This window comes from Babylonia areolata, chromosome 8 (assembly GCF_041734735.1).
Source record: "Babylonia areolata isolate BAREFJ2019XMU chromosome 8, ASM4173473v1, whole genome shotgun sequence".
Taxonomy (NCBI): Eukaryota; Metazoa; Mollusca; class Gastropoda; order Neogastropoda; family Buccinidae; genus Babylonia; species Babylonia areolata.
In genome coordinates, this window is record NC_134883.1 from 17,247,691 (window position 1) to 17,536,048 (window position 288,358).

The window sequence follows — 288,358 nt, forward strand, 5'->3', positions numbered from 1 at the left end:
AAATCATTGGCAGTTGGTATACAGAATTTTGGTTGTATCTGACTTTCTGAGTAGTTAAAATTTTGCACATATAATGATATATGTATACATTAAAAATTAAGAGGATCCAACCATATTTTGGTTAAACTAAAAGAATGCACTCTGAACCATATGAAGTGTTGAGACAGCATGTGTGGGAGAGAGATGCTGTGTGTGTGTGTGTGTGTGTGTGTGTGACTAAATGCGCACATTATGTTAACCAGGTCTAGCTTATCCTTTAGGCTTAAGAATATTGTATTGACTTGAGAGATAGCAGTGTGAATTGACACTTACTAAGCACTTTGAACTGAATCATTTAATTACACATACTTAACCGTGACCCAACTAGTGCAGACTCTGGCAGGGGTCTGACATTCCTGTCCTGTGCAAACTGCTATCCGCCTATGCGGAGAAAACGAAAGTACTACGGCCGATAACCTCCAGGAAGTAGGTAACCTCCCCTTTGTCCCCCTGGGACTGTAATGGCAGGACATAATGTTTAGTTACACCATAAGTGTGATGTATATGGACGGTGATGGTAGGACCTTATGTTTAGTGACATCATAAGTGTGATGTATATGGACGGTGATGGTAGGACCTTATGTTTAGTGACATAAGTGTGATGTGTATGGATGGTGATGGCAGGACCTGATGTTTAGTGACATCATGATAAGTGTGTATGGATGGTGATGGCAGGACCTGACGTCAGCCCTGACCAAGAAGATCACACTGAAAGCCCCACTGGTGTCCTCCCCCATGGACACTGTCACTGAATCACAGATGGCCATCGGCATGGCGGTAAGACTGGCTGGTCCACACAGGATTCTTGATTGTTGTTTATAAGTTGAAAAGGACCAGATAGGTTTGAATTGTTTTTGTCTTGGGCCATGTTTCGTTTGATAATTACATGGCATGATTCAAAAAGAGAAGTTACCAAGTAGTGCTCGATCATTTCTCTGATTTCTTTGAAACATGGTGTTGAAGTCATCAAGAAGATAAAAGCCCATTTTGTGAGACTTTGATTCCCAGAGAGATTTGCAACTGACGATGGGCCACATTTCAGCTCTCATGAGTTGATGAAATTTGCTCAGTTGTTTGCTGCTCTTCTGGTTACTCACCCAAGGGAAGTCACTATGAAGTCCTTCGTCACATCAACATGATCAAGACTTTCTAAGCAGACGATATATGCTACAGGCCACTTGTGGGAAATAAAGCCAAACTGCTTGAAGAGGTGGTTACATGAGGTAGCAAGAGCTCCTGTGTTGAGTCGGACTAATTTTGGACATTTGATCTGTTAAAGATGTAAGATTTGTTGAAATTATCTTATCTGTGGCTGCTGTAGACTTAATTTGCAATTTGATTTTGATTGAATCATTCAGGATATAGTTAATATTTTTAGCATATTTTAGCAGTATGTGTATGAATGTTTTTAAAATGTAATCAGTGACCACATTAACTCACTCCGGATGATGTAATGCTATTGTGATCCTGATGTAAGGTAGCGTTCCGGACGACGGAACGCTATAGCGGTTTCGACAATTAAAAATTTTCCACGTTTTCCTCATGAGGTAGCATAACAATCACAGCTACAACAGGCATTGCGAACGTGTCAAGGGTCGAATGGAAAGTTTCTTCATGAGATTCTGTAACAACACACTCCACAGTGAGCCAGCGAGTTAGGACCCCACACGACAAGCTAATCTGCATACGTATCGAAAATGGCGTTGCAGGCGATACAAGTGGAAATTTTTGGAGCAAACTAGATCATGACAGCGGCTTTTACTGCTGCTGAAGTGATTGAAATGCTTCAAACTGAAGGTTTTGCACATCGATGAGGATGATGAAGACGTTGAATAAAGTATCTGCAGTGAAGAAAGCTGCCAGCAAAAAGGTACTGATAGTGACTCGGCTTCTGAGAGCAGTGAAGAGGGAGGGGGGTGGGCATTCACACAATGTGAGGAGAGGGGTCAGTGGGTCAAGTACAGTGAGTTTCATTCAGTTACTTTGTTTTGTATTTTTTGTGATTTTTTTCCTGACCCTAAAAAATGGATCGTCTGTAGGGAAAAGCAAGGGAGAAGTCTATTCGTCCGGAGTGAGTTAACAAAAGTATTTGACTTATTATGAGAGTTATTTGTTTTTGATGGTGTATGTGTATTTAATCAATACAGCTCAACATTACTCTGATGATAGCCTGTGATGATGGAGTGTGTGTGTGTGGGGGGGTGTGTGTGTGTGTGTGTGTGTTGCTTTGTGCATACATGTGTGTGTTCATTCCAGTTGGTAATCTGGTGAAAAAAGAAAGTGGTTATTTTGTCTTTCAGTTGTGTGGAGGAGTGGGTGTTATCCATCATAACTGCACTCCAGAATTTCAGGCCAATGAAGTGCGACGTGTCAAGGTGAGCGTACAATTAAAAAATAATACGAAAGGAATGGGAGGTATTGTGAAAATAGGATAAATTGTTTTTCTTAAGTATACTTTGTGTTCGCTAGTAGAGCATATGATGCTGAATATAATTAATTTTGATAGAACATGCACGTGAAAATTAAATGGTCTGCACTTTGTGGTGTATATGCCTGCATACTGATACTTATGAACTCATGTGCTTTCACTCATACACACACACACACACACACACACACACACACACTCCTTTTAAAGAAATGATGTAAAGGTATCTATGGATTGCATGCTGTTGAGACAGCAAAAAACCCAAAAACAACAACAACAACAAAAAACAACCCAAAACACCAACAAATCAGTTTTTTAAACAAAGGACAAACTTGCAAACGACCACAAAAAAAATCAACCTGATTGATATGTGAAGTGTAGATGGCCACATAGCCAAATGGTCTGTATGCTGGTTTCTGATGTGTGAAGTGTAGATGGCCACATAGCCAAATGGTCTGTATGCTGGTTATCCAAGGATCCTGGGTTTGAATTCCAGCTGTGTCTCATGGGTTAATGCTGCAGATTTTTCCAATTTCCCAGGTCAGCATATCTATAAACCTGCTGGCACCTGAACCCACTTTGTGCCTATACACATGCAGAACTTTGAATGTATGTGTTAAATATCTTGTAATTGATGTAGAAGTTCATTGAGGATGGAAACATGAACATACCAAGCATGCACACCCCCAGAGTATGGCAGCCTAATTGGCAGGTTAAGAAAGGTCATACACATGAAGGCCTCATTGTTGATCAGTGGAGTGAAGGTGGCAGGATCAGCCCATGAAAAGGAAAGGAATGAAGTGTGATGGTTTGTGCAGAAATACGAACAAGGCTTCATCCTGGACCCCGTGGTAATGTCACCCAAGCACTGTGTGGCGGACGTCATGGAGGCCAAGAAACGGTTTGGGTTTTCTGGCATTCCGGTGACGGAGAGCGGTCACATGGGGGAGAAACTGGTGGGGCTGGTGACGCAGAGAGATGTGGACTTCCTGACACAGGAACAGTACAACACCCCCCTGGCTGAGGTGGGGCTTCTGTGTGTGTGTGTGTATGTGTGTGCATGTTTGTGTGTGCGTGTGTATGTGGGTCTGTGTGTGTGTGTGTGTGTGCGTGTTTGTGTGTGCGTGTGTGTGTGTGTGTGGCTGCTGAAACAAACTTGCAAGGTGGGGATACAGAGTGTGTGCGTGTTTGTGTGTATGTGTGTTTGCTGATACTGTAACAAGGTAGTTGGGGATACAGTGTGTGTGTGTGTGTGTGTGTTTGCTGATACTGTAACAAGGTAGATCGGGATACAGTGTGTGTGTGTGTGTGTGTGTGTGCTTGCTGATACTGTAACAAGGTAGATGGGGATACAGTGTGTGTTTGTGTGTGTGTGTGTTTGCTGATACTGTAACAAGGTAGATGGGGATACAGTATGTGTGTGTGTGTGCTTGCTGATACTGTAACAAGGTAGGTGGGGATACAGTGTGTGTGTGTGTGTGCAGGGTTCGTCATTAACATTTTTTCACATGAGCGCCTGCGCTCTAGTTTCAGAATTTTGATGAGCGCACACTGAAAACTTCTTCTTTTCGCCATCCCCTTCACCGTCAGCCTTCCTTTTTGGGATCAAATATTTCAGTATTTTGATTTTGCACGGCCACGAAATCGATCGTGTGCTCCACTTTTCTACTCTTCCAGTCTGAAGAGCGCTCTTTTGCATAGCCTCCCCTGATTCACTAGGCCTACTTCCGGTTGAACTAACAAAACGTAAACAGACGGCTTTCAAACTTCGGTAAATGCAAAACGATCGCGCTTTTGACTCTTGTTTGTGATGGACAATGGAATAACAATTTAGATACAGTAGTGTATGCTTATGTCTTTTCAAAATCAAGAGCGCAAGCGCTCTGAGTCAAGGAATTTTCCAGAGCGCAATTTCTTTTTTCAGAGCGTTCCGCTCAGCGCTCCCGTTAGTGACGAACCCTGGTGTGTGTGTGTTTGCTGATACTGTAACAAGATAGGTAGGGATACAGTGTGGAGGTGGGTGTGTGTGTTTGCTGGCACTGTAACTGGGTAGGTGGGGATACATTGTGGGGGTGTTTTGTGGGTGTGGGTGTTTGCTGATACTGTAACTTGCAAGGTGTTGATACAGATTGTGTTTGTATGCGTGTGTCTGTGTGTGCGTTTGCTGATACTGTAACTAGGTAGGTGGGGAAACTGTGTGTGTGTGTGTGTGTGTGCGCGCGTGCGTGTGCATGTGCTGGTACTATAGCCAGCAGGGTGGGGATACTGAGTGTGTATTACCTTTTTGTCATACGATTTCTCTGAAATTCTGCCCCCCCTTTTTCTTCTGTTTGCAATTGTATTTATTTCATTATGAAAGTGGAATTTTCATTGGAGTAAAAATCCTGATTGGTGCAAGACTCAAACCAGTTACTTAATCTCTGTCAGTGTTTGTTTGTGTCAATATGAAAATACATGCACATACACACATTAATTATTCCTGCAGCCTTTGGTAGGTTCATGTCTGACCAGTATGTTTGGTCTATGGGTTGGTCAGGCACCTGCTCACCCCCTCCCCCTCGTTTTTTTTGTTTTTTGTTTTCAAAAGCAGATGTACAGGTCTGTGGATCAGTCTGCATGTTTTGACACCTTGTAACTGTGTGTATTCATCATTATGTACTCAAGAGTTGGGCATGTCAGTGCTGATATAAAACACTTGTTTGCACGTATCTTGCAGGTGATGACGAAGTTCGAAGATCTGATTGTGGCAACTCATGGAGTCACTCTGAAAGAAGCCAACACTATTTTGCAGAAAAGCAAGAAAGGTGAGAGGTCATGATGGAACAAGGCACCAGGGGAAGGGGGAGGGTTAGGGGGGGGGGGGGGTCATTGATGTCCATTTTCCTGTTGAGTGTTTAGTTTACCTTGTTTCACCAGAGTGAGGGAGGGGGTGGGAGATGCTTTGTGAAGATGTTGCGAAACGTCCATTCTGGGCAAGTTTGGAGCCAGACTCATTGCAGTTCTTGGATCTGCTTGTTTCCAGTCTTAAGCCTTCATGGGTGGAATCCAGTCACCTGGCTGCCAACTCAGATTTTCAGGGAACTGAGAATGGCAAAAACCACCCTTGCATCCCCCACCAAAAAAAAAAAAAAAGTTACGATTATAGAGAAGGGTGTTTGTTGAAAAAAATGAAATTGAGTGACATGTAATGGACTGTAAGAATACAGCTGTAGTAATAGGAAACCATTTACATCTTTGTACCATTTATCTGGTAGTTGATGATTGAAAGCTGTGTGTTACTATTGATTGTCAGCCACATTTGTTAAGCATCATTTCGGAAGAAACATTTTATTGATTATGTATTGTATTAGAGTAAATTTTAAGAAGACTGTTGTCAGAAGTGGTGGGAAATTGACAATGGCCATTAATGGTTACAGAGGTACTGAAATTGGGTCTTTTTTTTATCAAAGCTTTTTAAATTTTATTTTTAAAAGTTGTATCAAAATGCACCTTAAATGTGCACTATCATGTGGAAGTATTCTGCTGCCAGCTTGTGGCCATGGTAGTTTCAAACTCTGCGTGTTATATTTTTGTTTCACTTGGTGTTTAACAAAAAACAGAGGAAAGATTTAATAGAAATTTCAGATGTCATTTGTGTCAGTGGTGAATGAATTGAAAAGAGTTACTTTGGGGTTGGCTGTTGTTTGCAGATGTTAGTTGAGGGAAATCTGCCACTTTGTCAGAGCTAAGCTACCATTCATTGCCGTGACTGATAAGGCATTGTCTGTTGCAGGAAAACTGCCCATCGTCAACGAGAGAGGGGAGCTGGTATCCCTCATAGCTCGTACAGACACCAAGAAGAACAGGGAATTTCCTTTGGCTTCCAAAGATGAAAAGTATGTTTGGCGTTCTGTTTGTTTTTCTGTCAGTATTTTGTTGGCAGTGTGTTCCAAAGGGTTATATATTTGTTTGTAAAATGGACAACTGTTATGTACATTTGGCAACTCTTCTTTAGGACTGCAAATGAAGCTCTAGAAATATTTTATTTAAATTGTATAAATGCAGATATAGTGTAAGCACTCAATTATCTGGAATTATTGTTCACCTAAGGTGTGAGTGCAAGGACAGATATGGCTGTGTTCGGTTTGCTGGGCTATAAGCAACAATGATAAATAACCACAGGGCAAGGACAACAGGCACACAATTATTAGCCCTTGCACAGACTCAAGAACATAGAAATCGCTATTGGCAGGCAATCTTTGCTGCTCCTCATATCTTGAACAATCTTCCACATATATCTGTTTATATGACTCTGCCTCCTGCTCACTAAAAACGGATCTCTTTAAAACATACCTGTGAACACTTTTAGTCCCTTACTTCTACAACACCGCCCCATGCTTTCCAGCTCTGCGTGTATAAGGTATGGGAAAGGGGTTGGGGGAGTGGGGTGGAGACAGAGGGAGTTCGTGAGCGGTTCATGTAATTTGTAAAATGTTCTTATACGTAAAGTGCCCTGAGCTTTTTGAGAGAAAAGTTTCTATACAAATGTACATTATTATTACTATTAATAGTATTAACTGAGGAAGATGGCAGAGAGGTTAAGACGCTTATCTGCCAATACAGAGAGTTCGTTAGGGTCTGGGTTTGAATCCCGCTCTTGCCCTTTCTCCCTTGTTTGTTTGGAAATTCAAACGGAGTGCCTAGTCATTCAATGAGACAATAAACCGAGATCCCATGGGCAGCATGCACTTGATGCACTGAAAATGAACCCATGGCAAAGAGTGTTGTCCTCTGGCAAAATTCTGTAGAAAAAATCCACTGTGATGGGTACACAAATATACATGCAGGCACTCGAGGCCAAAGCACGTTGGATTATGCTGTTGGTCCAGGCGTCTGCCAAGCAGATGTGGTTTAACACTTGTGGATTTGTCCGAACGCAGAGACGCCTCCTTGAGAAAATGAAACCACTATTACTATCAGCTAAGGTCTGACAGATGTGCATGCTGTGTGTCCACAGAAAACAGCTGTTGGTGGGGGCAGCAGTCAGCACTCAGGACAGTGACAAGAAACGCATTGAACTCCTGGTGCAGGCAGGCGTTGACTTCATTATCCTGGTCAGTTCTGGTGGTGGTGGCATGTTGTACACACACACACACACGTTGGTTGCTTTGTCTGCCAAAGTGTTAGCCAGGTGTGTCAACCTCTTGAGTGCCAGCATGCCTATATATGCAGTATGTGGGTGTGCAGAAATTTCCCAACTTGGAATCAAAAGGAGGACTTTAGCTGCATGTATATTTGGATAGTTTCAAGGGAAGTAACACTTACCACTGTGGTGTTTGGATTTCCAAACCAGATGTGTCTGCTGGTATAACTGTAACAAATCTTTGTTCTTTGTCAGGATGAATGCATTTTATCTTCATCCTCCTCTAAATATATCCATGTGAAAGGTACATGAAAGAATTGGAGGGGTGGGGGGATATATGTAAATGTATGTTGTATGTATGGGTGTTATTTTTGTCACAGTCAAGATGTTAAGTTTCAGTTCCAAGTGAGTAAGAAATAAAACTGTTCCCAAGTGAAGCTGTTGCCATGGTGAAGTGATGGACTGTGAGGACAAGAGTTCAAACCCAGTAAAGGCATTGTTGGGCTCTTTGGTCCAAGGTCAGCTCCTCAAACTGGAAGGGAGGGAGTGTGAGGGTGAATGCGAAATGATCGTTCACTGTACTAGCAGCCATGTTGGTGTGGCAGGAAGTAATGATGTGTGTGGTGATTGCAGGATTCGTCTCAGGGGAACTCCATCTACCAGATCAACATGCTCCGATGGACCAAACACAACTTCCCCGACCTGCAGGTTGTTGCTGGCAATGGTAAGGAGGAGGGGAAAAAAAGTCTGGTCAGACAGAGAGGGAGAAATTATCTGTTTTGTACAGAATGTTGGAATATTTATCAGCCTTCAGTCCTCTGGAAAAATTGTCTACCCTTTGCAAGTCAGAGAAAAAGGAAGACTAGAAAAATCTGATTAAAATTTTAAAAAACCAAAAATTTGATTCCATCTTTGGGTTACATATTTTGTCATAGCATTGCAAATATTCCATCAGTGTTACCATACCACATTATTTCATATTCATTCTGAGGAGAAAGAAAAAGTGGTTTTCTGTTTGTGTGAATGCAGTTACCGGTTATATAGGGAGATAATTTACTAAGTGGCACTGAAGAAGAAAAAAAGAAAGAAAAACCTTTTGTTGAGAAAATATGGGAATGTTGAATTGCAGGAGCATTTTTTGGGTTTACAGGCTTCAGCATAATGTTCGTCTTTCGAATTCGAAGATGACGGGACAAACATTATGATTAAGCCTGAACACCTGAAAGATAATTTTTCGGGTTTACAAACTAAAGCGTAATGATGCTGTCTTGTTTACACAGGTCATGAAAAATTGGACAGTCATGTTCTCTGACTCATTAGTCCATGTAGCTGTCATGTTGTTGATTACACACGTGTGAAAGTCTGACGCTGTGTTGTTGGTGTGAAAGTGTCTGACGCTGTGTTGTTGGTGTGAAAGTGTCTGACGCTGTGTTGTTGCTGTGAAAGTGTCTGACGCTGTGTTGTTGGTGTGAAAGTCTGACGCTGTGTTGTTGGTGTGGAAGTGTCTGACGCTGTGTTGTTGGTGTGGAAGTGTCTGACGCTGTGTTGTTGGTGTGAAAGTGTCTGACACTGTGCTGTTGGTGTGAAAGTGTCTGACGCTGTGTTGTTGGTGTGAATGTCTGACGCTGTGTTGTTGGTGTGAAAGTGTCTGACGCTGTGTTGTTGGTGTGAAAGTGTCTGACGCTGTGTTGTTGCTGTGAAAGTGTCTGACGCTGTGTTGTTGGTGTGAATGTCTGACGCTGTGTTGTTGGTGTGAAAGTGTCTGACGCTGTGTTGTTGGTGTGAATGTCTGACGCTGTGTTGTTGGTGTGAATGTCTGACGCTGTGTTGTTGGTGTGGAAGTGTGTTGTTGGTGTGGAAGTCTGACGCTGTTGTTGGTGTGAATGTCTGACGCTGTGTTGTTGGTGTGGAAGTGTGTTGTTGGTGTGGAAGTCTGACGCTGTTGTTGGTGTGAAAGTCTGACGCTGTGTTGTTGGTGTGGAAGTGTGTTGTTGGTGTGGAAGTCTGACGCTGTGTTGTTGGTGTGGAAGTGTGTTGTTGGTGTGAAAGTCTGACGCTGTGTTGTTGGTGTGGAAGTATGTTGTTGGTGTGAAAGTCTGATGCTCTGTTGTTGGTGTGAAAGTCTGACACTGTTGTTGGTGTGGAAGTCTTGACGCTGTGTTGTTGGTGTGAAAGTCTGACACTGTTGTTGGTGTGGAAGTCTGATGCTCTGTTGTTGGTGTGGAAGCGTCTGACGCTGTGTTGTTGGTGTGAAAGTCTGACACTCTGTTGTTGGTGTGAAAGTCTGATGCTCTGTTGTTGGTGTGAAAGTCTGACACTGTTGTTGGTGTGGAAGTCTTGACGCTGTGTTGTTGGTGTGAAAGTCTGACACTGTTGTTGGTGTGGAAGTCTGATGCTCTGTTGTTGGTGTGGAAGCGTCTGACGCTGTGTTGTTGGTGTGAAAGTCTGACACTCTGTTGTTGGTGTGAAAGTCTGACACTCTTGTTGGTGTGGAAGTCTTGACGCTGTGTTGTTGGTGTGAAAGTCTGACACTCTGTTGTTGGTGTGGAAAGTCTGACGCTGTGTTGTTGGTGTGAAAGTCTGACGCTGTGGTGTTGGTGTGGAAGTGTGTTGTTGTGTGAAAGTCTGACGCTGTGGTGTTGGTGTGGAAGTGTGTTGTTGGTGTGAAAGTCTGACGCTGTGTTGTTGGTGTGAAAGTCTTACTCTTGGTGTTGGTGTGAAAGTCTGACACTGTGGTGTTGGTGTGAAAGTCTGACGCGTGTGTTGTTGGTGTGAAAGTGTCTTGACACTGTGGTGTTGGTGTGACAGTCTGACGCTGTGTTGTTGGTGTGAAAGTCTGACGCTGTGTTGTTGGTGTGAAAGTGTCTGACGCTGTGGTGTTGGTGTGGAAGTCTGACGCCGTGTTGGTGGTGTGACAGTCTGACGCTGTGTGTTGGTGTGAAAGTCTGACGCTGTGTTGTTGGTGTGAAAGTGTCTGACGCTGTGGTGTTGGTGTGGAAGTGTGTTGTTGGTGTGAAAGTCTGACGCTGTGTTGTTGGTGTGAAAGTGTCTGACGCTGTGGTGTTGGTGTGGAAGTGTGTTGTTGGTGTGAAAGTCTGACACTGTGGTGTTGGTGTGAAAGTCTGACACTGTGGTGTTGGTGTGAAAGTCTGACGCTGTGTTGTTGGTGTGAAAGTCTTACTCTGTGTTGTTGGTGTGAAAGTCTTACTCTGTGTTGTTGGTGTGAAAGTCTGACGCTGTGTTGTTGGTGTGGAAGTGTCTGACGCTGTGTTGTTGGTGTGGAAGTCTGACGCTGTGTTGTTGGTGTGAAAGTCTGACACTGTGTTGTTGGTGTGGAAGTGTCTGAGCTGTGTTGTTGGTGTGAGAGTCTGACGCTGTGTTGTTGGTGTGAAAGTCTGACGCTGTGTTGTTGGTGTGGGAGTGTCCGACGCTGTGTTGTTGGTGTGAAAGTGTCTGACACTGTGTTGTTGGTGTGGGAGTGTCTGACACTGTGTTGTTGGTGTGGGAGTGTCCGACGCTGTGTTGTTGGTGTGGGAGTGTCCGACGCTGTGTTGGTGGTGTGGAAGTGTCTGACGCCGTGTTGTTGGTGTGGAAGTCTGATGCTGTGTTGTTGGTGTGGGAGTGTCTGACGCTGTGTTGTTGGTGTGGGAGTGTCTAACACTGTGGTGTCAGTGTGGAAGTGTGAGGCTGTGTTGTTGGTGTGGACGTCTGACGCTGTGATGTTGGTGTGGGAGTGTCTGACGCTGTGTTTTTGGTGTGCAGTGGTGACAGCGGCTCAAGCCAAGAATCTGATCGATGCCGGGGCGGACGGTCTGAGGGTGGGCATGGGCAGTGGCTCCATCTGCATCACGCAGGAAGGTACGACATTAACACTGTTATTGTGTTGTGTCGGAGTTAGCTTCACTGAAAAAAGAAAGGGGAAAAAGAAAGTAAACAATAGAAAAGTAAAAAATTGAGGTATGACATTGTATGGAAATTACAGAACTTAAAAATAAAAAATAAAAAGCTTTTGAAATGTTAAAGTGAACATCCCTCCCAGAGTAGAAGCCACAGTACCCACACAGACAGGCCCCCATGAATCTGCCGACACCAAAGACCTTGACAGGACTCTTCCCAAACACAGAAGCTGAGGGGGATCGAAACTGCGGTTTAGGACTAATTGACAAGGCTGCACACTAGGCATGCTTTCTTGATGATATCCTGGTGTTAATCAGGCCCAAAAGATACAGACACTTGCAGTGTTAATCAGGGAATTTAAACAACACACCCATAGATGTATCTGTGAAGTGGATGATACTCAACTGTGTGGGCCCAGTCATTCCATTTTAGCCTATTGCACACCAAGCTTTTGGTAGGATCTAGCCATGGGCTGAATAAACCCACCTCCACGAGGAATCGAACCCACATCCTCCCAAGTTGTCAGTCCATGATACTAGCTACTTCACCACAGTGGCTGGTGTACATAAAGTTTATTCATGAATGGAGTATGTTTGTCTTGTTTGCTGACTGATGATCAACATATATTGATATTTTGGTTTCAGTCTGATTGGTTTACTTGTAGCTGATCAGTAATTATTTGTTTCAATCTTGTTTGTTGACCGTACATAAGTTGTTAATCAGTAGTTTGTTTCATTCTGATTGACGACACAGCAGGCATGTAATGTTTCACTACAACCTGTGCACAGTGATGGCGGTGGGGCGGCCCCAGGCCACGGCAGTGTACAAGGTGGCAGAGTATGCCCGCCGCTTCAGTGTGCCGGTCATTGCTGATGGGGGCGTGTCCTCCGTGGGTCACATCATCAAGGCACTGTCCCTTGGGGCCTCCACAGGTAAGGGCACGCTGCATTGCTTCTGTGTGCATACACACAAATGCGTACATACACACAAGGAAGTGACTGATTTTTAACTTCGGTGCATGTCTTGATACATAAAGTGAAATAATTATTTTTAAAAAACACAATAAAAACTTGTAAAAATATTTTTTTAAATGTCAGTACAAAAATCCATATGATATGGAAACACTCCTAACTATGTGTGAGTAAATATAATTAACTTTATTGATGTTTTTTGGTTTTGTTTTTCTTTCTGGAGAAACTAATTACAGTTAGTGTTTTGACTGCCAGAATTTCACTGGCTGGGGATGATTGGAACGGATAACCTTTCAGTCATTCATCAGACACGATTCAGTTTAGTGCATTCAGTTATTTGTTTGTTGTAATTATTTCATTTGTTTCAGGTTAATGTTAATAATACAGCTGTGGCAGGCTGTCAGGGCCGAACCAGCTTGTTTGGTCTGTGCACAGATTGGGAATCTGTTCTTGTCTCCCTTCACTTTTCCTCTCTGGTTCTGCCCCCTTCACATTTCCTCTCTCAGGTTCTGTCCCCTTAACTTTTCCTCTCTCAGGTTCTGTCCCCTTAACTTTTCCTCTCTCGGGTTCTGTCCCCGGTTCTGTCCCCTTCGCTTTTCCTCTCTCAGGTTCTGTCCCCTTCGCTTTTCCTCTCTCAGGTTCTGTCCCCTTCACTTTTCTTCTCAGGTTCTGTCCCCTTCACTTTTCCTCTCAGGTTCTGTCCCGTTCACTTTTCTTCTCAGGTTCTGTCCCCGGTTCTGTCCCCTTCACTTTTCTTCTCAGGTTCTGTCCCCTTCACTTTTCTTCTCAGGTTCTGTCCCCTTCGCTTTTCCTCTCTCAGGTTCTGTCCCCTTCACTTTTCCTCTCAGGTTCTGTCCCCTTCGCTTTTCCTCTCTCAGGTTCTGTCCCCTTCACTTTTCCTCTCAGGTTCTGTCCCCTTCGCTTTTCCTCTCTCAGGTTCTGTCCCCTTCGCTTTTCCTCTCTCAGGTTCTGTCCCCTTCACTTTTCCTCTCTCAGGTTCTGTCCCCTTCACTTTTCTTCTCATCGGGTTCTGTCCCCGGTTCTGTCCCCTTCGCTTTTCCTCTCTCAGGTTCTGTCCCCTTCGCTTTTCCTCTCTCAGGTTCTGTCCCCTTCACTTTTCCTCTCAGGTTCTGTCCCCTTCACTTTTCCTCTCAGGTTCTGTCCCCTTCACTTTTCCTCTCTCAGGTTCTGTCCCTTCACTTTTCCTCTCTCTGGTTCTGTCCCCTTCACTTTTCCTCTCAGGTTCTGTCCCCTTCACTTTTCCTCTCTCAGGTTCTGTCCCCTTCACTTTTCCTCTCTCAGGTTCTGTCCCCTTCACTTTTCCTCTCTCAGGTTCTGTCCCCTTCACTTTTGCTCTCTCAGGTTCTGTCCCTGGTTCTGTCCCCTTCACTTTTCCTCTCTCAGGTTCTGTCCCCTTCACTTTTCTTCTCATGTTCTGTCCCCGGTTCTGTCCCCTTCACTTTTCTTCTCAGGTTCTGTCCCCTTCACTTTTCTTCTCAGGTTCTGTCCCCTTCACTTTTCCTCTCAGGTTCTGTCCCCTTCACTTTTCCTCTCAGGTTCTGTCCCCTTCACTTTTCTTCTCAGGTTCTGTCCCCTTCACTTTTCCTCTCAGGTTCTGTCCCCTTCACTTTTCTTCTCAGGTTCTGTCCCCGGTTCTGTCCCCTTCACTTTTGCTCTCAGGTTCTGTCCCCTTCACTTTTGCTCTCAGGTTCTGTCCCCTTCACTTTTCCTCTCTCAGGTTCTGTCCCCTTCACTTTTCCTCTCTCAGGTTCTGTCCCCGGTTCTGTCCCCTTCACTTTTCCTCTCTCAGGTTCTGTCCCCTTCACTTTTCCTCTCTCAGGTTCTGTCCCCTTCACTTTTCCTCTCAGGTTCTGTCCCCTTTACTTTTCCTCTCTGAGGTTCTGTCCCCTTCACTTTTGCTCTCAGGTTCTGTCCCCTTCACTTTTCTTCTCTCAGGTTCTGTCCCCTTCACTTTTCCTCTCTCAGGTTCTGTCCCCTTCACTTTTCTTCTCAGGTTCTGTCCCCTTCACTTTTCCTCTCTCAGGTTCTGTCCCCGGTTCTGTCCCCTTCACTTTTCCTCTCTCAGGTTCTGTCCCCTTCACTTTTCCTCTCTCAGGTTCTGTCCCCCTTCACTTTTCCTCTCAGCAGATGTGGGTAAACCTGAAACCAATCCACACACTTTGATTTCTCCTTGAAAGTGAAACTACCATGACTGTGTTGCAGTGATGATGGGGTCAATGTTGGCGGGGACATCTGAGGCCCCGGGGGAGTATTTCTTTGCTGACGGAGTGAGGCTGAAAAAGTATCGGGGAATGGGATCTCTGGACGCTATGGAGGCCCACAAAGCCAGCCAGGCACGATACTACAGGTGTGTGTGGGGTGGGGGGAGGGGGGGGGGGTGCAGGGGTGGAAGGGGGTATGGGGGCTGGGATCTATTGATGCTATGGAGGTCCACAAAGCCAGCCAGGCACAATAATATACCCTCCACTTTTCCTCCAGTTGCCTCCTTTACCCCTTGCTCAGAATTAATTGGCAGTTCAGTAAGATATTATCTTAATTATTGACCTTTGCGCAAATTTTATTTGATGCATACCGTGCAATCCTCTAGGTGAAAAATAAAAACAGTTGCTGTGATATAGGCTGGAAAATGTTAGAAAGTGGTGGTGAGTATCGTTCTGACATACTCATGCACGTGGTGAATATCGTTCTGACATATTCATGCTAATGGATGTATGATACTTATCAGGTAATCAACATGGTCCGTTAATATCTCATAGGCAGTTTGGTCAGTTACTGGTAATGCTGTACTTCAGTTACTCAGTCAGTATGTGTAGCCAGCTAATCTTCCCCAAAGTTGTGTTTTGATACAGAAAATGTTTTGCCTGACAGTCATTTCCCTGTGTGTGTGTGCGCAGTGAGTCGGACAAGGTGAAGGTGGCCCAGGGGGTGTCGGGGAACATTGTGGACAAGGGTTCGATCCACAAGTTTGTCCCCTACCTCATCTCCGGCATCCGGCACGGCTGTCAGGACATAGGTGCCAAGAGTCTGTCCATTCTCAGGTGAGGGACAGGACAGGTAGTGCGAAAGGCAGAGTGGAGGGGGAAAGGGGTGGGGATGTCCTTTTAGTGAGATAGCCAGGGCATATAGATATATATATATATGTATAGAGAGAGAGAGAGCAAAAGGCGTCCATGATATATTGGGCATCTGTAGGACTTCAGAGATTGATTCTGTAGGCTTAGCTACGGTACAATCATATTGATTCTGTAGGACTTAAATAATGTAGAATGATATTATGGAAGGAAAACCCCTTTCATTTTCAGGTGAAAGATATGGCAGGTTGAAAGAAAGGGGAGGGGGAGAGGGGTAGGGGTGTCCATTCTCAGGTGAGAGACAGGACAAGTAAGGTCAGGTGAAAGGGGAGAGGGGTAGGGGTGTCCATTCTCAGGTGAGAGACAGGACAAGTAAGGTCAGGTGAAAGGGGAGAGGGGTAGGGGTGTCCATTCTCAGGTGACAGACAGGACAAGTAAGGTCAGGTGAAAGGGGAGAGGGGTAGGGGTGTCCATTCTCAGGTGACAGACAGGACAAGTAAGGTCAGGTGAAAGGGGAGAGGGGTAGGGGTGTCCATTCTCGGGTGCCAGGTAAGATCAGATGAAGGGGGATGGGGAGAGGGATGGGGGTGTCCATTCTCAGGTGACAGACAGGACAAGTAAGGTAAGGGGAGGGGGGTGTCCCCATTTTAAGGTGAGACAAGACAGGCAGGGTGAAAGGCAGTGGAGGAGGCGGGGGTGAGAGGGGTGGGGGTGTCCATCCTTGTGTGAGAGACTGAGCAGGTGGTGTGTGAAAGGCTGTAGGAGAGACAGAGCAGGTGGTGTGTGAAAGGCTGTGGGAGAGACAGAGCAGGTAGTGTGTGAAAGGCTGTGGGAGAGACAGAGCAGGTGGTGTGTGAAAGGCTGTGGGAGAGACAGAGCAGGTAGTGTGTGAAAGGCTGTGGGAGAGACAGAGCAGGTAGTGTGTGAAAGGCTGTGGGAGAGACAGAGCAGGTAGTGTGTGAAAGGCTGTAGGAGAGACAGAGCAGGTAGTGTGTGAAAGGTTGTAGGAGAGACAGAGCAGGTAGTGTGTGAAAGGCTGTAGGAGAGACAGAGCAGGTAGTGTGTGAAAGGCTGTAGGAGAGACAGAGCAGGTGGTGTGTGAAAGGCTGTAGGAGAGACAGAGCAGGTGGTGTGTGAAAGGCTGTAGGAGAGACAGAGCAGGTGGGAGCAAGGGGACAGGAGTGTCAGACAGACAGAAGAGGCTGGACAGGGAAATCAGATGGACTGCTTGTCATAAGATGAATTGAATGGCCAGTGTGTGTTTGGTGTAAGAGGATTTCAACTGCAAAATGTATTTCTTTGTGTGAAATGAAGGTTTGCTCTTCCAAGAAAACACAATGCTTCTTTTTGTTCATTATATACAGATTTAACTAATTTATCTTGTAAGTTGATCAGTGCATGCAGCTTTATAATTTCATCTCATTCCTCTGGTGTCGTGGAGGACAATTAAAGTCCTGGTATTCAACTCCACCTTGCGTGATGCTGTCCACCTGTCCACTTACACGTTCATGCCTACTCTTAAAGGTGAAAAATCTTTGGAAGAAGATGGACAGCATCAGCCCTCTGATAAATTGTAAGGGGAGGTGTTTTAAATTTCAGAGCCAGATGTAATTCCTAGGATAAAGTTGTGTATAATTTTGTGTGTGTGCGTAAAGTATTTATGTATATCTTTTTGTTTTTGGTGTTCTAAGAGTGCATCTGTAGTTTGTTTTAGGTCTTCTAAGAGTGCATATGTAGTTTATTTTTGGTGTTCTGTTGGAAGAGTGCATCTGTGCTTTGTTTTTGGTCCTCTAAGAGAGCACATGTAGCTGGGTTTTTTGGGGGAGGGTCTCTTCTAAGAGTGCATCTGCATTTTGTTGTTGGTCTAAGAGTGCATTTATAAGGGCATCTGTATTTTGTCTTCTAAAAGTGCAACTGTGCCAGAGTAAGGACAAACCAGTGACAGGTGTGCACTGTGTGTGTGATTACAGATCAATGATGTATTCCGGAGAACTGAAGTTTGAGAAGAGGACCACGTCTGCACAGATTGAGGGTGGTGTTCATGGCTTGCATTCGTAAGTGGAACATTTTTCATTGGGAGATTGTGTTTTATAAAAATTTCACTTTTGATTGATTGATGTTCTGTGCCCTATCAGTGGTGTTGGGAGAGGTGAGGGGGGTTGTGGACCACATGGGGAAGTGAGGGGGAGTGAGAGGAATGTGGACCACATGGGGGAGGTGAGGGGGGTGAGGGGAATGTGGACCGCATGGAGGAGATGTGGGTCACAGGGGGAGGTGAGGGGAATGTGGACCACATGGGGGAGGTGAGGGGAATGTGGACCACATGGGGGAGGTGAGGGGAATGTGGACCACATGGGGAAGTGAGGGGGAGTGAGAGGAATGTGGACCGCATGGGGGAGGAGATGTGGGTCACATGGGGGAGGTGAGGGGGATGTGGGTCACAGGGGGAGGTGAGGGGAATGTGGATCACATGGGGGAGGTGAGGGGGGTGAGGGGAATGTGGACCACATGGGGGAGGTGAGGGGGGTGAGGGGAATGTGGACCACATGGGGGAGGTGAGGGGGGTGAGGGGAATGTGGACCACATATCTGAGGCCCCTGACCAGTGGGTCATCCAAAGGCTGTGAGTCCTGGGATGGGTTGCATAAGTGAACTCAGCAGCACTAAGTTTGCTTATCGTTAAGAATGTTCCTCACTTCATGGTAAATTCCATATACTTAGGAACATTCTTGACTTTAAGCAAACAGCGCTGCAAAGATCACCTCATGCAACCCAGACATGATCCACAGGCCTTGACCTACGGCACAGTGAGGTGACTGGACTGTTGGCCAGGGGACTGTGGCAGACACACCTGGGCAAGTCTGCGTATGGGGGACTTGGGTAAGCAGCCATGACATTGTGCAGACTGAGGCTCCAGAAATAGTCTACTTTTGTTGTTACCAAAATACTGGCACACAGCATTGCTGACATGGGTTTTGATCTGTTCCAGGTATGAGAAACGGCTGTACTAAAGGTGGGGGGACGTTGTGAAGAGGTGGTGGTGCACTGCCCAGCCCTGCCAGCAGTCAGGCTTTGCTCCACACGACTGGTTATGCAACATCTGCAGGGGTGCTAATGTTCTTGTTCACATGGTTCCAATGACCTTGCTTGAGGCAGGGGTTGGGCACCGAAGAGTCACTTGGTTGTGATCGTTAAAGAGAATTCCACGGTGCTGGATGCATCATTATGTGTGGGGTTCATCAGGACATGCAGGTTGGTGTAAAGCGGAAAGCAGTGTGGTTCAGCCTTTGTATTTGAGCTAAGTCTCCCCTCTCCCCTCAGAATGTTACTGGTATAAACTAAAATCCAGCACCCTCTTAATCCTTACTACTCAAATTACCAGACTGTCAATTTGTAATTGATAGATTAGCCCTGAATGTTAGTGCCCCTGCAAATGTTGGTAAAGCATTGTTCTTCCTATTATGCTAGCTCCCTGGAACACTGACACCATGTTGAAGTAGAAGGCCTTCCACCCCCAGAGGGGGAACAGGGTCCTTGTTACATTGCCGTCGTATGGTTTTCATGACGTGCGTGTTGTTTTTCAAGTTTTACTCTGTGCCTGGAATCGGTGATAAAATATTGTGTGTTGTAAGGAAATTCATCAAGGGACATTTAGGGCCAGATTTGCATGGAATGTTATGGTGAGAGCATGTGTGCGGCAGCCGGCAAACTTGTGGAATTTTTGTTGTATGTTCACACCATGGGTGTTCAGTGTGCTTTACTCAGCTGTGCTCAATGCTGTTCTCTGTTCACCAGCCTCGTCAGACTGTATACTGCCAGGACCAAACTAAGCTCCTACATCACCCATGTGTTTTCAGTGGAAAATCATCCCTTTCGGTTCTTTGTTTGTAATTGCACCCTGACATTGCTGGAAATTGTTTTCGGGTGACGGTTTAGTGTCCGTCTACATTCACACTAAGCCCAGCCAGTTCCTTGAAAACTCATCAGACAGCTGGTTGCTGTCATCTATGGTACTCTCCAGCTGAAAGAAATGAATATTATTGGGGTTCATGTTTATTGTATCATTGAAAAGTGTCCCTTGGACCAACTGTCTCCACATCGAAAAGCTGGCTGGAGACAGATGGTGGCCAGTGTTAACACTTATTGCCAGCATCCATGATGGGAAAGTGCAAATTGTGGCCAGGTGCTGTCAGCAAGTGGCTGGGCTTAGTGTGAACATTGCCTCACTGTGCTGAATATGAAATTGTGCAAATATGGTTTAGAAAGTCATACCCATGTTGTTCCCTAAACATTTGTTATAATAGTTGCAGCAAGCTGTATCAGTATGTAATGTTTAAACTAGTGGTTGCAACAAGAGTGTTTCGGTATGTATATTTAGCCACTGAATCTCTACAGTGCTTTTTTGGTTGTTGACATGACATTTGCAAAGATGTGGAACTTATACACTCTGTGTCTGTGTTGTTTTCGATGATATACAGGTTTTCTGATGACAGCAAGGTTTGCTTAGGCTTTTGGTACTAAACATTTCCAGACTGGTGCAAGCTACAGCCAGTATTCAGGCTAAAGTTTGTGGTTTACTAGTACAACAGTTCATCAGTCAGCACTTTGTTTGCTGCATGAGTGCAGTCAGTTTAGCTCTTCGTGGTGTTGGGAAGACGGCTCATCCACACAGATGGCAATCCTGTTGCTGAAATGGGTCAGAATAGTTCTTGCTCCTTCATGCAGCAGGTGATAACAAAAAATCTTCTGTTTGCTGCAAGCAGAGACCATTAGTCATTTACTATGGTGTCACACAGCTCTGTGCAGTCCGGAAGTTGCTTCAGATGTGGTCCTTGTTTTCAGTTCAGGTGCTGACAGGTGCTAAAAACCATTACAAATTTCAGTGTATGAGGGGTGAGTGGTGCACAGAACATGTCTCTGTCCCCTCATAACAATAAAAGTGTCTCCTTCCCCTCAAAAATAAATCCCATGACCTTGGCCCATTTATTTGAACTTGAGATCAGAGAAGATGTGCACTGTTTTCAGGGCAGAGATTTGAACAAGGCACTGCTTTAGTGAAAACCATCCATGTGTATTCATCATTTGTGCACACTATAAGCTGCTTCCACCCCACACTGCCTCTGAAGACATTGCTCACTGTGGATACCTGGCCAGGGACAACGAATCACTGCACACCTGTCATACTCATCAACCACAACTCTGCTTGTGACATCATGGATATAACTCCATGTTAAATTTAACTTTAAATGCATCTTTCCTGAGGAACCCCAGCTGTCCCCTGTGCCTGTTTAACCCACAGTAAATCGAGAAAATATCTTCCAGACTTCTCAACCCATGTTCAGGTCAGAGCACATCAAGGTAGACACCACCTGGGGCCGTATTCAAGAGACCATCGTGCCTGAGGGTAAATGTGTACCTGCGGGTAATCTGCCTGAGGCAAGGCAAACTGCCCGAGGGTAAGCAATATCCAGTATTCATGAACACAAGAGTCTACCTGCGTGTCTATAAACCTGAAGGCAATTCAACCTTACTATCTGCCAAGGGTGACTGCCCATGAAGCAGAGGTAAATATGGCTTATCCTTTTGCAGCATTTTTCTTTTTTCTAAAAGGGAAAACAGGCGTGCTTTATGGACGGCACATGTTTTGCGAACTCTCTCGACAATGTTCCAAGCTGTGGTACGATTACAAGTGAAACAGAGCATGTGCAGACGGGAATCATCGGGATTTAAATAAAAAAAAAAAATAAATAAATAAATAAAATAAAATAAAAACAATGGGTTTGCTGTCTGAGCGAACCGCATATACGAAGATAACTCATCCTTCAAGGTAAACTGTACCTGCGGGTCCCAACCATGTCAAAGATAACTTGCCTGAAGGCAAAATAAATTTTGTCTTGAATACGGCCCCAGGACTTGTAGCCAGTTTACCAGCACTTTCTCCCCATCCCCCTCTGGTGTGAAGTCCAAAAACATGATTGTTTTGTGTCCTGATGTGGATGTTTCTAGAATCATGATCTGTAATTTCCTTGGTACTATTGATGAATATGTCCTCTGAGCTTCGTGTCAGTAAAAGATGCTATGTAATAACCGTCCACATGTGTGTGTTATGATTATGTACATTGTGACCATGGAGTGACTGGATGGAAGTGTTTTACCACACTGACCCACATGTATTTGCATTGCACCCCTCGCAATAAAAGCAGCATGCATGTGTCCACACACATAAAACATATTTTTGCACAAGCCAGCCCACAGGTCTGTTCAAAACGTCACTGATTCACAGACTTTCTTTAGCCAGCTTCAAAGAATACCCCACTGTCTGTGTGAATCATGGTCCTTTTTCTGACAATATACCAAGTGACAAACAGTAACGGTCGAACATTCATCTTTATAATATTCTACACTGAAAAACTCTGCTGTACACGTATAAACCTGCTACCCCCAAAATATGAATACTTCAGTTGGATATTACAAGAGTATGTGCATGTAGCTGTTAAGCAGTGCAATACAATAAAACTGCCAAAGTTCTGAATTCAGTCAAATTATTGCTTTACTGATCTTGCACATTCAAAAGAAAATACATTGGAACTAAACTGTGCGACACTCCAGGCTAAGATTCATGCAGTATGTTATAACTCTTAATGCATCCATTTCAATCTTCCTCATCCAATTCCAAAGCATCTCACACATTACAAACTGTTATTATACTGGTTTATGAGGAAGATGATTTTGCCAGTAAAACTACCATGTCATTAAACAAAGGCCCCAAAAGTCCAACCACTATCGTGTCTCAACGACCAAGGCCCACGAAAAGTCCTGAGACAGCCTTCAAGTCTGCATTGCCTGCCTGCCTGCCTGCCGTCAGTCTGAAACTAGACCCTCAACTACTGACAGCCCACGAGTGCAGGTCGTGCAAGCATCTCTGCCATGATTCTATTGAACACAGCATATACTTTACTGCATTAAATACCATTCTGACAGACGGTACAGTTTTCTCCACATCATGGTGCACCATTTCTGATACAACATACCCAAATTCAAACTGCAGTGGACAAACCAGTTCTGTTAGTTCTGTGTATCGTGTGGTTTAGAGGATAAGTTGATGATGCCTTGGGAATCAAAGTTGGGTGGGAGGGCAAATGTGGGGTCCAGAATTGAGTTCACCCCACCATTTTTTTTTCCTTTACCACGCCATCCCTCCAGATTGCATTCTCAGTGGGGAAAAACACTTCCATGGTGTCAATACCCGATCCATCTCGGTCACTGCATCCACCACCCTCTTCCCTATCCCCCCGCCTCCCTCCCTCCCCAGCTCCTGCATCCAGGTCATCACCCCGAAGGAGACAGAACTAAGTTTAACAGCCCGTGTAACCCACACAGCTCCATGTCTCTCGACCCTCCCCAACGCGCAGTTCCCGAGCTATAACAACCCCACATGACGTCCCTCAGCCACTGCCAGGAATGGAAACGGGTAAGTGCCATGTCTCACGCTTCCTCCACAAAAGGGCCATAACCCACTGGTATTTGGCACACTGTCTTCGATTACTGTCCCGAGCGAAGTGAGGAATAGAAGAGATCTAAATCAGACGTGCACGCAAACAGTTCTATTTGAGAGACGGACTAAGAGTAAATAGTATTTCCGTGCTATGCTACGCTCGGGTAAAAATTTCTGCTGATTTTCCGGAAAACCAACACACATGCCCATTACACGGTCAGTGAATCCGGTATCGGTGCATGCTGCGCCTGTCCGGAAGAGAACGGGAACGGAGAGACTCCACCAGTCCCTGATCTCCCAAACCAATTATATACCCCACGTGGGCGGATTAAACAGCGATTCCATGATGACTCCATGTCGTGTACAGCCTGGCCAATCACTGCAGACAGTTTAAGGCTGTATTCTGAGGACAAGAAAGTCCAGAACACGCTATTACTGCAACGATCCGTAGTCAGATGCGTTATCTTAGGCCTGATATACTTAATTGCAACGATACCTAAATCACGTTGTTTATGCAGCACTGCCGACTATACGGCCACACCAGCGCTGTCGTAAATCACAGCACGTTCAAACGGCACAGCATGCAGAACCTTCTACTCCGCACTGACACGGTCATCAGCTGTTCTCATACTGCCCACTGTCCCTGAAACACCACCTAGCGGGCCTTAATGAAGGTCACTGACCACTGTCCCTGAAACACCACCTAGCGGGCCTTAATGAAGGTCACTGACCACTGTCCCTGAAACACCACCTAGCGGGCCTTAATGAAGGTCACTGACCACTGTCCCTGAAACATCACATAGCGGACCTCAATGAAGGTCACTGACCACTGTCCCTGAAACACCACCTAGCGGGCCTCAATGAAGGTCACTGACCACTGTCCCTGAAACACCACCTAGCGGGCCTCAATGAAGGTCACTGACCACTGTCCCTGAAACACCACCTAGCGGGCCTCAATGAAGGTCGTCTCTCACTGACCACTGTCCCTGAAACACCACCTAGCGGGCCTCAATGAAGGTCACTGACCACTGTCCCTGAAACACCACCTAGCGGGCCTCAATGAAGGTCACTGACCACTGTCCCTGAAACACCACCTAGCAGGCCTCAATGAAGGTCACTGACCACTGTCCCTGAAACACCACCTAGCGGGCCTCAATGAAGGTCGTCTCTCACTGACCACTGTCCCTGAAACACCACCTAGCGGGCCTCAAGGAAGGTCACTGACCACTGTCCCTGAAACACCACCTAGCAGGCCTCAGTGAAGGTCGTCTCTCACTGACCACTGTCCCTGAAACACCACCTAGCAGGCCTCAATGAAGGTCACTGACCACTGTCCCTGAAACACCACCTAGCGGGCCTCAATGAAGGTCGTCTCTCACTGACCACTGTCCCTGAAACACCACCTAGCGGGCCTCAAAAAAGGTCAGTGACCACTGTCCCTGAAACACCACCTAGCGGGCCTCAATGAAGGTCACTGACCACTGTCCCTGAAACACCACCTAGCGGGCCTCAAGGAAGGTCGTCTCTCACTGACCACTGTCCCTGAAACACCACCTCGCAGGCCTCAATGAAGGTCACTGACCACTGTCCCTGAAACACCACCTAGCGGGCCTCAATGAAGGTCACTGACCACTGTCCCTGAAACACCACCTAGCGGGCCTCAATGAAGGTCAGTCCCTGAAACACCACCTAGCGGGCCTCAATGAAGGTCACTGACCACTGTCCCTGAAACACCACCTAGCAGGCCTCAGTGAAGGTCGTCTCTCACTGACCACTGTCCCTGAAACACCACCTAGCGGGCCTCAATGAAGGTCACTGACCACTGTCCCTGAAACACCACCTAGCAGGCCTCAAGGAAGGTCGTCTCTCACTGTCCCTGAAACACCACCTAGCGGGCCTCAATAAAGGTCACTGACCACTGTCCCTGAAACACCACCTAGCGGGCCTCAATGAAGGTCACTGACCACTGTCCCTGAAACACCACCTAGCGGGCCTCAATGAAGGTCACTGACCACTGTCCCTGAAACACAACCTAGCGGGTCTCGGTGAAGGTCTCACAATCGACCAAACACAAGCTGTGATGTTAACACTCCCATTGGAATGGCTCAGCTGCAAAATTGCAAACAGTTTTTTCCTTGAAAGCGTGACTCTTCAGTGAGCTCAATTTAACGTCAATGTCAAGGTTGCCCAGAAAATGCTCTGTCAATCGCAGAAAATGCACACTGTTGATGTGTTCGTTGTGTGTGTGTGTGTGTGTGTTGGGTGAGAGAGAGAGGGAGCGGGGCGGGGGCGGAGTGGAATTTGAGACAACTAACGGGGAATACAAACGGCGCATGCAAATCCACAGCCCCATGTGAACAAGGAAGGATTACAGTATGTTGCAATGTTGCCAGATCTTAATAAATACCACGTGTTGCGATCTGATTACAACTGCCCCTCTCCACTGGAAAGTTCTTGACTACACGAAACCACGTTCATAGACACCCTATCAATAAACAAAAAAGATAATCGTGGATCTTTATTTCGAAATGAGATTAGCATCATTGCTTACTGCGGACTGGCGCATTAGAAGTAGACTGTGACGATTCTATTTTTCCCCCCACAAAGGATTGAGGAATCGGCGGATGATTGATCCAAATTCAGTCTGAAATAACAGTATCTCCCTCACAGTAACTGTAGTGGTTAGAAGAAAAAAAAAAAGGGGGTGTGGGGGTGGATCAGTACAGAGACAAGACAAAATTCTTTGTTTTCGTGGATATCAGATATGCAATAATGTATTGTTTTTTTTCCAAAATAAACACACACCTCGGGCAAGCAATCTGAGCTCCTCCTTCCCCCACGCTCACACCCCCCTCCCCCTCCTACACACACACGCACACACACACACACAGGCGTTTGTCAGGAAATAATTGTGCTCCGTGAATAAATGTATATTATCATTACCTAACAGCCATTAATTTTCTGTTTACAATTCATTATTCAGCTGACCACAGAGCCATCTCGATCACAACTGAAAACCGGATAGAAAGTAGAACGCTTCAAATAGTCACAAACTGTGAGAACGCGATAAAAATAACTTCACAAATAATATTGTGTGTGTATTTGGTATTCATTTTCCAAAGCAAATAACGGGTGTGTGTGTATGGGGGACTCTGTGCGGATGGTGTGGGAGTAATGCCATTGAAACGGGGTAGTGGATGGGGGAGTCGGCATCAACCCCCACCCTCTCCCCTAAAGATACAACAAAAGCTATAACTGTACTTATAAGACCACACTCATCCACGTTATCTCTGACAATCCGTTCACTAAGAACTCTGCAACAATGATGAATATCTACCAAACTGGGTTTTTTGTTGTTATTGCTGTTGTTTGTTTGTTTATTTAGTGTTGTTTTCAAATAAGAATGCAATGAAAATATTAACAGTCCATCAAGTTGGAACTGACCACGCGAAAAACACCTGTCTCCTTCCTTCCTTCTTCTGCGTTCACTCGTATGTACACGAGTGGGCTTTTACGTGTATGACCGTTTTTACCCCGCCATGTAGGCAGCCATACTCCGTTTTCGGGGGTGTGCATGCTGGGTATGTTCTTGTTTCCATAACCCACCGAACGCTCACATGGATTACAGGATCTTTAACGTGCGTATTTGATCTTCTGCTTGCATATACTAGCAGGTCTGCACATATGTTGACCTGGGAGATCGTAAAAATCTCCACCCTTTACCCACCAGGCGCCGTCACCGTGATTCGAACCCGGGACCCTCAGATTGACAGTCCAACGCTTTAACAACTCGGCTATTGCGCCCGTCCTGTCTCCTTCCAAAACGCACAGCCTGAGCCAAAGGCATCAACGAAACAGTATTCATCACAGCAACATGTGCAAACTCAAATGGAAAACAAGAACTGTAAAATAAACAGCAAACGGGATATACAACTGGACAGAGCAAAGTGGTCACGTTATACACCATGCTGGTCAGCCCCAGGGATGGGTAGATTCCAGCGCCAAGTGGACCTCACTGCGTCATGGTCATCATGTCATTGTCTCCTCATTGCCTGGCCAATCTTCACCCTTCCCCCCCCCCCCGCCCCACCCCTCGTGGGTCAATACCAACCACATGCTACCACCCCACACACTTTTCTCACTGACGTGGTTGAGGGTGAAACCTCAAAATAAGGTGTGTGGCCTTTGCCACCTATTTTTCAACAGGGCAGAAGCAACACGCACGAAAGGTGCTGATCTTCGAACTTGCACAATACTGAAAGCCTACAAACGGTATGCTTAAAATTAGCACCGTTTGTGACGTACGGAGGCACATCACCTCGTTTTTGTGTGTGTGTGTGTGTGTGTGTGTGTGTTTGAGGGAGGGGGCGGGGGCGGTGAGAGAAAGACAGAAATAAAGACTCGGACAGACAGAGACAGACGAACGGAGACAAAGCATAAGCAAAGAGAGACTGAGGGCTAATGAAATTCATAGACGCTCTCACCACCATCTTGATTTCCCACCCTCTTTAAGTCAAAGACCCCCACCCATCCAAGTGTCCACTGAAGTCAGATCTGGTTCAGACAATGTGGTCGGTGTGTCTGAGTTTAACTCAACGCAGATCAACTGCATACCCGTTTCTTTTTCCTCCAGGTGAAATCTTCAGAAAGGCCAATCGGCTCCAAAACAATAGGGAGACTTTACTTCGATAATTTTCCAACCTGCGTGAACTCAGTAACGGAATCATGAAATTGCACATTCTAGCGTTTGCCTTGATAATTATGATAAACCTCCAAGGGAGGCAACACTCATACATTTCTAATACGAACAACTGTTTACGTCCAAGAAAGATCGTCAACCTAGACATAATCTGTCATTCATGTGACAGTCTGATGTAACTGTCGGAACATGCATGCCGTCCGCATTGTACAGAAGGCACAACCACAATGTTCAAAATAGTATGTGCGGAATTCTGTGGTCATGAGTATCATTAAAAATAATAAATATAAAATTGTCACAACCCATAAGGGGTTGCCCATGAACCCCCCGCACCTTCCCAGACTAACACCCCGACAACACAAAACAGACATAGATAATTCAGCTCAATTCTTTACTGTTGTGCACTTTGAATACCCTGGTCCAGACACACAAATTTAAACACTTAACTACAGCAACACTCTCTGGTTACACCATAGCAGCATGACCACGACACAGTAGGCCCAAGTAACGGCAGCACAGATCTACACGAAAAAAAAAAAAGTCAGTTCACTTGAACCTAAATCAAGTTCGTCCGTTGAAGACCAGTGTCGCTGAACTGGCTTTAGTCACATGCCTGCAGAATCGGAGAGGGTGAACGGGATGAGGGACTGTGGGTGAGGACGTTGGAAATATGAGGTCGGGGAAAGGAGTGGGAGTGAGGGAGTTTGGAACGGACAGGGATGAAGTGGAATGATGACCACTGAAAAGGCGAATCCTGGAGTCCCGTCGGGGTGGCAGTCAGGGGGAACCCACAGGAATAAGTCACAGGGAACAAATCTGTAACAAGACTCCCATGTCTCTGTAGACCATGCTCTAACACGTTATGAAAGAGGACCCCTCCCCCTCCCTTTCCTTAAGCAATACACATTACGCTAAGTAGGCGAGTAAGTGGATATTGATGCAGTCGCTTCCACACAAAAAACTACCAGTGCCAAAAAGTACAGGAACCGCCCATTATTGTTTCTCTCATAATTAGGGAGTTAAACCTGCATATAATACTTAAGACACATTTACCCTAAATGACAATTTGTCGTTATTTATAATGCTAGTTTCGCACTGCAGAAACAAAACTCAATGAGGTAATATTACAAATCATCGTACTACATTTCCAACACGACATAAAAATGTTTTGGGAAATTTAGACAGTTTTCATTGTAAAGAAGGTATATTTGAAACAATAAATCGAGCCGAATACATGTCAAAATAACACACTTAACATCCTTATCAATTTCCCCCCAAATATCTAGAAATAAAAGAATACTGGATTTAAAAGATTTCCGTTAAAACAATCCCAAGAATGCAAACAAATATCACAAGTTACGACACTAACACCACGAGGACAAACTAACTATACAACTCCCCCCTCACCTGTCACCAGGAATCAGGCACACCACTGGCCCAGGAGAGAACACAGAACACAGACCGACACAAAGGCAGAAGGGGGTCACACAAGAATCGAACCCCACGACTGTCCAAGAGGGCACCCAACAGCTCGCTTGCTGGATCGGTGACCCTTCTCCTTCCAAAGCTCGGCACCAAAGGCAAAGCAAAACCCTTCCTTCGAACGACGTTAACTCAGAACTCATCTCAAGAGTTCAGAGCGAGAAGGACTAAGGACATGTCAGACACACATCACAACAGATTCACGTGCTTCAGTTCGGAACATAACTGAGCACACAAGAGAACGATAGAGCAAAAAGGGGGAGAGAGAAGGAGGGAGAAAGGGAGAGGGGAAAGGAGAGGAGGGGAAGGGGAGAGGAGGGGAAGGGAGACGAACACACGAACACACGCACAAATGAATGCCACGAGCCGTGACAAAAATAATAAAAAGAAGAAAAAGATGGAAAAGATTTCTCAGGGGAACCAGAACTTGTTTCCGTATCCAGCACCTTTTTTGCTATCACAAGGTAATATTCCACTTCACCAGTACATATTCACACAGTTGCAAAATATGCAGATGCTTTAGTATACACGCAAGCTTTTTTTCATTTTTTTTCATGTTACCACCACCACCATCACTGCCTCAATTGTCAAAACTACCACCACTTTCACCACCAACACCCACACAATCATCTATCAATCTGTAATTTCTGCAGATTTCATGTAGGGATAATTTTCAGAACGTTTAATCAATAATCATTTCATGACCACATTTTTAAAATCATCATCACTGATCATGCTACTGTCATCCAACAGATGCACCACCATCATCATCATCTTATGTTGTGACTTCTCCTTTTGCTGTTTCAGCTACTTGAAATTCTTCTTTTCTTCGTTCGAGGGCTCGAGTCATGCGTTCACTCGTATACACGAGTGGACTTTTACGAGTATGACTGTCTTTACCTCCGCCATGCAGGCAGCCATACTCCGTTTTCAGAGGGAGGGGGTGCATGTTGTGTATGATCTTGTTTCCATAACTCACCGAACGCTGACACCGATTACGGGATCTTTAACGTGCGTGTCTGATCTTCTGCATGCGTATACACAGGAAATGGGTCTTAGGCACTAAGCATGTCAGCACATATGTTGACTTGGGAGATCGGAAAAATCTCTATCCTTTACCCACCAGGCGCCGCGACCAGGATTCGAACCCGGGACCATCAGATAGAAAGTCCAACGCTTTGACCACTCGGCTGTTACGCCCGTCAGCAAATGAAAATGGGTTCCATGTAATGCAATTGTCAAAGGCAGCGGTAATGCCACTATTAATAGGTCTGATGATGATCACTGAGTAAAATGGTGTCATACTAATGAACAGTGAAGAGAAGACAATAATCATATTGATGATAATGAATTAAATGCCGCTTTACTATACCGACTATAGTTCTAAATATCATATTCTATTTGCAAACGCCATCACTGACCAGCCCTAGCCACAAAAGGAATTAACAACGTAAGTTAAACAAAATGATCCGCTCTGGCGCGCGCACGCACGCACGCACACACACACACACACACACACACACACACACACACACACACAAACACACTATTGACGCCGTTCACTGACCATACACCCACACCAAGTTTTCGCAGCTAGAGCCAGGGCAGAGGCAGATGGAGAGCAGTCAGGGGCTATAAAACTTGGTGACGGTAGGTGGGAACCACCAGACGACAGCCACAGACAACTTGACCTTACGGCCAGCAGCCAGGGAATCGTTCAACACATCACTCGGGTGGGAAGCAACTGATGACAGGTGATATGTCTGGGTGTACCTTGGTGCATCACCTGCTTTGTGGAGAGTCGCAGCTATATTAGGTCGTGGCTCTAGTGTCTGTGTCCCGTTGATGTATGGCGTGTGTGTGGCGGCCTGTTTGCCACGGAACTTTCTGACCCTGAAGGGGGAAGAGAACAGGGGATGTGGGCAGGAAGGACTGAAGAGATGAGTGGGAGAGTGAAAGAGAGAAGGGAAAAGGTGGAGAGGAAAGAGACAGAGGGGGAGTGAAGAAAGTAAGGGAGAGAGGGAGAGGGAGACGGAGGAAGAAAATGTATAAGTACTAAGATACAGAGAACACACACGGTATATATGTTTAACATACCTCTTTGGGCAACAATGGGACACCCCTTGTGCTATTTGCACTGTACTTCGTCCAATGGGGTGACCGTTTTGTTGGGGTCCGTTAAGGTGTTGGTCTGTGATTCATTGTCTTTCACTGCTGTCGGGAAACCATAACCATCTTTCCTTTTTTTTCTTTTTTTTTGTATAGTCGGATTCTCATTATACACCAGCTGTTTGAGAACATTGCCCAACACTGTAATGGGTGCGTTAGGGAGTCTTCAGGAAATATAGACCTTACAGCGACCGGTACGTTTTGGGGAATTTCTTCCAAAAGGCATGGGTTATTTTTAAAAGCAGTTACCACAGTACTTGATTTGATACAAATGTTAAGGTCCGCAGCGAAGAGCCTTAACTTCTTTTGCTGTTAGTTAAAACCAAACAGACCACATAATTATATGTTTTTGTCGAGTATGCTTAGCCCATCGCGGAATCTTAGTTTGATTTGGTAGTGTAAAAATCTCTCTGCTGTGCAGCTGGCTACATCCGGGCATCAGCAAATGATTTTTTTGTTGTTGTTGTTCATTTAGCTCGCAGGTGAGATCGTTGTTTGAAGTCACTTTAGGAGTACACAAATACATAAAATCCTGAAGACAACCAGGTAAAAAAGCTATACTTATCTCTACTGTAAACTGATCGCTATCAAAGACAACACTGACAAACCTGCAAAAGAGGATTACACTGAAGAGAGAGAGAGAGAGAGAGAGAGAGAGAGAGAGAGAGAGAGAACTTTTAAGTACTAAACATATGTGTGTGTGTGTACATAGACAGAGGCAGATGCAGACAGGGAGATACAGAGACACACAGAGTGAGAAAGAGAGAGACAAACAGAGACAGAGACACAGAGAGAGACAGACAGACAGACAGCCGACAGACAGACAGACAGACAGAGACAGAGACAACAAAACTCCGCCACAACCAACGGCAGTAGTGTAAAGCCGAGATGGCGCGGCGTGGCGACAGACAGACGTGTAATTGCCGGACCGGTGCCCGTGTTTCCCCCAGCAAGCCACCTGGCTGTGTGCTGCAGTCATTCACCACCCTGGGTGGCCGCCAACTTCTGTCTGGAGCCACGCTGGACGGTGCGCTCCTCTGTGTGCTAGCGACAACAAAGACATCAAGCCATCATTCAGCTTCCGTTCTGGAGGTGAGTCCCACTTCAACAGTGATAACCCTTTCCTCGCTTAGGCTTTGGATGCACGCGTGTTTTATCGTAATTATATTCTCTTTGCTTTAAACTTAGTCGCTTATCATTTCTTACAGAACTGGTATGCTTTTTTTTCTTTTTTTTTTTTCAAATTCGCTTTGTATGTACATGTTTTATCTTACTACATTATTTTTGTTTTTCCCCCTTCCCCGCGCCAATCTTAAAGAAAAAGAGTGTAGACTGTTTAATGGTACCAAAGCGCAGTAAATACAGGCCATTGTTTTTTGTCAACAGAGCGCAGGCAAGCTTTATCATTATTCATATTACTACTATTATCAACATAATTATTCTTCTTGTTGTTGTTATTGCTAATATTATCATCATTATTATTGCTGACAGCCCAGACAACCACACAAAACCACAACAGGGCTGAAGGCAGCTTCAGAGAATGCGAGACCATTCATTCTTAACGGTATAAAATCGTGAGAAACTGAAAAAGTATATTATGACTATTTCCTTAAAAGCAAACAAACAGAAAACAAATAATTTAATAACTTGAATCTCTCTCGCTTGAGTTTGTTCACATAAGTTTGTGATTTTAGACCCTGAATACATCGAAGGTAATTTGAATTTACATTTCTCGGAACAATTTGAACAGAAAGAAAATTTCGATCCAGACAGAAGGGACAGGAGAAGAGAGTAAAGGCAAACAAATCAAAGCTGGCAGTGGACAGGTTCTGACGGAACTGTTTACGACAGACATCTGAAACAACTTGAAGTAACAAAGCGAACCCGCGCGCATACACACACTCGCGCTCACTGGCAGCAGCTTGCAAACAAATCAAAGCTGACAGTGGACAAGTCGTGATGGAACTGTTTACAACAGATATCTGAAACAAGTAACAAATCATAATTCATGCAAAAAAGTGTTCAAAGAATATCCTATGTCTACTGTAATTAAACAAACGTTATATGGAAAAAGTAATCGATATAGGTCTACCGATGTTCTGTGCGTCTCTCAGTTTTCAGTTAATTAATAATATGTTTCAGTATGTGCCTCTGGTGTCTCTCTTTCACTGTGACTCTCTGTCTTTCTGTCTCTTCCCCCCTTGTCTCTCTCCATCCCCCGTTTACCCCTCCCCCCACCACCCCACTGACCAAAGCGCTGAACCCGGCAAAATCTGCGAATCTTGGGCTCGATGTCGGTTGTTGGCGCCTGGAGGGTTAAGGGTAGAGATCATTCCGATCTCACGGGTCAGCTTATGCATCAAATCCCCTCCGCCCCTATGTAATAACAATAATGTTACATGACTTTTCTATGGCGCGATATCCAGTACCAATTCTGCTCAAAGCGCCTACACCATCCAGTTGAATAATTATAAACATGCCTTAAAAAAAAAAAAAGAAAAAAAGAAAGAAAAAAAACCAACACATTTCAAAAGCTTCCAATGTGTTTATATTAAAAAAAACAAACAAACACACAGAAAAACAAAACAAAACCCCCCACACATTTCAGAGATGAATCAGATGATAAAAGCTATCAAGTAAATAAGAGTTAGATCAAAACAAAATGCATTCCACACACACACACACACACACACACACACACACACGTCCCTTCCTAACAGACACGCACACACACACAGACATTAATTATCAAGTGCACTCTATACACATGCAGACGGTCAAATACGCACTGTAAAGTTCCTGAAAACTTCCGTCAAAGAAATAAAAGCAGAGAGAGGGAGCGGCCGCAAGTCTAACATGAAAGGTAGAGCACGATGCTTTGCAAATCAAACAAATATCGGCATCATTTCCAAACCAACATTGCGCAAATTTCTTCAAAACGGAACAGAGTCTCTGTGGGCCTTTCAAGATACAATAGACTGAGCAACACACTAGACGCCACGTTTTTGGCATCAGAGATCTTTTCCCATCCCTCTTGCGGCCAGTCAGTGGCAGCCTCTGTGCGTGTGTGTATGTGTGTTTGTGTGGATGTGTGGGTCTGTGCTTTTGAGTGCGTTTGTGAATGCGCGAGAGTGTAAGTGTACACAAGTGTCAGGAGTGTACGCGCGCGTGTGTGTGTGTGTGTGTGTGTGTGTGTGTGTGTGTGTGTGTGTGTGTGTGTGTGTGAGAGAGAGAGAGAGAGAGAGGAGGTGGGAGTGCGGGAGGATGAGGTATGTGAGTATATGCATGCCTACACTGTGGGAGCAACAGGATATTGGAACGTATATATATATATATATATATATATATATATATATATATATATATATATATATATATCTATATCTTTGTATATATGTGTGTGGGGTTGGGGGTGGGAGATATGGGCGTATGTGTGTGTGCTTGTACAAGTAAGTGTTCATCTCTGTGTGTGTTTGTGTGTGTGTGTGTGTGTGTGTGTGTGTGTGTGTGTGTGTGTGTGTGTGTGTGTGTGTGTGTGTGTGCCGTGGAAGCTGCGATACGTGGACTAGAAATGAGTGTGTGGAGGAGGGGGGTAGAGGAGGTGCAAGGTAATGTGTGTGTGTGTGTGTGTGTGTTGGAGCTCATGTACGTTTATATGTATTTGACTGTGCTTTCATATCTGTGAAACTGCATGTTTGGTGCATTTCTGTTGTGCATGTGTGGGTGTGGGTGTGAATGTGTGTCTTCATGTTTTACATTTATTCGCTTATTTATCACCATTGTTGTCTTTTTTTTTCTTTTTTTTCCTCAAGGCCTGACTAAGCGCGTTGGTTACGCTGCTGGTCAGGAATCTGCTTGGCAGATGTGGTGTAGCGTGTATGGTTTGTCCGAACGCAGTGACGCCTCCTTGAGCAACTGAAACTGAAACTGAAACTTCCGTCAATATTCGGCGGGTTATGAAAACACGAACATACATACCCCCGCCATTCCACCCTACTCAACCTTCAACCAGCCACCGCTTTTTCCCCCTCCCTCTTCATCATGGATCTGTCATGGGTCTGTAATTAGCGCTAACTGGTGAGCAAACCAGCGGTGGCCTTCAAGCAGAGGACGGTATACAACACAGCAATCAGGTATCACATACACCCTGGTGACGTCTGTCACCTCATTGCCACCTGTGTGTGTGGGAGGAAGAAGGGAAAACAGGGGAGAGAAAAGGGGAGGGGGGTGGGGGGTAGAGACAGGGAGTGAAGAGAGAGGGAGGGGATGAGGATGGGGAGGAGGAGGAGGAGAGAGAGAGAGAGAAAGAAAGTCTCAGTTACCTACTGTCCGTGGCCATTTTGAAATCAAAGCGTGGCGGAAATCGAAATACTTTATTTTTTCCTCTTCGCTTGATGGAAAGGAATGAGCACACACTGGCCGTTTCCATCTTACCCTCACAAAAGAAAACAATCAATCAGTCAAGGAAATACGGAAAAAAAGAGGAAGGAACGTTAAACATATACCCGGCATGACAAAATAACAACAAAACGAGAACAAAATAAAGAGCAGAGAAATACGACAGTCGCTGTAGAAGAAGTAGAAAGTACACAAAAGAGGAGATAAAAAGAAACGAAAGAAAGGAAATCTGAGATCGTGAAAGAGAAAGAGAGAATGAACGACCAACCGAACGAAATGTTATTTCAAGAGAGTAATGGAATGAGAAAAGTGTTTGTTTACATCCGAACTTCTGGATAAAGAAAGCTTTAAAAAAAAGCCCAAGAAAACCAAAATATTCACAACAGTAACATTATCAAAATTTCATACGCATGCACAAAAGCTAAAAGTTGTAGAAATGTTCCAGTTCACTACAATAAAACCAAGGACAGGCAGTAAACAGTACGGACAAGAAGTGAAATAAGGAGAAGGAAAGATGACGGACAGGTGACCAGTGAACATGGTGTGGGAGAAAAAGAGACGGACAAATGGACATAGAGAGAAAATGATGACGGAGAGAGCGAACGAACGAACGAAATTTTATTTTACGAGGGTAAAGGAGTAAGCACAAAGTACATGTTTACATCCGGCCCTCCGGGCAAGAATAATAGAGAGAGAGAGAGAGAGAGAGAGAGAGAGAGAGAGAGAGAGAGAGACAGAGAGAGAGAGACAGAGAGAGACAGAGAGAGAGAAAGTCAATTCACAACACCAACGTCAAAATTACATAAGCATGTGCAAACATAAACATAGAACTCATGTACAATACAATATCGCGATAGATGAATAACAACGAGGACAATGGGGAAGGGGCGTGGTGGAGAGCAGAAGGAAGAATGGACAAGGGGAAGAGAAAAAAGGAAGGGGGGGCTGACTGAACAGACAGATACAGTGACAGTGACAGTGGAGACAGACATAGAAAGAGACTGACAAGGGAGGAGAGAGGCGTGTATATACTGACAGTCTATACTTGTTGTTTATAATTGATATGTGTCATAATCACGTTTTTCAATAAATGTGCACGATATATGTTTTTAAAGTTAGGGATGCTTTTAACAGCAAATCCAGACATAATTTTGAACATAAATAGACCTTTGTTATATAGAAGTTTTGTTTTCAGTGGGAGGATATCGAGAGCTTTATAATCAGATATGGTCAATGATGAAGATTTTAAAAGAATCAGTTTTACAGCTCTTCTATGCAGACTCTATTAATAGAGGCTTCATAATACTGTCACTCGCCGAATCCCACACTGTCGAAGCATAGTTAATGTGTGATAAGCACTGACAAAATAGTTTTCGACAGTGAAAACTTCAGACAGTTAATAGATTTTTTTTTTTTTTATACATGTTTGCATAAGAGAGAAGTATGATGTGACCATGACAAATTATTATCGATAGTGATGCCAAGGATTTTATGGTGGTCAACTTCTTCAATCTTGTCGAACAGTTTACGGACATATTTTGACGTTTTTGCCTTGTTGTGATTATTAAGAATTTTGTTTTTTTTAGGATGGAGACACATGTGGTTTAGTTCGGACAATTCAATGAATTGGTCAATACTTTCCTGAAGATAAAGAGAGAGAGAGAGAGAGAGAGAGAGGGGGGGGGTGACAATATGACGACTTGGACAGAAAAAACACAAAGATTATAGAGAATACATCTTTTCTAACCAGAATACATCTTCTTTAATACATATTCTTTTATAATCAGAATACATCTTTTTTTATAATCAGAAGAATTCGTCGCATGTGCGCGATACAGAACTGAAAACGAAGTTGATAGCAAGCGTGAAAATAAAAACCAGAAAGGATGGTTTAGGGCTGGGAAGTAAAAAAATTGTCTCTCGCTCCTCCCTATCTTTTGTCGCCGAGAGGAAAAACTACAAAGTATTTTATAAAATAGAAAGTAGCGCCAGCCGATTTTGAAACACAAGTAGCTGAAATATTGGCTTTATTGCACTGTAATGTATTGCCTTTTATCACAGCGTATTTCTGTGTGAAATATATGTTCTCCCAGGACAGAGCTTGTCGGTACAGTGCAGCGGCCTTTTTTTTTCCTGCACGAGTATGCGTTTTACTTTCAAAGTGGGTTTTTGTTCCGAATTTTGCCATGGGCAACTTTCTTGTTTCCGTCGGTAATCAGTTGAAATTCTTAACGTGCGCTAAGTGCATGCTGCTCACGGAGCCTTGGTTTTTCCTTCCATCCGGAAGACTACCACCCAGACCACTTGTCCAGGTCTGGAGGGAATCGAACTCGTGGTTGTTCGCTTACTAATCGAGCGCCTCTCCACTTGGCCACCGCCCCATAGCCTGTCCACCTGGTCACCGCCCCATAGCCTGTCCACACCACCTGGTCACCGCCCCATAGCCTGTCCACACCACCTGGCCACCGCCCCATAGCCTGTCCACACCACCTGGTCACCGCCCCATAGCCTGTCCACACCACCTGGTCACCGCCCCATAGCCTGTCCACACCACCTGGCCACCGCCCCATAGCCTGTCCACACCACCTGGTCACCGCCCCATAACCTGTCCACACCACCTGGTCACCGCCCCATAGCCTGTCCACACCACCTGGTCACCGCCCCATAGCCTGTCCACCTGCCCCATAGCCTCTCCACCTGGCCACCGCCCCATAGCCTCTCCACCTGGCCACCGCCCCATAGCCTGTCCACACCACCTGGTCACCGCCCCATAGCCTGTCCACACCACCTGGTCACCGCCCCATAGCCTGTCCACCTGCCCCATAGCCTCTCCACCTGGCCACCGCCCCATAGCCTCTCCACCTGGTCACCGCCCCATAGCCTCTCCACCTGGCCACCGCCCCATAGCCTCTCCACCTGGTGGCCCCATAGCCTCTCCACCTGGTCACCGCCCCATAGCCTGTCCACCTGCCCCATAGCCTCTCCACCTGTCCACCTGCCCCATAGCCTCTCCACCTGTCCACCGCCCCATAGCCTCTCCACCTGGTCACCGCCCCATAGCCTCTCCACCTGTCCACCTGCCCCATAGCCTCTCCACCTGTCCACCGCCCCATAGCCTCTCCACCTGGTCACCGCCCCATAGCCTCTCCACCTGGTCACCGCCCCATAGCCTCTCCACCTGGCCACCGCCCCATAGCCTCTCCACCTGGTCACCGCCCCATACCCTCTCCACCTGGCCACCGCCCCATAGCCTCTCCACCTGGCCACCGCCCCATAGCCTCTCCACCTGGTGGCCCCATAGCCTCTCCACCTGGTCACCGCCCCATACCCTCTCCACCTGGTCACCGCCCCATAGCCTGTCCACCTGCCCCATAGCCTCTCCACCTGGTCACCGCCCCATAGCCTCTCCACCTGGCCACCGCCCCATAGCCTCTCCACCTGGCCACCGCCCCATTGCCTCTCCACTTGGCCACCATAGTACTTTATACTTTGTATAGTCTGGTCAGAAGAATGCTGATACAATATAAACCATGTAACTGTAAGATTAGAATGAGAAAACTAGTAATTACACCAACTATGTAAATTTGCAGTGGTAAATGTTTTTTTTCGCCCTGTGTCCACCGTGAAGACACTTTTGGAAGAAATTACTGTCAGAATCAAAACAGGGACATCATACTCAAAGATGCTACTATTCACTTCATAACTATCATTTGTGAAATGGCAACTGGCCAGTCCCTTAAAGAATGGGCCAGCAGGCTTCGGAGTATCTCCCCCCCATCCTCCACCCTCCTCATTCTATCTGTGTGTGAGAAAGAAGATGGAGGTGGTGTGTGAGGAGGCAAGGGGGTGAGTGCCGTGATGTAGACAAAAGCAACGCCTTGTTCGTTTTATGGCCTCCTTGGTAATCAGCTTCTATAGTCGAAGTGTGTGGAAGGTTCTTTTCAACCGAAGATCGACAGATCAAAGACAACCGCCCCCCCCCCCCCCAAAAAAAAAAAAGAAAAAAAAGAGAATGAGAGAAACTACAAGTCTAGATGTTGCATCGGTAGACATATTTCCAAATGGAACTGATGCGTCGCAATTGACAGTAGCAGGATTGACATGTCTGACTGATAAATTTTTGCATGGACAGTGTGTTGTCAAGGACAACGCCGAGGTTCCTGACTGAGCTGGAAAGAGGAATGGATGTACTGCCAAGTTTGATTGTGCCAATTGTGAAGGGAGTGAGTTTTTGTTTAGTTCTTATAATCATTGCTTCAGTTTTGTCCGTGTTTAATTGTAACTTATTTAGATTCATCCAGTCTTGAATGTCCAGGAAGCAGTCGGATGTTTCTTGTAAGAGCAAGGACAAATTTTCATGGGCATCACTTTTCTGAAGTTGGGTGTCATCAGCATAAGAATTATGATTAACATTGTGGCGGTTGATAAAAATTCAGCGAGAGGAGCCGTGTACAGTGTGAAGAGCACAGGGCCTAAAACAGATCCCTGTGGGACTCCGTGTTCGATTTTAACGGGTTCAGACTAGTAATTATCAACGACGACAATCTGGAATCAGTCGGTGAGATATGATTTGAACCAGTGAGAGCAGTGCCATTGATACCAAATGTATAATGAAGACGGGAAAGAAGGATTGAATGGTCTATCATGTCAATGGCGGCTAACATGTCGAGAAGAGTGAGAAGGGAAATTTTTCCTGAGTCGGTCGCTAGCAGTAGATTATTCATGATGTGGAGGAGAGTGGTTTCGGTGCTGTGGTCAGCACGATAGGCTGACTGAAAAGGGTGGAGTAGATTGTTGAAACGAAGGTGGTTGTTGAGTTGCTTCAGGACAGCTTTTTCAAGAAGTTCAGACAGGAAGGGAAGGTCAGAAACTGGTCGATAGTTTTTCAAAATGTCGAGGTTGGGTTTCTTCAGAAGAGGCCAGACGATTGCAGTTTTGAAAGCGGATGGAAAAGTTCCAGTAAGAAGAGATGAATTGACAATATTGGTGATTGTGGGGAGAAGCTGTGAGACACACTAGGAAAAGACAGAGGCTAGTATGGGATCAAGCTCACATGATTTCATTGTCATTTCTTTCAGGATTTCATGGAAATCTGTTTCAGTAAGGGATTGAAGGAAAGGAGAGGTGTGCCACTGAACTGGGGATCAGGAGAAGTAGGTAGGAAAGGTGTTTGATCCAAGCTGGTACGAATAATTTGGACTTTTAACGAAAAAGAAAGAGGAAAAGACATTGGGGAGTCCGGATAAAGTGTAGGCAGGAGGAAGATGTGTCCTTTTTGCAGTGCCAAGAAGATTTGACATGACATATCGCGGTTGTGTATGCGTGTGCATGTGTGTGTGGATGGAGGGTGCGCTTCTGTGGTGCGCGCGCAAGCGCACGTTCGTTCGTAGGCCTCGTGCGTACAAGTGTGTGTTATAAATATATAATGCCAACACCTGCAACATTTTGAAAAAAGAAGAAGAAAAAAAACCTTTCCTGAACCCGCATCGCCTTTCTCACACAGGTGTGATTTCCAATGTTATGCTATACAAGAAGAGACAATCACTTGTTTTTCATTTTGAAGGACAGTCATGAGTCACTGGGTTGATAATATTAACCTATTTTACACAAGCGCGCGCGCACGCACGCACAGAGAGAGACAGAGAGATAGAGACAGAGAAAAAGATGATGATGATGATGTTTTATTGAAGAAACACATAAGGTTCATTTCAATGGAGAGTTGGGGGATAGATCAGACAGCGTTAAAAAGAAAAAAATCATTTTCAAGTAGACAGACCTTGTCATGAAGCGCAGCAGAGGATAATTCACGCTGACAACACGAGTATCAGAATGGAATGCTGCGGAGAGAGAGAGAGAGAGAGAGAGAGAGAGAGAGAGAGAGAGAGAGAGAGACAGACAGACAGACAGACAGACAGACAGACAGACAGACAGAGAGCGTAGTCACTATGCAGCATGCAGAGGATACATGCGCATGAATCAATAAATCTCTTCTTTTTTTTAATATAAAAAGAAGAACTGAATAACCTGGCAAAATATCCGTCCAATTGACACTACAACCTGGAAAATCCTGTATGATCCTATTTAATCCTGGTTGTAACCCATAAAGGCTGCATACCTATCAAATAAATAGGTGCACTAAAATTCAACGAATGCACAAGATATATTCTTATCTGCATCCAAATATATCTCAATGAAAACAACAATAAAACATGGATAGTAAAGCGCATAAGTTTGCGATTGGTGTTCCAGTTAAAGTTTTAACTTTAAAAGCATGCACATAAATTCAAATATTTAAATAAAATATGAAACTTGCGTCAGCAAGGTAGGCATACACTTTAGGAAGTGATGCAGTTCAAAATTCACGTGTTTCCGAGACCAGTTTAAAGCCAAATCTTACTTCCCCTAACTTGAAACAGCTGTCTTGTCACTCCCTCGCAATAACGGGTACCTACCCATCTAACCTTTTCGAAACACCAGGAGCAAATCCAAATGAAATGGCTAGATAGCCCACGCTTTCTCGCAAAGCGATTAAGCTGGTCAAATGGGGAAGTGGGTGGTGGTGATGGGTGGGGGTGGAGGGTGATCGTTTGCCTGCAACGGTTTCTCTCAATCTGGAGAAAGCGTGGAAAATCTCCTTTACTTTGATCAAAACCTTTGTCATTGAGCTTGGTTTCTTTTCTGGTTTGTGCCGGACAATGTTAGCTGCATCAGATCCTCATTTCACTAATATCTAAACGACTCATAGGTTTTCGTTCACATCTGTTCAACTTTTTGACTCACCTGTGTAAACTTGTATAAATAAAGTGAGTCTATGTTGAAGTCAGGTGTTCCGTTGTGTGTGTGTGTGTGTGTGTGTGTGTGTGTGTGTGTGTGTGTGTGTGTGTGTGTGTGTTGTAAACTGTAACAAATTCATTTTCTCTGGAAATTCTTTGTCTGCCAATACCAAATTTGGATTCAGCATACTAGGAAAACTAAATCTTCACAGTCATACCAACAATAGGTTGTAATTCTTCCGAAATAAGCCGTATTTCTGGATCATTAACGTTTGATATCGCTGAGCTCGACTCGGATCCAAAAAACTAATAATTCCGCTTCCCAGTTGCCGGAATGTCGGCCATGTTTGGTTAGAAGACGGCATTAAATCGTTTTTCTTGTTCCCAATTAAAAGAAAAGAAATACAAAATCTAGACAGAACGCATACATTGACACTAACTACATCATCGACATGTTTACTGAATTAACTAGAATGAACATAAAAGAGAAACTGAATGGTCAGTGTGGTAATTTCTAAATGCAACGAAGCCTATCGAACACGGATCTCCACAGATCTCGAGAAAACGGCTACATGTTGCAGTGTGCTCGAGGCGATGACAACGTCTCCTTTAGCACACTCATTAACTCACTCAGTACGGCCAGTCCTCTCTTCTCCTCTGCACAGACCCCTCGGATGTCCAGTGGGTGTCTGAATGACCCAACCTTTAGCTTCCGTCGTCAGAATTGTGGTATTCTTTGTCAACATTCACGTCTTCAGAAAAAGAACCTTCCGCTTGCAATATTTTGATGATGGTAATTGGGCTGAAACGCTGTTAACGTCGTCTCTTTCGCCGTTCGTATGGAAAGAGTTAAAGAATTTCTTATATAACACGATTTAAACAGCGTTATCGCCTTGATCTCGCTTTATAAAAAAAACAACAACAACAAAAAACATGCTTAAATTTTAATTTTTGTACATCAGTGTTATATGCGCAATAGTGCTGTGACTAAGACTATTTCTTTCCACCTGAATGTGCTTGGTTCGAATCTGCATACCGCCCCCCCCCCCCCCTCCCCTTTTTTTCTGTTTCAACCCGAAGCTTTTTAATAATACAGAACACATTTTAACGATTACACAGATATATATATATATATATATATATATTGTAAGTGAGTATCACACGTGAGTCTTGAGGGCCTTGCCTCTCTTGTTAATTTCTAAGCTATTCCCGTCTTTTCAATGACTTCACTCCTCAGATATTTCATAAAAAGGCTTTCATATGCAAAACGATTCCCACAGTGACCAATTCTTTTAGAAAAGTTTTAGAAAAGGCAGCCGCTAACAAGAATTTCAGCATGTTTATTCTAGTTAAATCATTACTTTTTTAAAACAGTACTTAAAAAATATTCGTATGCAATAGACACGTCGATGGTGTAGTTAGCATCGATCTGTGTGTTCTTTTTATCTGTTCTTTTAACTGCAAACAAGAAAGAGAATATCATGCTGACTTAACCACAACCACACGCTATTCTCTTCATCACAAACATTATCTGGCAATAAACCGGGAACGACAGAAGCAGATCTTGCTTATCAGTAAGGATGTTCCTAACTCCACGGTAAATTCCATACACTTTGGAACATTCTTAACCCTAAGCAAAACCACCCCGGATCGGCAAGATTTGCTGTTGTCGTTCCCGGTTTATTGCCGGATAACGTTATGTTGTGGAGAACAGCATTTCGTTGTGGTTATCAGGGTTATCATACAGACTCAGTTCCTTTATACACTCGTGAGCTGCCAACAAAGTGACTATTTTCTGTCCGTTTCAAGCTTGATGCCGAAGGTATGAACCACCATGTTCAAATCTTTCTACAGTCAGTCCCCCCCCCCCTTTCACCCTCTGCTTCACAACACGACCGTTCCCTTTTTCCTTGTGCAGTTCATTTCATTGATCTGTCTAAACTGCACGTGCATTGTTTATGTTTCATGGGTTTTTTTCTTTTCCCAACGAGATGCATAATTTCAGTAATCTTTTGTTTTTGTTGTTTGCATTGTTCGTATGCTTGTTTGTATCATCTCTCTCCCTCTCCCTTCTGTGTGTGTGTGTGTGTGTGTGTGTGTGTGTGTGTGTGTGTGTGTTTGTGGATATAGATAGATAAATAGATAGATGGATAGATATGGGGGCGTGCTTGAGTGCGTGTGAACGAAGGTGAGCGCAAAGATCCTCGCTTTAAAAGCCTTCGCCGTCGGCTAGGTCACAAACGGGGTGAACTTACTGCCTGGTCCGGACAGACAAACCTTACGGTAAACATCCGTTCGCAAACAAACGGGAAGCACTTGGTGACATTTCCTCTTATATATACATTACGCACGCCCACGCGACCCACTCCCCCACCCAACCCCCGGGTGTTGGATATCAAATGGTCACTCCTCGACAAGGACCCTGCCGTTAAAAGCGTTGTGGACGAGGCTGGCAGTTCTACAGACCTTTTTTAATACCCGGCTATCTTTCGTCAAGACGTTGGCCAGGAGCACTTCAGTACACATCAAAGCCGCCGTCCCTGTGTGGTGTTCAGTCACCACCTGACGTTCATATGATCGGCGCTCAATCATGAAAGGGGAAAAACAAACCGCTCGTTTTAACACACATTTATATGCACACGTAAGGCACTCTTCCAGCTCTTTTTCATACACAGCGAGTGGAGAGAGAGAGAGAGAGAGAGAGAGAGGGGAGGGTGGAGGGAGGAAGAGGAGACAGAGACATAGAGAGAAACAGACAGACTGACAGACATTCAGGTGGGAAGACAGTTCATTCCTTTGGAACACACTCGCCTGAAGCTTTGAAGTCAGGAAAGGGTGAAGGGGGTTGTTTCATTTGTTAAAGTGTGTGTGTGTGTGTGTGTGTGTGTGTGTCGCTGTTATTGTTGTTTTTCGGGGATTGTTCTTTGTTGCTTGTAGTCCAGCCGAACGCACAGGACTGTCAAACCATACAAATGTTCAACCGCGTCAACACAAAACTGTCACGTCTACCAACAAAAAAAGAAAAGAAAGGAAAAAAAGAAAGAAAGAAGACAAACCCACAAAACACAATTCACGACACATTATCCTAACCATTTAGCTTCACAGGGCAAATAAGACAAGGCCGCGCTCAGGACGTCTGCCCTTCCGCTTAATTTATCACCCCAAGATTACCATAAAAAAATCGTAAAAAAAGGAAGAAAAAACAAACAACAACAATACTTCAAAGCTAAACAAAAAATACACTCAAATGCCATATAGGCAAATAAGAGAATGGACAGCTAGTGCCCATCCCAGCGTTTACAATTTCACTACCTATTCGCCAGAGCAAAACAGCACAGATCGTCCATCACAGACTGCGGAAAAGAGAAAAAATATATCAAGGCATGCTCGTAAAAATAAATGGGAATGGACTGGAAGTTAAAGAAGTAGTCAATGGTCAGGAAGAAAGAAAAAGGCGGAGATAAAGAGAGCAATAGAAAAGAGGATATTTCCAGCATAAAATCTGCCAAAGGCGGGGATTCTGTTAATCGTATAAAGAACCCTGGCATTCCACGGGGGACTGTTTTTTTTGGGGGGAGGAGGGGTAGGAGTTATGTAACACTGCGGTGATTCCATTAGACAAAGAGAGAGAGAGAGTGAGTGTGTGTGTTGGGGGGGGGGGGGGGGGGGGGGGGAGGGTTGTGGGGGGGGGGGGATGCGTTATAAGGGAGGGAGATCGAGAGATCGACAGTGCCAGGTACGGAGATCGTACTTGCAACAGTCTGTATTTCAAAGAACACACCATTTTTTATCATCAAAGAACGCATGACGATGCATCAACAGAACACACATCAGGGTATCACATACTCTGTCATCATATATCATTCCTCAGCTTGAATCCTGGCACCAAAACAACATTTTACCAAGTAACACGACAGAGGAGCACTGGTCTATCCGTGGCTAGGAATACCCTTGCTGATGGTTACAGCGATGCGCGCACTAACTTATCAGAAAGTAGAGATACCGCTCTAACTTATCAGAAAGTAGAGATACCGCACTAACATTTCAGAAAGTAGAGATACCGCACTAACATATCAGAAAGTAGAGATACCGCACTAATCAGAAAGTAGAGATACCGCGCTAACATATCAGAAAGTACAGATGCCGCACTAACATATCAGAAAGTAGATATACCGCACTAATCAGAAAGTAGAGATACCGCACTAACATACTAGAAAGTAGAGATACCGCACTAACAAATCAGAAAGTAGAGATACCGCACTAACATATCAGAAAGTAGAGATACCGCCCTAACAAATCAGAAGGTAGAGATACCGCACTAATCAGAAAGTAGAGATACCGCACTAACATATCAGAAGCAGAGATACCGCACTAACATATCAGAAAGTAGAGATACCGCACTAACATATCAGAAGCAGAGATACCGCACTAACATATCAGAAGCAGAGATACCGCACTAACATATCAGAAGCAGAGATACCGCACTAACATATCAGAAAGTAGAGATACTGCTCTAACATATCAGAAAGCAGAGATACCACACTAACGTATCAGAAAGCAGAGATACTGCACTAACAAATCAGAAAGCAGAGATACCGCACTAACATATCAGAAGCAGAGATACTGCTCTAACATATCAGAAAGCAGAGATACTGCTCTAACATATCAGAAAGCAGAGATACCGCACTAACATATCAGAAAGCAGAGATACTGCACTAACAAATCAGAAAGCAGAGATACCGCACTAACATATCAGAAAGCAGAGATACCGCACTAACATATCAGAAAGCAGAGATACTGCTCTAACTTATCAGAAAGTAGAGATAGAGATACCGCACTAACATATCAGAAAGCAGAGATACTGCTCTAACATTATCAGAAAGCAGAGATACTGCTCTAACTTATCAGAAAGTAGAGATACCGCACTAACTTATCAGAAAGTAGAGATACCGCTCCCTACTGAGAAAGCACTCCTCGCCACGTCCTCCTCCACAAGGGAAATAAACTCTTATCTCCGTCCTGACCCTAAAGTCATCCTCCCACAATATCCCTGGAAGTAAACACACGGAAACAATGCTCAGTGGGTTACATTCATGTAGGTCACTCTTTCCTCATATACTCTTCATATACAAACGATGATATATTCCATTGTTTGTGCTTTGTGATGAACTCTTAAATAATACAGGTGCATCTTCTCCAGTCCCAGGATTTATATATCAAGTCCACATTGTTCACAGTTGCTTCTACGGGTACAATTTTCTACAGGTATTATTTTCCACAGATACCATACTTCGCAACAAACTGGGTTGTTTTTTTTTTCAAATTCACCAGCTTAACAAAGCTTTCTACTTGCCTTAGATACTTTCAAACTTAAATCGGGTTTTGCAAATATTGATGTTCATGCAGATATGCATAGAAATGATAAAAACGAGTGTTCGTTTTTTTGTTTTTGTTTTGTTTTTTTCTTTTCTTTTTTAAATTTTGATCAGTTGAAAACCAATGTTTAAATCACATCGACATAGAATAAACAAACTCCACTGGCTGAACACCGGCATCGTATCAACCATGTATTCATGTATTGTTTACAGCGCAGAGTATTGCTTACCTGTATTGACTGATCGCACGGCGCACGTGAACGGATATGAAATACTCCGCACTTCTACACTTAAACACAGCGAATGACATTTTCTCTACCGATAGAAAGTGGAAATTGATGTAACACGATATCCGAAACATAGATCCACGAACTGCCTAGGATTGTTTTATGATCTTCAGGATACAAGACACACTTATCTGCCACAGGCAAAATGACGTGTAGGTGTGATCAACGAACACCTGCCACAGGCAGCATGGGGTGTAGGTGTACTCAACGAACACCACCTGATTTCTCCCTGCTGTCTGACCTTTACCAGTATTGTACTGTTTATCGAGACCATGCAGTCAGTCTGTTCTTCGCTTCATACCCTGTCAGCCAAGCAGACCCGTACGTTAAACAATAAGTCTTGGACTTTGAGAACGATGGCGCATCTTTTTTTTTTCTTCTTCTTCAACCGCAAAAGCTACAAAGGCGATTCTTCCAAAAACTCTGGAGTTGAATTGAGAACAAATGGAGGCAGACGAGCGGTCTGAGGATAATGCTTTTGAAACAGCGCAGAAGATTGGGCAGCAAAACAAGAAATTATATACCCATATATACGTATCATTTACTCATTTAGTTATTTATGTGAGCATAGCTAAAGTAATCACTCATTTGTGTATCAAATATTTCCTGTATCGTGTGTGTGATATTCAATACTTATCTGATCATTTTCCTGTCTACATTTGTTAGCATACAGAAACCACTCATTTACCTATTGAATACTTATGGCATCATGTACGTGATTGCAGGAACCACTCATTTACCTATTGAATACTTATGGCATCATGTACGTGATTGCAGGAACCACTCATTTACCTATTGAATACTTAAGGCATCATTGTATGTGATTGCAGGAACCACTCATTTACCTATTGAATACTTATGGCATCATGTACGTGATTGCAGGAACCACTCATTTACCTATTGAATACTTATGGCATCATGTACGTGATTGCAGGAACCACTCATTTACCTATTGAATACTTATGGCATCATGTACGTGATTGCAGGAACCACTCATTTACCTATTGAATACTTAAGGCATCATTGTATGTGATTGCAGGAACCACTCATTTACCTATTGAATACTTATGGCATCATGTACGTGATTGCAGGAACCACTCATTTACCTATTGAATACTTATGGCATCATTGTATGTGATTGCAGGAACCACTCATTTACCTATTGAATACTTATGGCATCATGTACGTGATTGCAGGAACCACTCATTTACCTATTGAATACTTAAGGCATCATTGTATGTGATTGCAGGAACCACTCATTTACCTATTGAATACTTATGGCATCATGTACGTGATTGCAGGAACCACTCATTTACCTATTGAATACTTATGGCATCATGTACGTGATTGCAGGAACCACTCATTTACCTATTGAATACTTATGGCATCATGTACGTGATTGCAGGAACCACTCATTTACCTATTGAATACTTATGGCATCATGTACGTGATTGCAGGAACCACTCATTTACCTATTGAATACTTATGGCATCATGTACATGATTGCAGGAGCGCTGAGAATGGAGCCGACTCACGGATGTAGAAAATGACAAATGGCTGCCATCTCCCTGGCACACTCCTGGCTACGAATTCGGGCAACTTGACAATTTATCGTCCCGTATTACACAACAACATCATCGTGTAGCCGTTCTCCTCCGACCGAGCAGAAACATGGCACAAATACGTCATCAGCTGTTGGTGCTCCTCTCTCTCCTCTTCTCCTCCTTTCAGCACTTCCTGCATAGTGCGCATGCACAAAACAGCCCCACTGATTTCCGGTCCCGCATGTCAAGGTTGCAGGCAACGCGCACTGTGCTGATGAGTCAGCTGGCTGCTATGGTGGAGAGGCGTCACCACGTGCTTCCGGTCAGGACTAACACTGATGCAGATTGCCACCCTCACTGTGGTGAAGCTGCCAAGAATCCTGACAGCGTGTTCATGTCGGGTTTGTCCGAAGTGCACTTGAAAGATGTGGAAGCGTTGAACTCTGCAGACTTTGCAAACTATCTGGATCATGTTGAAGATCGGCAGAAAGGCGATATAACGTCCGGGAAAAACGACTACAGAAATAGCAGCGTGCTTTCAGGCAGACATGAAAAGACCTTTGTTAATCAAATGGATACGGAGCTGTCTTCTTTGAGGAGTTTTCTACACCAGTGGATGTGGCAGAAGAGTCTAGATCAGCACAAACAAAGAAGAACAGCATTGGGAAGATCCTCTAATGATAATCCATTTTTACAACCGAGAAATTCCCAAACGAAAAACAGATCGGAAACGAAGGGAGCAAATGAAAACGGTGTGAGATACAACTTTGGGAATTCTGATGACTTGAAAGAAAATGGTGGGAATCATATCGCCTTCAATTTCGACGAAAAGAAAAAAGAATTGTGGCGTCATTCAGGACAGGCCTCACAGGGCCAGGACCACACGATGTCAGACTCACTTCCACCACTGGCAGACAGAAAACAATGGGACAGTCCGAAGGGAAGTCAGGGAGATGACACCGACCCTCCAACCCCGTCACTGATGTCATCACCACCCGTAGCACAAGCTGCTCCCAGAAAGCGGAGGCCAGGACCTTCCCACCGACACGGGCCAACGCCCGATCCCCTCAGCAAACGAATGGCGGGTGCCTACAACCAGCAGGTGTTTGTCCACGGACACGACGACCGGCGCCGCGTGCTGCTGCCTCAGATGCGGAAGTTCCCCTTCTCCAACATCGCGCGCCTGTCCACGGGCTGCACGGGCACCCTGGTCACGCCGCGCCACGTGCTGACCGCCGCCCACTGCGTCCACAACGGCTTCGGCTTCAGGGACAACCTGGAGAAGCTGAAGATCGAGATCCCCGACACGATGGGCTTCAAGAACTACTACGCCCAGAAGATCACCATCCCCACGGGCTGGCTGCGCGAGGAGCGGAGAGCGTGGGGCGGGAGCGCAGGGAGCGGGAGGAGGGCCATGTACGACTACGCCGTGGTGCACCTGACGCTGTCCGTGGCGGGCCGCACGCGCTTCCTGCCCCTGGCCGTGCCGCGCCCCGAGGTGCTGCAGATGGACTTCCACTTCCTCGCCTTCCCCGAGGACGACCAGCAGCTCTGGCGCTCCGTCTGCCTGGCCTCTCAGCACATGGCCCTGGGCGACGGGAACCTCATCATGACCAGGTCACCCAGCCTGTCTGTCTGCTCTTTAGTCTGTTGTTTATTTCTATCTTATTTTGTATGTATTTGTTTTATTTCATATCTATTGATTCATTTGATTATTTAATCCATTCATTCATCTATATATTGATTTTATTTCATATCCATTTATTCATTTATTTATTTATATTTACTTACTTTGATGCTTACAAACCAGGCGACTAGACATAGCCATATAAAGGTCAGTGATTCCTGCCCGCTGGATCGAGACGTTATGTCGGTCAGGGTCAAGTTTACCTGGCCGTTTTCCCCTCACCATGTCATCTTGTATTTTTCCCGTTCCTGCTCAGAACTCCTGCACATTCTGTTGGTTTTTATTAACATTGAGGTGAACTCCATACATATCAAAGATTTCAGTTTTGAAAACAAATGAAAACGCAAAGAAAGACGGGCGCAATAGCCGAGTGGACTTTCAATCTGACGGCCCTGGGTTCGAATCTTGGTAACGGTGCCTGGTGGGTAACGGGTACAGATTTTTGCCGATCACATAATTATGTGCAGAACTGCTAGTGCTTGAACCCCCTTCGTGTGTAGACGCACGCAGAAGATCAAATACGCACGTTAAAGATCCTGTAATCCATGTCAGCGTTCGGTGGGTTGTGGAAACAACAACATACCTAGCATGCACACCCCCAGAAACGTAGTATGGCTGCCTACATGGCGGAGTAAACAAACAAAATGGTCATACACGTAAATTGTTACCTGTCTGTATGTTTATATATGTGCGTGACTGAAACCTGATTCAATGATACAGTAAACGAATGATAAGCGCCCAATGGTAACTGTTAGTCGGCTCCACCCGGGAGACAGCCTGTTGTGCACATGACTCCGTGTTTGTAAAGCGCTTGGAGCGTGTCCTCCGACCGAAGATAGGCGCTATATAAATAAGTATTCACATCATATCATCACATCAAGGACAAAGAATCCAAACGACATGTAAATAGACAAACACAAAACAAAGACTATTAGAAAAATATTAGCAATGTATCTTTTTTTTTAAAAGAGGAAATGTGTGGTGAAAACTTCCAGAATGCAGAGTCTCTGTAAATAACTGAAATGTGTCTGGGTATCCATGCGGTAGTTAATCGATTACCAGCTTGTTTGAAATCGAAATCAAAACTAAGTACAAAAATGTATATATTGACTTTGTTCACAGTTACCGTAGGTTGAAACTGAATTATCAGTATCAACTGTGACAGAGTAACACGACCCGCGAGTAAAAAGACAATAAATCACTGACTGTTTACATCAGCCGATTGAAAATCGAACCCGGTGGTTAAGGAGACTGCCTGTGTACGCATGCCAGCAGGCACGCCCAGAATTAAGACGAGCACTCGCGCGCGCGCGCGCGCATACACACACACACCACAATGCATGTAAACACACGTAAGCACAAACGCACGCACGAACACACACACACACACACAACACACACACACACACACACACACACACACGCACACACACACACACACACACACACAACGCGCGATGCGAGAGTTAAAAAACAAAGATATCATATACGGCTTCGTTTGACAAGCAGTGTCTGACAGTCCTCCCCCCCCCCTCCCCCCTGTCTCCCCCTCAAAGCTATCAACATTCATAACGGACCTACGTCCACAGCTGATGTGAACACGGAAGGCTTCGTGGGGAGCGGTTCGTGGATATGGTTTCTGTTATTTCTGTCCGAGTTCCACAGCAAAACATCACATTACAGCCATAATTATTGCGGCGGCCATGCTTTCAACGACGAGCACTAACTTCTATGGTGATATTGGGTGCAAGAAGGGGGTGGGGGAGGGGAGAGGAAAAACAACAACAACAAAAGTTCAAAGCAGCGTGTATCCTTTACCGACTCTGCTGTTGTCATGCGCGATGCGGCATGGTCACGATTGGTTAAACCCACACGAAGCTCGTTGATTTCTGGGGGGGGGGGGGGGGGGGGGCAAGGAGAGAATAAAAAGGGCGAAGGTAAAAGTGGGGTGGGGGAGTAAAAAAAAGGAGCGTTACTTATTTTTTCAAATGATATTCAAGATTTTTTTTTTAATATGTAAGTGGTACTCTTCTCCATCATTCCTTTCCTCCTCTCTGTTTTATGTTTGAGGTATGTCCGGGATTCTCACATTTCTTCCCGCGCGCCCCGTTACCTTTTACCACCTTTCTACCCTGCCTCTGTTATGCATCTATTTCTCTGTATCTCATCCACACAAAGTTTACACTGTTCTTTTTACCAGTAACCTTCTCCACTGTTACACGTGCCCATACATTCTCCTCTTTTTTGATTTGTTTTTCTTTTTAATCTGGTCCGAGTCATGCAGTGACAACCCCACGAATTTTCGTAAAGAGTGGTATTCCACGTGAAAGTCCAATTTTTCCTGTTTATCACTACTTTCATTGTGTTGTACTGTCAACGTGTTTCCTGTGTGAAATACTGATGCCTTCCTCGGGCACAGCGCGTGCAACGGAACAGCACCACCCGTATTCTTTCTGACCGTCTGCATGTAAAGTGGTTTTCCTTACAATGTGGATTTTTTTTCAGTAAGATGTTGCTACAAACAGCATTTTATTTGCTGTGGGTTCTTTTTCGTGCGCAAGATGCGTGCTTGTTGCTACAAACAGCATTTTATTTGCTGTGGGTTCTTTTCCGTGCACATGATGCACGCTGCGCGCGTGTACAGTCGCATCCGGAAGACCATCACACAAACTACCACCCAGAGTTTAGTGGAGAGGGAAAACAAACTATCTGGACCCTTGTGAGACTGGTCCTTAATACCTCTTGCTCTCAGGGCGGGCGCTATGGCCACCAGATGACCATGTCAGTGAACCTCGCTCCCCTAAAGTTTCTCCTTTCTGATGAAAACGGGCCAGACGTGCTTATTTCTTTTTCCATCGACAAACAGAAACGTTCGTTCGTTCTTTTCTGAGCCTCTCTTCCTATTGTTGTTTTTGCCATGCGGTGAGTATTATGACGATAAACTTATCTTTTCCCCTCCTTTTGTTTTCTTGTCCTCTTGTCTTCCGTACACTATTCTAATGATTTTCTTTACGAGGGTAGGACGAAAACAGGCCAATAAATGTGTTTGGCATTTTGTTGTTGGTTTTTTTCTCCCCTTTTTCCATCAATTGATTTGGGTTTCCTGGCTTTCAGGTGTGACGCCGCAGTGGGCAACTCCGGAGCGGCGGTGTTCATCCAGGATCCGAACCACGGGGGGCTGAAGGTGGTGGGGCTGCTGTCCAACACCATGCACGTGTCGCACCACCGCTCCTTCCTCCGCTACAGCATCATCACGGCGCTCACCTGGTCCAAGCTCAACCACATCTGCCAGGAGCTGGCACACCTGGGGCAGGTATACAGCGTGTGTCCCCCCGTCCGCTTCATGCGCCGCCCGCCCTCCCCCCGCCGCCAGCTGGAGCTGCAGGTCATCCCGTTCTTCGGGAAGAGAGTTCCCGACACCCGGGGCACAACACAGGCACCCGCCTGGTCCCCGAGAAGTGTTTCCAAGCGGCAGGGCGGGTCAGTGGAATCAGGCACTCCTGTGACAGTTTCCAACAGACGTTGTAGCCCCGTGCGTGATGCTCCGTGCAGGAGGAACAAAGTCCCGTGTCAGCGGAGCAGGTCTGTTGTCAGGTCATCGTTGTCTTCAAGGCGAGTTTCCAGGCGGTCGGTCAGTGTTTTTCCTTGAAAACTTCACCCCACAACACACCTGTGGCTGCTCCGTGGAGAGCTCCCGTCACCCGGAACGGGTCTAGGGTGGGAGGGTGGTGGACTATGGACTATGATGAGGGGGCATGCTTGGCATTCGTCATTTACAAGACTGCCACTAATTGTGAGAACGGTGACGCCTGTACAAGTTTCAGTGTGTTGTCATAATTTTATCTCCCTTCACCAATTCACGTAAACACCTAGTGCCAAGTATTTCAACTGCTTCACATTGTTTAAATGCTATATTTTGGGTGGCACAATAAAACATTTCGAAAACATTTTGTCGGGTTTTTTTGATTTTTTTTTCGTGTAGGTAGGTGAGGGGTGGGGGCTTGGGAGTGGTTATTTTTTCAATACTACGAACTGACTGTCCAAAACAAACTGTAATTATCAAAAACATCATAATTTCCTTTTAAATGCATGCAATGGAAGTAATTCTCCAGCAGTAATGTGTTGGAATAAACGTAAATAATAATGATAACCATAATAATGATAATGTGGAGGAGGGGGACGAGGATAACGAGAAGAAGAATGAAAAGGAGGTAGAATATGAAGAAGAATGGGGATCACTCTGTCCAGAAAGGGAGTTTTGGCGTTTTTAATAAAAGGTAACACAAACATATATATATATATATATATATATATATATATATATATATACAGAGAGAGAGAGAGAGAGAGAGAGAAGCATCCAAGTTCTCAATCACAAGCATAAAAGGAAGAACAAAAACATGTCTTTACAAATAATGGATATCAAAGTACAAGCACGTAAGTGCCACATAAAACAAATTTTGGCCAAAACACATAACATGCTATACCATACAAGCGGACGCATACACAAACGTACATATAATCACGCCCACCCACACGCAGCCCCATCCAAGATAAAGTGTTTAAGTATAAAAGTTCTGTTTTTATGACTTTTAAATTTTTTTTACATCGTTCAACATTTTACAAGTACAGTTCAAGTTTATTTTGCTTGTTCAATTGTTCTTGCAGCTATCAAACTTATTCTCCAGTATTCCAAAGAAAAAAAGCATGAATTATCGAAGTTAATGTTTGGCAAATTTCTTAGGAAAATAGCTTATGGAGTGGGGACATATGATATCGATTGGTGCCGATTTGTTTTCAGCTGCCATTGTGGTTCCGTGGTGAATCTCGTGACTGAAATTCATATTGCCAGGAAAATCATATTTCCCCGTGAAAGTTCAGCAAGAATTTTCCGATGGCGAACTTTCAGTTAGGAGTTTTCCCTGTGACATGTCAAGTTCACAATGAGAAGATTAGAGCTGGAAGCTGTCCTTGTTAAAAACATCTAGAAAAATTACTTCCACACATCGCGATTGAAAATGTCTACCTCACCAGCTCCATGTCTGTCGTTTCTAACAAATATTATGGAGGGGGAAAAGGCCCTCCTAAATTCATTAGTCTGTTCAGACGCATCTCTGCCCCTTTCCATGATGCATAGGAAGCCGAGAATATGAATTACACAAACACATCTTATCCCATTCTTTACAGACCTACGGTATTCTGGTGTACACGATACAGGAACGAAAAAGGTCTACTGACTTCCCGCCAACTCTGGTGTACACAATACAGGAAAGAAAAACGTCTATTGACTTCCCACCAACTCTGGTGTACACGATACAGGAAAGTAAAACGTCTATTGACTTCCCACCAACTCTGGTGTACACAATACAGGAAAGTAAAACGTCTCTTGACTTCCCACCAACTCTGGTGTACACAATACAGGAAAGAAAAACGTCTATTGACTTCCCACCAACTCTGGTGTACACAATACAGGAAAGTAAAACGTCTATTGACTTCCCACCAACTCTGGTGTACACGATACAGGAAAGAAAAACGTCTATTGACTTCCCACCAACTCTGCATTGCTCAGGGAACGCCTTCCTCCCAGTCCTACTTCCTTGGACTTGCGGAAAATTCTAAATTGTCACTGGACAACTTCCAAATAATTGCCACACGGCTTTTTACGGCTTCAGCTACGCTAGTTCACCACCAGTAAAATTACGGCTCCGACAAACTGGACTTTCCCAAGGAAAATCTGAAAATCCCAGCACTTTGAATCAGTCATAATTAATCACGACTGGTGTTTGTGGCTGGCATGGTTATAATTTTTGGACTGATATTAGATTTTACCTTAACCATGGGTGTGACCGTTTTAGGTCTTCTGAAATTTAACTGATACTGAATGACATGATTCGATACTGCCTGAGAACTCGTCTTATTTACCCATCTGACTCGTCTCACATGGTGTGTCTTTTCTTACTGCTTGAATCTGCACTACTTTTTATTCTTTTTCTGAATAAAAGTTATGTAATCTAAACCAACCATTGTGTTGGCAAGTTTGAGTTTCTGCATGCATGCGTGCATTCGCGCACGCACGAGTGTGTGTGTGTGTGTGTGTGTGTGTGTGTGTGTGCGCGCGCGCGCGCCAGCGTGCGTGTGGTGTGTGTTTGTGTGCGCGCACGCGCACGATGCGTACATGCGTGTGTGTGTGTGTGTGTGTGTGTGTGTGTGTGTGAGAGAGAGAGAGAGAGATGGACTCGGAGAGAGGGAGAGAGAGGGAGAGAGAGAGAGAAACAGTCGAACGACATTACCACTGAAAAACACATATATCAATTTATTGAATGAGTAAAGGAACAGTAGCCGAATGCGTAAAACCCAGCGCGGAAACGAAAGACTGTGGAAGGAATCAACCACAGAGCGACTGATAGAACGTAAAGAGACAAGAGACAAAGATACACACCAGTTGGAAGTTTCCAAACCTATATTTTATGAACGCGGCGGCCACATCATATTTTTTTTTTATGGAGAAGATACAGTGAAACACTGGCTGTAAAGCAATTTTCGAAATTCAGGAAACAAACATTATAAACTATTATATGAATATACATGAGCCGATTCTCTCTCACGCACGCACTTTTACAGGTGTTCGTATTCGCGCGCATGTGTTGGTTCTTCACTGCAGCGTCTGTACACAACAGTGATTGTCAGACAGAGTGTAAGCAGGTGTGTGAATGAATACGTGCACATGGCAATAACCGGGTACACAGTCGACAGGAAGGGAAAGAGCTTAACTTTCCTTCTGCCTCACACGTGCAGCCGACACTGTGTCGGTACTGTTGTCACATCTGCACAACACTGTGAACCCTCCACCTCTGACGCACGTGAAATTTGATACCCCACGTGACCTTACGGTGCCGTTACTTTTCAATCGGTATATTTGTTGACTCATTCTTCGTCCTACGATTTTTATAATTTTGTTTGTTTGTTTCTGATTATCATCATTGATGCTGATGGGGTGTATACCTATGTTAGTACCTCCCTGTTGGCTGAACGCCATGTCAGCAAAATCACAATTTGACCACAATTTCTAAGGGCTGTCTGTGAGAAACGGGTCGAATATTTATCTTGACAAAATACTTTATTTCTGGATACAAATACTTACCGTGCGTGTGTTTGTGTGTGTTGTGTGTGTGTGTGTCTGCGTGTGGTGTGTGTGTGTGTGTGGGGGGGGGTCTTTGTTTCTTTTTTTTTTCTCGGGGGTAGTGGGGTGTGGGGGGTTTTGATGGTTGAGGGTATTAACCCAAGCTTTCTGGCAATCACACACGCTTTCCCGCCACCGCTTTCCGGTTGGTTTCTTGTCGTTCACAACAAGGCCATGGGTTACACTGCTGATCAGGCATTTGCTTGGCAGAAGTGTAGCATATTATTGATTTGTCCGAACGCAGTGACGCCTCCTTGAATAACTGAACTGACCTGAACTCATAACTCAAATCTTGGAGTCAAATGTGAGGGAAACGGGAGAGAGAAAGAGAGAGAGGGAGAAACACAGAGAGAGAAGCGGACGACTGACGACTATCATGATGACAACGACAACGGGAATGACACTGACAATGACGCATTTATTGCGTGTCATATGATAAATCATTGCAACGCACCAACCTCGAATCCAACATATAGCAAGCAAAATCATGACGATGTGTGTGACGCATACAGAAAAAAAAACATGTGCAAATAATTGACCCAAATCTTTCCCGTTTGTTGTCGGGAATAACTGTCGAAATGAAGTGAACTTTCTCACATAAAACATTGGACACAAAAAGTTGTTTCGCAATGCTCCGCCCTCGCTTAGGGAGTGTGAAAACGAGATGAAATTAAATTTTGATATCAATATTGTTGTGATACAGCCGTTTCTGTCATATTTATCTGAAAGTTCCTTCGTTTCATTCGTGTTCAAGCATCCATTCACATGCGCCTTATTGAAACTAGCGTTTCGATTTTAGAGAGAATGCCTCTAAGCACGAAAACAGATTTTTAAAAGAGTCCAAAGCAGGAAAAGAAAACAAACAAAAGAAGCACGCGCGCGCGCACACACACACACACACACACAACAAAAAAACAACAACAACAAAATCGTATAACGACCCTGTGTCAGAACCGTCAAGGTCGTCGCTAACATTATCATCATTATCATGATCGTCGTCGTTGTCGTCCCCTTGCCTCTCTCTTCTCGTCTCCCCGTGAGATTTGTGTCATGAAAAAAAAAGAAGAAAAAAAAAAAAGAAGAAAAAAAAAAAACCTCGATGACTTAGGAAGTGTTTTGAATAAAAATAAGGGGGGCCTCCAGCGATTTCTCACACATTGCAAGAAAGCGAAGGGGCTTTATCGCAATCCCACACTTTCTCGTAAATTGCGAGAAGTAATGAATGTGCGAGAAAGCGTGGGACTGCGAGAGGGGAGGGTGAGTGGGGTTGGGATGGTGGTTTGAAGTATACTGGTAACTGCTAGAAAAAGTGCTTTTTCCCATCCCAAGTGCATGATCCAATATTCGAATGTCATACTTATTTCAGACGTTTGTATGCTATTTTTTTTTAGTCTTTCTTCTGTTGTTTGAGTATGTGCAACTATTTTTTCAAAGTTTTTTTTGGATGACGGTATATTGTCTGGAGAGAAAATCTGTTCCTGATTTACTTTAAAAGACTGATATTAACTGTTATCGTCTGCAACAAAAGGTCAGCAAGAGAACAACAAAAGTAAAACGTTATTCAACTGACTTAAAAACAACATTGTTTTTTGTTTGTTTTTTTAGCTGAAAGTAAAAGAAAACCTTTCTCCATCCCTTATGTATTTGCTTACTCGTTTGCTTTCTGTACAAACGGTATTTTCTGTGCTGTCTGTCTGACATAATTTGTCCGAAAAGCAGTTCGAGTTTGTGTACATATTTTCAGTTTTAGACGTGTTCCGCCATTTTCTGAACGCTTGTTTCGACACGTTTTGCGCGAGTTCGTGTCACGCGAGCCTTTGCCATGTACCTGACAACAACTGTGCATGTCAGACAAGAACAACAGCCCGATTCAAATCCGAAACATGGAGAAATCAGTTTTTGATCATCCTCATTACTATGGCAGGCTCTGGATCACGAGGTATGACCAACAAACAAAACAAACAAACAAAAAAAGGAATAAATATATATATGAATTAAATAAGATGGCATATGGACCCCACTGAGGTTTAATTTTGTGCGAAAGTCGGCCATGCAGAGGGCATTTCATCGTGTGACAAAAATACATCCCAGCCACGAGCGATGATCATGACCCGATTCGTCACTCCGGAACATGTTTCCGCGCGGCGGAAAACCCTATCGTGTGACACGGGACTTATCTCTTCCAACCAATCATAACCACTGAGACATATGTTTGATATGTCTATGATCTTAACACATGCAAGGGCAGACAATTCATGTTTATAGCTCAGACAACTCTGAAGGCCATCCACATTGGGGTGAAAACATGTCAGCAACAAAGCCACTCACAAAAGAAATCAGTTAAAACAAGTAAACAAACATGGCAAAAATTAAATTTTAAATAAATTTTATTAGAAAAGAGTGGTGGCCAACACTGTAAAGAACATACTGAAAAGAGCTTGGCTCCCAAACGACGCTACTATATACTGTCCACAGTAAAAAGCTTAGTATGTGGTGCCCTCCGTATGATGAACTGGAACAGACACCACTGAACATTGAGGTGACTCCACAGCAATGCTGGGTCTCCTTTGGTGGGTTACCTTAACGCAGCAGAACAATGCCACAAACTTTTGGATTGTTGGTAGCGAGACTGACTCTGACTATATGGGGCGGGGCGGGGCGGAGACTGGCAGCTTGGGAGTGCCACTGAAAGATTGCAAGTGGATCGAATTAACAGCAGGGCCTAAAACAGGATAGGACAACGACTGCAACACCCCGGGGACATAGCAAACAACAATGCAGTTACTATACACAACGCCGCCTTTTGAGTATTCTCTTCGTTTCCACTGGACACGGATTTGAATTTGTCCATAGTGATACTGAACATAACACAAAGGTTCCCCCGGATTGGACTCGCGCGCATGCGTACGTTGATCATGTGGCCGCCACTCATCACCACCTTACCTTTCCCACCCCCACCCTCAACCACATCACTGCTCTCTGTCCTCCCACACCGTGCCACCCCCACACTTTTCCGTCACCACTGGCGCTGGGTTCGTTACAAAAACGATTTAACACTAACTGGCTTCGTCTTTGTCTATTGGCTCCAGAAAAAGATAAATTATGGCCTTATTATTTCAGTCTGTCCCTTCCTATGACGTGATACGCCATACACGTCCCTAATTACTGACGTTATAGATATATATGTTTGTGTGTGTGTGTGTGTGTGTGTGTGTGAGAGAGAGAGAGAGAGAGAGAGAGAGAGAGAGAGAGAGAGAGAGAGAGAGAGAGAGAGAGAGAGAGAGAATGACGAAAACGAAGATAATCAGTAACCAAGACAACGATCATTTTTTCGATTTTCAATATGCAGATTGCTGAACCCATAACCTACGATCATAATTAGGCATACGTGTTTATCGGCTGTAAACGAACTGGAATTACGTGCATTTTTTTCTTTACAAGATACAAAATTTGTGTTAAACCCATGTCTACTTCTCGAAAAGCACGCGCAAGACCACGTGATCCCTTAATGCTGCGCTGCATGCGCTGTGCTGTGTCGTAGTAGTCCCGCCTTTCCGCCTTGCAATGTAGTTTCTCGTCTTTGAAAATAGGTAATTTGCAGCAAAACCAACCTTACTTGCAATGTAGTTTCTCGTCTTTGAAAATAGGTAATTTGCAGCAAAACCAACCTTACTTGCAATGTAGTTTCTCGTCTTTGAAAATAGGTAATTTGCAGCAAAACCAACCTTACTTACAATGTAGTTTCTCGTCTTTGAAAATAGGTAATCTGCAGCAAAACCAACCTTACTTGCAATGTAGTTTCTCGTCTTTGAAAATAGGTAATTTGCAGCAAAACCAACTTACTTGCAATGTAGTTTCTCGTCTTTGAAAATAGGTAATTTGCAGCAAAACCAACCTTACTTACAATGTAGTTTTTTGTCGTCTTTGAAAATGGGTAATTTGCAGCAAAACCAAACTTACTTGCAATGTAGCTTCTCGTCTTTGAAAATAGGTAATTTGCAGCAAAACCAACCTTACTTGCAATGTAGTTTCTCGTATTTGAAAATAGGTAATTTGCAGCAAAACCAACCTTACTTGCAATGTAACTCTCTCGTCTTTTGAAAATAGGTAATTTGCAGCAAAACCAACCTTACTTGCAATGTAGTTTCTCGTCTTTGAAAATAGGTAATTTGCAGCAAAACCAACCTTACTTACAATGTAGTTTCTCGTCTTTGAAAATAGGTAATTTGCAGCAAAACCAACCTTACTTGCAATGTAGTTTCTCGTCTTTGAAAATAGGTAATTTGCAGCAAAACCAACCTTACTTACAATGTAGCTTCTCGTCTTAGGAATAGGTATACTGCCGCTGAACAAACCCAATGAAATGCTGAAGGAAAATTCCTTAAATGCCCCATCCTTTTTGTTCTTGCTGTGCCATCCTGTCCTGCCTTGTCCTTGATGTACTCTACTTACTGTCCTGTCTCTTGCTCTGCCCAATGCCACGCTGTCTTGTGGTCTGTTGTTCTGCCCTATGCTACGCTGTTCCGTTGTCTCTTGTTCTACCCCACACTACGCTGTCCTGTTGTCTCTTTGCTCTGCCCTATACTAAGCAGTCCTGTTGTTTCTAGTTCTGCCATATACTACGCTGTTCTGTTGTCTCTTGCTCTGCCCTATGCTACGCTGTTCTGTTGCCTCTTTGCTCTGCCCCACACTACGCTGTCCTGTTGTCTCTTTGCTCTGCCCTATACTAAGCAGTCCTGTTGTTTCTAGTTCTGCCATATACTACGCTGTTCTGTTGTCTCTTGCTCTGCCCTATGCTACGCTGTTCTGTTGTCTCTTGCTCTGCCCTATGCTACGCTGTTCTGTTGTCTCTTGCTCTGCCCTATGCCACGCTGTCTTGTGGTCTGTTGTTCTGCCCTATACTACGCTGTTCTGTTGTCTCTTGTTCTGCCCTATGCCACGCTGTCTTGTGGTCTGTTGTTCTGCCCTATACTACGCTGTTCTGTTGTCTCTTGTTCTGCCCTATGCCACGCTGTCTTGTGGTCTGTTGTTCTGCCATATACTACGCTGTTCTGTTGTCTCTAGTTCTGCCCTATACTACGCTGTTCTGTTGTCTCTAGTTCTGCCCTGTATTACGCAGTCCTGTTGTCTCTAGTTTTGCCACTGTCTGTCTCTAGTTCTGCCCTGTATTACGCAGTCCTGTTGTCTCTAGTTTTGCCCTTAGCTACGCAGTCCTGCTTTACCCTTGTCCTGTGCTGTACTGTCATGTTCCTCCTTGTCTTGTCATGTCTTCTTCAGCGCCGTGATGTCCTACACTGCCTCAGCTTTCTCTGTGCTGCGCTCCGTGTTCTGAACTATCAAGTGTTTTCCAGTCTGCTTTCAAGTTTCGAACTGCCTTATACTTTTCGGTCCTCTAAACTGTTACTTGATTGCCACGGTGGGTTATTCCATACAAAAAGTGTTCTTGTCTGGGGGAAAGGCCACATGTATGTGCATACCAAAGACGATTTTTCTCACAGATTTTGGGTGGGTTAATCATATCGTCCGAAAGCCCAACACCCAGATCGCCACTCAAGGGACAGTGGAAGGAGTGAGAAATACTATGTTTCTATCCCTGGCAACCCAGAAGGCACTCACACCAGACAAACGACCCAGCTCTTCTTTATTTCCATGGAACCTCAAGACAATGCAAGTCTATTTTTAGGCAAGGCATTTTTTCGGTCACGCGCAGGCGCTCCCGTGTCATTGTGTGTGTTATAGCTATCTGTTTATCGATATAGATAGATAGATGGATAGATAGATAAGTGTGTATATATATATATATATATATATGTGTGTGTGTGTGTGTGTGTGTGTGTGTGTGTGTGTGTGTGTGTGTACAGACACAGGGATAGTATACTACATGGAAGGTTCTCTATTTCTGTGCCGATCAACAGCAGCATAAGCATTCAAAAAGGGCCAGCTCAATTCCGGCAAAACACCTCCTCTCACTCGGGACAATTACAAGAGGTCCTAAAGCGGAGGAGATCGCGGGAACCGAGCATCGCATTCAAGGTTCACACACACAAACACACACACACACGAAAAAAGAACAAATGTTCAAAGTATATAATTCAGTCAGCCTGGTTTTGTGTGTGTTGATATTCAAAACGGCAGCAGGTCCTTTACAAGCCAGTCCAGTGAAACCTGATGTGCTGTCGATCTATGATTCAGAAACTCATTTTGTTTAATTTGATTTTGCTCCCTTCCCCTAATCTCCGCCCCACCGTCCAAAATACCACTGTAATCTCGGTGAAACACTCCCGTTGTGCTTTCATCCCCGCCCACTTCCTCCGACACGTCAACAGAACTTTCGGAAATAAGTGTCTTCCTGTTGATTTATCTCCCTTGTGCCCAAGAACTAACGATTAAAAAATGCTGCCCACTTATATTCTTGTATACTAATCCAAGTAAAAACGATTAAAACTGCAGCTCACTTATATTCTTATACACTGATCCAAATCAAAATTGAAAAGAAAAAAAAATCCGCTACACATACATGGAATTCTAACCTCAAACCAGACTATGTTTTACTAATGGTGTATAATAGTAACACCGTCTTTGGTACTTGAAAATACCCTGGTGTTGATTTCATTTCGTTTTAAGATAATTTAAAAAGTGCCATTTTTTCATGCCGGTATATACATTCGAAACGGCGACACTTTTTCTTTACTTGCGAACTCATTATATAACCCGCATTTTAGTTGGTCTTGCATAAAACAGTATTCCAAACTATATGAGAAAACTGTGATTTGCAACACAGCCACGCACGCGCGCGCGCGCGCACACACACACACACACACACAGAGTGAAGCCAATTAACAGACACCCACAAACAGGAATATAGATCCGAGGTGGCCGGATGTGGTGGCGGCATTGCTTTTTATGGTCCTGACATTTGGTCAACGTGTCCAAAATGGCTGCGTGCCCTTTGAGACCGCTGTCCTCTCCCGTCCCCTCCCTCTACAGTTCGATCGCTCTCTCTGCGCGCGGGCGTATGTGGGAGTGTCCACGCGTATGCTTCACGAGTGGTGCTTGCGCGCGCGCGCGCGTGTGTGTGTGTGTGCACGCGCGCGGGTGTGATGTGATGTGCGATTGTGTGTCTGCGGGATGCGTTCATTGCGTTTCGCACTCAAGTGTGTATTACGATGTGAGCGCTTGTCTGTGTACGTACATAGCCTACGAGTGAACGTGAGTGCGTGTGTATGCGACTGACAAACACACACACACACACACACACATCACAGAGAGAGAGAGAGAGAGAGAGAGAGAGAGAGAGAGAGAGAGAGAGTGAAACTAAAGAAGACTTTATCATTAATCAACAAACTGTCGCCATCTTCTCTGAGAACAGCCGTACTGAAATACCAGAGCCAGATGCTCTGTTCCCCCATTTTCCGCAGTCTTTGCCAACCAAACTGTGCTTTTCGTTGAGGACACGGCGTTAACTTTAAAACCCCCCTCCCACCATCTTGCTAATGAGAAAAAGTCTGCAACAACAACAAGAACGTGAACAAGTCTCAGTCTAAATTAAGCCCATGGTTGTCAAGACAACCGAGGGGGGAGGGGGTGCAGCAAATCAAACTATACCGCTTTCGGCCCAGCCGACAGTGATGGGACAATGTCAGGGCGAAGAACTGTACCCGTCAGCAGCACTCAAGCAGACAATAATCATTCCCGTCAATACAGAGCTGACCAATTATGGTTTCCCTGTTCAAGTTGCCGGCCGGACACAGACCATAGACACTACAGTTCCTGTTTGTTGGTGTGTGTGTACAGACCGAACATTGAGGACCAAGGTGTTCACGTCACACAGCTTCCTTTACCACTGACTTCCCACCGCTTTAGGGCTGTCCATTTCGGGATGGCCCACAGCTCTCGGTACAAACCCACACTGTCAATGAATGCAGTTATTCCAGTGCCCTTTTTGTCCCTCAACAGGAAACTCCAGGGGTCCGTTACAGGATGAGAGGTTCGCCCTCGGCATGCCTGGAGACTGAACTGGTGACTGAAAAACCATTGTCACAACTATCACGCTCACTGGTGTCTGAAAAGCCATTGTCACGACTATCAGGCTGACTGGTGTCTGAAAAGCCATTGTCACGACTATCACGCTCACTGGTGACTGAAAAGCCATTGTCACGACTATCAGCACGATTTTTCACAACTTACCACCCACTAAATGTCGCCATAAAATGGCACTTACATGATAACCCCCTCCCCCACCACCACCACCCATTCTTTCCCTCATCACACTTCTTTCGGTCCAGGCCAACACCCGTCTCCGCTCCTTTGGCTGAGTCTTTCCCACCCAGCCCATTTTTTCCAGTGCCTGCCTTCCAAAACACAGACCACCCAGCCATACACACACGCGCGCGCGCAACCACACACAGAGAGAGAGAGATAGTACAACCCAATCACTCAGAGTCACAGTCACACACACACATGAACAGCCACACACATACAAACAAGGTCATTTCTCTCATCGATCATCGCCACACTGGCACAATATCCATAATGTTTCTCCTCAAGACGGAATGAGCAGTGTTCACAGGACGTGGACGTTCATATTGCTCTGCCGGTCACACAGAGTAGTGGAGGGGAACAAAAATTAATGTGGACATAGTTGCACCACACACACACACACACACACGCTCTCTCTCACACACACACAACTCTGATGGTTTACGGCGATGGCGGCACGTGTCACAAGTCAGTCGAATTTACCCTCAACTATCCCAGATTTCCGGGAGGGGAGAGGGGGGAAGCGAGCCCCAGAAATCGAATGATTGTTCTCAGCACAAATAAAACACATCCTCGTTCAGCGTGGTAGATGTGAAACGGGCTTGTATTGTCAGCCTTTGTGGACCTGTCGTCTGCTGAAGGTGGACAGCGGAAGGTGAATTTATAATGATCATGGCTATTGTATTGTTACGTGTTTGTTTGGTGGGGTTTTTTTGGGGTTTTTTTTTTCTCATTAAATATGTTGTGTGAAATTTGGGCTATAATCCCTGGGGAAAGCGCGTAGCCACAGTACAGCGTCACCTTTTTTTCTGTCTGCAATAGTGTTTTCCTATTAAAAAAACAAACACACACACACACAAAAATAACAACAAAAAACAAACAAACAAAATTTTTATTGCATTATTTTGCCAGTGACAAACCTTTTTTTCCGTGGGTTCTTTTTTCTTCGTGTTAAGTGCATGGTGCACAAGTCCGGGACCTCGGTTTATCGTCTCATCCGAATGAGTGACCAGCATCCAGACGACCACTCTTCTTCTTCTTCTGCGTTCACTCGTATGCACACGAGTGGGCTTTTACGTGTATTATCGTTTTTACCCCGCCATGTATGCAGCCATACTCCGTTTTCGGGGGTGTGCATGCTGGGTATGTTCTTGTTTCCATACCCCACCGAACGCTGACATGGATTACAGGATCTTTAACGTGCGTATTTGATGTTCTGCTTGCATATACACACGAAGGGGGTTCAGGCACTAGCAGGTCTGCACATATGTTGACCTGGGAGATCGTAAAAATCTCCACCCTTTACCCACCAGGCGCCGTCACCGTGATTCGAACCCGGGACCCTCAGAATGACGGTCCAACGCTTTAACCACTCGGCTATTGCGCCCGTCAGACGACCACTCATTTTGTACTGAATTCTGTACTGGATGGGCAACCAATGAAGTTGACACAAGAGAGGGCTAACATGATCTTTTTTTTGACTTTTTGAAAATGACTCTGGCAGCACTTTTCGAGGTAATCTGAAGTCGTTATATCAAATCAGAAGACGGCGCCGAGTCGTTAAAGCGTTGGACTTTCAATCTGAGGGTCCCGGGTTCGAATCTCGGTGACTGTGCCTGGTGGGTAAAGGGTGGAGATTTTTCCGATCACCCAGGTCAACATATGTGCAGACCTGCCAGTGCCTGAACCCCCTTCGTGTGTGTACGCAAGCAGAAGATCAAATACGTACGTTAAAGATCCTGTAATCCATGTCAGCGTTCGGTGGGTTATGGAAACAAAAACATACCCAGCATGCACACCCCTGAAAACGGAGTATGGTTGTCTACATGGCGGGGTAAAAACGGTCATACACGTAGAAGCCCACTCGTATACATACGAGTGAACGTGGGAGTTGCAGCCCACGAAAGAAGGAAGAAGAAACAGAGAACAAATTAGTAGTGAAGTGCAGTGTCAGTGCGACGCAAGATCAAGAAAGACAAGCTGAGTGGTTGCTTCAAAAAATGGTACGGATTTTTCTCAGAAGTTTGCAGTTTGTCATATGGTCGTGTATGGACGGAACTGAATTACAATATGCATCCTGTTTCCGACAGAATTGTAAAAGGTGACATCAGCATTGCAGACAGTCAAGGTATGGGCACAGACCTACAGAGCTTACAAGTACGACTTCTGTCGTACTCCATGATGTCTGAGCTTGTTAGTTTTCTGTGTTAATTTGCAGGGCGAACTTAGGAAAAAAAACACTTGATATAGTATAGCTAAATGTTATTCCAATGGCCGTAAACTGTCTGGTTCAACTAATTGTGACTGCTTTTCTGTTGTTCTTATATATATATATTTTTTTTTAACAGTCTGTGTTCCTTTGGTAATAACCGCAGACGATCTTTGCTTTTTGAAATGGGGTTACTGTATTGCCGTCAGATGAAAAGGGCTTCTGTCGCTGTCTTCTGGATAAATGTTAAATGTCCTGCTGACCGCACAGAGACATACCTTTTATAGAAAAACGAAGCTGGATGCCAGTACCTAATCAAATTACTGTCTTCAATAATCGAGCACGGTGGTATAGAGTCTTGGTCTATTCATTTCTAACCATTGTCCAGCCGACTGCAGACGGAAAGAGCTGTGAATCGGTTTATACCATTGTAATATATACCCCTAATTTCTTCCCCTCCACTCTTTTACTGGCCTTCTTTAAAGCATTCGAGAGGGGAAGAAATGTAGAGTGTATTTAAACAGATTTACAACTGTTTCTGTCTTCGAGACGAAACTGCACGGACAGAGGACAGGGGAAGAAATGTGCATATTGCTACATCTTCAATCATAGAACTAGATCGCGTGTTTTGCAATGGAGGCATGTGAGAAATGACATGATGCGTGTACTCAACCCTTCGAATGAAGAAACAGGCACAACACGACGCGAGGCACAACACGACGCGAGGCACATTACGACGCGAGGCACAACACGACGCGAGGCACAATACGACACGACGCGAGGCACAATACGGCGCGAGGCACAATGCAACGCGAAATGACCCATTATAAGAATCCGAAACGACACCCGTCGTCTCAAGCCGCCATGGTGTTTTGTGTACATTTTGGTGGTTTGCGGCACCAAAAACGGAAAGAGCAAGATGGCAGCGCGTTAATTTAGTGACTGAATCCGCACCAGAATTGAGTAAAATAACGCACAAACAGAAGAAAAAAACAACAACAAAAAACAAACAAAAAACAAAACAACAACAACAACAAAAAAAAACCCACTGAAAATTGGTTACATCATGGTAATATAGTTTTATCTATGCATAAAAATTGCCGGTAAAATAGGTCCTTGAATTTAGGAGGACGCAGGACTTTACGTTGCCATTGATCTTTAACATTACGTGGTGATTTTAGGTCAGTGATAAACTTATAACTCGGTTTTCCATGATGATATGAGCCTGGTGATATGAGCACATTCTCACTGATATGAGCAAATGCCTTGCATATGCATAATCATAAGCACGAGGGAAGTGATATATAAATGAAAACAAAGATCTAATATGTGATCGTGTTTTTTCCCCAGGCAAATAACAGGCGGCAGTAGTTCAGACAAGCGGCTACATCCACATTAATTTCTTCCCCTCCACTCTGTGTGACTGGAGGACTGAAGTCCACGCCTTGTTGTGAACACTTCTCATTCTGTATTGAGGGGAAAACTTGTGGATATTGCTACTCTTCATTCTGTATTGAGGGGGAAAACTTGTGGATATTGCTACTTCTCATTCTGTATTGAGGGGAGAACTTGTGGATATTGCAACTTCTCATTCTGTATTGCTACTTCTCATTCTGTATTGAGGGGGAAACTTGTGGATATTGCTACTCTTCATTCTGTATTGAGGGGAAAACTTGTGGATATTGCTACTTCTCATTCTGTATTGAGGGGAGAACTTGTGGATATTGCAACTTCTCATTCTGTATTGCTACTTCTCATTCTGTATTGAGGGGAGAACTTGTGGATATTGCAACTTCTCATTCTGTATTGCTACTTTTCATTCTGTATTGAGGGGAAAACTTGTGGATTTTGCTACTTCTCATTCTGTATTGAGGGGAAAACTTGTGGATATTGCTACTTTTCTTTCTGTATTGAGGGGGAAAACTTGTGGATTTTGCTACTTCTCATTCTGTATTGAGGGGAAAACTTGTGGATATTGCAACTTCTCATTCTGTATTAAGGGGAAAACTTGTGGATATTGCTACTTCTCATTCTGTATTGAGGGGAAAACATGGATTTTGCTACTTCTCATTCTGTATTGAGGAGAAAACTTGTGGATATTGCTACTTCTCATTCTGTATTGAGGGGGAAACTTGTGGATATTGCAACTTCTCATTCTGTATTGAGGGGAAAACTTGTGGATTTTGCTACTTCTCATTCTGTATTGAGGGGAAAACTTGTGGATATTGCAACTTCTCATTCTGTATTGAGGGGAAAACATGGATTTTGCTACTTCTCATTCTGTATTGAGGAGAAAACTTGTGGATATTGCTACTTCTCATTCTGTATTGAGGGGAAAACTTGTGGATATTGCAACTTCTCATTCTGTATTGAGGGGAAAACTTGTGGATATTGCAACTTCTCATTCTGTATTGAGGGGAAAACTTGTGGATATGGCAACTTTTCATTCTGTATTGAGGGGAAAACTTGTGGATATTGCAACTTCTCATTCTGTATTGAGGGGAAAACTTGTGGATATGGCAACTTTTCATTCTGTATTGAGGGGAAAACGTGGATTTTGCTACTTCTCTTTCTGTATTGAGGGGAAAACTTGTGGATATTGCAACTTCTCATTCTGTATTGAAGGGAAAACGTGGATTTTGCTACTTCTCATTCTGTATTGAGGGGAAAACTTGTGTATTTTGCTACTTCTCATTCTGTATTGAGGGGAAAACTTGTGGATATTGCTACTTTTCTTTCTGTATTGAGGGGAAAACTTGTGGATATTGCTGACAACCGTACAGTCTGCGAGTATTGCATTCCATGTTGTTTTTTCGACTGGATTTGCTCTTTTTTTTCTTTTTGTTGTTGTTGTTGTTGGTTGGTTGGTTTATTTTTTTTATTTTTTTTTTTTTTGAATGATGTGGTAGTCAACTTGGTTATCACACATTCATATGAATTCCCGAAAATGACCGAGGGTTGTGTTTGGCGAGGGAGAGGGGTGCACGGGAAGTCTTTCACAGAGAAAAGTGAAAAGTGTGCCCACCCACCCATATCAACGCCCGCACCTACAGCTATTTGCACCACTATCACCACCTCGTTATTTTTTCCCCTTCACACACACACGCGCGCGCGCGCACACACACACACATACACGTGCGCGCGATCATATTTGTGACAATCGTGGTCTACCTTTTTTCCGAGTGACGAAATGCATGAGAACAAAAATCCGACATTTATTGACTTTCTGAGAGGCGAACATAGATGATAATACACTGCCGTATGTCCTTAAACATTCACTTCCTTTGTGGGTGTTTTGTAAATGTGGTTTGTATGTTAGTTTGACATTTGTAGAACATTCTCGATGGGTTTTTTTTTCTTTGACTGACCATAATCTTTGCAGGAAAGAAGACAGTTGTCTTACATGATGACTCAGATTTTTTTTCTATGGCACATCAAGATAGGTCTATAGGGACACAGTGGAAAATTGAATTTGACATTTCTGGAGTTTCCCCTCCTTGTGGTTTTGAACAGAATGAATATCGATTTATATGATAATACCAAAAACACGCACGTGCGCGACTATGAATTAAAAAAAAAAAGAATCAAAAGACAATATCGCCTATCCACTTTACACAATCACAAACATTTTAACAGAACACGTGCATCACGGAAGCCCTGCCCCTCCTCGAAAGGCAGCCAATTTCATTTTTTTGCTGAAGGTTGGGGACAGGAAAAAGATGGCTGAAGGACAGATTGAAAGGCAATATCCACAATAATTGTTCCTCACAGGACGGAATGAGTAATGGTCACAACAAGGAATGGCCGTTCACTCCGCCAGTCACACAGAGGAGAGAAGGGTGGGAAGAAATGTGGATGCAGCCCATTTGAATTTACAGCTCGAGCGGAAACTGTGCAGCACCACCAGTAGCGTCTCAGCAGTGCTCAATGAATTAAAGCGGGAATCGCTTGAATCGCTAAGGAAAGTGTTAGCTATCCATGTTCTACAGAATCGTAAATTGATTGGTCTAATGGATTGGTTGACATCCAATCAGAACAGTACTTTCTCCCTGGCACCACCCGCACAAGGAGCAACCACAACCTCAAGTTCAGACAAGTTGCAACAAAAACAAACACATACAAACTCAAGAACTATTCCAGCATGGAATTCCCTGCCAGCGTCAGTTGCTGAGGCTCCCTCCTTGTTATCTTTCAAAGAGGAGCTAAGTGCTCCAACCTGAAACCTCTGGGTAGAGACCACTGATCAAAGTAACGGTAAATGACGGGCTAGAGCTGTGCAGATCGGGATGATTCTCGGGGAGCGCTTCACCAGCCGGAGAGGCCCTGCATAGATACTGTGAAATAAAGGTCTGTGAGATAGTCTACCCCTTACTCTCTCTTTATCTCTCTCTTTAACCCGCTGTGCACAGCAAAGTCACTCGAAGGTTTAAACAAGACGACATTACTAGAAGATTGAAGAGTGAAGATATATCGCTACGTGGTTTCTGTCACTGATATCCCCCTCCCCTCCTCCTAACGCCGCCTTCTTATTTCAGTACGCAGCCTGATATTCGGTACACCCAACTCCTGAATCGTTTACTATGATTCATTTACCGCTCACACCCCACACCCCAACCTCACACCCCACCCTCACACCCCACACCCCAACCTCACACCCCAACCTCTCGCTATCGCTTTTCAACAGGAAGATGTTTATTTTTTTCATTCATTTTATTTGTTTGTTGTTTTCTTTTTATGTTGAACACTTGGTGCTGCCAAAAGGAAAATCTCTGTACTAAAATACAGACAATAAAGGTTGTGTATTCGTGTATTCGTTGAAATTGTACGTCTTTGTGACAATGAGTTTATCACCGAGTTTTTCTAGGGCCCATAACTAACAACGTGGGTGGTCTTCCTGACCAGTATGCGAAGACACCCCTTCTCCGCCCCTCTTCCCCGCCTCTCCATTGTATGACGCTCTCAGCAAGGATTTCCTTTCTTCCGTCCACCACTGTTCATGCAGTTTCTGCGGTGTGTGAGTAATGAAAACGCCGGGAGGTCATGCGATAATGTTTTAAAATTATCTCAGATTTATCTGAAATACACTAGCTGACTGGTTGCCGTCGACGCCTTCTATGCCAATTATAAAATATGAAAGAACATTTTAGACGATAGATATTGGTGGGAAAGAAAGAAAACACTCAAGTTGCAATATTTACACTTGCTTCATACCTTGAGCATGCACAGGGAGTCGATGTTGTTTGACATTTACTCACACGGGGTGCAGACAGGTATTTTCCAGAAGAATGACGTAAATGCAGCACATTTTTCTGCAGCCTCGCTTGTCTTTTACAGCCATACATGTGTTCTGTTCGCCACAATGTCTTGCATTACAAAACAGAAAAATCACTCCACGACTATGGCAGACGACAGCAGGTATTGCAGTAGTCACACGTTTCATTCCCGGCCAAAACTTTGGAAAACTTTCACGTGTGCACGTGCTCAAGAGTAAGCGTCCAGGATTTTGCACCAATCATCAGACAGAAATCTGACAATATCAACCAATGAAATAACAGTTTATTAGATAGTTTCTTGTTTTGTTTTGTTTTTGTTTTTTTTGGTGTGGGTTCTGTGTTCGGTGTTCTTTTTTTTTTTTTTTTTTCTCATGTGTTCAGTTGATGTAATGTGTGTTTGACGGAGAGAGAAAACAGGAGACGGTGATATATGAGATTTTACAGAAGCAGAGAGAATGAGTGTAACAACTAGGAGGGTTGATGTGAAGACAAAAGCCCATATCGGGTTGCCAGTGTCAATGCTAAGTATGAAGGGGAGACACTTGAAGAAAAGTGAACGGTGGGAGTTTTCTTTTTTCTCCCCCCCCCCTTTCCTGCGGGATGTGCTTTGACCAACGATAAGTAAGTTCCAATTCACTGCTCTTTGGCCGGCAGTCCACAGGGAACTATCGATGTTAGGTCGGCAGGAGGCCACAACCCAGAGAAGACCCTGCACTGGTGCTGAGTCTCTCCGGTGGTGTTCAGTAGTGTATGTTCTGATTCAGTATACACAGGGCACCACTTAAACTGATAAAAAAATAATTGCCAAAGTGAGCTCAAGGCCTTTGATACTGTCTGTTGAAAAGGCTTGTAGGTTATCTGCTCCAAGACTGGCTGTCCACTGAAGTTTATCATCATCTACATTAGATTGATTTATCCATCGATATGGGTACTTGGTTAGCACCTATCCTTGGTCAGAGACCAAGCTCTGATCACTTTACAAAGGCGTTCATCATTCGTATCCTGTGTCATTCTGTCAGGTTTCAGTCAAGCACACACGCGCACGTGCCCACACACACCTGTAGATCCTCCTTGAGGACACGATGGGCAGAATGACAGAGAGTGGATTATGTACCACACCCTCTCCCCGTCACTGAAAGACGTCAATCAAGCGTGAGTCCTGTCACCATGTTGTTCAGCCTCCTGGTCACCATGTTGTTCAGCCTCCAGGTCACCATGTTGTTCACAGCTTTGTTTCTGACAGATGCCGGAATAATGACTGTTTCCTCAGTGTGAGGCATCTTAATGCAAAATACAGGTGCCTGAAGCCTGTATGAAACTTATTTTTCACAGATAACTGTGCCCTTCCAACATGTGTTGACTCTCAAAGCGACCGGAACCTGCTGACTGTCCCTTTGGTCTCATCATCGGGTGCATAGCCGAATGGTTAAAGCGCTGGACTTTCAATCTGAGGGTCCTGGGTTCGAATCTCGGTGCACCTGGTGGGTAAAGGGTGGAGATTTATCCGATCTCCCAGGTCAGCATATGTGCAGACCTGCTAGTGCCTGAACTCCCTTCGTGTGTATGCGCACGCAGATCAAATACGCACGTTAAAGATCCTGTAATCCATGTCAGCGTTCGGTGGGTTACGGAAACAAGAATATACCCAGCATGCACATCCCCGAAAACGGAGTATGGCTGCCTACATGGCGGGGTAAATAAAAAAAACAAAAAAAAAACCGGTCATACACGTAAAATGTTACATGTCTGTCTGAGTGTGTATGTGTTTGCGTCTGAAATCTGATTGAATGACACAGGAAACGAATGATGAGCTCCCGGCCAGTGGCAGCCGTCAGTCAGCTCTACCCAGGTAGGCAGCCTGTGGTGCAAATGTCCCCGTGTATGTAAAGCGCTTAGAGCTAGGTCTCTGACCGAGGATAGGCGCTATATAAGTATCCACATCAATCAATCAATCATCAACATGCAAAATACTGACGTGGTGACACCCTTCACCTGTCTGTCCTGCTGGTGCCTTCTCAATGAATACAGCCACTTCTTGTTCTACACAGAGAACTCCTGAATTCACGGGCTGCAACTTCCACTTTCATTCATATGTAAGTGAGTTTACAAGCTTAAACATTTTTATCCTGCCATACAGACAGCCATACTCCATCTTTAGCTACCCACCTGCTGTGCCCATCATAGCAAACTAGGACTGTCAGGTCACCATGAGACAGCTACAAGAGACAATAAAAGAACTACAAGAGGCCATACTTTGCTGCTGACCATTGAGATACATGACCTCAGGCATGGCGCAGACAATGTAAAAGTTGCAGCTGTTAACTGGTGCACTGAGTGATCACCCTAATGGAGCTGACTGCAGTGTAATGCTGTGTGTGCACTGCTCACAGGGGAAACGATATTGGAACTGGAAACAAAATCAGATAGACTTGGTGGCAGACAGAGCAGGCAACACAAAGAATGAGTAGAAAAGAAATATTATTTCCAGCAAATCTTTCTCTCATTCACAAGTCACACACACACACACACACACACACACACACACACACACACACACAGACATACTGTCCATGCAGTCGTGGACATCAGCACTTACATACATACACAGACATACAAACAGAAACTTGTGAACACATACCAAGACAAACAAAATTAAAATTAAGAAAACACACACACACACACACACACACACGGACACACACACAGAACCATCTAATAGCACATAAGAGAAAAGACAGAAGAAACAAACAGAAGAATGAGAGGTGAACAGACACACAGACAAAGCAGCATTCAGATGCTGCATCCACTCTGTACCATACACAAGAAGTCAGATATCTATACCAGTAGCAGATGTTCAATATTTTGCAATAAAAGAAAACAGCTGAAAAATGGTCATACCACCAAAGCAACAATGGAAAAAAAAGAAGAGTTAAAAATGTTAATACAATAACAACTAATCACTGATTAAATATAACTGAAAATACTGAAGGTTTTTCCATGCTTTAAAATCATATCAGAGAATATTAAGACTGAATAAAGATTTACAACAACATCAGTTTCATTTATCAAAAGTGTTAATAATAAAAAAGAGAAAGAAATAAAATAATAAATTCTGTATATATCATTCTGTACACACACACACACACACACACATATATATATATATATATATATATATGCAAATCACATGCACATATGTGCTTTCAACAATTTTAAACAAATCCACATCCAATAAGCCCATGAAACCCCTCAGAGAATCCTAATAAATCAAATGAAAGCCCCTTTGAATTGTAAAAATATTCACAAACAACTCCAGTGGATCAGAAAAGAAACACCAAATAAAATCATATAAAGAAGGTGGAATCCAGCAGCACATAAAACATGGTGGAGATGAAGTAAAAAAAAACAATAAGTAAACAAAGTACTAATTTCATAACGTATTTCAATAAACCAACAAGTGCAACAACGAACAAAAAGAAAAAGAATATAAAAAAAATAATCAGTAAATAAAAAATAAAAAACACTAGCGATAAGGGAAATTTACAAAGATCATACACTCAATCAACATATATGCATATTCATGACTTTACAATAGTTCTGTAAAACTATGCAGCCGCTCTCATGCTTCCTGAGTTTTTTCTGTTACAAACAAACAATGATGAACTACCGCTCATGCAACGATTCAACAACACTTTCTCTTCAGAATATGAAGAATTTGGTCTGATAAACAAGAAAATGAAATCCAAAGAAAAACCTGTGTAGGACTTATTGAAAACTGTCTTCATTGACAACATGCCAGCCTTGGAAATGAGTTAGGAATTTTACCAAGACAAACCGAAAATTCTTAATGATAAGCAAAATTAGCACTTCTAAAACTGCTTATGCAATCCTCTTCTTCTTCTTCTGTGTTCACTCGTATGCACACGAGTGGGCTTTTACGTGTATGACCGTTTTTACCCCACCATGTAGGGAGCCATACTCCGTTTTCGGGGGTGTGCATGCTGGGTATGTTCTTGTTTCCATAACCCACCGAACGCCGACATGGATTACAGGATCTTTAACGTGCGTATTTGATCTTCTGCTTGCATATACACACGAAGGGGGTTCAGGCACTAGCAGGTCTGCACATATGTTGACCTGGGAGATCGTAAAAATCTCCACCCTTTACCCACCAGGCACCGTCACCGTGATTCGAACCCGGGACCCTCAGATTGACAGTCCAACACTTTAACCACTCGGCTATTGCGCCCGTCGCTTATGCAATCCAACCCAGGTATTCACTTCCCCCATCAACGGGAACTTACATGGTGGTGTGGGAGCTAGTCTTTCAGGTGGGCTGACGACACAAAGGTGCTGTGTGAAATCACTTAGTGCACATAGAAGAGCCAATGGCAAAAAAGAGTTGTCCCTGGCCTCCCTGGCCAGTCTGTAACAAATGCTGACAGGTAAACAAACACACCTGATCCTGACAGAAATAAGGCACTGAAAGTATGCAGATGTGCTCTTCCATGAAAAGAGGCCTGACTTTGCTTTCAAACAGAGATGTCTATGGTGATGGGAAAGTGATACAATACAATGAATTGCAAGTATGCAATATAATAAACCGAAGGTTCTTTTTTGGTCCAATACAGGTGTTTCGTGTGGGTGTGTGAAAAAACAACTACTGCAATAACCAAAACATTTAATCAAATAATAACAATAACAATAACAGAAACTATTCATCATGAGCTCCCAATGACCATTTTTTATAAAACAAAATAATGTTTTAAATATCTCATCACTCCATCCCGAATTCAACACTCCAGATAAACTGAACTTCTTCATGTTTCATACAAACATGTCAACCCCTCACAAGTGGAGAGAGATACTCTGGCAGCATGGCTTTGCTCTCAATATCACAACCGTATAAGTTCAGCATCACACAGGACAGGACAGCTCAGGAGGAACAGTGGTGACAGCCATCACAACTTGGACAGCTGTCCCTGTCTCTGTCCCTCTTTGATCAGACCTCGCAGGTACTTGTGGTAGGCCGGGTGGACCTGCAGGTGGGATAGGACATAAGGGTAATTATAACAATAACAATAAATCAAAAGGATATTTGATACGCCCAATTTCATGATGCAGAAGCGCTTGTCGTTTACAATGAAAAATACAATGGCGTATGCATACTAAAAACACACCTGCACACACAAATCCTCCCGTTCCAAATCCAACCCACAAACCCACACCCACTCCACACAAGACAACAACAGTGATCTTTCTTTTTCTTTCTTTCTGCTTTCCAGGGCTGCAATTCTGAAGTTCAGTTGCATGTAAGAGTCAAGCTTAATATGTATGACTGTTTTTAACCCAGCCATTCAGGAAGTTATACCATGTTTTCAGGGGTGTGAATGCAGGGTATGTTTGTGTTTCCATAATGGGCACAACACCAACATGAATGACAGGATCTTTAACGTATATATACATATTTGATGTTCATAGGTATGAACTGAAACAGGAGGAGGATAATGACGATTATAGCACCAATGATGAAGGATTGATCCTTAACTGTCTTAAGTTTCTGTGAGAAATTTGAGGTACACATGCATAAAACAAAGATGATGCTAAATATGTCCTTTACTCAGTCTGCAATACATCTGTTGTAATCGGGTGAACTTGAGAGGTACTATACAACAATCACAGTCAACAAAAGCTATGCCCCCAACACATACACACACACACACACACAAATAAACACACACACATGAAAACACGCACACACGTTTCTTGCATCTGTGGTGCTCACGTAACAGCTGATCATATACCAACTTGCGATACTTAATAGTCCCACATCCCTGAACTGAAATCATCTTCAGTGTTGACGATCTTCAGCAGTCCATTGCTAATGTATGACTTTTTCAACTCCTTGTTAAACAGTCCAGTTGGTTCACTGTTATAGTTGTTAGTTTTTCATTGGAAATATGTTACATTGTTATGTTGTTGTTGTTTTGTTTTTGTTTTTTAAACAAAACTTAAATCAATCATTTTCTATATGTAACACACACACACACATGCGCACTCGCGCGCACACACACACACATCTTTCACTTACTTGCATGCATACACAATAATTTCCCCGCCCCCGCCACCCATTCGATTTTTTTCCTACCCTTGTCTAATATCACTTACAGTGAAAAGACATTAAACTAAAGAATGAACGAAACGCACACACACATGCACATTCACACCACATCACATGCACACGCTCACACGCACATACCTGCACACACACACACTACATCACCTCCCCCTTCACACACACACGTTACACCACCTCCCCCCCACACACACAATACACCAACTACCCCCCCCCCCTCCCCTTTCCACTAAACACACACACATTACATCACTTCCCCCCCACACACACACATACTACACCACCTCCCCCCACACACACACGCAATACACCAACTACCCCCCCTCCCCACTAAACACACATGTTACACCAACCGCAACCCTCTCCAGACACCACATTTTCACAAAACCAACCTGTGACTTGTTCAGGGAACTGTTCTGAGCCATGGCGCAGAGACGTTCATACACATTGCCGTCATAGCAACCCAAAGCAGAGTGCAGACTCACATCATGCAGGTCAAACGCATCCACCAGGGGCACCGCATCACGTCTGGACACAGAGACACCAGTCCCTCTCAGCTCTTCTCAGGAGTAGTTTGATTTTTTTTGGAGCACTTTTAATTTTTTAACAAAGAGACACCAACTCCTCTGAGCTTTTTTCTGGAGTACTTTCATTTTTTTAATTAGCACTTTTAATTTTCGAACACAGATACACCAACTAGTACCTCTAAGCTCAGGAATTTTTTTTTTTTTTTGGGGGGGGGGAGCACTTTTAAATTTTTTTATGAACACTCAGACCCTCAGTGACAAAGTCAATTCAGTTTTCGGAGGCTGACAGTTATTTACAGATTAGGCCTGTTTTGCACTGTGCAGTCTGCTTGTGCTCTGCTTGCATTTCTGCCAACACCAGTAGCATGACTCACTACCCACAGCTGCACTCAGTGTACCATGTGTGTCGCAAAACTACCAGGCTGCTTCCTACAAGAAAGTATGAGGGTGACCCAAGCAAGATGAAGATAAACTTGAGAGAACAATTTTGACATCAGCGTAACACTGGAACCACTGTGACCAGTTGTAGCAAAATACAACAAAACTGGGGCAGTCGGCATCACTTAAAAACCAGTCCCTCAGTTAATGAAGTAAAACACATCCATCTTAAAACCACAAATCAACTATCAGTCAGCAGCAGTGGCTATTTCCCGTGAACCATCTCACTTCTTTCACTTGATGTCGGGTGATGGTCTGGGTGTTAGCCTTCAAACAAGACAACAAACCAAAAGTCCTGTACCACAGCCATGTACTTAACATGTAAAGAGTCCATGATCATGAGGAGTCATCTCTAAAAACTAGTCTATCAAAAACATAACAATAAAAAATTCTCTTTATTGTCCAAAGTCTGTTGTAAACAGCACCCAGTGCAAAAGAATGTACAAACTATGAACTTTATAATTCAATAAAAATCAACTTTTCTGTCCCAGAGTTTTATCACATTTCATCATTTTGTCAGATCTGTAACACATGAGTATATGCCACATATTCTAAAGCTGTTGTTCTTTTTATCATCATGAGTTAACTCTCTCCATACGAACGGCGAAAGAGACGACGTTAATAGCATTTCACCCCAATTACCATCATCAAAATATTGCATGCGGAAGGCTCTTATACTTAATAGGTGAATGTTGACAAAGAATACCACAATTCTGACGACAGAAGCTAAAGCTTGGATCATTCAGACACCCACTGGACATCTGAGGGGTCTGTGTAGAGGAGAAGAGAGGACTGGCTGTACTGAGTGAGTTAAGACATAGCACAGTACATTTGTGGAGACCTAGGCTCTGACACGCAATGGACAGACCTGGAGGAATCTGGTGATCAGCCCTTCAGTGCTGCTCCCCAATGACTCTTCACACCGAGCTATGGGAGAAGGAGAAAAAATATGTGCACAACTTCAGAGCTCCCATCCTTACCGAACAGCGGCCATCACTTGCAGCTCTGCCTTGCGGATCAGCTCCAGTTCATCAGGTGACAAAGTCTGCGACTGAAAAATTAGATATCACATCAAATCATGTAACATTAGAATAAAAAAAGAATTTAAGAAAAAAGAATTTGATGGAATAGAATTTTGAAAAAAGATCACAAAGCAGAAAAAGAAAACACATCTTCTTTTAAAAAGAATTATTTTCTCCCCTAGGAAAATAGCACCACAGACATGAAAAAAAACCCCAACAAAAAAAACACCATTATATCTACATGCACACACATGTATCCACTTCACAACCCCCAAGACCTCCCTGAACCTAAGAAAACACAATATATACCTATATATCTATATCTGTATCTATCTATCTACCTACTGCCACATCAATAAACCCACTTACACACGAGACACAGCACCCACACTCATACACATGCACACACACACACCCTCACTCACACACACACACACAAACACACACATACAACACACACACACACACATACACACCCCACCTCATCTTACATCAATACAATCAGCTATCCTCTTCCCTCCCCCCCCCCCCCCCCATGTGCATCCACTAAATATACACCTCCCACCCCCACACACCCCTACCCCACTTACTGCCAGAAAGTTGCCAGCATTCTGCACAATGCCGTGCAGAGCGTAGAACTGACAGAGAGAGTTGAGGACGGCTGTGACACCAGTGCTGGCCGTTTTGCTGAGCTGTCTGACCTCTCCGATAAACGCCTCCACCACATACACCTGACTGTGCACCTGAACATAATTGTATCACCTGTCATCTCTCCATTAATGCCTCCACTACAAACACCTGACTGTGCACTTGTACATGATTATATCACCTGTCATCTCTCCACTAATATCTTCACCATGTACACCTGACTGTGCACCTGTACATAATCGTATCACCTGTCACCTCTCCAATGTCTCCACCGAGTACACCTGACTGTGCACCTGTACATGATTATATCACCTGTCACCTCTCCAATGTCTCCACCACATATACCTGACTGTGCACCTGTACATGATTATATCACCTGTCACCTCTCCAATGTCTCCACCACATACACCTGACTGTGCACCTGTACATAATTATATCACTGTCATCTCTCCAATGTCTCCACCACGTACACCTGATTGTGCACCTGTACATAACTGTGTCACCTGTCATCTGTCCGATGTCTTCACCACATACACCTGACTGAGCACCTGTACATAATTATATCACCTGTCATCTCTCCACTAATATCTTCACCACATACACCTGGCTGTGCACCTGTACATAATCATATCACCTGTCATCTCTCCAATATCTCCACCACATACACCTGACTGTGCACCTTTACATTATACCACCTGTCATGTCTCACTTAATGTCTCATGCACCAGTGCATCATTATATCATCTGTCTTCTTTCCACTAATGTCTTTACCATATACACCATGTAAAGCAATGGCTTTTTTGTCAGGAATGCATCAGACTTGTGAATCCTGGATGTAAACTGTACAGAAAGTCTCCAGCACACGGAAAGCCCCCATAGCCACATGAACACACACAAAAAAAAACAATTTAAAAAAAAAAAGACCCACATGGTATGTACTTACAGTGGCAGCCCGAATGAGGCCGACCATGTTGTTGTTCCAGGCGACGTGTTGGGCTGTTCCTTCCTCCAGCGCCACCTGCAGTTGTCGGGCTGTTCCCGTCACGATGCTGAAACACGAGGGACAGATACGACACATGATAAACAATTCCTGTCACGATGCTGAAACAGGAGGGACAGACACCACACAAGATAAACGATTCCCGTCACAATGCTCAAAAAGGAGGGACAGACATGACACATGATAAACGATTCCTGTCACGATGCTGAAACAAGAGGGACAGACATGACACATGATAAACGATTCCCATCACGATGCTGAAACAGGAGGGACAGACACCACACATGATAAACGATTCCCATCACGATGCTGAAACAGGAGGGACAGACACCACACATGATAAACGATTCCCGTCATAATGCTGAAACAAGAGGGACAGACATGACACATGATAAACGATTCCCGTCTCAATGCTGAAACAGGAGGGACAGACACCACACAAGATAAACGATTCCCGTCTCAATGCTAAAACAGGAGGGACAGACACCACACAAGATAAACGATTCCCGTCTCAATGCTAAAACAGGAGGGACAGACACCACACAAGATAAATGACCTCTGGAGAAGGAAGGTGGCAGAATGGTTAAGACGCTCAGCTGCCAAGACAGAGAGTACATGAAGGTGTGGGTTCAAATCCTGCTCTCGTCCTTTCTCCCAAGTTTGACTGGAAAATCAAACTGAGCATCTAGTCATTTGGATGAGACAATAAACCGAGGTCCCGTGTGCAGCACGCACTTGGCGCACTGAAAAAGAACCCATGGTAACAAAAGTGTTATCCTCTGGCAAAATTCTGTTGAAGAAATCCACTCTGATAGGCATACAAATATAAAAGCATGCACTCAAGGCCTGACTAAGCAAGCTGGGTAATGCTGCTGGTCAGGCATCTGTCTAGGAGATGTGGTGTAGCGTAAATGGATCTGTCTGAATGCAGTGACACAAAACTGAAACGGTGACAACGAAATCTACTTGTAAAATACCACTGACAACAAAGCATCGCTGTCAACATGGTGGGGTAGAAACGTACACGTCATACATGTAACAAAAAAGAAACCCACTCATACATGCGAGAGAACACAGGATTTGGTTGCAGCCCATGAGCTCCGAAGGAAAGGAATATCTGATAAATGAACATGTCTATGTTGGCTGGAACAACTTTAAAAACAACCACAGTAGTCCCAAAGAACTTCTACTGTTTTCTTTTAGTAACTATTTAATTCTACTTTTAGTTGGGTTTTTTTTTGTTTTTGTTTTTTTTTTGTTTTGTTTTTTTAGTAGTTGTGTAGTTTGGTCGAGTTTTCACACAGTCATTTTACAAGGCAATACAAAATGAAAACTGAAATACCCACTCCCACATGCATACACATGTCAGCCAATTCTCCTCATTCCTACCTGAAGGCCATACGCTGGTACAGGTGCAGGAGCGTGTCCAGGTTAAGACAGTCAGCCACACTGCCAATCATCAGGTGAGGCGTGTCGTCACCTGACTGCTGACGCAGGTACTGCACAGCGCTGGACGTGGGCTCCCCCACCACCGCCTTGGCAACCTGCTTCATCAGGTACCTGCCCACAGGTAACACAGCACACAGGTTAATTCTTAATTGTTGCTTATAGTCCAGCCGACCGCACAGGGCCATATCAGGACTATCAAACCATACAAATGTTCAACTGCATCAACACAAAACTGTCATACACACAAAAAAACCTACAAGATAAACCTACAAAACAAAAGTTCATGACACATTATCCTAACCATTTACTTCCTTATGGCAAATAAGATAAGGCTGTGCTGAGGACGCCAGCCATTCCTCTTAATTTACCATCCCCAGACTACATAAAATCATAGAAAAAGGTAAAAAAAATAAATAAATAACAGTACATCAAAGCCAAACAAAAAATACATAAAAAAAGGTCATACAGGCAAACAGCACTGCACAATGGACAGCTAGTGCCCATTCCAGTGTTTACAATATCACTACCTAATCGCCAGAGCAAAACAGCACAGACAGTGCATCACAGACTGTGGAAAAGAGAAAAAGGTTGTCAAGGCTTGTTTGAAAAACGAAAGGGGGAATGGACTGGGAAGGCAGAAAAAGGAGACAACAGTGAAGGCAGAAACAAAGAGAGCGACTGAAAAGAGCACATTTCTAGCACAGAATTTCCAGAAGGCGGGGATGCTATTTATACTGAAAGACACCCTGCATCCCCACAGGAGGACTGCCCACATGCGCCACAGCCCAGTGGTTAACCCTCTTACAGTTACATAACTCACAGCCCAGTGGTTAACCCTCTTACAGTTACATAACTCACAGCCCAGTGGTTAACCCCCTTACAGTTACATAACTTACAGCCCAGTGGTTAACCCCTTACAGTTATATAACTCACAGACCAGGGTTAACCCTCTTACAGTTACATAACTTACAGCCCAGTGGTTAACCCTCTTACAGTTATATAACTCACAGCCCAGGGTTAACCCTCTTACAGTTACATAACTTACAGTCCAGTGGTTAACCCTCTTACAGTTACATAACTCACAGCCCAGGGTTAACCCTCTTACAGTTACATAACTCACAGCCCAGTGGTTAACCCTCTTACAGTTACATAACTCACAGCCCAGTGGTTAACCCACTTCCAGTTACATAACTCACAGCCCAGTGGTTAACCCTCTTACAGTTACATAACTCACAGCCCAGTGGTTAACCCTCTTACAGTTACATAACTTACAGCCCAGTGGTTAACCCTCTTACAGTTACATAACTCACAGCCCAGTGGTTAACCCTCTTACAGTTACATAACTTACAGCCCAGTGGTTAACCCTCTTACAGCTACATAACTCACAGCCCAGTGGTTAACCCACTTCCAGTTACATAACTCACAGCCCAGTGGTTAACCCACTTCCAGTTACATAACTCACAGCCCAGTGGTTAACCCCCTTACAGTTACATAACTCACAGCCCAGTGGTTAACCCACTTCCAGTTACATAACTCACTAAGAATTTCTTCCTGGTACTCATCTTCACTTGCCCTCTTTCCAAGGAAATCAGGGTAAGCCAAGAGCAAAGAGTGTTATCAAGTTGCTGTTTACAACTGAGCAATCCTACCTGGCAGAGGTATTAATCCGTTGTTACACTTTGTTTCACATGTGAATGTGTGTGTTCAATGTGCATGTGACATGCAGCTGTCCACTCTCCTTTTGCATAATCAAGGTCAAATCACAGACCCCATGTTGTTAGAAAATAACTGTTTGCTAACATGACGCACATGTGCTTCTGACTGCTTCTGTCACATGCATAGCACGTATACCACACATACTGACATGCGAAACAAAGTGCAACAAGTGATGAATATCTCTGCCACATCTATCAAAGGCAAGCACACCCACACACAAACACAAGTATATGAAAAACTATTTTCTCTGATACAAAAGCAGAAGCATCCCTGACATCAGGAGAATCGCCCCACACCAGGGAACATAACACTGCAAACACACACTGTCATTACCTGGCCGTCTGCTGATACAGTACAGAGTTCTCTCCCTCCACGGTGACCAAGGGGAGAATACTGTTGCACAGAAGCCCGATGCCCCCAGACAGCAGGTAGCCGTGACCACCACAGGCCTGACGACAGATCTCCAACATCCGCACCGTCACGTCAGATGTGTAGGCCTTCACTGCTGACGTCTGACAGTGAAGCTGCAACAACGGTCTGCCTGGTCTGGGAACTTATTTATTCATCATACAGGTGTTGTGATGCATGATATCCATCATGAGTGTTGTGTTGTGTGTGATCATTTTATGTGTGTGCTTGGAATTTATTAATGTATCATACAGGTACTGTGATGTATGATATGTACAATGAGTGTTGTGTACTCTGAATTCATCTATACATCTTATAGGTATTGTGATGTAAGATATACATATAATACGCATTGTGTTGGTTGTAATGATTCTCTGTGTGTATCAACATAAATTAGTGTCTGAGGGTTTGGTTGGTTGTCTGTACAGGGTCATGTGTGTAAGCTTTCACTTTAGTGTTTAAATGCAGGTCTTATACATCATGTTTTACACTGTGAAGTGCAAATGATAATGCTTTACATGGAAAAGGGCAACACAATTTCTGAAATATATTTACAAATGAAAGAACAACAGAAATTCTGTTCACATTTAAACAGTGAGAAATACAGAATGGACAGCTCAGGAGTGATCAGTAAACACGAAATACAGTTATGCACTGAAGGATAGCATCAAGGTCAATTCAACATCAAATCAACGTTCCCCTCTTTCTGCAGCCCCACACCCCACAATTTCAGTGGCCTCTCCCCATGCTGCACATCTCTGAGTGCCCAGGTAACTCCACACTGGAGGGGGGTGAGTGGGGGGGATAGGTGAATAAACTGCATTCACACACACACACACACACATACACACAGACTATTCATGAACATTTAAGCTTTAGGCATTTTTATTATTTTGTGCGTCGTGTGTGTGTGTGTGTGTGCGTGCTACCGCACCTGATGTAATTTCTCTTTATGAGATAATACAATCATTCCTATCTTCTCTTAATCAATGTATAATATAATACATCCAATGTTAACCTTGATGTATTCCAATATGTTTATAATAATGATTAAGTATGACATTTTGATTAACTCAATATATACAATAATTTTTACATGAATTTCTTATACTGATTCTTTTTAACTGTGTCATGTTTAATGTTTTGTGTTGAGTAATTGTCTACGGGTTTTTTTTGCCGCACCCGATGTAATTTCTCTTAATGAGATAATAAAGTTGTTCTTATCTTATCATATCTTATCTGTCTGCATCTGTTATTATATCAAATGACAATTCTTCTGCAGTGATCAAAGACAGTTCTGCACTGGACCAGAGCCTGAGTAGCAAACAGAAACCACTTTTAAGTGTATGACTTGTTTCTGTGCTGCTATGCAGGTTGCCATACTCTGTTTTCAGACGTGTGCATGCTGGGTGAGCAAGAGTGTACACATCAAGGAGGTTCAGAAAAAATCTCAATCCTAGGCCCAACAAGTGCCACAACCAAGATTCAAGCACAGATTGAAAATCCAAAGGTTTGACCATTCGGCTGTTGAGCCCATCATTTACCTGTGTCACATCAAGTAGTAGTTCTTTTTTATGTATTTATTTATTATTTATTTATTTATTTACTTATTTCTTTTTATCTTTTTTTTGCTTTTTTTTTCTTTGTGTGTGTGTGTGTGTGTGTGTGTGTGTGTGTTTTTGTTTTTTTTTGTTTTTTTTGTTTTTTGTTTGTTTGTTTGTTTTTTGGGTTGTTTTTTTTCTCAAGGCCTGACTAAGCACGTTGGGTTACGCTGCTGGTCAGGCATCTGCTTGGCAGTGTAGCGTATATGGATTTGTTCGAACACAGTGACACCTCCTTGAGCTACTGAATTTGAAAACTGAAACATCAAGCACTGACAAACACAGCGGGCCTTACCTCCCCTAGCTGCGATGTGTTGCCGGCCATGATGTCGGAGGACACCTGATTGTAGAACCGCTGCAGACAACGAAATGCCATCAGGAAGGCGTACGCCGAGGCCAGCGCCGGTAACACCTTGTACTGCTGGGACTGGTAGTTCAAAACCTGTTCTTCTTTGCCCCTGAAATGCAAGACAAAAGTTTCACTGTCTTTTTTTATTTCAATCATATATTAGCTTTTTATTTTTGGGTTTTTTTTGGGTTTTTTTACGGATTTAAAATGAACAAATATTATTCAAACACATCAAGTGAATCAGGTATACTCACATATGAGGTATTTTTTTTAATCTCTCAAAATCAGATGAAGGGGTACATGAAAAATGTGTGTGTGTGTGTGTGTGTGTGTGTGTGTCTGTCTGTCTGCCTGTGTCTCTGTAACCGTGAGTGTCTGTGTTTGTGTCTGTGTGTTTGCATGCATATAATACAAATATGAACATATCTGCATCAGTGCCTGAACGAATCAAACATACATTATGGAACAGATGAGCCTAGGCGGAATTCCTGAACAAACAGTTCAGGGGTAATGCAACTGAAACAATATGCAAGACAGTACAGAGAAAAAATAAAAGAAGAGAAAAACCCAAGACAGCAAGTGTCAGACAGATGGAGCCACACAAAAACCCAAGACAGCAAGCGACAGACAGATGGAGCCACACAAAAACCCAAGACAGCAAGTGACAGACAGATGGAGCCACACAAAAACCCAAGACAGCAAGTGTCAGAAAGATGGAGCCACACAAAAACCCAAGACAGCAAGCGACAGACAGATGGAGCCACACAAAAACCCAAGACAGCAAGCGACAGACAGATGGAGCCACACAAAAACCCAAGACAGCAAGTGTCAGACAGATGGAGCCACAAAAAAAAATCCAAGACAGCAAGTGTCAGACAGATGGAGCCACACAAAAACCCAAGACAGCAAGTGTCAGAAAGATGGAGCCACACAAAAACCCAAGACAGCAAGTGTCAGACAGATGGAGCCACACAAAAACCCCAGACAGCAAGCGACAGACAGATGGAGCCACACAAAAACCCAAGACAGCAAGCGACAGACAGATGGAGCCACACAAAAACCCAAGACAGCAAGCGTCAGACAGATGGAGCCACACAAAAACCCAAGACAGCAAAAGAAGAGTGCAGACAGGTGGCGCCACTGACCCTGGCTGAAGGGAGCTCTGGCGGCGGACAGCGCTGTACCTGACGGCAGTGGTGACCCCGTCACTCAGTGCCTCATACGCCCAACGTGTGATCTTCACCCGCACCAGCACCATGGTGGCGTAGTTGGCTTTGTCCACCCCTTTGGAAATGAACCGCCCATCCCTTGTCACCTGCCACACAGTGTGTGTGTGAGTGAATCTTTGTCCACCCCTTTGGAAATAAACTGCCCATACCCAGTCACCTGCCACACAGCGTGTGTGTGTGTGTGTGTGTGTGTGTGTGTGTGTGTGTGGTGTCAAACTGTGACTGTCAGAACAGCAATGAAGACAGCTGCTATCCCCACAATCTGGCAAATGCTGTCCTGACTATCTGGCAGCTGCTGTCACTAGTATCTGGCAGCTGCTGTCACTGTCACTACTATCTGGCAGCTGCTGTCACTACTACTTGGCAAATGCTGTCCTGACTATCTGGCAGCTGCTGTCACTAGTATCTGGCAGCTGCTGTCACTAGTATCTGGCAGCTGCTGTCACTGTCACTACTATCTGGCAGCTGCTGTCACTAGTATCTGGCAGCTGCTGTCACCGTCCCAACTATCTGGCAGCTGCTGTCACTGTCTCAACTATCTGACAGCTGCTGTCACTGTCACTACTATCTGGCAGCTGCTGTCACTAGTACCTGGCAGCTGCTGTCACTGTCACTACTATCTGGCAGCTGCTGTCACTACTATCTGGCAGCTGCTGTCACTGTCACTACTATCTGGCAGCTGCTGTCACTACTATCTGGCAGCTGCTGTCACTACTATCTGGCAGCTGCTGTCACTGTCACTACTATCTGGCAGCTGCTGTCACTACTATCTGGCAGCTGCTGTCACAACTATCTGGCAGCTGCTGTCACTACTATCTGGCAGCTGCTGTCACTGTCACTACTATCTGGCAGCTGCTGTCACTACTATCTGGCAGCTGCTGTCACAACTATCTGGCAGCTGCTGTCACTACTATCTGGCAGCTGCTGTCACTACTATTTGGCAAATGCTGTCCTGACTATCTGGCAGCTGCTGTCACTGTCACAACTATCTGGCAGCTGCTGTACCCACTATTCGGCAACTGCTGTCCTGACTATCTGGCAGCTGGCAACTGCTGTCACTACTGTCTGGCAACTGCTGTCCTGACTGTCTGGCAACTGCTGTCCTGTCTATATGGCAGCTACTATCCTGACTATCTGGCAACTACTTTCCCTACTATATGGCAACTGCTGCCCTGACTATCTGGCAACTGATTTCCTGATATCTGGGCCAGAATTTGATTACAGGTTTTAGGCTTCATGTCATCATCAGTCATTAATACATACAAACTTGAAATGACACATCAATGTGGCAACCAGTCAGTCACTTGACTCATTAACTTTTCATAACACTGGTCATACTAAAGGGCTTCTGTAGGTTTATCTTATTCTCCTGCAGAACAATCAAGATTGCAGTTTAAAAATAAGACAAAAATATAAATGTAGTCATTACTCTTGTTGCTCTGCAGTTCAACATCTAGCAGAGGCGACACTGAAAGACATTTCAGAATGACTGAGCTTGAAAACGAAACAATGTTTACACAGAGGAATCATTGCTTGCATATAGTGAAAAGCAGTGGAATACAGTGCCAGTTTAGCTTTTTACTTTTCCCGCCAGTCTCATAGACTGAGGATGGCTTTGACACATGTAGAGCATTTCGCCATACAAAATCATCATCTGCATCATTTTTTTTCTTTTCTCAAGGCCTGACAAAGCGCGTTGGGTTACGCTGCTGGTCAGGCATCTGCTTGGCAGATGTGGTGTAGCGTATATGGATTTGTCCAAACGCAGTGACGCCTCCTTGAGCTACTGAAACTGAAACTGAGAAAGATCAAATGAGAGTAAGAACAGTTTCAATCTCTTTCATTCTACAAGCATCTGGAGAGTTTGAGTATGAGAGACTTCTTCAGAGTTCCTGAGCAACTTGTGTGTTTACATTTACTTTTACAAACCATTTCACATTCCAACTAGTGTAAAGGACAAAGCGCAAATTCAATTACAAATTTGGGAGTGTGGGGTGGCCTGATAGGGGTGCTGTAGTGGATAATTAGGGGTTGTTTTTTCATGACCAATTTAATTAAGAAAATGCCCTATTGATTTTGTGGTGAACCAGTCAAATGACCCAAAATTAAAAATCATTTGTTTCTTAACTGATCTCTTTTAGAATTATCTGCCCCCACCTCCACCCCCAGCCCCACAACAACAACATTTTTTTTTTTTTAATCAAGCTCACCTCTGCGTTTTTCATCAACATATTTTCCCTTGGAATGCGAACATTTTTCAAGATAAGAAAACCATTGTCGATGCTGTTCAACGCCATTTTAGGTCCAATATCTCCCACTGTGATACCTGAAATTTACACAACAAATATCGAAATTATTGTAAAACTGTTATGACAATGCCAAACACCCACACATGTAATGAAATTTATCAGAGAGTATGTTTCACCTTACTATGTCCAATGCAAAGCAGACAGAAAGAGAGAAGAAGAATGAAGTAAAGAAAAAGAAAGGGGAAAAAAACACAGAATAATTCACTTCTTACACCAGTACTGCTAAACACTCAGTTAAACCCTCCCACTTTGAAAGAAAAAAATTCAATGGTGATGAATGGGGATGACAAATAAACACCACTCTCAAGTTTTGTACAGCAAATATACTACGTAATGTATCATTTCAACATCAATATCAAAATGCCACAAGAAAATTTTACACAGCAGATATATGGTGTTTCGTTGAAAGACCAATATCACAACACCTGAAAAAGAAATGAAATTGTGAAAGGGAATACCTGGCAATACCCTAAGACAGCACAAGACAGGTGAATGGCAAATGTGGAAGCACAGAACACAAGAGAACACAAGACAGAAGAATGGCTATACCCAGGTACTGCCAGGTATTCCCTTTCATAAGACAGCACAAGACAGGAGAATGGCAATATCTGTGGAAGCTAGCTGAGACAGCACAAGACAGAAAATGGCTATATCTAGGCATGCTAGCTAAGACAGCACAAGACAGAAGAATGGCAATACCTGTCGAATCTAGCTAAGACAGCACAAGACAGGAGGCAAGCAATATCTGTCCAAGCTAGCTAAGACAGCACAAGACAGGAGAATGGCAATACTTGGAGAAGCTAGCTAAGACAGCACAAGACAGGAGAATGGCAATACTTGGAGAAGCTAGCTAAGACAGCACAAGACAGGAGAATGGCAATACCTGAGCATGCTAGTTAAGACAGCACAAGACAGGAGAATGGCAATACTTGGAGAAGCTAGCTAAGACAGCACAAGACAGGAGAATGGCAATACCTGAGCATGCTAGTTAAGACAGCACAAGACAGGAGAATGGCAATACTTGGGGGAAACAAGCTAAGACAGCACAAGATATGAGACTAGCAATATCTGTCGAAGCTAGCTAAAACAACACAAGACAGGCAGCAGTGGAGACCTCTGGTGGTGCCAAAGGACAGTAAGTTAAGATCAATCACGCCACCTCATTTCAAATATAATTATACTGTCCTATCTACAGCAAGACTTACAGGCTTGAGATGTGTTTCTAACATTTTAGAATGACACAGAATAAACTAAATATAAAAAGAAAAACATCACCTGGCAATGGAGTGTGATCCTTCAAACTCCTGAGCGACACAAGGAAGGGATGTAACCCACACTTCTCTCCCTTCACCACCAGTTGCGCCAGCACTATGGCGGAGTTTGACGACTTGCCCACTGTAAAACACACAGCTATGTATCAGACATTTGCATCATTTTAAGCACAGGAAAATTTCCAAGAACAATTCAAAGTAAGTAAAAGTTAACATTCCTCTTTCATATCAAATAAGCTATAAATCAAGAAATTTTACTGTGCTATAGATATGTAATAAAAAATTTAAAAAACAATTTTTATTTTACAAAATAAAAAAACAGTACCACTTTTTTGAGACAGGCACAAAGATCTGTGATTCAGTGGTGATAGTCCATGCATATGTCCAATAATGGGAAAGAAACAGAGAAAAGCCATGTCTATATGCCCAGTAATGGGAAAGAGAGATAATCCATGTCTATTCATCTAATAATGGGAAAGAAACAGATAATCCATGTCCATAGGTCCAATAATGGGAGAGAAACAGAGATAATATATGTACATAGGTCCAATAATGTGCAGGATCAGGAAATAGAGATGATCCATGTCTATGTCAAATAATGGGAAATAAACAGATAATCAATGTACATAAGTCCAATAATGGAAAAGAAACAGATAATCCACATACACAGGTCTATTAATGGGAAAGAAACCGAGATAATCCATGTACATAGGTCTAATAATCGGAGAGAAACAGAGATAATCCATGTGCACAGGTCCAATAAAGGGAGAGAAACAGAAGCTTACATCCACCGGGCCACCATTTCATGGAGGTAATGGTGGGACTGTTCATGATGAACTCGTCTCTCTCGGGGTCAAACGTGGCTGTCGTTTCTAACTCCATGATGTTGGTGCCTGCAAGGAGAATGTTAGGCTCTCTCAGACATGATCATTTCACACACCAACATAATCATGTCACAACAAAGCCTGACCAGCGTGTTGGGTTTAATCGAAGGTCAGATATCTGCTCCTTGAATTTTCTTTCATGTTCAAAGCACACACACACACACACACACAGACAGACACACACACACACACACACACATGCACACACACATACAACACACAAATCTTACATCACTCAAAGTGAAAGGATCTTAAAGAAAAAAATTGTGTGTGCATGTCTGTATTGTGGGTACTGTGGGAGCTAAAGAACATTGGAATGTGCATGTATGTATATAAATGTGTGTATGAGTGAGTGAGTGAGTGAGAGAGAGTGTGTGTGTGTGTGTGTGTGTGTGTGTGTGTGTGTGTGTGTGTGTGTGTGTGTGTGTGTGTGTGTGTGTGTGTGTGTGTGTGTGTGTGCATGAATAACATTCGTACCATGTCCAAGTTCTGTCTGTGCGTACGTGCCGATCCATTCATAGCGCAGCACCTTGGGCAGCCACCTTGCCTTCTGCTCATCTGACGCCAGCCGCTGAATGGCAGGCACGAACATGGTGTGGTGAAGGGCCATGGCCATGTCATGATTTGCTAATCTGTAGTAGTAACCATCAACAAAGAAAAAACAAAATGGATGGTTCATGAGAATTCTTTCAACAGTATAAATATAGAATTAGAAAGCAACATGATCTGATTTTCTGATACTTAAAGTTACATTTGGTAGGATATTAAAAAGAAGATGGTCAGACCACGTATATTTTCTTAGTTTATTGAATACTTGAACACTCGTGTAACTAATTTTTTAGCTATTTCTGCAGAAGAAGGAATTAACACAAAAAGTATTCATGTTTACTGATCCTAACGAACACAAGGAAACAAAATCTGCCAGGTCCAGTTACTTCTAAAAGCAAAAAAAAAAAAAAAAAAGTACCTCATACTATACTGAATCAAGATCTGGATAAATACACTGCTAAAGCCAAGGATTGACTATAACTGCAAACCTGACTTCCCCAGTTCACAGTGAAAGATACGGGCTTTGCCTGGGCCAGTTTCACACGTACAACTACTTATGGCGTCTTAATTGATAGGCAAAACTGCACAGCAGTGTCACATGTGATCATACCGCTGGGCCAGTTCAAAATCCTCTTCACTCCAGTTGTATGTTCTTGACCACTCAAAGAGTTTGACACTTTTCAGAACAGCTTGTTCGTAGGTTTGATCCCTCTCCATCATCAGCCGGCTGATATCGCGAAATATTGGCTCGCTGTATAGAAGGTTCTCTGGAAAATGCAAGTAAACACAAATTTTGCATGCTAATAAAACATATGATTTACACACAGTGACACACACACGTACATACACACACACACACACACACACATATATATACATGTGCAAAAATGCATGTGTCCATACTATTCAAATCAGCATGCACACACACACACACACACACACACACACACACACACACACACACACACATGTAGATACACACACATAAACACAGTATTCATGCATGCCGTTGTTTATATGACAAAGGTGATCAACGTAAGTTTCATGCTTATAATTATATAAAGCTATCTGTGAACCAAACAATTTTTCTGGTACTGTTAGTAATGAGAGTGGTCTCAGGTACTTTAACTAGTTTAAAGGCCCCCACTATCTACTGCTAGATATATGGGGAATAAAGGTCATACTGCCTAAAACAGTGATTAAAACTGAAAGAAAAGAATTCAGTGTGACAGAGGATTAGCAGTTAGAATAAGCATTATATTTTAATGTCATGTTGTTTGTTAATCCTTCCAAACACAGCACCTCATAGAAATTGTGCTGTCAATTTACACATTACTTCCTGAGAACAGGAGAAAGCTTTACACTAAGTGACAATAGTTATGCCTTAAGTAATTTGACAATTCTTGCTGTTATCTAGCTATTCTTATCTGTTAAATCTGTGCAAATTGCATACTGAATTACCCAAACCATGTTTTATTACAGTTCTAGTTGAGGGAAAAAATGTCATCACAGGCTGCTATTCACATTCACTCATTCCACAACAGGCTTTCACTTTATTTTTTAACCTGCCATTAAGGCAAGCATATTCGATTAACTGGGGGAAATTAATTCTGTCAAGCACCTTCCACTGGCGATATTCAACCTGATTCTTCCAAAACTTACTGGAAGCGTCAGTTAAGTTCCTTTCAAGACTGAATGATCAATCCATTGCCTTATATTGCAAGCTACTGCACATCAAGCTTAGAAACCGTTTTCTTGAATTTAGAAGGAAAACATTTCTTATCGATGCACAAATTATAAAGATATGTCAGAGTATCTACAATAACAGGGGAAGAAAGCTTTAATATCTGTCCGTCTAAACCGTCCAAATCTCGTGTGCCAGACTGTTTTAGTTGTGATAGGCTTTGACATACATCCAAGACAGTCATTGGTTGAAAACTAAATGGAACATGAATTTTCTTTGAGTCAATATACTGTTTTAGAATGGTCCTATCGCTTGGTATAATTTTTTCAGCAATGGTAGCAAAATGATTATTTAACTGATTTGCTGTTACATCAGTGATGCTTTGTTGTCTTTTTCCCACATGTTTATTATTCAACTTGTTGATGGCTTTCCAAATTAGACGAGAATCTATTGCATTTACTAACATTTTCTGAAAATAATTATATTTTGATTTACATTTCATGGGATTTACTTTATTTCTTTGTTTCTTATATTGTTCATTTGATCCATACATCTTCAAATAATCTCTATAATGAATTTCAATGTCAATTTCTTTTGTTATCCATGGTGATTTTGTTTCTTGTCTAACTCTTTTCCTAATAAATGGTGCATGTTTGTTATATACAGAAGAGAATGTATTTATCCCAAATTTGACAGCTTCATCAGGATCTCTTAACTGATATACATAATCTAAAGATGAGTTTGCTAAATCCAAGAGAAAATCATCATTTTTGATAGTTCTTAAAACTCCTATATAATATAGTTTTATGTCCTACCTTTGGAATTTTAACACGATTCTTAAACCAGGTGAGACAGACTGGGAAATGATCACTACTACCACAAGGTGGAACACATACCTCTACAATGTGTTGTTTTGTGGGTGTGTAGATGTGATCTATTAAGGTATTTGTGTTTTCAGTAATGCAGGTTGGTCCATCAATTAATTGTTCTAAACCATGAATAATTATGGTGCCACTTTGGTTTGGGTTTAAGCAAATCTATGTTGAAATCACCTAGAATAATAGTTTCATAATTTAACATTATCACCTCATCCATTACTAAACTAAATCTATCCTCCCGTTCTACATTTTCTGATGGATTTCTGTATACAAACCCCACTATAAAAGTATTATTACCATTAATCTTAATATCTACCCAAACTGATTCTACATCATAAACCTCAAGACTGTTTAATCTCTTACATCTTAATGTGGAAGCAAAATACAAAAGTAAACCAGTAGTTTTGGGCTTAGTTGGATCTGAGCAGATAATTTGGTACCCTGGCATGTACATATCAGCATCTGTTATGTTAGAAGAGAGTCAGGATTCAGCAAAACAGAATATATGAAATGGATTTCCACTGTTATGAAGAATGGTTGCTATATTGTCCTTCTTGTTTGTTGCATTGTTTATGTTTAAATAACCTATGTGGAGTTCTTGCTTGGTTGGCCACAAGTCAAAAGTAAACAACATGGTTAAATTATTTGGGAATATAAGGATTAAAGAGCAGTTTTAATTTAATTTAAATAACAGGCCTTTGAGGGAAAAACAACAACAACAAACAAACAAACAAACAACAATATTATCTTAGCTGACCGAGTTGACAGATTATATAAATACAAACTGACAATGTATTTGCAAACAATGTCAAACGATTTTTTTTTAAGTTAAATTCAAATAGCATAAACTTCACAGCTCAGTAACAAGCTATTTCAGATTACCTGATGCAGTTTGATTTAAACACAATTAAGCACAATCACACACATGCACAAAATGTCAATCTAAATTTACAATGAAGTAATGTGAACTTGGGAAGACAGCCTAAAATGAAAAGGAGAATCGATAATTCAAAAGTATGGAAACAATGTTAAACAAGAGAGGCAAGGCCTTCAAGACTCACTTGTGATACACTGAAAAAAAAAAATCGTTAAAATGTGTTCTGTATTTGTTATTATAAAGCTTCACGTTAAAAAAAAGAAATGAAAAAAAGTCCTAACCAAATTCGATTTAAGTCCCCTACTGGCCTAGCATTAATTACAGAGTAATTTCCCTTTTTTACTATCTGCACCAAAACGTTTGCAAAATAAATAAAACTTCCATGCTTAGCAAAAGAAGTTCCTGTTTGAACAAAAAATGATAATAATGACTGCTCTTGTTGTTGGTCAGAATATCAGATCAAAGTGCCAAGTTTAGAGAATACAAAAAATATAAATATAACAGTAAATGCAGTTTGCATATAATTAGGCTTCATTTTTTTTTTTTTTTTGTGCCCATCCCAGAGGTGCAATATTGTTTTAAACAAGATGACTGGAAAGAACTGAATTTTTCCTATGTTTATGCCTAATTTTGTGTCAACTGACAAAGTATTTGCAGAGAAAATGTCAATGTTAAAGTTTACCACGGACACACACACACACACACACACACACACAGACAACCGAACACCGGGTTAAAAACATACTCACTTTGTTTACACAAGTGAGTCAACAAAATACAAACAACTGGGGAATGTGTATGATGATAAGATTATGCACCCAAGTCATCTGCTTGGTGATTGCTGGGATAATGTCTAACGAACAATGTACACTGCAATAGTCAACTTGATATTCTGCTATGAATATTTTGATGTGCTGCGATGTCATGTTTCGGAAATGTGCATTTCGCTACTGAGGGCTTGTATTTCATTTGCTGTAACCTTTGGACCACAAGACAACACAGCGACATGTCACACAGTGTGAACATCACTGATCGCAACAAAACACAACAGTTCTTACCCAATTCTTTTCGACGTTTTGTCTTCTCTGGACCTCCATCAATAACATGTGTCAACTCCTGCACGTTGAAACTGACCAATTTTCTCTCTCGTGCCAAATCAGCATTGACTTCTTTGCTTGATATTCCGAAGGCATCGGTGTTTGATGCGGCCGCCATTGCTGCTTTACTTTCAGAGCGTGACAATTTTTAGTCACGTGATGTCCTTAATTGGAAGTTGAATGAGTTATTTCAGGCCACTGGGAGTTCATGAAAGGTCAGGTGGCTGACCTTTGTCGCGAGGTTCATTTCGGGTCAATCTGCTGGGCAAGGTACACACAGAGATCGACAGGAAAGTACTTGGTGTATTGGATTAGGTTTAGTGTCTGTGTATTATATGGGTAGTAATGTGATCACAGAGAACAAAATCCCTATCACCCCGGCCCAAGTCCTCATTCTTGTTTGCGATACGCAGTTGTCAATAAACGTGTTACGTGCGGAAATTCGCGTTCGTTCATCATTCAGATAACGCAGGTGTCTATAGTTAGTTGTCAGTTATATACATATCGGTTCGAGTCATTTACATTATTTGTGTGTGCGGATGCGCGCGTTCCGTGATTGGACTGAGACAGATCGAGAGACTGAGATACACACGGCCGAACGAATTTCACCTCAGTAGACATACTGACAGCTTGTGAATGTACCTATATGGGACTCGTACCCGGTCATAGTGTATCGTGTCTGCCGGCGCAAAACAAAAAAAGAAATTATGGACATATACTGTGTGTGTCAGTCGAAGTCGAAGTGAAAGTCGAAATATTTTAATTGTCAGACCACAGATCCATAACAATGGAGTTCACAAGGACAAACAGAATTAATACAAGGAAATGAATATTAGGACAATCATTGAACTACATGGGCATCGATAACGATTCTAGGGCATTTGCTCGTAATGAAAACTGACGCCTTGAATACAAACTTGCATATACTAACTTGGCACTCAGTCTCTCACTCCGCACACAAGATAACAACACTATGGACATCTTAAATGCACTTGAATGTTTGTGAAATTTAAACTGAGAACGCAGGGAACAGTACTTAGGGCAGACGTGACCAAAAGAAAATGCATTTTGGTTTCCGGAGTGTCATCACAAAAAGGACAATTCCTACTTTGCCCATCATAGTTAAACTGCAAAAAGTGTGAGCGCAAGTTGGACATTCCAATTCTAAACCGCGAAAAAACACGGCGCATATTTATACATTTGACATTGTTCAAGTAAGGTTTAAGTGACAAGGATTGGTTGTAAGCTGAATACACATCATAAAAAGCGTGAGACTGGAGAGCTGAATGTCAGTCTTGAGTAAAGCAATCAACTAGACGCTGCTTAAATTCAATCATAAACATTTTGACATTACCAACTGACTGAGCCTCCCAAACAACACAAAATCCAAATTTATACAAAACATTTCTCACAGAGCAAGCCCAAGTACAATAATTATGACTTTGCAATGATAACATCATATTATAAGCTTTCTTAGGGAAACAGTCATTATCCATAAAGACAACACGAAGCCAAAATTTAATACACTTGGAGTAGGTGGTCACATACAGGGGATAGCGACCAAGTTCACCGTAAATCAAGTGTCTTGGTGCTCTCTGACTCACGCCCAAAAGACGCTTCATTGCAGACAAGTGCACCCCGTTTCAATGCACTATTTTTTCCAGTTAAACCCCAAACTTCTGCTCCGTATGTCAAAATTGGTTTGATATGCATGTCAAATAGTTTGAAAAAAATACTGGGGGAGTGTTCACCAATAGGCCAAAGCATTTTAACTCACTCAGTACGGCCAGTCCTCTCTTCTCCTCTACACAGACCCCTCGGATGTCCAGTGGGTGTCTCAATGACCCAACCTTTAGCTTCCGTCGTAAGAATTGTGGTATTCTTTGTCAACATTCACCTCTTCAGTATAATAGCCTTCCCCTTGCAATATTTTGATGATGGCAGTTGGGGTGAAACGCTGTTCACGTCGTCTCTTTCGCCGTTCGTATGGAGAGAGTTAAAGATAGCTGCACATCCCTTTCTCGCACGTTCAGACAAATCACGCATAGTGGGTTGGAAAGAAAGTCGCGTAGTAATGATAACACCAAGATACTTGTACATGCTAACAGTTTTCAGTTGTGCATCACCGAACATCCATGCCTCGTTCTGTGCAAGAAAACCTCCATTTCTAAAGACAGCAATATTTGATTTATCAAGGTTTACAACTAAATCAAGGCGTCTGGCGGTTTCGAACAAAACATTCAGTTGGGTTTGAAGACCAATTATGCTGTCAGATAACAAGGCAACATCATCGGCGAATAACAAGATCAAAATTTGGATAAACTTTGGTGAAAGCTGAATGCCGTGCCTATCATGCTTATTAATTTCTTTTGTTAACTCATTAATGAACAATGAAAAAACAATGCAGGAGAACATACTTCGCCTTGTTTCAGCCCGCGAGGACATAGAAAAGTGTCTGTGAGGTCACCTCCGACGCGAACACGCGCCTTAACAACTGTGTAAATACTTTTCAGTGCATTTAAAATTTTTTCCATTGATACCATTGACACTCAGAATTCTCCAGAGCTTATCTCTTCTAACAGTATCGAAAACTTTTCGAAAATCAATAAATGCAACATATAATTTTCTATGTCTGAGTAGTTGTCTCTGTATTAATGTAAGCAATGTAAAACTGTGATCAGTTGTGCAATGACCTTCTCTAAACCCAGCTTGTTCTTCCCCAATAACCCCATTTTCTTCAATCCATTTAGTAAGACGTCTATTCAACACAAAAGTGTAAAGCTTGCTACAAATGTTTAACAGGGAGATGCCACGGTAATTATCAGGTACATTCAAATCGCTCTTCTTATGGAGTGGTTGCAACACTGGATTTTCTACATCAGAGAGAATCAGTCTGCGCACGCGTGTGTGTATGTATGTGTGTGTCATAGTTGTGTGCGTGCGTGCGTGCGTGTGTGCGCGCGCGTGTGTGTGTGCCTGAATCAGTCCAAACTTGTTGAAGATTGATTTAGTTGAAAAGTTTCTTATAACTTTTTTTTTTTTTTTTTTTTTTTTTAGGACAGGGGCTTAGGTGCCAACTGTACGTTCCAAATTTGCTGAATGAAGGTGGATAAGGGAGGTTGTTCAGTGGTGGAGAACCAACGAAGCAGACATAGATATGGCAGATCCTTTTGTAGCATTGTTTTTGTTGAGGGAAAACAAGCGCGTTTTGTGGATAGCACGTGTTTTACTAACACTCTCGACAATGCTCTCAACTGTAGTGGGGTGAGAAGACCATGCACAGAAGGATTTTCAATTACAGATGATGGGATAGCTGCAGAATTCAAGAGACCATTGTGCCTGCGGGTAAATGCGTACCTGCGGATAATCTGCCTGAGGCAAGACAAACTGCCCGAGGGTAAGCAATAGTAACCAGTATTCAGGAACACGAGCCAACCCGTGGGTCTACAAACCCGAAGGTAGTAACCCTTACTGCCTGACAAGGGTGACTGCCCACGAAGCAGAGGGAAAATATGGCGGAGCCTTTTGATTTAATCAAACAATTTATATTCAAAGAAACAACACAGTATAAGCATATAAACACAAAAAGCATGGGAAGGGCATTGAGCATGGCTTATTCAAGCCCCACCCAATAAGAAACAAGTAAGCACAAAACTTACGCGGACAAGTTGAGGAATAAAGTAAATACAATCACACTGACAAGTACGAGGCCAAACAATACATGAAGAGACACTGGCATTGTATGATTGTTTTTGTTGAGGATACACAGGCGTGCTTTGCGTTTTGTACGTGTTTTATTCTCTCGACACTGCTCTGAACTGTGGTAGGGTGAGATGAGCATGCGAAGAAGGGAATCCCAAGATTTTTTTTTTATATAATAGACGATGGATTAGCTGCCTTCGTGCATTGCGCGTGTCTTCAACACGAAGTCAGTAAACTTAACTTCAAGATAAACTGTACTCGCGTGTCCCAACTAATTCAAAGGTGACTTGCCTGAAGGCAAAATGAATCTTGTCTTGAATACGGCCCCACTGAGTACACTGCGTGTGTCTTGAATTCGTTGGTCCGCACCATGTCCAAAGTAACTTGCCTGAAGGCAAACTGAAGTTTGTCTTGAATACGGTCCCTGTATGTCCCGCTGTAGTGGCTGACGTACAATAAAACAGCCCAAAATGCAATTTAGTGGATCGATAATGTAATGAGAGTGATAATGATAACAATGATAATAACAACAACAACAATAATGATGACGATGATGATAATGAAATAACCTGTTCGCGCTCAAGCATGAAGACAGTTATCGAATGGCAAACAACAGGGGCCTGACAAAGCAGCATGCATTACCCCCCATGCGCAGAGCAGCCACCTGTAAACAAGGACAGGGGGCGCTTGACGAGGCAACAGACACGAATGGCTTGTTACTGTGAGCGGTTTGTGTATGTATGGTAATATAATGACAACGAAACAATGATGATATTGATGACAAATCTAATTAAGTATTTCTGTAGCGCGTGTTGCGCGGTGTGTGTGTGTTGGAGCTCATGTACGTTTATATGTATTTGACTGTGCTTTCATATATGTGAAACTGCATGTTTGGTGCATATCTGTTATGCATGTGTGGGTGTATGTGTGAATGTGTGTCTTCATGTTTTACATTTATTTGCTTATTTATCATCATTGTTGTCTTTTTTTTTTCTTTTTTCTTTTTTTTTTATTATTATCATTACTACTACCTTTTTTATATATCATAATTATTATTTATTATTTATCTATTTATTTATTTACTGTGTTTATGTTAGCTTATCTATGATTATTTATTCACCTTTTTTTTCTCAAGGCCTGACTAAGCGCGTTGGGTTACGCTGCTGGTTAGGCATCTGCTTGGCAGATGTGGTGTAGCGTATATGGATTTGTCCGAACGCAGTGACGCCTCCTTGAGCTACTGAAACTGAAACTGAAACTGAAAACTGTAGCGCAATCCTCTTGTACAGAATTTAGAGCCCATATCGCTTCACAAAAAGCTATAATATCCGCGTGAATGAATAGGACAGAATGAATTGTAATTTCACAGTGGGATTTTTGTTGTTGTTGTTGTTGTTTTTATTGTTATATTCATTTCGAGTATTGGTCGCTTTTTATTTCGCATACCTTTTTTTAAATTTTGTCATCGAAAAAAAAAGATATGTGTATACTGTTTTGTTCCTCTGTGTGTGTCTGCGCGCGCGCGCCGGCGCGCGTGTGTGTGTCTCTCTCTCTTTCACTCTGTGTGTGTCGGGCCGGGGGTGTGTGTGTGTGGGGGGGTGTGGGGGGGAGGAGGGGGGAGGGGGCGTGAGGAGGTGGGGGGGAAATTGAGCGTGAGAAAGAAAGTGTGCTAGAATGTCATCTGTGCCTCTGTCTGTTTGTCCGTCTGTATGTCTGTATGTCTGCCTGCCTCTGTCTGTCTCTCTCTCTCTCTCTCTCTCTCTCTCTCGTCACCCACACAAATTTTTTTTTCACTTATTGCCATGGGGAACAGTAACGCATTTCCGTGTGTTGCATTGGTGGGGGTTCTTTTTTCGTGCGGCACATCGCTACACATGGGACCCGAGGCTTCAACTCGGGTTCTAGCATCGAGGCAACACGATTCGGCAGGTGGGGGAAGAAAGGTTGGTCAGAACAAGAACTGAACTCCAGACTTGTCGCTTCCCCGGGCGTGTCTTAGAGACCATCGGTGATCAAAACGACGGGCCACAGACACTAGAATTCCCATTAGTGTCTATGGACGGGCGAAATAGCTGAGTTATCCGAGTCAAAGCGTTGGATTTTCAATCTGAGGGTCCCGGGTTCTAATCATGGTAACGGCGCCTGGTGGTTAAAGGGTGGAGGTTTTTCCGATCTTCCAGGTCAGCATATCTGCAGACCTGCAAGTGCCCGAACCTCCTTCGTGTGTATTCGCACGCAGATCAAATACGCACATTCAAATTCCTGCAATCCATGCCAGCGTTCGGTGGGATATGGAATCAAGAACATACCCAGCATCCACCCGCCCCCCCCCCCTCCCCCCGAACACGGAGTATGGCTGCCTACGTGGCGGGGTGAATAAACAAAATGGTCACACACGTAAAATGTTACATATATGTGTGCGTGACTGAAACCTGTTTGAATGACATAGGATGCGAATGATGAGTGCCCAATGGCAGCTGTCAGTCGGCTCTACCCAGGTAGGCAACCTGTTGTGCAAATGACTCCGTGTTTGTAAAGCACTTAGAGCCTGGTCTGCGACCGAGGATAGGCGCTATATTGTATTGTATTACTCTTTTTGTTACAACGGATTTCTCTGTTTGAAATTCGGGCTGCTCTCCTCAGGGAGAGCGGGTCGCTACACTGAGAGCGCCACCCCTTTTTTATGTCTGCAGTATTGATTTGCCTCCCTATCGAAGTGGGTTTGTCTATACAATTTTGCCAGGGACAAGCCTTTTGTTGCTGTTGGTTCTTCTACGTACGTTAAGTGCATGCTGCACACGGGACCTCGGTTTGTCGTCTCAACTGAACTGATGACTAGCGTCCAGACCACCACTCAAGATCTAGTGAAGGGGGAGAAAATACTGACGACTGTGGGATTCGAACCAGTGCGCTCAGATTCTCTCGCTTCCTAGGCTGACACGTTACCACCTGGCCAGCACCCCACTGTATCCACATCAAACGAAAACGACTGACACGAGCGACTCGGCACCGTGGGGTTCCAACCTTAGACAATATTATCTCAATTCTAGTGTCTATGGTTCCAACACAGTTCACATTGTCCTGTCTCCTCCCGTGCTTCGCTGCAGCACGATCCGTGACGTCAGCCCGGGTATGTGTGGTTGAATGTCAGGTGTGTGTGAGGCAGGCAGGTAAAGGGAACAGGTGCGTGTGAGGCAGGCAGGTAAAGGGAACAGGTGTGTGTGAGGCAGGCAGGTAAAGGGAACAGGTGTGTGTGAGACAGGCAGGTGGAGGAAATAAGCACACAGCGTGCACGCGTGACGTGCTGGTTCATCAGTCTGCTGTCCAGGGGACCCCTGCCTGGATTCTGCTGCAACGCTGAGTCAGTGGTGAAAGGACGCGCCACTGTTCACTGTTTCCATGGTGATGAGACAGGCTGATAACTCCGCATCGTTCACAGCAGAGCGTGACTTGAATGAATGAATGAATGATATGAATACTCATTTTGCACATATCCTCTCGGACGAAGACCACGCTTTAAGCGCTTGACAGACACGATGCGGTGATACAAACTTGATGTCACTGGTGTGGTGAACTGTTCGGGCCCTTCGGCTGCATCCACGTTGGTATCTATTATACTCGTGCGGTTTTGTTTTTTCAGTGTGCTACAGTTTATTCACTGTTTTATTTGTTACATTATCATTATTATCATTCATATTTTTACTTATATTTCAGGTATTTATTTACTTTTTTTCATTCATTTATTTATTCATTAACCTATTCATCTATTCTATTTCACTTTATTCTATTTTACTTTATCCAAGTTCATTTTCCATCACGGAGGCCTGACTAAGCGCGTTGAGTAACGCTGCTGGTCAGGCATCAGTGCTTTGCAGATGTGGTGTAGCGTGTATGGATTTATTAGAACGCAGTGACGTCTCCTTTTAGCAGCTGGGCTGAACTAAATTCTGTCATGATTGCTTGTGTGCTTTGTCATTTTCCCACGAAAACGGTGTTCTTTATGCAGAATTTAGCCACATACAGCTATAGACGGAATGGGATCTTTAACAAGAACGAGGTGCATACATTATGAAATGAAATGATATGGATACATATATATTGCGCCTATCCACGGTCGGTGACCAGGCTCTAAGCGCTTTACAAACACGGAGTCATTTGCACAGCAGGCTGCCTACCTGGGTAGAGCGACTGACAGCTGCCATTGAGCGCTGTGTCGTTCAGTCAGGTTTCAGTCACGCACACATAATTATATTCATACAGACAAGTAACATTTTACGTGTATGACCACTTTGTTTATTTACCACGCCATGTAAGCGGCCGTACTCCGTTTTCTGGGTTTTACATGCTGGTTAAGTTCTTGTTTCCATAACCCACCGAACGCTGACATGGTTTACAGGATCTTGAACGTGCGTATTTGATCTTCCGTGTGAGTGTACACACAAAGGATGTTCAGGCATGGGTTCCCTCATCACCACCCTCATGGACACCCAAGCTACAAAGGCAGGCCTGGTTGGTGCCCAGTTCAGGAGTCCCGCTCAGGACTCTTGTTTTCACAGCAGTGAACTTCCCATCAGGCCATCAGCCAGCCAGAGAAACGACACAGGCTGCTGCTTCATTGTTAGATAACTCCCTGCTTGCACTCTTGTCTGAGACTGGGATTTTTGTGTTCTTGATGGTATGTGTGTGTTTGATGGAGTGTGTGTGTGTGTGTGTGCGCGCGCGCGCACACACACACACACACACACACACACACACACACACACACACACACACAACAACAACAACAACAACAACAACAACAACAACAACAGAGGAATAAAGTTTTAACGTCCGTCCGTCACGTGTGCCGGAGTGTTTTAAGAAGTGATAGACTTTTACTTACATTCAAGACCGTCATTGTTTAGACTGTATGGAATACGAATATTCTTTCACTTTCATTTGTCCTATCTGTGGATATCATTTTATCAGCAATGCTTGCAAAGAGGTTGGTAAACCGATATGCTGTTGCATCAGTGAAAATTTGTTGGCTTTTTGACACAAGTTTGTTTGTTTTTTGTGTTTTTTTTGTTTTTTTTAAATTTATTTAACATTTATTTTAATGGCTTTCCCATTTTTACGAGAATTTTTCTTTATGAAAACAACATTTTAAAAAATTACAATTGATCTAAGTTTCATAGCGTTTCAATCATTTCTTTGTTTCTGAAATTGCTCCTTTGTTCCACCCAGATCTTTAGATAATATCTACGAAAAATTTTAACATGATTTTATTTGTTACCCATGGTGGTTTTATTTCTTGACTCTCTGTCTCTGTGTGTGTGTGTGTGTGTGTGTGTGTACGCGCGTGCGAGTGAAAACCACCCTGTCTTTATTTTATTTCCAGACTCAGTCCCTTTGATCAGAAACCAAGCAGTCCCTTCTCCCCTGGGACACACTCACTTTACAGGTTTTCCCCAAACACCTGCCTGTCTTTGGAAGTGGGTCACCCCATGTTCACCTCTACACACTGTGACGACCTCGCCATGCCTGCCTCTTCAACTGATGATGACATGCAGACGTTACAGCAAGCAGGTAAGGAAGGTGAGACGGCATGGGAAATAGGTGACAGTTTTCGCGATTTCTGTTGCTGAAAGCACACACACACACACACATCACTAACATTGTGTCTCAGTCCTGCACGTTACGTCTTTCATTGTCACTCTGCACGTGTATTTCTTCCGTCACTGTTTGTAACTCTCTCTCTCTCTCTCTCTCTCTCTCTCACACACACACAGAGCAACAAATGGAGTGATGGTCTACAGGTAACGCGTCCACCTCGGAAGCAAGAGAATCTTAGCGCACTGGTTCGAATCACACCGGCAGTCGCCAGTATTTTCTCCCCCTCTACTAAACCTTGAGTGATGGTCTGGACGATTGTTATTCGGATGAGACGATAAACCGAGGTCCCGTTTGCAGGATTTAGCGCACGTAAAAGAACCCACAGCAACAAAAGGGTTGTCCCGGGTAAAATTCTGTAGAAATACCCACTTCAATAGGAAAACAAATAAAATTGCAGGCAGAAAAAAAAAATGATGTCGCTGTCATTGAAGCGGCACACTCTCCTGGGGAGAGCAGCCCGATTTTCGTACACAGAAAACTGTTGTGACAAAAAGAGTTATACAATACAATACAATACAATACAATACATCAGCAGTCGTGAAAATGGAAGATGGACAAAATTTCTGTTTGGAGCCAACTAGATCCCAACTAACGTAAATGGGGAGCCAAGTCGTGCCGTTTGAATTCCGCAAAAAATACAACGACGATACAATGACAGCATTTTAAAGTGCAGTCAACGATCGATCATACCAAACATACTTGATAAAACAATGAGCTGTAATACACATGTGTGTACAAACTACAAGGATAGTTGTTATATTGCAGCTGGACTTCCCGTGGTCGTGAGGACGATCCACGAATAAACAATAGTATCCTTGCTCAATTCTGTCTTTGTCTATCTATCTATCTATCTTCTATCTGTCTATCCATCTATCTGTCTATCTATATCTATCTATCTGTCTGTCTCTATTTATCTCTCTCTCTCTCTATCTATCTATCTATCCATCTATCGATCTATTTGTCTGTCTCTCTCTCTCTCTATCTGTCTGTCTGTCTCTATTTACCTATATGTCTCTCTCTCTCTCTCTCTATCTATCTATCTATCTATCTATCCATCTATCTATTTGTCTGCCTTTCTCTCTGTCTGTCTGTCTGTCTCTTTCTATTTGTCTGTCTGTCTGTCTATCTATCTATATATCTATTTGTCTTTCTTTCTTTCTTTCTTTCTCTGTCTATCTATCTATCTATCTATGTATCTGTCTGTCTGTCTGTATATATATATGTCTGTCTCTCTCTATATATATATATTTGTCTGTCTGTCTGTCTCTACCTACTCTATATATCTATCTGTCTGTCTTTCTATCCCCCCCCCCCCCCCGCCCAATCTGTCTCTCTCTCTCTCTCTCTCTCACTCTCGTCTAATGAAAAAAAAAGTATCACCTTTTCTTGTCTATCACGTTTACGCGTGCATGTGTGCGTGCGTGCATGCGTGTGTGTGTGTGTTGTGTGTGTGTGTGTGTGTGTGTGTGTGTGTGTGTGTGTGTGTGTGTGTTCAATTTCATTTAATGTTTATCCACATTAAGTGATCTTAGGCAGTGTGTGTGTGAGAGAGAGAGAGAGCGCACGTGTGTACAACTCAGGTATGTCTGTGTGTGTGTGTGAGAGAGAGAGAGAGGGGAGGGAGGATGGGTCTGGGGGTGGGGGCCGGGGGAGGGGGGTAACCTATACGATGATCACTTTGAGTTAAAGACAGGCAGAAAAGCGACCATGACAGAACCAGACCCACCAGGCTGTCTGAGCTCACGTGTCTGTTCCCGTTCAGCAGACATCCCGGACAATGACAGGGGGAAGACAACCTGCCGCCGATTGTCTCCCATGTTCCAACTGGCGGCCATGCTGTCTGTGGGCCATTTCCTCATGGGAAGCTTACGCACCAGTTTCGCTCTCGTCATGACCCACGTGACCGTCGTCAACCAATCGACGAACGCGGATGTGAGAGGGAGAGAGGCAGAGAAAGAGATTGAGGGGAGTTTGTGGAGAGAGAGAGAGAGGGGGAGAGAGAGAGAGAGAGAGAGAGAGAGATGAAATTGTCTTTGTGTCTTCAGCAGTCCATTTCTGCGTCTGTTTACAAGGATAGGTGACAGGTGGTTTAATACGCTAAGCTATAAATGGTCAGCAGCTGAAAATGAAATGATTGTAAGCACATATTTCTTCTTCCACTGAGCACATGAAAAGGTGGTTGTGGATAAAGTTTAAAGTGACATATGTTTATAAACATTTTGGAGTTGAATTTATTTTGACTTGTGCGTTCGAAATACGGGGCTTCGCGATCAGTAATACTGAAGATGGGACGGAAAACAGCACACATTGATTTGCTGTTCCACTGCTTTCGTCAGTACGACGTCTGACTAGCATGTATCATGTGCACATTGAATCTTTTTATAAAATGCGTACAATATAAAACTGAGCTAATTCATGTATGTATTTTACGTGAAAATTGCTGTTATCTCAGCCGTTTAATCATGTGTGTGTGTGTGTGTGTGTTATTGTGTGAGTGTTGGAGTGTAATAGTTGTAGTATTGAGAGTATGTTAATTTGTGAGTTTTATGCATTGTGTTTTTATAATATTAATGATTCTGTTTATGTTTCTACTACTTTTTATATGCTTTCTTGTTTCACTTTAGGTATTGGATTGTAAAGCGCTTAGAGCTTGCTTATGCTTGTATCATAATGCTATATAAGAATCAAATATTATTATCATTACAATATTATTATTATTGGACTACCGACCTCAAGATATGCAGGCAAGCATATGAAAATCAAGGATGTTACTACGTGGCAATGGGAGACGGGAATACTGAACAGCATATTATGCTACGTCAAGGAAAACATGGCGAAACAATAACATGGATCTGGTCTGGTTTGTATGAATGAATTGTATAGCAATGGGTTCAGCTCATGATTCAATGATAGCTTAACTGCATCAAAAATGATCGACAACTGGCACGAAAAAACAACGTAATGGAAAATAGCAGTGACGTGCGTCACCTCTACCAATGTCTTGTGCGTTTCTTCCTTGTCAGTGTCCAGTGTCCAATACGTCATACGACGCCAAGATTGACATGAAGGTTGACGTCATGCTGATGTCACACACCGCTCTTTTCCTTGGTCTCGGGGTCTCAATACTGCCTGTGGGCATCATCACTAACATTGTGTCTCCAGCACGGTACGTCTCTCATTGTCACTGTGCACGTGTATTTCTTCCGTCACTGTTTGTGACTCTCTCTCTCTCTCTCTCACACACACACACACACACACACATAGAGATTTCGAGGCTACTCTGTTTCCACGCACACACACACACATACACACATACGCACGCATGCACACACACACACACACATACACACAGTGTTCTCGTGACTGATTTCTATATTTCAAATGTTTAGGATATTAGAGTGAACAAAACAAGATAATTTTGAGCACATTACCCTCACCTGCTTCTGGTATGTAGCCTAACGTTAGCTGGTTAAGTGTCGAACCTACATTACTGTTTGCGTGCTCTCTTTGTGTGTATGTGGAGGGGGGGTCAGGGGAGTTGAACGTGCATGTGTGCGCACGTGTGTGTTTGTGTGTGTGTGTGCGCGCGCGTCCGCGTGTGTGTGTGTATGTGTTTGTATGTGCGTGCGTGTGTGTGTGTGCGTGCGTGTTTGTGTGTGTGTTTGCACGCTGCAGTACACTTGCACGAGTAATGTGTATGTAGTATTGCAGGGTTCTCCTGCTTGACGATGAGCGGCATCTCTCTCCTCTTCCCCGTCACCATCCTCCACTGCGGCCCTCTCATCTTCCTGCTCCGTGGCCTGGAGGGAGTCACTGACGTGAGACATGACGCCACACTGTGACTTCAGACACTGTGACGTCAGTAAATATGATGCGTCACACCGTGTGACGTCACACTTTGACGACAGACATGACGCGTCGCACCGTTGACGTAACACTGTGACGTCAGTGAAATGATGCGTCACACCGTGTGACGTCACACTTGGACGTCAGACATGACGTGTCACACTGTGTGATTCCCACACTCAAGATTGTGTTGTGGTCTGGGGTGCACTCTTCCATTGTTTCACCATTATGATATGATTATATCTGTCAAAGTTTCAAAATCTCCCAGTCTTCCTCATGACTTTACGTTAAAACTGGAGTGGTTGTCTGTATGCTAGTCTTTCAAATGAGACAACAAACTGGAATCCTGTGTGTAGCGTGAAATCAGCGCACTACATAGCGCGCGCGCACACACACACACACAAACACACACACACACACACACACACACACACACACACACACACATGGGGGGTGGGGGGAGAGGGAGAAAATGCTGTACTGTGCGGACGCATGCATTATCCTTTGGTAGAGCATCCTGGATATCATACCGAAAAATCTGTTGTGATAAGAAAACGATACAAGACAAGACAAGACAGTGCAGTACAGCACAGTACAGTACAGTACTATATTGTACAGTATTCTATTGTGCGGTACAATACAATGACATTTATTTTAACATTTACTGGATCCGATCACCTGCAGTTTTCAACGTGTTTTATAATTACAGTCTGCTACAAAGCATAGGAGAGCCAGCTGTCACTTGTATGTGAGGCCTAGGGTTTTTTGTTTTTGTTTGTTTGTTTTCTTTTTCTTTTTTTCATGTTCAAATAATCTTCAGTTCAGTACACAGACGTATCAGTTAAAAAAAATATTATCGTCTGTTATTTACACCATTTATGATAATTATATTCATGGATATACTATTGCATTTCATTTTTTCCATTTGAATCACAGAAAACTGTAAACCAGCATGGACTGTCTCAACATGCTATGTGTGTGAGTGCGAACGTACTGTCGGCAGACTGGAAACTGATGGCTTTCTTTTTTTTTTTTTTTTTTTTTTTTTTTTTTTTCCCAGTCGTTTACCCAAAGTGCAGCATTTGCCTTACTTTCCGCCTGGACAACCAAGACAGACAGAACGATGCCCTATGCACTTTTGGGAGCTGGTAAGTATGTTAGATTGAAACCGAATATGTGTTTACATTACTTTCAATGTTTTACGTATTCTTGTATAAATCTATTATTAGGTTGTTGCTTTTTCCCTTCTTGCTAAAAGGTCACATTCTTATTGTCTGTTGGGTTTTTTGCTTGTTTTCTTATGAAACATATTTACTCCATCAAATCTCTCAAATTTTGTTTCATCCGTAAAAAAAAAAAAAAAAAAAAAGAAGTTGAACACTCAGCTTCTTCTGTGACTCAGGAAAAAAAAAACTTCCACACACTTTTCAGTTATATTTATGTTAACCTTTTTTCCCCCTTTTTTTTCATTTGCGTAGACAGAAAGTTTGAGATGTCCTTGCTTTTGCTTGTGTGTGTGTGTGTGTGTGTGTGTGTGTGTGTGTGTGTGTGTGTGCGTGTGACAGGTTTTTTTCTTGCACCAGCGGCATCGTCTGTCCTGACAGCTGTGACTGTGTGTTTCATCAAGTGGGACGCTTCCTTCTACATAATTGGTAAAATATATCACCCCTGGTTTCCTTCTTCTTCATCCATCTGTCCTACCATCCAACCGTTCATTGTTCTAATAATCCGTCTGACAGCGAGAAGCATGTGGCTGTGAAATCACTCGTGACATGCAGGTGAAATACTAAGAACGTGAGGCAGAGACAGAGAGAGGGTGGTGGTGGTGGGGAGACATAGAAATGAAGGACTTACAAATCGAAGATTTACGTCAGAGACTTGGAAATCAAAGCTTACATATATCAAAGTCGCTGACAAACTTGTAAAAACGAAATAGACTTCTATTTTTTAAAGTAAATAAAGATGTTTACAAGTCAAATGTGGGCTAACAAATCATCCCTATAAAAGTGAAAGATTTACCAGTTTAAAGCGCCGGAAACTGAATTCCAAACTAAACTGCAACCTTTTGACTGAACGTAAGTTACCAGATGTCCACAAGCAGGCTATCTGTTGCACATTAATGTTCCATTTACCAACCATCATGTTGTACAAAACTGTGACCATTGCTGTGTATTAAGCGTTGTAAACTATGGATCTTCTTTTGCATAAACTGCTGCAGTCGATTTCTGTTTTTGGATCATTCATTCATTCCACAAAGTCCAGGCTGTTCATGCAAGACATGGGTTCGTTTGCAGGTGGTGCCGGTTTATTGTGGACCATTGTCTGGTTTCGGTACATGTACGACAGGCCAGATCTTCATCCAGAGCTCACCTCAGAACAGCGAGAGTATTTCAGAAAACACGGCAGCAACGTTCAGAAAAACTCCGTAGAGCTGGTAAATTATGTATTGTTAAGTTGTCGTTTTTTTAATGGGATTATTGAATTTGATTTAATATCACATTCGACACTTACAGCAATAGGCTGGCTAGAATGGAAACACAATAATACACAAGATACAATATTTTAATAATAACAGAAGCAATTCCGCGACCCGTAGTCTACAGATTTTCAAAAGCGTTTAGATATGATGTACTGGATATCATACATACTCACGCACGCGTGCACGCACACTGAATATGTGTGTGTGTGTGTGTGTGTGTGTGTGTGTGTGTGTGTGTGTGTGTGTGTGCGCGCAGCGTAGGCCAATGTGTCCCAATGCAAGCTTTTGCAAAACCATAGATAAACTATTTTTTTCATTGACACCATGACATTTTGTTTGCTCGATCAATGAACTGATTGAATTTTTGTTGATCATGTGATAAGCAGTGATGAACTAAAGTGTTGGTGGGACAGTACAGTGATGATCATTTGACAAAGCAGTGATGAACTAAAGGGTTGGTCGGGCGGTACAGACAGTGATGATCATTTGACAAAGTACTGATGAACTAAAGTGTTGGTGGGACAATATAGACTGATGATCATTTGACAAAGCAGTGATGAACTGAAGTGTTGGTGGGACAGTACAGTGATGATCATTTGACAAAGCAGTGATGAACTGAAGGGTTGGTGGGACAGTACAGTGATGATCATTTGACAAAGCAGTGATGAACTGAAGTGTTGGTGGGACAGTACAGTGATGATCATTTGACAAAGCAGTGATGAACTGAAGGGTTGGTGGGACAGTTCAGACAGTGATGATCATTTGACAAAGCAGTGATGAACTGAAGTGTTGGTGGGACAGTTCAGACAGTGATGATCATTTGACAAAGCAGTGATGAACTCAAGTGTTGGTGGGACAGTACAGTGATGATCATTTGACAAAGCAGTGATGAACTGAAGTGTTGGTGGGACAATACAGTGATGATCATTTGACAGCGCAGTGATGAACTGAAGTGTTGGTGGGACAGTTCAGTGATTACCATTTTACAAAGCAGTGATGAACTGAAGTGTTGGTGGGACAGTTCAGACAGTGATGATCATTTGACAAAGCAGTGATGAACTGAAGTGTTGGTGGGACAGTACAGTGATGATCATTTGACAAAGCAGTGATGAACTGAAGTGTTGGTGGGACAGTTCAGACAGGCCCCCTGGCGAAGCATTGTGACGTCAGGCGGGGTGTGGGCGGCCATTATTGCCAACACCGTGAAGTCCCTCATGCTAGCCCTTCTCGTCATGGAGGAATTCCAGTATTTCCAAGACTCCTTCAATATCAACTCCGAAGACGTGAGAAAGTCTGTGTGTGTGTGTGTGTGTGTGTGTGTGTGTGTGTGTGTGTGTGTGTGTGTGTGTGTGTGTGTGTTCGCTGTTTAGTTAAACTATTTTACATCCAAACGTGATATTTGAAGAAAGGAATCGAGGAAAGGAACGGAGAGAGAGAGAGAGAGAGAGATTATTATGTGTATGTGTGTGTGCGTATGCATGTGTATTTGCTTGTGTTTTTGTACGTATGACACAGCTCTCATTGTCCGCACGATCTGTTGTAACTGGTCATATGGCCAATACAATAAAATTCTTGCGTTCTTCATCTGTCAGTCTTCCTCGCCAAATCGATACATCATACGTCAAGAATACATACATCCTTATCCGTACGTTGGTCTTTCTGAATTTATGTCGTTTTTTTTATCCACAATAATTATTTCAGTCATGCATACATGTATCTGTTCCTTTATTGTTTATACCCCCCCCCCCCCGCCCCCCCGAAAAAAAAGTGCACACACACACACACACACACACACACACACACACACTACAAACACACACACACACACACACACAGATAATTATGTTTATTTACTTATGAAGTCATAAATTATAATCATGTATATATATATGAGAACAACAGTAGTCTTGGCATGTGTTTAAAACACATGTGCGCTGTACAACAGCATCCTCAGGCAAGGGCACTTTTATACACACACACCCACACACACACACACACACACACACACACATATATATATATATATATATATATATATATATATATATGCAGGTAGGAGTACTTCTGGGTGTGCCCTATGTCCTGCTGGGAGTGACCACCATGGTGGGGGGCCTGGTGTCCACAAGACTCCACTCCCTGGGTCTGTCCATCACGGCCACCAGGAAGACTGTCTGCATCACAAGTCAGTCAGCACCGTTTCAATCTCTCTCTCCCTCTCTCTCTATCTCTCTCTCTCCACACACACACACACACACACACACACACACACACACACACACACACACACACACACACATGTATATATGTGTGTTATTTTCCGAACAATAAAGATGGGAATATATTTTTAAAAATTAATATCATCGCTGTGATGATGATGAAGACTGATGATGATCATCATCATCATGTAAATTTGATCACGTCTCTCCTCTCCATCTGCAACTTAACAGTATAAATATACTCAACCGTGCATTGAACATACATCCGTCACCAAGGCAAGGCAAGGCAAAGCAAGGCTGGGCAAGGCAAGGCAAGGCAAAGGAAGGCAAAGAGTTTATTTCGTGTACCCCCTGGGAGCATTGAAACACTACATACGTTCATCTTTTACACATATCCTATAAATATAAAAAGAGTGAGGTCAAAAACAAGAAGTAGGCTCATTCGTTCAGTCCCTTACAGTACAGTACTATTTCACTCACAATACAAACAAACAAAAACAACAACAAAATCAAACCAATAGACAAAACATTAATGAAAAGAGCTACGTATAGCAGAAACCAAGGATTTAAGTTTTAACAGTAATCTTTTGTTGCTGTTTGTTTCAGAAAACAATAGGTAGAATTTAATGGAGTTCGGGCGAAATCTTTAATACCAAGATAAACATTTTCGTCTGATGCTTTCAAAAACAAAAACAAAAAAAAAAAAAAAAAAGGGGGGGTTGGGGGGGGCGGGGGGGGGGGGACACACAAACAAATAGTGAAACTCATCAGCAATGTCATTTGTGGAACATTTATCACAGATTCTTTCATTTCTGGGTAAATTGTCAAAACGCAGTCTATTAACAGGTAAATGATTATTAGTTGTTCTAAATTTAACTAACTCAATTACACAATTATTTGGTAACACTGTAAAATAAGCATCTTGGCCAAAGTTTGGTTTAAACATCCTGTAATTGATAAACATAGTATCATTATCGACATGTTTATACCAATCTTGCAAAAACTTATCTGTTGGATAACGTTTCACCTTCTCTTTGAACCACCATTCAGAAACAACCCCCATTACAGTAAGAAACAAAGGTGGGAAAGAAGGGAAGGAGGCAGCTGAAGTTGTTTCATGATGAGAACGGAAGCCATCCCTTCTCTTCCCAGGCATGGCGACGGTGGGGGCGTGCTGTGTGACGCTAAGTTTCGTGCAGGACTGGAGGACGGCCTTCGGTCTCCTCTCGGCTGGCTCTGCCATGCAAGGATTCGGTTCCGTGGGTAAGATCGTCTTCGTAGCTGTTGTAGGCCTTCTCTGACACTGAAGCAGTCACACCGTGATACGACCCCACCCCACCCCGACCCCACTCCCTTCACAGAGAGAGAGAACTCAGAACTCAGAACTCAGAACTCAAGGATTAAGATATTAGGCATGGCCCATTCTTCCAATCTGTCCTTGCTAATCTACATCAGTCACAATAACATATATATTCAATAGAAAGGGAAGAAAGAGAGAATAAGAAACAAAACAGAAAGAGGTCCTGCAGAAGGAGTATGATAAAGAACACACACACACACACACACACACACACACACACACACACACACACACATGGGGGGGGGGGGAGAAATATGTCATCAGTGTCGACAACGGGATTACTAAAGCTACATTGTTGTAATCATCAAATCCACGTAGACAGTTATAATTGATACTAAAATTACTACTACCATCACCAGTATCACTTATACTACAGCTGTTGTCACCACACTTGATGGAATGAAATGAATATGTTCATGCATGCACACAAATTAGAAGAAAATGAAAGAAATGCAAACAAGCAAACAAAACAAAGTAAATAGAAAGAAAATGGGACAGAATAAGAATAAGAGCAAAACAAGAACAAGGAGAAACAATAACAACGGATCCAATAAGTATAAATGCCCTCATTGTTACTGCCAACGGTCGCTTCTATATCCGAGTCATTTATGGTTGGAAGGGTAGAAGATATTTATGGAGATCTGACTTGGAAGTAGGTAGAGAACTGCTCGTTTGTATGTGTACAGGGAGTGAGTTCCATGGGGATGCACCTGAAAATGCAAAACTTGTTTTGAGCATATCAATGCAGGTGCGTGGTAAAATGTACTTGTTCGAGCCGTATCGGTATGAGGTTCGGGTAAGCAAATGTAGATATTGTGGTGCCAGGTTATTGTGCACTTTGTACAAAAGTCACGCTTTGTTGAATACTGTTTTTGCAACTGAAGGATGTTTAATCTGGCTTGTTTTTCAAAAGTTGGCAATGAAGGATCCGGTAAAATTATTTTGGCTGTTCTGTTGTGAAGGAAATTTAGCTTCTTAAGATGAACATTTGCAGCACAGCTCCATACTACAGAAGCGTAATTAATGTGAGAAAGACAGTGAGCGTGGAAGAACATTTTGCGAGCATCACTGTCTGTGTAAGGCTTGAGCTGATTAAGTATAAAAAATAAAAATAAAAATAAAAACAAAAGATTACGTACCAACCTTTTCCAGACAGAGTTGATGTGTGATTGCCATTTCGGTTCATCATCTATCATGACTCCCAAAACACGGTGCTCGTAGACTTGTTCTATGGAGTTGTCATCGACATTCAAAGTGAGGACAAGTGGATTTTTTTTTATGCTTTTGTCTTGGTGCGAGAATCATACTCTTTGTTTTTGTTTGTTTTTGTTTTGTTTTCTTGTTGTTGTTGTTGGGGTTTTTTTGTTTGTTTGTTGTTGTTGTTGTTTTGTTGTTGTTTTTTTTGGTGGGGGGGAAGCGCCATAGAGGTGGACTTGCACCGTTTAGAAACATCATTTATGCCCGTCTGAAAAGAATATTGAACTGAAACAACGCTGACAGCATTGCAATGAAGGGAAGTGTCATTTGCAAAAAGATCACACGAGACTCTTGGGTCTGATATAGCCAAAGGAAGGTCACTATAAATATGCAGAATAGAAGTGGTCCAAGAACGGATCCCTGAGGAACTCCACTTTGAATTGCTTCAGTGGAAGAAGCGTTACCACTGGTAAACACATGTTGTGTTCTGTCTGTAAGGAATGATTCGAAAAAGGACAGTGTGGTGGGGTCTGAGATACAATGACAATTTTTAAAGTAATATTTTGTCATCAACAAGATCAAAAGCTTTTTGTAGGTCAAGAAAAACAGCACCTACGATTTCACTATTGTTGATGCCAGACAACCATGAATCACACAAACGCACTAATGCTGTTTGACACGAAAGGCGATGTCGGAAGCCCGACTACATAGGGTGGAAGAGTTTGTGCTTTTCAAGATATTGCATAAGATGTTTGTGAACGTGTCTTTCAAGTGGTTTCGATTATACTTTTCCGCGGATAGTGTTTGGTTAGATTTTGTTGACTCCGCCATATTTAAGAAATGAGTATTGAATGTATCAGGCGACCAGGTGTAGTGTTTTGGAGATTTAACACGAGACTTGTAAGAATTTCATTAATTGCTTAGAATTTCATTAATTGCTTACCATAATGAGGAAGTAACTTTATTAGTATTTAAAATTTTGTTGAAGTATGCTTGTTTGGAAGCACGAATGAGATCTTTTACTTTGTTTCTTCGTTTTTTATAGTCTGCTTTCTTTTTTTCCTTCTCACGTTGTTTTTGGTTGTTGTTTTTTTAACAGACTCTGGAAGATGTTCTACATTTTCTTTCTCTAGTTGTTTAGTTTCACATAGAAGGTGATCGCGTTCCTTCATTGCTTTTGATATTTCCGGTGTGAGCCAGCCAGGAAGATTGAGAGATTCAACCCTTTTCATTCGAAAAGGCGCGTGTTTGTCTATCACAGAAATAAATATATCATAAAAGGTATCCAGAGCTTCGGTGGGGTCAGAGAGATCTGAGACATTATCAAAAGGTGCTGAGCTAAGATCATGGAAAAAAGCATTTTTATCAAAGTTCTTGAAAGACCTGTAGTACATAGTTGTATGGCCTTTGCAATGTAGTTTATGGGGTTTATATAGCCAGGTGCAGACAATAACAGAATGGTCACTGATACTCTTGTCTAAAACATTTACATTGGATATCAAAGGTTCATTATTGGTGTATATGTGATCCAACAGGGTAGAGGAAGTGGAAGTAACTCTGGTTGGATTATTTACCAGTTGTTGTAACCCAGTAATGGTTGATTGTCAGGATGATTGGGGCTTTAATATGTCATACTTTAAGTCATCAAGCAACAAGGTATTGCGGTTACAAGCGTTAACTTGATCCATCATGTGTACACAGTCATCAAGCCAGGTGTATGTCGATGCAGGGTTTCTGTACATATATCCAAGAAGAATGGGGGGTGACAGGATATTTTATTTCAATCCAGATGCACTCAATCATAGTGGTCTCTAGATCGGTTCTTCTTTTCACAAATTGGGATAAACTATTGTGTATACAGACTGCAAGTACAGTATCACCGTGGTTAACTGCATCCCGACGAATTATGTCGTGGCTGAGGTTCGACAGCATTTCATTTGTCATTCGGGAGTCAAGACGCGTTTCGCTCAGTCCGAACACGTGGAGGTTAGGGGGTCCATTCAAAAGTAAACATATATCAGGTATTTTATTATATAAATGGTAGACATTTAAGCGAGCTGTCTTCGTCACAATGGCTTGGTCAAAACGCGTGGTGTTTCCATTGAGTCTGACATTGTTGTCAGCGGAAGCCGAAGATCAGTTATGATAAGAAAAGAACACACCAAAACAACAAACAGTGGTACAATGAGAACTGCAGTGTACTTAAATAACACACTGGAAGGGAAGGCGAACTGTCTTTAAAACAGTGTTTCGGGTATGGGGTTTTTGTTTGTTTGTTTGTTTGGGTTTTTTGTTGTTGTTTTTCAGTGGTTTTTTTGTTTTTTTTTAAATCTTTGTGTACTGTGTGCTGTTAGCGTTGGCAGCAACTTTCACACAGCACATCAAATGACGCTGTATCGCATTTAGAGATGATAATTGTCAGGATTAGTAAAATGAATAACTAAATCAATAAGAATGATAAAGGAAATGGCAACTGAAGCACCGCACTTTAAGCTACCAAAAGAAAGAACCAAAACACGACACACACAACACAACCAAGGAACGATCCTGTTTGTGTGTGTGTGTGTGTGTGTGTGTTTTGTTTGTTTGTTTGTTTTTTTATGTACAACGAATAAGTCGTGAAGAAATCACAGATATGAACACGAGTGTTGTGGACACGTCCGACGGTCGTTGAGAGAGAGAGAGAGAGAGAATGATGGTCAACAACACGGCAAACAGAGCAGCAAATAATGGGAGCCGTCCTTATGACGCAAACATTAGACTTTCTTTATGAAAACTATAGCTCCACTCCTCCCCCCAAACCCCGCTCCAAAGCCATCCACCCTGTCAATGTTTTGTCACAGTAAGAGTTCGTCATCTTATTAAGACGAAAATCAGTGATGACGTTGACGAGTGACGCGTAATAACTGCAACGATGGCTAAAAAGTAGCAAGGTTTGAAAGTTATTCTACATAATAAAAACATCTTACACAATCATCTCTCTTCGCTGCTCAGGTTCCAGTCCTCTGATATCCGACATGTCGCCCCAGTTTACGGGACTGATCTTCGGAATCGTGACGCTGGTGTCCGACGCAGTGGCGACGTTGTCATCAACGTTCATCTCCATGACTGCCGGAAAGTACCAGGTAGGATGTTCTGTTTTGGAGTCTTCACTTGTTCGGGGAAAAGCGACCATACAGTTCTTCGAATCTGAGTGTTCCCGAATGACCTAGACTTGCTACAGTGGTGATACAATGTTGCGTTGGCTTAGTAGTAATACGTCCACTTAGGAAGCCAGAGAATCTGAGCGCATTGGCTCGATTCACACACTCGCCGGTATTTCCTCCTCCAACAGACCTTGAGTGGTGGTCTGGACGTTAGTCATTTGGGTGAGACCAAACAGCCAGATCCTGTGTGCAGCATGCACTCAGAGCGTGCAAAAGAACCCAAAATAAAAGGATTGGCCCTGACAAAATTCAGTGGAATATAACAACTTTGACAGGAAAACAAATATATTTACAGGCAGCCTAAAATTAAGTAAAATAAAATAAAAACAATGGTGCCGCTTTCACTGTAGCAACGCGCTCTCTCTGGGTAGAGCAGTCCTATTTTCACACAGAGAAATAAGTTGTGACAAAAGTTCTACAATATAATAGAACAGAGGACATGAAGGGGGCGGGACGGGAAGCAGACAGAATCTGTCAGAGAAACAGAAGCCAGTAGTCAGTCACTTCAGGATGCAGAATTAGCATACCGTTGATATTACTGGTGCAATTCTTCTTCTTCCTCTTCCTCCCCCTCCTCCTTGTCTTAAGCGACCACAATCATCCTTGTTATTATTCTGCCACTCAAAAAGGGGCAGTCTGGCCTTTCAAAAATTGTGAAAACGAATGTTAATTTGGACGCGTTGTTGACATTATATTTTTTTGTTTCAACGACTTGTTTCAGAGTCTGGGATCGTGGCAGACGGTTTACCTGATGGCGGGCGTGATGAACTTTGCGGGCTGTGTCCTCTTTGGGATCTTGGCAGACGCCACACTCCAGCCGTGGGCGGAAGGGACACAACGCAAAGTGATCAACACTACAGACGACACATCAATGGAGAACAGCGCTCTGATTCCCAAGCAGAATGGGCTGACAGTTCAGCGACTTCTCTCCTGGCTGCATACAGGAAATCAGAAGAAAATTTTCTGGAGGAAAACCACCCCATAGCCGGCTCACTTTTGACAGAAGAAATGTGCAGCATTTATGGGTAAAAAATCCTCTCAGTGTTTCATGAAAAGGGCCAGAAATACCCTGTGCACACTCATCAGATATGCGAGAATGTACCACACGCAAATGCACAAAGGAAACGTGTAGAGCCTTCGCGACACAATGGTGTAAAACGTCGGCAATTTGCTTTTGAGATTTCCGTACTCACCGTAACTGACATTAAGCTGATTTAGGTGGACGTATTATGTGTGTGTAAAAATAATTCGTTATTATCATTATCAGTGAGAACCCCACCCCACCCAGTGCCAACTCTTTTTTCTTTTTTCCTTCATTTTGCTTGTTTAATTTCACGTACTGCTAGCCCATATGCCCCTGTAATATCTTTTTATCTGTAGCATTTGGCCATTTCAGCTTTTGCAGCAGCCCTAAAAATAATCCAAGCACACTCCATGAAAGAATGTAAACAATCATCCCTTTCCCATGCATTGCCTCTGCCTCTTTGCCGGCTTTCTCCTTGTATACTTCGACCACTAACGGCACCTCGATTTACTCTTGACTCTCTTTGTGTGTAGACTTCTCTGTTCTGTAGCCCATAGCTGAATAGAATAAAGTGTTTAAAAAGTCCAACCAGTGTTCTCTCTGGGTGTAATGAACGAAACTTGCTACAATGTTATCATCATTACACGGAGGAAACAGTAGGATTCAGAGGGACCTGTCATCCTGGGACTGCCCAGCAGCATACACTGCCGCTGATTACAGTTCACTGTACAGTCAAGACAGCATGTTAGCTCAACACAGACTTCTGACTATCACTAACTCAGACTTCTTGAAACAGCGGCTGTATCCAGCCAGATCTGAAGGTACTGGAAACTTTGATGGAGAGCTCCACATCACGCTCCAAGAAAACTCCCAGCAAGTGGTGCGGCCTCTACGGAAATACCCCATTAATCTTTTGGGTGAAATCCAGGCAGAGCTGAGCAAGATGAAGCAGGAAGACGCCACCAGTCCAGTGACTGAACCAACAGACTGTCAGTGGGTGAACACTGACAGCCTTCAGCAGTCCAGTGATGGTCCACGTGTCTGCCTCGACGCAACATCACTACCAGTTACTGACTCGACATTCCCATTCTGGTGCACTGTGCATGACATGCTGTGTCTTCTCTCTCTCTCTCTCTCTCTCTCTCTCTCTCTCTCTCTCTCTCTCTCTCTGTGTGTGTGTGTGTGTGTGTGTGTGTGTGTGTGTGTGTGTGTGTGTGTGTGTGTAACCAGTTTCATATAACGTCTTACATTCACTAGTCATTCAATCCAACAAAAACAGAAAAGATCATATGCAAATGACATTTATAAAATGAAGTACATCACATCATATCATACATAATGAACTGTGTAAAAAGTATAAAAAGAAGGAGAAAAAAAATTACATCTATACAATGTGTTTGTGTGTGCCACAGTGTGCGTGCGCGCGCGCGCGTGTGTGTACCGTCTGCGCGCGCAGTGTGTTCTATGTCCGTGGGCGTTGTGAAAACCCATCTTCTAGCATTCCCACACCTCGTACCATGTCCGCGTCGGGAAGACATCATTCCCATCATTGACGATGCATCGTACAGTAATTAACAGTGCTGGATATCCGTTGTGCATAACACACGATAAACAGCGAAAGTTGACCATGCAACCACTGTCACCCCCAAATGAATGTGTAGGGTCATGCAATGTGAGAGAGATCTTGGTGTCATTGTTGACTGATCTCTCTTTTGATGTTCATATTAATGAAACCATAAAAAGGCCAATAGATTGACTGGACTGTTTGTTGGGAATATAGAGTGTAGAAATAAGAACAATATGGTGCCATTATTCAGGTCATTAGTCAGGCCAGTCTTGGAATATGTGAATGTTGTTTGGAATACGGGCTTACGCCGCTTAGTGAAACATGTAGACAGTATTGAAAATATTCAACGAAGATTTACTAAAAGAGTTATTGGCTTTGCTGATATGGACTATGAAAATAGACTGCAAACACTTCAGTTACCTTGTTCAGAGTATAGAAGACTGCGTGATTATCCAATAGAGATGTATAAAATGACTCATGGATTATATGACAGTAGAACGATACATTCTTTGTTTATATTGAATGAGAACACTGTTACAAAAAGCCATTCCTACAAACTGTTAAAAGTGTCAGTTAAAACTTTCAGATTAGCACTTTTTTTTCTTCTTTTTTTTTTTTTTAACAGAGTAACCAATGTTTGGAACAATTTGCCACAAGATGTTGTTTCCGCAAGAAAGTGAATACTTTTTTCAATTATCTTGACAGGCACTTACAGAATTTTAAATACATAACTCACCTGGATATTTTGTGATTTATGAACTCACAAGCAATGCGCACTCAATGTTGGACAATGATTACATGTGGGGATTCTCTTTTTCTTCCCACTTCAAGCGGGCAGCCCTACACGCCTTGATATCGATATGAAATGAATTTGTAGCATATCCGAATGTTAATCATCTGACGACAAACCCTGCTCCCGAATCCACAGTACATGTCAGTAACGTCCCCTTAATGGGATGGGAGTTAGGCCCCCTTGGCTTACTAACCGCTGTATTAGAACAATGACATGTGTTAATCTTGACACTGCATCCTGTACATATTCATTTGTAATTGCAGGATCATGTTTTTAAATGTCTTTTTCTCTCCTGTATATATCAACCAATTCTACTGTTACTGGCAAATGGGTGCTAATATAACAAATTATTGTGTATTTTATTTTGTTACACCATGTCCTTGTTACTGCTATGCTCCAACTAACCCCTCAGTTCCCAGTTCACTAGGCTCAACTAGTCAGATACAGAACCGTATTGTAAATCTAAGTTGTGATCTGTGCATTTGTCTATGGAGTATTGCTTTCGCTATTCTTGTTGCATTGTATCAGACTGATGATTACATTTGGCCTTTTATTTTATTTCTTTTTTTCCCCCATTTGTATTATCCCCCCTTTTGTTTCTTCTTTTTAAGTTATCTTCGCTCTTCCTCTGTGGCCGTCATCCTGTCATTGTCATGTTTCCTTGTTTCTCTATGACTCAAAAGAGTTAATGGGGAAAAAAAACAACTCTGAAACTTAACCCTTTCACCGCCAGTCAATTTAAAGTACAAAATTCCCTTGTAGTATAAACACAGAAAAGACAGTGGCTAAGAATAGCTGAGAATTCCCACCGCGATGTACAGTAAATATGGCCTATCGTACCACCGAACATTAAGAGCTGTAGGTTCATGGATAACAGACCAATGAATGGCCACCTTTCAATGACATGGGTCCACTACCACGCCTGTGCATAAATGCGAGCTTGGCGGTGAAAGGGTTAAACTCTGACTCTATGGACGCTTCTTTGAAACTGACGAAGTCAGATCTACGTTTGTGATCCACTCTATACACCGAGATACACGGAACATAATACACAATGCATGTGTACAAGTTGCGCTCCTGAAAGGTGAATTGCGAGTTTATGGCCTCAAGCGGTGTGCTGTGTAACGTACAACAATATAACCACTCACACAAACTCAATCAACCAGCGAACATTTTATTCTGTCATGTTCAGTATCACTTCCTCAGCGGTACTTAGTAGCATCTAAAGTCAGTTTGTATTGCATATAAGCTGTTCACACCCCGCACGGCCCCCACCCCAGCCCTAAAATGGCCCATTCGCGGTCGCGGAATGGTTCCTTCCTTCCTTCCTACATTCCTTCCTTCCTCTTCCGTTTAGTGACCAGTTGAACTTGACAGAATCAGTGTGTGGGCCTTCTTGCCTTTACACGGTCCATACGCTCCTACTGTTACTGTGGCATGCGTGGGTAGTATGATGCCTACAAACTAACAAAGACAAACTGAATTGTAGACAGTTGAACTGCCCTTCCAAAGAGCGTCGAGCCTGCTTTTGAACCTATTAACTGATGGGGCTGTGACCACTTCTTCAGGTAGAATGTTCCAGGTGTTCACAACTCTCTGGGAGAAGCACCAGCTGCGTACTGCAAGCCTGCATCTACCCTTGGCCAGTTTCAGGGAGTGACCCCTGGTGTTCCGACTGGTGTTTTGCTCGAGGCGAGGTCTTTCCGTATCGTACAAACCATGTAAGTACTTATAGACATTGATCATGTCACCTCGTTTCCTTCGGTGCTCTAAGCTTGGTATCTGCAGGTAGGCCAGTCTTTCATTATATGATTTATCTTTGATGCAGGCCAACAGCTTAGTGGCTCTACGCTGGACATCCTCGACTTCAGTGCACAATGTCTTGTAATGGGGCTGCCATACCGAATGTCCATATTCCAGAATCGGTCACACGAGGCTTTTATACAGCTGAATGAAAAGATCTGGGCTTAAGAAATCGAACGGTAGGCCAGTCTTTCATTATATGATTTATCTTTGATGCAGGCCAACAGCTTAGTGGCTCTACGCTGGACATCCTCGACTTCAGTGCACAATGTCTTGTAATGGGGCTGCCATACCGAATGTCCATATTCCAGAATCGGTCACACGAGGCTTTTATACAGCTGAATGAAAAGATCTGGGCTTAGGAAATCGAACGGTAGGCCGTCTTTCATTATATGATTTATCTTTGATGCAGGCCAACAGCTTAGTGGCTCTACGCTGGACATCCTCGACTTCAGTGCACAATGTCTTGTAATGGGACTGCCATACCGAATGTCCATATTCCAGAATCGGTCACACGAGGCTTTTATACAGCTGAATGAAAAGATCTGGGCTTAGGAAATCGAACGTTCGTCGAATGATTCCCACCACTTGGTTAGCCCTTCTTCTTGTTTTCCTGACGTGTTCTTTGAAACAGAGGTCCTTGTCAATGAAGGCGCTCAGGTCTTTTTCAACTGTGCTCTCCTGTAGCTGGACCTTGAACTCCTCCGCATCCCTAGTCCCTACCATATGGTACACTGCCTCAGATTTCTTGTTCCCTGGTTTCAGGAAATGGCATTTATCTGGATGGAAAAGCAAAAGCCATTTGTCTGACCATTTCTGTAGACTGTTAAGGTCATCCTGCAGTGCCTCTATTGCCTCAGTTGTGTCGCTACAATTATAGACCTTAGTGTCATCAGCAAACATCCGCACTGACCATCTACACACTGTTGGGAGGTCATTTATATACAGCGCAAACATGGTTGGCCCGAGGATCGATCCTTGTGGAATACCACTTGTGACCCTAGCCTGTTGAGAACACTGAGTACATCCGTTGATCACTACACTCTGGGTTCTGTTTGTCAAAAAGGATTGGATCCAGCCAAGTACCCTGCCTTGTATACCTTGTGCTGAAACCTTAGAGAGAAGACGTCTGTGTGGAACTGAATCAAACGCGTTCATGAAGTCTGTGTAGATTACATCTACGCTACCGCCTGCATCTATAGACTCAGTCCAAGCATCAAGAACACCCAGTAACTGGGTGATGCACGAGCGCCCCTTGACAAATCCGTGCTGCTCCTTGCATAACAGGTTATTCATCTCCAGATCCTTGCCCGCACGATGTTTTCCATCACTTTGCACATAATGCAAGCAAGACTCACAGGGCGATGGTTTCCAGATGTCAGGCGACTGCCTTTCTTAAATATGGGTGTAACATTGGCCTTTTTTCAATCTTCTGGTATCTCGCACGTTTTCAAGGATAGCTGGAAGAGAATGGTAACTGGTTTCGCCAGGATATCTGATGATTTTGCCAGTATCAGCGGACTATTTCCATCCGGTCCAGCAGCCTAAAAGGTTTTCAGGTTCCTGAATAGCTTCTCCACAATCACATCCCATATTGATTATTCTGACACAACTGATGTGGGGATCAGCAGGAAAAGGCACTAACTTAAAAATAAAAAAAATTTAAAAAATTTAAAGAGAGAGAAAAAAGACCTTTATTTCGCAGTATCTATGCTGGACCACTCCGGCTGGCGAAGCGCTCCCGCGGCGGGGATAAACCCTGACCGGCACAGCTCTAGCCCGTCATTTACTGCTACTTTGATCCAGTGACGGATCCCTACACACTAAGAATTAAGAATATTACCAAAATCCTCCCTCTTTCTTTGGAGGTGGTCCACAGGGGGGAGGGGTGGGGGGTGGGGATAGGCTGTCAGTTGTTATCAACTTTAGCAGTCACTGCGACACCTTCAATACAAAAGTGTCACTGAGTGGTATTCACGGACCTCCACAGTTCAGTTGCCAGGGGCAGGGCGTTCCAGTCTCGAATTGTTCTTGGGAGGAATCCTGCCTGTCTGTATCGTGTCGTACGGAAGATCTGTGACAGCTGTTCTGGGTGGGCTCGTTGTTATTGCAGCGGTGGTGGGATAAGCTTCTGCTTCAGGGAGGGCATGTTTACCTTGTCATGCTGCAGTTTGTGCAGCATGGCCAGTCTTACCGTTTGGCGTCGCTGTTGCTGTCCACCCCCACCCACCAACCACGCCCTCGAAACACCAGACAGACACACCGAAAACCTTCTCCAAGCACCCAACCCCACGAACCACTCCTCATCTGCACAGCCTTGAGGAACTTGATTTGGGGCGTTCCCCCCCCCCCCGTGTTATCTAAGTCCGTGGCGTCGGCCAATAGTTGGTTTCGAAAGTAGGTGTGTGTGGGTTATGCGGTTGGCGAAAAATTCAATTTCTGATATTGAAGGCTAAACCAGAGGCAACGTTTCCTTACATTATGACATTGAGATTCATAGATAATGTCAGAACGCTCCTACCATCAGTTTCTTTGTATGAATGGATACGGTTCTTTCGATTTATTCCCATCGGTTGTGCAATGGTCTCAGTTACTATTTTTAGTTATCCTCCAAGGAAATAATGGCACCCATTTTTAGAGTAAATGGTGTTCGTGTATTTTAAAACAATGATTAAAATAAGTGTGTATATTACTTTTAAAGACACAAAATTCGCCATAAAAGTGTGCGTCAATAGTATCTATTTCTCTTCGGAGGCCACTTGTGAATACAACGATAAGAACGTTGTGTTTGAAAAAGCTGTCACCCCTAAAAAGAGAAGATTCCAAAACCAAACACGAACGAAACGTAATTTCTCCTGCCAAAGAGTTTCAAAACATTGGGCCTGGCACCAATCGGTGTGGGCTGAAAATACAGGTTTGGCGTCTGCTGACAACAGTGGACAAGATTGGAGAAGAGCAAGAAAGAGATTGGTAAGAGTAGAAAACTTAACAGGTGATAAAAAAAAATGCATTTGTTCTGCGGGGTGTTCTGAAAAAAAAACCAAAAAAACTGGCGAAGTGTATGACCAGTTGATCTGTGTCTGCGTCTGTACGTTTGTGTCCATGCATGGTTTGATATGCAGTATATATTTATATCATTGGAGAGGGTTAACCAAGTACTTGTTTTTACTATGGGAGAGTGCACGCAACTTGCAACTTATGTTGTGCAACTTATGTTATGATCTGTGTTTCAACTGTTTGTAAATAGTTTTCTTCTTTTGTCGACGGCATACTATCAATGCGTTGATCGTTTGATAGTTTTATGAGGTGGAGTGGGGTGGGGGGGGGGGGGGGGCATCTTGCTGTTGTTGTTTTTGCAACAATTAGATGGTAGGGTAGATAGTTGATTACTGTAGGGCTCCTGACAAATATGTATTTGTATTTTCCTGAGTTTGATCCCTGTCACACCCAGTAGGTTAAATGTGCCAGAACCCCCTTTGAGTGTATTTGAATGCAGACGACCAAATACGCATGTTAAAGATTATGTGTTCCATGTCAGCATTTGGTGGGTAATGGAAACAAAAACATACCCAGCATGCACCCCAGGCACCCCTTAAAACAGAGAATGCATGGCTGCCTGTACATGGTGGGGTAAACAAACAAAATGATCATACACATAAATTGTTACATGTCTGTGTGAGTGTGTGTGTGTGTGTGTGCTTGGCTAAAACCAGATCAAATGACACAGGAAACAAATGATTAGCACTTTATGGCAGCTGTCAGTCGGCTCTGCCCAGGTAGGCAGCCTGTTGTGCAAATGACTCTTTGTAGAGCACTTAATTAGAGCTTAGTCTCTGACCAAGGATAGGTGCTATGTAAATATCCATATCATCATCATCAAAAGTAAGGTGCGCCCCACACCTCCACCAGCAACAGCAATGTGCTGGAAGAGCCCTCACGCATACCTTTGACAGGATCTCCTGTTTAGCAGACATCAGGCTGAACACCTTTTCCCATGGACAGTATGCCCCAGGAAACTGTCAATGACCCAACCCTTGACACTGTCAATGACTCAACCCTTGACACATTCAGGTGTCATTCTGCTGACCCACTGCCATCTGACAACCCATGTATCCCATTACCCCCCCCCCCCCCCCCACCACCACCACCATGTACACATGCACACACACTCAAGCATGCATATATACATAAATGAAGATTCTGTTGGGATAACTGTTTTCTATCACTGTAATGATTTTGCAGAACTTTGACTTGTACCCATACTCATCAAAATACAGTTTTTCAGGTTCCATCAGTGTCACAGCTCATATTCCTACCACCTGAACCTGATCATGGTGCTGAAAAAGACGAACTGCCCAGCCACCAACAGCGGCAACACTATGAGAAAGTGCTACTTCCAGCAGAACTATCAGAAGCAGATGGCACGAAGAACGCATGTCATGAAATGTGTGCACAACATCAGGGTGACAAACCCTGGGGACAGAGACTGCTGGGAAGTGGACACAGCAAATGGATACATAGATGATGGTGGTTTGAATCACTGTGCCCCAGCCTGTGGCTACTACGGTGTCCACAGAGAGCAGTACTCGCTGAACAAGAAGAAGCGCTGGCTGCTGGATGATATTGTGGCGGATGCCGTTCATGACCAGGACCTGGCTGCTCAGCCTTTCAAGGTCACACTTGTTCATCGACTATTCCCCTGTCACAATTCTTTCCGGAGCTATAAGAGCTCATACAGCAATGTGATCCATTACTACAACAGCCACAGCACACTGCCAGTGCTAAAACCCACCACAAGACGCTCCACAAGAACAGGTTTAGTGCAGAAAGTTACTAACTTGGAAAATAACAGAATTTCTCTTTCACAAAGGAAAAAGCGACCAGATCACAACAGGCACTTTCGAGGAATTCAACGAAAGAGGGGAAAGACAGAGAGAAAATGTTCAAGGTATGATGCAACTTTAGATCTGTATGTTGGAATGGTGATGTTTTGCAGTGTTTATAACCAGATTATAAATCCCATTAAAAATTCTTTAATTGTATTTTCCCTTCTCACCAATCATATTTTATGTAATTTACTTTGTTGTGAATATGTATGACAAACAGAATATTTAATTCATAATGAAATATAATTCTTATAATTATGGACACATGTCTAGTGTTTACTGTTGTCCTTTTGAAATGATTTTGTTAGTTGTAAACTGAAAATGTATTGTAAAGAGAAAAAGAATGAAATGAAAATGATAGTTACTGTGCATCTTCTGTCACTGAAAACACCCATCATTTTACTATCTACTTTATTGAAACATTTATATGATCTATTCTATACATAAATTTTGTACATACTTTATCATATTTATCATATTTTGTAAAGCACAATAATTGATACTGGAAGATGGTGTGGGGATGGAATAAGAACAATGTTTACAGGGTGACTTATGAGCTGTAAAGAAAATAAAGATAACTAGACAGAATTAAGTGCACATAGGTGCATTCCGAGAGAAAAAAAAATATTCCACTGATATTCATTCTAAATTGTCATGTAATGGCTGTGTGATACATATACAGAACATGTACATTTTTTCACACATACACTCTCGCACTCACACACACACACACACACACACACACACACACACACGCACGTTGTTGGTCTTTCTGGTCATAACATCAATTTGTACAGAGCAGAATGATGATAAAATTGATGTATTCAGTTGTAATGTTACAATGATATTAGCATCATCACAGTACTATGCATCGCTTGCAAGATGAATTTGGCATCATTGTATTATAATTAGTCATGTTCAACTATGACCATCAGAAAAGCAGAGGAGGTAACTGCTGTCCAGATGATCTGGGCTAGGATTTGATGATAGTGGATAGTGTCTTTCCCAAGTTACATCCCTTCTCACTCAGCCAAGAAGGTTTTAGGACAGTCAGTGTTTGGGATGGTCCCCCAAAGCCAACTAGCCCCCAAGGCTTCAGTACTAACAGCCAGTGCAATTTTGCCTCCTAGTTAGAGAGTCATAGTCCTTCACAAAAGACTAAGCTGTAAATGACTTCCCATTGCAGTGGAGAAACCATTGATAATACAGCTCTCACTTCGCTGTTGGCCCAGCTGTAAACTTGTGTCAGTCTGTGATAAAAGCTGAGTGTTGGGCCTTTGGCATGGCATCGTTGTATTGGGGTCATGGATGGACTGGTTATGTTACAGAGAGACACCTGGACACGCAGTCAGAGAAGATGTTCCAGAGATTCGCTATGAAATTGGTGAAGCTGGAGCTTTCTTTTCTTCATGGAAAAGGGGCTGTAAGTTGTAGAAGTCCACTCATCATTTAGTTGTCTTCTCACTGTAACTGACCATTCGAACAGAGCATTCGCCAGCGAGTCAGTGCAGTTGTGTCACAATAGTTAGAACAACTTTCATTTCCAATTAACATGTTGGTACAGTGTGTGAAAGTGCTGAAGGGGTACTGGAGAAAACTGAGAAATAAATACTTTGGTGTTTGATATTCTGTTTAAAATCATTTGTGTATGCAGGTGCAACCTTGACATTCAACATCTTTGCCTGTCTCTTATAGAAGAAAAATAAAACTGCGTTAGGCATGAATAAGTATAACTGTGGGTGTGTAGGGAAGGGTTGGGGTGGGTGGAATGCTAGTCTTGCTATTTGTGTGTAATTTTTGTAAATTGATCTTTTTTGTGTTATAAGATTTCTTGTGTGTGTGCCTTTTTTCTTTGGGGGAGAGGGGGGGGGGGTATGTTTATGTGTTTTTCTTTGTGCCTTTTCTTTCTTTTGTTTGGATTAAAATGATGAATAAACAAGCTTTAGGGAAAGACTGGAAGAGATGATGACTTAATCACGTAGCAGTCCTTGATTGGATAGTTCTTAGTTGGAGAATTTTTCAGGTCTGTTTTAGATGAACTTTAGAAAGATATAAGTCGCGGTATCTTGTGCTTTTGGGTGAGATCTAATGACCTTTAATTCTTCTTTGCAGATTATTGTCGTTGCAGTTATTGCACGAAACAAACAGGCACCAGTTTTCGGGGCTGTCACAGAGAAAAAGTGGAGTGGTACATGACAGATACTTTGCTCACTCCTGCTGGATCAGTGAGGCGATACTCCAGCTGTGCCACAGGTATAGACTGTACACATTGTGCACTGTAAACCTGTCTCTCGCTATCCACAGGTATAGACTGTACACTTCATGTGCTGTAAGCCTGTCTCTGGCTATCCACAGGTATTGACTGTACACCTTGTGCACTGTAAACCTGTCTCTGGCTATCCACAGGTATAGACTGTATACTTTGTGCACTTTGAACCTATCTCTGGCTGTCCACAGGTATAAACTGTACACTTCATGTGCTGTAAACCTGTCTCTGGTTATACCACAGGTATAGACTGTACACTTTGTGCACTGTAAACCTGTCTCTGGCTATCCACAGGAATAGACTGTAGACTCCGTGCGCTGTAAACCTGTCTCTGGTTATACTACAGGTATAGATTGTGCACTGTAAACCTGTCTCTGGCTATCCACAGGTATAGATTGTACACTTTGTGCACTGTAAACCTGACTGCCTATACCACAGGTATAGACTGTACACTTCATGTGCTGTAAACCTGTCTCTGGTTATACCACAGGTATAGACTGTACACTTTGTGCACTGTAAACCTGTCTCTGGCTATCCACAGGTATAGACTGTACTCTTCGTGCGCTGTAAACCTGTCTCTGGTTATACCACAGGTATAGACTGTACACTTTGTGCACTGTAAACCTGTCTCTGGCTATCCACAGGTATAGACTGTACACTTTGTGCACTGTAAACCTGTCTCTGGCTATCCACAGGTATAGACTGTACACTTTGTGCACTGTAAACCTGTCTCTGGCTATCCACAGGTATAGACTGTACACTTTGTGCACTGTAAACCTGACTGCCTATACCACAGGTATAGACTGTACACTTTGTGCACTGTAAACCTGTCTCTGGCTATCCACAGGTATAGACTGTACACTTTGTGCACTGTAAACCTGTCTCTGGCTATCCACAGGTATAGACTGTAGACTCCGTGCGCTGTAAACCTGTCTCTGGTTATACTACAGGTATAGATTGTGCACTGTAAACCTGTCTCTGGCTATCCACAGGTATAGATTGTACACTTTGTGCACTGTAAACCTGACTGCCTATACCACAGGTATAGACTGTACACTTCATGTGCTGTAAACCTGTCTCTTGTTATACCACAGGTATAGACTGTACACTTTGTGCACTGTAAACCTGTCTCTGGCTATCCACAGGTATAGACTGTACACTTTGTGCACTGTAAACCTGTCTCTGGCTATCCACAGGTATAGACTGTACACTTTGTGCACTGTAAACCTGTCTCTGGCTATCCACAGGTATAGACTGTACACTTTGTGCACTGTAAACCTGTCTCTGGCTATCCACAGGTATAGACTGTACACTTTGTGCACTGTATACCGGCCTTGCTTTCTTTCATTGCACCCTGTCTCTTTCTCTGTCTGTCAGCCTCACTAATACACACACACACATACACACACACACACACACACAATCACACACACACACACAATCACACACACACACACACACACACACACACACACACACACACACACACACTCACACAATCATACACATAATCACTCTCTCTCTCTCTCTCTCTCTCTCTCTCTCTCTCTCTCTCACACACACACAAACACACATGCACACACACACACACAGATGCAATGGCAGTTGGGAATTGCAGGGTGCCTTCTAGAACAGAGTTTAAGAAACATCTTTACTTTCATTTGTCCCCACACCCTCTTCTTGATTCCTAAATTATCTGATACTGTTCTGGTCAATAATAGACCCATTTTGTAATTTCCCATGACCATGTGTGTGTGTGACAGAGTGGCCCAGTAAGGCGGGCAGGCCAAAGGAAGAGGGAGAGGATGAGGGAGAGGAGGAGGGAGAGTCAGATCACTGCCCTCTCCCCCCACTGCAGCAGTTCTCCCTGTGGGACCTGGCCCTGGCCACACAGCACCGCCGCCAGCAGAGAGGTCGGCATAGGTCACCGCCTGTCAGCATTGACCATGAAGCATGTGCCGTCAACTCTGCCAGCTCTCAGACTGTGAAGAAGCATGGCAAAGGCAGGGCCATCTTGATGGAAGGTGGTGGTGACAGTGTGGGGGAGAGGGGTGGAGATATGGAGGTGACAGACCCCACAGTGAGTGGATCTGACTCTGACGACAGCAGCCGTCCCTCTGGTGAAGAGGGTGATGTTGCCAGTTCCATGGACAAGGCCCCTGTGTGGCTAAAGGGCTTTGAAGAAGCTGTGGTGCAGTTTGAGGACAGCTTCAGTTGTTGTGCTGTCCCTGACCGAGAACTGAACCCCTCCTACCTGCAGGGCCGGTTTGAGGGCGCCGTGCGCTTTGCCCACTGCCTCCCCTTGACAGCCACCTTTGACCTGCAAGGGGTGTGGCTGGCAGGGTGGGAGGGGGGTGGTGTGGGGCTGGAGGACTGGTGGCTGCTGTGTCAGGCAGGGGCGACGTGTGTGCAGGGGCAGGCCACTCCTGATGCAGGGCTGCAGGATCACACACAGCTGCTGAGGTGAGGCTGTTCTCTTTCCATGTGTCTGTTTTCTGCTTTGATGGCTGTTTCTTATCTGTGTACAAACACTCAAAGGAAATGCTGTGCACATATGCATGTGTGTGTGTGTGTGTGCACGTTTGTGCATCCTTGCCTCTGAGTGTGTGTTGAGTGTGCGTGTGTGTGTGTGCTCATGCATATTTGTCAGCATTTTCTTTTGATAACCAAGACCTATTGTACAATGATTAAAGTCATTTGCTGTACCAAATCTAAATAATCTGTCTGTCATCAGTATTGCGCATACTCATACTCTTACAGTGGACACACATTTTTTCCCCTGCAGGCTGCGTGTGGTGAGGGAGGGTGAGGACAGGGAGATGGAAGGTGTGAACCAAGACTTGAAACGTTGGATGACTGCCAGGGACCACAAGCCCAGGATGCTGTCTGTGGAACAGCTGTTGGACACAGTGTGTTGCTTCGTCCGTCAATGGGCAGTCAGCAGGTGGGTCACAGCTTAATGTATTGTGTTGTAATGTATTGTATTGTGTTGTGTTGTATTAATGTTTTTTGTGTTGTATTAATGTGTTGTTTTTTTATGATACTGTATTGAATTCTGTTGTACTGTATTGCATTGTCTTGTACTGTGTTGTGTTGTATTGTTTTGTATTATATTGTATTAGATTACTCTTTGTATTGTCTTTTATTGTACTGTATTGGTCTTTTGTCATAACAGATTTCTCTGTGTGAAATTTGGGCGTGCTGTCCCCAGGGACAGCGTGTCATTTCAGTGAGAGCATCACCCTTTTTTTAAATACTTATTTTCTGCCTGCAAGTGTGTCTGTTTTCCTGTCAAAGTGGACTTCTCTACAGAACTTTGCCAGGGACAACTGCTTTGTTGCTGTGGGTTCTTTTTTTTTTATGTGTGTTAAGTGCATGCTGCACACAGGACATTGGTTTAGATTCTCATTCAAGTGACTAGCATCCAGACCACAACTTGAGGTCCGGTAGAGGGGGAGAACACTGGCGAGTTAGCTGGGCTTATCAGAAAGAGTAACACTGTTCACGTCAGATCTTTTTGGGGGATGGGGCTGGGGGTGGGTTGGCCTTAGTTATATGCCGTCACGGAGCACATTAGTCATTACTTTTGGTTTTCATCTATTTTCCATTGACCGTAGTGTAGCCACAAGTAGTGACATGCCATTGACTATAGTGTGGACACTAGTGGTAACATGCCACTGACCATAGTGTGGACACTAGTGTTGACATGCCATTGTCCATGGTGTGGACACTAGTGGTGACATGTCATTGACCCTGGTGTGGACACTAGTAGTGACATGTCATTGACCATGGTGTGGACACTAGTGGTGACATGCCATTGTCCATGGTGTGGACACTAGTGGTGACATGCCATTGACCATAGTGTGGACACTAGTGGTGACATGCCATTGTCCATAGTGTGAACACTAGTGGTGACATGCCATTGACCATAGTGTGGACGCTAGTGGTGACCTGCCCTGACCATAGTGTGGACACTAGTGGTGACATGCCCTGACCTGCCCTGACCATAGTGTGGACACTAGTGATGACATGCCCTGACCATTGTGTGGACAATAGTGGTGACATGCCATTGACCATACTGTGGACACTAGTGGTGACATGCCATTGACCATAGTGTGGACGCTAGTGGTGACATGCCCTGACCATAGTGTGGACACTAGTGGTGACATGCCCTGACCTGCCCTGACCATAGTGTGGACACTAGTGATGACATGCCCTGACCATTGTGTGGACAATAGTGGTGACATGCCATTGACCATAGTGTGGACACTAGTGGCAACTTGCCATTGACCATAGTGTGGACACTAGTGGTGACATGCCATTGACCATAGTGTGGACAAAAGTGGCGACATGCCATTGACCATAGTGTGGACACTAGTGGTGACATGCCATTGACCATAGTGTGGCCACTAGTGGTGACATGTCATTGACCATAGTGTGGACACTAGTGGTGACATGCCATTGACCATAGTGTGGACACTTGTGATGACATGCCATTGACCATAGTGTGGACACTAGTGGTGACATGCTGTTGACCATAGTGTGGACACTAGTGGTGACATGTCATTGACCATGGTGTGGACACTTGTGATGACATGTCATTGACCATGGTGTGGACACTACAGGCAGAGCAGCAGTGTGGGTGGACCCACTGAGACGGTCAGCCAGAGAGGACATGGACCTGTGGGTATGTACCTGCCCTATGAGAGGTACACAGGACAAGCGGGCGTGTACCTGCCCCATGAGAGGTACACAGGACAGGTGGAGGTGTGCAGTGTGGACCAGGCCTATCAACGCCTGCAGTCAACAGAACAGCAGCAACTTCAGGTCAGATAAGTTCTTTTTTGGTGTTGTTTTGTTTTTATTGGTCCTTGTGAACATACCTGTGTTCAGGTACAGTGTCTCTTGTTAACTGTGTGTTTGGAATATAAAACTCAGTCTTCTCTTGTTCGATTTTATTATTAAAAAAAAAAAAAGAAAAAAAAAAAGCGAAACCAAGTGTTTTGCTTCCCCAGCTGTACTGTATATCTGTATATGCTATTGCCAACGATTCAATGTTTTGTGTTGACAGCCAGACAGGACTGAGTGTGACTGGCCATGTTTTGTGTTACAGACCAGGGGGATAGAAGACCTGGACCTGGCCTGCAGTCTGACTTGGTGCAGTGTGGAATGCGCCGGTTGCTTCACACACTTCCAGGATGAAGAGACCTCAGAGCAGGGGTTTGGTTCCTTCGTTACCATGACAACATGTGGGCACAGCTTTTGCCGCCAGTGCTGGCAGCGCCACCTGGTTTCCAGTATAGTGGAGGGAAAGACAACTCTGCGCTGCATGGTGAGTAATGCATTGTAGAGACAGGAACACTGTATGGTGAGTGATGCCTTGTAGAGACAGGACCACTGTATATTTAGTGATGCCTGGTAGAGACAGGGCCACTGTATGGTGAGTGATGCCTTGTAGAGACAGGACCACTGTATGGTGAGTGATGCCTTGTACAGACAGGACCACTGTATGGTGAGTGATGCCTTGTAGAGACAGGACCACTGTATGGTGAGTGATGCCTTGTACAGACAGGGCCACTGTATGGTGAGTGATGCCTGGTAGAGACAGGACCACTGTATGGTGAGTGATGCCTGGTAGAGACAGGACCACTGTATGGTGAGTGATGCCTTGTAGAAACAGGACCACTGTATGGTGAATGATGCCTTGTACAGACAGGACAACTGTATGGTGAGTGATGCCTTGTAGAGACAGGACCACTGTATGGTGAGTGATGCCTGGTAGAGACAGGACCACTGTATGGTGAGTGATGCCTTGTAGAGACAGGACCACTGTATGGTGAGTGATGCCTTGTAGAAACAGGACCACTGTATGGTGAATGATGCCTTGTAGAGACAGCACAACAGGACCACTGTATGGTGAGTGATGCCTTGTAGAGACAGCACAACAGGACAACTGTATGGTGAGTGATGCATTGTACAGACAGGACCATGTGACCATTGTTGTTAGGTTTTTGTTTTTGTTGTTTTTAACTGAGACATGAATGGAAGAAGAGTGTATCATGAAAAACACAATCCTGATACTGTGTGAACAGTATTGGAGACTTCTGTTCGACAGATTGATCTGCTGTGGCTGAAGGTTACAGGAAATGGGAAGTTGTCTGCCCCTGTCTTGTTCCGAAAAAAGAAACATAACTGCATTGGTTTATTGACGGTCAAAGGAATGATTCAGCGCTTATAGCTTTTAGAGGCATTTGATTGGCTAAGAGCGGACCGGGCAAGAAGGGGCGTCTTTTCACTGTTAGCCATGCAAAATTTGACCAAGCAGAGCAAACCGATAGGCCTAGTTTGCATCAGTTTGACATGGTAAGTATATGTATCACCAAACATGGAGTATGATACAAACTCCTCCTTTTCATTTACCCCTGTCTCCATGCACATATAAAATCGAATTTTTCTCCACAGGAGTACAAGTGTGAGACTGCTGTGGACTCCACCACGGTGATGTCCCTTGTTCCGCCGTGGGTGTACAGCAGGTGGCAGCAGCGAGTGTGGAGCCAGACTGTGGAGAGAAGTGGAGAATGGAGGTCGTGTCCTAACGTCAGCTGTGGGCTGCTGGCCAGACGTCCCCCCACCCCACACACTCCACAGCAAAGTAAACTTGACTGAATGAATAAACCATCAAAGAAGATAAAAAAACAAAAAGTCAGCTTTACTTTTTTTTTCTTTAGATAAATGAAGTAAACACAAAGTGAACGAATCTGTCCATCAGTCACCACAACATCAATGACTCCAACTGGCAATAATAAATGAAACTGAAGACAGACCTCATGTGAGTTCCTAGTAACTTGTTCATTTGATTAAAGACATATTTATAGAAACATTCACAAATTCACAGTTTCATATATCAGCAAGAATCTGAGTCTCCTTTAAAAAAGCAAACAAAAAAAGCACACAAAAAAACAACTTCAAACAGCTTCCCCAACCTGATGCACATACACAAGCGCTTTCATACATGAGTAGACACATACACATGCACACACACAAATCTGTGCACACCCACTCACAAGCAGATTCATACATGCACGCACATTTGCATGTTGATGTGCATTGTTGAACAAAAACAGATGTTTTGTTGGCTGAATAAGGCTAAGACTTTGTCATGTGTTGTTGAATCGTTGTTTGGGGTGTCACTGAAAGTAGTCTGCATTAAGGCATGGTGCTTGCATATGCATGTATGTACATGTGTGTGTGTATGTGGATAGATTTGTGTCTGTGCATATTTATGTGCATACAAATTTGCATGCTTTTGTGTATGTGTGTGTGTGTCCATATGTGTGTGTGTGTGTGAGTGCATGCATATGATAATGTGTGTGTGTGTGTGTGTGTGTGTGCATATGAGTTTGTGCTTGTGTGTGTGTGTGTATGTGTGCACATGGGTAATGATGGATGTGTGTGTGTATGTGTATGGTGTGTGCACATGGGTAAATATGTGTGTGTGTGTGTGTGTGTGTGTGTACAGCCGAGGAGCCCAGAGGTGTGCCTGTGGCATGTGGGTGCAACAAACACTGGTGTCTCCACTGTGGGTGTGACGCTCACTGGCCCCTCACATGTGCCCAGCTCAGGACCTACACCAACATGCTGCGTCAGAATGGTGTGTACTGCTTACCTCCCCCTGCAAAGAGAGGAACGGATAGATCAGATTGATTAGTTTTCCTGCCCCATCATCTGCACCGTTTATCCTACACCTCTCATTTGGTGTTTCCCATACACACCCACACCCAGGTTTGTCTGCTGCAGTTTCAGCATCAGCGGTCCACAGAGAACTTTTCATAGGTAGGTCGCCAGGAGGCCACACACCAGAGGTGACCGTGCATTGCCACTGAGTTACTTTTTGGTGTTCAGTAGTGCTGGTTTTGAGTCATCGCCTACAGAGCACTCTACTGATGACAAAATGATTCATAGATATTTATATTCTTCTGTTGTTTGCATTATGTCGTCCCCACAGTAAACATATATTGGTATTTTAGGCTCAGATTTTATAAGTTTTTTAACTTTAGTTTTTTCTCTCTGTTAATTCTTAATCATCAGTGATGACAGTTATGTTAAAAATCTGTAAATTCAGTTGTAATTGAGTTTCTCTTAAAGAAAGAATAACTGATCATGCATATCTGTGTCTGTGTGTACCTGTGTGTCTGTGTGTTCACAAAACATCTGCACTTACTCCATGTATATGGATAATGATAGATGTGTCTGTTGTGTGAGTGTGTTCTGTTGTTTTTAAGTTTTGTCATGTCTGATTTCTGTGTCTGTGTCAGCATGTGAGTCGTTCATGGCTTAATTCTTCTTCTTTTTAAGCATGTTATTGTTATAAGGTAGCAGTCTTGTACCTGTCATCTGTCAGTGCTGTCTGAAATCCCAAATGTATCTCAGATAGTCATAAGTGTATTGTATTATATTGTTCTGTATTTTATTACAGATTTCTTTGTGTGAAGTTTGGATAGAGCATGTTGCCACAGTGAAGCGCATCCCTTTTCCCTTTTTGTCTGTCTGCAAGCGCATTTGTTTTACAATCAAAGTATACTTTTCTGCAGAATTGTGCCAGGGGCAACCCTCTTGTTGCTGATGATTCGTTAACATGCACCAAGTGATTGAATTTCAGTTTGAGTGGCAAGGACACTTGTCTAAGTAACATTGATGGTTTTGTCTGGTCTGCAGGGGATGAGGAAGGAGTGAAAACAACCTATGTGGAAATCAGTTCAGTGCAAGTGAAGCGCTGCCCTTTTTGCCGCTACCCCATGGAGAAGAACGGAGGGGGCAGTTGCATGACCTGTGTGATGTGTCAGAACCAGTTCTGTTGGGTGTGCCTGGCCAACTGGGCGGAGCATGTCACGGGGACCTATCAGGGTTGTCATGCCAAACCTGAGGAGGTACTTCTTCTGCCTTTTCCTCCACCCTGTTTTATTTGTTCATCATATGACTTGTTAAAAAAAAATGTAGTGTCTCAAAAGTCTAGTTTAGTGTCTTGGTTTTATGCTTGGAACATAAGTCTTTCTGTTTATGGAGCATTTTTTACCCCATGCAAGCAGTATGTATCCCGCCCTCACCTGTGCACACCCTCTCTCTTTCTGTCTTAATTCTGTTTCTTTTTCAGAATTAATTTTTCATGGTTTGGATTTCCGAGATCCTTGGTACTGAAATCTTGTTTTGGAAATCATTTCTATCAGATAGATTTATATCAATCTTATACTGTTTATTCATTGCAGACTTCTTTTGAAGCAGCACTGCAGTAGGTTATTTCACATAAACCCAAGCTAGGAGTTACTTTGTTTGGTTCAAGTCATGTTACTTTCTGACTTTGAGTGCTCCAGTTTGACAAACAGAATGAACATCATTGATTCAGATGGAATTCTAATCGAAGCTACAAGAAGGCCAAAGACATACTTTGTTGTGTTGTATACTGTTTGATTTTGCATGTTATTATTTCAGCTGAACCTTTTCACCTGTGTTGTTTGTGTATTTTGATTGGCTTTAATATACCATTGACAGTTTTGGAGGAAGGTGGGAGAATGGTTAAGACATTCAGCTGCCAATATATGGTGTCTGTGATGGTGTGGGTTCAAATCCCACTCTTGCCCTTTCTCCTAAGTTTGACTGGGAAATCAAACTGAGCATCGAGTCATTCAGATGAGATGATAAACCTAGGTCCCATGTGCAGCACGCGCTTGGCGCACTGAAAAAGAATCCATGGCAACAAAAGTGTTGTCCTCTGGCAAAATTCTGTAGAAGAAATCCACTCTTGATAGGTACACAGATATTTTAGCATGCACTCAAGGCCTGACTAGCGCATTGGGCTATGCTGCTAGTCAGGCATCTGCCTAGTAGATGTAGTGTGGCATATATGGATTTGTCCAAACGCAATGTTCCCTGTGCTATGTTTCAGACGGTGTGATCAGTGATGTTCCCTGTGCTGTATTTCAGACAGTGATGTTCCCTGTGCTATGTTTCAGACGGTGTGATCAGTGATGTTCCCTGTGCTGTGTTTCAGACAGTGATGTTCCCTATGCTGTTTCAGACAGTATGATCAGTGATGTTCCCTGTGCTATGTTTCAGACAGTGATGTTCCCTGTGCTATGTTTCAGACAGTGATGTTCCCTGTGATATGTTTCAGACAGTGATGTTCCCAGTGCTGTGTTTCAGACAGTGATGTTCCCTGTGGCTATGTTTCAGATGTGTGATCAGTGATGTTCCCTGTGCTATGTTTCAGACAGTGATGTTCCCTGTGCTATGTTTCAGACAGTGATGTTCCCTGTGATATGTTTCAGACAGTGATGTTCCCAGTGCTGTGTTTCAGACAGTATGATCAATGATGTTCCCTGTGCTGTGTTTCAGACAGTGGGTGTTCCTTGTGCTGTGTTTCAGACAGTATGATCAGTGATGTTCTCTGTGCCATGTTTCAGACAGTGGGTGTTTCCTGTGCTGTGTTTCAGACAGTGTGATCAGTGAATGTTCCCTGTGCTGTGTTTCAGACAGTGATGTCCCTGTGATACGTTTCAGACAGTGATGTTCCCTGTGCTATGTTTCAGACAGTACGATCAGTGATGTTCCCTGTGCTGTGTTTCAGACAGTGATGTTCCCTGTGATACGTTTCAGACAGTGTGATCAGTGAGTTCCCAGTGCTGTGTTTCAGACAGTGTGATCAGTGAGTTCCCTGTGCTGTGTTTCAGACAGTGTGATCAGTGATGTCCCCTTTGCTATGTTTCAGACAGTATGATCAGTGATGTTCCCTGTGCTATGTTTCAGACAGTGTGATCAGTGAGTTCCCAGTGTTGTGTTTCAGACAGTGTGATCAGTGAGTTCCCTGTGCTGTGTTTCAGACAGTGTGATCAGTGATGTTCCCTGTGCTATGTTTCAGACAGTGTGATCAGTGAGTTCCCTGTGCTGTTTCAGACAGTGTGATCAGTGAGTTCCCTGTGCTGTTTCAGACAGTGTGATCAGTGAGTTCCCTGTGCTATGTTTCAGACAGTGTGATCAGTGATGTTCCCTGTGCTGTGTTTCAGACAGTGTGATCAGTGATGTTCCCTGTGCTATGTTTCAGACAGTATGATCAGTGATGTTACCTGTGATACATTTCAGACAGTGTGATCAGTGATGTTCCCTGTGCTGTTTCAGACAGTATGATCAGTGATGTTCCCTGTGCTATGTTTCAGACAGTGTGATCAGTGATGTTCCCTGTGATACGTTTCAGACAGTATGATCAGTGATGTTCCCTGTGCTATGTTTCAGACAGTATGATCAGTGATGTTCCCTGTGCTATGTTTCAGACAGTATGATCAGTGATGTTCCCTGTGCTGTGTTTCAGACAGTGTGATCAGTGATGTTCTCTGTGCTATGTTTCAGACAGTGTGATCAGTGATGTTCCCTGTGCTATGTTTCAGACAGTATGATCAGTGATGTTCCCTGTGCTATGTTTCAGACAGTGGAGCTGGAGAACAGCCGGGTGTACCCCCTCCCCATCCAGTGTTACCAGACAGCTGTGTCCTTCCGCTACCTGTGGAAACAGCTGGACAGGGATCGGCACCGAACCATCACTACCTGCTGGGTATGCTGCTGTGTGTGGCTGTTGACCTGGTTATGTCCTGAGTTATCATGGGGACCAGGCTGTTGACTTGGTCATGTCCTGAGTTATCATGGGGACCAGACTGTTGACCTGGTTATGTCCTGAGTTATGGGGACCAGGCTGTTGACCTGGTTATGTCCTGAGTTATCATGGGAACCAGACTGTTGACCTGGTTATGTCCTGAGTTATGGGGACCAGGCTGTTGACCTGGTTATGTCCTGAGTTATGGGGACCAGGCTGTTGACCTGGTTATGTCCTGAGTTATCATGGGAACCAGACTGTTGACCTGGTTATGTCCTGAGTTATCATGGGGACCAGACTGTTGATCTGGTTATGTCCTGAGTTACAATGGGGACCTGGCAGTTGACCTGATTATGTCCTGAGTTATCATGGGGACCAGACAGTTGACCTGGTCATGTCCTGAGTTATCTTGGGGACCAGACTGTTGACCTAGTCATGTCCTGAGTTATCATGGGGACCAGACAGTTGACCTGGTCATGTCCTGAGTTATAATGGGGACCAGGCTGTTGACCTGGTCGTGTCCTGAGTTAACATGGGGACCAGGCTGTTGACCTTGTCATGTCCTGAGTTATCATGGGGACCAGACAGTTGACCTGGTCATGTCCTGAGTTATCATGGGGACCAGGCTGTTGACCTGGTCATGTCCTGAGTTATCATGGGGACCAGGCTGTTGACTTGGTCATGTCCTGAGTTATCATGGGGACCTGGCTGTTGACTTATGTCCCGAGTTATCATGGGGACCAGACAGTTGACCTGGTCATGTCCTGAGTTATCATGGGGACCAGGCTGTTGACTTGGTCTTGTCCTGAGTTATCATGGGGACCAGGCTGTTGACCTAGTCATGCAGGGATCAGGTTTGACATCGGTCATCGGTCATTGACGCATTTAATTTTGAAATGACCTATTGTTTTTCAAGTTGCCAGGTCACATGACTTGTTTTTATGACCAGTCGGTCAACCAAAGTAACCATCTCTCTCTCTCTCTCTCTCTCTCTTTAACGATCGCGATCGCTTTGTCGTCTGCTCCTACAGGAAATGACTATAAACTGGTTTATTAAAATACGGATCCGTGACGAAACGAAATCCGAAACGAATCTTTATCGCTGCCTTTCGCGAGCTTCGGCGAGAAGAATTGGCGTTCCCACTTTTGCATTAACCGAGTGCAGTTCCGGGAAAACTGAAAGTAGACTTCTGCTTTCAGTTTACAATCAGACCGGTCGACAACGGATATTTGACCTATTGATTTTCAAAATGACCTATTGATTTTATGTTCTTCCGGTCATATGACCTATTGTCTATTGAACCCAACCTGATCTCTGGTCATGTCCTGAATTATCATGGGGACCAGGCTGTTGACGTGAGTTATCATGGGGACCAGGCTGTTGACCACAGCCACATCCCTGAGTTATCATGGGGATGAGAGGGCAGGGAGTGGGAAGTGGGAGGGGTGTGTTCACAGAGCACTGCAGTGTGTAAACTGCAAAGCTGCAAATTTGCTTATTGGTTCAAATGTGTCAATGTTCAAATGTGTCAATGTTTTGTATGAATCTTGAATTTTTATGATCAATTTATATGCAGGCGAAGCTTTTAGAAATGAATCTGTCATAAGATTGTCATGTTGACTGAACCAGTGCTGTGTTCATAGTGTACATACATGGCATGTTGCAGGCTGTGTTCAGTGTACATACATGACATGTTGCAGGCTGTGTTCAGTGTACATACACGACATGTTGCAGGCTGTGTTCAGTGTACATACATGACGTGTTGCAGGCTGTGTTCAGTGTACATACACGACATGTTGCAGGCTGTGTTCAGTGTACATACATGACGTGTTGCAGGCTGTGTTCAGTGTACATACATGACATGTTGCAAGCTGTGTTCATTGTACATACATGACATGTTGCAGGCTGTGTTCAGTGTACATACATGACATGTTGCAGGCTGTGTTCAGTGTACATACATGACGTGTTGCAGGCTGTGTTCATTGTACATACATGACATGTTGCAGGTTGTGTTCAGTGTACATACATGACATGTTGCAGGCTGTGTTCAGTGTACATACATGACGTGTTGCAGGCTGTGTTCAGTGTTTATACATGATGTGTTGCAGGCTGTGTTCAGTGTACATACATGATATGTTGCAGGCTGTGTTCAGTGTACATACATGGTGTGTTGCAGGCTGTGTTCAGTGTACATACATGACATGTTGCAGGCTGTGTTCAGTGTACATACATGGTGTGTTTCAGGCTGTGTTCAGTGTACATATGTGATATGTTGCAGGCTGTGTTCAGTGTACATACATGACGTGTTGCAGGCTGTGTTCAGTGTACATACATGACATGTTACAGGCTGTGTGGAGATGCATGGGAAGAAAGAGGGGTGCAGCACTGCATGATGACCCACCCAGCTGTGTTGAGGAGGCTGTCAGCTTTCTGAAGAAGGTCAGTCTGAGATGTTTGTGTGTTTGTGTGTGTGTGTGTGTGTGTGTGTGTGTGTGTGTGTGATGCCTGATGGAGTTTCAAGTGGTGAAGCTGACTGGTTAACGGATTTAGATTTATCCCATAGTTGGATAATTCTAGGGGATTTTAATGCACACCATGCCTTGTGGTTGGAAAAGAATTGTGAATTCACAAACAACAATGAATATCTAGAGAACACCATGGTTAATTCTAACTGAACTATATCAAATGATGGTTCAGTAACAAGAATCGCTGATGGGACAGATCAGCAAAATTCTTCAGTAGACATCTTTTTGGTGTTGACTGATAAAAATCCATACTGTGAATGGCAAGTTCTCAAAACACCACTGGGGAGTGACCACCTTCCAGTTGAAATGGTCTTATATGTAAAACATGAGATCATAATTAAAGATAATGTGGGGTTGAAGTATAATGAAAAGAAAGCAAGCTGGGATCTTTTTAGTAATATGTTGGCTTATTACCCTGCTGATCTAAATTTCAGTACTGATGTTACATCACAAGAAGATTTTGAAATTTGTTATGGGTCCTTAAGGAATGTTATTCTGAAGGCTGCTGATGATTCAGTTCCAAAAGTAAAATATATAACCAGTCCAAAACGGTCTGGTAATGCTTGGTGAAACATCTCATGTGAATGGCAGTCTATAAGAATACAGAAGCTTTCAAAAACTGGCATAGGTCTCAAAAAATAGAATCCAAAGAAAGACTATCAGAATTGCACAATGAGTATAAAAAGGCATATAGTTCCAGTAATAGAACAGTGGCTGCTGCCAAAAAGATGAACTACAAAAATCTGATTAACGACTGTACCAGTGACCCGACTGCCTCTTCAAAACTGTGGAGAGAAATAAAGCAAATAAATGGTGTTTATAATCTTCCTGATCCTCCTTTGTATGAAAGTAATATTTTGTATAAAACTAGAGAAGAGAAAGCCGAGTTATTTGCTGATACATTTGCAAAAATGAGTCAGACAGAATACCTACCATCCTATGAGCAAAAGAGAAGGAAACAGTTTGAAGATATGAAATGCCCTTATGAAATGGTTAAGACTGATAGCAGTGCATCTTAAATTGATGCAGACCTAACAGTGGATGATCTATACCGTGCTCTCAATGCTGTTAAGTCAGGGAAAGTTGCAACAGGCTCAGATCCAATATCGTACAGCATGATCAGACTTTTTCCAAATATCTTTTTGAAAAGAGCATTAGATTTTTTCAGATTTGCTGGGATTCTGGTATTCTTCCAGCTGACTGGAAGAAAGCAACCATAGTACCTATTCACAAACAGGGAAAGCCTAAATCTAACCCTTCCATTTACCAACCTGTTTCGTTAACACCCCATCTTGGGAAGGTTTTTGAGAGAATTTTGAAAGCTAGATGAGAACACTTTCTGGAGAAGAAAAGAATCTTACCTACTTTTCAGGCTGGTTTCAGAAGAGGTAGGGGTGTTACTGATATGTTGTCCATCTAACTTTTCATGTTGAGAAGGCACTCACAAAGCGTCACTCCACGGTCGCAACTTTCTTTGACATTCATAGAGAATGTGACTCTGTGTGGCACTGTAAATTGATTCATAAAGCAAATACAGTAGGGTTGGGAGGTTGTTTTCTTTGATTTCTTAAATCATTCTTATCCCAAAGGACATTTCAGGTGTGATTAAATGGTATATTAACAAGCTCAAGGTCCATCAATATTGGTGTTCCCCAGGGAAGTGTGATTTCTCCCACTCTGTTTTCACTAATGCTATATGATATGAAAAATATCAACACCAATGGTGCTACATTAGTAGCTTACGCAGATGACATTGCTCTTTGGAAGAATGTAAACTGTAATATTAAAAAAAAATAAAACAAAGTGAAGTAGAATGATTACACATTTTCAGGTTGCTAACAACAACATTCTGGAATATATGAAAGAAAGTGGATTTCTCCTGTCAGCTGAAAAAACTGTTTTCGTCATATTTACTAAAAAGTGAGTGTGTGTTTGTGTATTTGTGTGTTTGTGTGTGTGTGTGTGCCGTGGAAGCTGCGATACGTAGACTAGAAATGAGTGTGTGGAGGAGCGGGGTAGAGGAGGTGCAAGGTAATGTGTGTGGTGTGTGTGTGTGTGTGTGTGTTGGAGCTCATGTACGTTTATATGTATTTGACTGTGCTTTCATATCTGTGAAACTGCATGTTTGGTGCATATCTGTTATGCATGTGTGGGTGTTTGTGTGAATGTGTGTCTTCATGTTTTACATTTATTTGCTTATTTATCACCATTGTTGTCTTTTTCTTTTTTTATTATTTTTTTTTTTTTATTAGTATTATTATTATTATTACTACTACCTTTTTCTATATTTTTTTTTAATTTTTATTTTTTTATTTACTTATGTAAGCTTATCTATTATTTATTCCCCCTTTTTTTTCTTTTTATTTTTCTCAAGGCCTGACTAAGCGCGTTGGGTTACGCTGCTGGTCAGGCATCTGCTTGGCAGATGTGGTGTAGCGTATATGGTTTTGTCTGAACGCAGTGACGCCTCATTGAGCTACTGAAACTGAAACTGAAAACTAAAAAGTTGATTGAATTTGAAGGCAGGGAGGCTATTACAATCAAAGTAAATGACACTTATATATCCGAATAAACAGGTGAAATTTTGCTGTGTTATCTTCCATTATAAACTTTTTTTGACGAAACATATAAACTACCTTATTGAGAAGGCGAGGAAGAAAAAAGCTCTGTTATGTGTGCTTTCTGGAATCCCTGTTATAAATTGTGGCAGTAATCTAATCAGTGCTGCAGTGGGACTAGTCCGCTCAATTGTATCATATGGTCAGGAAGTCTGTTTCACTGCTTCAAACTCTGATCTTCAGTGTTGGTGTATTACAGGATGTGTGTCTGTGTGCAGGGTACATGTTGGTGTATTATAGGATGTGTGTGTCTGTGTGCAGGGCTAGGTGTTGGTGTATCACAGGATGTGTGTGTCTGTGTGCAGGGCTAGGTGTTGGTGTATCACAGGATGTGTGTGTCTGTGTGCTGGGTACATGTTGGTGTATTATAGGATGTGTGTGTCTGTGTGCAGGGCTAGGTGTTGGTGTATCACCAGATGTGTGTGTCTGTGTGCAGGGCTATGTGTTGTTGGAGCGTGGCCATGTCCTGCTGTCCAACTGTCCACGTCACCATCGTCTGGCCAGACTGCTGTCCTCCTCCCTGCAGCTCCTCTCCTTCTGCTGTGACAGAGTGGCCCGGGTAGGTCTGCTGCTTTGGTTATGCGCTGTGGTAATGGTGGTCATGTGGTGGAGTCATGTGATGTGGTCATGTGGTGTGATTATTTGGTGTTGCCAGGTGCTGTGATCATGTGCTTTAGTCATGTGGTGTGGTTATATGCTGTGGTCATGTGGTGAGGTCATGTGGTGGGGCCACATGCTGTGATCATGTGGTGGTGGGGCCATGTGCTGTGATAATGTGGTGGGGTCATGTGCTTTGATCATGTGGTGGGGTCATGTGGTGAGGTCATGTGCTGTGATCATGTGGTGGGGTCATGTGCTGTGATAATATGGTGGGGTCATCTGCTGTGATCATGTGGTGAGGTCATGTGCTGTGATAATGTGGTGGGGTCATGTGCTGTGGTCACGTGGTGTGATCATGTGGCAAGGTCATGTGGTGGGATCACGTGGTGTGATCATGTGGCAGGTCTTGTGCTGTGATCATATGCTGTTGTCATGTGGTCTGATCAGGTGGGGTGGGTTTATGTGCTGTTGTCATGTGCTGTTGTCATGTGGTCTGATCAGGTGGGGTGGGTTTATGTGCTGTTGTCATGTGCTGTTGTCAGGTCATGTGTTGTGATCATGTGTTAGTGTGTGCATTACATAGAACAGCTAGTGAAACTGTATTGGTGTGTGCAGTACATGGAACAGCCAGTGATATAGTGTGTGGGTGTGTGTATCACATGGAACAGCCAGTGAAGCAGTGTGTGGGTGTGTGCAGTACATAGAACAGCCAGTGAGACAGAATGTGTTGGTGTGTGCAGTACATAGAACAGCCAGTGAGACAGAATGTGTTGGTGTGTGCTGTACATAGAACAGCCAGTAAAGCGGAGTGTGTTGGTGTGTGCAGTACATGGAATAGCCAGTAAAACAGAATGTGTTGGTGTGTGCAGTACTTGGAACAGCCAGTAAAACAGAATGTGTTGGTGTGTGCTGTACATAGAACAGCCAGTAAAGCGGAGTGTGTTGGTGTGTGCAGTACATGGAATAGCCAGTAAAACAGAATGTGTTGGTGTGTGCAGTACATGGAACAGCCAGTGAAGCGGAAAGTGTTGGTGTGTGCAGTACATGGAACAGCCAATGAAGCAGAATGTGTTGGTGTGTGCAGTACATGGAACAGCCAATGAAGCAGAATGTGTTGGTGTGTGCAGTACATGGAACAGCCAGTTAAACAGAATGCGTTGGTGTGTGCAGTACATGGAACAGCCAGTAAAGCGGATCCTGAGGACCACGGAAGGTCTCCACACCATCACCAGCTATGGTCAGCAGCAGATCCACTCTGTGTGTTTCCTGGCGCACTGCTTGGTATCCAGAGTGCAGGGCACCACAACACAGCACTGGCTTCTGCAGGCCAACCATGAACATTTTGCCCAATATAAGTAAACAGTGAAATGCTTATGTGTGTGCTGTGCCAGATAAAATTCTAGCCACCCCTTCTGGACTGTATTTTCTGGCGGCCATGTTGACACATTCAACAGTTTTTGGCTTTTCAAAACACACACAAAAAAAGCGCATCAAAATCAAACCAAAACATGCTGAGAAATTGCTTGGAACATTCACCAAGGCAGTCGCCATTTGCAAGGGAGGTAAGCATGTGCAAATGACTGTCTGGAGATCTGATTATCCAGTTACCCCTAAACCATGGATATATCTGCGATCGTAAGTGAGAGGCTTAAAGTCAAGATGATAATTTTTGTGCAACAAAAAATATATTTCCACCTCCACAGAATGGCATCCATAAAGAAAATAAACAAAATACAGCTAGAAATAGCATGCCTAATGTCAGATTATACCTGTAGTAGAAATTAAAACAGGCTATAAGTTTATAAAAAGAAATCACAATTTGTGTAGACATGTAAGTGAATCACTTTCCCAACAATGATGAACGTGGGTATAGTCAGTATAAAAAGCCAATCACATTCTCAGAAACTGAGAATTTTGACTTTTTGACAGCTAAGACCTTTCCCAAGTTAGAGGGTGAAGTTCTTTGATGACATTGACTCCCTCCAAGTTGTGATTAAAAGTGTCTGCTGCACAGCCCACTTACTTCCTCTTCAAACAGTTTAACCATCTGATTCAGCAACAAAAAGCGTTAAAAACAATAAGCATGTTTTTCACGTCCAGTGCACATTCAACCCTGTGTTTCATGAAAAACGTGGAACATTGGCAGTTGTCTATTTCCAGCAGCATGCATTGAAATGATAATTCACTGATGTCCAACTGCCACGCCAACTTCCACACCCTCTGGCTGGCATTCGATGTATTGTCCTACATCACTTTTCTCCCTCTCCTCCACCCTCTTCCAACAATCGCTGCACGTATTCTGTCAATCATAGCCACTTGCTCAGACACGCTGTCTGATTAGATAGACAGACTGAATTACCATCAAATGGGTGGTAAGTTTCATCACTGTCGTCGTCATTCACCTTCATGTTCAAACCAATCATCAGACAAGAGATCCTTCTCCATCGTTATAGCTGTCCATGTCATAAGCACAACTTGCACAGTTGTGTAAATCCACTGACTGGGGCCATTTCCTTTTCTGGACAAAGTTTTCAACACCTGTTTTTTTTTTTGCATATGATGCAACCCCCTTTCCAGGTGCATTCCACATGGTCCAGTTTTTTTAAAGCATTATTGAGTAGAAAGGGGTCTTCTACCTCGCATATGCTCAGTCAAATAGTATTTTTATAATCCAGACACGCCAAACTAACCGTTCAGAGTCTGTTTATTTGCATTGAACCAAACTCCAATGAAGGAAAAATCAGAACATGTGCAGAATATCAGTGGACGTCTTTGGCACGATGGCAACACTTTTTGCAGGACAAGCTGACATCTTATAAGCACTCAACTGGTTAACCATAACTAGCAATGCCTTGTTCTCTGTGATGATTACTTGGAAGTGGTTGGAGGACAACAGACTTTTATTGTTTTGGATTTATGTCATCTGTGATATATTGATGGATTTTGTGATATACCTGGCACTTTTTGGCACCTGCAGTTTTATCATTCGGATGGGAGTTTTTCCCTTCTCATGAATGTGTTCTTCCTTTGAAAACCTGTGATAACTATTCTGTACTTCAGCAATAAAATGCAGAGAACTTTGGACTTGATGTCTTTCTTGATTAAAATGCTGCTGTTATTAGTATTGTGTATGTTCCTAGATAGACAGGCATTCTCAGAGCCAGTCAGTGACAGAAACATTTCCCTGAAGATGCAGTCCAGTCAGTTCAAACAGTTTAGATATGTTTTACAAACATAAGAAATGCATGTTACCCACATCATTGTTTCCGGCATGCTTAACTCATTGACCCCTTTTCCCGAGCAATACTCTGGCGTAACAATTGGTCCAGTTAAAACATTTCTTACTTTTCAACATATTCATAAACCCCAAGCAAAGGGAACTAACTTCTACAGTATTTCCAGATGTATCCACACATAATTTGGAGGAAAAACTGTATTTTCTGCATCAACTTGGCGTGGAAGCCTGCTAAGGCTATATAAACTCCCCAGGTTTGAATGGATTAAAACTGTAAATGTGATAACTTATAAGCACTTGTTCTGTTTCTGGACACACAGAAGGTATTTCATGACTCAGAATAATAATTAAAAAATTGAACTCACTTGTATATTTAAATGGTTTCACACCATCTTCCTCAGTACAAAAGGTACAGGGAAGTTTTGGGTTGGTTAGGTTGTGAGTGAACTGAATTCACAGCTGCATCAATGTCACACACAAAAAAGAGGGAAAAATGATTGACAATCATCTTCTACTTTATGTTCACCATGTTTTAATGGAATTCAAGAAACTATAAAAATGTATGATAACAAGACTTGGTGCCCAAATTCTAAGTTCAAAAGGCCACAAGGTTCACAATGCCAATACTTTGAATAAAAAAGTCTCTTTAAAAAAAAAAGTTATTTAAGGTCTACTGATAAAACTTAAAGATTATATGCAAATCAACATATTATGATGCTCTCACTATTTATCTCCATCCTCTTCCTCATCTGCTCTGTCTTTTTTTTTATCATTATCATCATTTTGTTGTTGTTTGGGTTTTTTTCTTTTCTGTCATTATCATCAATATCATCCTCTTTGATTGTCATCTTATTTCCTTTTTACCTATACTTATCTCAGAGCCTAAGAGTAGAAGATGACAGTTTGCTGCCACAAACAAACACACTGACATCAAACTATAACAAGAAAGATTGATTATTTATTGGATCACTTCAAGACAAGTAATCAAACTGACAAGGAATCAAAACTGTCATTTAAAAAACAAATAAGTTACTGTCATGAAGCATAACCAAGTAAGAAACAAACAGAAAACTAAAACACATGAATAAATACATAAATAAATAATCGAGTAAATAAAATTTCTGAGGCAAAGTTGGCACAAAATTATTGTTTGACTTGATTGATATACAGCCAGGTTACTGCTGACCTGCAGAGGTTCAGGTCTGAGAAATAAATGATTCAAAAAGTTATGTTGCTTATTATACAGAAAATGACAGACTTTTTAATAACATGTTCATTAAGTTGACAAGAAACGATCATTTTATAGTCACATAAAATAAGATAAAAAAAACCTACTGATTGGGGGGAATAAAAGTTAAACAGAAAATAAGAGAACAGAAATATAGACAGACGGAGACAGATTTAGATAGAGAACAAAAGGACTTTCTGAGACTATGTAACAGATAATTCACTTCTTCTTTCAAGGAAAATGGTCTCTCATATGCAATGAATGATTATTTATTCACAAACAAGTGGGACTGTTAGATTTGACAAAGAAAAGTGACCATATGGTAGCATTGTGGTAGGGTAGATCAAGAAAAAAATTGTCTTGTGCAGTCATACATATGATGAATATCACAAATCCTGCTGTATACATATAGACCTATGGTTGGTTGGCCAGTCAAGACATGTCCAAACCAACGGCTGTGCTGGAAAGTTGTTAAAGTTGCATGCTGATATGACAGACTCTTAATACAGCACATATCAAAGATGACAGCTCGTTTGTCATGCAGGGTTCCATGAGGTGATCTGTGCCTCATAGTGGGCACTCGTCTTTTGGTCCTTTCTTGAACTTGAACTGAAATACAGCAAAGTTATGTTAAGCCTGTGCATCTGTTTGTCTGTCTTTCTCTCTTTCACACTCTTGATTTCAGTCTCAATCATATTTGTCTGTCGGTCTGTCTATCTATCTCACACACATGCCTGCACACACGCGGACACATATTCACACTCAGGCACATACATATATGCACACACTCATTCACATACTCATTTACTTACTCAAACACACACACATAGATAGTTCTCTCCCCCCCACCCCCCTCCAAAAAAAACAACAACAACAAAATGCAAATATACTCACAAACACGCGCACATTTTCTCTCTCTCTTGCTCTCTCTGTTTTTAAATGTAGAGAGAACCAAAAAGGAAGATAGTGCTATATTGAATTATAGTACATGATGGCTGTAATAAAGATAGGATCCGGGGCATGTGAGAGCGAGAGGAGGAGGGAGCTTCCTGGGAAGGAAGAATAACGAAGATGAAGAAGAAAGAAATTGGGGAGTACACAGACACACAGACAGACAGACATATACAGAAAACACAGAGAGAGAAAGGAAACAACTTACGTATTGCACCCAACCATTAAAGGCTATGGATGAATTCTTGGGACTGCCGCCCAGGTACATTGGACATCGAGTCTGTGCCAGGACAGCTGCACACAATTCCTGCTCACTCAGTGTCAGTTCTTTTTTCAAACTGACATAAGCCTGCATGCAGACAGCAAGTGTGTGTGCTCATGCGTACCCGTGGCTGTGCACACTGACACACACACGGCACACACACACACGCACACACAAGCACCTCAGTAATTTTGATAACGCGCATCTGTACACAAAAAAAAGAAAAGAAAAAAAAGAAACACTCCCATCCCGCTAAAGTAAGTCAGCTGGGGAAGAGGTTGCACCCACAGTATATTCATCAACATCACGTGCGCGAACAACATCCGGAATCACTTCGTAACAGACGAACTCCCCCTCCCCCGCCCCTCCTCCCTCCCCCCACCCCCCAGTTCCCCCCACTCCCCTAAAAAATACATCTAAAAAGGAGGAAAGAATGTGCAGGAGTCTACTGCACTACATGCACTCCACACACGCGCACGCGCGCGCCCGCACACACACACACACACACACGCGCACATTATATGATCAACACCAACAGTAGGACTAATTATCTGCCAGTGGCAAAATCAGTGACAAAACCACACAAAAACTTGTGCTTAAACGATGAAGACAACTCGTGGTTTGCGAAACAAAGCGGTCCTAGTAGTGGTTGTTGTTAAAAGTATTATTTATTGACATGGTAGAATAGTCACATTATGATAAATGTCAAAATCAGTAGATTACTTTTTCTTCTTTTCAGTTTCAATCTCATGGGTTTTGTTTTTTTTTTGGTTTTGTTGTTGTTTTGTTTTTGTTTTTTTTCTCTCCCCCATCCCCCACATAATGTGCTTGTGCGTGTGCATGTGTTGGCAACGGACAGCCTTTGTTTTGTTTGACTGTTTAGTTTGGTTCAACTTACAGCCGTAGAAAAGCTCGGCCTGAGGACTCTCTCTCTCTCACACACACACGCTCTCTCGCCCGCCAGTCTGGCACCCCCATCACACATGCCTGCATGAACGCACGCACGCACGCACACACACACACACACACACACACACACACACACACACACACACACACACACACACACACACACACACACACACACGTGCACGAATGCAAAAACACGCGATCGTAGGGAGAGCAAAAGGGATTGGGAAACAAGGGTATAGAGCAGACACAGACAGCTAGACAGAGGCAAGTGTATGTACAGACCAAGAAGTAGGCAGGGGATGTAGAAGAGAGAGAGAGAAAGAATACAGAAACAGAGAGGGGAGGGGGAAGAAAGAGAGAGACAGAGAGAGAGCGGTGGGAAGAAAGAAACACACACACACACACACACACACACACACACACACACACAGATAGAGGGGGGGGGGACACTGAGAGAGAGACAGACAGACCTACAGACACAGAGAGAAGACTCAGAACAATTTGATGTTCAAATTTGCTCTCGTCAGCCCCTCCCCTTTCTTACACAACATAGACGTGCAGACGGTTGAACGGAAGGACCGACCTCGGCGATCCCTTTCCTTATGTACACAGACATGTACACAGACAGGCGGCCAGACGACCAAGACTGACAGACAGACCGACGGACAAATCGACAGGCAGACGGGCAGATGGTCGGACAAACAAACGAACACGCAGGCGGGCAGATGGAACTACGGACGGACAGACATACAGACAGGTGGGCTGACAGACAGACAGACGGACCAATGGACGGACGGACAAACAAACAGACAGACGAACAAACAGACAGGCGGGTGGGCAGACGGACAGACAGACAAGTGGGCAGACGGACAAACATACATAGAGACAAGACGGACGGTGGGACAGACAGACAGACAGACAGTCACCTACCTTCTGTGCCGGGAGCAGTGCTGACACAGAAGTGTCCGTTCACTGTGACGGTCACCGTGCTGTTCACACTGTCCACCTCCACAGTGGTCCATCTCTCCGGGTCCTGCCATCATCATCATCATCATCATCATCATACTTCATCGTCATCAACGTTGTCAGTGCCATCATCATCACCATCATCACTAGTACCACCACCACCAGTAGCAGTAGCAATGTCATCGTCATCGTTGTCATTTTTTTCAAGCTCGTCGTCGTCCTTATCATCATTGCCATCGTCGTCGTCGTCTTTATAGCTGTCGTAGTTGTCCTTCTCAGCAGCATCACAACCATTACCACGACTGCCAGTATCGTCATCATCATCAGTCTTCATCGACGACGACCATCACCATCATCTATCATGAATGCTAATGTTTTGTTTGTTTTCTTATCACGTCAATGTCATCGTCGTCATCATCATCAACATAAATTCATTACTATTATCGTTATCATGGTAATGATTGTTTTCACAATTCACTGATCAGAATCGCTGACACCATTATCATAATGTGTCATTGAAACAAAAATTCTCGTTATTATCGTAATCAGCAACCGGTTTTTCATGATACAAGCATGTCTTGACTTGTCCTCAGTCGTTGTACTTGTCATAGAAAATGTCAAATGTGTTTTACATTTCGTGCTAGTTACATGAAACATGTAATATTTCCGTGTAGCCCTTCGGGGTTTCCTAATACCAACTTGTCCTATCATGTCCTAGGTCCTTACAGTAATCACAGACAATGTCAAATGTGTTTTACATTTCGTACTAGTAACACGAATTTAACGTAATCTCGCAATAGAGATTGACACAAGAGGGTTTGTAAGCGCATCTGCCTACAGCCTCATGAAACACAGCTGTCGATTTCTGGCAGAGAGAGGACACGGGCTCTCAAGGCAATGGCAGAAGCAGCACTGAGAAAAGAGTTCCAGCTAGATCTGGTCGATGAGGAATTTCCCTACTGAAACTAGGCCTACGATAGCTCAGTGGTTAAAACGTCTGCCAGAAAAGGTGACTCTGTCCTGAAGTGGCGACAACCCTGGAAGCGCGGGTTCGAACCTGCTGAGGACCAGGGGGGAAAAAAAGGCGGCAATACTATACAAGGGCATCCAGGAGTCATGCATGACAGGGGTGCGGCCCGGCCCCCTTAGAACGTAAGGAGTTAAGGGCCGAAACACTTGACTGAGGGGGGCTTCTTCTCTTCCTAGAGTTTCTTATCACTTTCCATGTACCCCTACGGACACAAACATGTCCTATCGCGTCCTCTGTCCTTACAGTGGTGACAGGCTGCACGGCACAGCTCAGGCCCCTAAGCGACACACTGTCGTTGGCGAAGCGCAGGAAGACCTGGAGGCGGTCCCCCGTCACTGTCAGCTCCAGGGATTTCTCCTGCACCGTGTCACAGTCGTCAGTCAACACCACCATCCGGCTGGACTCTGAGTCTGGCCGGAACTTCACGGCACACGACCAGGGGTCTGCACACCCAGAATTGATAATAATAATAATAATAATAATAATAATAATAATAATAATAATCAGTAATATCGACTGATAATAATAAGAATAATGATGATGATAGTGACGATGATGATACTACTACTACTGCTACTTCGACGACGACGACTGCTACTACCAATGATAATGACAACAACAACAACAACAACAACAACATCATCATCATCATCATCATCATCATCATCATCATCATCATCATCATCATCATCATCATAATAAGTCACAGCGAATAACAGGGATTAAAAGCAGGCCTGCAAATCCCGTATTACCTCAGTGACCTCACTGAGTACCCCGGCCATAGGGGTGACATGTATTAAACATCTCAGTGACCTCCCCCATAGACATGTTATATATATATATATATATATATATATATATATATATATATGTGTGTGTGTGTGTGTGTGTGTGTGTGTGTGTGTGTGTGTGTGTGTGTGTATCTCAGTGACCTCCCCATAGACTATATATATATATATATCTCAGTGACCTACCCACGAGCTGGTTGTCCGTGAAGCTGTCCACCACCAGCGGCACCCCGGTCAGGTGCAGTGCCGCCACCCCGGGTTGTCCCCCCTGCCCACTGCCCGCACTGAGGGCCAGCAGGTCAGCGGCGGTCTGCTGGCCCTGCTGCCTGACGAAGGTGGCGCTGGTGAACACGCCCTTCCCCCGGCGGTAACTCAGGTCTGCCACAGTGGTGCACGGGCTGTCTGCTCAGGTGACCCAACATTGGTTTGTCAGCGTGAGCTGTTTGAGTGTGCTGTGTGAGTGTGCTAAGTGCGCGTGTGATGTCAGTGTGCAGTGTTAGCATGCAGTGTCAGTGTGCAGTGCCAGCGTGCAGTGTCAGTGTGCCATGTCAGCGTGCAGTATCAGTGTGTCACTCAGTGTGCACTGCCAGTGATGTCAGTGTGCCATGATCTCAGTGTGCAATGCTACCAAACAATACACACACAGAGAAGTCGGCAATATCCACGTTTCCCCTCAAGATGGAATCGTATCAGCAGTGTTCACATAAAGGCGCCAGTCAAACAGAGGAGTGTTGGCTGAGAGATGTGGATATTGCTTGAAGTCAATAAGGAACACGATTTCTTATGAGGTCAGAAATAACAGTTTGATGCCGCTCTTTCCCTACAATGATGTGAAATCGTTCTTTCAGGCCCTTGAAACCTAAAGTTCACTCAGCTCTAAAATCAGTGAGTCGACCAGGGGCGGGTTGTATGAGGGAACTTGGCAGCACAAAGTTTGCTTGTTCCTAAGTATATGGAATTTACAGTGGAGTTGGGAACAAGACTCAAGGCAAACTAAGAGCAACAAATGTCGCCTCATGCAATCGGGCCCAAGACGTTACAGAGTTGTTGTTTTTTTTACTGCCTGACGCTGCTCTGTGTGTGTGTGTGTGTGTGTGTGTGTGCGCGCACGTGCATCACTGCCGTGAGAGAGAACGTGAGACTATATGAAGACACTAAGAGAGGGAGTGAAAGAGAGAGCGAGAGAGAGAGAGAGAGAGAGAGAGAGAGAGAGAGAGTGTGTGTGTGTGTGCTTGCGTGTGCGAGTCACTGAGATATATACTATAATGGCTAAAGTGTGAGTACATGCGCGCTTTTGCGTGCACACTTACATGTACGTGTGCCTTCGTATATGCAATGGTCAGCTTTGAAAAAAATCCTGATCTCTTTGCGAAATACGTCGATTTTGTTGTTGTTGTTGCTTGGTTTTTATTTGTTTTGGATTTTTTTCCGTTTTGTTGTTGTTGTTGCATGTATGTCTGTACAAAACAGGCAAAAAACATCATCATCGCGTGAAAGCCAGAACGAAGCCTACCTGGCACAGGGTCCACATTGGTCCCAGGGAGCTGGCAGCGGCAGAGGGCATGGCCATACACCATGTAGTCCGGGCACACCTGCACTCCAAAGGCGTACACGTGCAGGGGCTTTCCGTAGAACAGCAGCTGCTGGTAGGTGTTGTTGCCCAGGCCGATACTGGTGCACTTCGTCTCTCCTGTAGGTAGAGTTCAGTTGACGGTGTGTGTGTGTGTGTGTGTGTGTGTGTGTGGTGTGTGTGTGTGTGTGTGCTGTTTTCCAAATAGCCTCGTTGTCAATTAAAAAAAAAATTACTTATTGACTTTTATCAGCTTTCTGCAATGATTTGTAGATATATAAGCTGATATTCGGTGTTTTTGCAAAACATTAATAAATGTAAGACCGGACTTCTTTTTTTTTTTCTTTTTCTTCTTCTTCTAAACTTGATTTTCATCGGTTGTCCATTTTTCTTTACTTATCTTTAACCACTGACTGTTCTGTAACATACATACTGCATGTTGTTCTGTGCTCTTTGTTAGTGGGAACGTACGATTGCTTTTTGTTGTTGTTGTTGTTGTTGTTCCTCCGTGTAGCAGTGAATTAAATAATAACGGTTCTTTTGTGTATGTGTGTGCGTGAGAGCGCGCGAGACGGAGAGAGAGAGAGAGAGAGAGAGAGAGAGAGAGAGAGAGAGAGAGAGAGAGTCGTGATTGTGACGTACAAATGAAGTATCTTACTGTAATACTTCAGCAGTGCAGCGACATCATCGGAGTTCGTAGTGTCGTAGGCTTTTCTGACCAGAGCAAAAGCTAGTGCTGACATGGCCAGCAACGACAGAACTGTGACATTACTCAAAAGTGTTGACCCCATCTGAAACAGTGAATCGAGTTTTAACCACTTACCGACGGCTCACAAAACAAGATTACGACTAATTAATTAATATACTGATAACACATTTAGCCATATGTTCATAGCTGTGGATAACTTTGCAAAAAAAAGTGATAAACAAGATTTAATGGGTAAATAAAGGAACAACAAGAAACAATTTTTGATTCAGTAACACGTACGGAGTTGCAGGTCGCGATTTTCTAGCAAGGAAAATTGCACACACCATACCAAGCACTGGACATGCACCCTCAAAGTAACTATGGGTTTTTCCGCCTCCCCTAACAAAGAAAACGCGGATAAACAGCAAGAAATCCCTTTAAAAACGAACACACACACACACACACACACACACACACACACACGTGTACACACAAAAGAAGTCCGCTTTTGTTAACTGCTCCATTCCCTGGTGATGTCCTATTCTAATTCCATGAAAGTTTTAAACAATATCAAAATGTATATGGCACATGAACAACAAATCAAACCAGACTCGATACATATAATTTACAGCAAAATAATAAGATAAGGCTTACTTCTTAAGAACGACAACCACCCGACTGAGCAGCAACAGGAGCAGACGACAAGCCGGTCAACAAGCACCCGCCGAAGTGACGGTCCTATTTTTTGCGCACCCCTTATGTAGAATTGCATGCCTTTAATTCCCATGTGACGCTCGCCCGCCCCTCTGCTATTTGTAAAGGATTGTGCATCTGCGTCATCAGAACTCTCTTTTCCACCTTTTCTCGAATGGTCTTCGAAGTTGGCAGTATTGTTTTCATTACGCTTCTCAGTCTCCCCCGTCCCCCCCGCCAGTTAAAAGGAACTTTTTGTTTTCAGCCCGTTCTTGACACCGAGTGAAAAAAAAGTAATCACTTTTTTCTCTCTTTATTTATAAACTGGACGTGATCTAACAGTAGGGAATCGGTCGCACGACTGGGTGACAATACCGGTGCTGCTGCAGTTTAGACATGCAGTACGTCAGTGTGGACATCACAATCTTCAGTAAAAATCAGTTATCAGCATCATATAGTTTTGTTTTGTTTTGTTTTTGCCTTTTAAATTTAGTCGTATTTCATCCCCACCCCTTCGCCATTCCCCCCTCCCTTCTTTCCCATTGAGAAACAGACTTGGCAAACGTCATACGTGCACAGAATCAAACAAACCGCAGACTGTACTGACGCACATACCTGCAGCGTGCCAAAGTGCTTGACAGGTGCGGAACGGCAAACACTGGGACACGTTTTGTACACTTTGGACAACCACTGTGGACTCACAACTAGTAATGTTAGTCCCGTTGGGTAATTGACTTTCATGGGCCGTCACTGGTTTGCCTTCGTTAACTTGCCAGATATGACTGTAACTGAATTGCGAATACAAGTACGTGCACGCTGTACATGTTTGCGTGTGTCACACACACACACACACACACACACACACACACACACACACGCACACACACACACACACACACACACACACACACACACACACACACACTCAGGAAACGAACTTTTATCTAACATGGTAAATTAGATAAGCATTTTTCTACCCAGCCCTGTGGCGTACAAAAAAAAAAAAAAAAAAAAAAAAAAAATCACACACACACACACACACACAGACACACACACACACAAGCAGAAACATGAACACAAGAAAATATTGAAAGAATCAAGTCTCAATCGAAAAAAAAAAAAAAAAAACACCAAAAAAACCTAGACCACTAGCAGATTCACACCGACAAAGACTTGCAACATAAAAGCAATAAATGTTATTGGAAATACATTAACATAGCCTAAATGAAGCATCATAATTATGTAGCTCACACAATCAAATTTCAGATATCAATAGAACAAGCACACATCAGAGAGACAAAAAAAACAAAAAACACGAATGTATGATAAAAGTATGTATGAGTTGGAGACAATATATCGGTCAGATAGTCCAGTGAGTTACCTGTAAATTTGTTTGAAGTCCACGAAAAGAAAAGTTTTATATGCCAGTTTAAAGGTGGTGATACCGCCTTTATCTTTGATGTATTTTTGCAAGGAGTTCCACCGTGTTCCACTGAGAACGCAAGCATTGACAACAACGATGTCCAGTTATCCGCTCAGCCACCTCACCCTCACCCCTTGGTCATTTATTCTCTCCCTTGTTTTCCATTCCTCACATGACACTTGATTTCTTGTGTCCCTATTTCACTGGTACACTCGATCCAAACTGCCAAACGAGTCAAGTTCTATCGTGATGATCGTTAATATTATCCAATATAATAGTCAACATCACGCATGCTTAAAAAATAAATAAATAAATAAAATGTCCCCCTTCTGTACTGTCCTTTTCCCTTCACCTCAGTTCCCCTCCCCCTCCCCATCCATCCCGCCATTCTCCCTCTGTTTGATACGAACTAAAAGCAAAACGGAGCACCAATGGGTACAGGTTTAGAAGGGGTTAAACTAACAACGACAGCCAGGTGAACGAGGATGCAGGACAATCCCTTGGAAGATTCTCCGAGCTTCAGTATTTCTCCGTTCACAGTCAGGTGTCACTGGACCTCCCGCCCACATTTCGAAAGGGCGACAGGACTGGGCTGTTCCTGCAAAGTCAATCTGCCTGGGGAATCAACAGCTCAAAAGGGCATGCTGATGGCAAACAGCCAGTCCCCATTTCTCATGGTCTGGGTTGCACTGACGAGTGAGCTTAGTTTGCTTTGCGTTGAGAACTTTCCTACGTTGATGCAAATTCCATGGACTTTTGGGAAAACCCCTCACGCTTAGCACATTTTAGCACTGCTAAGATCACCCGTGTTTCCCAGCTGTGGGATATGTACCCCACTGTCCACATGGTCGGCCAAGTAACGGGAGTGAGGGGGAAGTGAATGGCAACCCCCTTTTTCCTGCCAACCAAACAGCCAACACCAAGAACCAGAGCACTGTTCAACTTGACCTAAGAGTGAATGCTAAATTCCTAATAAATCGTAAAACCCCACTCTCCACGTGCCAGGGGATGAAGGGTGGCTGTGTGGGAGACCTGGGGTACGACATGAAACGCGACTGTAACTGACAATGATGACAAATCAATTATGCGACTGGTGAGCAGACATCATCATTGCTGCTTTGAACAAGAAGCTACAAAATTAATGTGATAGTAGCCTGTATTCATCACAGTGATAGGTCACAGCTTCAAACTTTTAATTAGCTTAACAGTAATTCTTTAATTAAGCATGGTACACATCAAACTGAAACACGACAAATCCATGGCATGCAAATTACTGCTCCTTTTTACATGTATATATTTTATGTGAAAATTGCTGTTATCTCAGCCGTTTAATCATCTGTGTGTGTGTGTGTGTGTATGTTGGGGTGTAACAGTTGTAGTATTGAGACAATGTTACTTTGTGGGTTTTGAGCATTGTGTTTTTTATAATATTAATGATACTGTTTTACTTGTTTCTACTACTTTGCATGTGCTTTCTTGTTTCACTTTAGGTACTGGATTTGTAAAGCACTTAGAGCTTGCTTGTGCTTGAATTACAGCGCTATATAAAAATGAAATATAATAATCATTACTATTATCATCAAAGCAACCCCTACACCACCCCCTATAAAGGCGGCTTATGAAAACTGACCTCCAATGCTGTAGCCCAATATGGACTGTTTTCACGCTGGCTTTACTTATTTTCTCCCCTTCAGTGCCATGCATGTACATAGTTTCTGGACCAAGCTTGTTTGAATGACAGGTGACTACCAACTTGCTGGTAGCCATGGACTTTATGGTGGCTGACAGCTCCACATGCAAGCTATTCCCAAAACAGCTTAGGGGAAATATATTAGGTTCGGCTAGCTTTCTGTTTCGTTTCCACCAACAATGGAAAATAAGCATCAAACTGAAAGTAGAAAAAAAAAGAAAAAAAAGAAGAAGAAAATTGTGGCTTCTCAACTTGAAGTCCAGCATAACTAATTAGTGGAGGCTGTCAAACTGACACAGGACATATTGTCTCCACTTCTGAGGGATGTTTCCTCAGCCTGCTTTCCTGAATGGACAACTACTGCAGTCAGTTTGTTGTGTTTGCTGACTTGGAACAAGTGGTACTGAAAAATAATTTAGATTACAAATTTTGTATTCAAGTATTTTAAGTTCAGTTCTGCACTGATATTTTGTATCCTCTTCTCAACCTCAATCCGATCATTATCAAAGAAAAAAAATTCCAAGTATTTTCTTGATCTTGGCGAAGTGGTGGCCTGCCAGTAATGTGCCCAAGTAGGAAGCGAGTGTCAAAGGGTTCAGTTCCCATCTGGACTGGTATTTTTACTGCCCCTCAACTTGTCACTTAGTGGTGGTTTGAGTATTACTATTAGTTTTCTTTACATGTGACAATAACCTAACATTATGTGTGCAGTTAGAACCCATGGCAACAAGAGTTATTCCTGGTAAAATACAGTGGTAAAATCCATTTTGATAGCATAGGAGAAAACATATACCCAATAAGAAAAACAAACAACAAAAAAACAAACAAACCCAAAAACAACAGTGCCAGATTATGGTAGCAAACACTAAGCAGCCAGAATTATGTGCAGAGAAGTCTGCTGTAGCTGAAGTATAATACAATACAGACAATAAAACCAACCACCAAAGATGTGACAGATCATTCTCAATTCACACACACACACACACACTGAAGACACAGATGTGCACATGAACACACAGAGCCAGTTTCCAAGATTAAGTGATACTTTAATACAAACATGAAAGATTCTTTACAAACGATTGCACACAGAAGTTCATAGGTTGGTTTCATTCACAGTGGTTTCACAGTAAATCATGCCTCACATATTCCCACACTGCATGGGTGCCTGTTCTCTCTGGAAGACATTGTCTGATCATCCATGCAGACCTCAAAACACAATCTTTTTCACTGGAGAGAAGTCAGTTACTGTCAATGAATCGAAAAGGTTATTCTTTTTTTTTCTTTCGAATACAACTTTTTGTGTACTCTTGTTTAAATAACTTTGTTCACAGAAAAAGCCAGTTCCACTTTGTGAGGTTCCAAATAAATGAGGAGGACTGTACTGAAGTAAAGGTATGAAGTTTGCCCACACTAATCTTTTGAAACCTCAACATGGCAAAGACTGTGTTTGTTCTTCAAAAGATCACACAGCAGTCACGTATCAGGAACTGAAATATTCTCCAGATGAAAAAGACTGAAATCAAATGCTGATAGTAACTATGGCCCATGGTTTGTTCCATGGCATACTTCTATCATTGGCATTTTATTTTGTCATGATTTTAAAAGCTTCCTTTACACTCAGTATTAAGTTCAAGACAATTCTTCTTGAATTTTTCTTCTTTGTTTTTCTTTTTTTAATTATCACACACAAGAAAAGTTAAAAAACCATACAAATATATGACATGCCTGTACATAAATAAATGAATTAGCTTAATCATGCAACCTAATGATGTTAATATAATCAAAATGATCTAAAGCTTATGTATATATAAAAAAAAAGAAAAAAAAAGAAAAGAAATCGTTGAAAATCTATGATTACAAAGAAGAAAAAAACAAAAAACAAAAAAAAACCCACCTGCAAGATAAGTTAAATAAAACACATGTTCACTCAACTGGTACTGGATACCAACAATAAACTTCCCTTTTTTCCTCTCTTCAATTGGCAATGGATACCAATTATAAACTGCCCTTTTTTCTCATTTCTGGTGATAATATGAAACATGAGGGAAAAGTCCTAAATGGTAAGATAAGTGAAGAATAAAAAACCTTACGCAAAGGCATACCAAACTGGGGAATTGATCACAGATGTGAAATGAGAAAATATGTCACTCCAGCTAGCACAATACAATAATCCAAACTGACGTGTTTGACCAACACATTTAAGTTTACTTTTCACCCAGCTCACTCTTTTTGCTGAATTTCAAAACAAAAACACAAAAAACACAAAAACAAAAAAAACCAAAAAAAAAAAACCCCACCAACAACTCATTCTTACTAAGCAACTATAAATGACTCAGATCTTCACAGTTACCTTTTTTCTTTAAAAGAACAGAAGACATTTCTCAAATCAATGAAACAAAGATGATCACACGGGTGTTTCTGTGTATTTCAGATGCACACTCACACTCAGACACACACACACACATGTGCTCACACATGTATACATGAGAGTATACACATGTTTCCATGCAGGTAACTGCAAGCAAATACAATGTTTATGAGTGAAGAACTGGGTAAAAATCACAAGCATTGAATCAGAAAGGTCAACCGTCAAGGCACCCAAAAGCAGGCATTGAAAAAAAAAAAAAAAAAAAAAAAAAAAAAGTATGGGGAGGGGAGGTATGATTACCAAGAAGCACAATAATCTAGAGTATAATTTTTTTTAAACCAACCTAATCCTCCCAATTGTCCACAAACTGCAGTTTGAAAGATCCTAAAATCAACATTAGTTCTGTGAACAGCTGACTAAGGGAGCTAACTGACAAATGAACTGAGTGGACCAGCCCCTCACCCAAAAAATCAAAACCTCCCCCCCCCCCCCTTCCAAAAAAAAAAAACAAACAAAAAAACAACCCAAAACAAAAACCCACTGCAGTAGCATCTAATTTTGCATATTTTGGATATATTGCATTTGGCAAAAACAAGGAAATATGCCTGAATGTTTTTCTAATTTTAGATTTCCTGTTAGTTTCTTCTCCATCCACATTAATCACCTTATCACAAACAATAACACATGAACCATGAAATCTTAAGTCGCATGAGCACCACAGACAAAAAATTAAATAAGGGATGCGTATGACCACAAATAAAGGGAGGGTGGGTGCTGGGAGCGGGTGGGGTATGTGGGAGAAACAAGCCTCTGACCCTGAGAGAGAGAAATACCTAGGTGATGTGCACAACCGCACTGGAGGAAGAAGTTAATTAAATTCAATGAGACTGAAGCATTTGAAACCATATCAAATGTCAAAAAGATATCAGACTGAGATGAGAAAGCAAATGGATAGTGGCAGACAAGAGAACTGTTGGAAAGAAAAGTTTCTTCAGCAAGGAGGGAAAGGATGGTCAAATCAATATGGAAAACATGTCTACATTTGTACAATATAGTTATATACTGTTACTTTATTATCAAATTATGTTATACTGTATTACCTTCTTGGTAAACATGAAGATGTACACAAGCACACATGACCCAATGATGAATAAATTCAATATATTTCTGGGTGGTCTTTTTGCCTCTTTTCTTTGCAATATAGAGTTCAATTGCATTCACATTCACAAACTTTCTCTAACATTCAGCAATCTACCCATTTTAAAGTGCACTGTATTTGAGAGACAAAGAGAGATAGTGAGTCAGACAGACAGATCATAGAGACAGAGACAGACATGAAGATGAACATCAATAACTCAAGCCACTAAGGAAAAAACAAAGGAACCAAACAATGACATTGCACTCTCACACCACACATAAAGCCCAAGAGCCTCCTTCCCCCTCAAACTAATACTTGAAACCTTTTTTTTTTTTTTGAAAGAAAGAAAGAAAAAACAAAAAAACAACAACCACAAAACCATATTTTGAACACACATTCCTACATATAAAAAGCTTAATACTGCATTGATAATAGTAATAAGGTAGATACTAAATCTACGTACACTGTGCAACAGGTAGCATTTACAATAGCACAGTCAAGATCAGTCCATCCTCAGATGTTCATACTGGATATTATATGGACACACAATAATATTCATAATATTTCCTAAAGTAAACTCAAACAGTATTCCCAAACTTTTATTTCTTTTATAATTTGGGAGCAGCTGAACTTCTATCCTTACATTTTCTCTGCTCTCTCTCCTCTCAGGTTACATACTGACATTTTCTCTGCTCTCTCTCCTCTCAGGTTACATACTGATATGTACATGCTGAGCGAAAAAGTGAAATACTGATATTAAATACCATTGTCCCTCATTAATATCCTTACAAAATGCACAGGGGAAAAAAGTGAAAGCAAACCAATTTCTCAGCCCCCCACCAGAACACAAACCAGTCACTGCTACTACAGTTTACTGTCAGCACACACATACACACACAAATACTAGAACTGTAAGTAGACTGTAAGATGTACATCCATCTATGTTACACATGGAAAAAGCAACGCAAAAACAAATGGAGTGGGAATTTTATACAACCATTTGCCAAAAGTTTAAAAATAAATCAACTCCGAAGACAACCCCCTCCCCCTTTCCAACCAATCAAAAGCCCTTTCTCACAGCACCATCAGCAGTGTTTTTTTTTCCTTTCTTTATAATTTATATTTACTGCAATTTGCTTTTGGTACTAGTAACTTCAATGTTAAAAAAAAAGAAAAAAAGAAAAGAAAAAGGAACACTGTGAAAATACTCCAGATATAGTAATGATATTGAAGGCATCACATTATAATATCACTATTTTCAGTGTTGCACACGATTGTTAGATGTGCTTGTTTGGTCTCTAACCATTCAACTAACATATTTATTTTAGTAAAACTGTGTACACAAAACCTTATGCAACAGTATATCTTGTAAAATGCATATATACATTGGTAAAATCTTATACAAACATACACTGTAAAGTATTGGCAGTGTAAAATGTCAGTATCCAGTATTTAAATGCACACCCTAAGAAGTAAGGTACTGTCTATACAGTACTATTAAAATACATCTATTATTTAACATATTTTATTGAACGTTTTAGGTCACTTTCTTGCAATGAGACCAACTATTCTTTTGTATTCTGAGAAATTCACTGTATGATGTAATACAGTGGACAAAAATTCTGAATAATAAAATTTTGTATGTCTGTCTGATCTCTGATGAGAATGTACTCCATGCAATAAAATTTTTATGACATAAAGGTAAAGAAGGAGAGAGAGAGAGAGAGAGAGAGAGAGAGAGAGAGAGAAAACATTTTTTGTTACTTTATCTAGATTTCTTTATAAATTCTTATACTGCTGATTAATAACCTTGCATCTACTTTTTTGTTTCCATTACCTTTAAAGCATGTGTAACAAGACAAAATAGCCACACACAAAAAAAGTTTTTCTTCAGAACATGAGACAACCAAATGCGGTATTCGCACGGCAAATCAAAACCAGTGACACACAGAACTGACCTGCAATCCAAAAATATATGCAACCATGCATACAAAGTCAATGCATAAAATTCATGGTCAGTGATAAATGATTTTAAGGCTGAAAAGTCACTTTTGCTGAGACAGCAATTCAAAGTGTCTCATTCATTTCTTGTGAGATATTCATCCTCTTCTCTACTGAGAACACACACAACAGTACACAATGAACACATGCAACTACAATAGGCTTCTATTTCCAAAATAAATTGGAAAATAAATACTGAAACAAACAACATGAAACTAACAATGTAGTGCCTAAATCAGACAATGAAACAGCTGACACTAAAAATCTGTTATCTAAAACTTCAGATAATGATATAGTTTTGATCTGCCCAGAGTGAAAACTTGAGCTGTATTAAGGTACTAAAAATCAGAATCAGGCTTCTAAAAACTACTGATATGAAAAATCCCATATGATGTTTCACTCAAAAATGTTAAAAGTCAAATCTTCAGCACAATGACTCACATGACTAAATTAATCTCCTTTTCCTGGCAGCACCAAAAATGGTTAGTACTTCTTTTTTTCTACATTGATCTTAAAGAAAAAAAAAGGGGGGTTGATTTCAATACTTGAATACTGTCACAGAAGAAAAAAGTATTCATACACGGCTACTTTTTAATAGTCCAAAAGCAAGGAAAGAGAAAGGAAACTGAGAACCAATTTTGTTTATATCACCATGTGCTGGACATGTGATGTTGATATTGTGATACATGTAACTGTAATGGAAACCATATTGCCAAAGAATAAATTTGGACAGATTATCTCTCTTCCACCTCGTGTGGCAAACAGAGTACATCTCTGGTGACAAGCAGAGAACAACAATAAAATCCCTAACACCACCTATTACAGTATCAGTCTTATCCAATCTCTCACTCCCTTTAATTTCAAACAACTTTTTTGGTAACTTGAGGTCTGAGAATGGGATTCTGTTTTGGGTTGGGGGGGTTTTTGCCTGTTTTTGTGGCATAAACCCACACGTTTATCAGGCCTCAAGAGCCCATATAAGGTAAAAACTTTTTTTTTTTTTTAAATGGCGCTTAACAAAAAACAACAACCACCACCCCCACCCCCCTCCGAAAACCTGTTGTAATTAACTTAAACCATTTAACACACTTCAAACAGGGTGCTTCTGTTCCTATCTAATAAAAATGGACTTGTATAATGAAAAGATTTTCTCTTAGTCTAAAACATGACTGGATGGTATCTGGCAGAGAAATGTTTTCTGAGGAAAAAATCAAATGACTGTAGGATATCAAAGTAAAGATGTCCATGCGTATGAAGCCTAGCTAACATCTTATCCAACTACTTGTATCGGTTAAGAATTACAGAGAACATGATTGTCTACTGAATGAGAATAAAAAGCAATATAAAGCAGTAAATTCATGAGACTATTTCAGTTGAAAAGATATAGCAAGCCCACATCACAATCAAGTGAAAGATTCAAATGCAATCATTATCAATGCTGAGAAATTACCCTTACTTCACTGCGAGCATGCTCATATCCGTACAAGACCACAACAACCAAGTTAATGATGGTTTCTTCAAAATGGCATTAATTATTTATATCTGCGATAACGGAACTACAGACATGAGAAAACAATACTTCACGATTCAGCTTTACTCTTACAATATAATGAAATAATGACCTGTGACATCATGATTTCCCTTATGGAGCAGTGAAAAGCATCCTTTAATAGGATGCTGATGTATACCAACACATTTTCGAATGTTGTATCCAATTAAAAGGAAAACATGTTCCAGAATATCTTAAAAATTCAAGCTAAAAAAAAAATCAACAAAGCCAACATCACATGCATGTTGCATCCAAAGAGGACTGGGGATGAAGGGGGGAGGGGGAAGGAAGGGCTGAAGAAAAAAAAAAAAAAAAAAAAAAGCTAGAAGTAGTAGGACCAGAAATTCACTGAAATCACAAGAACCAAGCAGTCATGCTTTCAAATATCTTCATGGAACAGCTGAGTGGCCAAAATCTCCCCGGTGACAATAGTCTGGCAGGACACAGTCACCAGCTTCTTTTTCTGCGGGGAGCTGGCTGTGCTGGACACCACAGAGTCACTTCCATTCGAAAGGGTGGAGTTAGGCGCAGAGCGGGGGCTGTCCCCAAGGACCGAACGATTCATGAAGTGCCGTTCAGCCACCATGGAGAGCCGAGGGGAGATTTCCTCGTCATCACTGAAATGGATGTCGTCCGGGTCCTTCATGCCCTCCAGCTCTGCGTGATGGAAGTTCCAGACCGGCACTACACCCGCCCCACTGGGTGCGGCGTCAGAAAAGGAGTAGTTGATGCCCCCGATACTGAGAGGGGTGGCCGCCGTGGAGGGCTCGGTGCTGTCATCCAGATCTGGGTAGATTCGGCGAATCTCATCATTCATTGTTCCCATGGGAGTGTCTGGTTCCTTCACCACACCATCTAAAGGTATGTCCAAACGGGCAGCCACCTTCTCAATCAGATCCTCAATGGACTCGTTTTCTTTCCACACCTTTGTTGCTCTCCACCGTGCTCTGCTGCCTTTAGGGGCTGGGATGGCATCAAAGCACACCATCTCTCCCACCTTCAACAGCTTATTCAGATCATCAATGTTCTTTCCAAAAATTGTGCGGTCTATGAACACATGTTCATGCTTTCCAAGATCAATAATGCCCCATAACTTAGCCACATGGAAAATCTTTCCTTTGCGGTTGGTCACGGTTGGTTTGTTCTGCGCCTGAGGGCGGCTGCCTGTTATTATGACATTCAATCGAGTATTTTTTATCACAGACACAGTTTCATCTTCAGAGATGTTAAAAATGTTGTTATGTGATTGGATGAAACGCTCCAGCTCCGGTTTGCTCCAACCAATTGTGTTGCGTAGTGACTCTGGAGCCTGAGAGAAGTGGCCTGAGAGACTGTTGACCTTCATGTCTCCTTTCTTGTCAATGACGCTCTTGATAAACATGACCGCCTTGTACTCATTGGCTGTCATTGTGATGGGGCCTGGCTTGCCACTGGCTGATACAGCAGCTGCCACCTTGGATTGAGGTAAGGTGGGCTTCGTGTTGGGTACTTCCAAAGACTTGGGCCGACGTTTGGTTTTGGGCGTGTGCTGAGCATGACTAGGAAAGCTGACAGGTCGTTCTATAACCAGTGGCATCTCCTCTCTGCCTTCAATGCTGGGATCGGCTGCATTGCTGCGGATGTTATCCTTCAGGCACACCAGTTCATCTTTCACCTCGAAAATGAGTGGATGCCTCAGCAGCCAAGCATGGAACTCGTTTTGAGGCCCAACACATTCCCTGATGTCGGGAGTGGCTTGTGATAGATGACCCGCCAAGCTTTTCACCGGCATCCACTTCTCTCCTTTCTTTAGAAGTTTGCCACGAAAGTACTGCACCGCTTCCGTCTCCACGGAAACGTCAGGTTGGCTTTGGTTGGAGGAGGAGGCTGGGCTGCTTTCACGAAAATTCCCTCCAAGAGGAGCTGTCCCGTCGTTCAAGCTGACAAGATTCCCGTTGACTGTGAAGAGAGACGGGTACTTCAAGAGAAACTTGCGAAGGCCTGCCTCATTCCCCCCAGCACTTGTCCGCATCTCCTGCGTGAAATTGCGACTCCCAAAGCGACCTGCCAGCTGGCTGACAGTCATGGGAGTGTTGCTGTACATGAGGATCTCCAAGAAGTACAACATAGCCTTGTGTCCTGGGTCGTCAGCCATGTTTGCTGGGTCTGACAAGCTGGAAAGCAGGTGAAAGGTGTCAACAAATGCAGCAAAGCTGAGCGCGGGAATGGGCTGATCAGACCTTCGTCTTTACATCAGCAGTGTGAGCGGGATGACCTATCCTGTAACAGAACAAAAACCACAACTGTTACAGCACTACATACAAAATGATACATGGTTAAACTGCCAATGACATCTGATCACAGTCCAACTTCACATCATCAAGAACCATCCAGCAAACCTTCAATGGATACATTTCAGGAATATGCCGGTTAGCTGTCTGATGCTTACACATGATTATATGCAATATAGTGATCAAAACAAAAATACCCGAGATGCATATTTCAAGAGTTAAACTGTTATTTGGCAGCTAGCTGATTCTGTTTCCTTGAAAATCAATGACTATTTCTAAGACATCAACCCATGTCATTACTGTTGACATAAAAGATTCAAAAACAGATGGAAAGGGAAAAAAAAAAAATCTTTAATGTACAGTAATAATGCAGCACTAGATTTGTTTCCTCTGTGACACTTCACAAGCTCTAAGCTTTAAACCAGTCTCTTTTGCGACTGTTAATGTTACTATTAAGCATAAATCAATGAGCCTCTTTGCTACTTTGTATGTGAACATAAGCTTTAAAAAGTAAAGCCAAGTTTATGGATTTTAGTGAATCATGACTGTGATCATCAGTGTGTATGTGTGCATATATTCGATAACAGATTAATTTTAGTCACTCTAATAATGTTTAACACTAACAGTAACAGGCATCCATCATTATCATCACTGGTATGACTGTATGGGCTCCATGATCTTGATTTTCATATGAGTCTACAACTCTACTAATAGTTGTCCAAATGATAACACAGTTAGTGAGTGGAGTCATGGCCTAGTGCTAACGCATATGCAATAGAATCTTAGTGCATGGGATCGAATCCCACATTCGCAAATATTATCTCCCCCTCCACTTGACCTTGAGTGGTGTTCTGGACACCATTCATTTGAATGAGACGATAAACCGAGGTCCCGTGTGCATCATATATTTAGCACATGTAAAGTACCCATGGCAACAAAATGGTTGGCCCAGCAAAATTCTGTAGAAAAACCCACCTTGGTAGGAAACAAACATGCTTCTTAACTAAAGGTAAAAACAACAAATCTTTTAAAACTATATTATTAAAAGGAAAGAAAAAAAAGGGCAGTGCTGCGGTGGTGCAATGCACACTTCCTGGGGAGAGTAGCCTCTATTTCGCACAGGGAAATCTGTTGTGATGAAGAATAGAAAACAATCTAATGCAAACATTGAAACAGTGAATCATCTGTGCAAGTATTAAACATTAACCGGTTCTACACAAAGTATGTACATCATTCATTCAATGATCATATAATATAATTAACTACACGATTCAGTATTCTCCGTGATACTGCCTGAAGCAATTTTCATTTAACCCAGACTCAACCAACTAACCAAACTGATAAAACATCAAAAGCCAACACAGGGCATTTTCTGCTGCTGCTGAATGTTGTGGAAGATGAAGTCAACGACGACCTGAAAACTTTTCTTTTAATTTAACTGCTGTCGTTACTTTAGTTACAGTTATGAGTAACAATAATGTCAGCTGATGTTCGGCTTTACAACCGTCAGCACGTGGTGATAAACTGCTGGTAGCTGGTGCTGAGGCATTAGTCATCCAACGATACATCGTTTCACACACAATCTGTAGGAACTTTTTGAGCTCGACCCTCAGTTTTGCGATTAACATGACGCATTAAATTATACAAATAACGAGTTTAATCGAACTTATCAAGTAAGACGTACTGCAAAGTTACAATCCACAGAAAATGGAAATATACGATGGCTGACTTCTGAAGTATGACATCATTGGAATCTGCTTACAGCAGAGGCCCTGCCGTCACGAGAACTTTTCTCGAATTGCAAAAAATATGAAGTGACATTCTGCACATATTTACCACACAATGGTCTCAAAACACTTTTCAGTTATACCAGTACGCAATTATGTGCTATTCTGTAGTTAGATCAGTGGTATTCGCATTCCAGATTGCTAGGTAAACTTACTTTATAAGTCGCCGAAACATGCAACGAAGTTGACGAAAGCAGCCATCTTGGAAAGGTGCCCTAGCATTACCCACAATCCCTCTTTCCATCTTTGCGCAGGTGCATTTCATTAGTCGCCATCTTGGAGCCGAAATTTGAACAGGAAACTCTGTGGCCGGCGAGTTGAATTTTTTTTTTTGCTGCAGTCGGATGGGAATTCAAGTCATTTGGAAGTCTTCTGGCGCTATGGAAATGCGCCAAACCTGAATCATGTGGTGGATATTTGCATATTTGTTCTGGCTTCTCCGCAATCTCTTTCTTGAATTTGTTTTCTTCATTCTTGTGGATCTTGTGGCCAAAGCTCCACTGAGAGAAGCAACGTAAGTACTTTGACGACTTTATCACCATTGTTTTTGTCCCCAATCCAATTAGTACTGTTGTGCTTATTTAGTAGGGGGCTTGTTCAGTTGAAATTGTACAAACCTGTTGAGCACCTCTTTCTCTTGACTGTTTCTTCTTGTCAGTACTGATAGTGGACATGTGCGCTGTTGAAGTGTTAAAATGGTGAACATTTCAACGTGGTCGGTTGATGTCATTGTCAAGATGATTTTTTTAAATTTTATTGTAACCACTCCTTTATGAGTATTTATAAGCAGTGTGAATATTTTGATGTATGCATTTGAGTGCGGCCCTGACAAAATCAGTCCTCATCCTGAAAAACCTTGCCCCTGATATATCTCCAGTCCTTACAATGATCTATCAGTCCTCTCTTGACACTGGTTATGTCCCTTCTGACTGGAGATATGCAAACGTTGCACCAATATACAAGAAAGGAGAACACTACAACCCAGCTAATTACCGCCCAGTCTCTCTGACCTCTATCCCCTGCAAAATTCTGGAACATGTCATCATCAGTGCTCTCATGTCTCACCTAGAATCCAACGAAATCTTATGTCAAGAACAACATGGCTTTCGCAAGTTTCGGTCCTGCGAGACACAACTACTCAATTTTGCAGAAGAACTGTTTGGTACTGTAGAGAAAGGAAATCAGGCGGACGTCATCATTATGGACTTTGCGAAGGCCTTTGATAAAGTAAACCACAGCCTCCTCATCCACAAACTGAAACATTACGGCGTCCAAGGAAAGATCAACAAATGGATAGGAGCTTTCTTGAAAGACCGGCAACAATCGGTGGTAGTGGAGGGCGCAGCTTCCAGCCGGGTCAGTGTGAAGTCTGGGGTCCCACAAGGCTCTGTTTTAGGGCCAGCGCTATTTTTGGCGTACATCAATGACTTGCCAGAAGAACTCTTCTCACTGACACATATGTTTGCTGATGACACAGCTGTCTACCATTGAAAGGCCTCCAAAACTGATCAAAACTTACTTCAGGAAGACCTCAAGAAGCTAGAAGCATGGGAGCACAGCTGGGACATGGCTTTCCATCCTGGAAAATGTACTATTCTCCCAGTTACAAAATCATCCTGTCCTGCAAAATCCGACTATACCCTCCACAACCATATCCTAGAAACTGTTTCTACCTCAAAATACCTAGGTGTTACCATCACAAGTGATCTCAGCTGGGACCTGCACATCAACACCATTTGTGCAAAAGCCAATAAGACCCTCGGCCTCCTCAGAAGAAACCTGAAGATCCCAGCAGTGCGCCTCAAAGAAACAGCATATAAGACTTTCGTCAGACCAATCTTGGAGTACGCGTGCACCGTATGGACCCGCATACCCAAGACAACATCAAGAAGATCGAAGCTGTCCAGAGACGAGCAGCACGGTTTGTGGTCAACCGGTACCACAACACATCTAGTGTCACCGCAATGATCGACAGACTGCAATGGCCGACTCTGCAGCACAGACGGAAGGTAGCTAGGCTTGCCATGCTACGGAAAATAATGGATGAAGAGACGATCGTTGACAAAAACTGCATCATGCCAGCCCCACTCAGACAAAGAAGGAAACATTCTCGCCAGCTCAACCAGATCCGGAGTAAAACCCAATACAGGCAATATTCCTTCTTCCCCAGAACGATACGTGACTGGAACAACCTGCCTGAAACAGCTATAGCAGCAAACACCTTGGACACCTTTAAGTCTAGGGTGCCCCCCAATCAGTAGTTAATTAGATAACAGGTCCCGTACCCCCCCCCCCCCTCCTCCTCCTCCTCCCCACCCCCTCTCTTACCCTAATATTTTTGTTTTTTTTAAATTTATTTCTTGGGCCCTGCTGTCTTAGATCAGCAAGGGACCGGCTAGCTCGGAAGGGCGAAAAGTGAAGTGATAGTAGCCTGCCGGAGAACCCACTTAGAGTAGGACTAAGTTTTCATCCTCACTAATAGGTCTGTCACTTTCTGTAGCTTTTCTTTCATCGCAACCCAACAAAAATGGCGTAAAAATCAAATTGATGATTGTGGCCATCAACGCAGTGAAAGTGAAAGACTGTAACTTACAGTGGATTGATTGTGGGTGGTTGCCCTGTATCTATAGGGATTACCACAGGATTATAGACAGACAAGACAAGTGTATATTATATAAATATAATCAGTTACAATTACATGTCAAAGTAGTATGTTAGTTGTGTTGTGTGAGGTCTGTGTATTTATTTAGTGATTTAACAGTGTGGGACCGTCATCCATGAAAGAAGGAAGGGGTACCCAAGCTGTGATTGTGTAAAATCATTTGTGACAGAATACTGAATAGTCAATGATTGATTGTTTGACAGGATTTTTTAGATATTTCATTTTTATTTATTGAATGTTTATGTCAGTTTATTTATTGATTTGATGATTTTTTTCCTCAAGGCCTCACTAAGTTCGTTTGGGCTACGCTGCTGGTCAGATATTGCAGATGTGGTGTAAAGTATATGGATTTGTTTTAATACTGATGCTTCCTTGAGTAACCGACCTGAACTGAACTGAACTGTACTAATGGGGGGACCTACAGAAAAAAGCACTTGAATAGTTATTGTAATTCTATCCTTATTCCTGAAAAAAAAAGAAGAAAAAAAGGGGACCTTAATGCAGCAATATCTAGGCTAGATCACTCCCTGGCGAGGCTAAAACGCTCCCTGGGAGTAAACCCCAACAGGTCAACAAAATGTCTTTTTGTCTTGCAATCCATATTTCTTCCTCTGTGTGACTGGCGAAGTGAACTCATCATCACTTGTTGTGAACACTACTGGCTCTTTTTAAATTATGGTAGAAATAGACTGCTTTGACTCTGAGAAATCTGGCAATCTTGGATCATGTGCGTGTGCATTTAACTTGTGCTGGAAATCTCGAGCAGTGCCAAAGGCAATCGATGTAGGCAAAAGCAGCAAACATGTTGTCCTCTATTTCTTCAGTTTATAGCCTCCATTGCTACAACCGAACTCTGTATAGTGAAGTGCTATCATATGCATGAGAAGGGGGAAAAAAGGGAAAAAAAGAAGCAAAAAGTATATATATATATATATATATATATATATATATAACACCAGAAGCCAGCTGTTTTGCACATTCTGTCTCTCTCGATCACCTTTGTTGCTTGCAATTTCAGCCCAATCAACTTAGAGAATGTAGATCATGTGACACACCACTTAATTAGTATAAGTCATGTAAACAATGAACTCTCCAATGGTTTATTGATTATGATATATGGTGCCAGTGCCACGAAAATGTTTGTTGAAACCAGTCTAAAACATCACACTTTGACTAGATATCTTTTAACTTAACGAAAATGACTCCAGTTTCTGGTTACTTCTCAGTTAATGGGTGCAATGGGACCAAATGGTTAGGAAGCTCGATTCTCACACCAGGATCTTGGAGGGAGATGAATCGGGATTTTTATTAATCCCCTTGATTTATATATGTAAAATTGAAGCATGCAAGTTACAGATAATCATTATAATTTATATAATCAGTGTTCGTGTTCAATGGATTATGGTAACATGAAAATACCGGGTTAAATACCCTGAATGCACCGATCACAACAAAGGCATCAGTAGTGTAATAATATTGGCTTTGTTGTGAAAAAGCAACTTGTTTTAGTTGTAAACAAAACAGTTGTGCTGAGAGTCAGGTTAAGCCCATCGCACACGGGGTGTCAAAGCAGCAAGTTTCACACAACAAGCAGCAAAAACGCACAGCGCCCCATGTGCGAGGTTTTCAGGCAGCAAGAATCGATTATTTAGTATATAAAAACCTATGGATGTGAGAATGTATACATGTGTGTACTTCATATTAATAATAGATTACCTGTACACTTGTAGTACTTGTACATGTAGTGATGTATATAGCAGGTAATGCTGTTTCTTATTTGAGTGAAATTTCTTTTACATTAAAAAAAAAAGAAAAAAAGTCGTATCTACTATTTGAGTTTAACTGTTTCTGAAGAAGTGATCACAAACTTCCTTTGTTAAAAAGTGACCAAAAACTTTTTTTTATTAGAACTAAAGAAGTGACCAGAGTCAAAAATAATTTTCCAGCAGGTTTTTCTTGACAATATAGATTGATATTTGTTTTTATGCTGAAGGTTTTATCATGTCACTGGTTATGCTGTTCATTTAAACTATGCAAATGATGCATAATCCAGTAAGATTAAGAAAAAATATAGAAGTTAATTTGAATATAATTTGCATTGCAGAAACTATGCTGAGAAGCGGACCATATGGTTATGTGAGGCAGGTGTGCTGTTGGGAATCTGTGGGATTGTCTATTGGGCGGATCACACTCCCTATCTGCTTTTTGTTCTGGCTGTGGCAACTGGAGTTTACACCCAGCTTTGTGGAAGGATAGACCTGCGTCAGTGGTGGGCATCAGTGCGGACGAGATGGGAAGAGTACCAGCAGCATGAAGAGAGTATGCGTCAGGTGCAGGCGCACCTGGCTCGCCAGCAGGCTGTGTCAGCATCTGCTGTTCCACAGTCCTCTCTTGCTGGTGCCCCAGGCATTAGCCCTGTTCTGAGTCCTTCACAGAGTCCCTTGTACCCACACCTGATGCCTGCCCAAGGTTACCCACCCAATGTCACCCTCTTATCGGGACGGGAACTGCCTGGAACAGCCACAACCAGTGCCATGGGGCCTGTCTTCAGGGGTTCTCATGGAGGGCTGATTTGGTCAGGATTGTCGCAGTCCAACAACGCATCAGTTGGCTACTTTGCTCAGCAGTCCTCCAACACAGGTTCTGCTGCTTTGGCATTCCAGAACCGCGGAGCATTTGTTGGATCGCCTGTTTCACAGGCACCAATCCCTGCTCCAAGCAGACAAAGTGAAGAGAATTTGCCTTCAAGATGGCTTGGGGGAGACCTGAAACGAAAGCCCCTTCGTCAAATAGACAGTCGTAGTCCTACATTAGGACTGGCCAGCAGTGGAGCATCAGCTATCAAAAACAAATTCATGAATGCTCTAGGTTTTGGTGGAGTTGTCAAAAAGCCACCTGGTTTGCGAAATAAAGGACAGAATCAGTGCTTCATGAATGCAGTGCTTCAGTGTTTAGCGCGCAGCCCATATTTAGTTCCTTGTTTGGCAGTGGATGCAGCAAAAGAACTGGAAGGAACTGTGTCAGAATCCTTGTTTCTGTCTACTCTCTCCGAACTTCTGGATTTGTTGACTGCTGAGCCAGAAACACTAGACTCAAATGTACTGGACCCCACAGCATTTCGACATGCATCATCATCATTGAACAGGAATCTGGTGGCACCAGTCAACCAGCAGCAGTCACAGCAGGATTCTGCAGAGTTTTTGATGTGGATGCTGGACATGGTGCACAGAATCCTCAACAAAAATAGGCAAGCTCTTTCCTGCGGTAAGAACCTTTTTCAATCAACTTTTTTTCTCCAAAATAACTAGTGAACTGAAAGGAAGGGGTTTTTTTTGTTTTTTTTTTTTTTTGGACAGAAAAGCAATTTTCTTCAGCTTTGAACTTATTAGTTGAAGTTAATTTTTTATCACTCTACTAACATTAAATTTAAATACACATATTATGTATAGTAGATTGTAAGAAAAAGGAGGTGTTTGGAGGGGCAGGCATTTTCATACCAATCAAAGGCTGTAGAAGATAAAATACACTGAAAATAGAAATTGTACACTTTAAGTGTAACACAGTGACAAAGTTTAATTATATACAGTGATGTGTAGTTGGTAGGAGTACCAGTACAAGTAGTGGGACCAATTAATTTTCAAATTTCAAAAGATGTCATAACTAATTTACACCACATCAGTAATGACCAACAGACAGAACACGCACACAAAACTAAGCTTTCTCGCAAAGTGTTGTTGCTGTATGTAAGTATGCTCAGTAGTTTTCAAGAAAATGGTTGAAAATTGAATGGAAAATAAATACCTGGTAGATCTTTCCTTTCTTGTACATTCAGCACCACTTGTTCAAGTTGTTGTTTTATAATTAAGTTGTCAAGTGTGTTATAAGTATAAATTTTGTTTTGCTTGCCAGTTTTCTGTGATCTCTTAGTGGAGTCAGTGGCATTTCCCTCGTGCTGTTCATCCTGAATCCCCATGAATATGCCTTGGCTTGTTCTGTCAGTGTCACAGCCCAGTTGTAATCCACACGTACACAGGTCTGTCATTGTTGTGGGTTCACAAAGCATGAAGCTACCCGTCAGAGGAACTCCAGCACTGTTTCTGTATCATATATCAGTGGTATATGTGGCGCCTGTTCTGATTGAACCTACATATAGTACATTGTACTTTTGTAGTACACACTGGATGCCGCCTCCTCACAGAGCTCTGATGAAAACAGTCACATGAATTAGTTGAAAGTTGAATGATTTATTAATTGCTTCATTCATTGCATTTTTAAAGAATATTAAATTACCTTTTCAAGCTATTGTGGAAAAATAATGAACTTGAAGGAGAAATATTAATCAGTTGGAGGTAACAGTCTGTGTGTTTGTGGGTTGTTGTTTTTGTTTTTTTTAATATATATATATATATATATATATATATATATAATATAAAAATCTGTTCAGTATTTGACAACAGATGAAAATTGATGTTTCAGGTTCTGATACAGGAAATGGGGAAGAGAGGTTCTCAAGCCCCCGCCTTGCTATGCTGCGTTTCATATACGGTGACCTCACCCCTGCCAAAGCCAGAGAGCTGAAAGATGTCTGCATGAGAGAGGTATGACTGGTGTCACAGTTCACTCAACAGTTAACTGAAGTTACTCAGAAATACTCCTTAGTAATTGAAACATACTACATTACAGTATACATTTATACTGCACAGGGCCACAACAGGACTTTTCCAGTGGACTCGGTCATGGGCTGTTGTCCTCAGTTAGGCCCATGTCCATCTGGATGCTATCGTCTCATCCTTTATAATGCATCTTCTTGATGTTTCTCACTCTCTGCCTTGGATCTGTCCACTTTCACTTCGGGTATGTGAGAGTTAGATGGAGATACACAATTGTGCTTTTCCACTTTATTAAAAAATGAAAAGAAGACGTGTCAGTTGGGCATGACTGCCGCAGAAAAGCCCCAGAGGCCAGTCCTGAGATGGGCAATTCCAGGGCAAAAAAGGTAGAGGGGGATGGGGTGGGTATGAGACTTAGAAGTGATGTCACCAAAAACGCCCGTTGCAGACAAGTTGCATTTGAAAATGTATGTATACAGTCAGAAATCAGAAGGGGGGCATGGGGTATACTAGTATGAAATGAAAAAAATTTATATTTGTATCTATAGATACTGTAAAAATAACATTGATTTAACTAAATGAAAGTCTGATCAATATCAACTTTTATTGAAGTTGCCAAATAGAGCATATTACAGGAAAATTCACTAACCTTGATGGGTTTTAAAACTTTTATATTTACCTAGTTTTCAGAAGCTTATATCAATACATACATAAGATGGGCTGTGCACACACACAAAAAATACTAGCATTTCCCAAGGCTTGAAAACTCAGGTGATCCGCTGTTTTCAGTGGAAGAGCAATTGATTTCAGATGGGGAAAAAAATTTGAAAATTACCAAATGTTTGGGGAAAAAATAAAGAGAAGAAACTTAATTATTGTTTCAGCTTTCAGGAGAGGCCCCTAATTCCTCTTTAAAAAATCAATAATTTTGTTTTCGGCCTAACGCATCTCCTAGACCCCAGCCAATTTTCAGAGAAAGCTCTCCTGGACAATTCCCCAGTCTGTTCCAATTGGCTTGATACTGAGTTGGGTTGCTGGCTTGATACTGAGTTGGGTTATACTGCTGTCACTACTAGTGTCAGGCATCCACTGAGCAGATATAGTATTGCGTGTATGGATTTGTCCGAACACAGTGAAGCCTTCTTGAGAAACTGAAAGTGAAACAGTACAAATAAGTAGTTGATAATAATAAATATATTCATGTAACTCATTGTCACATGCCTCATCCATGACAGACTAAAGTCAGGTTCTGATGCATAATTGTATTGGATCATTAAAAGAGAGAGGGGAGGTGGATATTGGACTGAGAGATGACGGTGTGTGTATGAGACTGATCTATGAGTAAAATTTTTGTGTTTGTTGATTGGTATTTGGAGACATGTTTAAGTGGTTTATTTTTAAGTTTGTCTGTGCAGATCGAGCTAGCCAATGGGCTGGAGAACGACTCCTATGCTGAGTCCATCCAGCGGCTGTCTGACCTGGAATGGCTTTTGCACAAACAGCTGAACGAGTCCATCATCGATGGCCTTTTCACGGGGCAGCTGGTGGAGGCCTTGCTGTGCACCAGCAACAACCGTATCTCTGTCAACCTGCAGACGTTCAACGTGCTGCCAGTGCCCCTGGCCGCCCCGCGCCCTGTGTCCGGCCTGGTGATGCTGGAGGACTGCTTCACTGCCTTCTGCAACATAGAGAAGCTGGTCAGCTCCACGTCAGGGGCTGCCAGCTCAGCTTGGGACTCTGACAGTGTTCAGAGGAGCCAGGCTGGAGACCTGACGACGCCGGCCATGACAGTCAGAACTCGAAGTGGCGCCAGGTCGTCCACAGTTGCACCGTCTCGGTCACCCCTGGATCGGATGTCTGCCGTTTCTCCCATTGCCGGCCAGCCAGAGTTTGTGAACGACAGTGGTTTTTGTGACAATGTGTTCAAAACCTCCACCCCGATCCGGGAGGCCGGCAGCAGGGTGGGGGGCCCCTCACCCAGTGACGTGCAGCGAAGGTGTCTGCTCAGTCAGCTCCCTGAGTGTCTCATCATTCAGTTGATGCGCTTTCACTATGATGTGCAGCAGGGCCGCTCCACCAAGCTGCGTGCCCCGGTGAGCATCCGCCTGAAGGGTCTGGACCTGCAGGAAGTGATGTGTGACACGGTAACCCAGCGGGAAGGCTTCGCCAGTCCTGCAGGGCAGGCTTCATCACAAATGTATGATCTCTATGGACTGTGTCTTCACATGGGGGCAGAAAGCACTCACCATGGACATTATGTCAGTTACTCTTTGGCTTCTGATGCTCGCTGGTATCGTTACGACGATGAAACAGTTACTGAAGTTAACATAGAGTACGAGCTCACAACGAAGGAAGTGCGCCAGAATGCTTACTTGCTCTTCTACAAACGGGCAGCAACATGAGAAAAAAGAGCAGTGGCTTTTTCAGCTAAAAACACCCATGTTTCATAAAGCTATGCTTTATTGTTCTACTAGTGTTTGTAGATATTTTGCCATGTTTTCATATATTTCAAACAATATTTTGATACTAATGATAGCCAGGCTAATAAAATGCTACTAAGAGAGAATGGGTTGTGATGGTGTTTAGCTTCTTAATAATCTCTCAGTGATGGAAAGATTGCTTTTTGTAAATCTAGAATAAAAAGCCATGACATTAGGTTTGACCAGTTGAGTTTATATTTGTTGTAACATGAGGCAGATATGGGTCTATTACTCTATATAATACATATGGGGATATGATTGTTGTTCAACAATTTATTGGTATAATGTAAAACCTGGTGTTATTGTTAGGCAGCTCATATATATATATCTGGTTACATTTGATTTCAAAGAGATCTAAATGTATGTGGGTGTTGTTGTTTTTTTAATTTTCACTTGGATTCACACTTATTAGATGATTAGTTGTTTTTTTAATGAAAAGTCTGTTCTCAAGCAACAGATTTTTTGGTTTTACCCACAATCAACTTGCATTTCTTATCTCCTTATTTATTTATGCAAAGCTGTAAATTTCCTTATTAATCTTTTGACCAGTAGAATTTAATCAGATTGTTATTGAACAAGTGCAGTGAGTTAGAGTGATGGCCTAAACTGAAGGATAGAGCACCTGACTAGGAGGTGTTATGGGTTGGATTTGAACTTGAGCTGGGATTTTACCCTTCACTAGACATTACACAAGTGGTTGGCTGTGTGCTAGTCTTTCATCTGAGACAATAAATCAAGGTCCCATGTTCAGACTGCACTTACTGACTTGGTGCATCATGTAAATTGTTGTCTCTGATGAAATCTCTCCAGAAAATCTACTGGTACTTTGACAAGAGACTGAATAATGCAGATATAAAAAGGGTGGCACAATGCCACAAGCTGTTCCCAAGAGATGGCTGCTTGAATTTTGTCAGATGAATCTTATCTCAAGAAAATATTAGAGTACACTGATCCAGTGGTTGTGTTGAATGGAAGGTATAACTAATAGAAAATTATAAGTAGATCTTAGATAGAATCCAAGTTCATGAAGGATGTCCAGCAATTTTTTGCATGTTCATGATTGTGGAAAAGTTACACCTTTTTTCTTTTTTTTTTTTGGTGAATAAATTCAATACAACAGACTCATGTCAGGAAATTGGGGAAAGTTTTGACCTATGACTAGTATGAGCTATCTTAAGAAAAGTTAAATGAGATCATCACAGAATTTGTTCACCTCAGTTTTGGGTGAAGTAAAATTTTGGAAAGTCTCTTTCAGCCCTTTTCAGAAATGAGAATCATACAAATCAACTCACCCAACATCAGTGCAGCAGTAAATTGAAACCAACCCACTCTCACGGGATTGGCCAACTGGGGGTCGAGTGCGAGGCATACTGACTGAGAAAGTAAAAACCCAGGCTTTTGTGCCCCTAAAGAGAAAGAAAAAGGAAGTAATCAGGGCAGAGAGAGGAAAAGAAAACGTTAAACAATTATCGATATTGAATCAAACGTCAGTCAAGTCCTAACACAAACAAGGTTAACCCTTTCAGTCCTTTGAGTAGTTTAAGGTCTACTGCCTGTGTAACCCTTCCAGGGAAGGGGTGTTTCACTTCAGGCACAAATTTATTGCAACCACTCAACCAATAGCTACCAGACTTCATATGATGACAGAAATATAATTTTGACACGTTGCTGAAGTCTCAAGACACAGGATGCAATATTTTACCTGTAACTTTGAATTAAAAACAGAAATGGTAAAATATCAGCTTCTGTTGATTTTGAAGGTTGATTCAAGTGACCACCACTTTTGTCCAGACCATATGCTAATTTCATCTCCTCCACTTTCCCAAGAATTATCGGATGAATTATAAGTCCAATTTAAGTCATTAGCCGTGTCAATTCCATTGCAACAGTTCATCGAGCACTAATTTAAGTCATTATCTGTGTCAATTCCGTTGCAACAGGTCATTGAACATTTACTGTGCAGAAAGCCTTTGATGCTTTACCATATTGATGTGGTAAACTAGATTAAAAACAGTCTCTTTTTTTTCTTTTTCTTTTTTTTCTTTTTTTCTTTTTGGGAGGGAAACTTAATTATGATACAAACTCCCCATGTGGAAAAGATTGGTTTTTGAAACAGACTGGTCCACCAGCCCATTACAGGTGAGATACTGAATGTGTCAGACTGAAGAACCTTTTACCACAATTGATTATGCACTAATCCTGTAACAGCTTGGTACTAGTTATAGTTATGCACAATTGCTCAGTGGCAAAGCAATGTATGGAGTATATCCCAAAGTGTGTGTCATGATACTAACACAACAAATGTTAACCATTTAGTGAGGTACAGTAATAACGCAAAGTTAAACATTGGAACAATGTACTGAAGTTAGCATGGGTGTATTTTCTTGTGCTAAAACATGCTACTATTAGCATTTAAAAAAATATTTATTGTTATAAATATTATATATTCATAATATTGGCAGTTTGAGTGATGTTACCTTTGCCACACTGCAGCTGTTCACTTGCCTCAGCATATTGCAAACTAAAACATACACTGAAGGTTTGGCATATCAGTTTTGGAGAGGGAGGGTGGGGGTTGCTTTTGATTTATTAATGTGCTTGTGCCATTAGCATCACACTTCCCTGAAGATGCTCAGAATTGGTAGAAAAGAAGTGTTGTTACAGCTGAAATGTGTGTGTGCCACTGTGTGTCAGTGTCACAGTTTGCTGTTACGATTTCTGTATGAAAACTGATAATGGGTTATGAATGGAGAGAAAGCTTGTTGGTTGAATGATGCATAAGTTGTGTTGCTATAAAAAAAAATTTAAAAAAGGTATCATCAGGTACTTTTGTTTTCTAGTTTGATCCAGCTGCACAAAGTAAATGTGAAGTGAAAGGAATATCGCTGTGTCTGAGTTCATCTATCAGCTTATATTGTACAATATTATCAGCAATGTAATGCATAACTACTTGCCAGTCCATAATGAGTGACCATGTCAGTGGTCATTAGGAGCACCCTCATTTGTCAGTTTTCCAGTCAATCACTCCCTTTAACTTTAAGTTTAATGTCAGAAACACATAGTCTATGAAAATTTGCTCAGGTGAGTGAAATTAACTTGCACAAAAAAAATGAAGTAAAAAAAAGAAAGAAAAAGAAGAGAGATAACACGAAAAACCCAGACTGGTTGAAAGAAGGAAATTTAAACAAAACATATTGATTATTTATAGTGATTATATTTACTCCTACAGTATTTTTTTAATCTGTTGACATGATACCCATTTAGCATTGTTCTGGTAATGCAAATAAGTTAAAAGATAATTTGCCTTTGAAATCTTTGTTGTATTTCTGAGATGTATTCTGCTTGTTTTCAATGCCAGCCAGTCTCCTTTTTATGGCTTTGCACAAAAACATGGCAGCAGCACTGGTTCAACATGTCACACTTTGTTCTGCACAAAGAGAATGGAATGTGATGTGTGAGCAACAACGTGTTCTTTCTCACTGGTTTTAATATTGCTGGTCAGTCTGGTAATACTGATACCCGTAAGTGTGACAGGATGCTGAGGGGAAAAAACTCTTTTCTTCATGAATGACACAGTCTCTTTTTTTTCTCTCTCTCTCTCTCTCTCCCTTTAGAATTGTTTTTTGTAACTAGGGTGAAGGTCAGGATGAAAATAGCCCATAAATAAAGATTTTTTTTTTTTTTTTTAAGTAAGGAAAATTTATTCGTTATCTATGAAAAGTGAATGACAGAATTTAAGAGAATTTCTTTAAAAACTTAAAAATGGTTTGTTTGGGGGTTTTTTGGTTTGTTTTTAACCCTTTGAGTCCAGACCACCGCTTTACCGGTGGTAGAGGAAAATGACATAATGCCTAGCCACCGGTTGAGCGGTGCGTAAACACTTGTGTTGTGTTTTGCTATTGGTTGACTTACAAGTTACATTGAAGAGCCAATCAGAAAAACCGTAATATTCTGATGTCAGTGAACGTAGTACCAACATGGTCGCGCCTTTTCACTGTGTTTTGTGCAGATGCTTTGGATAAAAAAGATCGATTTCTACCTTGAAGTGTGCAGAGTCACAACCTGACACGCCTCCTTTGATCAACTGATTCTGCATGCTCGGATTCATTTTCAACATCACTGTCTGTAGCAAAATCATCCGATTCGAATTCCACCTCACTATCAGATTAATCATTGTCATACTCTACTTCCAATAAATCATCAAGCATATCAATTACTTGCTGTGTTGTGTACAGTTGTTTTCTCGCACGTTTTGTCCCTGATCTCTGCCCTGACGGGCCAGGTTGAGACTGCGTGCTTCAAGTGTTTACGCACCGCTCAACTGGTGGCTAGGCATTATGTCATTTTTCTCTACCACCGGTAAAGCGTTGGTCAGGGCTCAGAGGGTTAAATACCAATTATTTGCAAATTTTGGCTCAGGAGCTCAGGCAGAAGGGTTAAAATTGCTCAGGAACTCGGGGCTCAAAGGGTTCAATATGTTGTGAAGTGGCTCACCCTGAAGAATACTTTCTGCCCTTTATAATTAGAACTTGTTTTTAATCATTGAAGTGGTGATTTGTTGTGTTTGGAAGTTTGCCCTGGAATTACTTTATACAAGACAGCTTTAACATTGTGCCATGTAAATTTATAAGAAAGTCGGATGAACATGCACATTTTTCATTTCCTTTATCTATTCAAAGAATGTGGATATGTACAAATGTCTTTTCTCATTGAGTGTGTGTCTCTGTATTCTTTTCAAATTTCAGTTTCCTTGCAAAGGTAAGACCAGAGTTGTGGTTTGATTGTGTAGAGAGTTAGAATTTGCAGTTAAGGAAATAACTAAGGGACATGTTCGTCAATCGAAGAGCCTTGGAGAGCCTGAGTGTTGGTTCTTTGGTGGGTTTTTGTGTAGGTTTTTTTTTTTTTAATTGTTCATAAGCTGTCATGTTTGGAATCAAAGAGAAAGGATAACAGTCTAATGCTATGGTGTCTGTGTGCTTGTCTGGAAAGAGCAAGGTTGAACACACCCTAAACACCTGACAGGTATTGTGAGCCTTCCGTTCTTTTTATGCAGACCTCTACACAGTCATGTAAACAGCATGAAAGCATGCACTTCTTTACCCAACAAAGAAAGGGACTTGAGTGAACATGGAAACTGAAGAATGGGGGTGTAAATGATTTGGGGTGTCAGAATTACGCATGTTAACTGTAGTAAGAAGGAAGCATTCTGGAATGAAACGGAAACATTTTGAGCCTGATGTATCAGAAATACATAGTCTTTGATTAATAAAGTTCAGTTACACAAGATATAAGATTTTAAGTATGAAAAAATGAGTAAAATAAACAGTTACCCAATGCATGCAGAGAAATTGGAATACTGGTTTAAAGTGTATTCCTGTATTATCAGATACAATTCTAAACTGACTTGATGAATGAATTGAATCCTAAAAACATTGACAAAAGGGCAACATGGTAAACCACAAGAGCATAAAACCACCATTTCCTGTTGTTTCAGTTTGAAAGAAGTATCCGTATACTGGTGATATGCATTTCACAAATATGTTTGGAGGACTGTTGATATACAGGATGACTCATCCTTGGTTTTTGTTGTGGTTTTCGTTTTTGGTTCTTACTCATTTCTTGATGATAACTATCATTAATTGACTTTCAGAATGTGTAACAGTATTCTTTTGCTTATAATAATAATAATAATAGTTACTTAAGTTATATAGCACACTATCCAGAAATATGCTCTAGGTGCTTTACAAAAACACTTGTTTACATAACACATTACATCAATGTTTCATATACACACCTAAATGTGAGTAAACACACACACACAAACACACACACACAATACACATTCATATACATCATATAGTTATGTACAGATACATATGTATACACACAGTCCAGCACAGCTAACGCAAAGGAAGTGGACCTGCCACAATTGAACTTATTGCTGAGGAGAAAGGTGAGTTTTGAGACGAGATTTAAAAGATGCAAGGGAATCAGAATGATGGAGGTTATCAGGGAGCTTGATCTTTGTCCATAGGTCTTACTTCTGATGTGAGGGATTCTGAGAAGTCGAGTATCAGACTAGAGGAAGAACGGAGCTGGCAAGATAGAGTATAGATATGAAGGAGTTCAGAAAGATGCTTGGTACCAGATCCGTTGACTGCAGAAAAGGTCAGAGTGGATAGCTTATACTTATAGCCTATTCGATCAGAAACAAGCAACCAGTGGAGAGACTGAAGGAGAGGAGAAACATGGTAAAATTTAGAAGCTCTGCAAATGAGCCTGGCAGCGTTATTCTGAATTCGTTGCTTGTCTCATATTCTTTTAAAATGATTTTTATTTTATTTTATTTTATTTTTTATTATCTCTTTTTAAAATTTGTGTTTGGTTGTAACTTGTTTTTTTTTTTCTCATTCATTTTCATTATGTATTCTTTTACTTGTCTTATTTTTTTATATATATACATATATATATATGCTTATTGATGATTTTAGATGAAATCATCAAATTTTGTTTCTTAAAAAGAAAGTTTTTTTTGTTTTTTTTTTTAAATAGTTCTAACTTATCTAAGTTGGTGGGCAACTACTTCCACATTCACTATTATATCAACTACTGGACTTTATATTATTTACCAGTTTTACCCCATATGGGGTGTTATATTTTGGGGAGGGGAGTGAGGGAGCTGGTATGTTAGTGTTCCCATAACCTGTTGGACACTGCCATGGTAATGTGTGTATTCGATCTTGTGTGCATGTGCAGCGACAAAGGGGATTAAAGCAGTACATCTGTTGACCTTGGAGATTGGAAAACTGTTCTCTATTACTACCTTGAAACCACAAGGCGCCAATACCAGGATCGAACTCAAGACCTCAGAGTAAAGTCCAGTGCTGTAACCGCTCTGTTATCACAGCCTGACCCCCCCCCCCCCCTTTTTTTTTTTTTTCACTCTCTCTCTTTCTTAAACATTGTTATTTTTCTTTTCATCATTCATAGCCATGGTTACTTTACACACACAATATAGGAATAATGTCATGAATGATGACTAATTTTGTAAGGCATGTTTGGAATGGGTCTCTTTTGACCTTTACTAGGGCATTAAGAAGAGTTGATAAATGTGTAATTGTATTATACAGTGGCAACTGTTGGTATTGTAACAGTGTTCTGTTGCTTTTGTCCTGTACTGCTTTCATGCCTGTTATGTACATTTGCTAATAAATTGACAGATTCTTTATATAACTGTATCTGTTGTCTTATAAGTGCATGGGAGGCACGCTGTTGTCAGTGTATGTATGACCTGCTTTCTGTGATAATCTCAGTCATTTTATACAACCAGTTGCCTGAAAACAAACTGAAAAGACAAAAACAAAACAAACTACAAAAAGCAAAAGTTTTATATTTGTGAATAAATGATGAAGGATACCAACCAAACAAAAAAGAATTAAAGCGAACTTAGCTCAAGATGAATCCTATATTCTAAAGGTATGCTGTATGATATAATAGTAAATACAGCTGCATGTTACACTGTGACACACTATCACATACAGTAATACTGATCAAAGAGTGAAACAAAACCAGAAAATTCTCCTAGAAGGATGCTAGTTTAATAAGAAGAAAAAAAAGAAAGAAAAAAGTTAACAATATGTTCACCTTCTGGTGTAGAGTGGAGGCCCAGTGCAGTGGTAATGTGTCTGTCTGGGAAGCGAGAGAATCTGAGCATACAGGAATGAATTGCACACTCACCTGTATTTTCTCCCTGTCATCTGGACACTAGTCATTGGAATGAGTTGATAAACTAATGTCCTATGTGTAGCATGCACTTTGCCCTGACAATTAAGCATATAATTTTTTAATGTAGCTTGAAACCTTATGTACACGAAAGTGTGTCTTCACAAGTGACTGAGAACGTTGATGTTTTTGACTTTTTGCATTCATTATCAGTTGTTTCGCTTGTCAGTTTAACAGCTTCTCTTTTACGACCTTGAAGTAATTTCCTGTAATTGTATTTAGATTTTTTTTTTCCCCCAAATTTCACCCTCATTTCACCCTCATTTTCCCAGTTTCCCCCAACCCTCCATTCATTCACATCTCCCACCCCTTCTAACCGATAACTCAAATGTATTCATAAATACTTTAACAAAATGTCTTCAATCACCGATATGTGTGACGGGACATAAAACAAAATTCCTCTTCCATGCACTTTGTATTCATAAAAGAACCCACAGTAGCAAGAGAGTTGTCCCTGGCAAAATTTTGTAGTGAAATCCACTTTGATGTATATAATCATGTGTGTAACTGAGGCCTGATTGAATGACAGAGGAAGTGTGTGTGAGCACTTACGGCAGCTCTCAAGCTGGCTCTACACATGTAACCTGTTATGAAAATGACCACATGTTTGCAAAGTGCTTAGAGTTTGGTCTCTGTGGCACAAAAAGTATCCATATCAATCAGTCAAATGATGTCTAGTTTATGTATTGATTTTTCCCCCAACACATAGTGAGCTTGAAAAGGTGAAAAGCAGCAACTGATGCTATTGAGATGCAATATATGAATTAATCAGTCTCATGAGACAGAGAAATGCTGGAGGGAGGATGATACTGGCTTTCCTGCCATCAGTGACAGTATGACACAGCAACAAAAAGTGCTTCTCTGTTCAGTGGCTCATTCACCTCACACCCACCATACCATAACCAGCTTGTACTTTCTAACCCCCCTCCCCACACACCTCCCCACGCTCCCCTTTATTTTGTGTATGTGTGCACTGGAATGAGTTATTACATGCTTGACTAAATCACTTCACAGTGAAACCAGTGAGAAGTTAGATGGTTAGCCCTGATTTCGCCCTGTGTAGTCATCTGGGCTCCAAACCAAAATGAATCATACTGTGCTCAAGATGAATCCCAGAACCAATGATTTCTTTCAGTTAAAGGAAAACTAGGAAATATGATGCTGCTGGAATGTTTTATTTCCTTAATGAAAATCTGATCACTAATATTAATGATAATGTAAGTTAAGCACAACAAAATCCTTATTGCGAGACAAAGTTGATCTTCACTAATGGGTTTTGGGTGAATACAGTTCTGATTCATTTTAGCTTGATACATGAAATAAAGACAGATAATTAATTGGTGCAAGTTTCTCCAGATCTGTTGCATCTAATCCAGCATCCTTCATAGTGTGCATGGGATGAATATAAAAGCTCACACCATTTTACAGAGAGCTGGATGATTAGATTAGCCTGTAAGCCATAATTAATCATTAAATGGCATGTGGCTCACAACTGGATTTGCCACAATAAATGGCCAGTGAATATTACAAACTGCAAAACACAGGAATGTACAAGGAACAGAACTGACACTGGTCAGAAACTGTTTGGGAATTTCACAGCAGACATTTCTAAAGAAGACAAAAAACAAACAACCGTAATATGTGTCAATAGAAAACACAAGCAGTATGATTCCTGGCTATACAAAATACAAGACAAAATAAATCCTCTACACTATACATGTACAGGCTTTTCTTCTTTATTTAAAAAAATAATAAAAATAAAAAAGCTTAATGGCTATCAGCTCACTCTGTCTTTTGAGATATTTAAAACAATGAATGAACTTGAAAATTCACAGTCAAAGGAAATGACTTGATACCATTCAGGAAAAAAACAACAAAAAAAACAAACATCCAAACTAAAGTCTGCAACAGAGGAGCAAAATTTAACCACTTGAAAGGGTTCTCAGCTTCTTCCCGGGACCACAAGTCAAGTGAATCCAATTTCAGCTTCAAGACTGGCGAGTCCCTCGGTGGCTAAAATCTTGCTTTGGTTGTAATCCGAGGTATACTCAAGAAACAACTTGAAATGCGTTTAGAGAAAGAAACCGAGCTCCTGTATACTACACAGAAGTGAACACCGGAAACCATCATCTGTGTGACAATCATGGGCCTGTTTCTGTTCATCTGTCCCATTACCGTCTTCAAATTGGAAGGTCAGCCGTCATTACTGACTATTAATGACCTGTGTGCGCAGAGGCGTAAAAACCTAATCATAACCTAAGTAGACCTATCTTTCCTCCGGAGGGGGTGACAATGAGAAAGAACATGTGTACATACTCCCTCCCACCGTCACTCGCAGCGTCCCCCCGGAGGAAAAAGAAAAAAAAAGGGGGGGGGGGGGACTAAACTGTGATCTTGTTCAGCTCCCTCTTGAAAGCTACCAAGGAGGGAGCCTCTGCTGCTGTTGTAGGCAGACGGGGATGGTTGGTGGGAAAAAACTGTATTTATAAGGGTCAGAGGAGGAGCTAAGATGGACAAATTTGTGTCGATGATTTGATCTTGTTCTGCTGGATCCTTTCTTGAGAAATTTGTCTGGGGGATGTCTACAGTGCCATTGACCATTTTATACATCAGGGTCAGCCGTCACCTTGCACAAAAGCGCCCAACACCCACAACCCTCCCCCACCTCCCCTTTTCTTTTTTTTCTAAGACGGCAGGTGCCCTGGTTTTATAAGTACAAAACACACACACACACACACACACACACACACACACACACCCTCACGCGGTGGGGCACGTAAAAATTGCTTATGAAGGAAGGGAGAGTACTGCAGTACGTTTACTAAACCACTGATTGAGACTAAACTCCCTTGACCAAAGCCTTTGTTGCCCTTAGAATCCGGAGGTAAACAGTGAGGGGAGTGTAAGGAGTAAACTGCCTGTCAGGTCATTAAACCCCCGCTAAGTCTTTGTTATAGCTGGCCAGTTTTACACACAGTTTGCTGTGAGCGCTCCACTAGGTTTATGTGAGGGAGGAGGATCGTGCTCTGACAGCAGAGGATCATGGCAACCACTCAAGCACTGCAGGTTTGGTCACGGAGGATAATGCATTGCTGGTTTCTGCTTTTTTTTTGTGGAGAAATTAATGGAAGTGTTGTCACCCTTCCCTTTCTCTCGTCATGTTTTGAATGTTTACATGTGGATTTGCGTCTGTCCCTGTGTGTGTGTGTGTGTGTGTGTGTGTGGTGTTATAGTGTAATTGCTTTCCTTGTATTGCCTAAGCAAATAATGGTACATTTCTGTGATTGTGTTCAAGCATGTGTGTGTGTGTGTGTGTGTGTGTGTGTGTGTGTGTGTGTGTGTGTGTGTGTGTTCCATGAGTGTGTGCATAAGCAAAGAGTGCATGTGTAGGCATTGTTCATTTTGTGTGTATCACAGTACAATTAATGTAGCAAGTTTGTGTACTTTTTTATGTTTGTACTGTGCATGCACAGGTGTATTAGAAAGAGCAACACTGTGAGGTTTTGTTTTTGGTGATTTATGCAAATAACAATCTGAAGAACAGACACTGTAGTAAATCATGGGCACTTTACCGCTTATGATGCCAGGTAACCATCACAAATGATTCTGTATATTTTAGCTAAAAATTAAACAGACAGAAGATAGCAAACAAAATGTATGTGAAATATCAGAATGAAAGGGAACTTTGTGAATGTGTGAAGTGCACAAGAGAAGATTTTCTTTGATACCTTAGCACATTCTAGCATGCGTGCATGTACACATGTTATGTACACACACAATTATGTACATGTTTTATGCACACATAATTATGTGCTCATGCATTCACACACACACACACACACACACACACACACACACACACAGACACACACACACACAGCAGTCGAGAAAGCATGACCCCATTTTCTGTCGCAACAAAATACTTCCTACCACTTGTGCAAAACTTATTCATATTGTGACATTTGCATTTGTTATACATCAGATTGTGTGTGTGTGTGTGTGTGTGTGTGTGTGTGTGTGTGTGTAACAATGGTGTTGCTGTGTGTGTGTATGTGTGTGTGTGTGTGTGTGTGTGTGTGTGTGAACTTTTATAAATGAATGTCAATGCTAACAATCCTTTTTTAATTAAAAAAAAAGTATATATTCAATTTCTTCCTAAAGAGTGTGCTGTCTTTGTTATAAGTGTGATGTTTTTGAGATTCATATAATTAATAACTGCATTAGAGGGGACCAAAGACATTTTTTCTGGTTTCAAACTGGACAATAAAGACAATTGCTGATGAACTGGCATGTGTTTTCCTGAAATGATGCTATGACACTTTCTGTTATGACCTACAAGTATAAACATGCAAGCACAGTTTCTAGACTTGCCTACCATCCCTCAAACTGACCACCTTATTAGGAAAAGAACACTATCACAGAAAGAACACCAGAGACGTGCAGACTTCACCCTTCCTTACATATATCTGAGCACTAACCAGATTCTCTATGTATAGCCTCAGCAGAGTGTAGTATCTGTTCACTGATTCTAATGATAGTAATAAGAATGGTAGTACATTTTAAAGCTTTTTTTTAATTTTTTTTTTTTAAACCTTTCAAAGTGCTTTATTATAACATATCACCCAGTGAAACACAAAGCACACAAGAAGACATACTCAGAGTAGCAATAATAATAATATAATGGTATTTATATAGCGCTGAATCTTGTGCATAGACAAATCTAAGCACTTTCGCACCAGTCATTCTCATGCACGCATAACCCTAAAACTGGAGAAACTGAAGACAAGGAAGAGGCAGGGGAGGGAGGCTATTTTGGGAAGAGGTGTGTTTTAAGGCCAGACTTGAAAGAGCTGAGTGTGGAGACTTGATGAAGCGAAAGAGGAAGTTCATTCCAAATTGCAAGGTCCAGAGACAGAGAAAGAATGGCTGTCAACAGTCGAGAGTTTGAATCTAAGTATGCGTAAATGGAATGGATCCGTAGCACACACAAACACACATGGAAGAAACAGATGTGGATGCACAGAGTACAGATATGGAATGGATTGCCTCAGTTATCTAGAGACTGCTTGAATGGGAATGCTTTTAGATTAGTTTTAAGGGAGGGAACGGCAACAGACTGAAAAAATGAGTGAATTCCATGTCTGCACAGATGAAATACTTAAAGATCTCCAGCTGCGTTTTTTCTCTGTTGAACTGCAGAGGAATGGAGATGAAGGTGGCAGAATGGTTAAGACTATCATTTGCCAATACAGAGTCTGTTGGGGTCTAAGTTCAAATTCTGCTCTCACCCTTTCCCCCAAAGTTTGACTGGAAAATCAAACTGAGCGTATAGTCATTGGGATGAGATAATAAACCAAGGTCTCGTGTGCAGTACACACTTGGCACACTGAAAAAGAATCCATGGTAACGAGAGTGTTGTCCTTTTGGCAAAATTCTGTAGAAGAAATTCAGTCTGATAGGTACAAAAATCTGTACCCATGCACTCAAGGTCTGACTAAGCGTGTTTGGTTACATTGCTGTCAGGCTTCTGCCTAGCAGATGTGGTGCAGCATAGATGGGATTGTCCGAATGCAGTGACACCTGGAGAAACTGAAACTGAACTGTAGATCCTAGTGGAGTCATGGCCTAGAGGTAACGCAACTGCCTAGAAAGCAAGAGAATTTGAGCACACTGGTTAGAATCCTATAGTCGCCAGTATTTTCTCCCCCAAAACTAGACCTTGAGTGGTAGTCTGGATGCTAGTCATTCGCATGAGATGATAAACCATGTGTAGCATGCACTTATCGCATGTAAAAAAAAACCATGGCAACAAAAGGGTTGTCCCTGGCAAAATTCTGTAGAAAAATCCACTTTGATAGGAAAACAAATAAAAGAAAAAAGAACTGCATGCAGGAAAAATACGAAAAACAACAACAAAGGGTGGCACTCTTAGTATAGCAGCACGCTCTCCCTGGGGAGAACAGCCCAAATTTCACAAAGGAAATCTGTTGTGACAAAAAAGAGTAATACAATGCATGCACTCAAGGCCTGACTAAGTGCGTTTGGTTATGCTGCTGGTCAGGCATCTGCCTAGCAGATGTGGTATAGCATAAATGGATTTGGCCGAACGCAGTGGCAACTGTAGAACTGCAGATCCTACAAGAGTGAAGTGTGAAGAAGCCAACATGATGCTGTGCCTGCAGAACCTGCTGGACGAGTTCCGCAAGGTGACGGAGCAGCTGAAGAGCACCCAAAGCAGTGTGCAGCACCTGCGTGGCGTCAAGAAGGAGGCAGACATTGCTCGGCGCCGGCAGGAAGTGCTGGGGGCGCTGAAAGCCATGCAGGACACAGCCGGCAAGGTCAGTGATGTGTGGGGGTAGGGTGTGGGGGGGAGGGGATACAGGGGTGGTTTGGTGTGTGTGTGGTGTGTGTGTGTGTGTGTGTGGGGGGGGGGGGGGGCATGGGGGGTGTATTTGTGTGTGGGTGGGTGGGGGGATGTGTGGGGTGTGTATGTGTATGTGAGTGTGTTTGTGTATGTGTGAGAGTGAGTGAGTGTGTGTGTGTGTGTTATGTGTGTGTGTGTATGTGTGTGTGTGTGCGAGTGTGTACAATACATCTTTATTTATCTGATTGGGATTTTTTGTGCATCCAAAGGCTAGTTATTTATACCAGTCTGTCAGCCTACCTTTGAATCTGTTGCACACTCAAAAATGATGAAGACTGATCTGAAATGCAAGAAAAAAGGTTTACGATCATAGTATCTGTTCTGAATAAATGTATTGATGAATATTTCTCATTTTCTGAGGGTACAAGGTTAATCATACATGCCTTTTGTTTCATCTTGCCCTTGAAAGACAAAAAAGGAAAAGAAAATAGAAAACAAATGTAATTTAAAATAAAAAAAGGGGGGGGGGGGGGGAAGAGAAGTGAACTGAAACAAAAAACTTAAAAAGAAAAAGAAAATTAAACATTAGCAGAAGAAGGTGAGACAGACAGACAGAGACAGAAAAACAGACACAGAGAGGGTTGTTCCCATATCTGTGCTGTACAAATGCACCTAAATCATCCAAATCATACTACTTGCAGTTACAAGAACAGATGAAGACGAACCAGAAGGATCTGGAGAAAGCCCTGGGACAGGCAGACCCCCAGGAGCAGGATTCCAGACAGACAGAGAAACAAGCCACCGCCAAGGGTCCTGGATTTATTGAGTATGTGTGTGTGGGAGTGTGTGTGTGTGTGTGTGTGTGTGTGTGTGTGTGTGTGATTGTGCATGCATGTGTGCGTGCATGTGTGTGTGAGTGAGTGTGTGTGTGTGTGTGTTTGTGTGTGTGATTGTGCATGTGTGTGATTGTGCATGCATGTGTGTGTGAGTGTGTGTGTGTGCATGTGTGTGTGTGTGTGAGTGTGTGGGTGTGGGTGTGTGTGTGTGTGATTGTGCATGCATGTGTGCGTGCATGTGTGTGTGAGTGAGTGTGTGTGTGTGTGTGTGTGTGTCTGTGTGTGCATGTGTGTGTGCGTGTGTTTGTGCATGTGTGTGTGTGTGCATGTATGTGTGTGTGTGTGTGTGATTGTGCATGCATGTATGTGTGCATGTGTGTGTGTGTGTGTGTGTGTGCGTGCAGGCATACGTGCATGCATGTGTGTATGTGTTGTGAGTGTGTGTGTGTGTGTGTGTGTGTGTGTGTGTGTGTGTGTGTGTGTGGTTTTGTATGTTTGTGAAAAAGGGAGAGAGAGAATACATTACCCAAACTGTATTGAACTAAGTACACTTAACCATTCTGTACTTGTAAATGCTACATTATGTAAGTAACTTGCACTTCAACACACCACATTAATCAGCACTACAAGACACCACATTAATCAGCATTACAACACACCGCATTATCAGCTCTACACTGCTACACAACACTGTGCTAACACCGCAGCACCACTCTTCTCTGTTTTCTGGGGTGTGTATGCTGAATATGTGCCTTCTTGTTTCCATAACTCACCTGAGTTGTATTAATTTTACTTCACTTTTGTTTATGGTGTTGTTTCTCTGTCTCTCTCCCTCTCACATACACACATGGATCATGTGATCTTTAACATATCTATCAATTTAATCTTCTGCAAGGGCAGAGTGATTGACACATGTATGCACTGCCACCTCAGTCCCTGCTCAGTGTTGTGTTGTATTGGTCATATTCATTTTATTTCATTTACATTTTGGTTATGTTTTTATACATTTAGTTGTGTTTAATTTGCTTCACTTTTGTTTATGGTGTTTTTATCTCTCTCTGTATGTCTCTCTGTGTGTGTCTCTCTCTGTGTCTCTCTCTCACACACACTAGGAACATGCACATACTTATACCTCTATCGTATTGTATTACTCTTTGTCACTATAGATTTGGGCTGCTCTCCCCAGTTAGAGCACATCACTACAGTGTAGTGCCATCTTTTTTCTGCCTGCAAGTGGATTTGTTCTTCTTTCAAAGTGGATTTTTTCACAGAATTTTCCCAGAGACAACTCTTATGTTGTCATGTGTTCTTTAATGTGGGCTAAGTGCATACTACGCATGTGACCTCTGTTTATTGTCTGACCCCAATTGACAAGCATCCAGACCACCACTTATGTTGTAATGGAGGGGGGTAAGATAATGGTGATTGTGGGATCAGTTAACATGCTTTTAAAGTAGACATGTTATATAACATATATGGATCAGTTTACACGCTTTGATGCCTCCTTGAAAGTGAAACTGACATGGATTGCAGGATCTTTTAATTTGCACATTTCATCTTCTACAAGACAAAGTGATGATTGGTGCATTGCTCTGGCTCACCCCCACCCCCCATATCCTTTCCTTTCCCAGAGCACTGAAACTGTCGCCAGAGCAGGCTTTTAGAGTAGATCAGTCCACATGCTTTGGCAGCTCCTTGAAACTGTCACCTGGATCAACAGAGTGCGGAAGCTTTTGCTAGAGTTGCAGGCTTTTAAAGTCGATGTTATACAGAATATACAGTGTATATAGATCAGTCCATGTGCTTTAAACACCTTGTAACCATCACCTGTAACGACCGATCACGGAAGCTGTCCCCAGAGCAGCAGGAGGCTTTTAAAGTCGATGTTATACAGAGTATATAGTGTATATAGATCAGTCCATGTGCTTTAAACACCTTGAAACCATCACCTGTAACGACAGATCACGGAAGCTGTCCCCAGAGCAGCAGGATGCTTTTAAGTCAATGTTATACAGAGTATATAGTGTATATAGATAAGTCCATGTGCTTTAAACACCTTGCAACCATCACCTGTAACGACAGATCACGGAAGCTGTCCCCAGAGCAGCAGGAAGTGCTGTACGAGCTGAAGGCCAGCAGGATGGGCGCCATGCGGGCCCAGAATGAGGCTCTGCGACACGAGGTGCTCCTCACTCAGCGCCGCAAGCACCTGCTGGACGCGCGTCATGCCCAGACCCAATCCTACAGCGGCTCTGAGACACTGCGTGCTGCTCACGCCCTGGAGGCTAAAGTTAGAGGGGGTAGGTGTTGTGCTGGGTACAGTGTGTTGTGTGTGTTGTTGTGTGTGTGTAGTGTGGTTGTGTGTGTGTTGTGTGTTTGTGTGTGTGTGTGTGTCTGTGTGTATGCATGTGTGTGTGTCCATGAAAGAAAATGCACTGGAGGCAAGCTGAGAAGAGAAGGATGGGATTTTTTGTTTCTTTTTAAACTTCTTTATTTATTTATTTATTTACATAATCAAGTTGCACATATTACAAAATATGTTCTGTATGTCTTTTATTCACATACACTCACACACACATTATGCGCACACATATATTCAGTGCCACTCAGATAGAGATGCTATTTGTATAAAAAAAGGTTTTTTTTTTATAAGAACAGATATGCTGCACCTTATATGGATCAGTCTGCATGCTTTGACACCTTGAAACAAGATACCCACTTTCCAACACCTTTCTGTAAGTGACGGCCATTTACACAGGTTGTACCTTGTTATAGAAGCTGAATTAACTTATTAGAAATCAAAGCCGCAAAAGATAAACAACTTATCATATGGGTAGCTAATGATATTGCAAATTAAGTGACTGAACCAGTCACAAAAACTTTACTTTCATAATTCATCCAAAGTAACTGCTCTTAACATCATGTGAACAGAAGACTGACCAACCAACCAACCCACACTCCTGCAGAACCTATCCAACACATATATGCTTTGTAAACTAAACATCAGTATTATTCAGTCTCCTCTTATTCTATGGCCTTGGTGGCCTTGTGGTAATGTGTCTGTGTAGGAAGCAAGAGAATCTGAGGACACTGAATCCCACTCACCTGAATTTTTTCCACTCCACTACATCTTGAGTGGTGGTCTGGATGCTAGCTGTTTGGATGAAACGATTAACAGAGGTCCCGTGTGCAGCATGCACTTATAGCGAACATTAAAAAAACCCACAACGATGGCAATGGCATCAAAAGGTTTGTCCCTTGCAAAATTTCTGTAGAAAAATCCTAACTGACAATAAAACAAATACTCCTGCAGACAGAAAAATAAAGGGGTGACAGTGGACTGTTGTGACACTCACTCTGGGGAGAGCAGTCCAAACTGCATGGAGAGAAATCTGTTGTGACACTCTCTCTCTGGGGAGAGCAGTCCAAACTGCACGGAGAGAAATCTGTTGTGACTCTCTCTCTCTCCGGGGAGAGCAGTCCAAACTGCACGGAGAGAAACCTGTTGTGACACTCTCTCTCTGGGGAGAGCAGTCCAAACTGCACGTAGAGAAATCTGTTGTGACTCTCTCTCTCTCTCCGGGGAGAGCAGTCCAAACTGCACGGAGAGAAATCTGTTGTGACTCTCTCTCTCTCTCCGGGGAGAGCAGTCCAAACTGCACGGAGAGAAATCTGTGGTGACTCTCTCTCTCTCTCCGGGGAGAGCAGTCCAAACTGCACGGAGAGAAATCTGTGGTGACTCTCTCTCTCTCTCCGGGGAGAGCAGTCCAAACTGCACGTAGAGAAATCTGTGGTGACACTCTCTGGGGAGAGCAGTCCAAACTGCACGGAGAGAAATCTGTTGTGACTCTCTCTCTCTCCGGGGAGAGCAGTCCAAACTGCATGGAGAGAAACCTGTTGTGACACTCTCTCTCTGGGGAGAGCAGTCCAAACTGCATAGAGAGAAATCTGTTGTGACACTCTCTCTCTTGGGAGAGCAGTCCAAACTGCATGTAGAGAAATCTGCGGTGACACTCTCTCTGTTGTGACACACTCTCTCTGGGGAGAGCAGTCCAAACTGCACATAGAGAAATCTGTTGTGACACACTCTCTGGGTAGAGCATTCCAAACTGTGACCAAAAGACAAAAAAGACAACAAGAAAACTCCAACAAACCCACAATACAATGTATTACAATGCAATGCGATACAATGCAGTACAATGCAATGCAATGCGATGCAGAATGATACAACTTAATGCAATGCATTAGAGTACAGTACAATACAATGCAATGCAACACAACAATCACTTCCATGACCTTTCAACCCCCCCCCCCTCCACCCCACCCTCTTCATCCTCTTTCAGCTAACCTGAAGATCAAGGCGCTGGAAGACGAACTGAGGAAGTCCCAGCAGATGGCGCTCCACTACCGAGAGATGTACGAGGACGGTCAGCGACGGTCAGAGACAGAAAATGCTGCAAAGTCACAGAGAGCAAGCACCAAAGAACATCAAGGGCTCCGTGCAAAAACTGCCCCAGTTCCCAAACCAAAACCTGCCCCGTTGAAAGAGCAAAGCTTTGTTGGGCCAAACACGAACGTGAATGATGTTGTCAGGAAGAATGAGGTGTGTTCAAAAGATGAAGTCCCTGGAGTATCTCACAGACATATATATATATATATATATATATATATATATATATATATATATATATATATATATATATATCACACATACACACATCCCTACACACACACACACGCACACACACACAGAGATTTTGTACAAAAAAGGAGACCAAACCAAAAATTCTAAGCCATTATTTTTTGTTACTTATTGTATTTTTCAAATATTCCAGTTCAAAACAGAACCTTCATCAGTAATGTAATGATTGAAGACGATGATGTGTTTAAACAATGAGTGATATATTTGTCAAGAAGCAGGATGTTTGTCTAAAACATGTTTTTTTCAATATTCACTCTATATACAATGGGTTATAATAAACTCAAAAAGTCAAAAATAAGAATCCTGCTAAACATCTACAATAATTACGAATGTGTGTTTGCATATCTATGCATGTTTACACGTACACTACACAAAAGCACTAGTTTAGTTGAACACGTACACACAAGGAAAAAGAGGTAGAGAGAGAGTGACATAGACAATCTCGTATCATTTAGCCGATAATGGATTTACTTATTTATTCTTAATCACCAAACCATGCTGCCCTGGTTGTGCTCTGTGCAGTTTTGATGTGACTCTTTCAGTGCCTGCTGGAAGAAAATGAAATCCAGAGACGGGAGATTCAGCGTCTGAAACAAGACAATGCTGACCTCGTCCTGATGGCAAAAACAGCTACCACTGACAGGGACACTGTTTTCGTATGTCTTGATTGTGTGTGTGTGTGTGTGTGTGTGTTGTGTCGTTTGTAAATACACCATGGAATATTTTGAAGAACGATACTGCACAGTTACTGTGCTCTCAAAAAGGTGTGTTTGTGTGCAGTGTGGGTGTGTGTGATTAAATGTCTGTTTGTATGTTTGTGTGCATGTGTGATCAAAACCAACAAAACAACAGTCTGGTGCAATATTTCAATAATATGTAAGGTCTAATGAGTTAAAGACCTGCTTCTGTTTTAATTGCCTACTTGTACCCAAAGCCATAGTTCGGAATTAGATTTGCCTGTTCACATTTACCATCAGGCACCCCTGCTATTTCAAATGTTGACAAAACATTGAAAAGAATGAGCAGATGAACTTTTCTTGGTGCAACCAATCAGAGAAAGCCTTCAAAAACAAAAGAACTACGTTTGACTATCGTACGACATGTTATCTCTACAGTACACACGTTGAGCTGGTCGCTTCGACTGGATCGTTTGCAATTAGGCATACCTACCCAATACAAAGTGATATCCCTGAACTCAACCTTGTGTTATACAGCAGTTGTTTTAAAGCCTGTGATAATAGGCTACATATCGTCCTCTGTTCTGATCTAGCTCTGTCACGAAAGAGGTTTCATGGATGTTAGATTTAAATATTTCATCCTCCTGTAACATAATCACTATTAGCATGATCATGATAATGATTGATGTTGATATTGATGGTGATTTTGTTTTTAGGCACGCCTTGGTACAAGTGAATCAGCAAGGCAAGATCTACACAAACGGTATCAGAGATTGAAAAATGAGGTATGTGTATGATTCTGCCTTTGTCAAATGAAAAGAAAGAAAAAACTACAAAAAACACAAACACAACAACAACAAGAGAGGCAAGGCCTTCAAGACTCACTTGTAGCAAATTAAGTCCCCTAGCATTAATTACAGAGTAATTTCCCTTTTTTACTATCTGCACCAAAACGTTTGCAAAATAAATAAAACTTCCATGCTTAGCAAAAGAAGTTCCTGTTTGAACAAAAAATGATAATAATGACTGCTCTTGTTGTTGTGTCAGAATATCAGATCAAAGTGCCAAGTTTAGAGAATACAAAAAATATAAATATAATAGTAAATGCAGTTTGCGTATAATTAGGCTTCATTTTTTATTTTTTTGTGCCCATCCCATAGGTGCAATATTGTTTTAAACAAGAAGACTGGAAAGAACTGAATTTTTCCTATTTTTATGCCTAATTTGGTGTCAACTGACAAAGTATTTGCAGAGAAAATGTCAATGTTAAAGTTTACCATGGACACACAGACACACACACACAGACAACCGAACACCGGGTTAAAACATAGACTCACTTTGTTTACACAAGTGAGTCAAAAACCCAACACCAAAGAAGTACAGACTATGATAACATTTCTCTCTCCCACCCACTAACTCCAAATTATCTCACAGCGGTTCATCATCGTTGACTTTTCTGGGTTTCCTCTTTGCCGTTTCTTTATGACAATCACACTGATGGAAAACATTTAGCAGTGATGTGCTCCTATTGTGTAGCCCTGTACAAAGCATGAAAGTTATATACTTGTTTACTTTCCAGCTTCCCCATGTTCAAGACATTTTAAGTACCTCAGTACATCATTATCTACATTTCCTTCGTATCTGAATATCAAACACTGGCCAGCTTTTTGTTCTCATTTTTCATCTCTTATGAATATCACAGCCACCCTATAGATATTTGTTCTTGTATTTTGTTTGACAGAATACCCAGTTATCCCGCAGTTTCACCCGTCAGGCGGCTGTGTGGGTTGAGGCAAAGAAACAGCAGCAGCAGTTTGAGACACTGGATCGATGGGGAGAGGTATTGTCTATTTTCCTTTATGTTGACATACGAACATTGAAGTTAGCTCTTTCTATACTAAGGTACACAATGGTGTACCTCATGCGCACAACACTTCATTACTATGGTACGCTGTAGCGTACCGCGAGTTTAAAAATTCATAGTTCATAGGTTAACACTTTTGTGCAAAACTAAACAGCACAGCTCTGTTCTACAGTCACCCAAAAGTGCAGCTGTACTTTTATTGTGGCTGAAAATGCCTTTGTTTGAGTACAATACATGCAAGTGTACAGTTTCTCGCTCACTCGCTCGACAAGATGACATCTCCGTCAACTTCAGCAAGTACTGTGGCTCAAAGTCGAATGCAAACTGATTCTGTAATGGATATCCACTGTGCATACGCATTTGCCCATTCAATTGCTACAATTAGGAAGTGTCTATGGTTACAAAAGACCACTATTGTAAAATTTCTGTTATAAGAGAAAAACTCACCCCCTTTATGTCAGTTGTGAAAAACACAGATTTTTTTTCAAAATATGTTAATTCAGTCAATAATTAAGTGAGTGATTTGAAACTTTGTGAAATGTTAGTCCAGTCTATTCTGTATACTATATTCTCACAAAATTTCACTGCTGTATGTAATTGTATGGTTTTTTTGTTTAGATATTTTACTTGTAACATAAATAGTACGGAGAGTACAATGAAGGAAGTCATCGGGCAGTGTAGAATGAGTTAAGTATGAACGAAGGAGAGGCCCTTTTCTGTCCAACAGTTTTAACTTCAGAACATCTACATTTCACTTCAAGATTAACTCCTTAATTGTGGAGCTTTATATGTTTTCCATTTCAATGATCATGTAAAACAGTATTTATATTGATTACATAAATGACTTGCTTGTCATGATCATCATCATAACAATGATAATAATAATTATACAACTTACAGAGTGCTTTTCCATATAAAACATGCTCAACTGCACCGCACATTTGTAAAAAAAAAGAAAAAAAAGAGAGCAAAACAGGCATCTGAACACTAAAATGACGACATTCAAACATAACCCTGTGCAGACATCCACCCTAAAACTAACAGTGATTTTTTTATGCATGATTCAAACATCTCTTGACTTTTCCATGTTACAGATTAACCAACAGTAATGTACATCTCTTTACCTCTCCATGTCACTAACAGTAATGTACATCTCTTTACCTCTCCATGTCACTAACAGTAATGTACATCTCTTTACCTCTCCATGTCACTAACAGTAATGTACATATCTTTACCTTTCCATGTCACTAACAGTAATGTACATCTCTTTACCTCTCCATGTCACTAACAGTAATGTACATATCTTTACCTCTCCATATCACTAACAGTAATGTACATCTCTTTACCTCTCCATGTCACTAACAGTAATGTACATCTCTTTACCTCTCCATGTCACTAACAGTAATGTACATCTCTTTACCTCTCCATATCACTAACATTAATGTACATATCTTAACCTCTCCACGTCACTAACAGTAATGTACATCTCTTTACCTCTCCATATTACTAACAGTAATGTACATATCTTTACCTCTCCATGTCACTAACAGTAATGTACATCTCTTTACCTCTCCATATCACTAACAGTAATGTACATCTCTTTACCTCTCCATATCACTAACAGTAATGTACATCTCTTTACCTCTCCATATCACTAACAGTAATGTACATCTCTTTACCTCTACATGTCACTAACAGTAATGTACATCTCTTTACCTCTCCATGTCACTAACAGTAATGTACGTATCTTTACCTCTCCATATCACTAACAGTAATATACATCTCTTTACCTCTCCATATCACTAACAGTAATGTACATATCTTTACCTCTCCACGTCACTAACAGTAATATACATCTCTTTACCTTTCCATGTCACTAACAGTGATATACATATCTTTACCTCTCCATGTCACTAACAGTACTGTACGGTACATCTCTTTACCTCTCCATATTACTAACAGTAATGTACATCTCTTTACCTCTCCATATCACTAACAGTAATGTACATCTCTTTACCTCTCCATATTACTAACAGTAATGTACATCTCTTTACCTCTCCATATTACTAACAGTAATGTACATCTCTTTACCTCTCCATGTCACTAACAGTAATGTACATCTCTTTACCTCTCCATGTCACTAACAGTAATGTACATCTCTTTACCTCTCCATGTCACTAACATTAATGTACAGATCTTTACCTCTCCATGTCACTAACAGTAATGTACATATCTTTACCTTTCCATCCATGTCACTAACAGTAATGTACATCTCTTTACCTCTCCATGTCACTAACAGTAATGTACATCTCTTTACCTCTCCATGTCACTAACAGTAATGTACATATCTTCACCTCTACATGTCACTAACAGTAATGTACATCTCTTTACCTCTCCATGTCACTAACAGTAATGTACATCTCTTTACCTCTCCATGTCACAGATTTACCCTGTGGCCCCTCACGGAGGCAAGGAACGGTACTTTGCGCATGGTCAGAAGGAGAACACCTCACTGCCCAGACAGATGTACCCTGTGGAGAACTACGGTGGAACGTCAACAGTGTGACCGGCCGCCTGGCCACTAGCGTTCCCTCCCAGCATTTTGTGTTCTCCTCTTCTTCCTCTGTGGGCTGCAGTATCCACATTCACTCGTGTGTATGGTGGGATTTTCTGTGTATGACTGTGTTTGTCTCACTACAAAGCAGCTGTTCTCTGTTCTTGAGGATGTGTATGCTGGCTATGTCCTTGTTTCTATCTATAATTCATCAAATGCTGACATGGTGTACGGGATTGTTGACATGCATGTTTTGATCTTCTGAATGATATATGCATAAATACATAAAGGGGGTTCAGGCGTTAGTAGGTGTGCACGTCTGATGAGCTGGGAGATAGGTGAAATCTCCCCACTTAACCCACCAGATGCTACAACTGGGGTTTAAACCCAGGACCCACAGACTGACAGTCCAGTGTATTAAACACCCAGCTGTTGTGCCTGTCATCCCATTTTCTGACTGTCCACTACGTGTCTTACATGATGTTTTCAGATCTTTCGAAATGCTTTAATATTTATAACCTGTCTCAGCATCCACACCCCTTTTTTTAGGGACCGTGCATGACAAGAGTTTTGATTTGTATGTCTATAAGTTACCAAATCGTTCATAGATTGTGGAATATTTAATCTACCTCCTGTGTATGTGAATGTGTATACAAAAATTGTTGAGGTGGTGGTGGGTCTGCAGATGTTGACCAGGGAGATGATGATAATACTATTACTACTGTGTGTGCAGCATACATTTAGTACATGTAAAAGAACGCACAGCAACAAAAGGGTTGTCCCTAGCAAAATTGTGTAGAAAGATCCACTTTGATAGGAAAACAAATTTAAATTGCAGGCAGGCGCTGTCAGTGTAGCAACGCACTCTCCCTTGGGAGAACAACCCCAATTTCATACAGAGAAATCTGTTGTGACAAAAAGAGTAATGCAAATACAAACATAGCGAGCTCTAAGCATCTCCTATGAAACAATGTATATACAATAGCACATAAATGGCATCAACGGCACATTAAGACAAGCGAGAAAAAAGAAGATCGAAAATATATACACACACCAAGACAATGATACAGATCAGAACATGTCATCACACATCACATGCTGCAGGGACTCTAACCTGAACCCCTGGATGGAAGTCTGGTACACAGATTACTGAGCTGTTGTGTCTGTCTTGGATGTGCTCAGGTCAGACCCTGGACACTGGTTCTCGGTCGTGTTATTCTCATGCCAAAGAAAAACGTGTGTGCACCTTGTAAGTTATATTCAGATTTAATGTTGACACCTACCTCAGGTGATAAGGCCAACAGGGATAACCATCCCAGGACAATGGGGAAAGTATTAACACTACACTGACACTACCAGAACTACAAGCATTAAGATGGATAGTAAAAATGACAATTTTATGTGGAGCGTCTGTGACTCAAACACACAACATTTTGACTGCCAGCTCAGCACCTTGAAGAAACAGTTGTCTGTTTTGTAACTTTGGTTTGGAACACCCACAATATTGGATCAAGACTGGTGATGCAGCAGCAGTTTGTTTTTGCAACATGTACATTGTGTTGTGTGATATGTGAAACCTTTGATATTTGCATGGGACAATGACCCTTCTTTATCTTATTTCTAAGATAAACAGGTACTCTTCAAGAGAATGACAACACAGAGATTATCTTTGGCAAGCGGTTATGCAAAATATAAACTTGTCATTACTTTTTTGTTGAAACTGATTGTTTCATTTCTGCATTTCTACATTTCTGTGCAACTGTAATTACAATTCAGGAGAGAAAAAAAATTTCCATGAGTGCAAATGTACAAGAACAATTATTTGAAAGCAATAATGCAAATGAAGTGTGACCTGCAATGAGCAAAAAAGCATTTTAACCAATGTGGGGATATCTTTTTATGAGTTTACGCTTTTACAGATAAGTGTGCCCTTTTTACTTTATGTTTCATTGTTGTTTTTTCCAGTCACACTCACCATGCTGGTGGTGCATTAAATATATTAGTATGTAGGATTTATTTGTATTAATGCACTAAGCATTAGAAACTGGTTTGGTAAAATAAACATATAAAATCTGTACCTTCAGTAATTTGAGATATCAGCATTATTTTATTGTTGATTATTTTTCTACAGCTTAAAAATAGTCACAGCTGACAGAGGTATTGAAATGCAGATATATATATATATATATATATGTAGCTTTAAAAAGAATTATTTTACAAGTCTGCTTCTTTTTGTTGTTGTTGTTTTTTTTGTGTGTATTTTTCTTCTCTTTTTTTCTTTCTTTTTGTTTGTTTGTTGACAGAACCTTCTGTTTAAAGTACGCAAATATGCTGCTTTGAACTTTTTCAAAACCAATGCTGTGATACTAATTGTCTTTTATTATATAAACTGTGCATTTGTTCTTCTATATATTTTACAGCTTTAATCCCAAAGTGTATCGGTAATGTGGTTTTAGCATTACTAAAAAAAATGTACATACAATCTCATTTTTTCTTTTATATATTGTATAATGACATTTTATTAACCATTCTTGCCAAACTGTTGATCTTTTGCTTTGAAAATTGATTGTCAACATATCATTAACCTTTGAGCAGTTTATACCATAAAAATATATTGTGCCACAAACCTTGTCTTTGAACACTATCTCCTTGGTTTTTATGCAGCTGATGTGTGTGTGTTCTTTTATTTTTTTATTTTTTTAAATTTTTTACAAGGAGTAGGGATTGCTTATTTCATTATCTGTTTAATTTGATCTAAGACAAAACCTTTTCTGCATTTACCTTTTATGTGTCAATGTATGTGTTTATTCATTAAATCATTTGAAATGAATGTCACTGTAAAAGTATCAAATATTGAGAAAATGTTAAACAGCTTAATACTATAGATTAACATCTGAATAAAGACATATTTTATTGAGTAATAAATGAAGTCAGTAACTGGGGGTGGGTGGGGAAATTGAACAGGTATATCAAGTGTTATGCTTTGTGACTTTTAAATATTGTGCTTAATTGCAAATTTCTTGTTTTGTTTCTTAAAGTTCTCATACCTCTAGTGCAGTGCTACTTCCTCTGTTTCTTAATATATAAACAGATTGAAAATAAATATTTGTTAAATTAAATGAAGCATGAACACATACATGCATATGTACCTATTCACTACTGCTAAGTTAGATTTAAGCAACTTATTATATATTCACCACTGTCCATTAAATTCTTCTGAACAATATTTTGAACAAAACTGTCCATTAAATTCCTTTGAACAATGTTTTCCCATTTCCAGTGTAAAACACAACAAACACTGGTTTCCGTCAGTGCTTTTGCTTTAGATGCTGTGGTTTTCGTTAAAAGCACTAATGGTAAGCCAGAATATATTTGCCTTCAAATCAGCTGTTTTTTTGAAACAAACGATATTATACCATTTTATGCAATCAAATAAAGGCAATCAGTTTTGCTGGGAAAGTCAAAAGAAAAAAGCATTTACGCTGTGGCTTGTTATACCTATTCTGTTTTCTTCTTTTCATTTTGTTTCATGAAATCATGGGTCCTGTATCAATGAATTGTGCAGAATTTGTTATAAACAGAACTGCATTTTATTTACATGTGGAATATATTTCTTGAGAATTTTTCATGCATGTGTGTTGCGTTTCGTGAAATATTAACACAGTAATGTGTTGTAAAATGCAGTGGTGGGTTTGGGGGATTTCATTGTGTTGAGTGTCTGAAGTCTTATGGTTAAAAACTTGCAAAAAGGGGTCCTCTTTTTGTGTCAGCTTGACCTGCATCTGCTACATATCTATTCTGGAGATATACCACTGTGTCAATAAAAGAGATCATTTAGGTAAAATATGCAAAACTCAGATCTGTCTCATTTTTAAACTTACATACCGGTACATTGAATTTGTTTTAGAGATCTGTTTATCTGCAAATTCAGATCTAGCTGTCTCTCTTTTAAACTGTGCTCTGACTATTTTTTTTTTAGATCTTTTGATCTGCAAAACTGAGACCTGTCTCATTTATGTATATAAAAAAAGATGAACACTTACTTTGTTGTGTATCTTTTTGTTCCCTCTGTGTGTGTGTGTGTGTGTGTGTGTGTGTGTGTGTGTGTGTGTGTGTTAAAACATTATCAATCAGGTTGATCTGTATTTATTTTGTTAATCATAAGATTTTTGTTGGTGTTTCTTAAGGACTTAAGCCTATAACACAAGATCACTGTGGTGTACTTGTGCATGTCCAACATATCCTACATGTGTTTGTTTTGTCATCACACATTCTGTTACATTCCCAATGCAACAGTAAACTCTTGAAAAGTGGCCAGTGGTATTCTGTGAATCATATCAAATATATGTTGTGATATTTTGTGACTTGACTTTATCCATGTTCCTTTTAGGTGACTAATCCTCAATGTTTACAGCCATAGAAACTAGTGATGTTCTAGATATGTAAATGCATTATTTTATTATATAAATACCATTTCACTAACACCATGATTATTACTGGTATCAATGACTGAATAAACGTCCATCACTGCAGCACGAAACAAAATTTCATGCATTACTTATCAGAGACTGATTGTGTGAATGTTAGAATTGGCTAATTGTAATCCACCTTTCATATGTTGTTTTTTTATTTATCAACCTGAGAGAAAAACAGAGGAGAGTGGGGCAGGGGGTTTGTTGGTCAGGCAGATACAGACAATGATTTAACTCAAAGAAAACATCTACATTGTGGAAAAAGGTGCAAAAAAAAAGAGACGCACCTTGAATCACAGATGGTAATATTGCTGGAAGATATGAACAAGATGATGAGTCTTGTAGTATCACTTCCACAACTGCTATTACTATTACCACAAGCTGAATTTCCCCCCAAACACACAAAATCAGAAATTTCTAATCCTGATGTCATTCACAAACAGCATAATCACACAGTGTGTGTAGAGTTCAGTTGAACAACCTGTTGTCTTGCACCCTTCATTGAGATCAAGTTCTTCAGCACTGTGGTCTCGATGCTGTGGGAGTTCATTTGTTTGACAGGGTGGAGTCCTGTGCGTCTTCAAGAACAAGACAAACAGCTTCAAGAAACATATAAATATACTGATCACAAAGAAGTTCACAGATTTTTATGCAAAAGTTTCGTCCTTGAGAACTTATACTTGATTATCACCACATGCTGTAGAATGATCACACTGGAAAGCCATAATGTGAAGAAAAAACTTCTGCCAACTTTGAGGAGGCCTGGTGTCCAAAACAAATATTGCTGCAAACGAGCAACACCACAGCACAACACTGGCAAGGATCACAGCATCCGAGCTCCAGTGCCCCAACTGCTCAGACTCACAAAGACAGAGATTGCAGAACCACCTCCGGGTTCATTGATCAGTTGCAGTTCTGAATGAAAAAGTCTTCCTCAAACCCTTAGGACAACCACCATCACCACATTCTGTCTTTGACTACACATCACAGATCTTTTACGAAGAGTTTTGTCATAAAAAGAAACACATTCCAACTTTGTTTACACTTTACAGAACTTTTACAATGAGCTTTGTCATTTATAAACTTCTAACTTTGTCTACACATATCTTGATCCAAGACTGTAACACTCGGAACGATACGCAAGCTGTTCACCAGTCACTGCCATTTCATAGCGAACATTTAGCACATGGAATCTTTCACTCAGAGAAACGCCTTCCGAGTCCACAACAGACAACTCTTCCGGAGCGATGAAAGAGAGGCTCATGTCTTCATAGCCAGAATCCACCCTCTGGACACCAGTGACACCTGGATAACCATCCCCTGTGTCGGCAGTGTGTTGTGTGTTGGCAGAGCGATGTGTGTCGGAGCACCCCAGAGAGTCCCCATGAAGGATGGCTACAGCCCTGTACAGCTGTCTGCCTTCATGGCTGTCGAGGTGGTCAGCGTCCAGAGGAAGGCGGTGGTCCCTGAAGACAGCGGGCAGGTTGGGCACATTGTGGAGGTCAGCCAGCAGCTGGCTCAGGTCGTTCATCAGAAGGTAGAAACGTCCAGTGGATGGTCGGCTGTCTGTGCTCTTTGAAGTACTCTGGTGAGTCATGTCTGTTTCAGCAAATGAAGTGTTGTTTGTTCCTCCTTTACCACTGTCGTTTGCTCTTCCTTCAACATTTGAGATGCTGCCACATCTGTGCCAATCAACATCAGCCAGGACTGAACTCCAAACACCATCTGCAGCTTTACAAAATTCTGAATGAAAGGTGACGTCAAACCATTTGCGGGAAGCGAGCTTGCCTCCGAAAACATGATCAAAGACGGTGGATAGAATTCTGACCTCCACATCATTGTCATTTGCCTTCAGCAGCCCTAACTTCCACGCTTCGTAGCAGTCCTGCGTTTCTGGAGAGTGCAGGAAAAGGACGCTATCTGCTGTGACCAGATGCTGCGCAGCCCAGGCCTGTGGTCCCTGTGTGACGATGTCCCGGCTGTGCCAGCGGGGGTAGATGACGTCACAGGCACAGAAGGCCTGCAGGAAGCCAGCCAGGCAATCAGAGACGTGGACGTCGGTCTGCAATGTGGCGTGAGACAACAGGAACACTGTCACTGGGGAGTGGGGTGCACGTGCAGGGAGGACGCTGACAGTGCCACAGGGGTCCTGAACTGAGGGACCGGCATCTGGAAGGAAGCAAACAACCCACTCATGATGGCTGCATGCACACCGAAGTTCAGTCAATAAATCATGCAGACAAATAATCAAGCAGAAGAAGGCAAGCAATGATCAGCTGCTGTGGCAAAGTGGTAAGTGTTGCAGACTGATGACTGGGAGGACGCGAGTTCGAGCATAATCGAAGATAGGTTTTTCAGTATATGCTGGGCCTGCTCCTACCCAAAGCTTAGTGTGCAAAGGGCTAAAACTGTTACAGAGTTTAGGGCGCAAGGGAGTGCTAAGAGGTGGTATTCTGCTTACACCTGATTAAAACAGGCACAGCTAATCACGACTGAAGTGACTCAACACATTGCAGGGCCTCCTATGACATGGGGACGAACCTGGGTGTGGCTGTGTATGTGGGACTAGAGATGAGCAGCATAGGGGAAATGCCACTGTTACGGCACAAATGATGGGAAAACAAACAAACAAACAAACAAAAAAAACAACAACAAAACAAAAAAAACCTACTACTACATCATTTGGACCAACATTCATTGAAATGAAAACTGACAAACATAAATTCCACCAAAAATGGTAAGAAACACATCCCAGAATCAAAGTTACCAGCTCATGCTTCTATTGATCAACAAGTCACTTACAGTGGCTGTGAAACGAACAAACGGGTTGGGTCTTGCGCCGTACCAGCAAAATACCAACCCATTCAGATAACACGTTATTAAGCAGTGGACGCAATGGAAAACTTCTTTTAGTCATGTAGAGTGACAATGCATCGGATTACACCATTTCAAAGGACTGGTGATTGACCTAAATTCCACAGAGGATGTTACCTGACAGAAAGGGGTTGGTGTTGAGCCGGTAAATACTATGTATGATAGTCGTGTTCGACTATAACCATCAGAATAGCAGAGGAGGTAACTGCTGTCCCGACTATCTGGGCCAGAATTTGATTTTTTGTGGAGAGTGTTTTACCGAAGTTGCATCCCCACTCTCTCGGCCAGGAATGTGTTTGGACAGTCGGCGTTGGGATGGCTCCCACACGCCAACTAGCCCCCAAAGCTGCAGCACCAACAGCCAGTGCAATTTTGCCTCTTAGTTTGAGAGTCAGAGTCCTTCACAAAAGACTAAGCTGTAAATGATTTCCCACTGCAATGGAGAAACCATTGATAATACAGCTCTCACTTTGCTGTTGGCCCAACTGTAAACTTATGTCAATCTATGATATTAGCTTATACATACGTGCCAGTAAATACAAACATACCTGAATCAGCAGACAAACAGGATGTTCGGGCCGTCAGTTTCTCCATGCAAGACAAGTCCTTCAGTGAACTGTGGGCCGTTTGTCCTGGACACAAGCACAATGAAAGGACATAGTTTTGTTGGACAAAATAGTTCTCTGAGTTAAACCAGCATTACTTATCTGGGAAATGCACTTGCTGAGTATATAGGACATGGTGTTTTTCATTTGACAGAAATGAATCTAGAAATGTTGCTCACTTTATAATTACTTACGAAGCATTTGTAACCAAAGAACAGTTGTAGTCCCTTCAGAATACACGGATATTTTCATAAAATTGTGCAGTTGAGTTTAGCCTTACACTCTGTTTGTCCTTCCACCCAAAGTGTACACTAGTTGAAAATATGCATTTCAATGGGTACAAAACCACATGCAGCATAACTGTTGAAAAACATAACTAAAGAAGAATCGCTGGCAAAATCTTGGGGACACCAGCTAAGACAGCACAAGACAGGCAGCAGGATGGAGGCCTTGCATTCCATGGGGCACGAAGAGACAAGAGGTGATAAAGAAAGCAGAGTAAAACCTCATCACCTGTATGTGTGTCTCACCTGTGTGTCTGTGACGGTGAATGAGCAGCACCACAGCCACCACCAGCACCACCAGCACGACCAGGATGACACACACAGTGACCGCCATCATCACCGTCGTCTTCTTGTCGCTGCTGTCGTTGTTGCCGCCGTCAGGGGGTGGTCCGGTGACTTCATCCGTGTCCGTGACGGGGGAAGTGACGTGGGAAGTGATGTGGGAAGTGACGTGGGACGTGACGGGAGCAGTGGTGCTGTCGGTGGTAGTGACGATGGGTGTGGGTGTTGATGATGCTGGGGAGAGATTGTCATAGTACATTCTGCTTGTTTTGTTGTTGGTTTTTGTGTTGTTGTTTTTTTGTTTGTTTTTTTTACGTGTGTGTGTGTGTGTGTGTGTGTGATGCTTGTTTTTGTTTTTGTTTGTCGGTCTGTCATACAGACAAGACGCCGGATGCACAGAACAACTGATCTGTTGATACGGATCATTTTAAGCACACACACACACGCGTGCGAATGAGCGTGCACACACATACACACACGCACGCACGCACGCACACACACCCACACACACACAAACACACAACAAGCCTTTAAAGACACCATTCAATGCACACGAAGTTATGCGAAAGTGAAGCTCTGCTATAGGTTTCACTAAAAGTATTTTATTTATATTTTCACCATGAAAACGAAAGAAACTCTCGGTTTTTACTGACCCCTAATATTCTATGCTTTATACCGGCAAACCAAAAAATATTCTCTCCATTTTACCCCTAGATAAATCAGTTTTGCAGGAAAAAAAAAGAAAAAAGTACCTACACATGTGTGTAAAGTGGAGCACTCCAATGGCTGCACACATACCATCCACGCTGTCTGCAAGACGTACAATTACATAGTATGATCCTGCTTTGTGGTCCACAAACTCCACTGTTGTGTTGGGCTGAAATCAATCCGATCAAATCAATCAGTGAGTCCATTCATCAGTCATCATCACCACCACCATCATCATTACAACAAGAAGAAAAAGATGATACATATGTTAATAAATTACTTTTACATAGTGTATGCCCTGTGGCATTAAGCACATTTTACAACACACTTGGTACGAATAAGGTGCAGGAATTAAAATAAATGTTTAAGGTGTAAACTTGCTAAAAATATCATAATAAAAATGTGTGACAACACTCCTTACAGACATCTTCCAACCTCACCTCTCTCTATCTCTCTCTCTCTCACACACACGAATATTTCTCAACTTGCAGTTTTACATTCTCAATGATAACAGCGAGCATTCTTCCCCTTCCCCCTTTCTCCCCACCCCCCTCCCCAACACACACATACACACAGAACAAGTAGCTTACAAAAATAACATTCTGCTGCTCCACTCTCGGCATTTGACAAAACCATTTACAGCAGTCGCTGCACTGGTACAGGTTGACGTCATAGGCCTGATGACGTGTTGACACGTCACCACAGACTGTGACAGTAACGGACCTGGGCCTAGTCATGTAGGTCACTGACACAACCCCACAGCTGGTCTTCACTAGGGAATCTGGGAATGAAGTATATTATTATTATTATATTTGGTGGCATTTAGGGAAATGTCCTTCATCATTTCTTTTGATTGGTGGTTCCATGACAAATTGTGTTGGATTGATTTTTCTGTAATGTACCTGTTTCAAAGAAAAGAAAATCCATTTCAAGGGGGAACAACTACATCCGTCCGATGGGTTCAACAGCCGGCTGAGCGGTAAAAAAATATTGGTCTTCCAATCTGAGGGGCTTGTGTTCGAATCCCGGTCAAGACTCGAGGTGAGTTAAGGTGGAGATTTATAACGTCAACCGATGTGCAGACCTGCTGGTGCCTGGACCTCCTTTAAAAGTGTGTGTATGCCTGCAGAAGGTCAAATACGCACGTTAAACATCCCGTTGCCCATGTCAGCGTTCGGTGGCAAGAACAAACCCAGCATGCACACCTCTGAATGTGGTTGCCGATATGGTGCAGAAAAAACGGCAATACACGTAAATATTCCCACGTGTACATACGAACGAACGTGGTAACTGTTACCTACGAACGCAGAACAATAAATGTAATATGGCTGAAATTATAAAGTAACAGTTTCCTTTGACAGCAGGTGAATGTATGCAGTCATCTTTCACTTGCGTCATAGCAATCAAGCTAGTGTGTGTGTGTGTGTGTGTGTGTGTGTGTGTGTGTGTGTGTGTGTGTGTACAATGATGTGTGCTGGTTATCTAAGTTGTTGTTTGTTTCTTTCATTTTGAGTTATATTAGACATGTGCATACGTGCTTGAGTGCTTGCTTGCGTGACTGACCGGATACGTTGTGTGTGTGTGTGTGTGTGTGTGTGTGTGTGTGTGTGCGTGCGTGCGTGTGTGTACATGCGTCCGTCCGTACGTGTTTGTATGTCAGATCGAGTGTGCGTGTGCGTGTGCGTGTGTGTATCAGTGCCTGAATTACCAGTGACAACGGTGTCAGTCTGCACCATGGTGGAAGTCGCATTGTACCCCGGCACACTCTCCACACGCACGTTCCAGTTGTAGTTGGTCCTCAGGGCAGGCAGGGGAAACCCGTACGTCATCGTGCACTACGGGGTGTGGAGGGCGGAGGGGTGAAAAGCAACTTACTCGTGAAAAGCGTGATAATTATGATGATGATGACTGATGATGATGATAACTATTATGATTATGACGATGATGATGATTATTATCATTATCATCATTATTATTGCCGGCGGTGAGACCACTCGTTGTAGAAGCATGTGACACAAACACATAAAAAACAAACAAAATCACACACAGAGGCGCGTTCACACAGAGAGAGAGAGGGGGGGGGGACAGACAGGCATACAGACAGACAGACAGAGGGGGAAAGGCCGGGGGAGAGAGAGAGACTGAGAAAGAGAGAGAGATAGACAGACAGATAGAGACAAAGACAGACACAGACAGAGACAAAGAGAGAACACACAGTCAAACAAGCAGAGACAGTAATGCACGTGGAAGCCTATGACCGCATGACCCCCACCCATCCGGTCCCTCCGCCCGCACACACAGCAAACAGTTGTCACATCATGACAATTCTCTCTCTCTCTCTCTCTTTATATATATATATATATATATATATATATATATATATATATATATATATATATATATATATATATGTGTGTGTGTGTGTGTGTGTGTGTGTGTGTGTGTAACATCTGATAGCAGTTCAGTTTATGAATAAATTCCTCACAATGTTTCGGATTTACATTTTCTACTCTCCTATAATGACCTGCATGTAAACACCATTGCTGACATCACTGACTGGACACAGATAGACGACCAGGAATCAACCAGACTTCACACCTGACTGGACACAGACAGACGACTAGGAATCAACCTCAGTTCACACCTGACTGGACACAGACAGACGACCAGGAATCAACCAGAGTTCACACCTGACTGGACACAGACAGACGACCAGGAATCGACCAGACTTCAACCTGGAATCGACCAGAGTTCACACCTGACTGGACACAGACAGACGACCAAGAATCAACCAGACTTCACACCTGACTGGACACAGACAGACGACCAGGAATCAACCAGAGTTCACAACTGGACAGACATCACGTCCAGAAGAAGGACGAGCGCATTAGCCAAGTGGTTAACGCGTTGGACATTCGATCTGAGGGTCCCGGGTTCGAATCCCAGTCACAGCGCATGGTGGGTAAAGGTTGGAGAAGCCAGTGCCTGAACCCCCTTCGTGTGTATTCGCACGCAAAAGATCAAATACACACGTTATAAAGATCCATGTCAGCATCCAGATAGCACCCCCGCCCCCCCACGAAAACGGAGTATAGCTGCCTACAAGGCGAGGTAAAATAAAATGGTCATACATGTAAACTGTTATATGTCTATATCAGTATATGTGTGCGTGACTGAAACCTGACTGAATGACACAGGAAACGAATGATGAGCATCCGATGGCAGTTCAGTTCCCAGTCGGCTCTACGCAGGTAGGCAGCCTATTGTGCAAATGACTCCATGTTTGTAAAGTGCCTAGAGCTTGGTATCCATATCATCATATTCAGACAGCCAACACATCACCCCTCTTCAGAAAGCTATGACTCCCGCTTGGAACGCTAGATGGACCTCCCACACAGACACCCAGGATTCTATCTCCTCGAAAAAGGAAACCCTCACCAAACCAAGACCCAAGCAATGAACAACATGACCGTAAGGCCAACAGGATATTAAACTCAAGAAGTACATCTCAGTGTAAAGTTCTCAATGACCTGGCTATAAACGGGTAGACATACATGTCAATGTGAAGCACAGTGTACAGATCCAATGACCTGGCTATAAACGGGTAGACATACATGTCAGTGTGAAGCACAGTGTACAGATCCAATGACCTGGCTATAAACGGGTAGACATACATGTCAATGTGAAGCACAGTGTACAGATCCAGTGACCTGGCTATAAACGGGTAGACATACATGTCAGTGTGAAGCACAGTGTACAGATCCAATGACCTGACTATAAACGGGTAGACATACATGTCAGTGTGAAGCACAGTGTACAGATCCAATGACCTGGCTATAAACGGGTAGACATACATGTCAGTGTGAAGCACAGTGTACAGATCCAATGACCTGGCTATAAACGGGTAGACATACATGTCAGTGTGAAGCACATTGTACAGATCCAATGACCTGACTATAAACAGGTAGACATACATGTCAATGTGAAGCACATTGTACAGATCCAATGACCTGGCTATAAACGGGTAGACATACGTGTCAGTGTGATGTAGGGACCCACCTGAGAGGTGTTGGTGAATGGCCAGGGGACAGCCGAGAGGTCCAGCACGTGGCAGACAGCGTGCTGGGAGCCGTCATCCAGGGCAGTCACCGTCACCTTGAGGCCCTTCACTGGAGTCCGCCCTGTCCTGCCTGCACCTCACACACACACACACACGCAGAGGACACACACACACACACACACACACACACACACAGGTCACACACACACGCGCGCACGCACGCACACACAGAGTCGCGCACACACACAGAGTCAAACACACACACAGAGGACACACACACACACGCACGCAAACACACACAGGGGCGCGCGCACACATAGTTTCACATACACACACACACAAACTGTCACACACCTGCATTACAGTTTCAGTTTTAATAACGAGGGATCAAAGTGCGCGAGCATAACAAATATGTGTGCACACGCCCGCATGTGTGTGCGTGTGTGTGTGTGTGTGTGTGTGTAGGTGAGCTTACAAGAGTGCGAGTGCGTGCTGAGTGCGTGTCTGCACCATCGGTGGTCTGCACTGGAGGGATGAACTCAGGTTCAATGTCCTGTCACACGTAGTGGCGATTTTTGTGTTAAGACATTTTTGTGTAACCAGCGGGAGGGTCCTCACTCCACCCACAGCAGACCAGACTCCGGAGCTGACCAACTATCATAAATATTCGTGGACACATGGATGGAACATGGGGCAAGGAACGGGATAGTACGGGGTTTGGGAACATGGAACTGTGATGCAAAGAGTTAAAGGGAATCGTACAAATAAACTGAATGCAATAAATAATGCAGTAAATAATCTCCTCTCAGTTTCACAGTCCTAAAAAAACCGATTCTGTGGCTGTCTTTTCTTCTTTCTCGATAACTCCGAATAGACTTCAGTTTTGTTTTAAACTCAGAACTCACTTTTAAAGTGTATCAAAATTCTGGATTGAAGAGACGAAACACAACCATCCAACACAAACACGTTTTGCACACACACACACACACCGTGACACACGCACGCACACACCCCGGCACACACACACACACACACACACACACACACACACACACACACACACACACACTTTTCCTCCACATCTCCCGCATCCACACTGGAACATGAACTGTTCACATTCAAACACACGCACGCACGCTCACTCTCAGTATACTCGGCAAGTTTTTCGATTTCAACCTGTTAACAATGCATGCGGAGGTGCGCGCACACGCGCGAGCCGCCGCGGCGGCACGTGTGTGTGTGTGTGTGTGTGTGTGTGTGTGTTTCAAGAAGCCGTGTACTGTGTACTTTAACGCGTGTAGGTGTCAGTCCAGTCGTTTTTTGTTTTTTTTCCCGTTTGATGCTAATTGTCGCATTTTTTTTTTTAAAGAAAAAAAAAGAGATTATTTTGTGAGTGCATCCCCATACGTGTCGTTCCACGAAATGTATGCCTTTTCACGCAGCAGCAATGCAAGGACGCTCAATCCAGCGCTGGGATTTCCTATTACCTGACCACAACCACACGCAGTTACACTGTTTCAATGTGTAGCCGGGTTGGCTACAATCTTTATTCGGGGCCAGCTTAGCAGACGACTTTTGTGACTCGCCGAAGATTACGAAGGAAGTTTGTAAATCGGTCACAAGTTATCTCCCTTTACAGGGAGCCGCATGATTTTTTCATCAATTTGTTAAATTACAAACACTTCCTTATAGATGAGATTATAGTTTTTGTGTTATTGGACTTCAGAAAGATCATACCTTTCAACTGTAATGATATATGATATCATTTGGCCAGGTAGCCTATAACTCTTTTAAACTAATATTTATGTGAATGAATTTTGTCGCGATCTTCGAAATCCACTCAGTTCAAACATATAAAACACCTTCGTTTTCTATAAATCGATATAGTTGCCGTGGAATTTAGATTGTGCATTAAAATGTAAATGATTAAGCTTTCTTCTCGTGTACCGCTTTCCGTGTACACCTAAGTTATAGGCATGCGATAGTACGAAATGTCTGACAGTATTTCGGCCCCACAAAACTATCTCTTCTTCAAGCCATTGGAATTCGTCAGTGCCGATTTGAGCAAAATACGTTTTTACAATACCTAGACATTTTTATAGCGTGTCTTGCAGATGTTTGCATTTCTGTTATCAATCTGATTCGTATCATACATGTATAGTTGTGTTGTAGCTGGTTTAAACGAAGTATTTCATTGTCGATCACAAGTGCCAAAGGCACCGCCAAGCGGTGCCGACACAGGAGCTGTCTGTTGAGTTTTCTCTTTAATTTTGACATAAAAAATCTTTACTATAGAAGCAGATTCTATAAATGATTTTTATATAGTTGGAAATTCAGGATTTTCAGTTACTTAATTGTTGCAATTATATTACATATCGCGACGTATCAATTGTTGTAATGTACAAACATGACACATGAACTTGAACTCGTTAAAAGCTCGTTCATTCAGTGACTCTTTGTGTTTACAGTTTTTAACTACATTATTTTTGTATAAATGGTTTAGCTTAAGAAAATGCTCGTCTCTTGTAGTTTTGTGTGGTATATGTCTATGTTAGCTCCCCGAGCCGAAAGTCAGAAGCCGCTAAATTTGGTCAAACAAACACAAGCTTGGCCCCTCAAGGCTCGCGGAGGGCCGGTTTCGTGAGTCGCTTCGCGGCGCTGGCTTTGCGGTTCGGCGGAACAGAATATAAGGAGTGAGCGAGTGCCAGACAAATAGAGAACTCTCCTGGCCTGGAAGATTGAGAAAATAAAAGAAGAAAACCTGCGCACTGCCTTCCCAAGTCTATCTAGCCTGGCTGCAGCTCTCTTCTGCTAACACCTTCTACCTGTCTTCACCCACCCTAACACCACCTTACCACCCCGTCACAAATGTATGCTGTTACACTGTACATAAGCACCAGGACAGCCCAGTGTCAGCAGCCCTGTGAAGAACTCACACTCAGGCAGAGTCCAGCTGAGGACCAGGCTGACAAAGCTGGCATGAGGAGTGACAGTGCCCACTGGCTGCACGTGCAACTGTTTCACGCACGGTGCCCATGACGTGCTGTTGTCCGTCACGCGGTTCAGCTCTCGGTACCGCCTGTCGCAGTCTGTGCATACAGAACACATGCTCATGAGCACGTGCGCGCGCGCACACATACGCACACACCACGCACGCGCGCGCACACACACGCACGCTCAAACACTTGCGCGCATGCACGCACACAAGCATATACGCTCGCTCACACACACACACATACACTGACATGCACACACACTGACACACACACACACACTGACATGCACACACACACACATGTGCGCGCATGCCGAAGGCAGAAAACGTCAGGAAAGGCAGTCATACACGCAACAACAATAACAAATTAAAGGGGAATGAAAAAATAAGTAGAGAGAGGAGGTGGGGTGAGTTGGAGGAGGCAGAGACAGAGACAGAGAGAGGCAGAGGAAGGCAGAAAAAGACTCACAAAAAGAATCCATTCGTGTAGTTTACATTTCAGCGGACTGCGAAGAGTATGTATATGTATGTATCTACCCGTATATCATATCAAGGTTGAAAACACGTTTACATACACCAACCGCTGAGAAAACACAAACCCCTCCCCTATATCAGACATACACGACACTCAAACATGTTAAATACACTGCTCTTGAGACGCGCCTGTCGTTGCTTTGAAATTTATCACTTTCATCAAAAGACAGGAAAAAGGACTATAAAAAAAACCCGTACATTCAAACACATAAGCACGCGCGCGCGCGCGCGCACACACACACACACAAAACCTAGACATCTTGGGGGAAAAAACAACAATATCAACGTGACAATGCGCACTATTTCTCTACCCTGCTGTCTAACCAAACCTCGCTGTCAAACACTGGTTAGCAAACATTTCAGAGACTCGCAAAGAAAGAACACGCGGAAAGTTAGAAACAAACGGGTCATCAGTTTTGAATTACAAAAGAAGAAAAGAAAAGGAAAAACGAAAATTCTTTTTTTTTCTTTTTCTTTTTAAAGAAATAAAAACAGACAGTAATAGTAAGTATAGATATAAGTAAACAAGTAAACAATAGCCAAAGAAAGCATAGTCTAAATATGTATGTAATAAAAAGAAAGTGAAGAAGGAAGAAATCAGATCAACAGATCATCTAGATGGATTTCGAGAACTTAGCTTTGTAACACTGTGCTTTATATTTTCTGGTTATTAGAAAAAAAGCATATCCGCCATTCTTGTTACAATGCGGTGATGGGGGGCTGGGGGGGGGGGGGATTTGGGGTTGGGGAAAGGGAGAGGAGGGTCGTGACAGAGTCAACAGATTCAGACACCTTCATTACATGATAGTCAGTCGTGTCTGACTATGACCATCAGAACAGCAGAGGAGGTAACTGCTATTCCGACTATTTGGGCTAGAATTTGATTACAGTGGAGAGTGTCTTGCCCAAGTTACGTCCCCACTCTCTCGGCCAAGAGGGTTTTAGGACAATCGGCGTTGGGATGGTTCCCAAAGGCCAACCAGCCAACAAGGCTGCAGCACTAAGAGCCCGGCAGTGCAATTTTGCCTCCTAGTTTGAGAGTCAAAATCCTTCACAAGACTATGCTGTAAATGATTTCCCATTGACTGGAGAAACCATTGATAATACAGCTCTCACTTTGCTGTTGGCCCAAATGTAAACTTATTTATGTCAATCTGTGATATAAGCCGAGTGTTGTCAAATAATCAACAAACTAATTATTAACTGCACATTGTTGGCGCTTCCGTGAGCAAATCAATATAGTTTTTCATAACGAATACAACCAGCAAAAAATTGTTTGTTTTGACATACCACTGTTGCCGTACACCTTGCATCCATCAGGCAACTGAAACAAGAGATAAACACACACACAAAGAAAACACTTAGAGCTGTTTGAGTTCTGGAACATTCTTTCATCTTGCTTATACACATTAATTTTCATATCCCTTTAATATCATCCACTCACCATATCACAATCATTGTTCCAGTCAATCCACAATAACTGTACCTCTCCGACACACATAGATATACCCATTACTTGATAGGATATTGAGAGGAGTTTATATATGTATCACACACACACACACACACACACACACACACACACACACACACGATAGGTGGGGACAGAAATGGAGGAAGAAGAAACAGAGTCTGAGATACTGGGGAAAAAAACGACGAGTACAGAGAATCGGAGAAAGACTATGACAGAGAGAAGAGAGAAGGAAGGACAGACAAAGAGGGACTTGGAGAGAGAAGAGCAAAGAAAGAGACAGACGGCGGAAGGAGAAACAGGGAAAAAAAGAGAGAGGATTACACGGACTTGAAATATTCACAAATGCGTGGCGAAAAGGCGGCGAGAAGGTTGACGGAGACGGGAGAAAAAATTAAGCCATACCTTGCGAAGTGATAACAAAAGGCGGAAACAGGTTGCACGCACGCACGTGCGCACGCTCACGAGGCGAGAGGAGAGATTACAGCCGCCTCAGCCACTCAGTGGTCTCACGGGCAACCGAGCAACCCATACTCATGGTCAGCTCTCACACACTCCAAGTCAGACTGTGCTGATAAGGCGAGAAACGTATACACATATCAAAACAGTGCTGATGATTTTGTTTGTTTGTTTGTTTGATAAAAAAAAAAAAGGAAGAAAGAAAAAAGATAATTAATTGTCTCCCTTCTTTACGGGTTGTCTTGCCATCAGCATGCACAGTCACTCGCGAACTGGTTTCACCTACACACTGCAGTGAATAACCCACCTAGGGATTATTGGGGAAGGTTGGAGAGAATTTGGTTTGAACGATCGAATGCTTTGAAGTTGGTTTTGGTAAACTCTGAGACATGGGTTTGCTCATGCTAAGGTTTTCAAACGTTGCATTCACGTAAATTGCTCTCTCTCCGTCCTTTTCTGTAAAAAGCGTATTGCAAGAAGGCCTATGGTTATACTGATTCATGGGTAGGTATGTGCGCGCACATGCGTGCACGTGTCCGCGCGTGCAAATCCTGACAAACACAAAGCAGCCCTGAAATTCCCGGAACGAAAAGGAAAATACCCAAGAGGAGGAGTTTGTATTATACTCCATGTTTGGTGTTTACATATACTTACCATGTCAAACTGATGCAAACTAGGCCTATGGTTTGCTCTGTTTGGCCAAATTTCGGAAAGTCTCTGTGCCATCTAATCCAAATGACTAGTAAAAAACAAAACAAAAAAAAAACAAACAAACCTCCCCGCGACAATGTAAGCTCCCGAATAATCATACTCCAAGTGGAAGTTCCTGAATAACTCAAAGTCGACTTCATTATTGTCTAACGTCGATTACAAAAGCTACGAGTTCAAATCCTCGAACACACAACATAAGAGAGAGAGAGAGAGAGAGAGAGAGAGAGAGAGAGAGAAAACCGGTCCTATCAGCACTCATACCCAAGCTGTACGCCAGCAGGCGGGACCTGGAGAAGACAGTATCATTTGTCACCAGATGCGGATTGACTGTGTGACAGCGAACGTAAAGAAAAAGAAGACGACGAATTACTCATGTGAATGATGTATCGGTCTGATAGTGCCAGTGTTCAACGGAAACCGTTCACCCCCCACCCCCACCCCCACCCAGTCTCTCACCCCCCCCCCCCTTCCCCCACCCAGTCTCTCCCGAGATGACCGGTTATCTCTGTCGGCCAGCAACAGAGCGGGTCGAGTCTGGCGTAAATCTTGACTGCAGCTAATTAATCGACAAGAGACTGTGGGGTGGTCCAGGGTGACCGCTGACCAGGAAGCTGTGGGAAACTGCATGAGCTGTTCCGAGGAGGGCTTGCATACAGCGTGTGGCCTTTTCGTAAGAAATTTCGCAAGAGGTCTGCCAGTGGTTTTACACAGACTCCAGTCATCCAAATCCTTTCAAAAATACGACAAAAATGTACATCATAGAGACAGAAACACTATGTCGACCATGTGCACACGCCCCCTTTTAATCAAATTCTTTACACTGTTGTGTTCCTCGTTTTTGTTAGATTATTGCTTTTTTTCAAATAAAACAGATATAACACACACACACACACACACACACATATATATATATATATATATATATATATATATATATATATATATGAATAAAGAGGAGAAGGCAACGAAGGGGAGGAGGGGGAATACAGAAAAGGAGGAGGACATCGTCGGATCTTCAACAGAATCACCAGCAACATACAACATCCCCAGGAGATCTGAAAAGAAAGATTCCTGCCAACCCCTCCACCTATCCACAGAAACACCAGTAGGTCTTTTGTTGTGGTGTCAGTTCTTTGAGCCTGGGGGGTGTCGGTTATAAATCCAACGGATTTCCGGGTGCCAGCGTTCTAACCTCAGCCTCTCAAGTGTTCCTTTGATAATGGTGTTAAGACTGGGATCTAGCACCGAAGACCTCTTCTGTCTCAATGCCTTTTAGGGAGATCAGTGATAGTCTACTCGGTAAAGCTGAAGAGGTTTGGAGCCGAAGCTGTGATAACACAGGCACACATAACATCGCACGTTATATTCATTTGGTGAGCGAGCGCGGCCTAACACCCATCATCAATCGCCCAAGGCAAACGTACCCGGAGGCACACACACTCACAAGTGCGTAAATGCACGTTTGTGTTCGCGTGCGGGCATGGGTGGACGCGCGCGCGCGCCCGTGTGTGCGTGCACGCGCGCATGTGTGCGTGCGTGCATGTGTGCGTGCGTGCGTGCATGCGCGTGTGTTGTATTCAGCTCCAGCTTAAAATTTGACAACACTGTGAATTTAGGTAACACGATAAAGCAATCCGCATTTCAATACCAAAAACAAACAGAGCCTTTATCTTCTTGACTTGACCTCTTTCCGCTATATCTTGTGCATATGTTTGTTTGCTTGTCTGTCTGTCTGTGTGTCCCTCCCACGTCCACCCCCACTAACCCCACTCTCCACAAAAAGAAAAGAAAAAAAACCAGAGAGCAGACGATCATTTCAATAGCCTGTTATCTTTCGTGTGAAAATGGCTCTGCATTTGGCGCACACTGGCACACAGACCTACTAACACGAATAAACACGTACATGAACCAGTTATTAACAGTCACCAAATCTTCATAGCTACAAAAGAATGTTTCGCTGTTGCGTGGGTAAGTAGAACTGTATGTGAAAGAAAGAAGTAAGATTGATTCCAACTCTTCCCCATTCCTCCTCGTTGTTGCGTGTTGAGGGCTGCGACTCCCGTGTTGACTTGCTTTTGCGATAAAGTTATAACGTGTGCGACTGTTCTGAGTCATAGTCCAATTCATGGATCGAAATTACTTTCTACTTTCCGTAACCAAAGGAATGGATGACAGGATCTGCATGCATCATAGGACCTGTAACCTCACGTTACTGCGTGCGTGTGCACCCAGGTGAGGGGAAGAGGGGATGATGAGGGGAGAGAGGGCATATCATATGTCTGATTATAACTTGTTTGTCTGGGAGCTTAGAATACATGGCTTCTATCTCTGTAGCCGTCCCCAGTGATAAGGACTGAACCTCACGAGATCTCAGGACCATGGTGGAACTCCAACTTTTAACAATGCCTACAACAGGAAGGTGTGAGGAAGGTGACAGAATGGTTAAGACGCTTATCTTGCAATACAGTGTCCGTGAGGGTCAGGGTTCGAATCTTGGTCTCGCACTTTCTCTCACGTTTGACTTGAAAACAAAAACTGAACGTTAGTCATTCGGATGAGACGATAAACCGAGGTCTCGTGTGCGGCACGCACTTGGCGCACTGTAAAAAGAACACATGGCAACATTAGCGTTATCCTTTGGCAAATCTGTGACTGAGAAGAAATCCACTCTGATAGGTACACTATATGCATGCATTCAAGGCCTGACCATGAGCATTGGGTTGTGCTGTTGGTCAGGTATCTGCCTTGCAGATGTTAGTTGAATGGCGTATAAGGATTTGTCCATACGGTGTGGCACGGCATCTTCTTGAGAAACTGAAACTGAAAGTGAAACAAACAGGCACTGAGCCTTTCATCACGTCCCCATTAAATCTAGGCAATAAAATCAATGTGTGAGAAATTCTTTCATCTCACCCTTACATGATTTAACTACTGCTAGGAAACACACACACACACACACGCACACACATACACACACACAGAGACACACACACACACGCACACACACATACACGGCACACGCACGCACACACACACACACACTCTCTCTCTCTCTCACACACACACACACACACACACACACACACACACACACACACAAGAAGACTGAAGAGGGAAAATAAAGAAAAGAGAAGTACAAAACTCCACACACAGATCATTTTCCACAGATGAAGCATGACTGCAAAATCAATCATTGATCGATCGATTCCGTCAGAATGGCTATGGCGACCGTTTGATATTGATCAACTGACTAGCCTGTGTACTAGTTTGTTGAACTGCATTTTCCCGCTATTCACTCGCTTGTGATGATTTCCGAGTTACATAGCAAAGTCGGATTTGGACAGAAAAGAACAAGAACGAAAAAGAAAGAAGAAGAAAACAGACCGACAAAGTAACAAGAAATCGGGAAGCTTCTGCATAATGATAATGACGATGGCGATGACGATATGATGACGATGAAAACAACGACAATGACAGCGATGAAACACCTGACGAACATGGGACAGACCAGAAAGAAACATCTTTACTCAGTCCAGTGTATTCGATTCAGAGAATGTGTGGATCAACGGAAGAAAATTATCATGTGATAGACACATGATAGAAAAACTAAAGAATAAAGAACATGAACATCTGAAAAAGACAAAAAAAAAAAAAATAACCACAGTTAGAACATGTATGAACCACACACACACACACACACACAGCGAGAAAACAAACATCGTGGTCCTCACGTTCTCTCCCCCCCCCCTTTTTTCCCCCCCCCGTCTAATATCACTTAAAGTGGAAGACGTTAAACTGAAGACTACTACTACGTTCTCCCTTGTCTTCCTAAAGGTGTGTGGTTTCCGCTGCAGATCATGTATAATAGATGGAATTCGGGAGAGTGGTCAGCTCGGAACTAAAATATAAAAACCCATTAGGTTTTGCAGAACATACAGTGTGACAGTCTGTAATTCATGGTGTGTGTGTGTGTGTGTGTGTGTGTGTGTGTGTGTGTGTGTGTGTGTGTGTGTGTGTTTGTGTGTGTGTGTGTGTGTGTGTGTGTGTGTGTGTGTGTGTGTGTGTGTGTGTTCCTGCTGTTGTTGTGAGCCTGTTGAGAGGCTAACATCAACTTACACAGTTCTTTTTAATTTCTACTGAAATAATTGTAAATGGGCTTTAAAAAAAACAACTTTTTTAAGCCGATGGTAAGTCATCACATTGTATGAATGACAGAAAATGTGGTTAAAGCTTCCAGAAAAAAAGCAAAGTTTCTCATGTCCAGTAACAGTCAACAAGTACTGACCTTATCTTCATAATGCTGTTGACTGCTAATGAGAACAGCCAAATAAAAGTAAAAGCAGACGACAGCCAGAATATGTGCTTGCATAGTGCGGTCCAGTTTCCATGCACGCACACATATCAACAAGAGTCGAGTTGAACAAAAATTCTATGTCTTTACGGAGGTCGTGTTCAGCTAAATGACGTGGTTTGTGGTCGCCCCGCGTGGTCCAATAACCAGCCACGGTTTTGCCAGACTTTATATGTCGTCTGCCACGCTCACACGACGCAAAAGGAGTAACCTCCCCTACCTCTTATCTGGCTGAGCACTTGGGACAAAATTATTTGCTTGCGGAGGGGTTGGGGAGATGTGTGACAGTGAATGAGAGAAAGGGGGCAGAGAAGGAGAGGGAGGAAGGGAGACTGAGAGACGGAGGGGGGGGGGGGGGGGGTGGCGGGAGAGATAGATGGAGAGAGCTAGTATGAATAAACCAATAAGCATTGCCCGTTTACTTAAGTAGGCTAATTACAAGTCTAAATGCAACGCGATTTGTATCCTCTTGAGTATTTAAGTTTGTAATTAGATCACGGGGCAAAACGCCCAAAATATGCCGGGGCAAAACGACCACACTGGACTACTGAGGCACTTTGCCCCCTAGCGTCAATAAGGCCAAAACAAACAAACAAAAGTTTTCAAGTTACTGCGGTCAAGTTAACACCTCGTTGCTCCAGTTTTAAATCCGGTGATTGCTTGCCGGTCAGTTGTAGCTTGCATGGTTGGGTCCCTCATCGTTTACACTTGCTTACAAAGTGATGTGGCTTCCACGAGAAGAGAAGTCGGATTAGTTCTTGCCCCGAATTAACATCAGTAGGACCCCCCCACCCCACCCCCCTCGCCACTGAACAAAACGGTCATACACTGACGTAATATGTTACACTGGATGTCCGTAGTGTCTGAGTGTGTATGTGTGCTTGCCTGAAATCTGAATGACACAGGTAAACGAATGATGAGCGCCCAATGGCACCCGTCAGTCGGCTCTACTCAGGTAGGCAGCCTGATGTGGAAACTGATGACCCCATGTTTGTAAAGCCCTTCAGTAGAGCTTGCACGCTCTCCGACCAAGGATTGGCGCTATCAGTTTAAGTCATCCATATCAATCAATCAAACCTCCTTCCGCGGCACCATCAGTTCCACTGATTATTAAAAACAACAACAACAAACAAAAAAACAACAACAAACAAACAAACCAACCAAAAAAAAAAACAACAACAAAAAAAAAAACAACAACAAAAAAACCAAAAAAACCCCCCAAAAAAACTGCCTTCAAATGGAAAACTGATGGGAACATATGCAGATAGTGGGTGGAAGGAAAGGGTGGGATGGCCGGGAGCGGGGGGAATGAATCACCGGCTGATCTTAACTGACATAATCTTCGGCAGTACAAAACAGTGAAAAGCTAACGGCACAGAACTGAGAGCCAGATCAGCTCGATCAATCCAAATGCAAGCTGAAGAGTGTTGTCACGCTATAAGTCAAAGTTACATCAATAACAAGACATCGATATTAAGTACCAACACGAGGAAGTATTGAGCTGGCCCCCTCTCGGACTGTCAGTAAAAGTTCTCATAAATGTCAACTTGTAGTTCGAGCCAGGTCAAGCCAAGAAGGAACGAAAGTGAAATGGTGGAAAGAAATGGCTTGATCTGGTGAATAATGTGGAGCAACACAAAATATAGATCACGGTTTCTTGGGTCTGAACTTCTCGCAAGTTATCAAGTAATGGAGAGCTTCAGTCACCGAAAATCCACGTTGAATCTATTCGGCGAAATGTCCGGTTAACAATTTTGATTTTCGACATGCAGTAAAAACAAACAGGACTCGATTTCGAGCAGAAAAATACACTATCAATGTGAAATGAATGTCGTGTATAATGATAAATAAAAAGGAAATATGCTAAAAATTGATTTCTACAAAATTTATAATAATTTTCTGGAATAGCATTCCGCCCGGTTCTAACAAATCGCCATAGCAGCGCGGCAAAATGGCCGACACGGCGATGGACCCGACCACTGCTTCTCCGCAAATGGATGGCCAGTACTTTCACACGGATGGAGACCCTGACCTCTTTGTGCCCCCTACCGACATACTGAATCTGGATAATATGCGACAACCTTCGGACATTGGGGATGCTGATACGGGACTGGGGGGAGAACCCATCTCAAAGGTGGAAGAAGATGATTACATTGAGGTGAGTGTAGTTTTGTTTACACATTTGGTAACACGACATAGTTTTAATAAGTCAGTTGATTTGTTGGTTTTGACACTATGTATAGTTTGTTTTCGTAACACAAAACAGTTTTAATCAGTCTATTTGTTAGTTTTCTACAAAGTATTATGTTTTGATTTGACAACCTTGTAGTGCAGACCAAATATATATTTTTAGTGGAAACAACCAGTAAGTTTGTGGTTTGTTATGTATCCTGACACTGAAAGGAAAAGTTGTTTTCTATGATTTGCTGCAGAGTTAATGAAATATTGACTAACATGGGTGCAAACTCTGACTGGAATCCAAACTGAAAATATAGTGGAATGGCCTGAAGTGGCTTTGTATCAATTGGAAGGGTTGAACAAACACAATGGTTCAGTTATTTTCAAACACCCATTGATGAAATGGTATCAGCTGCAGTGAAGAGCAGCTGACTGGCTACCATACTTCACCTATTGCCAACTTCTGCTAAACACTGAACCATTCAATGGTTCATACCTGAATCAACTTTCAGCCAGATCATATTCCAGTGACCAAAGTTCAAGGCACCATTTTGGCATGGTGGTGTGTCTTTACAAAAGGTACTTCACTCAGATTTTCCTGACTCGATCCAGGTTTGAATGGGTACCTGACTTCAGTTGGGGAAGGTTGAAACGGTGGACGAAGATTGAGCCCCACCTTCATATGCCAAGCTGTTGAAATAGTTGGTATAAGACCTTTAGCCCTTTTAACCTTAGATTTTATTCCAAGCCAAATGTCCAAATAGCCAGTTCAAATTCAGCCTCAGATACTTTTTACCATACATAACAGAAGGGATTCAAATTCAGCCTCAGATACTTTTTACCTTACATAACAGAAGGGATTTTTACTCTCAGCCTGTTTTTCCTTTGAGCTTCCTGAACTGCTGTTGTAACATATGATGATTACCTTCCACTGCTCATGTTTAAACAAGATGACTGATCATGTAGTTTTAGACTAAAATAAAAGAGGAAGGTAAAAAAAAACCCCCAAACAAAAAAACAACATTGAACAACTGACACAAACAATATAGCATGTAGCTCAAATATATATTCTCTGTTTCCCTCTCTATACATCTGTCTTTCTCTGTCTTTTGTATGCACACATATGCATTTGGGCACCCCCCACCCCCTCACCCCCTCATACACAAATACACACCCACAGAGACACAGACACAGACACACACACACACACACACACACACACACACACACACACACACACACACACACACACACACACACAGTGAAACTAAATGACCTCCTCTACCTTTTATAAATGTAGTAAATATATAGCTATTATTGTTTCTTCTTGCAGCTGTCTCCTGAAGGAATCCTGGACGAGGAGACAGTTTCACGTGGCCTGTCCAACCTGGGTCGGTCTGCTGATGGAATGCATCAGGTCTACCTCAATGCTGCCATGCCGGTATGATTGGTTTTATGGCTTCTGGTTTGTTTGATATTGTCACGATTGGTGTATGTGTGTGAGTGAGTGTGAGTGTGTATGTATGTGTGTGTGAGATTTAGTATTTACAAATTTATATTTTGTTTATTTACGTCTTCTTCTTGTTCCTTTTGCTGCTGTTTTCATTTATTATGTAAGTATATTTTCTCAGCATACATTGTTTCTTATTCATATATTCAGTTGATTATCATTACTTATATTGCATGAACCTGCTGCTTGGCAGAACTTTAAGAAATGCATGCAGATGAGTGATCATTAGATGAATATGCATATATTCATATATGAATGTGTGTACTTTAAAAGTTTGATAATGTGGTGCTTAATTTGGGTCTCTGTGCTATCTTTCAGGGTTTTAGTCTGGTGGACATCTCGATCCTGGGCGAGTTTGTCAACCTCCAGAAGGTGGAGATACCTTACAACAATATCACAGGTAACACTTTGATTAATTGGAACAAAAGCATAGGTAACACTTTGATTTATCCGAATCAGACCAAAATCAAATGTTACACTGTGATTAATCAGAATTAATAAAAAAGCACAGGTAACACTTTGATTACTCTTAATCTAAGAACAAAATCATGTTACACTATCATTTATTTGAATCAAAACAATGAACAGGTAACACTTTGAGTAATCAGAACAATAGCAAAGGTAACACTTTCATTGATTTGAATCAGACTTTCAGCAGATGTAACTCTGATTAATCAGAAGAATATCACAGGCAACTCATTGTTAATGAGAACATCACAAGTAACACTTTGATTAACCCCTAGGCTGCCTGCATGACGAGATAACTCGTCATGGCAAGCATGTATGCTTCGCTGCCACAATGACGAGATAACTCGTCATCGAAATATTCTGACTTTTCCCTGCTTTGCATTCAGTTCGTTGACAAAAATGCTGGTAGCTTTAGCTTGGGGAATCTTTCTGGATTCTATTCATAGCTAGAAACACCATCTGCGTCATAAGGCAGTCCTTTATTTGAACGTTTTGGTTGGGTTACTGGCCGCAGTCTTTGCCTGGCTCCTCTCCTCGCTCGCCCAACAAAATGTCGGACTGACTCCGTGTTCAAGGCATGCGATTGTGACGAACTAAATCAGCCAAAATTACTTTCTTTAGCTGATGCTCAGAAAGAATTGGAGCATAAATTCGAAGGAGAAGACAGTGGTGAACATTTATAGGACGATTTGATAGAAAATAAAGGGAGCAATCAAGAGAGTGGCCAAGATACAACTATCAGTGAGAGATGCAGGCTGTTCAACTCTAGCAGACGACAGGTCACCTAATTTTTAGCAGGGCAGCGTATGAGCTACTTTCTTGGCACTCAGCCAACGCGGTCTGATGAAGTGACGTTGTGAGAGGGGTGAAGAGGAGGGGGGTGGAGACTGAGGGGGCGTGACCTCACATCCATATTATCACTTGCAGAAGTCACAATGCATCTATTTCTTTTTCAGTTTTTTTTATATTGTGGTTGTTCTAGTATGATTTTGCGTATGCAGATATCCATTTGTCCAGAAAATGATATTTTTGTGCAAATTACCAGACTAATGTTTGTAATGAACAAGTTGAAAATGTGACAAAAAACAAAACACTGATTTCAAAACAACAGCATGTCACTTAAAATGCATAAAATGGGAAAACATCATGTGTTTTGTATTCTTTATTCATTTCCCTTTCAGAAAATATATACTTTTATGGGTCTTTCTCCAATAACAAAGAGCACAGAATTTTTTGAAAATTTATACCCGTTTTTTGTGAAAAAACCCTGGCAAATAGATTTCACTTAAATCTTATTTTCCTGGCAGCGAAAGGGTTAATCTGAATCAGAATGATATCACAAATAACTCTGATTAATCAGAACAGTAATATAGATATAACACTTTGATTAATCTGAACTGTAACTTGGTTAACAGTTCCATTATTTTACAACAGTGTGATGGAAGTACTTGTTTGTTATACCTAAAGGTTTTTATTGTTATCATAGTATTGAAATCAATGTAAGAAATCTCTTAAAAAAATGGAATCTTTGTCTTCTAATATTCTCTATCTCAGTCTGATTGTCTCTATTTCATTTGTTTATACGAGTCTGCTGGGGATGTTTGATTTCTCTTTTAAAAGAGTTTCAGCTGTTTTTGATAGATATTTCTTTTACTTTCTCTTCATAAAACTATCTTTTGACTGCCTTTGTTGTTCATGATTTTTGTCCCAGATTTCGTTTACCCCCTCCCCCCATCTCTCTCTCTCTCTCCCACCTACCACACCTCCATTCTTTAGCACACAAATCTTTGCTGTGATGTTTGTTATTTACTTTTTGAAGGATGGGTTTAAACTTTGTCCTATGCTTCTTACATACGTCAACCCAATACCTTTGTTTTCATTTTTCCCCATTCCCCCATCAGGGACAATGACAAAATTAAAAAAAAAAATTTTTTTAAACCCATAGACTTTGTTTAACCTTCATTGATAAAGATTTGTCTGAAAATTATGCCACTTGAATTAAAAAAAAATTCTAAATACTTTTTTTTCCAATAAAATGGATTCATATTGTCACGTGTTTTCACAGATCTGTCCCCTCTGGGAAAACTGCCCTATCTGCTGGTCTTGGATGCCTCCCACAACAGCATCTCGGTGATGCTGGACTTTGTGCCACCCAAGAACCTGAAGGAGGTGGACCTGTCCTACAACCAGCTGTCAGAAATGGCCGACCTCTCCGAACACCACGCCCTCACCAAACTTGTTCTCGATAGTATCCTTGGAGTGTTCTGAGTGGTTGATGTGATGGTTTGGAGTTGGGAAGTGTGTGTGTGTATGTGTTATGGTTGCTTTTTTGCAGAATAAGTCGTTTGTGAATGCACACACACATGCATCCATGCACTCATGTGCATGTGCACACACACAGACACACACACACACACACACACACACACACACACACAGACACACACACACACACAAGCACATACACATACACACACATATTTGGAACATTTTCTTTTTTTCCCCCTTTTTTGTCAACTGATGCAAAAATACAAACACATTGAACATAAGCATCAAATTGAGGCCAGGTGATTACATAGACTTAAAAATTTTTTTATTTTTTTTTTTACACATTTTCATCAAAAACAAAATTCTTAAATGACGTCACATGAATGAAATGTACATGATTGGCCATTGCTCTTTTTCTGTCCCTGAATATTGTGCTTGGAACAAGCTTCCTTTTTCTCTTCATCAAATATTTGCACTCAGCTCTTTCACATCTGGCCTTGAAAACTACCTCTTTCCAGAATAGCGCCTCTCTGCCCCCCCTCCCCCAACCCCCCAAGCCCCCCGACCCCCCTCCCACCCCTCCCCTTTCTGTTGTTAGTTTCTCTAGCTTTCTGTCTATATATATGTTTGAAATTCTTTCCTTTGACTCAAGAGTAATGCATTCACGTGAATGTCTGGTATGAAAGCCCTTTAATATGTCTGTGCACAAGATTATAGTGCATTTATAGTTATTATCAATATTGGTAGTAGTAGTAGTTGTAGGAAGAGGAAGAGGAGTAGTATTGTTATTATCGTTATGATTATCATTCCTTCTTCTTATCATTATCATTATTATGATGATTATCGTAATTGTTATGAAACACCACCCTGTGTGGCCCTTGACGAAGCAGACAACATGATCAGTGAGATCTGGGGCCTGGAGGAGTGCCATCGTCTCCATCACCTGAGTCTGGCCCACAACCAGGTGGAGACCATCCAGGGAATGAACCACCTGCCCCTGCGCTACCTCAACCTGGTCAGTTGCTCATCGCACAGCGCCAGCCTGGTGGTGATGTACCCCACCAGGACCTCAGTGTCCATGGGTTCAAGCCTTGGGATTTTTACTTCCTGCCCCAACCCCCCTCACCCCCCTTCCCTTGCCACCTGACCCCTCCCACTAGATCTTCAGTAGTGGCCTGGGTGCTGTTCTTTTGGATTGGATGATAAACTGGGCATGCACTTGGCGAGCATAAATGAACCCTCAGCAATGAAAGGGTTGCCCCTGAAAAAAAAAAAAAAAAAAAAAAAAGGAAATGTACACTAGCAGACAGAAAACACACAAAAAAGATGAAAAACAATACATGGGTGGTGCTGTGCTGTGTGGTGTGGTGTGATGCTGTGTGGTGTGGTGTGGTGTGGTGCGGTGCTGTGTGGTGTGGTGTGATGCTGTGTGGTGTGGTGTGGTGTGGTGCGGTGCTGTGTGGTGTGGTGTGATGCTGTGTGGTGTGGTGTGGTGTGGTGCTGTGGTTATGAGCTGTATGGTGAGAGCAGCCCAAATTTCACACAGAAGTAATATGTTCTTTCCTGTTCTTTTTTTTTCAGTGTCACAACAAGATTAAAAAGATTGAAAACCTGGAAACTCTGAAAAATCTGCAGGTAATTTCTTTCTTGTCATCTTTCTTTTTTCATTTTCCAATGATTTTTTTTTTTTTTCCAAATGTCACATTTTGATTTCCTCTTTCTTTTTGTTCTTTCCTTTATGAAGTTTATCATTTGCTGATTGATTGACCACTTTTGCTCCTTTCCCCCTTCATCACGCTTGTTTGTTTGACTGACTGACTGATTGATTGATTGATTGATTGATTGTTTTATTGATTGCCTGATATTTTTTCGTCCAGACTCTAAACCTGTCTGGGAACCGTGTTCGCAGTCTGGAAGGTTTGGCCAACCATGACCTTTTGGAGACGATTGATCTTGAAGACAATGAGGTAAGACAGTGAGACAGAACTGATGGTGGTTGTGCAATTGAATGAACACACCTGTACATGTACAGAATTAATGTTATGAACGTAATGTGCATTGTCTGTTTATGTGATTGAAACAAACACATACACACACATCTATATATAGATATAGATATTATATATATTCATGCATATATGCCCATAAACACACAGATAAGTAGGCTTAGACACACACGCCACTAGTTTATGGACATGTCTGGCATACCTGTTCACTCTTGTATGATATATTAACACTGTTTTTCTTCAGTCTTTCTTTCAGCATCTTTGTCACTCCTGTCTGTGTGTCAACAGCCAGGCATTTGTTCATACATAGATGCTTATATTCATACCTGCACGCTCACACATGTAATCATGCATGCATGTGCGCATACTTGCACATGCACAAGCATACAGACACATGCACACACACACACCACACACACACAGACACACACACACACACACACACACACACACACACAAACATGCACACATGCACGCACACTCACACACACAAACACACACACACACACACACATGCTCAGCTTTTGCACAGCTTGCAACTACACAAAGACATTTCTGATACAAACATTGGGTCTCTTTCTCTCTCCCCACCCCTGGCAGGTGATAGACGTGTCGGAGATCAGCCACATTCAGAGGCTGCGCATGCTGCGGCAGCTGAACCTGCTGAGGAACCCCATCCAGGAGCTGCCTGACTACCGCCTGGCCATCCTCTTCCGCATCCCCAGCCTGACAGAGCTAGACCGACACAAGGTGGAGGTGGAGGAGAAGGTGGGTGGTGAGGGTGATGAGCTGTGATGAGCCTCTCACTGTGAAACACGTGTTCCTTGACTGCTGGGATCTGCATGATGTTAGATACAGACATTGCACGGCAGATTCTCTGAAGATTTGAGATGTCGCAAATGGACTTCTTAAAAGAAGCGAACATTTTTAATCAGATTTAAATGTTTTAAACTCTGGAAGGTTTTTTGAAAAAAATTTTGAGTGAAAATATTGAAACAGTGATTAGTTTTTATTGTTCTTTTTTCCCTTGGCCTGAAGAAGATGCTAACATGGTGGTAGCCTTAAGATGTACTGGTCAGTGGCAAGGCTCTGAGCACCATAATTTGATTTGATTTGAGGGTGATGAGTGTATAAATGTTGGACTGGGTGGATGGGCGAGAAGTTTTGGAGGTATTGGAGGGGGAGGGGGGTGACTGAGTGGTTGTATAGATTTCCATATTTTCATTATATATATGTGTGTGTGTGTGTGTGTGTGTGTGTGTGTGTGTGTGTGTGATACTTTGTTTTGGAATGAAGACATGTACTTTGACGAAGTTATGTTTCAGTGATGTGATATTAATAAAGATGACATTAATAATATTACACTGGTCAAATTCTGAGTTTGATGGTTACATCATTATTGTACATCAATGAAAATGAATAGAAAAAGTTGAGATGAACAGAAACCCGTTTTATATTGTGTGCTTTTGCTTTTTAAGTATGGCTTTGTGATGTGTGCTGACAGGTGTGGCTTTGTGTTGTGTGCTGACAGGTGTCATTCTGTGTTATGTGCTGACAGGTGTGGCTTTGTGTTGTGTGCTGACAGGTGTCATTCTGTGTTATGTGCTGACAGGTGTGGCTTTGTGATGTGTGCTGACAGGTGTGGCTTTGTGTTGTGTGCTGACAAGTATGGCTTTGAGATGTGTGCTGACAGGTGTCGCTCTGTGTTGTGTGCTGACAGGTGTGGCTTTGTGTTGTGTGCTGACAGGTGTCATTCTGTGTTATGTGCTGACAGGTGTGGCTTTGTGATGTGTGCTGACAAGTGTGGCTTTGTGTTGTGTGCTGACAGGTGTGGCTTTGTGATGTGTGCTGACAGGTGTCACTCTGTTATGTGCTGACAGGTGTGGCTTTGTGTTGTGTGCTGACAGGTGTTGGTGTGCTTGGTGTGCCGACAGGTTTCACTCTGTTATGTGTGCTGACAGGTGTGGCTTTGTGATGTGTGCTGACAGGTGTGGCTTTGTGACGTGTGCTGACAGGTGTGGCTTTGTGATGTGTGCTGACAGGTGTCACTGTGTGCTGACAGGTATGGCTTTGTGTTGTATGCTGACAGTTGTGGCTTTGTGTTGTGTACTGACATTTGTTGCTGTGTGCTGACAGGTGTGGCTTTGTGTTGTGTACTGACAGGTGTGGCTGTGTGCTGACAGGTATGACTTTGTGTTGTGTACTGACAGGTGTCATTGTGTTGTGTGCTGACATGTGTTGCTGTGTGTTGACAGGTGTCACTGCGTTGTGTGCTGACAGGTGTCGCTTTGTGATGTGTGCTGACAGGTGTCACTGTGTTGTGTGCTGACAGGTGTCGCTTTGTGATGTGTGCTGACAGGTGTTGTTCTGTGTTGTGTGCTGACAGGTGTCACTGTGTTGTGTGCTGACAGGTGTTGCTCTGTGTTGTGTGCCGACAGGTGTCACTGTGTTGTGTGCTGACAGGTGTTGCTTAAAGGTGTCACTGTGTTGTGTGCTGACAGGTTTGGCTCTGTGTTGTGTGCTGACAGGTGTCATTGTGTTGTGTGCTGACAGGTGTCGCTTTGTGATGTGTGCTGACAGGTGTCACTGTGTTGTGTGCTGACAGGTGTTGCTGTGTGCTGACAGGTGTCACTGTGTTGTGTGCTGACAGGTGTCACTGTGTTGTGTGCTGACAGGTGTTGCTCTGTGTTGTGTGCTGACAGGTGTCACTGTGTTGTGTGCTGACAGGTGTGGCTGTGTTGTGTGCTGACAGGTGTCACTGTGTTGTGTGCTGACAGGTGTCACTGTGCTGTGTGCTGACAGGTGTCACTGTGCTGTGTGCTGACAGGTGTCACTGTGTTGTGTGCTGACAGGTGTTGCTCTGTGTTGTGTGCTGACAGGTGTCACTGTGTTGTGTGCTGACAGGTGTTACTGTGTTGTGTGCTGACAGGTGTCGCTGTGTGCTGACAGGTGTCACTGTGTTGTGTGCTGATAGGTGTCGGCCAAGGACATGTCAGACCCCTCCCTGGAGGTGGTGGCGGCCAGAGATCACATCATGCACGTCGTCTACAACTTCCTGCAGCCCAGTCGGGTCTGGGACAGGTGCGTGCATGATCCCCCCAGGGACAGCCTCACCTCACACACCTGTGGCAGAGTGGTCAGCACCACTGACTGCATGGAGACTGGGAGAGTGTGGGATCAATCCTGGTCAATAGTTTATCGTGTGGCATTGTAAGGTTTTCCAGGCTGAAGATGTGCATGGCAGGACTGTACCCTTTTATTTCTTTGCATGATACGTTTTTGCATTAAGTACCCTCAAGTTATTTCATATATTACTGATTACAAGGTGCTTCAGATTATATGGCACATCCTTCAAATCAAAGAAAGAAATATCATTTTTACAGTACCATAATTTTTTGTCTATAAGGGGCTCCAGTATGTGTTGTTGTTGTTTTGTTGTTTAACAAATTCCTAGTACAAGGCACACTAATGAATCAGGTGAGATCGAATTACAGTCCACCTCATGAAACTTGATAGTAACTTCAAAACATGCTGGACATGGGATCTCAGCTTATCATCTCGCATGAAAGACTAGCATCCAAGCCACTACTCAAGATCTCAGTGAGTCGAGAGAGTGCCCAACATGGAGATGTTTTATTGTACAGTTGTACTGTCAGACGAGGAGACAGCAGTATAGATGAGGACTGTGGTGACTGTTTTAAGCACTCATGAGATGTTTTATTGTACCATTGTATCAGACTAAAAGACAACAGTATAGATGACAGTGGTGACTGCTTTCAGCACACATGGAGATGTTTATTCATAAATTACTGTACAGCTGTACTGTCAGACAAAAAGAAAGCAGTGTAGACAAGGGCAGTGGTGACTGTTTTAACACACTGCCCAACATGGAAACGTTTTATTGTACAGCTGTACTGTCAGACAAAAAGAGTATAGATGAGGACAGAGGTGACATTTTTCAGCACAACGTTTAATTGTACAGCTGTACTGTCAGACAAAAAGACAGCAGTATAGATGAGGACAGAGGTGACATTTTTCAGCACTACATTTAATTGTACAGCTGTTCTGTCAGACAAGATGAAGGCAGAGGTGACATTTTTCAGCACAACCTTTAATTGTACAGCTGTACTGTCAGACAAAGTGACAGCAGTGTAGATGAGGACAGAGGTGACATTTTTCAGCACTATATTTAATCGTACAGCTGTTCTGTCAGACAAAATGACAGCAGTATAGATGAGACAGAGGTGACATTTTTCAGCACAACATTTAATTGTACAGCTGTACTGTCAGACAAAGTGACAGCAGTGTAGATGAGGACAGAGGTGACATTTTTCAGCACTATATTTAATCGTACAGCTGTTCTGTCAGACAAAATGACAGCAGTATAGATGAAGACAGAGGTGATATTTTTCAGCACAACGTTTAATTGTACAGCTGTACTGTCAGACAAAAAGACAGTAGTGTAGACGAGGACAGAGGTGACTGTTTTAACACACTGTCCAACATGAAGATGTTTTATTGTACAGCAGTACTATCAGACAAAAAGACAGCAGTATGAGGATAGAGGTGTCATTTTCATTGCACTGTCCAACATGAAGATGTTTTATTGTACAGCAGTACTATCAGACAAAAAGACAGCAGTATGAGGATAGAGGTGTCATTTTTCAGCACACTGCTCAACTTGAAGAAGTTTTATTGTACAGCAATACTGTCAGACAAGAACAGTTGGGGACAGTGGTGACATTTTTCAGCACATCATTTTATTGTACAGCTGTACTGTCAGACAAGAACAGTTGAGGACAGTGGTGACATTTTTCAGCACATCTTTTTATTGTACAGCTGTACTGTCAGACAAGAACAGTTGAGGACAGTGGTGACATTTTTCAGCACATCATTTTATTGTACTGTTGTACTGTCAGACAAGAACAGATGGGGACAGTGGTGACATTTTTCAGCACATCATTTTATTGTACTGTTGTACTGTCAGACAAGAACAGATGAGGACAGTGGTGACATTTTTCAGCACATCTTTTATTGTACAGCTGTACTGTCAGACAAAAAGACGGCAGGGTAGGTGAGGACAGTGACTGTTTTCAGTGTGCTGCCCAGCATGGAGACGTTATATTGTACAGCTGTACTGTCAGACAAAAAGACAGCAGTATAGATGAGGACAGAGGTGACATTTTTCAGCACTATATTTAATTGTACAGCTGTACTGTCAGACAAGAACAGATGAGGACAGTTGTGACATTTTTCAGCACATCATTTTATTGTACTGTTGTACTGTCAGACAAGAACAGTTGAGGACAGTTGTGACATTTTAAAAAGACGGCAGGGTAGGTGAGGACAGTGACTGTTTTCAGTGTGCTGCCCAGCATGGAGACGTTATATTGTACAGCTGTACTGTCAGACAAAAAGACAGCAGTACATATGAGAACAGTGATGACTGTTTTCAGCACACTGCCCAACGTAGAGACGCCCTACCCCATGCTGGTGTTGGTGGGACCACACGGGTCGGGCAAGAGAGACCTGTCCTGGAAACTGGTGGAGGAGTTCTCCGATTACTTTGGCATCGGGTCAGTGCTGAGTGCTGGTCTTGGGGTGTTGGGGTGGGGGGTGGACTGTGGATGTAGTGTGTTGTGTGTGTGTGTGTGTGTGTGTGTGTGTGTGTGTGTGTAGAGGTCGGATGGGTGGTTTATGTGTGTGTGCATGTGTGTGTTGTGGGTGTGTACGCGTGTGTTGTAGGGTGTGTGTGTGTGTGTGTGTGTGTGTGTGTGTCTTTGGGTGCATGAATCCATGTGTGTGTTGGCGGGAGGGTGCATGTGGGGGGGTGGGGGGTGTGTGCATGCATGTGTGTGTGCTTTGGGTGCATGAATGCATGTGTATTGGGGGGAGGGGGGGGGCGGTGCATGCATGTGTGTTTGTGTGTGTGCATCTGTGTAAGATAGAATGATTTCTCTCACATGAAGTTTTCTTGGTTATTTAGATTTTTTTGCATATGTGTTTGTTTGTGTGCAGGAATATATGTGCATGCACATGTGCTTGCGCCTGTGCATGCATAGATTCCGAAGAATGTCAATTTTCTTTTACAAAAGGGATGTTTCACTGTAAGCAATAGTCAATACCATTTCAAGAATCAGCTTTCCAAGTCTACAGTTATTAGAAGAAGAGAGATCAGGTTGTTGAACCACTTTGTGTGTGTGTATGTGTGTGTGTGTATGTGTGTGTGTGCGTGTGCGCGTGTGTGTGCATGTGTGTGTGCGTGTATGTGTATGTGTGCATGTGTATGTGTGTGTGTGTGTGTGTGTGTGTGTGTACATGTGTGTGTGTGTGTGTGTGTGTGTGTGTGTGGTTGTGATTGTGTATGTGTGTGTGTGTGTGTGTGTGTGTGTGTGTGTGTGTACCTGCAGTGTGTCCCACACCACCAGACCCTCCAGGACTGAAGAGGAGCATGGCAAGGACTACTTCTTTGTCAGCATGGAGAAATTTGAGATGGACATCAAGATGGTAGGTGTACTGCTTTGCACAGGTAATTTGTCATTGGATTAACCCCTAGGCTGCCTATATGACAAGATAACTCGTCATGGCAAGCATGTATGCTTCGCTGCCACAATGACAAGATAACTCGTCATCAAAATATTCTGACTTTTCCCTGCTTTGCGTTCAGTTCATTGACAAAAATGCTGATACTTTAGCTTGGGTAATCTTTCTGGATTCTATTCATAGCTAGAAATCCCATCTACGTCATGAGGCAGTCCTTTATTTGAACGTTTTGGTTGGGTTACTGTCCCAGTGTTTGCCTGGCTCCTCTCCTCGCTCACTCAACAAAATGTCGGACTGACACCGTGCTCAAGACATGCGATCATAGTGAACTAAATCAACCAAGATTGCTTTCTTTAGCTGATGCTCAGAAAGAATTGAAGCGTAAATTTGAAGGAAACAGTGATCAACATTTATAGGACAATTTGATAGAACATAAAGGGAGCAATCAAGAGAGTGGCCATGGTACGACTATCAGTGACTGATGCCAGGCTGTGCAAACCTTAGCAGATGACAGAAAGTGACTGAATTATTAGCAGGACACAGTGTGAGCAATTTTCTTGGCACTCAGCCAACGCGGTCTGATGAGAACTGGATAAAGTGACCGTGTGAGGGGTGAAGAGGAGGGGGGGTGGAGACTGAGGGGACGTGGCCTCTCATCCACATTATCACTTGGAGAAGTCACAGTGCATTGTGTATCTATCTCTTTTTAATTTTTTTTTTTTTTGTGGTTCTTCTAGTATGATTTTGTGTGTGCAGATATCCATTTGTCCAGAAAATATGATATTTTAGTGCAAATTACCTGACTAATGTTTGTAATGAACAAGTTGAAAATGTGACAAAAAAACAAAACACTGATTTCAAAACAACAGCATGTCACTAAAAATATATAAAATGGGAAAACATCATGTGTTTTGTATTCTTTATTCATTTACCTTTCAGAAAATGTTTACTTTTATGGGTCTTTCTCCAATAACAAAGAGCACAGAATTTAAAAAAAATTTATACTTGTTCTTTGTGAAAAAACCCTGGCAAATAGATTTCACTCAAATCTGATTTTTCTGGCAGCGAAAGGGTTAATAAAGATGTGTTGTGTATCCTGAACAGGATCATCTGGAAAGAGTCATGAACTAGTTGTATTGCACTTCACTGCATTGCAATGCGTTGTGTTGTCTTGTCTTGTATTGTACTGTACAGTGTTTTATTGTGGCAGGATTAACTGCAAATAGTCTTGAGCTAGTTGCAGTTCACTGCATTGCATTGTCTTGTATTGTATGGCATTGTATTGTATAAGGATTAACTGCAGATAGTCATGAACTAGTTGCAATTCACTGCATTGCATTGCATTGCATTGCCTTGTCTTGTCTTGTTTTGTATGGCATTGTATTGTATTAGGATTAACTGCAGATAGTCATGAACTAGTTGCAATTCACTGCCTTGCATTGCATCGCATTGTCTTGTTTGGCATTGTATTGTATTAGGATTAACTGCAGATAGTCATGAACCAGTTGCATTGCACTGTATTGCAGTGCTTTGTCTTGTCTTGTCCTGTACTATACTGTATTGCATTGTATTGTAGATCTTTTGTCACAAAAGAGAAGGAAATGATGACTGATATCTACAGAAAGATTTCCAGACACAGCATTTCTTTTCAGTGTGGTGTGTATTGTGTACATGTTCAAAGTTTACATAGATCAAGGATTTGGTTGAACTGATGCTATGCTGGCTGTGTGAGTTGAGAGGCTTGAACACTGGACTTTAAATCCTTGGGTATGGAAACACAAACATACCCAGCACACACGCAACTCAAAATGGAGTATGGTTGCTGCCTACACAGTGGGGTGAAAAACAGCCATATATGTAAAACTAAAAGCTCACTTTTAGATATGAGTGAACATGTGGAGTGATGGCCTAGAGGTAACGCGTCCGCCTAGGAAGCGAGAGAATCTGAGCGCGCTGGTTCGAATAACGGCACAGCCCCCGAAATTTTCTCCCCCTCCACTAGACCTTGAGTGGTGGTCTGGACGCTAGTCATTCGGATGAGACGATAAACCGAGGTCCTGTGTGCAGCATGCACTTAGCGCACGTAAAAGAACCCACGGCAACAAAAGGGTTGTTCCAGGCAAAATTCTGTAGAAAAATCCACTTCGATAGGAAAAACAAATAAAACTGCACACAGGAAAAAATACAAAAAAATGGGTGGCGCTGTAGTATGGCGACGCGCTCTCCCTGGGGAGAGCAGCCCGAATTTCACACAGAGAAATCTGTTGTGATGAAAAGAAATACAAATACATGGGAATGCAGCCCACACAATGGGGATTGGTGGGACAAGGGGGTAGACAGAAGGGTGTGGGGAAAGGGTGGGTGTGAAGGGAGACAGAGGGATGGGATGGGGTTGTGGTGAGGGGGTGGTGGGAGCTGGGGAAGGGTGGGGGGTGCCAGTGAGAAGGACAGTTATGTGCAATGTATGGTGTTTGGTTTGCTCAGGGCCAGTTTGTGCAGACGAGCAAGCACCACGACCACTGGTACGGGCTGCAGATGGAGGCCATAGAGAGTGTAGCCAGAGAGGGGCTGGCCTGTGTGGTGCACATGGAGTTGGAGGTGATGCACTGTGTGTGTGTGTGTGTGTGTGTGTGTGTGTGCGCGCGCGCGCCCGCGCGTGTGTGTGCATGCATGCATGTGTGAATGTTTTCTAATCTAAGCATCAGCTACTTCACAGTTTTTACTGTTTGATGGGTTTGGAAATATGCTGCTGCATTTTTGCAGGTGAATATTGATTTGTATGTGTCAGTCATCAGAATGGTCTACAGATCCACTATTTTCAGAGGAATGGGGTACTGTAGACTGTGGGACTGGGCGGCCCCTGCCTTCTTCGGAGAATTTAACTGTCAAGTATTCTGATGCCTGTGTGAGGGCATTGGATGTTTTTGTCAACAGAGAGCATTTATGGTATTTTTATGTCATGTTTGCTTTAATCTGAATCATGTTGGGCGCTTTGAGCAGTATTTGTAGAGGAAGTCATGGGATATAGAATTTATGAATTATCATTATCTGTATGTCCACCTTTGTTGTCTTGCATGTTGGAAACGGGCACTGATCGCCTTGCTTTTTTAACAAAATAAGAATGGGTGCTGGTGGTTATGAACAGTTGAAATCAGTGTATTCATAGGATTTGAATTTACAAACCATTTATGACTGCAAATAGACTTTTCTGATTAGATCTGTAAAAAGTCATTAAAATATCTTAAAGCAGATGTGGTGCAGCAAATTTCGATGCGGGTTGAACATTTCCTTGAAACAAACTGCAGGGTTGAACATTTCCATGAAACAAACTGTACGGTTGAACATTTCCATCAAACTGCAGGGTTGAACATTTCTATAAAACAAACTGCACAGTTTAACATTTTCATGAAACAAACTGTACAGTTGAACATTTCCATGAAACAAATTGTACATTTGAACATTTCCATGAAGCAAACTGCAGGGTTGAACATTTCCATGAAGCAAACTGCAGGGATGAACATTTCCATGGAAACAAAGTGCAAGGTTGAACATTTCCATGGAAACAATATGCAGGGTTGAACATTTCCTTGGAAACAAACTGCAGGGTTGAACATTTCCATGGAAACAAACTGCAGGGTTGGACATTTCCATAGAAACAAAGTGCAAGGTTGAACATTTCCATGGAAACAATATGCAGGGTTGAACATTTCCTTGGAAACAAACTGCAGGGTTGAACATTTCCATGAAACAGAACAAAGTGCAGGGTTGAACATTTCCATGGAAACAAAACAAACTGCAGGGTTTAACATTTCCATGAAACAGAACAAAGTGCAGGGTTTAACATTTCCATGAAACAGAACAAAGTGCAGGGTTGAACATGTCCATGACACACACAGGGGGTGCTGACGCTGAAGAACACCTACTTTGAGCCGCGCTATGTGCTGGTGATGCCTCTGGACAAGGAGGCCCACGAACACCGTCTGCGTGACCGCGGCCTGTACACGGAGGAGCAGATTGAGAACACGCTGAAGAGGGCCGACATCTACTGCAGATACCACCAGGACCACCCGGGCTTCTTCGACATGATGATCACCAGTGGTGAGTCACGCACACTGCACACTGGCTGCTTCTTCTGCTGCTGCTGCATTCCTGGGCTGCAGTGTTCATGTTCATTTGTGTGCACCAGTGGGCTTTGTTACGTGCATGACGGCTTTGACCTTGTCATGCAGGCAGCCATGCATTGTTTTTTCAGGGAAGTCCGAGGAGGGGTGGAGGGGTTCTGTTTGCTGGCTATTTTCATGTTTCCATAACCCACCACATTCTGACATATGACATTTGATTTATTAAATTCTGCAGTGCATCTGCTTTCCTCTGGACAAATACTACTGTTTTCCTTTTAAAAAAGAATTGTTTCCACAGAGGCTTTTTCAATTTCTTTGGAAATTTCTCATTTTCCACTGAAAAGAATTTTGTATTCAGTGCTGATAACTATTGTGTGTGTGTGTATGTGTGTGTGTGTGTGTGTGTGTGTGCATTTTCTAAACCTTACATTTTTACTGTTTGATTTGTAAGTTTAAGATATATTCATAATCTATGATTTATACTTTTTGGATGTGAGGTTCCATTTGACTGTTTCATGATAACTATTGGTATGTAATATATATTTGTTTTTATGAGACTGTTACATCATGTTTATTATGTGTGTGCATGGATGTTATGTTTGTATGCTGTACTCATATAGTGTATTTCGTATTTTGCTTGTACTTTTGATGCATTGTCTTGTCATTGTTGTGTAATGTTTTTTACTTAGTTGGATTCAAATGTCTTTATAGATGGTGTAACATAATGTATTGTATCATTAGTGGAACTGTTGTATCGTAAAATGGTTAGAACAAAATCAGTTTCATAAGGCGCCATATAAATAAACATTTTATCATTTTTCCTGTGAGATAATAACAAAGACTGCTTGACTCTCTGCAGAGGGCACTGGAAGCATATAAATAAACATGTTATCATTTTTCATGTAAGATAATAATAAAGAATGCTGGTCTGTGTAGAGGACATTGCAGAAGCATATAAATAAACATGTTATCATTTCTCATGTAAGATAATAATAAAGAATGTGCAGCGTATAAATAAACATGTTATCATTTTTCATGTAAGATAACAATAAAGAAGACTGGACTGTGCAGAGGACATTGCAGAAGCATATAAATAGACATGTTATCATTTTTCTTGTAAGATAACAATAAAGAATGCTGGACTCCGCAGAGGACATAGCGGAAGCATACCGCAAGCTGCGACGCCTGGTGATGGACTACCTGGGCATCAGCCCAAGCACCCCCGACGCCAGCAGCCAGGCCTTCCCACCCACCGAGGTGGGGGGTGAGGGGGAGCCCTACCAGGCCATGACCGGAGCCGCCTCCACCAATGCTATGGGGGCACGGACCTGGTCCAAGCCCTCCATCCCCGACAGCATCTCCCAAGTGCGCGGACAGCTGAGCTCCGCCACGGGGCGAGGCATTGTGGTCAGTGTCTTCTTCTTCCTCCTTCATGGGCTGTGACTCCCATGTTCACTCGTATACATGAGTGGGCTTTTAGGTGTATGGCCGTTTTTACCCCCACCATGTAGGCAGTCATACTCCGTTTTCGGGGGTGTGCATGCTGGGTACATTCTTGTTTCCATAACCCACCAAATGCTGACATGGATTATGGTATCTTTAACATGCATATTTGATCTTCTGTATGCATATATACATGAAGGGGGTTCAGGCGCTAGTTGGTCTGCATATTTGTTGATCTGGGAAATCGGAAATATCTCCACCCTTTACCCATCAGGTGCTGAGACCAGGATTCGAACCTGGGACCTTGAAAAGTCCAACACTTTTACCACTCAGCTGTTGTGCCCGTTAGTGGCTAGTGTCACCTGCTGCCTCTTTATGTGATGGTGTGTGCGATTTTCAGTATTTTTAGTTTGTTGTTGTTTACTTCAAGAGTATTGCGAGATCCACAAGGGTGAAGGGTGATTCTTGTAATGCTTAAAGGTTTGCCACTTTGGATGGGAGCAGCTTAATCAACCAGTGTACGTCTTAATACCAAAAGTAAAATAAAGGGGAAAAAAATGGCTGGAATTTCAATACAGAAATCTATATGCAACATTGGAAATGCTCCCACTAGGTTTCACTATGGTCTATAGTCCAACAGAATGTGCTGTATCTATGTCTTTTCTCACTGCACCATAGAAATTTAGGTGAATGATGCTAAGTGGGCACACACAAGCCTGCCTACAAGTATGAATTATAGAGTACATAGAATCAAATTCATGCAAACTGTCCCTGTTTTCGTTTACAAGTGTTTCTCCTCTGTCATTTCCAGGAGGAGGAGTCCTACAAGCGACGTCACAGCGCAGCCAAAGAAGTGGTGGCTGGTTATGTACCGCCCATCTATGAACAGATTCTGACCCAGTATGTACTCACTGCATCTTTTCCTGTTACGTCCTTTTCATCTCTGCATGGAAAAGTTGGGTGCTTCCTCGTTTATTAACATACTTTTGGCCCTTGTTGCCTTTCTGCATGTTGATCTGTATGAATCTTATGTAGAATATCTTCAAATGTTTAAAGTTAAGAAAATGATTTATTAACACATTTGTTTATGATATGCATTGATGACTACCTGTTTTTATGTGAAAGCTACAAATGTACTGTAAATGTTCTGATGTGATCCACATTTGTGATGCACATGCTGACGCGCATCACACTGTGTATCGTTGCCAACGTAAAACAGCTGGAGAAGTAAACCCAGCAGCTCAGTCCTGACCCAGCCATGTGCTTGTGGCGGGACTGTGAGCAACAATGTCAAATGTCGGAATTGTGAAGCCACACCATGTCAAGGAATGTTGCTGCAGTGCAGCGCAGCCTCACAAAATGACCCATCTCCCTGCAGGACCCCCACACAGCCCCCCTTGACAGTGGAGGTACAGCAAGGCCTAGCATTGTATAATACAACACAACACAATACAATATAACACAACACAATGCGATACAAAACAATACAATGATGTGACCGGTCTCCCTGTAGTTACCCCTGCACAGCCCCCCTAGACAGTGGAGGTACAGCAAGGCCTGGCATTGTACAACACAACACAATGCACACAACTCAGTAAAATACACTTCAAAATAATACATTACAGTGTAATACAACACAGTACAACACAACACAAAACAGTGATGTGACCTGTCTCCCTGCAGGTACCCCCCGCACTGGCATTGTACAATACAAAACAATACAGTGCAATGATGTGACCTGTCTCCCTGCAGGAACCCCTGCACCGTCCCACAGACAGAGGAACAGCAAAACCTGGCATTGTACAATACAATACAAAACAATACAATGCAATGATGTGACCTGTCTCCCTGCAGGTACCCCCGCACGGCCCCTCAGACAGTGGAGGAGCAGCAAGGGCTGGGTCTGGAGGACTCCTCCGACAACCAGCTGGCGTCAGGTGTCAACACCAACCTCAATGCTCTAACCCATCCGGAGATACCCGGGTCCCCAGACTCCACCACCTCTAACGCCTCCACCAGCTCCAACCTCTCCGACCTTGACTCGGCCGCCGAGCTCCAACGCACCGGGTCACCCAAGACCCACCCTGGGGCCCCTGTCACTACCCACACCCAGCCGGCCCCCACTGACATTCTGCCCACCGAGAAGGTCAACCCCATCACCTTGATCGCCGAGAAGGGATACAACTCTGCGTCAAAGTCTCGTCTACCAGAGGCTCGACCTCTGTCGGCTTCTCGGCAGGAATTGGAGTCAGGTCACGGCAATCGGCCAGGGTCAGAACGTCACAAAGTGTTGCCACCTATCGGTGTTGCCCAGTGAAGCCGCCAGTGTTGATCTAAAATGCGTCATGATGATGCTTCGATTATTTGTCTGTTTTTTTCATCTATTGTCTCACACTTCAAAACAAAAATACACTTGCTGTTGTTTCTTTGGAATCAGTCTGACTGGTTCCAAGAGTACAGGCATGAGAGGAAAAAGGCAAAATGGTGACAATTGAAGAACTGATGTTAAACTTGCAGTGACCAAAACAAACGCTTATTTCGGTTTCTCTACCACAATACTGAATAGGACGGCATTATAAAAGGGGGGGGGGGGGGGGGGGGGGGGGGGGGGGGAGGCTGTCATTTGAGTGGTACTATTTTAGGATAATCTGATATTTTTGTTCTTTTTTCGGGGGAAGTGGGGAGGAGGATGGGGGGCTGTTTTGTTGGGTTCTGAGCTTAGCAAAATCTTGCAACAAAGCATATAAAACAATATAATAAAAAAGGTTTAGATCTAATTTCCTTTAATGGTTTACCAGAATCACAACATACTTTAAACAATTTCTATTTTCATTTCCATTCAAAGACAGTCGCACTTATGAAAATTGGTGTATAATGTAAAGTGACTGATTTATGTAAAGGTTCTTTAAGAATGGAATTCTGTGAATATTTATCTGTGATACTGTTCTGTGGGACATCTGACTTCATGTGTTGAAAACTGGAGCAAACTGTACAAAATCATTCCCAAGTAAAAGCACTACCACATGTGAAGATATTTGAGTTAAGTTTTGATGGGTATGGATTAATGTCCTTGCATGTGATCTTGGCAGGGCATGCAGTGCTGAGTGTGTGTGTGTGTGAGAGAGAGAGGAAGAGAGAGAGAGAGAGAGAGAGAGAGAGAGAGAGAGAGAGAAGTAGCCAGGTGGTTGGGGAGGGGGGCACAAAGAGGATTAAAGTGGGATTCATTTAATTAAAGTCTTCAGTATTCATATGTTCATACTTCTTGTGTTGGTATGTATCTCCTGTTGCAAGTATACATACATACATTTTTGAGTGTGCATGGATGTATATTTATCTGAGTACTATCAACACATTTTCCAGTGAACGTGTGTGTGTGTGTGTGTGTGTGTGTGTGTGAATGTGAGCACACACATCAACACCAACAGAACATTCCACAAAATTCAATTTCATTCTAATTTACTTCCAAATACACAATTATCACATTCTCAAAGACAGTCAACCTTTCACTCATAAAACAAAATACCACACATCAAAACATACAAAAACCACATGTATAATACACAAAATCTCGGTCACAATCGATTGGAATACAAAAAAAAAAAAAAAAAAAAAAAAAAATCTGTCAACTGCACTAAAATACACCAGAAGTTAAGGTCCCAAGTCACACGTCACACACACAGGTTCCAGCACAGCTCTCGGCATCAAGACTGTCTTTTTAGCGCTCGCTTTCCCTCCCCCTTCTTTGGCTTGACCTTGCCTCTCAGCGCTCGCAGGCGTTTCATTTCTTCCTTGAAGTCCTGGTGCTCATCTCTGGATCAACAAATTACAATTATCTTTAGTTTTGCTGATGCCAGTTCATGACTGTTGGTACTGTTTAAACAAAAAACAAAATACAACAAAGATTTATTTTAACAACAGATACAAAACTAATGAAGATATAGGACAGTAATAACCAAAAATAGCTGTTGAATAACTATTATGAGCAGATGCTTGTTAGAAAATGTATGAAAACTTCATTAAATACATGGATATACATCATTACATGTACTTACAAATGACAAAAAGCAGATGCATATATTTACGCAACACACACAAATAATAATTATCAAGCCATGTACACAAACACACATGCACATACCCACACAAAAGGGATTATTTAAAAAAATTAATAATAACCACCCATAGGAAATTAACACCACAAATCAAGACAAAGTTCAATACTAAATTGCAGAAATGCTTGTTCAATTTTAAATTGCAGAAAGATCACTGACCCTGTTGCTTCTTCTTTATAACAGGGAATTTTAATAGCCTTGTATCAGAAACAGAACGAAGGTGATGAATTGGAATTAACACTTCAAGGAGGTCACAGATGTAGCATGGTCAGAGCTTGAGAGAGCTCAAATGAAAAATGATAAATCTACTTTGTACATCTTGCTGAATCCTATATCTCTTGAACACACACACACACACACACACACAATGTATATCACACTCTCCCTCACCTATAAAGAGTTACAACGTATTTAAAATGCATGCTTTATTAGCTTCTCCCCACCTTTTAAAAGTTAAAACATTTCAAAATCATATTTCACATCCTTCTCTTTGCTCTCCAGGTCCCCTCACCTGAAAAGGCCAAAGTTTCTGAGCGTGCTGAACAGCATGGTGAGATCTTTGTACGGTGGGTAGTAGTCAACCACTCTGCGATCTAAATGCTTTGGCTTTTCGCTGAAGATGCGGACCACTTTGGTGGACTTGACTGAAGTGGGCCGAGCAACCTCACCAAATATCCTTGCCGAGAGGCGGGCCATTCTCCGGGCGTAGGAACTCATTGTGACAGCTCCTAGAAAAGAGAAAGCACTTTTTCCCCCTCAACTGGAACAAAATAATTGTTTTACATTTAGTCAAACAGGTAAATTCCCAAAACAAACACACAGTTGTTGTTGACACTTTGACATACATGTACAAGTTATGCTTATTTGATTTTCTTCCTGGTGAAGCCATTTGCTCTTATATATTCCTCTTCTGCATGCATATAAACACAAAAACTGTACATTTTTTTCTTCAGTCAATTCTTCAGTAAATTCTTAATTTCATTTGATGAATGACTGATTGGTAATTTTTTTTTTCTGCATCAGCATTTCATCAATCTGCAACAATTTTGCACACTTGATGGCACAGTGATCAGAATTTGAAAAAAAAAAAAAGGAATTAAATTCTAAAATAAGAAAAGAAAGAAAGAAAGAAATGGTGTAATTGTGGGCTGGGGTGGGAGGGAAGGAGGGGGGAGAAGATGCTGTGGCACTTTTGGCTCTTCAACCAACATTTTGGAAACCACAGTCGTTATGGGTTACACAGCAGTAGAACCCCTGGCAATGACAGTCAGTATGCATGGAGTTTACACCATATAGATCTATAGAGATTTTGAATAAAAGAGAAACCAGCCCATGTTTGTTGGTTACCAGTAGTAGTGTTCCATGAGATAAGGTTTCTTTGAAATAAATTGTATCAACATTGCCTGTTATACAACTTCAACCACTAAGTCAACCATGTGTTTGTTCTGTATTGTCCGCATATTCCATGAAGCTTACTTAGGATTATAAAGGCAAAGCCAGTCTTGAATAAAAGCTAATTTGTGTTCACACATTTCTTCTGCCATTGCTGCTGTGTGCACATGTCAAATAATTGGTATAAGGACTAGCCTGGCACCTTCTTTTTAGGGGAAGTGTCTGGGTTTGTTAAAATGTACCTTTTGTTTACCTGTGTGCTAGCTGAATCGACAGCATAAGCAACACTCACTTGAAGTTGTGTACCTATGTGAATGGAGTTATACAGCTGAAAAAAGGGTTCTTTGAAATAGACTGTATCAACATTACTTGTTGTACTTATTGTTTTATTTTTCACACAGCTGATGTTTTCATAAAAGGGGACATGAAGTGAAATAGCATAATTCTCAAAAAACCTGGAAAATGGGTAAATAATTACAAAACCATGCATTAAACTGAACATATCTCTGCACTAAAGCAATTACATTCATTTAAACTATCAGTCTGACGTAACACAAGACACTGCCACACTGGGCTTGGCTCTCAAGAATGGAACCAGAAAGAAGTCAATTGTGATGTCACATGGACTGTGTTCAAAGCCAACTTCCAGCATTGCTTGGTTTAGAAAAAACACAACAACAGTGAGAAACAATGGATGTTCTGTGATTCAAATTGCAGGCCAATCACAATCATCATTTTCAAAAGCTGCTACAGTCAAATAATTGTTTCTGTAAAATGTGCTTTCTTTGGGCATGATGGAGTTAGCAAACATGCAGCTTCCACATTGGCACTCACGACTTTGTTCTGTCTGTGTTTTGATGCTCCAGCTGTTTGTTTTTCTTCTTCTTCCGTAAGCCTGGGTTCAAAGTTATACAGAACTAAACCAAACTCCATCCTGACACAAACCTTGTACAATGCCTTTTTTTTCTTTTCTTTTGGAAAGTCTTTCCACAATATTTATTTAACAAACTTGTTTCTATCTGCTAAACAAGTCAGCCAAAAGGAAATGTGTATCTCTATACTGGTGACCTCACAACATTTTCAAAATGGTGGCCTCCATGATTCCTTGAACAGTTGAAACATCAGTATCAGTATCAGTAGCTCAAGGAGGCGTCACTGCGTTCTGACAAATCCATATACGCTACACCACATCTGCCAAGCAGATGCCTGACCAGCAGCTTAACCCAACGCGCTTAGTCAGGCCTTCAGAAAAAAACAAACAAACAAAAAAAACAACAACCACATTTGAATAAGGTTTTTGCTGAAAATATGTATTTATTTGGTTTAAATAGTAATGGACCAGCCATAACTACCTAAAATCTATTATATGAGCCATAATTTAAGCCAAACCACTTTGTGTCAGCTTTAAGCAGGTGTGAAATCATATTCTGCATGATGCAACTGGGTTGTAGTTTGACAGAGGGATGTCAACCTTTCCTTTTCTTCTGGTACAGGTACAGTATTTGGGGCAAAAATTAAGCCTTGCACCCTTTCCATGCCCCTTTTTGGTACAATAGTTTGGTTTTAGGGTTTGCATTTGCATGCTAATTTGCCTAAATAGTTATCCCCATCAAAGTCATATTTCTGCACTATTGATCTAGAATCACTGTCAAGAAGATTTTTTAATAGCTTAATATTTTTAGTTGATTTTGTTACATTTGACTGTGCATTCCAACTTTTAACAACTCTGATGCTGAAAGATGATTTTCGGACATTAGTCCCACAAAACTGGGTATATAGGTTAGTATTTGAGTTTCTGGTTATATCAGAAGCCTAGAAAAAGGTGTCAAGGTCAATATCATCAATTTTGTTAGTGATCTTCAAGACCTGAATAATATCTCCTCTAAAGTGTCTGTATTTCAATGAATGTAGATTCAATTGTGTCAACCAGCTGTGGTAATCTAACTCTCTGAGTTCCAGTACCGTTCTTGTTGCTCTCCTCTGAACCTGCTCAATTGTTACTGATTGTCTTTTGCTACTGAATTTCTTTTTTGTCTGGGATACCATATTACATTGCCATATTCTAATATCTGTCGTACAATTGTTGCATAAAGACTGGTAAAAATATCTTTATCCATGAAACATTGAATTGAAAGTAAAAGTTCTCCTTATGATACCCAATATTTCATTCGCTTTATTAACAGCTGCCTGAATATGGGCATAAAAAACAACAACAACAAACAACCCCACCTCCCCCCAAAAAACAAACAAAACAAAAAACAACAACAAAAACAAAAAACAACAACCCCAAAACAAAAAAATCCTGATCAAATGTGACACCCAGTTCTTCTTCCTCAACACACTCTGAAATAACATTGGATGTGGTCTCATCAATTTCCATAGCATATTTATGTTTTGGATTATTTTTTCCTAAGTGCAGAACTTTGCATTTAGACATATTAAAATGCAAGTTCCACTTATTTGACCAGTTCTGTAGGTTGTTTATACAGTCTTGCAATCTTGAGAAGTTCCCAATTTTATCACTGATTTTAGTATCGTCAGCAAAAAATTTACAACAACTGTCTACACACTCTGGGAGATCGTTGAAAGAGTCCGGATTCCAAGCATAAATCGACCACTCCGGCCCTTCTCAAAGTTTCTTTCATTTTAATTTACTGGCTGCAAGAACAGCAAGATCGGTTTTCTTTTTTCAATGTTCTCACAAAATTTGACAGCAAACCCTCACAGCCATAACGATCAACATATTGACAGTAAGCTTAGTCCTCAACAGAAGAAGACTGATGAACTTGCTTTGACCAGTACAAACAGCAGAACTATGGAAACAGAAACTACTGGATAGACTCCAAACATTCGACCGGCGAAAGACGGCAGTTTGTACGCTACCAAAAGACCAGACTGTTTCAACTGTAAAACATATCATTTCAGTAAAACTAATTTATATGGCAAAAACACGTTCAAAAACGTATGCATACCTTCGTCCAACACATGCAGACTGACCTCTTTCGACCTGATAATAGAGTGAATTCCCTTGATGGATTTGTTGTTTAAAAAAGTGGATCACAGAAGTAATTTCGGGTTATCGTTCATGATGGCGCATTTTTGAGCGAACTTGAATGCTGCGTTTTGAAAACATCGGCAAACAAGTTATTCAAGTGGCATTGACGTACAACTCTCTTCAAAGGTAAACAATCGTTAAAGACACTTCGACACGGAAGCAGGGAGTGCCATAACTAAAATGCATGGAAATTGTTTTTGAAGTTGGTCTGGGTCGTTGGGGCCCGGAGGGTATCCAACTGAAACCGACACGAATCATGTGTGACAATAAATCCTGGACCCGATCTGTTGTTATTCAATGATGCAGGCAGTCCCAGGGGATTCCATATCAAACCGAAAATTTTACACTTTCTGAGATTTTAGCACACATTTCCTCATTGACGGTAAGTACAACCTTGATGGTGTCTTCCTCAAACACGTGCAGGAAATCTCTTACCTTAGGGTGCACGAGTGTGGGAGCTGGTGCACGTGAATACAACAGACACCAGTAGGCATTTACTGACATTAAATAAAGAATAAAACTGAGAAAGTCATTGCGACTTGTCTTTATTAAACTTAGAGCTGTTTTGAGATCATACTCGACTATTTAGAAAAAAAAATCTTGTTGCAGTACAAGAGTACAGATACACCAGCCAAGTGTGTAAATTTGGAATTGCTGAGAGGAACATCGGCAGAAACCCCTGGTAAAAAAAGCTGAAGAAGGATCTGCCCCACACCATGAATGGCTGCATCATCCCTGGGACCTCCATAGCTGTGGACTATTGGCAGGTGAGAGTCAGACAAATGGACATGTTCCTATTGGGCCTTACAGAAAAGTGCTTTAGATTTTTTTCTTTTAATCTAATTAAACATTTAAATTTTTTTTTTGTTAATTACTAAGTTCAGGTTCTTGTGAAAACCAAGTTGCCACAGAGTTCGGTTTGTCTGGAAAAAGTCAAACTCTAAGGAAAACAGAAAGCCACATCCAGATCTTGAAAAGTGTTTGGACAGTATTAGGGAAAAATGTTTTACCATATGTTTTCTTAAAGTTGAATATGGAAAAAAAAAAGAAAAAAAAAAAACCCCAATATTATTCAACTTCAAGATGATTTTGCCTCTGCCCCCCACCCCCACCCCCCAAAAGAAAAGAAGGAAGAAAAAAAGAAAACACTGGAACTTGGAACTAGTTGAAGTGATGAAAATTGAATTTAAAAAAAATATGTATTGAACAATGATAGCAGTTGTGCATAATACTTCAATAGCACACACCAGCAAATGAAGACGTACAACACGTAAAAAACACCATATGTCTATACTCCCGAAGACAATTCTGCAAATTGCAAATTAAACAATTACATAAGAAATGCACAGAATATGCCTTAAATGCGTACATGCACAAACACATGAGCACCTGCTCTTACACACACACACATGACACACGGATGCAAATACACTTTTAGTAAATACCCACCCCACCCATAGGCACACAGACTAATGACGACTTCAACAGAGGGGAGACAAGAAAACGCTACTTAATGTTACTATCTATCACCATGAAATGTTTTTAATATTTTCTTGCATATTTCTTTTGTTTTGTTGAAATGAAAAAAATAGCAAGTCAATAGTATTCAACCAAAGACTTGTGGTTTGACAGGTGCAGCGACATCCAGGCCTCAAACTGTTCTTCCTGACTCACCTGCATGGGGACCATGTGGTGGGCCTCACCTCCAGCTGGCGCCACCCCATCTACTGCTCCCCCATCACCGCACAGCTGCTGGCTGAGCGCTTTGGCGTCCAGCACTCTGTCCTGCGTGCCTTGACTGTTGGTCAGTCCCACCTGATCCGCTACTGCCAGGGTCACCACAGCCACTCGGCTGCAGCCTGTGTACAGGACCAAACTTCCATGGGCAGTGGACAGCAGAAGGCAGGCATGGAGAAACATGCCTGTTGTGAGCTGCTATCTGTGACGGTCATTGGGGCCAACCACTGTCCCGGTGCGGTGATGTTCCTGTTTGATGGTCCCTTCGGCAAGGTTCTCCACACAGGAGATTTCCGTTTCTCAGAGGGCATGTTTGAGGAAGGGTCACCTCTGTCTCAGCACGTTGGAACAATAGATCGCATCTATCTGGACAACACCTACTGCAGTCCTGAGTGTGTGTTTCCAACAAGGGAAGAAGCTCTGCAGACCATCATTGACGTGGTGAAGAGCCACAATGACTATGACATTGTGTTTGGAGTGAGGGGCCTGGGGAAGGAGGAGCTGTTGGCAGCAGTGGCCCTGGCTGTGGAGGAGTGGATCAATGTTCCCCCCACCACACTGTCCTTTGCCAAGTCGTTGGGCCTCCCTAGTGTTTTCCAAACTGGCCATCCTGACTCTCGCCTGAGGGTGGTCCCTTTTCACCATGTGTCCAGGGATTACGTCCATCAGCTGAACAGCAAGACGCCAACAATCGTCATCCTGCCCACTGCGCTCTATCGTGGTGTCAGTGGTAAACCTTATGCCAACATTCCAGAAGTCTATGTGATCCCCTACTCAGATCACAGTTCCTATCCAGAGCTTCATCAGTTTGTTTCAAAACTGAGGCCTGCCTTTGTGAAGCCCATTGTGCATGGAAAAGTGCGAGGCCCTTTTGGTGTGGACTTCTCGAGCAGACAGGACATGAGCTGCTTTCAGAAATACCTAACTAAACCTCGACAGTCGCAGCTTTCAACTGCATCTCCAGAAGACCCAATGAATCAGAACATCGGCATGTGTGGATTTGAAGACATGTTTCCAGATTTCCAGAAACCTTTGTTAAAGAGAAGAAAATCTGTGAAGAATGCACCCCGAAAGGTTTTGTGTCCCAAAGGTGTGAACTATATGTCAGACGATGAAATGGAGATATGGGTTTCACCACAAAGGTCCAAACAGACAAAAAAGAGCAGGGTCTGCACAAAGAACTCTCTCCTACCTTCAGCACAGGCCAGCAACAACCAGAATGGACAGAAGAAACCAAAACAGAATATGGGTCCGAAGAACTCTGACAAGGATGTGCATGGTGCCGCTCTGGCCTCACAGAGGAAAGCTGCTGACATCAGAGACAGGACAGATGAGAACACCTGTCATGAAGACCTGCAGTGCACTGTTTCACAGGTGGAAGGTGAAAGAAGCTCTCCGCCCCCGAATCATGTACCTGCAAAGAGAACAGCAGAAATCAGTGTGAAGGTGTCAGAGCCTACTCCCCTCCTGTGTGAATCCAGAAGGAAAGCTGATGACACTGTGGACTGCCCTGGATCTGAGTTGCATGCTTGCCCTCATTCCAGAGATGCTGCTGTTTGCTACGCTTGTAGATTTTCTGGTCTTTTGACACAGATGCATGAAAACCGCCCTCCCTCCAATGCAATACAGAGGATGTTAGCACACAAAGAAAGAAAACTATGCAAGGAGAAGGAAAACACTGCACCTCTTGCCTCTTCATCCACAGCCAGCGAGGAGCCCCCCAGAGAAATGCGAGCAGCTTCAGAGAACATTGTGAAGAGACCAGCTCTAAAGGCACAGTCTGTTCGGGGTGAGAGATTTTGTATCCGCACTGCCATCCAGAACTACCTGGTATACAGGTACGGTGGGGAGTCAGCGGTGAGCGGCAGTGTGCAAAGAGCCAAGCTGATGGACACCTACAATAAGGTGATAGGTACCAGGCACTCCGTCAAGAATCGGGTCAGGGTGCTGGAATTACAACAGAAACTTTTGAAGAGAAAAAACACAGAGGTTGCTGAGCTGTGCTGAGTGTGTGGGTTCTGCGTGTCATGAACATACAAAGACAGTGATTATAAGGTTTATCAGATTGACTGTGGTTGTTTTCAAACTGTGATTTGTCTAACTATTTGTATAATTTGGAAGTTTGTGTGTCACTGTGTGTGGGTTTTTTTTTGTTGTTGAGTGTGTGTGTTCATGAAAGTGCCATTGAAGTGAAAGTTTCTAACATCAAAAATGTGTAATTAACTTTTTTTTTTGTTAATCTAAATGCGACCAATGTATTCAGTCATCTTGTTAATGTGCTTTGCAATGTCTATCTATTCATGGCAGCAGCTCAGGGAATCCTTGTTTAGTTCACCAATGAAATAAACTCAATATAATGACCATTGAGAACATCACAGGAACCCAAGCTGTAACGTAGCATGATGCAAAATCACCCCCTTTGTGTGCAAGTCTCCAGATGACAGTTTTGGCAATGAAATGCTGTGAGTGTGACTTCCATGCCCTAATTGAGCAAGTGGTGTGTGACCAGGTAAGATCTCACATGCCTCTCATGTTCATGCATCTTCAGAAATACTTTGGAATTGTGATGAAACTGGTATTCATTTCCAACACGAGCCTGCCAGAATAGAAGGGGCAACTGTCAGTTTTGTCACCAGCTTCACAAAATAGGGAGGAAATTACCATGATGGCAACCACCAATACTGTAGGAACTGCAACTCCACCCATGGTGACAGTGAAGTGGAAGACATCCAGGTGTCTTCTTTTGCCACCCTGGATGCTGCTCAGGATGCAGCATGGGCACTCCAGGAGTCTTGTTGGATCACTGACACCATCTGCCTCCAGTGGTTTCACCAGATCTGTGTTTCTGTGGATTATCTTGATCACAGATCAATAACAAGCTTTTGTGAAGTCAGCAAAGATAATTTTTAAACGGATAGCTCATTAAGTCATTTGTTGTAAGGTGTGTGTGATTTAAGTAATAGTTTCAGTTTCAGTAGCTCAAGGAGGCGTCACTGCGTTCAGACAAAACCATATACCCTACACCACATCTGCCAAGCAGATGCCTGACCAGCAGCGTAACCCAACGCGCGTAGTCAGGCCTTGAGAAGTAATAAAAGTAATACAAAAAAGACCCTAGTATAGTAGTAAGATGATGTGTTCTACAAAAATGAGTAAAGATCACTATCAAATTGATTGTGTCATTCATGTTATAAAGAGAAAAAAAAAACCCGGACAACAAAAACCATCCTAGTGGCTTCCTGGCAGCCTCAAATTGATTTTTGGATGGCCGGTGCAGATACTGTGGCAGATGTTGAGACAAACACTGGTGTTGCTATGTATGGGTGACTTGGGGGAGTAATGCCACTCAAAAAGCAAATAATGGGGCAGCAAAAAAACAACAACAAAAAACAAACAAAATTGAACAAAACCTCACCCAGTCTCAATCAAAACTGGCATGATTTTGATACATCAGGTGATCATTACTTACTGATTGAAAACTACTGCATCAAACTGGTTTTTTCACACACTGACTGGCTATAACCACTAAACCTGCTGCTGATAATTTTCAGCTGTGCAGATTCATGTTTACTATTAACTATACTATAGACAGCACTGTTTGTGGGCTTTTTCTCCCTGTGTTGCCAGTTTTTATTGACCACAAATGTTGAAATTTGTTTTCACACATCAGAAGTTTATTGATATTTGTTAAAGTTTGCATAATACATGATCATTTTAGTAATAGAATTAATGAAGATTTGTGGTTCAGTGATTAGTGAGTTTTAAGATTTTGCCAGCAAGCTCATATGCAAAGTATTTTTAATTTCATTTCGCATTTTCAACAACAAAATGAAACTGGGAATCAGAATGGGAGGTTATTTGGGGGTGTTTTTTATTTTTTATTATTTTTTTTATTTTTTATTTTTTAATGATGGCAACTCTTGCATTCTGATTTTGTATTAAAAAAAAATACTTTGTTGCAATGACAGGGCAGCATGATAAAAGTCTTTCTTTGTGTGTGTGTGTGTGTGTATGCATGTGTGTGTGTGTGTGTGTGTGTGTGTGTGTGTTTCCTTCTTGTTTGGTTCTTGTATTTTGTATTTCAAGAGATCTACCCATAACATTGGAATTAGTAAAATATAGTAAATTAGTTTATATTATGCTGACTGCTGTTTACACGTCCATGTGTGTATGTGTACATGTGCATAGTACAGATCCAATGCCTACCATTACTGGCACAGTAACTGTCAGTATTTGCTCCTGAACATAAAAAGTGTCTTGAAATACTGGCTTGCATTGCTTGGTCCTTGAAAACAGGAAGAAAAATTCCTGAAGTTATATTTAGATTAAATTTTAACTGCCCAGTTTCATTCATCTGAATACATTTCTTAACTGATTGGTGATTTGGCTTACCGATAAGGAATACATTGGTTTTGTAGATTTTGATGGTCTTTTTGTGTCTGAAAATAATACTCATTCTGTGTTCCTGAATTGAGTGATTTTGGTTCCTGAAAAAAGAAAATTGTTGTGTGAGAAAAGGACCTAGAGATGGATTTGATGAGATTTTTTTTCCCAACAATTTTTAATTCCACATCTCTCACCCATCCATTCCACAAATCTTACATTCATTCATCAACATCTTTCAGTGATCAGATAGTTACCAGTGAGAATTACTGAACAAACTTTGAAAATGATTATTGATTAGTTTTGATTTCTTTTCTGTTTTCAATAACAAAATTACTTAAATTAGTTAAAAAGATATGATTATGCTGAAATGTTGCCTTCCCTGTTCCAATCAGTGTGCTGTTTCGAATAAAAATTTAAATGCTGTTTTATCATTTTATGTTCTGTATAAATGAGTGACTGAAGGAGTAAGTTTGGGTTAACAGTAACACTCACCTCAGGTGATTGGGATAACCATCCTCGGAACGTGTGCGTGTGTGTTGGGAGGGGTGTGGGGGGGGGGAACCTGTCTTAACACTGCACTGACACCATCAGAACCAGCCAGAACAACACCATGTTATGATGCTCAGCAAAAATACCAATGATTATGTTGGGTGTCTGTGATTTTAATTAATAACTGGGCTGGGAACTTGGTGCTCTGCTGACACAGCTAAGTGTGTGAGGTAGTGTGTATGTGTATGTGTGTGTGTGTTAGCACATGTGCATGTTATGCACATGTGAGTGTGCACATACATGTGCATGTGTTTGTGAAACAAAAATAGATAGGGAGAGAGAAAAACACAGACCCATACTTATTTGTTTTTTTAATATTATCAGTGACATGGGTTGAAGTCAGAAAGAAAAGGAAGATAGGTCTGTGTGTTGGGAAGGGGGGGATGAGGGGGGGGGGGGGGGACTAGTTCATGTGTGTGTGTCTGAAAAAATCTGCACTGTGGAACTGGAAGACAATGCAGTGAAGGAAGAAGAAACACACACATCACTCACATAATAACTGCACAACACACACACACCATTCACACATAAGCATCCACACACACACAGTGTTGTACTCACTAACAAACACACCATTTACACATCATTCACACAACACATACACTGTTAGGGGTTTCAGTCCAGCAGTGGGTGGTGAGTTAAGGGTGGAGATTTTTCTTATCTCCCATGTCAATATGTGCACACCTCTATTGCCTTAATCCCCTTTGTGTGTACATGCAGAAGACCAAACACGCACGGTAAAGATCCCATAATCCATGTCTACATTCAGTGGGTTGTTGAAATGTGAGCATTAACAGCATTCAGCCACCCAAAATCAAATGGCAGGGCAAAAGTGGTCATTCACATAAAACTGTTTCTTTCACAAGTGAATACGAGTTGAAGCCATTGAATACAGAAGAAAGAAAACACATGCTGTCATGTTCATTTTGTCTTGTTCTTAACTTTCTGTTTCCCATCACAATAAGATTCATTGTACATAGAATGTACAGAAAATACTTCTTTTGTATGAAACCATGATCCTTCTCTATCAAGGTTTAAGCTAGTGAAAGTAGGAATGCAATTCATTCCTCTCAGCCACATTAAAGGTGACTTTTTTTTTTCCACTCTATCATTTTTCAACACTTAGTTTAAAATTCTGTTTTCTTTTCACTTGACAAAAATATGGCGTAGGCTTTCAATTATTTTTCCCGTGCTCGGGAAGTGGCCATAAAAGTTGGAATTGATAGCGTTCAATTGCCACCTGAATATGTCTTTCAACATTGACATCTGATCAATAACACTGAGGTGCAGAAAGTGTCAAAAGCTCAATCAATCAACACATTGTCGATCTGAACACTAACACAGGCACTTGCTTCTAAACATTGTGAAAAAAATGTTTAAGAAAGTTATGTCCTGTTATAAAATCGGTCTCTCTCTGTGACAGTTTGGAAGAATATGCCATGCCTAAAATCTTAATCTCTGAATAAGAACGTTTTTTGAATTCTGAGTTCTCACTTTCGTTTTATTTACTTGCTCTTTAACCATGTGCTTATTTATCAGCTGACATTCCCCAGGTATTTTCATATAACTTGTTGACCGCCCCCCCCCCCCCCCCCACTTTACCCTCACCCATGCTACTCGAACCCCCCGACCCCGCCCGTTTACTTGTTATCAATGGTCATTCATTTGTAGATATGTTTGTATCCTTCCTGTGCGTGCACATATTGTAAACTATATATGCCTTGATGTAAGCGCCCATTCCACTATGCACATCATGTCACCCTAACAAAGTTGGGGGTTGGCGTTCACGAGGACTTACCCTTTACGGGTACTCTCATGTAACGCGCCTTCTCTGACCTGAATCAGTCCTTCTCGACTCACTGATTCCAAAGACGGTGAGGATGTATATCCTCATCTAAGCAACCACTTGTTTTGCGCAGTTTATTTTTCCGGTTTCGGACATGGTCCATGCTCCAATGGTGATGGTGGTCCTCGTGGTGGAGATGATGGTCGTCGGCCGGTCTGGCAGCTTCCAGAGTCTGGCATTCACTGACTGCCCGGCATCATACAACCTCCAGCTTGAGAACATTTTCCTGAAATTTTTCAGTGCTGATTTTTTACACTAGAGGCATCTTTTGTAGCAGCGATTTTTTTTTTTTAATATTTTTTTTTAAAACAGAGAGAGGTCGCTAGCCTCTCGTCCAACCCTCCTTTTTTTGCATTTGGGCTTGGTACCGGGACTTACAGTTCTCTGGCACAGTTTCATCATACTGCTGTGGCTGCCGCTGGAGTGAGAACAAAACGGCTGCAGAAACAAGACACCGCGTCATGGAGTGACGTCACAACACAGTCACTTAATTTGTAAATCAGTGACACATCGACACCTCATGCATGCTTTACCTCTAGATCTAAATCTGCAGTAGTTTGTAAAGCAACACGATCTCGAATAGCAAACCGAATTATCAGTTGCCCATGATAGTTTTCTCTTTCTTCTTCTTTTTTTAACAGCACGGGTGGGGATTTACAAGTTGTTTTACCATTATGCCCAGTTGTTTATTATTTTTTTTTTAAGGAAGGCGCCGTGGCAGAATTGGTTTGGTGTTGGATTTCCAGTGAACGGCATCAGTGATCAGGCCTTGAACATCAGTGGCCCTCATAAACAAGTTTCACTGAGTTTCACTACACTACACCACACACACACACACACACACACACACACAAGGAGGGAGGGTGACTGAGTAAAATCATTGGGAAGTCGTGCTGGTCGTGTAATGGAAAGAAAATACATAGATAAATAACTGCACCGAAGTTTTGAAACTTGCAAAGATGGGGGAAAAGAACCGTACACATCAAGTGCCTGTGTCCAGCCACCAGCGCGCGCGCGCTCTTCCGCCGACGAGGCTCCACACACACACACACACATGCACACAGGGTAGACGAACGTTCGGCCTTCGTTGCCAAGAAGCTCAACGGCTTTCCAAAGCCCCGTTGTCAAGCACCCTAACTAAGATGGCGGCCCACGGCACACCCGACACTTTGGTTCAATTATCACTGTGTTTGGAAGGATAATTCTGCCGCCATGGACGGGTGAGGTGAGTCAGAGTTACAGACGTTATTGTGTGTTTTTAGTGATGCAGACTGATTTTCCAGTGTTTATTTTATTTGTTATTTTTTCGTGAACAATTTGTACGTGGCCTAGAAAGTTGTTATTTATGGTCTGTGTGACATGTGAGGTGAAGTGTTTTGATAAGGTGATGAAGAAGTAATGAGACACAGATAAAGAAAACACCAGGTGTAGTATTTTTGTAGGTCGCTCTGTTTTATTGTGACAGTAAAAATAGGACAGACGTTGTCGCCCGAATCCAAGACTATTTCAGTGCCGGTTAGTCATCAATAGCTTGATTGTTGCCGTGGGGTCTTTTACAAGTGGCTCAGAGTCTTATAGCAAAGAAAATCCGGGAGATTCGATCGTGTGTGCGACTATTGGCTTAATCTATAGTGTTAAATAACAGATTGTACATGCTTGCCTCAGTGTGTGTGTGTGTGTGTGTGTGTGTGTGTGTGTGTGTGTGCGCGCACGCACATAATGTTCAAAGAGATTTTACTCTAAGAGATGTTACCTGCCCACTTCTGAAAGATAAACTTTAGACATATGGAAGAACAATATACATGAAAACAGTGTAGATTTAGATGCACACATTTGTACACATACACATATACATACGAATGCATGCACACACATGCATGCATGCACACACACATATGCACGCACACACACACACACACACACACACATGCACGCACCACAGATTATTCAGTGAACACCACCCATTAACAATACACACAGATATAAACAATGACCATTGACATGATATTCCATTCTCTCCCATGGCCAACTTATGCTTTGCATATTAGATTTTTTGTTGTTGAAGAAAAATGTGTTTTTATCGCAAAAACCAGTATTATAGTGCTTAATTGTTAAATATCATAAACACAGCAAAAATATTTTCAGAATACATTCTGCAACTAGTGCAAGGTACCTGTGTATTTGATTTTTTCCCCTGTAAGTTTAATCCTGAAAATTGAATGAAATTTCATTGTTTTCAGGAACATTGTTCTTCAGGTGTTGGCTGGGAGTCAGCGTTAGTAGCTGAAATCACACCAGTGTGCAAAAATGTTCAGTGACCAGAACCAGCATTCCTTCCCCTCTGTTAGAGGGTAGACTTGAACTTTGAACGTGTTAGCAACACATAGTCATGTCACTCTCATTGAAAAAGAAGACATTGTGCTGAAGACTGTGCTCCCTCTGCATGTGTCTCAGTTCCTCCGTGTGAGGAGACTGATATGATATTTGCAAAAATGGGATCAGACGAAGATGTGTTCTTCTTCCAACAAGCCAAATACCGCACGGCGCCCCGGCGGTTCAGGAAGCTGCCGGAGGACCTGCCAGAGAGCCTCAAGTTCGCCCACCTGAACCCAAAGGTAGCGGCCTACCTGGCCAGCAAGGAGAAGCAGAAACAGGAAGAGGACCTGTTTGGAGATGGTCTGGGCAAGAAAAGCCTCATGCCGGAAATCAACCAGGCGTTCATGTCCATCAAAAACAGGCTGGACAGTTCCCTGTCCAATGACGAGGACTCTCAACGCTACCTCTTTGAGGAAGCGCGAGTCAACGCTGGAACTGTGCTGATGCAGTTAGCGAAGATCATTTACACTTACGATGATATTGCAAGCCATATACCCAAGAGCTTGGAATATCAGCTGATGTGTGGTGTCAAAGAGCTGACCACAGATGTCATCATCGTACCCAGAGAGTGGCAGACGTTTGCCATGAAGGAAGCGCATGCAAAGATGCTGGCCTCGGCAGCAGACGGCAACAGTGATGAAGAAGATGCTGGACCCAACAGTTACGGGGATGAGGGGCGCTCCACACGTGCACCCTCCATCGTGTCAACTGTGATGGAGACGGGGCCGCCCCCTCGAGGGGGAAAAAAGCGGGTCATAGCCAAAGGGGGTCAGGGGCTGCCGGAAATTGTGGAAGATGGAGAGAAGACAGATACATCCACCGACCAACCTCGTGGCCGCAGAAATGACAGTCGGATGTCCATCAGCTCTCGCACTGCCCAGCGTCGTGATCGTGGACGGTCCATGGATAAAACCTCAGGTGAGTTAGTGTGCTGTGGTTTGTGAGTGTCAGTTAGTCAGTAGTAAAAGGTTTTTTTGTAGATGTGCTTGACAAGTCTAGTTTATGTAGTCTCAGTGACTATGATTTGATGTGTGAAGCTAAAGCCTGTAAAACTGATAAATTAGGACAGCTTTTTGGTGTGTTGCTTACACAATAATTAGTAAATGGGCAAACTTTACTATTTATTCAATGAATTGAAAATATAGATTGTTCATATCCTGAAAATTAATTATTTTATATAATGACAGTGATAATGAACATGAATGATGGCTATTTCACATACTTGTTAAATTCCTTCCTTAGTTCCATGGAGCACAAAGTGTTTCATGAAACAAGTTCAGGGATATAATATAATTATTTATATATATGTTGCATGAAATGTAATGTGTGCCTGGTTATCTCTCATTCTGTATGTGTGTGTGTGTGTGTGTGTGTGTGTGTGTGTGTGTGTCTGTCTGTCTCTCTCTGTGTGTGTAGGGGGTGGGGTGTTGTATATCTGTGTGTGTTTATCTGCATATGTGTGCATGTTCATGTTCATGCATGCATTTATGTGTGTTTTGTGTGTGTACATGTATGTTTTATGTGTGTGTGCATGCTCTATGCTTTAATCACTTTTAAATATGTGTGTATTTCACACAGCTCAGTGTATTGATATAAATCATGTCAAAGGTGTTAACATTTATCATCCAACCATTTATTGAATGCTCGATTAATCAGTCACAGAATAAATTTCTTCTGTTTAGTGTTAACCACTTAAGTGCTGAACCTCAATGGAACTAGATTACAGATTCCCCTCCCCCCCCCCAACTCTGGTTACTCTGAGACCTCAAGGATTATTCTCAAGATTGATGTCAGCATTTTTTGGCAAATGTTGAAATAGAAATTATATCTCTTTGTAATATTTTATTAGAACAGATGCATAGTCATTTAGCAGTTGGAATTGTGAAGAGCCTTCATCATTACGGGTCTACAGGTTCGATTCCTGCAAGGAGTTTACTCCCTCACTTGCTCACTAGACTTTCAGTGATGGTCCGAGTACTGGTCTTTCAGATGATACAATAAACCAACATCCAGTATGCAGCATGCACTTAACCTTCATAAAACAGTCCACAGCAACAAGAAAGTTGTCCCGTGGAAAATTATGTAAAATAATCCATTTGGATATTGCAACACAATTATGTGCACTTAGAGACAGAAAAAAGGGTGGTGTCGGATTACAGCAGTAAGTCTTTCTGGGAACGGCAGCCTGAATTCTATACATGGAACTCTGCTGTGGCTGAAGTACAATACAAAAGGTGTCAACACAATTCAACACAGCACAGTATAGCACAGCACAACATACAGTGCAGTGTAGTGTGATGCAATACAAATCACAATGCAATACAGAACAGTACAGTGAAGTGCAGTGCAACGCAGTACAGCCAGAATTCTGCATCAGACAACCCCATGAAGAGGACCCTTCTCATCTGTATATATCTGCTGCTTATGATAGCAATCTCCCTCTGTAGGAGTCATATGTAATGTGTGTGTGTGTGTGTGTGTGTGTGTGTGTGTGTGTGTGTGTGTGTGTGTGTGTGTGTGTGTGTGTGTGTGTGTGTGTGTGGTGTGGTGTGTGTGTGTGTGTGTGTGTGTGTGTGTGTGGTGGTGGTAGTGGTGGTGATGTGTGTGTGTGTGTGTGTGTGTGTGTGTGTGTGTGTGTGTGTGTGTGTGTGTGTGTGTGGTGGTGGTAGTGGTGGTGATGTGTGTGTGTGTGTGTGTGTGTGTGTGTGTGTTTGCGTGGTGTGGAGTGTGTATCTGTGTGTGGTGTGGTGTGTGTATGTGTGTTTTGTTTTGTTTTAGCAGGATGTCTGTGTTAAATGCTTGAAAACCGGTCAATTCAGATCATGTTCACACAATTCGATTTGATAAAGAACAGGTGTTATAGGTTTCAATGACTTTGAAGTACTGGGTATTAAAGTACTGGGTATTAATAGTTATTAATTGTTAATAACATTTGAATGTACATTTGTGTTCAGATTCTGTAAAATAGCAAAAAATTGTTGTGCTGTATTTTGAGGTGTAAACTCAATGCAGCTGCAAGTTGTGTTGTTTCATTTACTTCTTTGCGGGAAGATGGACATGGTCTCTTTCGGGTTAGAACAGAAGCAAACTTCGCCAAAATTGCACTATGTATAGGTAGGCCTACTCAAAAAGGAACATATATCTTTATGCTCATCATTCCTCAAGCCCCAGATCTCTGAAACTGCATACCCCAGACTGACTATGGCACAGTCCTGGACCCCAAAACCCCTGGTTACTACAACGCTGTGTGCAGCAAACAATCAACTGGGACAGGCTGCCCAAAGGAACAAAAGTAAAGTAATGTTAGTTGTGCAGAGTAAATGCATAGGTCTGAAGCACGGAGTTAAAAGTCTGGCAGTCACTGCCGATAAGGAGGATTAACTGAACAGAATGAAACAGACCATAAATATACTGGGCTGTGTACAGAATGGAAATCAAGCGTGACTCAATTTTTGTCCTTTTTTTTCTCTCATTTCTTTTCTTTTTCCTGTGCCGGGGCATGTATTGAGCGTCTCACGATGGTGGCCTGAATTGCCAATCGATCAGTATTCACTGAAGCATGAATAGCGTGCGCTGGAGAATGATTATATGGCAGTTTACATTGATGTGGCCAGTTGGTGAAGGGTACAGAGTGAGGAATGCTGGGACAGGGCTAATTGTTGGCTCATTCCTCATTTCCCAGTCTATCCCCCTTTTTTTCTACACAAATTTTTTGTTGTTGATAAATTAGTTAAATACAAAATGTATTCAAAATTCTGCATGAGCTGTAGTAATTTTACACGGGTCAAAACATGTTTGTTTGTAAAAGGTGCCCCACAGACACACCCTTGTTCTTACTCATTCACACCCCCTCCCCACCCCTGCACACACAGGCCAGTTACTCAAACACTTATATATATATATATATATATATATATATATATATATATCAGCACTGCCAGCAGAGTTTAGAAAGTTGTGCTCATTCTAATCTGTTTGAACAAACCATCACTGTCGCTCACACTATCCCTCCCACACACCAGTAAACCCTTGATTAGAACTTGGCACTCAGCAGGACAGGTTGATGTATTGGATATCATAAATAATATGATTTAATGCAAAGAAAGCTACTACATACGGTATTTCATTTTATAAGAGTGTCCATGTTCCACTGAAATTGATGTCAACAGTTTAGTTATTGTTGGTAACTTATTAAGCAAAACCTCCTTCAAAATAAAAGGGAAAGAAGACATTCATACCAATGAAATTTAAAATAAAACAGATAAAGAAACAGTGCAGATTGATAAACAAGAAAAAGATACATTTAAAAAAGTGAGTGTATGTATGTTTTGTTTATACAAACTGCTGCCTTTCTGCTGCTTTTTGACATTTTTGTTGTCAATTTCTCTGAACTATGCACCCATTCAAAAGAACATGAATTGATGAAATGTAGTATATCCCAAAACCACAGGGCGGTATCAAGAATACCAAATGGTGCGTTCTCAATAGCGGCTCTGTTTCATCTATCAGGGGGTCAGTGCGTATCATTAAGATTCCAAAATCCCTAACTTCCAGACCCAAAGTCTTGAGTGAGAAGTGCATGTTTGCCTTAGGCTTAGGGACTTGGTTTCACGCTCTGCCATATCATTCTCTGCGGTATCGATTCCCTCCCCTTCTTATCAAGCCCTGTTTTAACAGGATTGGGTATATATGGGACAGTTTCAACAACTGTATCAGCAGGGTTTTGTGTCTGTGTCTTTATCAGGAGATTTATTTGCCAATGATAGCGCCATTGGTTGGCTGGCTGGACTGTGATTGGGACTGTGTTCAAGTGGTGCCAGATTAGGCAATGTCCTTTCACCCCCCCACCCCCACAACTCCCTCTTTCAGTGGTTCTGGGTTTTCAATTTACAGGTTTATTAATAGAATGGAGTGGGCATTAGTCCGCTGGTCATTTGGATGAGACAATAAACCGAGGTCCCATGTGAAGTATGCACTTAGCACAGGTAAATAAAACTCTGTAGAAAAAGGAAAAAAAAAAGAAGAAAAAATAGAATTGCAGGCAGAAAAACAAACAAACAGTGTAGCGATGCGCTCTCCCTGGGGACAGCAGCCCCAATTTCACATAGAGAAATCTGTTGTGACAAAAAAGACTAATACAATACCATACAACACAATGCAATACAACACAATGCAATACAATGGAATGCAATGCAATACAATGCAATGCAGTACGATACAATACAATACAATACAATACAATACAATACAGTTATGTTTCTGTTTGTATGTCTGAGCTGCAGAGATGAAAAAAATCAAACACACACCAGATGAATGGGGGGTTTTAGGATTGAAGACTTAAAGATTAAACTGAAATTACATGCAGTTGTTTTCCATGGAAAAAAACACTGAAGTTTTGTTTCAGATACTCACCAATCCATTGCCTGTATCTCCCCTCCCTGTTTTTTGTTTTTTTCTTCTTCTCTGATCTGTAAAGTTGAAGGTGACTGGCAGTCTCTGTCAGTGCATGTGTGTATTGTATGGGGACTCTGTGTGTGTGTGTGTGTGTGTGTGTGTGTGTGTGTGTGTGTGTGTGGTTCTCCCCCTGTGTAACAGTCATTCCTCAGTCTGTATAATTTTTGCATAAATTCAGTGTTATGCCCCCTTTGCCCACCCCTGTGTGCCAGAGACAGTGCAGCAAAGTGCCCAGAACTGTTCCTGCATTCATTGGTGTCTCCACAGACAATGCCTTTATGTGTCCCTGCTTGTGTATGTCAGTGCAGGAATTGAAAGAATGTGTGTGTGTGTGTGTGTGTGTGTGTGTGTGTGTGTGTGTGTGTGTGTGTGTGTGTGTGTGTGTGTGTGTGTGTGTGTGTGTGTGTGCTTACGTGCTTGGGAGAATGGGATGTGTCCACATGCATAAATACCAGAGTAAACATTTACATATACATATTTATATGCACCTCACGCACACACTGTGAAAAATAAGGGATATCTGTTGTGTATATACATTTATCATTTATAGGTGTGTTTTTGTGTGTGCTTGCATGCGTGCATGCATACGTGTGGTTGTGTATGTTTATCATCATCATCATCATCATCATCAAACTTCATTCGTATGATACAGTGATTGTTCATAGGCTCAAGAACATGAACCTTACTCACTTACTTATATTCAAGGTCAAATGTCCAGTGTAACAGGAAAACACAACAAAACAACAACAACAACAACAACAACAAAAGCTTGAAAGCTTGGAAACAAATAGAAACAGAATTAAGACGAGAGTTAACAGGTTAATCAAGTTAATGTCACTAAAAACATCCTGCTCTGGATGTGTGATCCTCAGTGTAGGTCCTTTTAATTCCCAGAATTCCGGTGATGGATACAAGTTGTGTCATAACATCATCAAAAATGCAAAACTTTCCATACTGATCAGTTTGCAGCACGCCTTTTAAAACGCTAATAACTGAACATTAATTTATTATAATGAACGGCTGATTTTTTTTTTTTATAGTCATTTTGCAGCTTTGCAGATACCTCTAAAATACAAATCATTGTATATGACTATTTGAATGGCTGATTTCTATTATTTTCATTTCATTTTATTTATTATTTTTTTCTTTATTTTTGCTGATCAAAACAGGACATGAATGGTAATTTTCATTTTTTTTTTTTTTTTTTTGGCAGCACCCGCTTGATTGGCACCAACAAGCTAGTTAGCGTGGTTTGCTTTTCCTTTCATTGATTTGATGTGTGTGTTGTGGGCTTGCTGCTGGTAGTGCTGGCCATGAGTGATGCCTCTTTGCCCCCACAGGGCCCGGCTCCGTTACAGGGAGGTCGCCGGGAATGCGCAGAGGTATGCATGATTACGAACTCATGTCGGCTCTTACGGAAACTCCCTCTGACAATCGATGTAAGTTTGGGTTTTTTGATTTTGCTTTAAAATTTCTTAATTTTTTATGTGTGTGTGTGTGTGTGTGTGTGTGTGTGTGAAATGGTATGGTTATTGTTTGGGGAGTTAAGTTTTGTGTTGTGTGTTAGCTCTTTTGTGTGAAATGGTATGATTGGGGTTTTTGGGAAGTTCAATTCACTTTTTGTGTTGTGAGTTAGTTGTATGTGTGACTTTTATTGTTTTGATTTTTTTCTGATTTGATCGACTGTCCTCTCTCTCTCTCTCTTTCTCTCTCCATGATCCTTTCTTTTTTCTTTGTATTTTCTTTCTTTCTTCCTTTCTTTCTTTTTGAAGAACTGGAATGTGTTAAAAGGGTGATTTCAAAATCAGCTTTTGAACTTGCTTTTTGTTTGCTTGCTTCTTGAATGCCATTTTCTTCTTCTTCTTTTTTTTTTTTAATGTAGTGAGTGAGTGAGTGTGCTAGTTAAGAGAACAGATAATTATGATGCTTATCGTCAGATGGAGGTAGTGGTGTTCAGTATTAACTTATGGTGACTTATTAGCTGCCTGTCCAGGTTCATGTTGATTTGTACTTGTAATGTGAGTTTGTTCTTTCCTTAACGTCTACTCTCTGTGTACATGATATGAGATGAGTGAAGGGGGAGTAATTCTTATAGGGGATTAGGGGGTTGGGGGAAGAGTAACAGAATGAGAAAGACAAGACAGGAGTGTGTGTGTGTGTGTGTGTGTGTGTGTGTGTGTGTGGAGTGACACAGGAAGGAGATGAAATGAAATTATGTTACTAGCATGTAACAAAGATGGGCAAATGATTGATGACACAGCTGAAGTTTTAACTACAATCTAACACTGTAATAAACACTATGAAAGGAACAAATTCAACATAGATATAAATATAACAAACTTTAAAGACATCCATAAACAGTGTGTGTTTGTCTGTCTGCCTGTGTCTGTGTAATTATACTGTCTACTGGTAAATTTGATATGGAAAAGCAATTTTAAAAAGGCTTCTTCTTCAATGTTTTTATCACAGATGTTTGTTTTACAGTTCACTTAATATCAAGAAGCACTGCGTATTGTGATTTTGTTCTTTATAGCTTAAGAGATATGCTGCTGATTAAGAATGAAATGTAAGATAAGCTTAGCCATTTATATGTATTATGAATGTCTTCTTTGAAGTAGTTTATCATGCATGTTGTTTGAGCGTGAGAATCAAAGCAAATTCTTTTGTAACATTTTTTCAAAGGCCAGACGAGTCATTCTATTATTGTGTTGTTGTTTTTTGTTACGGATTTTTAACACCTTGACTGCTGCTGACAAGTGTGATCGTCGGTGAAGCACTGTCACTTCACTGAGACGACATAGGTTACATAGAGCTCACATATCAGGATGTCAGTCACAATTCCTTATTTGAACATCTTTCCCCTGGGACTGCGGGACGTTTGTTCAGCAACATCAGTGACATCATTGTCATGTTCACTGGAAGAAGGGAGCACCATTGAAGTTGCTGCCATGCTGATGTGATTTACACCAAGGCTCAGCAGTGAAGGGGTTAAGCTCCTTATCACAGCAGACTGTCCCTGTGATGATCAAGGTGCTCTGTGTTGGCAGAGTGCTTCACAACACAGCAATGCCAGCTCTTTTGTCTTTGGCATGTGTGTGTGTGTTTATTGATCAAGTGGGTCCGTCTGTTGACTGTCGCCAAGGACTCCTCCTTGATGATCATCATGGTAATAACTGACAGTTATTCAGCACTTTTTCTCAGCTTGATATGAAAGTGTTTAACTTAGTACAAAACTGTAGACAAAGAAGTAACAAAATAATCTAATCACATATTCAGTACAAACAAATATCGTGACACCATTCATTCAACTCAGGATTGGAATGGCTCAGCAAGTCTTTTTTTTTTGTATTACTTCCATCTGCATCTTTGTTGATCATATTAAGAATATAACTCTGGCTGTAAGTTTGAGTTCATACTCTAAAATCAATAGGTTTGGGGTAACTTAATTGATCTTAAGTTATAGTTATTGTCACACAAGTTTTTGTCAAGAAATACCATTCCAGATGCTGTTGAGGACTGCTGTGATAGCGGAGTAATTATAGCTCTGGATTTGTAATCCTAGGGTCCTAGGTTTGATTCCTGGTTGTGTCTGGATGGTTAAGGGTGTAGACTTCTCTGATCCCCCAGGTCAGCATATCTGCAGACCTGTTAGTGCCTGAACCCCCCTCATGTATATACAATGGAGAAAATGAAATACGCACGTTAAAGATCCCGTAATCGTTTTCAGTGTCAGGTGGGTTATTGAAACATGAACCAGCATTCACACCTCTGGACATGGAGTATGGCTGCCAAAATGGACAGGTAAAAAAGGCCATACTCCTAAAAAGCCAGCTCATAGATACTAGTGATTGTGGGAGTTGCAGCCCATGAAAAGGAAGAAGATGATGGTGTTAAATGAAGACAGCCACCAAAGGGGTTGACAGGTGTGTGGGTTGCAGGCAGAAGATGGTGTGAAGGCAGCAACCAAAAGGGTTGACAGGTTTGTGGGTGCAGGTTAAAGCAGTGTGCCAGTGACTCACTCAGCAATGTAACACAACACCAGTGCCTTCACAGACGACCCTGGGAGAGTTGGGTTCTGTTGCGTGACGTTAGACCATGTCGTACAAACTGACAGAGCGTTGTAATGACATGGTCTGTGTGTTTGAGGCTAGGACGACAAAACTTGTTTTGCCAAACTGATCGTTATCCTGTTGTAT

General features: G+C 42.4%; 14 protein-coding genes across 26 annotated transcripts in view; 9 read left to right on the forward strand and 5 right to left on the reverse strand.

Annotated features, from left to right (window-relative positions):
* LOC143284588 (inosine-5'-monophosphate dehydrogenase 1b-like) overlaps nt 1-21,640 on the forward strand; it is a 41,568-nt gene extending 19,928 nt beyond the window's left edge. For all 3 annotated transcript variants that reach the window (XM_076591408.1, XM_076591409.1, XM_076591411.1), the window contains 13 exons: nt 715-816; nt 2,340-2,414; nt 3,286-3,492; nt 5,184-5,271; nt 6,240-6,342; nt 7,464-7,560; nt 8,223-8,313; nt 11,352-11,447; nt 12,275-12,418; nt 14,681-14,825; nt 15,373-15,516; nt 17,520-17,603; nt 18,538-21,640. In XM_076591408.1, the coding sequence (XP_076447523.1) occupies nt 715-816; nt 2,340-2,414; nt 3,286-3,492; nt 5,184-5,271; nt 6,240-6,342; nt 7,464-7,560; nt 8,223-8,313; nt 11,352-11,447; nt 12,275-12,418; nt 14,681-14,825; nt 15,373-15,516; nt 17,520-17,603; nt 18,538-18,559 (1,398 nt within the window). In that variant the 3' untranslated portion in view covers nt 18,560-21,640. The remainder of the gene's footprint in view (nt 1-714; nt 817-2,339; nt 2,415-3,285; nt 3,493-5,183; nt 5,272-6,239; nt 6,343-7,463; nt 7,561-8,222; nt 8,314-11,351; nt 11,448-12,274; nt 12,419-14,680; nt 14,826-15,372; nt 15,517-17,519; nt 17,604-18,537) is intronic.
* Nucleotides 21,641-50,656: 29,016 nt separating this feature from the next.
* LOC143284981 (uncharacterized) lies at nt 50,657-66,652 on the forward strand. Its single transcript, XM_076592143.1, has 5 exons — nt 50,657-51,387; nt 54,572-54,959; nt 55,010-55,174; nt 56,645-56,831; nt 66,594-66,652. Exons 1-5 carry the CDS (start codon nt 50,657-50,659, stop codon nt 66,650-66,652), a joined length of 1,530 nt encoding a protein of 509 aa, XP_076448258.1.
* Nucleotides 66,653-77,212: 10,560 nt separating this feature from the next.
* LOC143284590 (peroxisomal acyl-coenzyme A oxidase 1-like) lies at nt 77,213-100,574 on the reverse strand. The gene is made up of 15 exons (XM_076591412.1): nt 100,412-100,574; nt 96,525-96,681; nt 95,843-95,997; nt 95,267-95,374; nt 94,486-94,605; nt 93,112-93,227; nt 90,818-90,987; nt 89,619-89,781; nt 87,648-87,838; nt 85,539-85,709; nt 84,093-84,198; nt 83,092-83,244; nt 82,460-82,530; nt 80,907-81,042; nt 77,213-79,417 (listed from the first exon to the last, which is right to left on the reverse strand). Exons 1-15 carry the CDS (start codon nt 100,566-100,568, stop codon nt 79,340-79,342), a joined length of 2,052 nt encoding a protein of 683 aa, XP_076447527.1. The 5' UTR covers nt 100,569-100,574; the 3' UTR covers nt 77,213-79,339.
* A 6,922-nt stretch (nt 100,575-107,496) lies between these two features.
* LOC143285066 (vesicular glutamate transporter 1-like) lies at nt 107,497-126,221 on the forward strand. The gene is made up of 13 exons (XM_076592257.1): nt 107,497-107,753; nt 109,533-109,720; nt 111,570-111,739; nt 112,831-112,973; nt 113,511-113,625; nt 114,714-114,801; nt 115,219-115,305; nt 115,948-116,087; nt 117,266-117,415; nt 118,185-118,314; nt 119,501-119,611; nt 123,900-124,030; nt 124,833-126,221. The coding sequence occupies exons 2-13, from the start codon at nt 109,639-109,641 to the stop codon at nt 125,094-125,096; spliced, it is 1,611 nt and encodes a 536-aa protein (XP_076448372.1). The 5' UTR covers nt 107,497-107,753; nt 109,533-109,638; the 3' UTR covers nt 125,097-126,221.
* A 2,744-nt stretch (nt 126,222-128,965) lies between these two features.
* LOC143284591 (uncharacterized) lies at nt 128,966-156,914 on the forward strand. 5 transcript variants are annotated; one of them, XM_076591416.1, is made up of 15 exons: nt 128,966-129,216; nt 133,576-134,246; nt 135,513-135,607; nt 136,297-136,437; nt 138,214-138,913; nt 139,236-139,394; nt 141,076-141,277; nt 141,564-141,782; nt 142,913-143,102; nt 143,970-144,101; nt 145,166-145,377; nt 147,924-148,049; nt 150,436-150,528; nt 153,669-153,791; nt 155,003-156,914. In XM_076591416.1, the coding sequence occupies exons 2-15, from the start codon at nt 133,630-133,632 to the stop codon at nt 155,189-155,191; spliced, it is 3,198 nt and encodes a 1,065-aa protein (XP_076447531.1). In that variant the 5' UTR covers nt 128,966-129,216; nt 133,576-133,629; the 3' UTR covers nt 155,192-156,914. The 5 variants fall into 5 exon arrangements, with proteins under 5 accessions (XP_076447531.1, XP_076447528.1, XP_076447532.1 ...); XM_076591413.1 differs by having other exon boundaries at nt 133,584-134,246; XM_076591417.1 differs by lacking the exon at nt 155,003-156,914 and adding an exon at nt 154,831-154,944 and having other exon boundaries at nt 133,584-134,246.
* A 1,098-nt stretch (nt 156,915-158,012) lies between these two features.
* LOC143285067 (uncharacterized) lies at nt 158,013-166,242 on the reverse strand. The gene is made up of 8 exons (XM_076592258.1): nt 166,117-166,242; nt 165,433-165,565; nt 164,718-164,894; nt 163,391-163,606; nt 162,660-162,859; nt 161,351-161,453; nt 159,455-159,540; nt 158,013-158,904 (listed from the first exon to the last, which is right to left on the reverse strand). The coding sequence occupies exons 2-8, from the start codon at nt 165,563-165,565 to the stop codon at nt 158,863-158,865; spliced, it is 957 nt and encodes a 318-aa protein (XP_076448373.1). The 5' UTR covers nt 166,117-166,242; the 3' UTR covers nt 158,013-158,862.
* Nucleotides 166,243-170,293: 4,051 nt separating this feature from the next.
* LOC143284592 (uncharacterized) lies at nt 170,294-180,593 on the reverse strand. Its single transcript, XM_076591418.1, has 2 exons — nt 180,537-180,593; nt 170,294-178,583 (listed from the first exon to the last, which is right to left on the reverse strand). Exon 2 carries the CDS (start codon nt 178,456-178,458, stop codon nt 176,704-176,706), a length of 1,755 nt encoding a protein of 584 aa, XP_076447533.1. The 5' UTR covers nt 178,459-178,583; nt 180,537-180,593; the 3' UTR covers nt 170,294-176,703.
* A 70-nt stretch (nt 180,594-180,663) lies between these two features.
* On the forward strand, nt 180,664-197,352 carry LOC143284594 (uncharacterized). The gene is made up of 4 exons (XM_076591419.1): nt 180,664-180,895; nt 185,148-186,307; nt 187,520-187,641; nt 189,069-197,352. The coding sequence occupies exons 1-4, from the start codon at nt 180,786-180,788 to the stop codon at nt 190,053-190,055; spliced, it is 2,379 nt and encodes a 792-aa protein (XP_076447534.1). The 5' UTR covers nt 180,664-180,785; the 3' UTR covers nt 190,056-197,352.
* Nucleotides 197,353-200,793: 3,441 nt separating this feature from the next.
* On the forward strand, nt 200,794-214,939 carry LOC143284597 (uncharacterized). Its single transcript, XM_076591423.1, has 9 exons — nt 200,794-200,981; nt 204,098-204,253; nt 204,981-205,105; nt 207,198-207,415; nt 209,459-209,718; nt 210,360-210,473; nt 211,211-211,279; nt 212,236-212,334; nt 214,802-214,939. The coding sequence occupies exons 1-9, from the start codon at nt 200,958-200,960 to the stop codon at nt 214,922-214,924; spliced, it is 1,188 nt and encodes a 395-aa protein (XP_076447538.1). The 5' UTR covers nt 200,794-200,957; the 3' UTR covers nt 214,925-214,939.
* Nucleotides 214,940-220,463: 5,524 nt separating this feature from the next.
* On the reverse strand, nt 220,464-238,874 carry LOC143284596 (uncharacterized). Its single transcript, XM_076591421.1, has 10 exons — nt 238,653-238,874; nt 233,017-233,050; nt 231,134-231,286; nt 228,197-228,327; nt 225,846-225,972; nt 224,728-224,918; nt 224,186-224,306; nt 223,394-223,663; nt 222,807-222,890; nt 220,464-221,553 (listed from the first exon to the last, which is right to left on the reverse strand). Exons 1-10 carry the CDS (start codon nt 238,734-238,736, stop codon nt 220,481-220,483), a joined length of 2,268 nt encoding a protein of 755 aa, XP_076447536.1. The 5' UTR covers nt 238,737-238,874; the 3' UTR covers nt 220,464-220,480.
* A 1,769-nt stretch (nt 238,875-240,643) lies between these two features.
* Nucleotides 240,644-261,837, forward strand: LOC143284595 (leucine-rich repeat and guanylate kinase domain-containing protein-like). The gene is made up of 16 exons (XM_076591420.1): nt 240,644-240,876; nt 242,230-242,337; nt 242,725-242,806; nt 244,940-245,122; nt 246,033-246,157; nt 246,724-246,777; nt 247,020-247,109; nt 247,749-247,916; nt 250,123-250,229; nt 252,605-252,724; nt 253,559-253,655; nt 256,176-256,289; nt 257,588-257,789; nt 258,963-259,219; nt 260,067-260,155; nt 261,110-261,837. The coding sequence occupies exons 1-16, from the start codon at nt 240,670-240,672 to the stop codon at nt 261,570-261,572; spliced, it is 2,466 nt and encodes an 821-aa protein (XP_076447535.1). The 5' UTR covers nt 240,644-240,669; the 3' UTR covers nt 261,573-261,837.
* Nucleotides 261,838-262,694: 857 nt separating this feature from the next.
* On the reverse strand, nt 262,695-267,772 carry LOC143285068 (small ribosomal subunit protein mS33-like). 2 transcript variants are annotated; one of them, XM_076592260.1, is made up of 3 exons: nt 267,732-267,772; nt 263,879-264,095; nt 262,695-263,065 (listed from the first exon to the last, which is right to left on the reverse strand). In XM_076592260.1, the coding sequence occupies exons 2-3, from the start codon at nt 264,082-264,084 to the stop codon at nt 262,957-262,959; spliced, it is 315 nt and encodes a 104-aa protein (XP_076448375.1). In that variant the 5' UTR covers nt 264,085-264,095; nt 267,732-267,772; the 3' UTR covers nt 262,695-262,956. The 2 variants fall into 2 exon arrangements, with proteins under 2 accessions (XP_076448375.1, XP_076448374.1); XM_076592259.1 differs by having other exon boundaries at nt 263,879-264,127; nt 267,732-267,771.
* A 91-nt stretch (nt 267,773-267,863) lies between these two features.
* LOC143285070 (uncharacterized) lies at nt 267,864-272,652 on the forward strand. Its single transcript, XM_076592261.1, has 3 exons — nt 267,864-267,940; nt 268,424-268,581; nt 269,447-272,652. The coding sequence occupies exons 2-3, from the start codon at nt 268,531-268,533 to the stop codon at nt 271,556-271,558; spliced, it is 2,163 nt and encodes a 720-aa protein (XP_076448376.1). The 5' UTR covers nt 267,864-267,940; nt 268,424-268,530; the 3' UTR covers nt 271,559-272,652.
* Nucleotides 272,653-277,409: 4,757 nt separating this feature from the next.
* Nucleotides 277,410-288,358, forward strand: part of LOC143284598 (uncharacterized) — a 53,368-nt gene continuing 42,419 nt past the window's right edge. For 5 of the 6 annotated variants that reach the window (XM_076591424.1, XM_076591425.1, XM_076591426.1 and 2 more), the window contains exons 1-3: nt 277,410-277,557; nt 278,573-279,626; nt 285,503-285,601. In XM_076591424.1, the coding sequence (XP_076447539.1) occupies nt 278,810-279,626; nt 285,503-285,601 (916 nt within the window). In that variant the 5' untranslated portion in view covers nt 277,410-277,557; nt 278,573-278,809. The remainder of the gene's footprint in view (nt 277,558-278,572; nt 279,627-285,502; nt 285,602-288,358) is intronic. The other variant, XM_076591427.1, reaches the window with a different exon arrangement.

Bases quoted from the DNA above. Each gene is read 5' to 3' on its own strand.
- LOC143284981 (XM_076592143.1), top strand. From the start codon at position 50,657: ATGTCAGACTCACTTCCACCACTGGCAGACAGAAAACAATGGGACAGT. The intron at 51,388-54,571 runs GTCACCCAGCCT...CCTGGCTTTCAG, and splicing joins GGGAACCTCATCATGACCAG to GTGTGACGCCGCAGTGGGCA. The intron at 54,960-55,009 runs GTGACAGTTTCC...TGCTCCGTGCAG, and splicing joins CAGTGGAATCAGGCACTCCT to GAGGAACAAAGTCCCGTGTC.
- LOC143284590 (XM_076591412.1), bottom strand. From the start codon at position 100,568: ATGGCGGCCGCATCAAACACCGATGCCTTCGGAATATCAAGCAAAGAA. The intron at 96,682-100,411 runs GTAAGAACTGTT...TGCATTTTCCAG, and splicing joins AAAACGTCGAAAAGAATTGG to AGAACCTTCTATACAGCGAG. The intron at 85,710-87,647 runs GTAATGACAGTG...ACCTGTGGGCAG, and splicing joins CTGTATCAGCAGACGGCCAG to GTACCTGATGAAGCAGGTTG.
- LOC143285066 (XM_076592257.1), top strand. From the start codon at position 109,639: ATGTTCACCTCTACACACTGTGACGACCTCGCCATGCCTGCCTCTTCA. The intron at 109,721-111,569 runs GTAAGGAAGGTG...GTTCCCGTTCAG, and splicing joins GCAGACGTTACAGCAAGCAG to CAGACATCCCGGACAATGAC. The intron at 124,031-124,832 runs GTAGGATGTTCT...GACTTGTTTCAG, and splicing joins TGACTGCCGGAAAGTACCAG to AGTCTGGGATCGTGGCAGAC.
- LOC143284591 (XM_076591413.1), top strand. The intron at 141,278-141,563 runs GTCAGATAAGTT...TTTGTGTTACAG, and splicing joins CAGAACAGCAGCAACTTCAG to ACCAGGGGGATAGAAGACCT. The intron at 143,103-143,969 runs GTAAACTTGACT...GTGTGTGTACAG, and splicing joins CCCACACACTCCACAGCAAA to CCGAGGAGCCCAGAGGTGTG.
- LOC143285067 (XM_076592258.1), bottom strand. From the start codon at position 165,565: ATGGGGTCAACACTTTTGAGTAATGTCACAGTTCTGTCGTTGCTGGCC. The intron at 162,860-163,390 runs GTAGGTCACTGA...CTGGGTGTGCAG, and splicing joins CACGGACAACCAGCTCGTGG to ACCCCTGGTCGTGTGCCGTG. The intron at 159,541-161,350 runs GTAGGTGACTGT...AATTGTGTGCAG, and splicing joins CACTGCTCCCGGCACAGAAG to CTGTCCTGGCACAGACTCGA.
- LOC143284592 (XM_076591418.1), bottom strand. From the start codon at position 178,458: ATGGCTGACGACCCAGGACACAAGGCTATGTTGTACTTCTTGGAGATC.
- LOC143284594 (XM_076591419.1), top strand. From the start codon at position 180,786: ATGTGGTGGATATTTGCATATTTGTTCTGGCTTCTCCGCAATCTCTTT. The intron at 180,896-185,147 runs GTAAGTACTTTG...TTTGCATTGCAG, and splicing joins GCTCCACTGAGAGAAGCAAC to AAACTATGCTGAGAAGCGGA. The intron at 186,308-187,519 runs GTAAGAACCTTT...TTGATGTTTCAG, and splicing joins TAGGCAAGCTCTTTCCTGCG to GTTCTGATACAGGAAATGGG.
- LOC143284597 (XM_076591423.1), top strand. From the start codon at position 200,958: ATGGCAACCACTCAAGCACTGCAG. The intron at 204,254-204,980 runs GTCAGTGATGTG...TACTACTTGCAG, and splicing joins TGCAGGACACAGCCGGCAAG to TTACAAGAACAGATGAAGAC. The intron at 205,106-207,197 runs GTATGTGTGTGT...CTGTAACGACAG, and splicing joins AAGGGTCCTGGATTTATTGA to ATCACGGAAGCTGTCCCCAG.
- LOC143284596 (XM_076591421.1), bottom strand. From the start codon at position 238,736: ATGCAAGCACATATTCTGGCTGTCGTCTGCTTTTACTTTTATTTGGCT. The intron at 225,973-228,196 runs GTGGGTCCCTAC...CACACCCCGTAG, and splicing joins CATTCACCAACACCTCTCAG to TGCACGATGACGTACGGGTT. The intron at 221,554-222,806 runs GTATGTTTGTAT...GCTTCCTTCCAG, and splicing joins CTGTTTGTCTGCTGATTCAG to ATGCCGGTCCCTCAGTTCAG.
- LOC143284595 (XM_076591420.1), top strand. From the start codon at position 240,670: ATGGCCGACACGGCGATGGACCCGACCACTGCTTCTCCGCAAATGGAT. The intron at 246,778-247,019 runs GTAATTTCTTTC...TTTTTCGTCCAG, and splicing joins AAACTCTGAAAAATCTGCAG to ACTCTAAACCTGTCTGGGAA. The intron at 252,725-253,558 runs GTCAGTGCTGAG...GTGTACCTGCAG, and splicing joins TCCGATTACTTTGGCATCGG to TGTGTCCCACACCACCAGAC.
- LOC143285068 (XM_076592260.1), bottom strand. From the start codon at position 264,084: ATGAGTTCCTACGCCCGGAGAATGGCCCGCCTCTCGGCAAGGATATTT. The intron at 263,066-263,878 runs GTGAGGGGACCT...TTGTTGATCCAG, and splicing joins AGAAACTTTGGCCTTTTCAG to AGATGAGCACCAGGACTTCA.
- LOC143285070 (XM_076592261.1), top strand. From the start codon at position 268,531: ATGAATGGCTGCATCATCCCTGGGACCTCCATAGCTGTGGACTATTGG. The intron at 268,582-269,446 runs GTGAGAGTCAGA...GTGGTTTGACAG, and splicing joins TAGCTGTGGACTATTGGCAG to GTGCAGCGACATCCAGGCCT.